Source organism: Hylobates moloch, unplaced genomic scaffold (assembly GCF_009828535.3).
Source record: "Hylobates moloch isolate HMO894 unplaced genomic scaffold, HMol_V3 SCAFFOLD_1, whole genome shotgun sequence".
Lineage (NCBI taxonomy): Eukaryota > Metazoa > Chordata > Mammalia > Primates > Hylobatidae > Hylobates > Hylobates moloch.
In genome coordinates, this window is record NW_026652276.1 from 69,152,326 (window position 1) to 69,440,683 (window position 288,358).

The 288,358-nt window shown below is 39.7% G+C and overlaps 2 protein-coding genes and 1 pseudogene across 7 annotated transcripts in view; all 3 read right to left on the minus strand.

Annotated features, from left to right (window-relative positions):
- Window positions 1-14,507: 14,507 nt before the first annotated feature.
- MAP3K20 (mitogen-activated protein kinase kinase kinase 20) lies at window positions 14,508-215,566 on the minus strand. 2 transcript variants are annotated; one of them, XM_032755347.2, is made up of 20 exons: window positions 215,410-215,566; window positions 200,267-200,459; window positions 115,130-115,217; window positions 100,495-100,596; window positions 95,771-95,836; window positions 92,169-92,197; window positions 91,915-92,052; window positions 84,978-85,064; window positions 79,248-79,322; window positions 73,595-73,701; window positions 65,634-65,769; window positions 53,070-53,114; window positions 50,582-50,612; window positions 50,345-50,484; window positions 44,368-44,430; window positions 43,317-43,409; window positions 23,673-23,789; window positions 21,325-21,399; window positions 18,619-18,769; window positions 14,508-16,467 (listed from the first exon to the last, which is right to left on the minus strand). In XM_032755347.2, exons 2-20 carry the CDS (start codon window positions 200,423-200,425, stop codon window positions 15,767-15,769), a joined length of 2,403 nt encoding a protein of 800 aa, XP_032611238.1. In that variant the 5' UTR covers window positions 200,426-200,459; window positions 215,410-215,566; the 3' UTR covers window positions 14,508-15,766. The 2 variants fall into 2 exon arrangements, with proteins under 2 accessions (XP_032611238.1, XP_032611239.1); XM_032755348.2 differs by lacking the exons at window positions 14,508-16,467; window positions 18,619-18,769; window positions 21,325-21,399; ... (4 more) ...; window positions 50,582-50,612; window positions 53,070-53,114 and adding an exon at window positions 55,654-61,703 and having other exon boundaries at window positions 215,410-215,538.
- Window positions 103,350-103,778, minus strand: LOC116810652 (small ribosomal subunit protein uS10-like; annotated as a pseudogene).
- A 21,714-nt stretch (window positions 215,567-237,280) lies between the features above and the next one.
- Window positions 237,281-288,358, minus strand: part of RAPGEF4 (Rap guanine nucleotide exchange factor 4) — a 333,867-nt gene continuing 282,789 nt past the window's right edge. For 4 of the 5 annotated variants that reach the window (XM_032755351.2, XM_032755350.2, XM_058441092.1 and 1 more), the window contains 14 exons: window positions 275,908-276,058; window positions 274,064-274,152; window positions 273,297-273,327; window positions 273,000-273,078; window positions 271,700-271,846; window positions 269,791-269,888; window positions 264,139-264,264; window positions 263,576-263,754; window positions 260,587-260,677; window positions 256,223-256,273; window positions 253,978-254,065; window positions 253,499-253,563; window positions 241,532-241,586; window positions 237,281-238,535 (listed from right to left, as the gene is read on the minus strand). In XM_032755351.2, the coding sequence (XP_032611242.1) occupies window positions 238,408-238,535; window positions 241,532-241,586; window positions 253,499-253,563; window positions 253,978-254,065; window positions 256,223-256,273; window positions 260,587-260,677; window positions 263,576-263,754; window positions 264,139-264,264; window positions 269,791-269,888; window positions 271,700-271,846; window positions 273,000-273,078; window positions 273,297-273,327; window positions 274,064-274,152; window positions 275,908-276,058 (1,378 nt within the window). In that variant the 3' untranslated portion in view covers window positions 237,281-238,407. The other variant, XM_058441088.1, reaches the window with a different exon arrangement.

The following is a 288,358-nucleotide window of genomic DNA, read 5'->3' on the forward strand; positions in this document are numbered from 1 at the left end:
CAGAGCAGGACTGGCGGGCAGCTCCACCTGTGGCCCTGGTGCGAGATCCACTAGGTGAAGCTAGCTGGGCTCCTGAGTCTAGTAGGGATTTGGAGAACCTTTATGTCTAGCTAAGGGATTGTGGATACACCAATCAGCACTCTGTATCTAGCTCAAGGTTTGTGGATGCACCAATCGGCACTCTATATCTAGCTAATCTGGTGGGGACTTGGAGAATCTTTATGTCTAGCTAAGGGATTGTAAATACACCAATCAGCACTCTGTGTCTAGCTCAAGGTTTTTAAACACACTAATCAGCACCCTGTGTCTAGCTCAAGGTTTGTAAATGCACCAATCAGTGCTCTGTGTCTAGCTAATCTAGCCTGGACTTGGAGAACTTTTGTGTCTAGCTCAGGGATTGTAAACGCACCAAGCAGCACCCTGTCAAAACAGACCAATCAGCTCTCTGTAAAATGGACCAATCAGCAGGCCGCGGGTGGGGCCAGATAAGAGAATAAAAGCAGGCTGCCCTCCCCCCAGCCAGCACTGGCAGCTTGGTCGGGTCTGCTTCGTCGCTGTGGAGGCTTTGTTTTTTACTCTTTGCAGTAAATCTTGGTGCTGCTCACTCTTTGGGTCCGCACTGCTTTTGTGAGCTGTAACACTCACGGAGAAGGTCTGCAGCTTCATTCCTGAGCCAGCGAGACCACCAACCCGCCAGGAGGAAGAAACCCCGAACACACCCGAACATCAGAAGGAACAAACTCCGAACACGCCGCCTTTAAGAACTGTAACACTTTAAGAACGCGAGGGTCCGCGGCTTCATTCTTGAAGTCACTGAGACCAAGAACCCACCAATTCCGGACACAAAGGCATCATTGCACTCCAGCCTGAGTGACAAGAGTGAAACCCTGTCTTAAAAATAAGTAAGTAAATAAAAATAAAATAGTGCTCTCCACCCCTGCTAAGGACCCTAATTTTGTCAGAGAAGCTATTCATTATGGTAAAGGAACCAGTACTTTCAGTGGTGGGTCTGACAACCAGCTGAGCTAATGTTGGCTTCTCCTTACCTTCAACCCAGCTCTGACTCTGTTAAAGGTCAAACTCTGGAAGTGCAGAAAGGATTGGGATTATTTTCCTTTCCTTGTCTATTAATGGTAATGTTTTGGTTTCCACATGCTGCAGCAAACTCAGGAATGGCAATTTTAAGAAGAGAGTGTGTGCTGGTTATGATTGCTTTTCTTTGTTGTCTTTGTTCTTAATCATTTGTTTTTAAATTAGAATCAGGTTGGACACGGTGGTTCACACCTGTAATCCCACCACTTTGGAAGGCCAAGGTGGGTGGATCATTTGAGGTCAGGAGTTACAGACCAGCCTGGCCAACATGGCAAAACCCCGATTCCACTAAAAATACAAAAATTAGCCAGGCGTGGTGGCAGGCCCCTGTAGTCCCAGCTACTCGGAAGGCTGAGGGATGAAAATCGCTTGAACCAGGGAGGTGGAAGTTGCAGTGAGCTGAGATCAAGCCACTGTACTCCAGCCTGGGCGACAGAGCAAGACTCGGTCTCAAAACCAAACCAAACAAAAAACTAGAATCAATGTTTAGTCAGTCACTCTTTCCAACCTTGATAGGACACCATCTTTTTAGGGAGCTCAGAACGAGTATGTCTTTTATCTAGGCTTTATTTAGTAAAATAACTTGTTAATAAAACTTGAGATATCCATCCCGCTATAACAGAGTGATTGGTAGCAGAGCTGGGGGGAATAGCTATCTTTTGAGAAATTCTCTTTTAAGATATGTATTAGGGGAAATGTTCCTGTCTTTATAAAACACAAACTAATGGAGTTCGTGCTAATTTCCCACTCAGGGAAGCCAAGTGCTGTCTTTTTGTAGCAGCAGCACCTAGCACAGTCTGATTATGGCCCTGCAGGTTGAATAGAATGCTCATTTTTATCTTTCTATAGCTGTAAATGGAATCAGTCTTGCAAGGATGGTGTACATGGGACCACAGTGATCTGGATAAAAGACTAAACTTTGGTTCCTCTGCATTAAAATTTGGACAGCACTCTAGATTTTTCTAATACCACCAGGGAAATCTTTTCACCTCTGTAGAACAGAGATAACGGTGTTTAACTAAGGTGGTAATGTTGTCTGTTGTGGGGGCCAGCCTCTGTGCTCGGCTGTGAAGCGCTGCATAAAGAAAAAGGTTTGTTACATTTGATGGTTTTCCTGTTTGCTTGAGAAACCTGTCACGGTAGAAATAATGGATTGAGGGGAGAACAGGAAGGGTAGGGTGTTTTGGCTGAGGAAAACATAACTCATAGGAGAACGCTACAAAACACAAAGGTTTCCACTCGGCATGTAAACTTTTACTGAGAACCAAATTGTCACAGTCACAATAGCAAGCAAAATGAACTGTCTTTAAGGACAACAAAAAGCTCTCAAGATAATGACTGACAAGTATCATTAATTCGTGATCCCAATAATAGGCACAATGGCCTAATTCAGGTTGAAAGTGCCCACCCTTCAGGAACACCGGCAGCCATTCAGCTTGAAAAGCTGCCTAGCTCAAGAAACTTCAAGACGAAGACGTGGGGAAAAACAAAATGGCAAAGAAAACAAAAATAAAGACAATCCAGGATTTGCGGAGTCTAAACATCGCACAAGATCATGTTTTTAAAGCACTTGGCACAGTTAACTATAAAGTATAGTTAAATTTATTACTGCTACTGAGAACTGAGGAAAGAAAAAAGGCAGGGAAAAGAAGTCAGAAAGTGATGACAGTTAGGTAATCCGGGCAGGCAGGGGTTAAAGGCTCTGGGAGTGGAGTTGAGGAGAGAATACGGGTCTAAAACTCCAGTCCTGGCTCTGTCTCCGTCTTGCGTGGTCTTGGGCACTTGAGTTTACTACCACTTAACAGAGGATCTAACATTCTGGGCACTTAGGATGAAGAAGTTACAGTCCCTGTCTTAAGTATTAGTTCACAGGGTTGTTTACCATGCCTGTCTTGATCATCTTACTGGTCACTTTCTGATGTCTTTTTCCTGTTTTTTTTCTTCTCTCCCATTTTCAGTAGTAGTAGTAGTAGTAGTAATTGTAACTATGATTTAATTGTAGCTTATTTTAGGCCCTGTGGCTACCATCTAAAACTCAGTAGGGTTGACTTAAATCAGCATTTCTCAAACTTGAGTAATGTATGGCATCCTTTTAAAGGAAAAGAATTATGAGATTCTCCTAGGATTACTCAATTACTTTGGTTATGATGTTACTTAAAAGAAAACCACCACTCCAAAAAGCAGAAACCTCTTTCGTGAGAGTTGTCGTTCAACTATACATTTCTCACAGACTTATAAACTGAATATAAACAAAATCAAACTTAATAGCATTAATTGGATATGAAGTGGGATGTTTTTTAGAGCAAAATTGTTGTTCCCATCATGAATACAGTGTCTTCACCTACTCAATTCTGTCATCGTTTTTCTCTGTTCCAATTACTGGGAAACCAAACTACTACATGCAGTGAGCTTTGGCATAAATGCATTTCATGTGTATTTAAAATTTCCCCTTGTATTTTTAGCCCACCAAGAGTAATATTAATACTATTTGGCATTAAGAAAAACCCAGACTCAAACACTTAATTTGCATGGCAGTGTATATAGTTTTGAGGTGGCCACATGGATGCTCCAGAATACATTCATACTGATTTTTTAGATTGTTCTGGAAATGCGAACACAAAACTTTAAAACATTTCTTAAAGAATGTGTGACCTTTAGAACATGTCTGACCTCAGTTTAAGGAACACTGAACTAAGTGATCCTTAAAATTCTACAAACTCTATTTCTTACTCTTTTTTTTTTTCCTTTCAGAGTCTTGCTTTGTTATCCAGGCTGCAGTGCAGAGCATGATCTTGACTCACTGCAATTTCTGCCTCCTGGGTTCAAGCAATTCTCATACCTCAGCTTCCCAAGAAGCTGGTATTTCAGGCATGTGCCACCATGCATGGCTAATTTTGTATTTTTAGTAGAGATGCAGTTTTGCCACGTTGGCCAGGCTGATCTCGAACTCCTGGCCTCAAGCAACCCGCCTTGGCCTGCCAAAGTGCTGAGATTACAGGCATGAGCTACCGTCCCTGGCCTAATTCTTACTCTTAAAAAAAGTCTTAGCCGGGCATGGTGGCGCACGCCTGTAATCCCAGCTACTTGGAAGACCGAAGCAGGAGAATTGCTGAAACCCGGGAGGTGGAGGCTGCAGTGAGTCAAGATTGTGCCGCAGCACTCCAGGCTGGATGACAGAGCAAGACTCCATCTCAAAAAAAAAAAAAAAAAAAATTCTGTTGGCCAGGCACAGTGACTCATGCCTGTAATCCTAGCACTTTGGGAGGCCAAGGCAGGTGGATTACTTGAGCCCAGGAGTTCAAGACCAGCCTGGGCAACATGGCGAAACCCCGTCTCTACAAAAATCACAAAAATTATCCAGGTGTGGTGGTGAGTGCTTATAGTCCTAGCTACTGGAGAGACTGAGGTGGGTGGATAGCTTGAGTCTGGGAGGTTGAGGCTGCAGTGAGCCATTATGGCGCCACTGCACTCCAGCCTGGGTGACAGAGTGAGATCCTGTATGGAAAAAAAAAAAAAAAAAGTCCTTGATGGTAACGTACACATAGTAGGTACTCAGTTTAATACTGGTTTAAATTGATTACACTTTGGTATATAAAATTATCCCATCCAATCTTTCTTAAAAAGCAGAGATTTTTATCTGCATAATTTTCCTGGTACAGTTCTTCTAAGTGCCACCTAAAAATAGACTTATTAAATTCAGCAAATTTGTTGAAATATGCCCTTGTAGCAAACAGTGTAGATTAATCACTAGAGAATAACAATGTGCCGGAAAGGTTATGCCTTTACTCTGTTCTAAGAGAAATGATTGCACCTGCAGGCCCTTGTAGCCTAAATAGCCATGCTTTATATCATTTGCTATTCTCGTACTCTTCTCTTTATGGGCCACAGCTGACAAGACCAGGAATGGACGCCTACCCAACACAGGGTCTGCTGAGCAACCCGCAACCTCTGCAGTCTGTTTAAAAAATATGAGCTGGGCCAAATAGACTCTCTTGGCACTTTGAAACAAGAAATATGGAAGGCTTGAAGGTTTTACTGGTTAAAGGCGGGAGCTGCAGCTAAAAAAGTTCAGGAACTAGCAGCAAGGATGGGAAGCCGTGGCTGCAAGCTGAAGAAGGGAGAGCAGTGAAGATCAGACGGTGGTGGCATGGAAAGCAGCAGCTCTGTGGGGGTAGCGGAATCACATTAATGGCAGAGCACAAGGGCAAGGATCTGCCCCTAGAACCACCTCACATTCTGAGCCATCTCCAGCTCCAGTCTTTATGGGGTTCTACCCTATTACAGTTCCATTTCTTGGACTGCCTTGGGCAAATAGCTAACTTCTCTATGTCTCAGTTTCCTCAACTGTAAAATGGAGATGATGATAATAGACTCTACCTCATAGGGTTGGTGTGAAGATTAAATGAGGAAAGGGTTTAGAACCAGGTTTGGCACATACATAATGAATACTCAATAAATGTTAACTCTAATCATAATCATTTCTTCCATGATATGTTTTATACTATGCTATAGAAAATTCAATTGTGTTTGAACTAGATAGAATGAGACTGTTTCTTATAGAGAAACCTCATTAAAACAAGCAGGTGAAGCTGGGCATGGCAGCTCACGCCTGTAATTCCAGCACTTTGGGAGGCCAAGGTGGAAGGATCACTTGCATCCAGGAGTTTGAGACCCCAGCCTAGGCAACATCTCATCTCTACAAAAAATAAAAAAAATTAGCCAGATGTAGTGGTGTGTACCTGTAGTCTCAGCTCCACAGGAGGCTGAGGAGGGGGGATCGCTGGAATCTGGGAGGCCAAGGCTGTAGTGCATTCTGATTGCACCACTGTGCTCAGCCTGGGTGACAGACTGAAACCCTGTCTCAAAAAACCAACATAACCAAGCAGATATTGTTGATTTCCTTTTGAGTTTCCTTGGAACTTCATCTGTATTGGTAAAGAAGAATGGGACTTATGAAAATTGCCTAATGTCTTAGTCAGTTTGAGCTGTTTTAACAAATTACCACAGACTGGGTGGCTTGTCTTAAACAACACAAATTTATCTCTCACAGTTCTGGAGGCTGGGAAGTCAGATCAGGCATGGTTGGGTTCTGGTTAGGGCCTTCCTCTGGGTGGCAGGCTGCCATCTTCTTGCTGTATCCTCATGTAGGAGAGGGGAAGGGAGGGGAGAGGAAAGTAGGGGAGAGGAACAAAGCTCTCTCATCTCTCATGACTCTCCTTATGGGATGCTAATTCCATCCTGAGGGTTCCACCCTCATAAGCTAATTACTCCAAAAGCCCCTGATATGGTTTGGCTCTGTGTCCTCACCCAAATCTCATCTTGAATTGTTATCCCCACATGTCAGGGGAGGAACTGGGTGAGAGGTGATTGGATCGTAGGGATGGTTTCTCCCATGCTGTTCTCATGATAGTGAGTTCTCAAGAGAGCTGATGGTTTTAAAGTGTGGCACTTCCTCGTTCTTGCTTACATTCCCTCCTGCTGCTTTGTGAAGAAGGTGCCTGCTTCCCCATTGCCTTCTGCCATGATTGTAGGTTTCCTGAGACCTCCTAGCCATGCTTCCTGTTAAGCCTGCAGAACTCTGAGCCAATTAAACCTCTTTAGTTTATATTACCCAGTCCCAGGTAGTGCTTTATAGAAGTGTGAGAATGGACCAATACAGGCCCCATCTTCAAATACCGTCACATTGGAGATTAGGGTTTTAACATATGAATTTGTGGGAGGACAAACATCCAGTTCATAACAACCATCTATCGTTGGATTAATAGAGCTCTTATTTTTGGTAAACTTCTTTTGAGCCTTTGATAAAATAAGATAGTGATTTGCTATAATGGCTCAAATTTAAGGAAAGGTCATCATTGAGTATGTTATATTAAATGCAGGAGCTAGTGATTGTTAGACATTTTTAAGACAAAGACAATAATAGAGTAGGCTAAGTCCCGGGAGCCTCAGGTCCCTCAGGCAACGATGAAGTGCAGACAGGGGAAGGGGGAGTGGAGAGTGGAGAGGAATGCAGAAGGAACCAAATAATGGCAAAGGAGTGAGGAATGAATTGTTCCTGTTCCACAAAATAAATGATTTTTCTTTTGCCATTTTATGTCTCAATCTCTTTCTTTCCAAGTTTCCAATTAGGTCAATAGGGAAATAATTCTCCTTACCTCTGAGACTTGTTCCTGAATTAACAATGGAAACCAGAGAGAATGCCAGGCCGATACCTAACACCCAGTGGGTGTCAGCTAATGTTTGCTCGACTGAATTGACATTAAAACTTATTTTAAAGACGACTTTGTTAGCAATATTTATTACATAAAACACATAATCTCTCTATAGCACCATGAAATCCAGAGGAAACCAACACAGGCCTGGTGAAGGAAAGAAGAAATGTAATTGCCTTAATGTCTTGCTTTTAGAAGCATTTACTCATCTACTAATTCATGAAGACTCTTCCACTGTTTATGGAGACCCAAGAAGGTTCGACTGTACCATCACAAAAGCGTTAACTTACAGCTGATGGACCTCATGAACACTATTTTCACTGGAGATTAAACATTTCACAAGTCATAAGCTTCAATGAGAACAGAGAAGAGCCAGAGCTGGGTGGCCTTGAGTTCTGCCTTTGCCCATAGCTGGCTGAGTGATGGGGCAGGTGCTTCAGAACTCCACAGGCTTTGGTTTCTTTATCTGCAAAATGAGCACATTAAACTTCTGTAAATGGTCTTCAAGATGCCTTCCGGCTCTAACACTCAGTTGAACTATGCTCAGGTCCAGATTTTAGATTGGGAAAATGTGAAACAAGCAGAAACAGCAAAGCTTAGAAAAGAAGACACCAAATTACAATGGGGAGGTCAGAGATTTAACTGGTGCCTGTGGTTGTAAGCCTATGAGATGACAGCCCCTGCCCTCAATAATTCTCACTTCTTGGTGTTTGTACCCTTGCACAGTCCTCCCACATTGAGTAGGCTGACCTGTGTATACCTGTCTATACACTAGGATCTTACAGAAATGGCTGGGTGTGACTTCTGAGGCTAGGTCATGAGAGAGATTGTGGCTTTCACCTTATCTTCCTGATCACTCTTTCTGCGAGAATCCAGCCATTATGTCATTAGGATCCTTAAAGACGTGGAAAGATCCACATGGGGAGGAGCTGATGCCTCCTAAGAACACCAGCACACCCTTGAGAGGATCATCTTGGAAGCAGATTCTCCAGCCCCAGTCAAGCCTTCAGATGAATGTGGCTCCAGTCAATGTCTTGATTGACACTTCATTAGAAACCCAACCCAGGACCAGCCAGCTAAGCCACTCCTGAATTCCTGACCTACAAGAACTCTGAGATAGTAAATGCTTGTTCTTATTTTAAATCACTAAGTTCTGGGGTGATTTGTTACATAGTATTACATAGCTATTATGCTGTCTGTAAGAAAAATATAGTTGTTCTTGTTGAGTGTTTATATAACATGCATTGGTTATTTCACCTTCCTTCTATTTATTTATTTATTTACTTATTTATTTTTTGAGATGGAGTTTTTCTCTTGTTGCCCAGGCTGAAGTGCAATGGTGCGATCTCAGCTCACTGCTACCTCTGCCTCCCCGGTTCAAGTGATTTTCCTGCTTCAGCCTCCTGAGTAGCTGGGATTACAGGCACCCACCACCATGACTGACTAATTTTTGTATTTTTAGTAGAGACGGGGTTTTACCACGTTGGCCAGGCTGGTCTCGAACTTCTGATCTCAGATGATCCACCTGCCTCAGCGCCCAAAGTGCTGGGATTACAAGTGTGAGCCACCACCCCGGCCTCACCTTCCTTCTTTAATTTAGTCATTCATCTGAAAATTTATTGAGAACTTACTCTGAGCCAGGTGATAGAAATTCAGTAATAAAGTTTCCTACCTTCAAGAAGCTTATAATCTGGGAATCTGTGGGTTGGGTGGGTGGTAGTCAACTATAAATGCCTATAACAGATGCCCCTTGTATTCTTGCTTAAACATTGCATTTTCTGTTTCTGCCAGTGTTTTGAGTACATAAACTTTGGCTGTGACTTCAGTGGTTGAAGAGAATGCTCATCAGTTACTGCCACATGATTGTTTTTAGTTTTAATAAGAGTGATCAATACCATCAGCTCCCCCTTTAAATGCTAATGAATGCTTTAACACAGCAGATGCAGACATACAGTACACTGCAGATTAAAATTAGGCACAAAATTAAATTGCTTACACATAGCAAAGGAGCCAGTTTGGACATCTTGATAATCAGCCACTACCAGCTGACAAATCTTGAATTGTCCCTGCACCAACACAAAGCGTCCTCCAGTCTCAGCCAGAAGAGGCATCATCTGACAACTAATGAGGGTGCTGGTGTCTTTGGGTAAGAGAAAGGAAAGGAAAACTGCCAGGTCAGACTTTTAGTAAAGCTTTGTGTACTTTTAGAAGCAGTCACAGCAGGACTGTAGAGGGCACTAGGATCAGGAACAATTCATATTCATTAAAAAGACAGAACTTTGGGCCTCTGAAAAGGAAAGCCAAATAGTGAGATTCTATGAATGTCCAAAAGGACATTCACACGACTATGTGTGAATTTCACACATATCTATATGCGAATTTCACACTAATCAGGAAATTGACGTAATGACATTCATTCCATGAAATGCTTTCTTGACGAAAACATCTCTCAATATTTAATATAATTTGGATCAAAATATTTTATCTATAAGTAGAGTCACACACGACTATTTGTGAACATACATAGTATTTCTATTCTTTTTTATTCCTATGACAGGTGTTTATTGAGAACTTGCATTTATAGTGCTATGCTAGGTGTCAAAATTCAAAATGGAAAATGAGCACAGTATGATACAAGGGGCTTCTTAGGAAAAATAGACTGGCCTTTCCTTTGGGGTCCTTGGCATACCCAGAATCTGCTCTCAGTAATACACCCCAAAACTTAATCAGTGTCTTGAGTTGTACTTAGGGGCCAACTCACATTAGCAAAGCTCATAGGAGACTGATGTATAAAATTAGAATGGTTATTATTTCAACATTAGACCTAACTCCTAGCTGGATTGGAGACTTCTGTTAAGGTCACTTAATGAACATGAAATTAGAACAAGAATTTAGATGATTTGATGTGTGTTAGCCTGATTAATAAGTTAATTAATCTATTCGGCAAATGGATTATCAACTATGTATTGGAGAAAGATTATCAACTATGTATTGGAGATACACAGGGGATCAAGATAGGCACAATCCTGCTTTCATGAAGCCGATAGTCCAGTGAGGCATACAGAGGAGCAAATCTTGGGAGATTTATTACAATAGAGGGGAATAAATATGATTGAGTAACCAAAAGTTTCTATGTGAGCCACAAAGGCTGGCCTGACTCGGACATGGGGATCTGGAAAGGTTTCCTGGAGGTGGTAATGTCTCAGCAGAGAGCTGAAAGGTGACTTAAGCAGACGATACAGGGGCAGCTGGATCGGGGGTCGGGGGAGAGAAGGAGTACAAAGTTTTGAAGACAAAGGAGGGTTTGGCAGCTAATTCAGTGTGGCTGCAGTGTGATGTGTGGTTGCTTCACTGTGGGGGTGATGCAAAAGAGGTTCACAGGAGCGGGGTTATAGGACCATCTCGACACTAGGTATATATTTCTCAGGCTGAATGGATTCTCACATCACTTTGGGAGGGATTATGCTGGACAATATTATCTAGTTTACAGGGCCACCACCTGAGATTGGGCAGGTCGTGCCCGGCATGAAAGTCTTGCTGGCCCAGTATGGCTAACATTTTCCTTTCTGGATCTCATTCTTCTAGGCTTCCATTGATGACCAGCTTTGGCTGTTCCAACTCACCACAGCCTCTAAAAGACTCATGCTCTCTTTGGATTCCTTCATACCTGCAGCATGTTTCCATGCCTGGGAGGTATTGTAGCCATTTCATCAATAAATTCTCAGAGCTTAGTCTTATTTCCCTTATTGTCAAGTTCTTGGGCAGCACTGCACTGTACTCACAGAGCATCTGCAAGGGAGTGGGTTTGTCAGGGTGAAGCAACGGTGCAAGGGAGTGTGTGATAAAGGGTCTTGGAGAGGAGTAGAATGGAGAAGTGGCTGGAGCTGTTGGGGGAGGTCTCCAGGGAGGCAGGACTTCAGCAGGACCCTGAAAGCTGAGTAAGTTTCATCAGGGTGGTGGTAGGCAAGGAGTTTCTCTGGTAGACTTGCGTAATGGGACATTGGTTTTAGAAACTGAATCTTGATTTTAGTGTTGAATGAACTATGAGGTTATAAATCTTCTTCATTCTGTAACTCTGTTGGTTCGGTCATGCATTATTTGGTCAGCTGGTACACTAAAGCCCTGACAGTTTTGACCCTACATTTGGCACTTTTTCCACTTTAGAATCTCATAAGCCAGTTCCAATAACAGCAAATAGTAAGAAGCTGAGTCCAGGTCTTTCGCTCTAATTTCCCCAGGGAACCCCAGCTTCACTGTAGTTTCTCAGATCCAATGATGGCAAGAGAGTTCATACACCTCCTAAGTGCAGTCTCTATAATTTAAAATTCCAGGGAGGTTACATCCTGAACAAGGTGGCACAGCTACATCATGACATCTTAAAACTGAGTAGTTTCTGAGAACCAGAGTTGTAGAAGCATACCACATCTGTACCAACTTGTTGAAGTGAAAGGATAAATTGTAGAGAAGGTGCTTAAAAAGCTTATGAAATATAAAATATTTTGGTATAACTGAATTGGAAAAGTTGCAGTTAAGTCAGAATGCCTTGAGGTGTATCCAGGATGTTTCGACCTTGCCATTTTGAACTGTTGGAGATTCTGACCCTACTGTTTTGATCCTGGAGGCATTTTGAGTCTACTCATACATGAAACATTTTGATCCGAATTATATAAATATTGAGAAATGTTTTTGTCAAGAAAGCATTTCATGGAATGAATGTCATTATGTCAGTTTAATTTCCTGATTGGTTTCCTATCCAACATAATGCTGTTTCCCATTTGTATATTACTATTTTTTTGAGACAAGTTCCCACTCTGTCACCCAGGCTGGAGTGCAGTGGCATGATCTTGGCTCACTGCAGCATTAGCCTCTTGGGCTTAAGCGATCCTCCCATCTCAGCCTCCCCAGTAGCTGGGACTACAGACACGTGCCAGCACACCTCGCTAATTTTTGTATATTTTGTAGACACAGGGTCTCTTTATGTTGCCTATGTTTCAAACTCCTGGGCTTACGGGATCCTCCTGCCTCAGCCTCCCAACGTGCTGGGATAACAGGTGTGAGCCACTGCACCTGGCCAATTTTTTATTGTACTGATTTTTTCCGATGGAATCAATTATTTTCAATTTTAACTTTACAATGAAGATGTTGCATATCAATTTTTTGTTGTTATTTATACTGCATGTTACCAAGTATAGCTTCTGCCACTGTGAGTTTTCCTTTATAGTTACTGTTTCTTACCTAATTTTTCCAGGTAAGATTTTACTGTTCTGAATTTTACTGTAAATAGTTTTAAATATTATACTTTTATTTTTATTATTTTTATGAGCTATATTTGTTATAAATTGGCTGAAAACAATTGATAATTATATTTCTCTCAGAAGTAGTCCTTGATTAAAAAAAAATCCCCAGTTCTCCTATACAGATTTGGGATTATCCAGTTATTCAGCCTAGGTCCATTGTATTGCTAATGTGGTGACTGTGCAAAGAGCTAAACATCCTGCTTTGTCTGGGCCTTGTGTGGAATAAAGACTGCCTCTATGATAGCAACCAATGTAGACTTGGCACTTCCAAACTAGCTTTGAAGCCTATTTAGGGAAAATCTCCACATTTAGAGGTGCCCTGTCCAAGATATACTCTATTTGTTTCTACTGTAATTTTTTTCTCCTAATCCTAAAATAATATCCCTTTCTTTCCTTTTTATTTTCTTCTTTTTTTTTGGTCTTAGCCTCACCCCTTGCAACTAATACAGTTTCTCGTTGTTGGCTACTAACTTATTTGTATGGGGGGAAAAAAAAGTCCTGTTAATCCCTGCTTTACTCTTGACTTACATTCATCTTTCAACCTGGCAAGTGACTTTTGGTGAATAAGCATCATTAGGAAAAAAAAAAAAGAGAGAGAACATCCAACTTATTATTTCTTTACAGTCAAGAAGCAGACTGCAGGTGTTCTTACTTTGATTTTGACTGGGAGCATTGATGCTGACAAGTATTTTTCCATGAGATATTACAAAGTGGTCAGTTTTGTGGGCTGGTGGAATAACCTCTTTGCAGTCACTGACTGCACTAAATAGGGCCGAGATCATTGAGTTATTTTATTACCAGCTTGGATTCCCTACCCCATAACCGAAGAAAGCAAGATGGAAGAAAGTAGCATGAAACTAGCAACGATCTGCATAGCGCCTTTTAAACTAGGCTCTTCAGCAATTCCCCAGAATGCAAATTTTGTTTCACAATTAAGGCCATACTTTGTGTTCCTTTCAGAGTGACTCAGTCAAGACTGTTCATTTATTTATCCAAAAATTCTAATCACAGAAAATACTTTGCTTATTTAGAAACAGCATGATATTAAGATAGCATATTTTGCATTAGTCTACTTTTCTTTAAATTTAAATGAAGGACAAGAAGGAAAAATAATTGAAAACAGGCTGTGCTTGATAGCTTCATGAGAAAGAATCATGGTGGAGCTGAAAACCTTAGAAGCTGGTTACGCATGATGGAAAAGAGGCCCTCACTAACTGATTACACCATTCCCATTGCTTTTGCTTGTAAATACATTTGGCACACAGTAAAACTTTTATAAAATCAAGTTGTTGAATCAATGTTTAGGTGATGACAACTTCCCTTGTAAATAAAGGTCATTTCCTATAACTTCGACTTTAGTATTGATTGATTGATTGAGACAGGGTCTTGGTCTGTTGCCCAGGCTGCAGTGCAGTCACGTCTCACTACAGCCTTGACCTGCCAGGCTCAAGTGATCTTCCTGCCTCAGTCTCCTGAGTGGCTGGGACTACAAGCATATGCCACCGTGCTCAACTAATTTTTGTATTTTTTTGTAGAGATGGTGTCTCCCCATCTGACCCAGATAGGCTGGTGACCCAGGCTGGCCTTGAATTCCTGGGCTCAAGCAATCCTCCTGCCTCAGTCTCCCAAAGTATTGGGATTACAGGTGTGAGCCACCATGCCCCGCCCACCTTGACTTTAATGCTACCGAAATATAGTTTTCCCCACCAGGCCTCAAGTAATGTATCACACACAGCAGGGGAGCTACCCTGAGAACAAATGCATGTACTCTGATGACCAGCTTCTTTTAAAAAAATTCAAACCCACAGAATTAGAAGAGTGTCCTTTGGATTTCTACAGAGCACTGAGAATCCTATGTAGGGCTTAGTGAATGCTAAACAGGGTTAGTGAATGCTGAACAGAATCACAGAATATTGAAAGTAACATTTATTGATTTGACATATAATTTTGTTGCTACCTGACTTTTTGGTTTGTAAAACATGAAGCATTTCACAAGTGGGATCCCACCATTTCTGCCCTAAGCTGCAGACAGTCTCCTTGCACTCCCACCGGTTTACCTCTTTGCCCGCAGCTGCTTGGAGCTGTCTTGCTGCAAGGCTGATATTTACTGTCTTACTCCAACAAGGATGTTGGTAATTTTAAATTTCTCTGGCTTTTAGCTTGTGACGTTATTGTCTTGCTCTGTGTCTGTTTTCTTTTAGATTTTAGATTTCTGACAACCCGAGAGGCCTTTATGGAGTGTTGTTTTATCCTCTTTGCTCCTTCTTTGGTGAAATTTAGAAAATAATATTTGAAAGCATTCCCTGGGAACTTAGGGAGAGAAAGAACCACAAATCTAGGCAATTTAAATCTTTGGTTTCTGATAAATCGTAATGAATGAGATATGCATCATAATCAACATTAAATTCAGTAACTTTTTTTATTACTGAAAAATGACAAGCCAGATCAGTTCAACTCTGACCATCATAAAAACACAAATATCTTACTAAAATAAATACTAAATACTAACCAGCAGGGCTGAGCCAAGGATGAGATGAGTGAGGTACCTGCCTTGGGCACAAAATTTAAGGGGACCTCCAAAAAAAAGAGGGGGAAAGAAAGAAAAGAAAAAAAAGCAACAAAAAAACTCAAAGCAAAAAACTTGATAATCAAGCTAAATGATATTTTAATGCAATATTTTAAAAAATAAAACATGCAAAAAAAATTATGATGAACAAAATATCAAAATTGTTAAAGACAAGATCAGTAACAGTGCCTTGCCAGGCCATATTGCAGCCTCAGCCAAAAGGAAAAATCAGTAACATTCATCTTATCTTTTCCTAAAAATTTGATTTTTTTGTTGACCTCATGTTCCTTACCCTTGTCCTGGCCCTGCTAACCAGAATATCAGTGGTTAGGGTAAAAAGATGGCATAACCTTTCCTCTAAAAATGTTCACTCAAGGCAGAAAATATGTGTAGTGATTTTCAAACCTAGTTATGATCACTGGGTGACCAATATCCATAATTTTGGCCCTGGTTTGGCTATAGTCTCAATTAGAAGGTATTTCCCAATCCAAAAACTGGAAGCGTTGTCTTTTCGTTAATTCAATCTGAAGGGATCATATTATCAAAAACCATTACATTTTTGTTTTAACCTGCTTAGAAAAACTATGTAGTTCAATTCATCAAAAGTTTCTCCATCCACGGTGGTCCCCTCTGGCTCTCTCTTTATTGGTTTTGGCGGGAGACGGCCTGTGGGGCTTTTTCCGGTATTCCACTTTTGTCCAGCCCCCTTCGCTGACTTTGCTTTCCTCTTCACTGGCTCTTGAGTCAGTCTCAGGGTGCAAAGGCATCCCTGGTATGGTGTTGGGTTGGTGGAGGTCCCTGGGGCTTCTCTTGAAGTCAGGCGACTGGTGAGGATTGAGTGCTGACTGAGAAAACCTGTAGAACTTTCCAGGGTATCTTCCTCTTGAAGGAGTGGAATGCTGACTTTTTCCACTGTATCTTCCTCTAGGAGAAGAATTGAGTGATGTACTACCACGTCCATATTTGTTCCTGCTTCTGTCTGAGTATCGACCCCTCTCTGAAGAGGTGTCAGTATTGCCACTGGAAAAGCCACTGTCCCTAGAGTTGAGATGTAGGGAGGAGAAGTTTTTGGTCAGTCCATACTGAGTAGGAGACGAGCTTCTGGACTGGTTCACAGGTGTAATCTGTTGATACTTAATGGGCACTTGGGTCCGTCTCACAGCAGCAGCATAGGAATCCTGGCCATCAAAGTATGAGAAGAATGGTGACCCCAGAATAGGATTGCTCTGGGAACGCTGTAAAGAAGTGTTGGATGCAATCTGCCGCATCCTCAGAGTATCTAACCACTGGCAATCAGCACCTGTGGGAGAAATGGAAATGAGCATCTTTTAAGCCACACTAAAGCTGCATGTCTAATTCATATGCCTGTCTTAGGATAATTCAGGGCTGTTTGGGATGCTCTAAGCTTTACCATTCATAGAAATTCTAGGCTACGTATAAGGACATTTCCTTTATTACAAATACTTTAAAAAATAAGGACATTTACACTTATTCAGTATCTGCTATGTGCTTGGCATTGTTCTGTGGGCTTTACTTACACTATCTCATTTAATCCTCTCAATAATCTTCTTAGGTAAACACTAATAGTCTTATTCTATAAATGAGGAAGCTTGAGAGGTCAAATAACTTGCCCAAGATCACTCAGTCAATAATACCAAGTCCTTCTGCATCTAAATCCCATCCTTTTCCTACCTAGTTGCGTTGTCACTTCTAGAAAGTATGTTCAGGTGGCAGGGGCATGTTTAGTAAACAAAAGGTTTGTTTTGCAACCTGCATTTTTAAAACCTCAAGGACCCTAAATGCAGATAAGAGAAATGAGGTTCCGAATGTTGAGACAGCTAGAGATTGTTTGGAAGAAAGACCGTTCATGTGTCCACAGGAGAGATCCTGAGGCTCAGGAATTAGAAGTATTTTCAGCATAAAAAAAAGAAGCTGCATTGGCAAATAGGAAGAAGTTAAGGTAAAAGAAAATGGTGAATTAACAAGGACCATTTAGTAAGCTATATTTCAGTGAATAAGCAAGTTCCTCACACCTGAGATGTTTTCTGTTTTCCCCCAAGCCTGAATGATGTTACCCATGTTCTAGAGTTTCTGGGTGGTCCTCCCAGCCTCAGCTTCCTCAGCTCCTCCACCCCCTGCTCATGCAGATGGCGGGTGTGAAGGGTATCGGAGCATGCACATGTCTCTGTCTCCTCACTGCCTGGGCACAGGTGACCCATACCTCTGAAGTGAGTGACTTGTCCAGACAATTCCAGAGACTCCTCCCAAGCTTCAGTCCATCACAGTGCCTTCCTTTGTTGTTGTTATTGTGTGTATGTGTATTTTATTGTGGTAAAAACCACATTTTCCATCTTAGCCATTTTTAAGCCTATAGTTCGGTAGTGTTAGTATATTCACATTGTTGCGCAGATCTCTATAATTGTTTCATCTTGCAACACTGAAACTCTATACCCACTAATCTCTACCTTCCTCTTTCCCCTTTTCCCTTCCCTTCTCCCTTGCCCCCGACCCCCACTTGTTAACTATCTTCTACTTCCTGTTTCTATGACTTTGACTACTTTAGATACTTCACATGAGCAGTAGCATACAGAATCACAATGCCTTCTTTCCTCACCTTGACTTCTCTGGAATTTTGGCTTCCAATAGAACCCTGATTTTGCTCAGTCTCCATCCCCCTCCATGCAGCCACATGATCGGGAGAGTTGACTACATTCTGGCTCCAGGGATTGACTTTAATTACTTTAAGTCAGATGTGCCCATGCTATGCTTAGGAACCAACAAGTTGCTCCATTCTGGCCAAAGCAGAATTGCTGAGGGGTAGTCTGTTAGGGGTTTCTAGAAAAGTTTTCCTTACTCCTATATATAAGAACAGGTAGGGACCTAACCCATTATTTCCTGTGGGCGTTGCGATATCTTTGTGTGATGACTGTAAACAGGAGAGGAGCCGAGGGCAAAGGCAGCCTATTGAGTACGGCAGGGCAGAAGGAAGGGAAGGTTCATTCCACTCTCTGAATATGGTTGAACTGGCTTATCTTACTGCACCTGGAGCCTGCCCTACCTCTGGACTTCTTGTTATGGAAGATAATAAATTTTATTACAGTTTAAATCAGTGGCTTGAGGACCTTAGAGTTGTTCTTAATCACTGAGAAGCCTCCTTAAAATGCAGACTGCAGGTCCTATCCCCAGAGTTCTGATTCAGTAAGTCTGGGTTTGAGCCTGAGAATCTGGATTTCTAGCAAGTTCACAGGTGATCCTGATGCTGCTGGTCCTGGGGCCACAATTGGGGAATTATTGGAGTAAGCCAGTTGAAACTGGGTTTTCTGCTACTCAAAGCTCGAAGATAGATCTTAACTGATTGAGGTGGTATCCTCTGAGTCTTCAGATCATCTGGAAATGTCATAATTAGGTTTCTGGAATCTAGCACACATCTAATATGGGAACACTAACTTACTTGAGTCAGACCTGCTTCCAGGGTTGCCATCTGAATTGGTGAATAATGTCTGAATGGCAAGTTGGACTGCTTTCACTTCATCCTGAGGTTTTGTTCTACTCCACTGAATCGAATGGACATGTTTAGTGCTTTTTGGAGTTCTAACATCACTCTGGTAAAACAAACAAACAAAAAAAGACAAAAAAAAAGACAAATAGAAACATATGACCAAATAGACACACAGATATAAAATGGGAAAGAAAGTCATCCAGGTTATTATATCACTTCAATTTCATCTCTTAGAACACTATCATAATGCACTAGGAAAATATTCTGAACAGTTGGCCCAAATATGCTAATTCAATGAAAAGAAAATTTTTAACCACTTTATTTCTTAGTGGGTTATAGCACTTATTCCTTAATGGATTATAACATATATTTCTTAGTAAACTATAGTAGCTAAAAAATATGGTTGTCTTTTCCCAGAATTTATTATATTTGACAAATCTCAACCTATTTAATAAGAAATAAAAAATTACATCTTCTATTTATAGTACTTGAAGACAGCTGTTTTGTTGAATAAATGAAAATCTGACCACCATGTTTGCCTAAGACTGAATTTAGATCATCAAGGAAACTGAGTGAAGGTGGTGGGGTGAATTCCTGCACGGAGGGGGAACGGTCTCAGATGCAAAAGTGAGACAGGATCAAGAAGTAAGAAATGGGGACCAGGAGAAGGAGAGGACACTAGGTCAAGACACATTACTTTCTTGTCATGAAATCTCCCTCCTCACTAGCTGTCACCAATCAGTGTCAATTAAAGAGTCTCCAGGATTCAATATGGTTAGGGAAATCTGTTTTAAAAAACTCTGAAGTGAAAAACCCAGACAAAAGTGGCATATCATCATGGGGTCTAAAAAAGGAGGAGGAGGGAGAGAGAAGAAGAAAAAGAAAACTGGGTGTGCTGTCTCCAAAACTGTCTAAGGCAGGCAGAGGTAGAATCTGGTTGTTCTAATTGTCCAATTACTAACAAGAGGGCTTTTCCTGGGTAGTGAGGACCAGTGAACAGGCTGTAGAATAGTCTAGTTTCCAAGTTCCTCAAGGCCAACCAGCCTCTTGTTTGGGTTTTGCACCTTGCAAGCAATGCTTTGACAAATAATGTAACTTCTCAGATGCCTCATCCCTGACAACCTGTGCACCCCAGCAGGTGAGGATAAATAACTGCTGTAAAACTTTTTGGCTTCCAGCCTGGATAAGTGGACTGACCAAAGTTTGTATTTCTTTTCTTTTTTTTTTTTGAGACAGAGTTTTGCTCTTGTCTCCTGGGCTGGAGTACGATGGCACAATCTCAACTCACCGCAACCTCTGCCTCCAGGGTTCAAGTGATTCTCCTGCCTCAGCCTCCTGAGTAGCTGGGATTACAGGCATGCACCACCATGCCCAGCTAATTTTTGTATTATTAGTAGGGATGAGGTTTTACCATGTTGGCCAGGCTAGTCTCGAACTCCTGACCTCAGGTGATCCACCCGCCTTGGCTTCCCAAAGTGCTGGGATTACAGGCATGAGCCACCGTGCCTGGCCCAGAGTTTGTATTTCTAATATTGAAAAGCCAAATCCTGGCAGCCCAGGAAACCATCAAAATGCCACACTCACAAAGTCCTCTTTGAGATGGACTTCATCTTACTGCAGCCACTGGGAGCTAACAGGGTAGCCAGGGAAGAGCAGAAAGTGTTTTTTATAGTCAGAAAACATGGAAGTGACTTCAACAATTCTGTCAGTGAGTACTTCACACCTCAAGACTTCCTTTCATCTCTCTGAGCCTATTTTTCCTATCTGCAAAATGAGGATAATAATATCTTTCAGTATTTTTTTTTTCTGGAGACAGGGGTCTCACTGTGTCACCCAGGCTGGAGTGCAGTGGTGTGATCTCGGCTCACTGCAGCCTCAACCTCCTGGGCTCAAGCAATCCCCCCACCTCAACCTCTCGAGTAGCTGGGACTACAGACATGTGCCACCACACCCGGCTACTTTTTGTATTTTTTGTAGAGATAGGGTTTCATAATGTTGCCCAGGCTGGTCTCAAACTCTTGGGCTCAAGTGATCTGCCCACCTCAGCCTCCCAAAGTGCTGGGATTATAGGTGTAAGCCACTGCGCCTGGCTGATATTTTTCAGTATTGATTTACGTGAAGTTAGCGTGATCAAACTGGTATAAGCACCTCTAATAGTGTCTGGTTCGTGGTAGATCCTTAATAAATGTTTCTTGGATGAATGAATGAAATGCATGTCCCTTTGGTGGTGGGTGCACACTAATATCTCCAGGTGTGCCAAGACTGTACTATAACTGTTGCCTTCCACCCACTCCCACCGGGTCTACGTACCTTGTAAGGTGTATGTCCTACCAGCCTCAAAGATCTTGTTGATTTAAAAAAAATTAGTATTAAGTATTAGTATCCCCAGCACCAAACATCTTACATGGTATACAGAAGGTGTTCAATCCATAACTAATGAATGACTGAAGTACTACCTCAGTCTCTATCTGGGTAAGTTTATCCTGTTCTCTTTTCTTCCCAACACGTTGTGAGAGAAATTATATTGATCTTCCCATGTTCATGTTGGTTGGTTGATCTCCCAATAAATTCCAATAAATTATGTGCTCTGAGGTAACAGATAAATTTATATTCATTAACTGATGGTGAGGCCACCAGCCTCTTGCCCCCAGAGCTTACCTCATATGTGACAGTGCACTCCACAGTCTGATTTTTTGCTATTCCTACAATCCACTTCTCCATTACAAATGGTGGCTGAAAAACAAAAGTTAGGATGGTGTAGTACCATAACACAGTGTGCTCTACTACAGTATGTTTCTTTGAGGCCAGTTGTGCCATACACAATTAGCAAACAGGGGCATAATATCAGATTATCATGAAAGCCTTGTTCGCATGTGATCACTCACAACATGCTAATGTTTGGGGTTTTGCTTTTCATAAGACATCCTTTCGTATATTTGTAAACAGCTAGTCATGGCCTCCCACAATCTTTTTTTCTGATACAACATTTGCTATCACTCAATCCTATCATTAGGTCATTAATTCATGCTACAGTTTGAAGCATCAGTTGGAAAGCTTTCCCACAGTTAAGAGAAATTCACAGCAATATGAGAAGACCCAGAAGTGCTTTCCTTGAGTAAAGCCATGGCTGGTTTAGTGGCTTCAACAATCGCTCTGCTTTCCATGACATCACACTATCCAGCAAAGCTGCACATACACATGAAGAAACTGTGGTTATGTTTTCCCACTATATTAAAACAAAGGATTCGTGAGGAAGCCTGTAGCTTTGATCCTATTTTAATTACGATGAAAACAGCCTCAAAAATAAGCTGTACTCTCCTCCCATCCCCCTTTCACTTCAGGTTTAAGGCTGCAAAGGAATGACTGGCTGTAAGCTGGGTTCAAAGAAAATGTGATAGAGATTTAGCTGGGCTAGGTTTTCTTTGAGACAGAGTCTCACTCTGTCGCCCAGGCTGGAGTGCAGTGGTGCCATCTTGGCTCACTGCAACCTCTTCCTCCCAGGTTCAAGTGATTCACAAGGCTCAGCCTCTCAAGTACCTGGGATTACAGGAGCACGCCACCACACCTGGCTCATTTTTTGTATTTTTAGTAGAGATGGGGTTTCACCATGTTGTCTAGGCTGGTCTCCAACTCCTGGCCTCAAGTGATCTGCTCACCTCAGCCTCCCAAAGGGCAGGGATTACAGGTGTGAGCCACTCCACCCAGCCTGGGCTAGTTTTTTGTTGTTGCTGTTGTTTGTTTGTTTTAAATTAGGATTGTTATTATTTCTGTTGATGTTTAAAAATTCTATAACTTTTGATTGGTCTGTTCCAGTTCTAGTTTTCCTATAAGCTTCTTAATGTTGCTGTGTGATTTTGTATGTATGGCATGATAGCAGAAACACTTATATTGAGTTTTACAACTCCGTGTCATGGGTGGGGAAGAAAGAAAATATCTTTCCAGTCTTCAAGACAACATACTGTGTCCCGACAAAATAAGAAAAAGGTAAAACCAAGTCACAACCCTTACAGATAAATAATGCCATGGAAATAACTCCTAGATGCACAGTGGAATCCAACAATGAATATCAAATCAGATCTGCTTGATGTCCACTTGTAAATTAAAAGGACTTGGTTGTTTGGCACTCTGATGCATACGAAGAGAACACATTTACAATGTGTTCTCTCTAATGCATGTCTTTGAAGAACCATTTTAGTTCCCTACTTGTGTTTGCATCTGGATTCTTTGCTACAAGCCCCACTTTCTTCACTGAAACCAAAGACCTGGTTAATAGTGTATTACAGTTAATGGATTATGTGAGGTTATGGTGACTATCCTGTTGACTTAATGGTTATTCGCCTGAAGTTGTTGACCTTCTACAATTGAAGTCTCATGTGAATTTTTCCAGTATGATTGGGACAGAATTGAATTTTTTTCCATTTTGAGGAGCAAACTAAGCATTTCCGCACGTCTTTTTTGTTTTCCTCAGCATGCTTCCATCAGCATGCTTCCACCATTGACGCTGGATTAGTAACATGCTCCCTGGCCACTCCAGGAATTCATAGGTGTGAACTTAAGGAAGCCATAAAGACTTCACTGTGTGCCTCATAATTAACCTCATCTCAGTCCTTCAGGAAATTGACCTCAACCAAGAAAGTCATTCTCCATGTAAGTTTTCCAAAGTTTAAAAGTACTCAAAATTTGAAGTAAATATTTTCATTGTTCACATTTTCCTTCCTTTAATAAATGGCAGAGTAAGCATAAAGAAATAATAGATGAAAAAAATTAAAAAAAATTAAACGATACCTTTTTGCAGTGCTTTTTAGTTCACACAGCATAAGTAGAATTTTAACAAAAACCTATTATGATCTCAATCTGCTAAATAAAATGTGCCTTTCAACAGCCAGCTCGAGGCTGAGCTGATGTGAGCATGGACAAGCACAAAAGCACACTGCTGGGGTATTTTAATGTCTTTGTTTGATATCTGTGAATTCAAAAGAGCTTTTAAGCCGTAAATAGAACCCTACCTTTGTCATCTTTAAAATCTCCGCATCAGGTAGGTTAATGTTGAATGTCACATCTTTTATGTAGGTTATTGCAATTTCATCGCCATCCATCTCCATATACATTTTCCACTTACAATCCTGGAATTAAAAACAAAATTATAGAATTTGAGAAAGTGAAACAATTTTTTTTTTAGTCTCAATGTTTCATAACACATAAAATATTCTAAATGAAGTATTATTGGAGTGGCTTTTTTTTTCCTTTTTCAATAAAAGGACATGAAATTAGATTCCTATGTATATCTAAATAAGCCCCAGTTAGTGCAGCCTTGAGACATAATGTATCAGTGTTAAGTGTTCTATTATAGGAGTTACAAACTCAAAATCCTGAAGGGACCAGGCAGATAATAAAAAGGAGTAAAACCAGGCAGTTTCCTTATAAAACTTTAAGTGGCAACCTTTTAAAATAGACCCATTTAATTTACATATTAAACATCGTAGGAACATTTTCTCATTGCCACAAAGAAATGTGCGTTTTCTACCTTTCTTGAAATATAAGGCCCTCTTGATCCACCTTTAATTTTCCTAGATTGATAATGATGTGGGTTCAAGAAACTCTCACTTTCCTCTTAACATGAAGGAAAACAACAGTGCAAATGTGATGATATATGATAACGGACAACTAGGGAGTTATGGGGTGGGTGAGGGATTCTGGGAAACCAAAGAACAGTTCCCCTAAAGGCACAGCTACTTCGTGGCTTCTGTTGATTGTTCCCATGTGGAAATATGAGCCCAGTTTTGCTAGGTCCTTTAATATTTCATGAACAGCTGAGAATTAGGATCCTTATGTAAAACTCTAGATTTTTAAATGATGGTATGTTAATTACATTTTTAATAAAATCACCATATAATGAAAAAGTGCTTTACATCATTTGTTACCAGGAAAATGCAAATTAAAACCACAGTGAGGTACCACTATACACCCATCAGAATGGCTAAGACTGATAACATCAAATGTTGGCTAAGATTTAGAGTTACTGGAACTCTTATATGAATATTAATACATTCTTGGTGGGAATGTAAATGGTACAATTGCTTCAGAAAAATTTTGGTAATTTATTATGAAACCAAATATATGCCTATTCTATGACCCAGAAATTCTACTCCTAGGTATTTACCCAAGAGAAAAGAAAAAAGACTTGTCTAGATGTGTCCTTAGCAGCTTTATCATGTTAACTAGGAAACTTGAAACAAGCCAAGTGTCCATCAAAATGAGAATGGATAAACTGTGATATATGCATAGAATGGAATACTACTTAGCAATACAAAGGAAGACATTATTGATGCATGCAACAATTTGGATAAATCTCAAAAACATTATAGTGAGTGAAAGAACTACATAGAAAAAAAGAACAACCTAATGATTCCATTTATATGATATTCTATAACAGATAAAACTAATTAATGGTAGAAAAATTCAGAAGGGTGCTTGCTTCAGCAGATGGGGACTTACAAGGGGTATGAGGAAACTTTCTGGGGGTAGCAGTGCTCTATTGATAGAGGTTTGGGTTACACAGGTGCATGCATTAGTCAAAACTCAGTGAATATATATTTAAAATCTGTGTATTTCTCTTTTTAATTAATTTTATAGTGATTATTAAAACAAATTTTTTGAGACAGGGTCTTGCTCTGTCACCCAGGCTGGAGTATGGTAGCATGATCTCTGCTCAGTGCAGTCTTGACCTCCCAAGCTCAAGCGATTCTCCCACCTCAGTCTCCTAAGTAGCTGGGACCACAAGCACGTGCCATCATGCTCAGCTAGTATTTTCTTATTTTTAATTTTTTGTAGAGCTGGGGTTTCACTATGTTGTTGCTCAAGCTGGTCTGAAATTCCTGGGCTCAAGTGATCCTCCCACTTCAGCCTCCCAAAGTGCTGGGATTACAGGTGTAAGCCACTGCACCTGAACTGCATTTCTTATTCTAGCACACTGAAATATTTAGGAGGAAGTATACTGATGTCTGCAAATTAATTTGAAACGTATCCAAAAATAAAGATTGATGGATGGCTAGAGGGAGGGGTAGATGGATAAGCCAAGTATATGTGATAAGCCAAGTATAGTAAAATGTTAGTGGTTGAATGGGGGCTAGGAGGGTTCCCTGTAAAGTCTTTCAACTTTGCTGTATAAATAATTTAATAATAAAAATGTTTGGGGATAAACAAAGGAAAATAAACTCACATCTTTGTACCAAATTTGACCCCTGGACCATAAATGCACATTCTCTCTGTCTGTCTATCTATCTATCTATTTTTTTAAATTTCTTTTTTAGCGATAGTATCTCACTATGTTACCCAAGATGGTCTTGAACGCTTGGCCTCAAGCAATCCTCCCACCTCAGCCTCCCAAGTAGCTGGGATAGAGGCATGAGCCACTGCTCCTGGCTCTGTGTTTTTTGAAGAATGAAGAATCCTGAGGATTAAGGCTAATGTACCAAGCACCTCACATGCTGAAACTAGAAAATGCCCTCATAAATAAGAGTGGACCTGGAATGTTTCCTAGAGCAAGCTCAGACATAATTCATATGGAAAGGCATCAACAAAGAGGCTGTTGAAAGCCTGTCGGCTTCAACAGGAAGCTGGGGGTGCCTGATGTTTTAGGAAAGCCTCTAGATGAATCGCAAACCAAGCAGGGCCCATGTCTGACCCTCTTTGCCCAGCCACATTCACAAGATGGAATGCCAATGAGTGAAGGAAAAGGTCTATTCAGTAAAATGAAAATCTGGTTCTTGGCTAACATAAGTCAAATTAGTTTCTCAGAATTGACAAATCTCTCCATATTTCTTTGTTTTGGAGCCACTGCTACCCAGACAACGTGGGTCCTGAGGTAAGTAGGCAGGATAATGACTGTTTGGTGTCATGATTGCTCTTCTCTGAAACAGCAAGAACCTCCTCAAGGCAGCAGCTGGGATAAAAAGCCTTAGAAGGAGATGAGTTTACTTAGTTCAGTTTCTTTTGCCTGTCAAGTTTGGGAATTAAGTTAGTCAAAAGCACAGTCAAAAGACCTTGAACTGTGAAAACGCCTGAACTTCCCCTGCTTCACTCTCATCTCCTAACCAGAGAGCTCCCGCATGACTTCAAGCTATAAATCAGACCCTCCTCTGCACACTGTCAGAACAGCTCTGTGAAGAAGCGGCTGACAGGAGGAGAACTCACATTTCTGTAGCGCTTACTATGCTCTAGGCATGTTGCTGGGCACTTACACCATGCTATTTTGTTGGATATCCATCAGAACCCTGAAAGTCAGGACTATTTTCCCTTTAGATGAATGAGAAAAATGAGGCTCAGAAAGATTAAAGAACTTTCCTAGGGTTTCATGACCAGTACGTGGTTGACATCAGCACAAGGCTGCGTGACTCCAAAGCCGGAGGAGATACTAATGGGGACAGACAAGTGGGAGAGGTGGCAGGTGAACCTGCTGGATGGTTTTGTTGAGCTCCATAAATGGGTCCACCCATGGACAACAGGCAGGTGGAAGAAATCAGAGAAGATTTCGCTGATACAACCAAGAAAGCTAGTGGCCACCATCCTCCCTGCAGCAACTGCTTCCCTGCTCCCCAAAGTCCAACTTGGAGAAACACTGATACAAATAATAGGGTTAGAGACCTTTTATTTTTAAATTCTCTTTTTCCCTTCTACTAAAGAAAGGCTTTTACCTGAACCATAAAAGAAGGTAGCTACAGAAAGAATAAAACTATAATCAAGGAAGTCATAAGACAAGGAGGGCATCATTCATTTCACTAAAAAGTAGGTTCTGCTTGTTAGAAAGCTGGGTAAGAGAGAAAGAGAATATGCTCCAACATGCAGTGCCCATGTAAATCATTAAGTTAATTTGACAATGGCCTGACTTAACTCCAGGTATCTTCAGGGCATCTGTGATGTCATCGTTGCCTAATTAACAAAAGTAATCCACAAATAAAGTAATGGAATTCCTTATATTCTGCTCAGTTTCAAGTTAGCCTAAGGTATCCTTAACGTTTTTGCCATCTTGTGAGTCATAAATTGTCAATGAGGATTGTCCACAACTCTGGGATTCAAATGGTTATTGAATTGGACTGGACACACTGCAGACATTGAGATGCAATGTAACCAGTTCTTAACTGATCAACCCCTGAAAAGGCTATCATTACAAATAAAATGAATTAAGTCATCAGTAACATCACTAAAAATAACAGTTCCACAAGTTTATGAGCCTAATATAGGATTTTACTTACATATTTGCAACCTTTTCAGTACCTTGGCTGTGACAGGGACCAAGTAATGGGCACAGTGGACTCTGATTTTTTTTTTTTTTTTTTGAGACGGAGTCTCACTCTGTTGCCCAGGCTGGAGTGCAGTGGCACAATCTTGGCTCACTGCAAGCTCCACCCCCTGGGTTCACACCATTCTCCTGCCTCAGCCTCCAGAGTAGCTGGGACTACAGGTGCCCACCACCACGTCCGGCTAATTTTTTGTATTTTTTTTTGTATTTTTAGTAGAGACAGGGTTTCACCGTGTTAGCCAGGATGGTCTCAATCTCCTAACCTCATGATCCTCCTGCCTTGGCCTCCCAAAGTGCTGGGATTACAGGCATGAGCCACTGCGCCCAGCCTAGTGGACTCTGATTTTAAAACCATTCACTTTGACCAGGGTAAGATTTTTTTTTTTTTTTCTTTTTCTTTTTGACACAGGTTCTTACTCTGTCACCTAGGCTGGAGGGCAGTGGTGCAATCTCAGCTCACTACAGCATCAATCTCTAGGGCTCAAGCGATCTTCCCACATCAGCGTCCCAAGTAGCTGGGACTACAGGCGTGTGTCACCATGCCTGGCTAATTTTGCCTTTATTCTTTGTAGAGATGAAGTCTCACGATGTTGTCCAGGCTGGTCTGGAACTCCTGGGCTCAAGTGGTCCTCCTGCCTCAGCCTCACAAATTGCTGGGATTATAGGCATGAGCAACTGCACCTGGCCCAGGTAAACTACTGATTTTGGCTTGAAGTGAATGATAGAAATGTGGGCACTGACTTTTGAATTAGAAATATTCAAGGCTCACTTTGAATGTCTGTGAACAACTCTCAAAAGCAAACATCTCTCTATTCTAAGGTCCTATGGGAACTGCAAAGTACTCCTTTTTCAAAACCATCTCACCCTGGTAGTCTGAAATGCTCCTGTTATTCACTCCTCTTATTAAGGTGTTGATGATTCCTATTGAAATGGAAACAGTATGGAAAAAAACCATACATTAAGTCATTACTAGTGGAACATGGTGGGGCAAGATCCCAACTTTAAAGTTTGACTACCTGGGCCTGAATTCCAGTTTTGTCCCTTTTCCTCCCAACCATAGCCAACTTATGTAACCTTTCTGAACCTCAGCATTCTTTACTCAGAAGTGGATTGTTGTGTCGTGTGAAGATTAAATAGGATAATATAAATGCAGTTCCCAGCATTGTGCCAGAACCGAATTAGGAGCTCAAAAAGGAATAATTATCATTATTACCAATATGGTCACCAACACAGCTCCAATTAGTTTACTAGATTAGCTGGTTTGTCATCTAGCAGCCATAAAAGGGAATGGGACTGAGAACAAGGTAGCTTTGATGGGCAGGAAGATGTAAAGAGTGGGCTAGAAGAGGGACCCTGCTGGAGTGGGCAGGCTGGGTCAGCGTGTCTCACTTGGGCAGGAGTCTGGGCATGCAGGGGGCTGTGAATCACTTGGGTACCAGGGAGCGATCAGAGATGAAAAAGAGAAGATGAAGATGCAGGCCGGGCGCGGTGGCTCACGCTTGTAATCCCAGCACTTTGGGAGGCCGAGGCGGGCGGATCACGAGGTCAGGAGATCGAGACCATGGTGAAACCCCGTCTCTACTAAAAATACAAAAAAAAAAAAATTAGCCGGGCGTGGTGGCGGGCACCTGTAGTCCCAGCTACTCTGAGAGGCTGAGGCAGGAGAATGGCGTGAACCCGGGAGGCGGAGCTTGCAGTGAGCCGAGATCGCGCCACTGCACTCCAGCCTGGGCGACAGAGCGAGACTCCGTCTCAAAAAAAAATAAAAAAAAAAAAGAAGATGCAGCCAAGCGGCAACATAACAATGGCCAGTTTCATGAAATGAATCAAAGAAGGAATAAATTCGTATCTTCTTACATAGATGGATCATATAACACCAATTCCGACCTTCCCTGCTTCCACATATCCTGATTCAGCACTACTAAGAAGCAGCACCAGATGTCTGGAGGTATTATGTATGATTGACAGCCAGAGAGCCTTATCTTGGATGAGGAAACCAAAGCACAGAGAGATGAGGTAATTTGACTGAGGTCAGGCAGGTAGCAAGTGGTGGGGCACAAGTGCTTGATGCACATTTGCAGGGAGTGCTAATTACTCTTCAGCAGGAAAAGGGAACTAGCCCAGGAGCAGAGCTGGGCACTGGGAAGTGCTTTTGCTAGGGTTTTGAGTAACAAAAAGTAGTTACCCGGAACTTTCCACTAGCTAGAAAATCTGCCTCTCAATGCAAATCTACAAGAAACAAATGGAATTTTGTTGGGGAGCAGGAAATGTGTGTGTTTGACATGAATGAAAAATACGACAATTGTGGTGGGTGCCCAGAATATGCACGTTTATCTGCTGAAATACCTGGGTAATTTTAGGAGCAAGTGTGTGGCTAATGGAAGATGAGAAAGCATTCTATCTGAACTGCTTCAGGATCACCAATTGAAAAAATTTTCTGAATTAAGACTACTGGCCAACTAAAACAGAAACTCTTACACTGTGAAGATGAAATCCTAAACAACACTCAGTTGATGCTAAATTAAGTATCTCTTTGTGAGAAATCACTATTACACTCTCTGCAAGCTGTTTAAATTTTTTTAGAGTTCCAAGCTAGTACAAGTGATGCCAAACATCACAGACAAGTGATCTCCCACAAGGAAGAAAAAAGGGAATGAAGGAATGAAGAAAACGGGGGAAGAGGTGAGGGAATAAAAAGAAATAAGATAGAGGTAAATTTTCCAAATAGGAAAAGAGATTAAAAGATAGCACAAAAAATATAGTTTAAAGTTCTGGGCAATTCAGAGACAATAATCTAAATCTCTCTCTGTCTATTTTTCCCTATCAAAATTTAATTGCATTTATCAACATTATAGATAAAACCGTTAAACAATCAAGACCAAGATCATTCAGGATATTTCAGAAAGAAACAGACTCCCAAAATTAGCCTTTCAGGCTTTTATAGATCACCTTTACCTGATGTTACAGACATTTAAAAAATTTTAAATGTATTTTCTTATTGAGGTATAATTTGCATGTAATGCACAGATTTTTAAGTGTACAGTTCAATACATTTTGACAATAGTATATATCTGTGTAACCACCAGAATAAGCCAGGTATTTCTGGTACCCCAGAACCTTCCCTCATGCCTATTCCCAGACAAGCTGCCTGCATAACCAGGACACTGTTCCAGCTTCTATCCCCATAGATTAAATTTGACTGTTCTGGAATATCACAAAATTAGAATTTTACAGCAGGTACTTGTATATTGTTTTTGAGATTTATCTATGTTAATTAATCCTCATAGCCTTACCCTGTTACAGAGAGCGCTGCCCCCATTTTACAGATGAGGAGACTGAGGCTCAGAAAATGGGGAGATTTGTAGCCAGGTCATTTGGCTTTGTAGGATGGGAATTCAAGTGCAGGCATGCCAAGTCTAAGCTGAGAGGTTAATTTTCAAAATCCACCACCACCCCCGAAAACCATGAATGGAGAAAAAGTAAAATCAACCAGGAATGCTCAAGGTTTCAGCAATAAAGGCCTGTCTTGAGGAAGCAATTTAAAATATAAAATACAGAGGTCAGAATAAACTTCTTAAGATTCAAGGGAAGACTGGAAGAGCCACAAGAGTCACAACTGACTGTTGTGAAATCTATGAAGTAATGCAAGATGAAATAAGAATACGATATAAATTTTGTTCATGCTGGTATTAAAAGTAGTAAGATGTTGACAATTTAGGCCTCTGAAGGCTCCTTTATATGCGTTGCTATTATCTAGCTCAGCTGCTGAAACCTACAGTTTTAAAGGCAGGAGAATGGAACATCCCGTGATAGCACCTGGGTTATTTATCATTAAGTATAACCCCGCTACACTATATTTTATTATGCTGCCTTTAAAAAAAGATAATACAAGTATGGTTAATTTGCTTCTCTTCTTTATCTATACAGTGTCATGACCCACCATGGCTTTGTCCCATGAGATTTGTTTTTTTAACCAAAAAGAAATCCACAAGAAACTCTCCCTAAAAATTCCATTAATAACCTCTTTCAGCGTGTATAGGTTGCAGGGTCTGGAACTAAGAATGTTTTAATCTCTTCAGCAAAACAATGTCTCATAATGATGTACAGGACTATTGCTGTACTGATGAAGAATCATACATAATTCAGCACCTTTCACTTGGCACCACTGTGATATCCTCATTAGCCGTGGCTCACAGTGTCTGTCAGATGGTGTCCATGCGAACGCAGGCATTATATTGTCTTTGAGATGTGCAGCTGCTTCCATGACACTGCCAGTATATAAAAACATGACGCCAGTTTGTTTTATTTAGTGCTAAACCTTCCAGTTTGTAAAAACAAGGCTGACACAGAGCCTGACATGAGGCAGTGAAAATAATTAGCTCTCATTTTCTCAGCCTCCTATTTCCTTCTCCCTGCTGTGTTCTCTTTCCACTAAACCACCACATGTCAGTCGAAATGGGAGGCAATTAGTGGGCTCATTTCAGTCCCCACAACTGTGCTGAAAAGAAAGTATTTATGATGGCACAATGAACAGCTGAAAGATTAAATAACATTTGCCTTTTGAAAAGAAAATGACTTCTAGCTAAATGGGCAATTTTTGATTATTCTCAAACAAGCTTAGAGTAGTTGGTTTTTAAAATACAAGAAAGGAAAATGAGTCATTTTTAGGTGAAAGAATCAAATAAAACTTGACACAGTAATGCAAATAACTGATGTTTTATTGCAAAATATGTAAATGCGTTATACCCTTAACAATGGCTTGTGTCTAAGGTCAGGGCAGATTGGTGCCAAGAAGACACCAGTGGAGATAAGGTTGTTACATTGCCTTTTTGGGGGTTGTTATTTGAGTTATGTATGAAAAAGGGGCTTTAAGGATGATGTTAAAATAAAGTGAAACAAATCAAGTGAGACATACTTTCATATGATGCATTACACACTTGACTATCTAAAATGGTTCAGATGTTAGTTGACATGTTTGGAAAGGGCTTTTTTTCCCTTAACTGCATTTGAAATTGGAAAGTACTAGGTCTTCATGATGGAAAAAAAGAATAGTAAGCCTTGCTATTGATTTTTGAATAATTAAGAATCTATTCTATGTCAGACTGGGTTTCTTAACAAATATAGAAGTTGATCTTGCTTACCTAAGCACTGTGTTAACATTTTTAAATACTGGGAAATCTACTGCAAATAAACTTTTATCCAGGATCCTCAAAATATAAAAACAGCTGTTGTACCTGCTAAGTTCTTCTCCTCCCACCCCATGACTTTAGGGGTGACTCGAAGAAATATGATTTTCAAAGAAACACTAACCTAGTTAGTAGGAATTGTTTACCAGTTGAGCTATTATCAATTCAAATCCTAATGTCCAGGATTGATATGGATGTCCTACATCCTTGATTTTCCAACATAGTGCTTTTTAATTTTACTTCAAATAGTCTGTCTCTTTTATAGCTGATTATTCTCAACACCTAATTTTTGGTTTAGAAAACAGAAGCCACTGTGAGTACTGAGGTCTCTCGCTGCAGAACTTACAGTGATCCTTAGAAGCTTTTGAAAACTTGCTTCTAAAAGCAAAGATCTCTCTCCTATAGACAACTGTGCCTGTCATCAAGGAGTCACAACTATGACTGTTTCCATGTTTTTTAAAGACAGTCACAAATTTACATTTTGTTTTTGTTTCTAAACTATATTCTTTTTACAAAATTGAATCCCAATTTTTGATCTATGCATTATGGTCAGTATGAGACAATATGACAAAATGAGACAATGGTGACCCAGAGACCTAAGCCAACTGACAACGGATTCATTAGGAGACTGGAGCTCTCTTTGAGTTAAAGACACTTATTATTATAGTTGGTAACCAGCAATAATGTGCTTGTAATTTTTTCGAGCCTATGTTTTATCATGTACATCGCTATTTTAAAAGGAATTCGTAATCTTGATTAAGAAGACTAAGAGAGACCCAATAGTGTGCTGGAGCCAGTTCTCATGAGCTGATTGCTTACAGCCATTCTCAACTTCAAATCCAGTGATGCCAGATTGGTAACTTGAAATCGGCCATAGTGGGAATTTTTCACACCACGGAGATCTACACATGCTACAAACCAGGGCTTTCTCGCATTGTTAGACACTTCCTGGCACGCTAGCCTGTATGCAGGACTGTCAATCCATTCAGCAGGTATGCACTGAGCACCTCGCCTAGTTCTGCTTTAGCTCTCTAGCTCTATAGGTGGCTGTCCAACCCGTTTGACAGAGTACATTGCCACACTCTGTAATTAGAAATCAGCAGTGACTTATGCAGTTGTAAAATTCTGAACTGCATTTGCTTCTTTGCTCAATTAAAACTTGTGTTTCTTTCTCATTTAAAAAAAACCACTTTATTGAGATGAGTGATACATGAAAAGCTCTACCTATTTAATGTATATAACCTGATGAGTTTGGAGATACATATATAAGACAGAGTAGGGACGGGGCTCAACCCCACCCTCCCAACTAGTGTATTTTTTTCCATACATCCTCACTGACCGTGAGAACTTGTAAACTGTGTGACGAAACTGAGAAGCAGCATTCCACCGTCAATCTCACTCAAGGGAGTTAGCCCTATCACCCGCATGCACACAAAACCAAGAAAATGACCCGTCCTAACCTCTTGCCTCATTATACTACTCAAATCCCCGCCCCAGGAGCTTATCTGCCATTTTTTGATCATGCGATGCATGTATTAACATGATTTCTTACTTCGCCTGCACATCCCGTGCTCTGTCCTGCACACCCCGTGCTCTGTCCTGCACATCCCGTGCTCTGTCCTGCACACCCCGTGCTCTGTCCTGCACATCCCGTGCTCTGTCCTGCACATGTAATGACTTTCGCTTACCTCTTGCTTATTCATGTCACCCTTCTTAAAACACTGCAAGACCTGCCCTCAGAGAGCCAGTCAGAGAACTCTTGCTCCCATGCTGTCTCCCTTGGGCTTGAGCATAGGCCCCAGTAAAGCCTTGTCTGGGAAACTTTCTCACCCTCATGTTAATTTCTGTTGCATGAGAACTCACGAACAGGTAGGTAACGTATGCACCTATGAGACCATCACCACAACCTATGCCATAAACATTTATCACCTCCAAAAGTTTCCTCCTGCCCTCTTATTTATTAGTTATTATTTTTATAAGATTGCTTAACATGAGATCAAATTTGCAAATTTTAAGTATATAACAACTTGCTGTTAATTATAGATACTATGCTGTACAGTAGATCTCTAGAGCTTATTCATCTTAGATTCTTAGGCACACAAATTCATGTGTGCATACATGTATGTTTTTCTCTCAAAAAATAGTTGATCATGGAAATAAACTTCCCTACACTTAATTTTTAATAAACGCAAGAGATATCAAAGTAAAGCGCTGCTTTCTGCTGTTCTGAAATTTCCAAAAAGTGTTGGCTTTATACTTACAAAATCCTTTTCTCTTGTGCCCTGTTATTTTATTCATGTTTATCTATCCATTTATAAAGATTGCACAATAGGGGAAAAAAAGCCCTATTTGACAGTTTTTGATATTTATAGTGCTCTGAGAAAGGGCCTGGAGATTCAATTAAGTTTATTAAAAGCAACATTTTATAAGCAATGTAATAAAGACTTAAAAACACAATACAAGTGGGAAGCATTTGTAAAAAGCTGAGTTTTTAACCTATAGATGACATGGCTGGAAAAGCAGAACTATTGATTGAATTTCTTCCACTGGGGAGCGGGAGAAGAGGCCAGGTGTTAACAGTGGCAAGGGTGGAAGGCAGGAGAGGGAGTCGGCTGGGCAGGAAAGTCCTCTATTGATAACCTTCCACTTTGTGGGCATCAGTAATTCTGCTTTTACCTCTTCCAAAGGTTCCTCTCATTTACTCTTCCTACTTTTCTTGCCTCTTTGAGATAGGAAATCGGAAGTGATGGTCATCTGGGAAGGAGTGGCTCCAGTCCGGAAGCCTGGTCTTTATTTAAGGACCCACTCATAGGTAGCCGGCGTGTTTGGAGAGTTGGGAGGGGCAGCGTGCTGTTTCCGTTACTTTTCCCCTAACCTCAGTCTCTTATCTATGTCAGGTAATCAGTTTAGACCCATGGGAACCCAGCTTCAATCAGGTTTCCTTTGCCTCACTGGAGAGAGGAGGAAATAAGGACGCAAGGAACAAAGTCTGTGATGGTTGAGCATTCGTAAGGAATGGACAACTCCCCAAAGAGTTCCTTCCTAATTCTGCTTTTGAATTTTTATGGCACACGAAGTCTCAAAAAGATCTTGGTGAGAAAACTGCTGGGTGATTTGATAGTTTATCTCTTGGCAATTTGAGAATCAATATTCCTGCATGGTGAGCTGATAGGAGATACAATAATAAAATCTAGGCAGCTGAGTATTTTAATAAAAAGGGGTGGTTGCCACCCTGGGGAGCGCATGAAGTCGCCTGAGATTCTGGAAGCCGCTTTCCTTTTGTGCCAAGTCAAAGGCCTTAGATTGTAAAACACAGGGCACTTTGATTGCAAAAACAAAAATAGTGGTAATGTAGAATTAACTGACCCCCAAATGCCTTTTCATTACCAATATCCTTATTTTGGGGGACAATGGTATCTTCCAAAATGAGGCAGTGCGACACAGTAGTTAGACCCGTAGACTGAATCTGCCCCTTACTAGGTTGGAGACTCTGGCGAGGAGTTTCACCTCTGTGCCTCAGTTTCCTCATGAAGAGGATGATACAGAGATAATGTTCCCTGTCATGTTGAGTTGTAACAATTACACAAATATGCCCTTTGCAAAGTGCTCACCAGAAGTATGAAGTAATAATAATTATCCCTAGGCCGGGCGCGATGGCTCACGCTTCTAATCCCAGCACTTTGGGAGGCCAAGGCGGGCAGATCACGAGGTCAGGAGATCGAGACCACGGTGAAACCCCGTCTCTACTAAAAATACAAAAAAAATTAGCCGGGCATGGTGGCAGGTGCCTGTAGTCCCAGCTACTCGGAGAGGCTGAGGCAGGAGAATGGCGTGAACCCGGGAGACGGAGCTTGCAGTGAGCCGAGATCGCGCCACTGCACTCCAGCCTGGGTGACAGAGCAAGACTCCATCTAACAAAAAAAAAAAAAAAAAAAAAAAAAAAAAAAAAAAAATTATCCCTAGCATGGGAAACATTCAAGCAGAGAAAGACACAATTTCTGCCAGTTTGATTGTCGTAACTTCCAGGTTGTCTCCACATATGACATCATCTAAATTATTATTATTATTTGAGATGAGTCTTGCTCTGTTGCCCAGGCTGGAGTGCAGTGGTGTGATCCTGGCTCACTGCAACCTTGCCTCCTGGGTTTAAGCGATTCTTCTGCCCCAGCCTCCCAAGTAGCTGGGACTATAAGCACAGGCCACCACACCCAGCTAATTTTTATACTTTTAGTAGAGATGGGGTTTCACCATGTTGGCCAGGCTGGTCTCGAACTCCTAACCTCAAGTGATCTGCCCGCCTTGGCCTCCCAAAGTGCTGGGATTACAGGCATGAGCCACTGTGCCTGGTCTATGTCATTTAAATTAATAATTAACTTTACTATTTAGGAGCAGGTCAAGTAAATGGAGGTAAAACCTGTTTCGCTTATTAATTTAAATTGCCAGTGAAGCCTTTGGTCTAATCATGGTGTTTTTTCCCTGCTAGGTTGCTTCAGAAAAAGCACATTTCACTTGTGGGAGAATTCTTGTAAGCATCAATGGGGCTGGAGCCTGGTCAGGTCCTGGCTCTTTGGAGGGATGTGGCTGTGAAGACTAAGCGCATGGGCAAGATGGCCCTGCAGCCACTCGTGATTACCATAGCAGGGCAGGCACTCAAACGCAGAGCACCTTACAGGGTTCTGCAAATCAACCTCGCTTTGTGCCATCATCCATCTGCTTATAAAATGAAGCTAAGAAAAATAACTTAATCTGAATTCTTAGGACAGAGGTGGACAGGGTTTTTCCTTTACCTATTTGTGTATAAGGTAATATTTTCCTGGCTTGCTCTTAGTAGGCTTAAAGTTGTGGAAATGACATAATTTTAAGGGGTAGTTAGTGGGTGGTCCTTCTCAAATGCAAAGGGAAAATGTAGCTACTATTTTCATGATAAAGTCACCGTCATACTTTATTCTCAATGGCTGCCATTGCAACACATTTTTCATTTTACTCGTAAAAGAAAAGGTGAAATCCAGCAAATGCCTCTGCTATGCAAACTCCTAGGTTGGAGAGAACTTGCAAAGCTCCATTTTCTCTTGGAAAGCTTATTCCGGTCATGGAGGTGGGGGTGGACTTAAAGGCTTCACCTTTCCCATGAAGATGGGTTTATGAGAACTTGGTTAATTGGGATGTGGAGGAAGCCTTTTTTTCATGGGTTCTATCTTTAAGGCCCAAGGCAACAAGGTTTTCGTGTGGGGAACTGAAATTTCAATTCAAAGCACATTAATCAGAAAATATTTCATAATGCTAAGACATAGGCTCGCATAGCTGGTATAGTTTAGGACAGGACAGTAATTTATTCTAGGATTGTTTTATATAGGTTTACAGATGGCTTAAATGTTGTGGGTCAGGTGTGAGATCTAGCACATATTTACTACAAAGACAATAATAAAGATGTAATTTCTGGTCTTAGCTCTGTCCTTGCCTCACCCCAGGCAAGTCATATACTTTCTCTTGTTATTTCTTTCTGAATCAGCAATGATGATACTATGAGTTATGCATCTCACCCAAATGCCAACGGGATAAAGGAGATGACATTTATAGAATACCTGAGCTCTTTGGAGTGTATTCTCCAAGCAAAAGCTTTAAGCATTATATTCTAGAAATTATTCTGTAACTGTCCACCAACCTCTTCAAGCCCCAATAAAGTATTCATGGTTCCAAAAAAGCTTTTCCTGATGAACCTCACCCATTCCAGTCACTTCTTTATACTTTTAGCACCTTAGCATCATATTCACATTGTATATTTCACTTTGATCCACCACTTTATAACATCATCTCTCTAGTTGCCCACACGAGAAACCTCAGCACCCTCGTGGCCCCTCCCTCCCACTTGCGTGTCTCCAGCTAGTGACACAATCTAATTCCATTTCAGTGTGTCCTGGGACCCATGGCACTGTCACAGGCTCAGGGCTTTGACATTTTTCACCTGGTTGTCTGCACTGCCCACTCACAGATCTTTCTCACTCTAGCCTGGCCCCTTTCCAATTCATCCTTCTCTGTGCTTCTGAAAGATCTGTTAAAAACATAAATCTGATCCTATCTGCTCTCCTCTTAAAATCCTTAAAACTCCTTGGCTTAGCACATAAGACAGTGCTTTTTTCTAGTCGCTAGCCCCCTTCCTGGGCACTCCCTTTGGCATCCCCCTGTTCCATGGTAGTCTTTCTAGAGGGAGGATGCTTGAGTTGAGTCGTTAAGTCCCCTCAAAATTATTCCAAGAAAGAGCTCCCTGTGTTTTCATGGCTTCATGCTTTTGAGCTTTTGCACACATGGTTTCTTCTGCCTTCAATGTCCTCTCCTTACCTAGTCATTCTTAGTGGCTTTAACATTTTAGCTTAAGCAACAGTTCTACCAAGAAGACTTCAAGGACCCTCCCTCACTGAGCCCTTTCCCATCTGTTGCAGATCCTCATCCAGTGAACTCCCACGGAACCATGTAAATGGCTTTGTAAAAACTCATCATTCTGTACCATAGCCTTTCATGGATTTTGTCTATTGTTCATGATAAGCTGTAGGTTGCATAAAGGCTGGGATTGTACTTTTTGATTTTGTATCAAAATCTAGCATCTACCTTAGAGCAAGGCACATAGTAGGTCCTCAGTAAATGCCTGCCAAATGAATAGATAAAATTATTACTCTGGGCTGGGTGCGGTGGCTCACGCCTGTAATCCCAGCACTTTCGGAGGTCCGGCTGGGTGGATCATGAGGTCAGGAGCTCGAGACCAGCCTGACCAACATGGTGAAACCCTGTCTCTACTGAAAATACAAAAATTAGCCGGGCGTAGTGGCACGCCCCTATAATCCCAGCTACTCAGGAGGCTGAGGCAGGAGAATTGCTTGAACCTGGGAGGCAGAGGTTGCAGTGAGCCAAGATTGCATCACTGCACTCCAGCCTAGGCAACAGAGTGAGACTCCTGTCTACAAAAAAAAAAAAAAAAAAAAAGATTACTCTGGATGGGTGACCAAGGAACAGCAGAGGATCAAAAGCTGCAGCAGCTTTAGGGCTTGTAGATAATCTATGACTCAAGAAGTCTACATCATTATTGCCAAAAACAGACCATTGTATTCAGTCTCAAATATTATCCATAGCTCCTTATTTTTACTAAAAAATAGATTTTTCAGTTTTCTATATTAATAAATTATTTCTTTTTTAATTGAAAATATTTTCTTGGCCAGGCGCAGCTGCTCACGCCTGTAATCCCAGCGCTTTGGGAGGCTGAGGTGGGCGGATCACCTGAGGTCAGGAGTTCGAGACCAGCCTGGCCAACATGGAGAAATCATGTCTCTACTAAAAATACAAAATTAGCTGGGCGTGGTGGCACGCGACTGTAATCCCAGCTACTTCCGAGGCAGGAGAATCACTTGAACCAGGGAGTCGGACGTTGCAGTGAGCCAAGATCACGCCATTGTACTCCATCCTGGGCAACAAGAGCAAAACTCCATCTTAAAAAAAAAAAAAATTTTTTTCTTGGTTGAGATCTCTCTTCACAAGTCTTTTCCAAGGAAATTTTTTCTGTCTTCTTTTACCACCTACAAGCCATAATAAAGCTTAAAGATAACTCATAAATTCAATGTCATGGAATCAAGAAAACCAGAAAAGGCAAATTGAAATGTGCAATTTGTTTACCATCAGATGAAGTTAGGGATGGCCACAGCTGCAGAATCTCAGGGTTAGAAGTGCTTCTGATATTGTTGGAGACAGAAGGACTTACTTTCCTGCCCCTTTCTGTAGCTCCTTCTAACAACAGGAATGAATAGACAGTGATCCATTCACAGAGAGAAAACTATTCATACGTAAGAAACCTGGATCCAGAGCAGCTCTCACTCAACCAAAGTCTGTGGCCGAAACAAGGGAGGTAAAGATTTTCATTCAGCAGGTAAGGAAATAACTGCAGTGGTGCAGGCAAGACACATTCTTGCATAGATGTCTAGAAAGGGCATCTTTAAAAAAAAGATTAATTTTTTGGGTATATACTAGGTGTATATATTTTGGGGGTACATGTGATTTTTTTTTTTTTTTTTTGAGGTGATGTCTCACTCTGTTGCCCAGGCTAGAGTGCAGTGGCACAATTTTGGCTCACTGCAGGCTTGACCTCCTGAGCTCAAGTGATCCTTCCCACTTTAGCCTTTCCAAGTAGCTAGGACTACAGGTGTACACCACTACACCCAGCTACTTTTTGTATTTTTTGTAGCGATGGGATTCCACCATGTTGCCCAGGCTGGTCTCGAACTCCTAGGCTCAAGCGATCCACCAGCCTCAGCCTCCCAAAGTGCTGGGACTACAGGTGTGATCCACTGCGCCCAGTCTTTGTGATTCTTTGATAGAAGCATATAATACGTAATAATCACATTAGGATAACTGAGGGCATCCATTACCTCATTTCTTTGTGTTACGGACATCCCAATTCCACTCTTTTATTTAAAAATATATAATTGTTGTTGACTGTAGTCACCCTGTTGTGCTATCAAATAATAGATCTTATTCATTCTATGTTTTCACCCATTAACCATCCCAGCATCCTCCTGCCCTCCCCTGCTATGCTTCCAAGCCTCTGGTAATCATCGTTCTACTATCTCCATGAGTTCAAGTGTTTTAATTTTTAGCTTCCGTCTTTCTGTGACTGGCTTATTTCACTTAACATAATATCCTCCGGTTCCATCCATATTGTTGCAAATGACAAGATTTCATTCTATTTGGGAATAGTATGCCATTGTGTATATGTACCACGTTTTCTTTATCTATTCATCTGTTGATGGGCACTTAGGTTTGCTTCCAAATGTTGGATTTTGTGCACAGTGCTGCAATAAACATAGGAGTACAGATATCTCTTCAATATATTGATTTCTGTTCTTTTGGTTATATACCTAGCAGTGGGATTGCTGGATCATTTACATTCCCACCAACAGTGTACGAAGGTTCTCCTTTCTCCACATCCTCACCAGCATTCATTATTGCTTGTCTTTTGGATATAAGGCATTCTAAGTGGGGCGAGGTGATATCTCATTGTGGTTTTGATTTGCATTTCCCTGATAATTAGTGACGCTGAGCCATTTTCCATACACCCGTTGGCCATTTGTAGTTGTCTTTTGAGAAATCCCTCTGCAGATCTTTTGCCCATTTTTAACTGGATTATTAGAAAGAGCATCTTTGGAAGGCCCAGGAAAAACTCAACCCCTCACAACAATTTCCAATCATTCTCAGGCACTGGTTCCCAGGAATGGCCTGGAGCAAGCATGGTTTCACTGAGGCAAGGCCAGGGCCAGCTGAGCCTACCAGAGCAATCAGTAGGCTCACACAGCTTGTGAGGTGTATTTATAAGGTCCCTTGGCTTCCCTCAAGGGAAGGCTTCCACATTATGAGTAGTTAAGAACTTGGATTCTGAGACCAGAGCAACCTGCATTCAAATCTTTATTCTGCTGTTTGCTAGCCATGTAACCCTTGGGCAAGTTATTTAACCTGTCCGAGCCTCAGTTTCCTCATTTGCAAAATGGGGGAAAGTAGTTTTTACACTTCAGTACTGTATGCCTGGTACACAATAAGTGGTCAGTTAACAGAAGTTATTATTATCATTAGCTATTTATAGTGATCAAAAGTAACACAAACCTACTGTAATTCTAATTCACAGGCTACCTAGGCCAAATAATTTTTCCAGACTTTCAAATGACATACACTGAAAGGCTTATTGAAGAAGTGTTGCTCAAATGCCCTGCCACCCTATTTAGAGCTGATAATTTGGGTCTCCACATGGTCTACAGTTCCATTCTTAGTTTTTATTCTCGGTATTATAAAGTTGCTTTCTCTTATGAATCAGGAATCAGGAAGCTGCGACATGAGTGGTATACACAGTCTGGTATCCACGGCCCCCCTTCCCTGTCCATGCTTTACTGTGAGTTATCCTGATGTTTGGGTGGCCTCACATGGGCGTCTTCAGCTGACTGAGAAAGTAAGATTCCTAGACTGGATTACAGAGGCAGCTGGCAGCCTTTCAGCTAAATTCTATTTTATAAAGTCTATAAATTTACTCAGAATCCAGTTACCAGCTGGTAGGGGGTGTATAAAACCATGGAGTTACAGAAGAGAAAAAAAGAGTAATTCGATTGAGATTTATCCAAAGGATTTAAAATGTGATTTACCTGTGGGCCAGTTCCTGGTTTCAAGTGAAAACCAAAAACCAGTTCCAGGTTCACTATCTTTTCCTCATTTTCTTCAGGTTCACCTCCTGAGTCCTAAAACAGGAAACCAAGCACCAATTATTCTAGATGTTGTTTTTACTTCTCATGTAAAGAAGATGATATCTTAGCACTAGTTTTTTTTTTTCTATTCTAATTTATTAACTTTTGGTTATTTTGGATTAAGCTACAAATTCTAATTACATCAAGCAAGAGAAATGACATATTATGCCTTTCAGGACTTTGCCAAATGATTTATTTCATGCAGTTCAAATTGAATGTCACTGTCTTACATTTATCACAATGCATCTTGCATTGTGCAATTTTACCCTAGAAATGCACTTAGCACCTCGAGATCGTTGTAAGATTTCAACTTGAGAGGTTCACAATACCCAGGGCATTTACAAGCTATTCCCAAAGAGGGATTACGCAGTGGATGGAGGATGCAAATGTGTATGGAGGATGAAGCAGAGGAACCAAGTGAGTCTTTGAGGGCTTAGAGATGAAAAACTATAGCTGTTAGTGAATAAGTAAAGTTCTGTGTCTGAATTGCAAGTATTTGCTGATTTTAAACAAAGTATGCCATATTCTTTAAACTAGATTCAAAATGTTAAGTATACTAATATGTTATTCAAACAGTAAACCTCCCATCCCGTATGAAAGTGACGATCGAGCGCTCCAGGGTATGAATTCTCTCAGTGACTTACATGTTGAAAAGTATCCAGGGCCAGGTGGGAGGCCACAGGACCTCACTTACAATGTTGGCACTTACAACTCCTAGCCACTAAAGTGAGGTGTGTTGTTCTTATCATGAACAAATTGTTAATATTTCAACTTGTGGGGAACAAGGGTGTTCAATTTATACACATCCCTTGCTTCAAAGGGCCTTTTGTTAGATATGATGAAATTTCACTTCAAACGACCATTACCGACATTGGCAAATTTAGGTGTGGATGCAGCAGGTGCATGTGTCAATAAAGGTAGCATTAGTGTCCGTAAGAAAAACCTTACTTACCTTAATTAGTGGTGGGAAGTGAAACAAATTTATGTAATCATGGGTTAATTTCTCAATGGCTGACTGTAAAAAAAAATCATATGACTTTATTAATGATCCAATAATACCAAGAGAAGATTAAAATCACTGGGTACAAACAAAAACATTCCTGATTTACCTAGTTCATAATATATCTTGGGGACATTAATATCCAACATCTATTTAGAATAAATCTCATTGTCCAAAGCACTGTAGGTGGTTTGTAATTATTTAAAGGACCAGAAATTTTTAAAAATTATTTTTTATTTTGGAGACCAGGTCTCATTCTATCGTGCAGGCTGGAGTGCAGTAACGCTATCATAACTCACCACAGCCTTGAACTCCTGAGCTCAAGAGATTCTTCTATCTCAGCCTCCCAAGTGGCTGGGACTCAGGCACACACCACCACACCCAGCTAATTTATTTTATTTTTTGTAGAGATGGGGTCATGCTCTGTTGCCCAGGCTGGTCTTGAAATCCTGGCCTCCTGCCTTGGCCTCTCAAAATGCTGGGATTACAGGGATGAGGCCAAGAAAAGGAAGACATTTTAAAGATGCTGAACCTCAGACTAAGCAATAAATAAAACAATTTTTTCAAACATCGGCAGAGTGTAGTACTGAGAAGTGGATGTTCTATTGTACAGAATGCAGGTGCCACTCTGAATAACAGTGAGAAAAGCAACATAGCACATGAGTATAACACCAGACTTTCAGGAAGGCTAGAATCTCACTAAAAGGTTGATTGCATTATAAGAACATTTCTATGGATATGTGTCCAACATCCCCTCTGCCAATGAAACACAAAGAAATCTGAAACGAAAGGAAGACAATTTAAATGATGATTTTTTGGATACTCAGCAGGCACAGTTCAGATTTTCTAAGAACTGATTGCAGAGAGAGTAGAAAAGTACCAACCTGAGAAAATTAGATGCATTTTATTTTAAAGCAAAATAAAAACTGTTGACAGCTGACAATGTAATGAACACTTATTGGGTGTTCAATCCTACTTCTTACACTCTGCTTCTCCACACGAGGGCTAGCAGGCTCAAAGAAGAAGGGAGCCATGGTCAGGCTTAAAGGGAGGGACAAACACACAGCAAAAGAACGGGTGGGGGCCGGGTACGGTGGCTCACATCTGTAATCCCAGCACTTTGGGATGCTGAGGTGGGCGGATCATGAGGTCAGAAGTTCGAGACCAGCCTGACCAATATGGTGAAGCCTTGTCTCTACTAAAAATACAAAAATTAGCCAGGTGTGGTAGCCCGCGCCTGTAATTCCAGCTACTCAGGAGGCTGAGGCAGGAGAATCGCTTGAATCCGGGAGGCAGAGGTTGCAGTGAGCCAAGATCGCACCATTGCACTTCAGCCTGGGTGGCAGAGCGAGACTCCAGCTCAAAAGAAAAAAAAAAAAAAAAAAAGGGTGGATACACTGCTCCACTGTCCAGTTTGGTCACCTACCATTTAAGGACTGAGAGACTCTTGGAGAAAGTACACAACAATTGTGCCTTCCTCAGTGAAAGCGCAAAGAATAAAGGGTGCATTCTTACCATCAGGCTGTGTGTGAGAAACACTTCTGACAAGGACCAGGAGGACTCCTCCAGTGTGGATCTACTCATCCCCAAAGGCCCAGCTTGGAGCATTGCTTATCTTAATTGAGAGTCTATGCAGGCCCTCCTAGAGTAAGTGCACATGACCCTTTCCCTTTATCTTTCCCTCTCATATAAACTTGTTGGGAATCCGCATGCTCTGGCTGAGTTTAGTGGTCACCTGTTGGCTGAGCGCCCCCTGGGTAGCCATTCTTACATACAGCCCCAGCCTTGGCAGTAAGGGGGAGGGTCCGCATTCCACACTTTGGAGACTGCCCCTCTGTGAATGACTGTCTTTAGAAGCTCATGCAGACTCACTCAGGAGTTTGAGGGCAATGTTAGGTCCCCCAACAGATGCAGGCTACTCCTTCATTTGGAGCTCTGGGCAGACCCTCTGCAGAGGTCATAAAAAGAGGACATTACACTGACTCCACTCCAGTGGGTCAAATAATTTTTTTTTTTTTTTTTTACTTTTAAGTGGCTGCTTCCAACAGGGGTTTTTCTCTCTGCATGTTCCTTGGCTTCTCTGCAAGCTTAGACCCCTGTCCCCTGTCCCTGCCTTTTTTTTTTTTTTTTTTTTTAAGACAGGGTCTCACTCTATTGCCCAGGCTGTAGTGCAGTGGTGCAATCATAGTTCATGGCAGCCTCAACCTCTTGGGCTCAAGCGATCCTCCCACCTCAACCTCCCAGGTAGCTGGGACCACCACAGGTGTGCACCACATGCCTGGCTAATTTTTGCATTTTTTGCAGAGGCAAGGTTTCGCCATGTTGTCCAGTCTGGTCTTGAACTCCTGGTTTCAAGTGAGTTGCCCACCGTGACCTCCCAAAGTGCTGGGATTACAGGCATGAGTCACAGTGCCTGGCCCTTAGACCCTTTTGACCACCGATTCTATCTTAAAGCTTTTCTAACCTTTGGCTTTTGTAACAGCATTCTCTCCTCATTTCCTACTTTGTGGACAGATATTCTTGTCTTCCTCTTCACTTTCCTGGCCACACACATCCTTTCTGCCGAAGACAGAAAGCTTCCTAGCTGGAAGAAGACTACTCTTGGGCAGGGTGTAGAGATGCCTGTGCTTTCCTTTGTTTTATTATTATTTTTTAATGAGGTGAAACTCACACACCATAAAATTAACCATTTTAAAGTGGGCAATTGAGTGGCATTTAGTACATTCACAATGTTGTGCAACCAGTACCTCTATCTAGTTCCAAAACATTTTCATCACCCCCAAAGGGGACTCTACTCCCATTAGGCAGTCAATAACCATTGCCGCCTCCCCCCAGCAGCTGGCAATCACTGATTGCTTTCTGTCTCTATGGATTCGCCTATTCAGGATGTCTCATACAATATGTGACCTTTGTGTCTGGCTTCTTTCATTTAGCATCATGTTCAAGGCTCATCTGTGCTGCCGCACATATCAGAGTGGAGTCCTAATAAGTTAAGTAAGCAACAACGAGGAGGGGGTCCCAGGTGGGGGATAACAATTGTTGAGAGACAGCTAATCACAGACAATCACAACAACCTGTTCCCAAATACCTCATTCTGCAAGTAACTCCAGCGGCATGACCTTGTCTGCACACCCTATCTGCACGTAGCCCCTCCAGTATGATCCCATAAAACTTCCCTCAAGCCCTTGCCTCTTGGCAGACAGCCCCTTCTCTGCTGTGCTGCCCATTGCACCCTTGCAACACATCTTCATACTTTCTCTAATAAATCTGCCTTTCTTTACCTACGACTGTCTTGGTAAATTCTTTTACTGCCTGCGACAGCGGCCCCAGCCAGTCTGCCCACAACAGTCAATACTTTGTTGTGCTTTCCTTCCTGAGCCTGAGAACAGCCCTCTTACTTGTGGCATCTTCCCCTTCTCTCCATTCACATTTTTGCTACACTGCAGTGCTTATTATTCTCTACATTTATACCCTCCTGTGTTTTCAAAACCCAGCCTTGCCTCTTTAATCCATTTTAAAACTTCCAGAAGCAAAGTGTAAATATGTCAATTCTCAATACTCCCGACAGCTGGTCAAATTCCAGCTCTTCCCCTAAGCCTGAAGTTGTAAGCTGTCCAGGATCCGGCCCCACCTTCCTTCCACTTCAGGTGCCATGCATTCTACTCATCACCCGTGTTCTGCAGACAGAGCTGCTTATGCTACTCAGGTCGGGACTCGTCTTTTCTGTTCCTCCACATTATCTTCCATGTCTCTTAACTCTTTGTTCTCTCTGTCTAGATTAATGTTCTTTCCTTTCCTGGTCTACATTCCAAAATCTGTCATTCCTCCAAGATCCAGCTCAAGGGCCACCCACTCTGTGAAGTTTCCCCTCTCCATCTCTCACCATGGCCTCTCCTAAGTCTGGATAATGAATCGGTCCTTTCCTCCCAATTGCCAAGGAGATGCTGTATGCACATTTAATCTTTTCTCTGAGATGTAAATTCCTTAACCACAGGTTTCTTTGAATCTTCACAGGCCCAGTCTCACAATTAGTAGACATTCACTGAATTTGTTGAACAATAAACAGTAAGTCTGGACTTTGCTTGCCTAAATGATAACGCTGAGCATGAAAGGGGTACTTAGGTTATCCAGGGCCACCCTTGGAAAGACGTAAATCACTGAGGGCTTCTGGTGAGATATCCCAGCTCACCACCCTTCCTCCGAAATGATCCTTAAGAAATACTGGGCCTTTTCAAAGATGGCAGGTGGGAAGGGGAGGTGGGAGCATCTTATTTGGCATCTGCCAAATAGGACAAGATTTACAAAATTTCTGTTTTGGAGCTCCGAAACATCTCTGTACTGCAGAAAATACTTTTTCCTACTGTGGCCCACTTAAGCCAGCATAGCTTTTAGGATGGACTTGCCCACACCCAGAGGCTGGGATTACATTCTTTGCCAGCCTTTGAGAAATATGCTATGCATGAGTTTTCCTGCCCTTCTTCTAGGAGGGAGAAGACAGCAAGGTCCTCTTTCTGTTGTGGAGATGGTCTGTGGTGGGTGAGTGCCAAGCTGTTGCGCAAAGGGTGCTGAGAGTCTGTAAGGATGTTTCTTCCTGGACCTAGGGTTCACAGAATGAAATGAATGGGCTCTCTTTGGGCCTTAATGGGGATTTCTCTAGAAAGGTCAGTGTGAGTAGCTCTGAGGTAGGGACTAGTTGGCATGCTGGTAGAGCCTTTGTGAAGGTGTGGATTTGGACAGGAGGCTGCCTTTTCTAAATTTTCTCTTTTACTCTGTTTCTCTTCTTTCTAACCTATACACACTCGTCCATCTACCCACACTGGAATGGGGGTGAGGGTTTGGGGAGCAAACCTGATTTTATTCTAAGATCTCTCTTGAAACAAGATTAGTCATAATGACCACACAGATGCCAGCAATTCTTACTCAGTTTAAGTTGCTAAATTGAAAAAACAAAAACAAACAAAAAACAACCATGACCACCACCACCACAACAAACACAGAGGTTTAGCTTTGAAACTACTCAACACTTAAGTTTGGGGGGAGATGTTAGAATTTCCTGAGTGAGTGGGGATTAAAACACATACATGGTGGTGTCTGTTCCAGGTCATGACAGAAATTACAAATGCCTTTAGGTTACTGCATTGGCTTAGGTTTCCCTCTGGCCATGCAGAAATTCTGGGGTCCTTAGGGATTCCCGATGGATTTTTATCCTCTCTAGAATTAAACTGAGTCACCTCCTGCTATTCTGGGTGGATGGCTGTTTTCCAGGCACCACACTGCCTGTGTGGCATTTCTTACAGCTGTCATTTACCATCATCGCATAAGCAGTATCTGTTCTCTCCACCAGATTAGAGACTTCCTGAGGGCAGGGGGGTGATATTCAGGTATCTCCCTGTGACTCCTACTATACCACGTATGCACCTTTTTGCTGTTGGATTATGAGGAAGGAATTAGGGGTGCCTGGGGGCAGCTGCTGATTATCAACTGGTGTAAGCATTTCAGCACAGTAATGACCAGCATAGCACCGTTTCCATTTGCAGCCCCTAACACGTGATCTGCTGCATAGTAGGTGCTCAGTAAGATTTGCTGATGGAGGCCAGGCCTGGTGGCTCACGCCTGTAATCCCAGTGCTTTGGGAGGCCGAGGCAGGTGGATCATTTGAGGTCAGGAGTTGGAGACCAGCCTGGAAAACATGGTGAAACCCCATCTCTACTAAAAATACAAAAATTAGCTGGGTGTGGTGGCACACTTCTGTAATCCCAGCTACTTGGGAGGCTGAGGCAGGAGAATCGCTTGAACCCAGGAGGCGGAGGGTGCAATGAGCCAAGATCGCGCCTTTGCACTCCAGCCTGGGCAACAGAGCAAGACTTCATCTCAAAAAAAAAAAAAAAAAAAAAGTTTGCTGATGGAATGTTGTCCCTTTCTGAGGTACCTTGAAGTGAATGATATGCCCCTTGGAGACAATGCCCATGTCTTTCAGGTCTTCTTCCTCCAGCAGCAGCAGCCGCTTCCCTGTAATGTTGTTTTCTTTAAACAAGCTTGCATATACACTCATCTCTGCTGAAGAGTCACCTGAAGGAAGTGATTAGAAAGCAGAATCAAATTAGATGAAATCACATCCCAAACAAAGTTAACTCCATGAATTAAGAAGGTAACTTATTCCACTTGCCTTTTCTGACGAGCTGCTGAACCCAACAATACTGTGAAAGAGAGGACACATATGGTTTTGAAGATTCACACATGGTCAGTGGCCAGTCTTCACAGTAAACATAGAGTTTTCAATAGATCAAAATAGCTTTAATTCCTGGCTCAACCACAAAGGTAAAATAGAAGACTTCTCTTTGTAGTTTTAAAACCTCAAGCTTTCAAATGGGAGATACCCTTCTCTTCGGGGGTCTTGGACAGTTAAAAGACCATTGGTTTTCCTCCTTCTTTGGGAGATATTTTTAAATCCTTTCAAGAGGGTTCTTACTTATAGTGATTTTTCCATTTATGTGCCGGTGGCCCCCTGGATTGCTGAGGGGCACCGGTTTACTCAGGAATTGTATGAGTTCCAGGGACCACACAGCAGTGGACAGAGCAACGGACAGAAGGAATCTTCTGTTCTAGGCCAGGTCATGAAGTAGCCACGTGGCCCTGGCCAAGTCAAAATATGGAGCTTCCTATGTAGAATGAGGAGATTGGACCCAGTGACCCTTAGTCCCTGTATACACAGGGTCTGGGTTTACTTGTGGCCTCTCACAGTATCTTGGTGAGGGGAGAAGGATGGGAGGCCAGACTCAGTCCCTCTGATTCTCTGGGGGAGCCCTCAACTCTGGAATTTTATTTAAGTGGCCTGGAAACCACTCAACCTCAGAGCAAAGACTAAAAATAGCTGTTAGAACTCAGTGATTTTTCAAAAATTTCTTTTCAAATGACAGGGGAAACTTTGCAGCTAGGGATAAAGAGATTATATCCAGGCTTGTGAATAAAGGAGACCCTGAGTCCTCTTTCCTTGTTAAGCAAGGCTGGCAGGAAAGTGAGACTCACTGGGACTCAGTGAATGGGAAGAAATAGTGGCAACTGGTGCCAAGTTTCCTTACCCTATGGAAGCCAAAGAGGTTAGCTAATGTTGAAAGCAGGTGCACTTCAAAAGAATACAAAGGGCAGAGAGGGAAATGCCTGGGCCCAAAACCAGGTTGAGCTAGGTAAACAGATCTTTTGAGGAGTTTCCAGTAGCTAGTCTGCACTTTGTGGCACCTGGTCTGTTCCCTGGGCTGGAGCCCAAACCCACTAAGGCTGGCATTACATCTTTTGTTTTTTTCATTTTCATTTAGTGATACCCTGAGCTTGTTAAATAGACCTGGATAGGCATAAGTCCCTGAGTTTTATAGAACTTTAAAAAAAATTTTTTTTTTGAGATGAAGCCTTGCTCTGTTGCCCAGGCTGGAGTACAGTGGTGTGATCTCGGCTCACTGCAACCTCCACCTTCCATGTTTAAGCGATTCTCTTGCCTCAGCCTCCCAAGTAGCTGGGATTATAGGCATGTGCCACCACACCTGGCTCATTTTTGTATTTTTAGTAGAGATGGGGTTTCACCATGTTGGCCAGGCTGGTCTCGAACTCCTGACCTCAAGTGATCCTCCTGCCTCGGCCTCCCAAAGTGCTGGGATTACAGGCCACCGCACCCAACCTAGTCCCTGAGTTTTCACATCAGGAATTTTCATACCTGTTTTGTCACTAAGAAAATAGATATGGCGACGTAACAGACTAAGTTGGATTGTTTCTCAGGGTTTCTATCAAGAATGCAGAGTGCAGGACTTCCTTCGGACTTCAACAGTCCGAGTGCAGCCTCTCAAAACATAGAGCTTCCCTGGCTAAAGCTACAGAGAATGTCTGGGTGTGCTTGTGTCTATTCCCGCTTGGGAGGCCAGAATAAGGCTGGCAAATATGATGCCTCACTTTCAAACAGGCCTGAGGTGGAAGGAAAGCCAGGTCAGTGGTGTCCCAGCCCAGCACTGCCTTGACCAGATCCTCCTCTACCATGGCTCAAGGCCATCCCTGTTCTTGTAAAAAGATTTAAGATCACTTTTTTTTCAAGTGTGTTTATTTGTTTTCCCGAGCTGCCACTTTAATTTCCTCATTGGTATTTGTTGTTGTATTCTGGAATACTTTCAGAGCAAATTAGGAAGGTAGAACCCACTTAGAAGATTTGCAGAGATACTTGCTTTACTCTTGAGGCTTTATTTTCAATCATTATTGCATTAAAAACAGAAAAAAGGCCAGGTGCAGTGGCTCACACCTATAATCCCAGCACTTTGGGAGGCCGAGGCGGGCAGATCACTTGAGGTCAGGAGTTCGAGACCAGCCTGGCCAACATGGTGAAACTCCATCTCTACTAAAAATACAAAAATTAGCCAGGCATGCTGGTGGGCACCTATAATCTTAGCTACTCAGGAGGCTGAGGCAGGAGAATCACTTGAACCTCAGGAGGTGGAGGTTTCAGTGAGCCGAGATCGCACCACTGCACTCCAGCCTGGGAGACAGTGCGAGAAAAGAATTTGTCAACTTCTCCTAGTTAGACTTTCCCAAGGCCCAATCTCTTCCCCTAAAAACTTAGGGAAAAATTTATGAAATACCTGCCCAAGTCAAATAAGGCATGAATACAAAGAGCTTACCACATCGTCTTCTGTCCATGCACCAATCTCAAAGGAAGGCAGCAGCTGCATGGGAAATATGCATGAAATGAAAAAAAAAAGTAATATTATCATTGTCTTTTTGGTTCATCCTCGTCTCACTCTTTCAGCTCTCAGCTGCTGCTCTGGCTTGGTTCCTCCTGCAGGCTGGGTTGAATGGAAAACAGTTTTCCTGACCTTAAGAGGCAGTTCTCAGTGCTCCAGTAATGTTCACCAATCTCTCAGTAACAATTCATGTACTTTGGGAGCTGTTTCATATTCCTCTGTTGGTACGTGGTTTTTACATCCCACAATCAGGCCTCAGCAGTCAAGGAATTTCTGACATTTTCCCAGAGACCTAGAGTCTTCCTCAGAGTCTCAGCCAACATGAGGACTGTTGGATTATTAACGAAAATTCCAAAGCAACCACCTAGTAACCAGATGATGTATTATGCCTATTCTCAAGGGGAATTTCTAAGTGTTTAAAGATCTCATTTGCACAATATTTAAAAAACCAAATGTTAGCACCCACGGATGAAGAAGGACATGGGAAATTGGTACGGTCCTAAGAAAGCCAGGCTGCAGAAGTTGCTCTAACTAAAACATTAAAATGCCTCCCTGTGAGGTTCACAAGTATAGATGAAGATGTCTCCAGAGGACTTCAGCCTGCACCATTTTCAGAGCCAAAGAGCTACTTACTGTCTTCAATATATGCCCCATGGCCATCTAAATAATAAATGCTTACATAATTTTTAGAAGTCTGTGTGTCCTATAAGTCAAATTAGAGTTTGGTACAGCTATTAGCTTTAACTAGCCTAACTTGCCCCCCAAAGATGAATTGCTTATGAGATAATATGGCAAAAATCACTCATCTTCTGTTACAAATAATATTTTCTTGTGAGTGAGTTTCAAAAAAAAGAAGTTGAGTTTGGTTGCTTTTACTATTAGTATAAAAATCAGAGGGTAGGTGAGTTAACCTTTCTAACTTATAGGTATTTTGTACCCACATGCTCAAAATTCTGCTAGGAAAGGCACAGCCCCTGCCTTCAAGGAGCTTCTAATTTAACCGGCGCTAATACAGGTATACATTATACCTGGAGGACTCCAAGGCCACCCGAATCTTGGTTTACTTAATGCCTAACATAGTGCCTGGCATACGGTATCTGGTAAATTTTTGTTGAGTCATTTTAAAGAATGAATAAAATTAAAGGGTGCATTTACTGGAATGCTAAGTTCTCTGGTATAGAGTTAAATGTCTATGGGTATACCATAGACAGATGTATTCACAAAGGGATTTGTAAAATAAGATGGGAGAATGGAGGGCAGCACGGCTTGAGTTGGGTCCTGCAGGGCAAGAAGAGAGGTGATTCCGGGTAAAGAGAAGCAACGAGGCAAAACCTGGCATGGCGGGAGAGGGAGGGACAGGAGGGAAGGATGGGAATGGAAGGCAATGAGTTCATGTTGGAGGAAAAAGGGGAAATGAGGCAGACAGGGTGGGGAGGCAAGTGGAAAAACCCACTAGCTGAAATGGATATGAATGGGTAAGTTTGAGTATTTATAGACAAGTTGTCAGGACATAAAGTACACACTGAAATCGATCCTGTTCTGCGTATACTCTGCTACCTGCATGTGCTTCCCTTCCCTCCAGGGTTGCCCTTGCCTCCTCGAAACACTTGAGGTGGGTAGGAATCATCACACACACTCAACTTGGTTTAATAATGGGGAAAGGAGAAAGACTTGAGGAACAGAATCTAAAGCTGATTGGATCAAAAAAAATAGGTGACAATTTTGTCTCTTCACAGGGCAGCTGGACACAGCTGCAGAATCATGCCATTCCCTTCTCCCATCACAGAAGCAAATGTGAAATAGGGAACTTTTTTGGTTTGTTCAAGAAACAACAGTCTGAGTTACAGAAATATTTTCCTGCATCAAGGCTCACTTTTATAGAAACTGGGATGGGGGGAGGGGATGTGTAGTGTTATTTTTATAAAATTCCCAAATGTTGTACTAAACAAAATTGAGAAATAAGTATTTTTTGAATAGAATAGAAGTTGTAAATGAAATAACTAATCACAACCAGAATCTTTGGTTTTAATGTTGAAAGGAGAGGGGGTTGGTTGCACACTGAGGATGGTTCTCCAATACGATGCCTAGGGAGAGGCACTGGCTTCAGCTGGATGCTTACTCCAGCAGGATTCTTTGCACAATGCTTGCAAAGATCAGTGAGAGGAAGGCTGGAGCCAGGCACTGCTTCATGACGGTTTGAATTTGGCAAGATGGGGAATAAGAGTTAATGATCTCCAGCCACAGAGTGGCTTACCATTTCCTTTATGTTTTCTGTACCTTGTTAACATATCAGTGTATCTGCTGTAGGATGAGTTCTAAGCCTTTCTTTCTTTGGGGAATAAAACAAATCCACCCCATGACTGTCCCATCACTTTACAAATTTATTATTTACACTCCCACTGACTTTAGGGAGAGAAAAGCTAACACTTGTGTGCATGCGTGTGACAACGATTCCTTCAAAGGATGTTGGGAATCCAGTCTAACAGGGATCTTATATACACAGCAACACATAACAAAGGGATTTACTGTCAAAACGTTTATTGCAAAATGGAGTCTTAGAACAAAGGAAAGCAAAGAAAAGTTCACATCAAAATGAAATGTATGACACCAACTTGGATTTCTGAATACACTGTGGACTTTGTGCTGGAATATCAAATTCCAACTATAAAATCAGTAACTGAATAGTCTTACCACACAAGAGTAAAATTTAATCTTCCATACAAACATTATACAAGATATTTGGCATAGGACTTGCTCAGAATAACATTGCAATAGAATAATTGAGAAAAAGTTTTTGTTAAAAAAACAATAAAGTGATAATGCCATCTATTCAAAGCTCACACTCAAAGAATATAAATATTTTCTATTATTTAGTACAAAAATTTTAAGAGTGCAAAAGCAATATGTGCAGTGTATCATATCTGACATTAAAAGATATACTATTCTGCACACAATATAAAATAATTAATGTAGGTGCTTGGAACTCTAGTTTCGAAGTAAATAATCATATGCCAGAAAGCTCCTCACAGGCAACAGAGTGCAAACAAAGGTGGAGTCTGAGAAAACACAGCTAGTCTTCTAGATTTCCAGATAGACACTCATCTTTCATCATAGAAATGCTGTATCTAGAGCTGTCAGGCTATGCTACAATCGAGAGAAGAGAATAGATTTTTATGTCTGGCAATGCTTAACACCTAAACAGGAAAACAGTCTTACTCAAAAGCAGCAAAAGGTGCCTGATTATAGAAAATTTATGCTCTGTTATATATGTGGTATGATGAAACTCTGCTACTTTCAAAAGGCTGCAATAAGTCTAGTACAATAATTTTTTTAAGTATTAATATTTAACTCAGAATAAGTTTTAAAACTGTCTTTCATAAAACTCTTACCATTCCAATGAAAACTCTGAAAAATAAAGTTATACGCACAGTAATTCTGGGAGAAGTCATTCTGGATCACTCCTAAACCCTCCCCCGACCCCTAATTCCTTGATTTTTAATGGGGATCAAGTTTGACTACCTTAGCTAGTGTTTAAAAGTCTAACAAATTCACTGCATGTTAAAAATCACTGGTTAAAAACCCACCCTCAACATTTCCAGAGCACTAAAAACAGTGAGCTATATGCTTTCAACTTCTTTTCACTGGTTATGCAAAATAGTAAAATGTAATTTTGCTTTCAAAAATGGGTAGAAAAAGCAGGCTTTAAATTAACCTATAGAATTGTAGCTATCTCAATGAGTTTTTTTTTTTATTGTGGAATCAGTGTAATGGGAGAGTGACCTGACCTGGTGGATTTGGCTGTTTCATTAAGTTGCCACCAGCATTCTTAAGGAGAAAGAAACCATTTCCCCTTAGGGAAATGGTGATTTAAGATAAAGCCACGAAACTCACAAAATTCAGGTTGTATGTTGCTGTAATTCTAAAAATACATTTTGTTTTGACTTGGGTAATTTTGTTCAGGAGAAAAATAATTAGACACGAAACTCTAAAGCTTCTGGATTTGATAAGTTTGTCAGTGGGGAAGGGACAATGCTACCGGGTTTTTTTGTTGTTTTTTGTTGTTGTTGTTGTTTTTTGTTGTTGTTGTTGTTGTTGTTTTTTTGAGATGAAGTCTCAGTCTGTCATCCAAGCTGGAGCGTAGTGGTGCGATCTCAGCTCACTGCAACCTCTGCCTCCCCAGTTCAAGTGATTCTCCTGCCTCATCCTCCCTAGTAGCTGGGGTTACAGGCATGTGACACCACACCCAGCTAATTTTTCTATTTTTAGTAGCAACAAGGTTTCACCATGTTGGCCAGGCTGGTCTCAAACCCCTGACATCAGGTGATCTGCCCACCTTGGCCTCCCAAAGTGCTGGGATTACAGGCGTGAGCCACCGTACCCAGCCCCTTTTGGATAGAAGACTTTACTGAGCACACTGTCCCTGGCATTCATAATGTTACTATTCCTGGCACTGGGCAGCAAATGCCACCCCAGTTGCTGTGACAACCAAAAATGTGCCCTAGCCCCAACACTCTCAAACACCATTCGGTGACAGCACCACCCCAGTTGAGAATGACTAGGAGGGTCTCATCAAATTCTACAAGATAACTTTATGAATTAAGAAAAAAAGATGAAAGGTGAGACATTTTCAGTTGCATGTCTCTGATATTATTCCCACAATTGAGAGATTCAATTCTCATTTTGAATGTTTACATTTCTCACTCTTTTAACCCTTCTCTTTCTAAATGTACATTTTTGTAAATCAAGTAATTGGAACTAAATCCAACATGATAATTGCCATTTCAAACATTGATCTGGAAAGTGAATTAGAAGCTGTACAATATCCTTAGAAATTCTGCATATGGCTAATAAATATTCCTTTTAAAATTAATAGAGTATAAAGTCTTCCAAATGATCTTTACAGATAGAGTGAGACACTATACAATTCTGATTATATGATTTAGATTTCAGGGACGTTTTAACATTTTCAAACCACTAGAAGGACATTGATTGGGAACAGAAAGTAATAGAGCCAACGTCACGTGGTAATGATCAATAGTCCAGTTCTACGAGGAGAACAATTTTAAGCTCTTCACTGAGGCCAATTCTGCTGTATTCTAATTCCTTGTAGGTTCTTGGTGGTAGAGTACTGAGCTATGACCATCTCTGGAATACCGGTGAGGAAAATGACAGCAGTAAAGAAATGAGGAAAATATTACCTAATTAATGATAAAGTTAGGTCCAGTACAGAGTCCTGTTATTTTTCTCTTTGGCCCTATTTGGCTGCTTTTATTAATGCATCAGAACTTTATGTATAATCATGTGGATTTATATGTAAATTAAGAAAAAATGTCCATTTCATTCAGTTCATATGTTCTAAACGTATTGCTGATCATTCTTAAATGAGACTCAAGGTTTACATTCTTACATAAAGTGCAGAGATCCCGGAGTTAACCCCAAAGATCCCCGTGCCTTTTTCAGCCTTGCTCAAATGTTACCTTACCAGTGGGGCCTTTCCTGACCACACTTTAAAAACCTCAACACTCACCCACGGGCCTTATCCTCCTTTCCAGCTTCATTTTTTGGCATAGACTTATCAAATGTGAACATATGATACATTTGCTTTATTTATCATCAATCTTCACTCACTGGCATGTAAGCTCTGTGAGTGCAAAGATTTTCATCTAGCTGTCTTCCAGAACAGTGTCTGGCATAGAGAAGGAGCTCTATGAATATGTGTTGAATGAATGACTGTATCTTTGCCTTGTAAACCCCATGCTATTGGCTCTCTCCTCAGATGGCTGACCACTGCACCCCAGGGCATGCTGGAAAGACAGGAGACCCAAGCCCTCCCTTCTACTCTACTCCAAGCTTTTCTGCTTGGGTGCATTGACTCAAGTCAGGTAGTACTTCTCTATGTCTGAGCACAGACAAGCTGTGTTCATGTATTTGTACATATATGTGAATAGACAGAGAAACTAGTAGCATGGGTATGTGGGGGAATCCATCTTTTAGGGAGAGGTTTATCTACTGTTTTTGTGTTTAGTCTCATCTCAGACCAGGTTAAGCTGGCCAGGGCTCATAGTTTTCAAAGAGCAACAGAAGAAATCTGTTTAGCTTACATTCCAAGAATGTTCTCTTCATCTTTCCTGAAAGCTATCCACTTTTAATTTCATCTCATACTACAGAGAAAATATTATTTGAAACTGATAGTTTTCCAGAAGGTTACCGAAATCACTTATTTTTCAGTGCCTTCACTGGCACCATTCATAGTAGCTAACATTAACCAGCCACTTTCCATGGGCCTGGTGCTGTGTTAAAGTGCTTTACATATATTATTTCTTTTAATCCGCACAATGATCTTTTCAAGTAAGTACTATTTTATTCCCACGTTGAAGATCAGCAAACAGACACACAAAGATTAAATAATTTTCCCAAGGTTGTCGAGCAACTGGGCCCAGGATTCTAGTGACAGTCGGACTCTCTGATCCCTTTCTTCATCACTATGCCACCTAGACTGCTGTACACCTCACACCCAGAACATTCTATTCTCCCCAAGTGAAGTTATTTCTCCCCAAATGAAGCTGGCACAGCATACTGATCATTATGTGGTATTTTTCAGCTCTCAAGGGGCATTAGAAACATGTCACGCTTCAAATTCCAAGAGGCTTTTAATGATCAAATATAGTTAGAAATACTATTAGATCATATCTATGATGATGTCCTTTCTTTAAACTTCATAAAAAGACCCACCAAAAATATTTTGGTTTAACAGTCAAATAATGACACTCCTTTCTAATTTAGATTGAAAAAAGTCTTAGTTCTTTTGCCTCTTATATATATAATTAAAAGTGTTTTATAATTTAAACAAGCTTTGACAAATAGGTGATAACATTCTGAGAATATCCCTGGCTAGCCAGGTTTTCAGAGCAGTGCCTGTATCTACTTCTAAAACACCAACATTATTAAGCAGGGTTAAAACAAAAAACAACCCTGGTAGGCTAAACTTGGTATGGAAAGGACCTCTGCTTTTGCCTAAGTGAGGATAACTTATCTTTACTATTTCTTTTGTAATATTTAATTTCCTCTTTAAAATAGCTAAGCATATGCTTAGAATCCTGGATTATTATGCCCCTCTAAAAAACAAACCACCACGCATACCCCACTTGCTGGAAAATCCAGGAGAGGCATGAACTCACCCCCCTGGAAGCATCCCCTTAAGACCACATCTTTCTCTTTGTATAAAGCACAAGCATAGCCTTAAATGACAGTGTGTTGTTGAGAAGCTTCCATGGCCAGCAGTGGTATGAAAGTTTGCAACATCTGCTGTTGGTTTCAAATCAGGGTATTTTTCCTTCAAATACACTACTGAGAACACTGCCCAGGCTTTACTTTGAGCAGCTGTGCTATTTAGTACCAAAAATTTTCAACACTTAGGTATTTCTGAAGAGCATTTTGTTATAACCTTCTTTCATCTCAGTATTGTTGTTGGATTTTGTACTATCAATTCTTTCTTTCTCTCTTTTTTTTTGTTTTTTGAGACAGGGTCTTGTTCTTTTGCCCAGGCTAGAGTGCAGTGGTGCCATCATGGCTCACTGCAGCCCTGACTGATTGCTAGGTCTCAAGCAATCCTCCTGCCTTGGCCTCCCAAGCATCTGGGACTACAGGTGTGTGCTACCATGCCAGCTAATTTTTTAATTATTAGTAGAGACGAGGTCTTACTATGTTGCTCAGGCCAACCATTTCTGATATTACAGTGTATTGCTATAAGAAAAAACAAGTATGTCAAAGAATTACTACGTGTCAAAGAACAATTAGGAGTTAAGAGTGTTCAAAATGTAAGTTTTAAAAAATGATTTGAATAAAGGAAATAAAGTCAAATACAAACTAAAAAGTATTCATTAAAAAAGAAAATGCCAGAATGTCATTACTTTAAAAGTCCTGTATTGTATATAGAATCACAAATTTCTATAATCAGGCATCACATTTGCTGATTCATAAATATACTTCTTTGGCTTAATTCTCCCCTGATTTTTCTGTAAGCAAAAATAAATCAGAAGTAGAATTGATAAGAAATTACGGTCATGTAAATGTGATTGGCCTAAAAATGCAGTGCTTGGTTTTCTGCCTCCTTACTGGTTTTTGTACAGACTGAGATAAACAAGTTACTTTTGTGTTTTCCAAACATTTGTGATTTTATTACTTTGCTTTCTGCTTTCATTCACTATTATCCATGTCATTATCCTCCTCCTCACCGTCATCATCATCGTCACCTTCTGACAAGTCAAAATCACTGAACCCCAGAGCCATGTTGACTTTCTTCCCCCTTCTCTTAGATGTGGTTTTGGAAGAATTCTGCTTGGCTTGCATGTTTATCTGCATCCCAGAATGCATCACAGCTCCTGCTTTGTTCATTGAGAAGATATCCCCAAAGCCCATCAGCATCATGGCCTGCAGACTTGGGTTCATGCCATGGCCCTCCCCGTTACTTGTTGCTGTGATCTGACATGACATCTCTGCACTGTTTGACTCCTCTGTTTTAGATTCAAAGTAAGACTCCTCAGACATTCTTGCAGCAAGAGGCAAGAGAAGCTATCAAAAGAGAAGAAAGGACAGAAGTAAAAAGAGAAATTAGGACCAATTTAAATCAGGAAAATAGATACCACAAAATTAGTTGGCACTACACAGGAGGTAAATGATTAGTGAAATAAATGAATGTAGGGAATTATGTGAGAATTTATTTAATGGCAGATTTGGCTCCAGCATATTTGCCATAATTTATGAATGACAGGATAAATCAGAACCAAAAGTTTGCAAAGCACCACAGCAAGCCAAATTTCAAATGGAAAAGAAGTTGCAAGTTTTAAGCCCTCATTTTGCTTAAAACAAAATAGTTTTTAGGATTTATCTTGACTTTTCCCAATTTCACTTTCATAAGGAAACATTTAATTAACCATTATATTTTTTTAAAAAGAAATTAAGCAGAGATTAGATCTCAAATGAAAAATTAAGAAACTTTGTACCCAAAAGAAAAGCTTAGAGGAAGCACAAAAAACAGTTCAGCAGTCTATACAGTTCTAGGGAAATGTGGGTTATTAACTACCTTTTTATCTGGATTAGTAGTCTCAATATACACTAAAAATTAGTCTAGAATTCACTTGCTTCCACTTATTTATTTATTGTAGCCAGAACTGATGTAATACTATTTATTCAAATTATTAAATAATTCACTTGTGAACAAATTCTAGATTCTGTCTCACATTTAAGTTAGACGTAAGTATGTAAACACATGAAAACTGGGAAGAAAGGAAAATAGTGTTAATTTAGATTGTTCTAATATGCTCTAATATTCAAGTTTTCTTCTTTCAACAACAGAACTTTTTTCTAAGATGTCACCACTCACAGTGGTCACAGACATTATCTTCTACTTTACGTAATTTGAACAGCCAACTTATTCCCATAAATGTTTGGGCATATCCATTTCAGGGGTAAAACTGTTAGCATATGAAAAATGTTACTGCCTCTTCTTTTGAGAAACAAGCAAATCAAGGCTTATGTTTTTGGCGTAGTTGCAATATGGATACATTTATGATAACTAATGTACAAATAATATACTGGGATAACCTCTATATTCTGGTACCTAATATTCAGGATCAATTTCCTAAATTTTTTTTTTTTTTTTTTTTTTTTTGAGACAGAGTCTAACACGGTTGCCGGGGCTGGAGTGTAATGGCACTATCTCGGCGCACTGCAACCTCAGGCTTCCAGGTTCAAGTGATTCTCCTGCCTCAGCCTCCCGAGTAGCTGGGATTACAGGCGCCCACCACCACACCCAGCTGATTTTTTGTATGTTTAGTAGAGATGGGGTTTCACTATGCTGTCCAGGCTGGTCTTGAACGCCTGACCTCGTGAACCACCCCCCTCAGCCTCCTAAAGTGCTGGGTTTACAGGTGTGAGCCACCGCGCCCGGCCTCAGTTTCCAAATTTTTAAAGTGAAGTTGGAGCTGAGTTTTTAAAAAGTAGCTTGCACTTTTGGGAAAAACCCTCCTGGAGTTGTTAGTTCAATAACTTTAATTTCATATAATTCAACTGAAAAGTATCCATTATATGGAAGAAAACAATTGCTTTAGATCTTTACACATTGGAAACAGGATGTTATTTCCCTTGCAGTCAAACTTCTCAGCTTCTGAAATTCGTTTTCAATTGTTAGATGTTCTCGGGAACTCTTTGTGGCTCATTGTATTATTTTGAGGGTCCTTCCTCACATTAGGTTTGACTCTAAAGATCTCCATAAATGTTTCTCAGATAAGCCTGTATTCTTAAAATAAATAAAAAGTTTACATCAAGCTTCAACTATAATTAGAAAATAAACATTATCCATATTTACGCATAAAGGATTAATCTCCCCAAATATCCTTAACTAATGTTTTAGTTTTAGGAAAGAAAATAGTGCCCTTGAAATTAATTCAATGATACAATTTTTTATGAAGTTACATAAATGTTAAACTTACATAATTAAGATGAGGCCACCTACAGGAAAGCTAAACCTCCAGCCACTTCCTTTTTAAAACGTTTATTTCATCTTTCTCTAAGAAATCTCAGTTAAAGCTAAACAGAAACTGATGTGAGGACAAAAGAAAATACCTACTTACAAAATATCTGAACATAAACTTTTTTTCCTTCAGAAATACCAGCTCTAAGCAGAAGACACATTAAAAGCAAGTACTGTAAAGAAAGGAAACTTATCTCCCATAAGGAAAAAAGAAGAAAATCTCATTGAGATTGTGCTGCAGGCTGTCCATTGTTAGATGGTAGCCCTCAGAGCAGTTCCTTCACAGAAAGTTTTGTGGGGTTAAAAACTCAAGCAGGCAACCTACCGAGCACACAGAGCTTTATTGTAGAGCACTTTATTATTTATTACGCAACTATGTTACTAAGAGCAATAATGTGTGCAAGGCAGCCCATTTCTTAGCAAAACTAATGCCAAAAAACTAAAGAAAGGTTCTGAAGCATATGTGAATGGGTAAAGTTTTTTCTTAAAATACTACATTTAGAAAGAGTCAAGCCACGCAATGCTTTACAGCTTTAGATTTCAACGCATTTTAAAGCAAAACAAAACCTCACAGACTTCAGAAGCTGTGCTCTAGGGACGAGGTCACATTTTTGCTCCTGTCCCTCATGAGCTGTAGGAGAAGCACTGCTCCTGTGCAGAACCCTAGAGGGAGGCTTTCAGAGGCTGCCTGCTGACACCCAGTCAGCCAGAACAGGAGACTTCCCTCATTGTCTTTCTCTCACGGGCCAAGTTAAATTCACAGATAAAATGTGGCACTTTTAAAATGTTCCATGATAGTGTTCTGGATAGCAATTCAATTCATTTTGGAATTCCCTGGAGAACCAAAGTCCTTTTTTTCCAAGTTGAATCTGATAATAAACATTTAGCTTCATTGTATTTTCCTTTTTTGGATATCAGGTTGCTTCTCCACACAAGTTGGGAAGGAGACAAACTTTTATTCTTTAGACACTGGAAAATACTTTGCAACTGGGCACTGGCTGCTTAATGAAGATTAAGACTTTTAAAGATAGGAAAGCTTTTTGAAGATCACAAAATGAACAGCATTTCAGTATTTTTTGGCATAATCACCATAGCAACTATAAAAAATGAATTTAAATATATGTTTACTTTTAATCTACCATTACTTGGGTAATTGTAAGTGAACAAATATTGCCCATTAAAAACCCTGGAAAAAAAAACAATTATAAATTTATACTTAATTCCTGAAAATGTTATGCTATTTAAAATAGGAAAGAATGCTGAAATTTGATTAGACTTGAATAATACCATATCAGCATGTAAGCTCAAGGTTAGTGTATAACCAGTGAAATGCTTAAAAATAATTTTTATATTCCTCTAAATACAAGACTTGGGAGAAAACAAGATACTGCCTAGGTGTAATAAATACTGAAAGCTTGTCCAGAGAGAATCTTTTTCCAATATTTTGCTGCCCATGATCATAACATTAAATTGAGTACGAAATATTAATGCTTCTCATTTGCATGTCATCATGGTTAGCTCCATTTTAGAAGGAAAACATGGTTAAGTTCTGACACATCAAAGACTCTGTTTAGTCAGTGAGCTGCTGGAGTTACAGTTATTAATGACTGAGCGACTAGAAGGAGTTAATCAGCACCGAGGTGCATGTTCTGAGATTGAGCAGATGGTGTGAAAATACATCGGATTTTATTATTGTAATTCTAATATACAAACACACTGACAGAATAACAGTTCTTAAGGAAGGAACCAGAAATAGGATAAGCTTTTCTTTTAAATCTCTGGCATTTTATTAATTGAAATTAGGTATGAATGCTGCTTGAGTCCACACGCGGGCCCTTTAGTACACAGGCGCGAGGCAGGAAATGAGGAGGGGGCAGCGGGAGGCAGGGGAAGAGGTGCCATGCTGCCATGCTTAGCCGCGCAGCCTACGAGCTGCAAGTGGAAAGACGGCGAAGGGGGAGGGTACTCACCGGGGTGTTGGACTGCTCTGTCAGCTTTTGCTCCCACATCTTTAAACGTCTTTCTCGTTCTTTGAGCTCCTGCTCCTTAAAGCTGAGATCACGCTCCAGTTTCTTTAGCCTCTCAAGAGTTGCCTCAATTTCGCACCTGCACAGGGATAGCTGGTGTAAGTCTCAACTTTACTTAAGAGATATCAAGCGCTTAGTGGGTCCATCAGAATGCTAATCAAAGTAAAAGATACATGCTGGTGCTTTAAAATCAACCAGGAAACTGCCAGAGGAGAAGGAATCTTTCATATCCTTAAATATCAAGAGGTAGTTTCTAGCTTGGAAAAATAAGCTCAAAATATTTCAACAAAGTGTTGAAGGGCCACTGGGGTGCAGCATAACCTATGGAGCTGGTGTCCTGGTACAGCCATTTAGTAAATGCTTACATTTATCTAGCTTTTTACAGTCTGTAAGTGATGTTATATATGATCTCATCTTATTCCCTTTTTTTTTTTTTTTTTTTGAGACAGAGTCTTGCTCTGTCGCCCAGGCTGGAGTGCAGTGGCGCAATCTCGGCTCACTGCAAGCTCCGCCTCCCAGGTTCACACCATTCTCCTGCCTCAGCCTCTCCGAGTAGCTGGGACTACAGGCGCCCGCCACCACACGCGGCTAATTTTTTGTATTTTTAGTAGAGACGGGGTTTCACCGTGGTCTCGATCTCCTGACCTCGTGATCCGCCCGCCTCGGCCTCCCAAAGTGCTGGGATTACAAGCGTGAGCCACTGCGCCCGGCTGATCTCATCTTATTCCCATAACAGTCCCAAGAAACAGGTATTAATCTCATAGTATAGGTGGGAAAATGATACTCAGGTTAGGTGGTCAACAACACACCATCAGTAAGTGGTTGAGATGACACTTTAGGCTACTCATTGGCTGAGTAACCCAAGCAATCAATTGACTAACCTGTCTTAGTTTCCTTGGTTGTAAGGGGTGGTGGTTATAGTACATTAGGGTTCTCCTACCTGCCTGATCCTTAGACTTACATAGGCAACTTGTTTTTTAAAAAAACCACACACCAGAAACCCAACAAAACATGGATTTCTAGGACCCTTCCCTAGAGCTCATGAGTCAGTAGGCCTGGGTGGGACCCTGGAATTTTCATTATTTTATAAAAGACCCGAGTAATTTTTACAATCAGGCAAGTGTAGAAAACCCCGGGCCAGATGAACTCTAAGGTTCCTTTTAATTCTAATAATTTTTAAAGGAAGTTATCCCCTTTGTGTCTATAGGCCAACAAACCTCACCACTTCGAACCATGTGCCATGTTACAGAAATCTGTTCTTCACAGAAAGTGGAACTGGTACCATGGCTCAGCACAAACGTTTTTCTCCTTTAGGGCTGTCGCAATGTTTAAGTCTAAATTTATGTTCTGAGAACTGGAAGCTCTTTCCCTTGAGTTTCTGAAAAGCCTGTAAGTAAGCAACAATACTGAGAGAATGAGGGAGAGAGAGAGGGAAGTCAAGGGCTAGAGAAGGCACTGGAGAGAAGGATGCAGAAGAAGATGGGAACTGGGTGACTATTGCAGAATAGCTGCTGGGTGCTGCCGGCTACTGCTTCCAGGTGCCGCTGAGGCAATCCTGTGTTGCGATGGCATAATCATGATTGAGATGTTGACTATGGAAGATAGAAGCCCCCACATCTAAGTTAATGAATATATGTAACCAAAGTCTGTCTTTTTTTTCTAGGGAGAATAAGAGTAAGTGAACAGCTTACTCTTACTGGAACATTCCAATGCTCTTACAGATAACAACCAAGTGAATGAAAACAAAAAGTTCAGGCATTCATTGGCAAAATCCAACTCTGAACAGGTATGGAGGTGGGTCTGGATTTGGCTCAACACTTCACTTCCCTACTTGTCTGAAATGCACCTCAGAGCAAGGGAGGCAGCAATCAGGTGTAAGAAGCTTCTGCTGCACCACCCACAAATATCAACACCCTGTCCCTTTTACTGGTGCCATTTGAAAAATCATAAAAGGCTATAAGTCACGTTACAGTCCCTAAAGAAGGCAGTGAATCAGCAATCTTTCAGAATTATGACTGTACCATAAAATCTAAATTTTATCCCTGATATTTCTGACAAAAATATTATGCCTATGCACGTAAACAAAGTTTTTATTTTTCAATGGAGGACTGAGGGGGAAAAATGTGGAAAAACTTAGGGTAAATTTTTGTCACAAAAAAAGAAAAGAGTGAGCCATCTTCAGTCAGTGAGGCAGTTAGAAGGCGGCAAGGAGGTGGTGGAGCTGGGTGCACTCAGTGTGCAATGGCAGACGCCTGGGCCAGCATCTACACAGCGCTTCTGCCGATGCAGTCCCCACACCCCTGCCAGTGAGACTAATCTCACCGATGTTCTTTTAGACCAGGGTAAATGGCCACTACATTCTATTTCACTTGTAATTTAAGCCAAAGATGCATCTCAAGTTCCAGCTCTGAGAGCCTACTGCGATTTTGAGCACTTCCGGAAAACAGATGAAGAGTTAAATGGACGGAAAGCTGTAACACAGAAACAAACACCAAGTAAATCTCCTTCTTCAATCTGTCTCTCAGGCTCAGCTTTCCAACAGCACTCCCAACACTGCAGAGTCTGAAATCGATTGTGTGTGAGGTTATATGCCATTAGAGACGTGACCCCAACCCGGAGATGACATAAAACCAGCTGCTCCCTTGGTTTTTTTGGTGCATTGTTTTGCATCAAATACATTTGTTGATATATTTTTATAAACTTCTTGTTCTAAAAATATAGTTTAAATGTCTTAGTTGATGAAAATTATGGTCTTTTCGTAAGCCAAATCCAATCAAGGTCAATGTCAACTAGTATCAATTTTCCATATGCCAAAAACAGGCAATGAACTGTAATTATCTTCTTTCATCAGACAGAAACTTACTTTGAAATAAAAGGTCAATTTGTAAAAAGAGGGATACAGAATATGTATTACATGATAAATGTATAATCTGTTTATTAAATGTAGTGTTATATATTACATGATTTGTGCTAACATTGCACAAATTTTAAAGGTTACATTTTTGATCTCTGGTTTTTTGTTTTTAAGAAGGCATGTCATGGTGAGAGTACTATGGTCACCACAGGAAACACAACCAACCAAGTGTTTTGCCAAGAGACACAGATCTGAATGCTCATCACAACACTGTGTGGCTCATTCAGTGCAGGTTGCCACAGATCTACAGACAATCACATGGTTAATGAAAATCCAAAACAGGACCAACAGGATGACACATTTTCTGTTCTTAATGCTCATTGCCATTATTGCTAGTAAGTCAATGGGAGGAGAAATAAGCTGAAGATCTGATGACTGAGGAAAAGTCTGACACTAGATTTTGTTCCTATCATTTATTAGGTCAAAGGAAAGAACACAGTTTATGTGGTTTTTAATAATGTAGTTTCAAGAAGTTTTCAGAATAACCATTCAGTTTTCTAAAAATACAAGTTGCATCTGGTCTATGTGTAGAGGAAGCTCTGCCAGAAAATAATCATTTGCCAGAAACACCACAGCAGGATTGGAATCAGGCTGCACTGATCACGGTGACTCTAATTTACTAAAACACTCTTTGGACACTAGTCATGTGGTTTCAGACACTAGATAAAAGTTGGGGGGAAAGGGGAGTAGTCTGAATGTGTTGTCTTTTGAAATGTTGAGATTATCTGATAAAAACATAATTCTTTTCAGCAGTTTACATATTGAGTTAGACACCTTAATAACCTAAAATGGTCATGCCCTGTAATATTTCTCTTAGCTAAAAAGGAATTCAGTCAAGTGAATATTGCATGCTAATGAGAAGACAGCATGACAACGGCCACAAGTCTAGTAACTGCACTGTTCAGCATGGGTGCAAGGGCAGGCCTGTGCTACCAGACCACCTGGGTTCTGTTCTCAGTACTGTATGATTTTGAGCAAGTTACTCAATTTACCTTTGCATCTGTGATATAATTTAGGGTTGCTATGGGGATTAAAAAAGAAAATCTAAATGAAGTACAAGCATCTGGTAAGAACCTAATAAGTGACAACTGTGTTTATTATTATTAAAATTACTATTATAGTCCTGTTTTTAACCAGTTGCCTGCTCCAGTGAAAACAGCTCTGCTGCTGCTCAAACTGGTTTACTGGTTCAGGTCAAGATATATATATTCTCTCTCCAGCTCTCAGAACAGGATTAACAGTTCCTGAAAGATGAGGAGGCCCCTTAGGCAACTGTATGCCTTTTACTAAGATACTTCACTGTCTTGTACCTCCTTTTTCCCCCGTTCTCAATCATCAATTTTATTTCCCTCACTTTCATCTTCAAGCATTTTAAAAATTGAATTTATCATGCAACTAGTCCATGTTTAATGTGGAAGAAGTAGGGAATAAAGATATACAAATAAAAAAAACTCTCTATAATCCCATTACCCAGTGATAACACTGACTTTTTGATACTTTTCTCTGTGTACATATACACAACAATATATATTTATTTTATAAAAAATAGAATCATTCTAAACAAACTAGACTGTAGGTTCTACTTTGAAATCATTTATCAGATCTGTGATTTTAGGAATGACCATATTATTCTGTGTATGGAGATATCATCATTTTAAATTTATTTTAATTCTCTGTTTATTGCACTTTATACCATTTCTGGTTTACCCTTTTCAATGATGCTTTGCTGAATAAGTGTCTCTACATTTTTGCACAGCCTTCTCATTTTTTTCTTTTTTTTTTTTTTGAATAGGATCTCACTCTGTAGCCCAGGCTGGAGTGTCGTGGCCTGATCTCGGCTCAATGCAGCTTTGACCTCCCCAGCTCAAGTGATCCTCCCACCTCAGCCTCCCAAGTAGCTGGGACCACAGGTTAGAGTCACAATGCCCAGCTAATTTTTAAATTGTGAGTAGAGATGAGGTCTGTGTTGCCCAGGCTAGTCTCGAACTTCTGGGCTCAAGCAATCTTTCACCTTGGCCTCCCAAAGTGTTGGGATTACAGGTGTGAGCCACCACACCTGGCCTTGTTGACATACTTTAAAAGACTCCCTATCTTGGTATTAAAATCTTACTAATCCCTTCGGTAATAGATCAAATAGCATTTTCTCCAAAATCCTTTTACTATGTCCTTGGACTAGATCAGATTTCATGGCTATATGCTCTCAGACATCTAGTATATTTCTCTGTCATAATACTTGTCAAAATAGAAATGTGATAGTTTTGAATATATTTAATAGTTTAACATTGGACACTTGGGCTGGAGAGCTCCACATGCCCTGGGACTCTTGTGCTCATCGCTACAGCCCAGTACCAGAATGGCAACAGTTGTTCTCACACCAGCAGAAGTTCAATGAATGGATAATGAATGAATGAATATAAGAAGTACTTTTGTCATGGCAAACATACATATTTATATTCTCTTGTATAATATCACAATCTCTTTTTATATTATTACCACCATGGTAATTTTCTCTCTTGCTTTCCCAAATATTTACAGAGCAAATGCTGTGTTCAAGGCACATTTTGATGCCGTGAGTGATGAACAAACGTGATTGTCTGCCTCTCTTACATTTCAGCCTGTGAGACACACATTAAACAACTAACTGCCGAATTACTTCTTTTTTTTGAGATGGAGTCTCGCTGTGTCGCCCAGGCTGGAGTGCAGTGGCGCGATCTCAGCTCACTGCAACCTCCGGCTCCCAGGTTCACGCCATTCTCCTGCCTCAGCCTCCCGAGTAGCTGGGACTACAGGCACCCGCCACCATGCCTGGCTAATTTTTTGTATTTTTAGTAGAGATGGGGTTTCACAGTGTTAGCCAGTATGGTCTCGATCTCCTGACCTCGTGATCCACCCGCCTCGGCCTCCCAAAGTGCTGGGATTACAGGCATGAGCCACTGTGCCTGGCCCGAATTACTTCTTAATTCCAATAGCAGTAAAGCCTATGAAGGAGGTGCTCTCAGAGCACATAAAGTGGAACCTGATCTGGCCTGGGGTCAGGAAGCGTTTCCCTGCAGACGTGTTATTCAACTGCTATTTAAATGATGAACAGGAGTTAAGGTGGGGTGTGACCGCAGGCGTGGCACACACCTGAAACGGGATAAGCTTCAAAGAGAGGAAACTAGCCAGGTGCGGTGGCTCACGCTTGTAATCCCAGCACTTTGGGAGGCTGAGGCGGGCGGATCACGAGGTCAGGAGATCGAGACCATGGTGAAACCCTGTCTCTACTAAAAAATACAAAAAATTAGCTGGGCGTGGTGGCGGGCGCCTGTAGTCCCAGCTACTCGGAGAGGCTGAGGCAGGAGAATGGCGTGAACCCGAGAGGAGGAGCTTGCAGTGAGCCGAGATTGCGCCACTGCACTCCAGCCTGGGTGACAGAGCAAGACTCCGTAGGAAACTGCCTGTAAAGATCCTGAATGGGGGAGAAATAAGCATCTGAGGAGGGACTGAAAGCCAGAAATTAAGGGGAGAATGATCTTCTTAAGCTGACACTGGTGAGGCCACAGTAATGAGGGTCTGGTGAATCTTCTTAGGTATATGATTCTTGCTGTGTCACCCAGGCTGGGCTTGAACTCCTGGGCTCAAGTAATCCACCCGCCTTGGCCTCCCGAAGTGCTGGGATTACAGGCGTGAGCCACCGTGCCGAGTATTCTGGTCTTTGTCTTAAGAGTAATGGGAACTTATATATGGATTTTAAAGAAGAATGATCTGATGACATGTATACTGATCTCTTACTGCAAAAAACAAATATTACTTACATGTTTTGTTAATTATCTCAGCCCAGAAAAAAGTCCCTTATACCTAGACTTGAGCTCACTGTACAATTTTTATATCCCTAAATAAAAATTCATTTACCTCACTGGCCCTAGATAGATATTTCGAAGGAATAAAAATAAATAAGGTTATTGTAAAACAACAAACAGAAAGCCCAAAGAAGTATGTAGTAACAGGAGTAAACAACGCAGTAATTTTCAAAGTGCATGCAGTATTCATTTGGCATCAGCAGATGGCGTAAGGTGTCACATTACTGCCCACGGCTATCAGGAGCAGAGATGAAGTTACCTAAATCTCTGCTGAGTCAGGGTGGGAATAATGTCAGCTTCCAAACATGCTATTTATATTCATGCATCATGTGACCTGGCTCAAATGTTTCATCCTGGGTTTACTCTTCCAATCATGCAATACAATTTTCTCATTACTAAATTTATTTAACAAGCTTTAATAGGATTTATGACATCAAGTTTTCTTTTAAGAGTATTTTTGATGTCTCCCTATCCCCCTTCACTAGCAGACACAGTGCTCTGCGAATTTCAAGGTAAACAGTATTCTTGTTTCTTACAGAACAGAGGACAAAGCTTCCTAACAAAGAGTAAACACAGAGAAATGTCTGGTAACCATCTTTTGTCTCAGAAGACATGATTTCAATTTTTTTTTGAGACGGAGTTTCACTCTTGTTGCTCAGGCTGGAGTGCAATGGCATGATCTCGGCTCACTGCAACCTCTGCCTCCAGGTTCAAGTGATTCTCCTGCCACAGCCCCCTGAGTAGCTGGGATTACGGGCATGTGCCACCACACCTGGCTAATTTTTTGTATTTTTAGTAGAGACAGGGTTTCTCCATGTTGGTCAGGTTGGTCTCAAACTCCTGACCTCAGGTGATCTGCCCGCCTTGGCCCGTCAAAGAGCTGGGATTACAGGCATGAGCCACCGTGACCGGCCTCAATATTCTTTTCAACTACTTACACAAGGTAACAAGCTTGGAGAAACACTATTTCTTGCTTACTTATGAAATGCAGGACTTATAAGATTTCCAAAATCATAAAAAAACTTTTTCTTTTTCCCTAAGCTATGCTCAGAAATCAGGACTGTCATTCAGATCTCTGGTTCACTTCTTCATTGAGACGAGTGATGGTCTTTGAAAGCCAGACACTGTGGCCTGCTGTCGGGGCTACCCACCTCCACTCCGCCTTGTTGTGTAGGAATGAGTTACACTTGTCAGGAAGGCTCGTGTCATTTGACATGGACTCCAGGATTGAAATGATTTGCTTGAATGATGGCCGTTTCTGAAGAAGAGAAAATAAGTAATCATTCGTTGGGACTTAAGAAAGGAGATATTTAAGAGAAAACGTAAATAAGTTTATTACAAGCATAGTAATAAACTCAACCCACCATAACAAAATAAAACATGATACAATGTCCTGATGTAGTTATTTTACAGTCATCAGATCACTCAGGTTTAGGGAACTGTATTCTTTATTTTCAGTGAACTCTTCACAAGGAGAGATTCAGATGCTGTTTTTCTATCATGTGGCCTAAGGTTGGGATAATTCATGTTTTTCTCCAGGAAGAGAGAACACTAATTCTCTCTTTTAGTTATGATTAAGAACTCCTAAAAGGAAACAGTGAAGTCCTTTAAAAATCTCCGTGATAAAGCTGGTAAAAAGTTAATGGCAGACTGTATTTGGTGGGATGTTAGTGTTCACTGTAAAATTCTTTCCACTTTTATGTTTGAACATTTTTATGATAAACGTTGGGGGGAAATCTACCTATCAATCTATTGGAACTAATAAAATTTCCCAAATTGGTTTGTCAAAAAAAATTCAGGTACTATGCTGATTACCTGGGTGAGGAAATAATCTGTACTCCAAACCTCCATGACACACAATTTACCTATATAACAAACCTGGCCATGTGCCCCTGAACCTAAAAGTAAAGTAAAAAAAAGAAAGCCCCAATTGTAAAGCCATCATAACTTCACTGTTCTCAATATTTACTTTCTGTTATAATTGGCTTTAGTGCTAAGACACTATAAGGTACTGTTCACTAGAAATGAGCAGTGGTTAAGTGTGTTTCTTGAGCTAGCAGTAACTATTCTAGTCTATCTCTTTAGACTGTAGCCAAGGTTGAGACAAAAGGTTAAAACAAAAAGAGAAAGATAATAAAAAGGATGATGCACATTCTCTCTTCATCATGCCTCGTAATTACACCATTACTGAACAAATTATAGTTGCAGCAATTAAAACATGCATTTTAATTTAAGAGCACAAAAACAAGAAGAAACAATGTTGAGGTGGCTTGCTCTCAGGATTTAAGTGCTTCCTACATTACTAAGAAAAGCAATTTTTCCATGTCTCAGAAATATAAAAACCTAGGATATATATTGAGTTCTGCCATTATTATTCTCCTTCAAGGGCACTTGTGTGCATGTGTGTGCCTGTGTCTTTCCTTGAAGAGGGCATACATAGATAAATGTTACTGATATATATTAAGCCTTCTAATAAGCAAAGAGGAAAATGCCCTAAGTAGGAAGCTTGAAAAATGTTCTATTTATCTTCTTTAACTTTGTCCTCCTCTTAATTTCTCCCAGCATGTATTGGGTTTTAAAATGATTTTTTTTTTAAGACAGAGTCTTGCTCTATTGCCCAGGCTGGAATGCAGTGGCGTGATCATAGCTCACTGCAGCCTCGACCACCTGGGCTCAACCAATCTTCCTGCCTCAGCCTCCCAAGTAGTGGGGACTAAAGGTGTTTGCCGCCATGGCCAGCTAATTTTTTAGTTTTTTATACAGAGGGGCCTCGCCATCTTGCCCAAGCTGGTCTCAAACTCCTTGGCCCAAGTGATCTTCCTGCCTCAGCCTCCTAAAGTGATGGGATTACAGGCATGAGCCACTGTGCCTGGCCTGAAAAATGTTTTAATCATTTGCAAAATAACTAATTATATAATAAAGGATTTTCATTTTGCAAGGAAAAGCAGCAGGAGGAGCTAATGAATTTTTAAAGAATAATTTCCCTACATTTAATCATTCTTAAAATAAGGTGAAACTCTTCTGTAATTGGATGACCAGCATCCCTAGAAAAAATTTAATTTTATAGTCAGAACCTACTCTTGGATAGAAGTTATCAAAGTGAACATTTAAGAGGTGATAACAATATAGATTTTTGTGGTAATAATATTCTATGAGTATTCTGGTTACAGAATACAACACTTGGTCTAGGATCTTATATAAATTCCTCTGAAGCGGATTAGGTTCCTTTTAGGCATTACGTAGGCTCTGCTTATTCAAAAAAAAATTAAAATAAAAACTGGGACCATTTGTGAAGCATCTACATACATTATTTCTCTATTTGTTATCTTCATTTTATAGATATGGACCACAAGTCTCAGAAGAGTAGGAAGTGCCCAGCATCACACAGGAAGCAAGTTACAGAACACAAGGACTCTGTTCGTAAACTCTTCAACATCTTTTATCACATAAGGGTAAGATACTACTTCCTATTGAACTTATGACTTCAACTTACTATTATTATTATTTTTGGAGACAGAGTCTTGCTCCGTCACCCAGGCAGGAGTGCAGTGGTGCAATCTCGGCTCAGTGCAACCTCCGCCTCCCGGGTTCAAGCGATTATCCTGCCTCAGCCAGCCTCCCAAGTAGCTGGGACTACAGGAATGCACCACCATGCCCAGCTAATTTTTTGTATTTTAGTACAGATGGGGTTTCACTGACTTGCCTGGCTGGTGTCCAACTCCTGAGCTCAGGCAGTCTGCCTGCCTTGGCCTCCCAAAGTGCTAGGGATTACAGACGTGAGCCACTGCACCAGGCCAACTTATTTTTTTCCCTGTTTAGAAATGTCATTTTAGGACCTGAATCCAATACCCACCTTTTCTTTTTTTCTCCTTCTCTTCAATAAAATATTTTGAGCACCTATTGTAAGCCACTAGAAGGACTTGACATTTACCTAATATCAGCTTTCTCTTGCATACATCACCACCCCGCCCCCGACCCTCATTGCAAAAGAACAGCAGTTCTATAGGTGGGCTGAATATTTTAATCTAGATGTTAATACTCTAAAAATTTAAGGACTTAAAAAAAAAGTACTTTAACTATTGCTCTACATATGTGCATAGGACTGGCACTAACTTCTGGTTGAACTGCTACGTATTTCTAGCCAGAAAATGGATGTACCTCTCAGGAAATTTACTGTGGTCTGGCTACTTCAGGCAACAACAAATTGGGCATCCACTTTCCAAACTGATGTAATGTGCAATAGGCAAATACATGTAACAATTACCTCTACACCCTTAGAAACCTTGCAGTCCATCTAGGAAGAAAATATTTCTTTAAAAATACAGCTGCACCAGGTAAGGCCCAGACTGTGGTTTAGGAAAAGTGCTAAGCCTGGGGTGGGATAAATAGAATAATGAAGGAAGACTTGATGATGAAGTATTCAGAGGAGAAAGAAGGAAGAGAACTTGTTTGGGAATGAAAGTATGTAAGGTGTGTCTAGAGGAGATCAGCAGTGAGAGAGTTGGAAATGTGGGTCGTGGCCAGGTATATAACCAAATCATATACAGGGGACATGTCACTGTTTAATCAGAATAAAATGTCATGAATTTAGAAAATAAAAATCAATCTTAAACTTCCTTTATACTTCATGTGGCTGGAATGCAAGATTTCTTTGGTCCTAAAGAAGGGTTAGCTTACTACATGTTAAAGACATGCCAGCTGCACAGCTTCAACACTGGGCCTAATGTTCTTGTTGTGTAAGGTGGATATACCATAAATGTACGTTCTTAGAATTTTAATTAATGTGGTACTGAGTGCTCAATTAAGAAACTCAAAATTTGCTTTGCATACTGAAATATGATCACAATTATAGAGATCTAGTTGCAATAATCAAATTCAATGCAAATAATTTCAGACAAAATTTCTATTTATGTATCAGAGAGAAACATATGTCCAAAATGACTTCTACGTCACAATGGACATATAACTAGTAAGAAGGGTAGGGAAGGGGTAGTATGATACCATTTTAACAGTATAAAATAAATGTTTTAAAGCAAGCTTGAAAATACCTGCTTATAGTTTCTACTGAATTAGTTGCAAAGTGTAGGCATTTCTCTTAATGCTTAAAAATCCCCATTCTACAAAATCATGTACTAAAAATTATAGGGCCTAAACAGGAGTAAGGCAGACCATTCAAAAACCATGCAACTGTGTTATCAAATACTAATAAAAAGAACAACAATCCTAAATAAAATACTAACAGTTTAAAAAGGTGATTCTTTAGTAAAAATAATACTAGGAATATCTAGGACTCTACTTAAAAAAAAGAGTAAGGGAAGTCTGAAGAACAGGAGTGAAAGCAAAGATTTTGCAACATGTACACAGCACAGTTTGTTGCTGGGAGAACCAGCAACAAATTCTTCCAAGTTAAGCTAAGCCAAGCCAAGAAGGAGCACGTGGAGTGAATAGGCTTCATAGCACTGGTCCCTTGCTGCCTTGTTGGCTGCATTATTACACTTTGTGCTCAGTGCGGAACAATGTGTTGGGAAACATCAGGAACCATCAACATGAATTCTGTGTTATACTAACATAGTCCCCAGTCTCCATTCTCACCAACTGCTTCTGAGTTATTCCCACTAAAGAAACATATTGTAGAAGAACAGAGTATATTTTATGGCCATTCTTCTTGGGGGTCAGATTGGAACAGGGTTTACATTCAGTAAGAAATTTGATTCTTTAGTCTTTCTTTTTAGTGTCTGTTTAAAAGATCAGTTTTAATACCTCTATTTCCACAAAAAACTGGACAAATTTAAACTATAAAATTTTTGTTCCTTTCTTGAGTGTAACTGCTCTCTTATTCTAATCTTTAATCTGTAAGAATATTTATTTTTTAACTCATTATGGAAAATTCCAAAATATACAAAAGTAGAGATAACAATATAATGAACCTCTATATATTATCACTCAGCTTCAAAAATTATCATGGCCAATCCTGTTTAATCTATACCATCATCTATTTCCCTTCACTTTGTTTTGAAGCAAATCCAAGACTAGCCTATCATTTCATCTGTAAATATTTCCATATATATGCGAGAGTCTTTTAAAATAATCTTTGCAGGGAAAGGATATGGGCCATTCATGCTCAAATGTGATAACCACATGAAAGCCTAAGCTTTGGAATTTCTCTAACTCTATTGTGGAGCTCAAAAACATCACTGAAGCTGGACAGGCAGTACATATCAAGATGCTCTAGAAGTGCTACTTTTGTCTGCTCTTTGGCTAGAAAAGCAAAAGAGTGCAGTGGTTAAGAGCAGGGACTGTGCCAGACCTAGTTCATGTCCAGCCCTACTACCTACTAGCTGTGTGGCCTTGAGCTCATGATGTAACCTCTGTATGTCTTGGTTCTTCATCTGTTCAATGAGGATAATTGAGGCATCTATTTCATAGAGATATTCTGAGGAATAAATGAGTTAACATACATAAAGTGTTTGGAACAGTGCCTGGCATATTATAAGTACTGTGTCTTAGCCATCTCAATAGCATATAGGTGCAATAGTTATTACTAAAAATTAAAAAAAAAATAAATTATTTGTACTGAATCCAGAATGTCAAAGCGTGCTATGAGAATGAGTTAATAATGAGTCTCTAGAGATCAAGATTAAGCAGATGTCAACAGAAAACCTTAACAAACAGTCAATCTGGGGCTCATGGGAACATCAATCCAGCTTTGCTTTGTAATGAATTTTGTTACCCTAACTTTTAAAAACTGAAAGCCAAATGAGAAATTTCAGAATTCTAAACAATAACAAAAATACATATGTATACCTTGGCATCAGCTTCCCAACACTGATGTAACAGTTCAGCAAAACTTCTGGGGCAACTGCTTGGAATGGTTAATCTCTACAATAGAGAGAGGGAAACAAAACAAAATAAATCACAGGGATTTATTCATTAATGTCAGCAAACACCATATCTGAAGGGTCATAATAGAGTTAATTTAAGAACATAATCAAGGCATGAAATTTAAAGCTTCCATTGATTAACATGTGACAAGTGACAATTTATGTTTAGATTTGTAATCTCTAAAGACTCATACTTTTTCTTGAAAGGGAACTGTAGTGAACGGAGAAGTCAGGTTCAGTACAACTAATGCAACAAAACAAAATATCTAAACAGAACTACAGTAGAAGGGGGCAAGTCGGAACTTAAATATAAAACCATATGTCACTGTACTTTTATAGGCAACTTACGGTATATGTAAATAGGCCAGGTAACTAGAAACCAGTTTAGCTTTGGCAGTAGGTATACAACTCTGAAAACATCTGAGCACAGATCACAGAGATAATTTAAACTGTGCATTTCTCAGTGGTAAATAAGACATTCTGAACATATGACTGATTATGGCTTTGTTTTGGTCAAACCCATATACTTTAAGGACCCGATACAACAAAAATTATAATGTGAGGATGGTCCTATTCTAACATCCTACAGTGGTGCTTCTCATAGAACTCGTGGTGCCTCTATTCCACAGAAGCCTTTGTGTTTGTTTTAGAGACTGGTGGGTTGCAATCGACTTTTAAGTATAACAGGTCAGGAATGCTAGACAATTCAATATCCCATACAATCCTGCATAACCAAGAACTCCCCTGTGTCCCACAAAATTTCAAATGCTCCATTTATATTCATGTAAGTAAAACAAGCAAACAATGAAGTTTATAATTTTCTGGGCCTAGAATCTAACTAACTTAGAAATAAACACAAAGTATTCTTTTGAACAGTTTTAAGATACACTGAACTTTGCAGAATGCATCTTCCAAATAAATCAAAGGCTTATTGATTCTTGCATGATTCATAACTTTATCATGATTTCTGACATAACAAGTGCTACTCCCAGTACTGGAGTCGTTAATACAACCCAACTCCATCCGGGTGCATTTGTAGCTGTTGAGTTCTATTTATCCCCTAAAACTGTTCCATCATCTCTGGTGTGGTCATGTTTGAGCATTTGTACACTAAGAAACATCTTTCATTTATTTCTCTTCTATATTACAGTTAGAGCATTACGTTAACTTACAATATAATGTGTGTAGGTAGTTGTGTTACCTTTGAATTTCACCTCAAGGGAGTGTAAGGGGTTGTTAACATAGTTGTTATAAACTGAGCATTGGGTGTGATAGAGTTGAGAACTGCTGTACTAAGAAGTATTAAGACTTATTCCACAGTTTTGTTTGCCAAAGAAGTTTTGCAAATAAAAAACTTAAAACTGAACGTAGCTGGATTTGGGGGAGGCTATGAGAAACTAGAAACATAGTTGCCTTGACAAGAAAACTGACAACTTGTATTTTGAATTACAGATAATCCTAAAATCAAAACAAAGCAAAGTTGAAAAACAAAACAACTCTCTCCAAACTAAAGGCCGTGTGAAGCACTTTTAAACCTCTAGTCTTGTGATTTCACAGAATAGGACAAGATGTATTAAACTGTACTATTATTTTACTGTAAACTGCAGACCTTTTGATGAAGGTTAAAAAAAAATTCAGGTGTTTACTTTTTTAAATATAAAATGGTTGGGGGCTGGGAATTAATAAAAGTAGACTATAATTCCAATTATGCACTTGAATGTACTCTGTAACTAAAAATAATGAGTTTTTGTCAAGGGTAACATTTTTCAATACAACTTTGTCTCAACATTTTCCTGAGAACTGAATGTGAGCTGGCTGAATATGGAGGATGATCATTTCTGTGATCTTTTCTTACTGAAAAAGTGTTTAGATACCACATCAAAGTCATTACACAAGGAGACACAATTATTTTAAATAATCTGACATGGCCAAATATCAGTTAAATCTGTACTCAGACACTTTATGCAATGGATTATTTTGGTGCGTTAAAAAGTACTTTAAAATAGAATTCAAAGTATTTAAGTCCTGATTACATAACTGTGGGCATTCCTAATACATGAAAACATTCTGAAATAACCAGATCTTAGCACCAGGTTTGCAACACTACTTAAAACTTAAATATTTTTAAGTAAAAGTTTCAAATTAAAATATTTCCCAATCACTAAATTAGGCATGACATTTTTTAAAGACCATATTCATTTTTGCACCATTTTCTACATAAGATGTAAAATTTTTTTTAAGTCAAATTTTTATCTTTTTCTAAAGTATAGTCAAGAACAGTGGATTAAGTCTTATGAAGATTTCTGTTAGTCAAATAGTTTTGTTATTTAGAACAAACATGGTAAGTAAGAATTTAAGTATTTATAAAAATAGAAATTGTGCTACCAGAACATTCTGAATGATCACTGATTGAGTTCCATGGAAATGACAAAAGCAAATATATATATCTGTTCCATTTAAAAAATTTATGAGTAATGCCCTCTTAATTTCATGCCTTCTATAAAGGTTCATTGTTTACTTTGTAAAGTTTAGCAGTGCTTTATGAATCTAGTTTTAATAGGATTTAATATTAGAAATATGATTGCTTAAACATCTTATTTTATTATTAAGGGATTAGAAGCAAAGATCTTCAGATATAATTTTTAGAAAGTATTGATTTTTCTATAGATGCAAAAAGTAATCTTAAATGGTGAAAATGAATAAGGTCTATTGTCTGGGTAAGAGTAATGGCGCCAATCTCAATTCCCTGGTCTTGACAGTATACTACAGCCATGTAAGATTTCACCAGTGAGGGAAGCTGGGTGAAGAGTACACAAATTTCTTTAGTTTTTGTTAATTTAAAAAACTTTTTTGGCTGGGCACAGTGGCTCATGCCTGTAATCCCAGCACTTTGGGAGGCCGAGGCAGGTGGATCACTTGAGGTCAGGAGTTCAAGACCAGCCTGGCCAATATGGTGAAACCCCATTTCAACTAAAAATAAAAAAGCTTTTTTGAGTCAGGGTGTCACTCTGTCACCCAGGCTGGAGTGTAGTGGTGTGATAATGGTGGCAGCCTTGACCTCCCGGACTCAAGGGATCCTCCTACCTCAGTCTCCCCAGTAGATGGGACTACAGGTATGTACAACCACACCCAGCTAATTTTTTGATTCTTTGTAATATTTTTGCAAACTCCTGTGAATCTATAATTATTTCAAAATAAAAAGTTAAAAGACAACTCTAATATTTGGATATAGATATTATAGATGACTAGATAACATTTAAAATGTCTTCCCGAACACTTGAACATGTCATTCTTTATTTAAATGAGGCCTGTTAAAAATACGACTTTCTTTTTTCAACCCATAACCCAAAATATTCAATAGTAAAAATATAGTAAAAGAATTAGAAGTTGAAGGGATTTTGTAAATTATATTTCAGTCAAAGCCTCAATTTTGTTATGAAATGAAATAAACCTGTGTGAATTATCTTAATGCTATGTCAACAGAATTTATTTTGGAAATGGATACCTCCATTTGTGAGGTGAAATGAAGATACCTTCTTAAATGATGATATTGAAAATTATATTGAAACTTAATTTCCATATTTTTGACAAATATTGTACAGAATGAGAATAGCAGATAAATATCCTTGTAATACCTAATTTTACTGAAGTTCATTAGAAAGCTGAGAAAGTGTATTTCACCATGTAGGCTTTTTTCAACTTATTATTATATTTAATGAATACAGTATGGGAAGTATTTGAGTAGTCTTCATCAGTTATTAGCTGATCATCAGAACATATCATGAATAAAATAGCAAACTCTACTTTCTGGGATCTCTGGGGAGAAAAAAGATTGCTTCTGCGTGTATAATGTTGAAGAGGTTCTGAAGGTTATTCATGGGTGATTCCAATCCTCAAGTCAACTATCCAGGCAGCTTCTAAACTCATTTTTTTCTTCAGCTTTAAAAATCCTTCACGGATACCCCAATGTTTTAAAAAGTACTTTAAATTTATATCTATTCTGCCACCCTTTAGATAAATTATTATTTAAAAATATTAATTATTCTGTCTTATACTTGGAGGGTCCAGTTAGCTAAAAAAACAAAAATAAAACAAAACAAAAAAATAACCTTTCTCCTAGTTTATCTTGGAATAGTGCAGAGGGAAAAGATTACACTGAATGTTTTGGTTCCAGAGTCTACACAAGGTCAGTAATTTTCTTTGCTTTCATTTGTAAACCCAGAACCAGATCTCTAATCATCTTACTGGCAAAAGAAATAGAACAGAAACAAGTGTGTCCTCATATCACAATATCAGTTATCCTGTGTGTAAGATCTTATTTAATAGCACATGAGGAATTACTAGCACTTTTAATTAAAACAGAAAACCTCCTGTGAAACAATGAGTAAGGCACATTCTTGCATATAACTCCTTTTCATTTCTTAAACTGGCAGCTCTTTCCCATCAGTTTCAGCTATCATCAACATTTCATCCACTCCCAATGAATCAGGAGGAAAAATTATATGGTAACTCTGGATTATGTGATCTAAAAGATGGAAACTTGGTTTCTCCTAGTCAATAGCAGCTTTTTGATTAATCTAGTTTGTTCCTGCATTCACCTGGGAAGCAGATCAATGTAATTCTTTTAGAGCATTAAAAAGGGAACATTTTTATATATTCACCTTTTTGCAAATTATTTTATTCTAAGGTTGCAGTCTTACCCTTTGTGGAGAGCACACATAAGATTTGGAAATGAAGAAGTTCTGTGAAATAAAGTAGTTTTGCATTGCAAAGACAACTGCTTGCTTCCATTACATGATCTAAGTTCTCATAATACCTTGATATTGGATGCTTCATCCTTATGCTGAGAATTTCCATGGCTGTGCGTTTCAGTCACAATTTTAAACCTTTCAAAATGTAGTTGCTCTCTTTGATATGAATGTACCATGTTCTCTGATGTAGGCTCATAGGTCCAACTAACTGAAAGCCTCAATTTGTGGGAAGAAGAGAAGCGAGGCTGGGGACACAGCACAAACGGTGTTTACGCCACTGAAGTTCTTTTGAAATGGAAAGGCTCTGCATGAAGAAGCGAACAGTTATGCCACTGCCTCGCCAATTCCAGTGAGGAGCTCATCTTCAATGTAGTGTTCAACGTAGGTGGCAAAACTGTAATTTTTCCCTTTTTTGAAACTATTTTTTCTTCTTTTATTTTTGAAATTCTCATCTAAGCGACAGTTTCTTGTACTATAGTGACTCCTGCTGGGAGAGGTAAGTTGAAGTAGCTGAAGGTCTCTTACAGATATATCAACTCCCGGCCAGTAAAAAAGATGTCCTAAACGCAGGAGATGGAGTTAAACTGTTCCCCTACCTTGGACGCAATGGCTTCTTTCATCACTAAGAACAAACCCCTAGGTTTTACAATTGAGACTGAGAAACTAGTACAGTACTTGTACAATTTTTGATCTACAGCATCACGACGTGAAGCTGCAACAATTAGATGTAAAGGGTCCATTCATGAGGAATAACATCACTTTGACCCTTTGTGTTAGCTCCTACTGCTAATCTTTCCATAAGCGTGAACTTACTTTCAATTTGAAGAAGATGAAAAAGTCTTTTGCAAAACCCCAATACTGTTTTCTGATCTATGTACCTGAATGGAGAAACGTAGTCTTACCTCGTTTTTTTCCACTACAAGCCAAGCTACTTGTAATCCTTCCAAACCTTTAAAGGGGACCTCCCTTGTTAGCATCTCCCAGAGAACCTGGAACAAAAAGAAAATGGAATTTTTATTCTCGTACTTTATATTTTTTGGTACATATTACTGAAACTTTATCTAACATGTAATTGTATCTAATTACCAGACACAACCAACCCCATCTGTAGAAACTTGGGCAAAACAATTATGCTCATGCACACAACTTCCATATATTAAATACTTTTTAGGTTCTTTTTTATAAAGAAAAAACCTGGTTTAGAAATTAGGACATCTAGAGCCAGACTTAAAATTTTATGAAACCAATGGGCCTGACTGATTTAATGTCATCTCATAAATTATCAGAATTTTTATGTTCTCACAAATTAGATTTTGTATTTTGTTAGTTAAAACTCTTTCTGCCTTCAAGTTCTGACACATTTGTGTAGGAAATAATAACTGGGAATTCAACAATATTTTTAAAGGTTCAATAATGGTCTCATCAGAAATAACTCGAGCCCCAAATCCAAATCACTGGCTAACGTACCTACCCCACAATGGTAGATACTTGCAAAATTGTAATATTTAGATTTTACATGTTACATTTTAGATTTTGGAGAAATCTCCCTCAAAATGAGTCGGTCTAAGGGATCTATTTTCATCTACCTACAATATAATCTATTATACCATACTCTAAGATGTAATAAACACTTTCTATACATATAAGCTGACTATGTGAATGTGAGCTTATATGTGTGTTCATCTTTGTGCAGTTCTTGATATCAGTATGATTATTAAATCTGAGTGGAATGCCCAAAGAAAGCAAATTGATGCTAGGAATACTGCTGATTTTGGGTTCTCTTGAAACACTGAGTAATGGAGATTTGTACACTATGTTATTTTTCCCTATTTATACAAATGGAGTTCAAAAATGTGAGTCTACCAATACTCTGTAAAGTGCAAAAACAATTCTAGTTTTATCAGTAATAGTCCTAATAATAAAAACCACTACCACTTATTGAGTACCTATTATATTCCAGATGCCCTTTTCATATATTACCATGATTAATAGCAATCCTACTGGATACATATTACCCTTATTTTATAGGTGAGGTAACTATTTAAAAAGTTAAAAAAAAACTTGCCCAAAGACACTCAATTATCCAGTGACAGAGCCAGACTATGAACCTGCTGGCTCACCCCGAAGGTCAGGCTCTTGACTCCTTTTAATGTGAGTGAAGGGAAAGTGACAGTACTAGAGAGAATGCGACAGGCCCTGTCTTAGGTATGGCGCCCTGGGAGAAGCAGGAAGAGAACCAGTGGCTTCGACTCAGATTTCCCTTGTTTTAAAAACAAAAGCTCTTTTCTAATAGGAACGTAGATGGAGCACACATACTCTAGTCAAGCAAATCATAGAAACCTTTCACTCCATATCCACTATTTCCTCAGCCAGTGCTCAGTCTCATTTCAACCATAACATAGTAAATGAATTCTGGCTAATACGAAGATAATTAGCAGGAAAATCAGGGAAATTGGCAGATGCGGCTCAAGCAGGAGAAAAGAAATTCACTGAAGGCCTCTTTGGGCTTTTAATCAAGTGTGTAAGGTACTCCTTTAGAGGAGCTACTGAATAATTCTATTTGAGTCACACAAGTGATTAGGAAAAGGTAAGGGGCATCCCACAAGGGGACAATTCTAGTGAACACCACACGTAAAGGAAGGTTGACAGAACAGGTATGCAATCACCCTGACCTACACAGGGAGGGAGGCTGGGCAGCAAGAGGGCTGAGCAGGAAATGGAGCCCCTCAGTTGGCTGCAATTACCACTCCACAGGGGGCTAGGGCTGGGGAGGGGAAAGGATATGAAGGGCAAGTAAATTAATGGATGTGGCATTCCTAAGGAGAATGGGAACAGGGAGTTAGCCTCCAATAAATCAAACGCTCCAGACCCCCAAACGCACAGATGAGCAGTGCCTCTTCTGAGTTTGGCCTGCAGGTATGATACATGCATGTACACGTGTGCACACATGCACAGACTGAATTTTGTGAAGTAAATTGCACATCCAAGAGTTTGGGGGGACAACACCAGAAAAACATTTACGTCATTCTTGATTCCAAAATATTCTGCTGGAAAATGTCCAAAATGTAATAAAATTTAAGTTATATTTCTCTGAGAGCTCTAACTGTGAAAAATAGAGAAAAAAATAAGCCAGTTTCATTTGACTCCCTCTGTGTCTCTGAAGAGCTTAACTACAGCTGAGGGAGTTACTTGATGGATGTAAAAGTGTCTGAGGTGGCGTCATTAGCTGCTATGTCCTGAAGCCCAAATGAGGTCTTTAGTTTAATTCCAGTATCAGCACATCTCATGATGATTTCCTTTTATTAATTCCCTGGATTCGGGAATGTAACAAAAAGCAGGTGGTATAAGATACGACATCAGCTTTTTTTTTTTTACACTAAACAAAAATGACATTTGGCATACAAAAGTAACTTTATTGAGGAAGTCACTTGGAGGTCTAAAAATATATTAAATGATGCCTAAAAATACCAGTTATGAGGATTCAGGCCAAATATTATTGTGATCTTTCACCTTAAAAATATTTTCCGATTCATTTAATTTTATATTGAGACGTCCTCACATTTAAACTGTGCTCACAAGGAAAATTTCTATTTTCAGTTTACAGAATAGAAACTTGGAAAAGACTACGTACTTTTTCTGCCCTTTCTTTTCCAAACAATAGAAAGCCATTACCTGAGCCCAGCTTGTTCTGGAACAGTGCTCACAGACAAGCCAGGCAGCCATGCTATCTCTTAAGCCACTCTGTTTTCAAGGCTGGTTTTGGCTGAGAAGCTTCTAAGAAGGTAATTCTTTCTGCATTGTCATTAGAATAGCTTTTTTTTTTTTTTTTTTAAAGAGAGGCTAGGCCTCGTGTTCTCAGAAGGCTTATTCTTTCAGTGATTTTTGCTTTTCTTTTTTTGTGGATAACAAACACTCTTCCAGGTTCAGTCCTCCAAGAGAAATTCTCATAAGAGGGAAGAAAAATCTCATTTCTTATAAAATGGAGGGAAACCAGCTTAAGAGCAAGGATCATAAAATCCACTTATGGCATTCACAGCACATTTATTTTAAGGCAGTGCAAGGTTAGTGAGTCTTGCCATTTGTTAAGAAGCAACAAAGGTTTATCAACCTGGGGAGGGCTGGTAGTTTTGGGAGTAGTAGGGGCTAAATTGTTACAGCAGTCTAAAAAATTAGAAAAACAAAAAGCAAAAATATATTGCAGTTTTTTGGGTGGATTTCAAAAACAACTTTTTTTTAATGGTCTTATTCATCTGTATGTGACTGCTGTGTGTAGAGGGGGTTTCAGTGAACAGAACAGACTCCCAATGAACAATAGGATATTTAATGCAAATAAATGCTCCTACTGACAAAGGAGTCTTGGCCACTCACCTATTTTTGAAAAGACATAAAAAATTCAAAATAACCACATTTTGAATTAAAATAGGTATCATTTTCCAAGTTTATGGACCACAGACTTCTAAAACTAACATGGTCCCAACCTTAACAACTATCCTCACCTGCTCTTTTCTATAACATCTATTTTGAATACATAATGCTTTCTTCATTAAAAAAAAAAATCTGTGATTGTTTAAATAAAAAGTCGCTGGAAAGCACACTTTGTATTTTTTCTTTCACTAATGGTGTTTATTTAGAACAAACAGAATGAGAAGACGTCAGAATTAAATATTAGGTTGGTGCAAAAGTAATTGCAGTTTTTGCCATTACTTTTAAATGGCGAAACTTCAATTACTTTTGCACCAACATATACAGTCCAGAGTTCTTGTGTATAATTAGCATCTGTACACTTTTCTGAATGGAATTCTGACACAACATTCTGAGAGGCAAACCAGCATTCCAAGCAAACCTCTGTCTTCAAGATAGTCACACAGCAGAAGCTGTTTTAAAACAGACTCACTGAAATGGCATTTCTATTTCCACCAGGTAAGGGAAGCCTCTAGCATGAATGCAGAATTGATATTCCACATCACATGATGGGGCGGACAGGTTCTGCAGAGCAACATCCAGTGTGTAAATACAGAGCAACACTGGAAATGCTCAGTGGCTGGTGGTCGAGTTTGTTTCAGTAAGTGAAGTTACTCGATAGGATGGTTTGTTAAGCGTTTGTTAAATCCCTCCAAAACCAAACCAAACCAAGCAAAGGTAGGGTCAGCACACAAGTATAAAGAAAAGCTAATCCACAAAGAGACGTGTTCAAGCCCTTCTGCTGAAATGTGGTGCATAGTTTCTTAAGTGAAAAGATTTTTAATAAAAAACACTGAAAACGTGCAGCTCCAGAAAGGTTGACTCAAACTATGTTTAAGAAATGGGGTCAATGTGGAATGTATGAAGAGATTTTAAAATGATACAGGAAAAAAATCCTAAGCTCTGCAAACAGAAGTCACCTCTTAACATCTTTTATAGTTTATGTGTGAAAAGGAATTTGTGCTTGGCTACTGGTACTAAGATTGTACTTCATCTCAGGAAAAGCAGAGGGGGGCATTTCACACCAAAGCCCTGGCAACTGTAAGGTTTTGAAAGAAGGCAGCATAAAGTTTGTTTTCATATATGAAATAATATTGAGACTAAAAGTTCACTCTATGTATAGTTGTGTCTTAAGGTCAAAATTTTTTGAGATAAGGAAATTCAAAGACTTGGGGAGAATTTTAAAAGTAAAAGCACTGTATGTGTGTGGACTCATAAGTGCAAAAATGAACCTCAAAAGTCTTCTAGTTCATATAAATGTGCCAAACAATTTAAAAGCTTTAACCATCTACAATAACTATAACCAACATACATATATACCTAACACCAACAAACATGTTTATATACATTTATATACACATGCACATGAAAGGAGTGGGAGCGGTGGGCTCCTGGTGAGCCACTCTCAACAGTCAGCTGAAACACTGACAAACAAGCCACGTTCCTAAACCACACTGCTCATCTTCCCAAGCCCTCTTGTTCCACGGAGGTGCCTGCAACGATGGCCTGCTGCAGAATTCAGAGTGGCTTTTTCATGTTTGATGGGTTGTAAGAAACAAAAAGCCAACTATAGCATCTATGAAGACTATGCAACAGAGACTGTAAGTGGCCCTCAAAGCCAAAAATATATATTATCTGGTCCTTTCTAGAAAAAGTTTGCTTGTTCCTATTTCTACAGGACAAAACGAGATGCCATTCCCAACAAGCAGGCTAAGAAAAATTTAAATTACTCTCAGGTGGTGTGTGACTCAGTAAATAAACATTTGGTTATAAATGAAGGAATGCACTTTCACAAGAGAAAACAATCTTACAGAGTCTTAAATTGCTACAAATAGACCATTTTCAGAATATCCCACAGATGAATGTATGATGGTTAGAATGTAGTAACATTTGACATAGGAGACCAGTTTTATAAGCTAGTCTACTCTGAAACTTATGTTTTGTTTTTTCAATGAGAAATATTTGATCACTGTCTGTAATAGCTTATAGTCTTCATTCTTAGAAACCAGAATCAAGGGGTATCAGGTATTGATTTTTTTTTTTTTTTTTGGATATCAGGTATTAAGCCTGATGTTACTGTTGCCTTCTGACCTTTAAAATTCTAGCCTTCGGCCAAAAACATATATTTCATTCTTGAAATGATTTTTTCAATAGCTAACAAAATTAATCTTTATTAATTTAGTATACATAGGATGTGTTATGATTTACAAAGAGCTAGTCACTGAAACAAGTCCAAAACCTGTGAAGCCGGCATTAAATACCTAGAGACCGAATCAAGAAAAAAAAAAAAAAAGATCTGACAACGTGAATCTCCTCCTGTGTCATTCGCTACCACCTGCAGTAAGAAAACACAGAGGTTCAGGACGAAGAGACATACTGATTTGGACCTAAAACAAGCTGCTTCTTTACCCATTACTATGAAAATGCCCTTTTAGGAAGTAATAGTATAAACAGCAGGGCAGTATAATAGTATAAATAGCAGGGCAGTATGAGATGTAAAGATAGGGAATTCTAAAACTGTTTTGGACTTTTTAAAGAATACGTAACATTTTAGGGAAAAGTTTATCCTCATCAAAAGGCAACAAATGAATTCCTTCCTCCAGCAAAGAACTCTCTCATTCCACTTCCTTCTCTCTGATAATACAGGTATAACCTATTCCTCAGGAAATGGCCCATCTCCAAATTCCTCCTCCAGGAGCTTCTACTCCTTAACTGATTCATTCCTGTGGTCTCTTCCTTGAGCACTCCACCCCCTCATTAGTCTACTCTCTATGTGGCTCTGCTGTGATTCTTATGTAATGCCTTAGAGTCGCGCTTCAGATAGTCACTGCTACTCTAAGACTGGCAGCAGACATGGACAAGGTCATCTGGTAAGTGCTAAGTACATTTTCTTTTGGACTTTTAGAAACCGATGAATCAGTTTAATAGTTGAGACTCAAAAGTTTCCTGGTAATTAACTCGCTCGCCAGATCTATTGGTGATTTTATACTGTTTAAGCAATCCATTACAATGAAGTCCTGTTCCAAATGATCCACATTTCCATTGAAATTACAGAGATAGTCCACAGTCACATTACCACCCTGCAAAAAATCATTCTCACAGGCAAAGTGGAGCCCAACACTATCTCAGATTCCATTTAATTTGTTTCTTGGAAGTGGTGTTGGTTTCTTCTCAACACAGGACAAAATAACTCCAATGATTGAAAATGATTAAACATTTTGGCAACTAGGAAGCGTTGTCCAATGGTGCTGCTTCAGGCATTCCACCAGCAGTACGGTCTCAAATAAAAATAAAACCATGTTAAACTGTATCTCTCTTCTTTAGAGTGTTTGCTTTTTGTATTTCTTTTAGTAAACAAGAAATGAGAAATGAACTCACCACACCATAGGAATATGTGTCACAAGTTTCTGACACAGGGAGACTTTGGATAACTTCTGGAGCCATCCATGGGAAAGTTCCAACCAAGGACATGTGTGTTGTATGGTTATGGAACCGAGAGGCACCAAAGTCACAGATCTAAGAAAACAGGAATCAGCATCAACTTTCTACTTATTGGCTAATTAAGGAATTATCAGTTACAAAAATCTACATCTGAAATTAACAATTTTTTTAAGTAAAAGAAATAGTCCTACCTTCAATACTCCATCAGCAGCTATAACAACTAAAAAAGAAAAAAGGATAAATTACGACAATCATCTAATTTGTTTGAGCTGTCTTCTACTGAAAAAACCATAAACTTCTATTTCTGGCTTCAATATGGGATTATGAAAGGTGAAATCAATGTATTTACAGCATTGAGGATTTTGCAAAAGGGGGCTGACATTAAAACAAAAACTTAATTCCATTAGGTACTGATTAAAAAGGCTTCTGAGACACTTGTTTTATCCAAATGCAGTACTATCCAGTAAGAAAGGCACATATTAGTAGTAGTTAGGAGAACCGAATTTTTACCTGGGTTCTGCCTGTGTACTGCCAATGTGATACTGAGGTAGTCATTAGCTTTACTACTTCATATTATATATAGGGTTTCCAACCAACTGAGTGATTTTTGTTAAAGGTGGAGAGAATATTCATTCACTTGTTCATAAATTCATTCATTTAATAAATATTTGCTGAGGCTACTGTGGGTAAGGCCATGTACAATGCTGTGGAACAGGACTGTAAGCAAGTCTGCCACTGTCTTTGCTCTCAGGGGGTTTATATTCTTATCGGAGAAACAATTAAATAAACATCTACAACAAAGTGGGATAGATTCCATGATGAGAGAAACAAACAATACTATAGAGCCAAAGAACAATGATATCTATGTGGAGGGAGGTCAGATGAAGTTTCCTGTAAGAAATGATGCTTATGCTAAAACCTGAAAAACACAGGAGTTAACCAGAAAGAGGAGGGCTGAGGGAGGAAAGTAGTTTCCTAGGCAGAAGAGACAGCCTATGCAAAAACTCAGGAGCAGACAAAAAACGCATGGCAATTTTGGAAGGTAGGGGCCAGGTCAAGAACAGAAAGAGCCAATGAACAATTTTATGTGGAGGAATGAAATGAGCAAAGGTGCAGAGGGGAGACTATGGCAGAGAAGAATAGACCTGGAGGCAAGGGGATCACTTTGCACTCAAGGTTTTGTGGTCCAGGAGACAGATGAGGACACCTGTACTAAGGCAGTGGCAAAGGACAGGAGAAAAGTTGACTGAGTCAAAAAATATTTAGGATGTAGGATCACCTAGGCTTGTTGAATGGCTGGATATTGGGGGAGAAGGAAGCGAACTCAAGGATAAAATCAGATAAAGAAGCAATACAGATTAATGGTTAGAATAGGAGCTCTGGCTTTAAACTGTAACTACTATTTATCTCATTTCTGGCTTGGGCAAACAGTATTGCCACTCAGTAAAGGAAATGCAGGGATGATTTTTCGGGGTTAGGGAGAAAATGAAAAGATTAATTTGGACATAATATATTTTAGGGTCTTAAAAAATATCTATGCGGATGTGTCTAATCAGCAGATAGATACATAATTTTAAAGTTGAGATCTGTTTTTGAGTGTTACTATGTAATAGGGCTTTTATGGGAATGCAAGAATCAGAGCATAAGAGGAGATGAGTCCGAGGAGATGAGTCCAAGGATAAAGTTCTGAAGAACTGTTTCAGATGTTTCTTTTGTAAACCGTGCAGTGCCTTGAACATGACAGATGATCAATACTTACTAGTTACTGATGATTTTACCAAGGAGGGAAAATGATCTTTGTATGATCTAATATTTGAAAATAGCCTCAGGGTAAACCTGATACTATAAGTAGTAAGCTATAAACTTTTACAAATAGAAATGTAAATATTATTAATTTTATATTCAGCTTTCTCATTATAAGATTAACAAGTGCTCATTAGAAAAACTGCCATTATAAAAATACATAACATAGAAAGTGAAACTCTGGTTACCTTTCCAAGGGAAAAAGAATTACTATAAGTTAGGTCTATATTCTTTCAATATGAGTGTATGTGTGTTCCTATTTAGTAACTATAATACATATAACTGTAACTTTTTAAAATGGGGACATTCTCTATTGTTATATAGTCTTCATAATGATAGCAAGGATAAATCCATAATTTAGTTAATCATTCCTCTTTTGTAGAAGATTTAAGATATACTGAAGTCAAATGACATAGTTTTTTTTTTTTTTGAGACAGAGTCTCACTGTCGCCCAGGCTGGAGTGCAGTGGCACGATCTCGGCTCACTGCAGGCCCCGCCCCCCGGGGTTCACGCCATTCTCCTGCCTCAGCCTCCCGAGTAGCTGGGACTACAGGCACCCGCCACCTCGCCCGGCTAATTTTTTGTATTTTTTTAGTAGAGACAGGTTTTCACTCTGTAAGCCAAGATGGTCTCGATCTCCTAACCTTGTGATCCGCCCACCTCGGCCTCCCAAAGTGCTGGGATTACAGGCGTGAGCCACCACGCCCAGCCAAATGACATAGTTAAATTGAAATTCTGAGCATGAACTGAAAATTTACATATTCATAAAACTCTGATCTTTTCTACTACAGTCTAGATTATTTCCTAATGACTTCCTGTTAGCTGACCATATATCAAAAGTGCTTAGTTCCAGGAAGCTTATGTTTAAGAAGAACCAAAGAATACATGATAACCTAGAAGAGGAAAGGACAAGCAGATAGGGTTAAATTGGTGGTCCAACCTGGACTACTGATGAGTGGCAGGTGCCGATAACTTCCCTCCCCGCCCCCATCCCTTCACCCCCTGCTAAACACACACACACAAACCTCACAGTCCTGAGGCATGTGCAAGGGTACCTGATCGATTCATTCCCTGGTCCTCTTCCACTACTTGTCATCACCACCCATTCTAAGGATCACACTATTAGCATATACTCATTTTAATTAAAGATCTCCCAAACATAGATAGTTCTCTTCCTCCTTACTGAGAAAGAGCATTTAGAAAGCATGTAAATAATTAATTGATTGGAGGGTATTCAAAAAAGTGGCAAACTCTGATGTTTACTTTAGCTAGTGCTATAACCCTACTGCCTTTCTCAGATAACTCTGAAGTGATGTAACAGAAGAAGCATTCTGTTACCACTCCTACTTGAAGGTAATGTCTAATCCTGAAAGTTATTTTAAAATGCTCACCCTCCAAATTATAAAATACAGGGCCATAAATAAGCTTCAGAAAGTACAGAAGAAGAGAAAGAAGAAAAAGAGAGCCTTTACTTTCCAAACTTCCAAACATGTGGCTCATTTCTGGGCACTACTCCAGGTAATACAGGCATGACTGGCATCAACAATTCACACCATGCAATTCAGATGCAACAAGAACAAAATTCAAAATTGATAGTGCACAAAGCCACCTAAAAATAGAAGACTAAAAATATATGACTGCATACTTTGACACAGCAGTATCTCTTTTAGAAAATGATTCTAGGGAAATAATTAGGGATGTCTTGAAAAATTTGGCTGAAATATTAAGCCCAACATTTCTTATCAGAGAAAAAATGTAAACAATTGAAATGTCCACATTCTGGGCTATATTTATACAGTGAAATACTATGCAGCTTCTTCAAATAATATCGAGATTTGTTATTTATTGACAGTAGAAAGGCTTCCATGGTATCAGCAGTGAGTCCAATAGTAGGTTACAAAAGATATGTAAAAGAATGATGCTCATTTCTACACGCAAGTGTATGTAATTTGTAATAAAATAGGTAAAATAAAAACATAACTACATTACCATTTCTTGACTTGAGGTCTCTGTGAATCACCTTGACAGGAGCCTCCATATGTAAATAGTGCATTCCTTTTCACACAAGAAGAAATAAAGGCCTATTAATATTTTTCAACATTACATCAGTATTACCTTCCATAGTTTTGCAAAGAACTCAAGAGCAGAAACTAATTCACATGTCTTATTCTTCCATGACTGATAAAATGAAAACAGAATATGTCTACATTAGTAACGTGTATATGTGAAGTCAAATTTATAAGCTTTAATCTCTTAGAGTTTGGAATTTGACTGTGGATGTAAATCTAGCTTTTTACAATACCTAATAAGGACACCTTAATTTTCTGCAGTCTGCATGAAAATAGCACAGTAACCACTGAAAGGAGGGCTCCACGACTAAGGTATTCCGCTACCAACTACCTTCTAAATCTGCCAAAGTTCTGAGTAAAATTTGCGGTTTTCATCTGGTTGTCTGCAGGTACCCAACTGCAGATTCTGATGTCCAGTTACCAAAGTTCTGGATGTCTATGGTTACCCAGCTGCAGCTTGGCTTTTTCTCAGTACCCATTCCAACAAGACCTGGGAGTGGATGTGGGGTAGTGGTGGGGAGAACTGGGAGGACTGATTAGTTACGGTGGGTAAATAATTTTATGATCTTCAGATAAAAAAGTATACAGTAGTTACAAAGTATTTCATTCCTTTTACAAGGATAAATCTTTGAGATAATCTGTATTTCAACATACTCCAAAATTCTTTCCATCATATTTAGGATGTAAATCAAATTACGTCAGTATATTGGGTGTATATAAACTTTATAGAGCTTTATTATTTTGAATCAAAAATTATACTTTAAAGACACATTTTATGGTTACCCTCTTAGTAGTTTTTGACTCTTTCTGTATTTACATATTGTCTACCCCTTTAGAATAAAAAAGGGATGATTTTCTACTAAAATATATCCTCTTTATTTCTCAAGTTGTCTTTTCTAACTAATGGCAGAAATAGCCTCCCCCTCACCTCCAAATCAAACAGGCTTCTTTTTAAAATGAACAATGCACTGAAAATAATTTAATAAGAGGCTTTGGCTTTTTAAAGCATATAGAGAGGTTAATTTTTAAATCTTTATTCTTCTGCTATTTTAATTATTATATATTGAAGAATCGTGAAAGGACAAAGAAAATTTAAACTCTTGCCATTTAATGATATCACTGAATGATATCACTGAAGAGTCAAGTTAACACAAGTATTAGTAATTATGTGATCTTAAATAAGATGTAACTGGGATAAAGGAAATTTCTCTTCTGATATGAAGTTCTACATCCCTCAAACTGCAAAAATTCAGTAGTTACAACTTGGGTAGCATTTAATAGTCTATATGACTGGACTTCATAGTTACCTCTCTCTTGCTTTAGAATCAAATTCCTTAATAATTTTTCAGGTAGAATCTGTATAATTACTATTACTGGTAGAGATAGTTTCTACACTTGCTGACAAGATTTCAAAAAACAAGACTCAAATACAAAAGCTTTAAATATAGGCACTTTCCTTCCTCATGGAAGATTATCAGAAAAAAGTACCATAAAGTATTAGTGTACGATGCATAGTATACATTTAAATAATATTTCATATAAACAATAGTCATCACACTCACATAAAATTCTATTTAATGTTTTTGTAGATCCATCTATAATTCTGCCTTATATTTATTGCAAACAATTAAGAAGGCTGAAAAATACTTTCATCAGGTGTACATTCAGGGTTTCCTAAAAAAAAGAATTGGCAGGTGTAACTGAGGAGACTTTTGGGGAGAACCGGAATGAGTGGTGACCATTTTGAAAGTGGATTGGAGTTTATCTGCTTTAATTGTTCCTTTTAAGCATTGCTGATCAACTTGCAGCAATTTCATATATACTTGCTGGTCCACCCTCCATTATCCTCACATCTAGAAAGAAGAGAATCTTTTTTGCTTTGAGGAGATATTTTCTCAACAGCAATGATGCTGAGCAATGCCTATTTTAAAATGCATGAATCAACCTTTACTTAAAATATTCATTTTTTGATTTCTCAACATATCATTGCTCCAGTGGATTCAATCATAGGTTAAACTGAAAGGTACATAGCTGAATTTGAAACAGAATCAACAAAAATCAAGCCTTCCTACTTAATCTCTTAAATTCTTAAGTTCTACACTCAGCTTATCAGAGAAAGCTGAAGTCATTCCTAAAGCCTTGATTTGTTTTTTTATGGGCCATCTTAAAGGATTTTTAAATGTTAAGTATTACTTGCGTCCATAAACATACAAGCCTCTTCTCTGCCTTACTCTTCTCACCTGAGGTCAAACACATTAGCCAGACAGGCAAAAGGGATTTTATTAATCTGCAGTTTTGGACACCATCACTGGGTCCAATTCCATTCTCTCCTTCCCTTTTTTTATTTTTATATTTTTTGAGACGGAGTCTCACTCGGTCGCCCAGGCTGGAGTGCAATGGCCCAATCTTGGCTCACCGCAATCTCCGCCTCCCGGGTTCAAGTGATTCTCCTGCTTTAGCCGCCTGAGTAGCTGGGATTACAGGCATGCGCCACCACGCCCGGCTAAATTTGTATTTTTAGTAGAAACAGGGTTTCTCCATGTTGGTCAGGCTGGTCTCGAACTCCTGACCTCAGGTGATCCGCCTTCCTCGGCTTCCCAAAGTGCTAGGATTATAGGCATGAGCCACCGTGCCTGGCCTCTCCTTCCTTATTTTTAATTCTAGTACCAGTTTTCTACCTAATTATTACTATTTTTTTTCTAGACTGAGTCTCACTCTGGCTGGAGTGCAGTGGCTTGATGTTGGCTCACTGCAAACCTCTGGGGTTTGAGCGATTCTCTTGCCTCAGCCTCCTGAGGAGCCGGGACTATAGGCGAGTAGTGCACCACCATGCCCAGCTAATTTTTTGTATTTTTAGTAGAGACAGGGTTTCGCCTTGTTGGCCAGGCTGATCTCAAACTCCTGGCCTCAAGTGATCCACTCGCCTTGGCCTCCCCAAGTGCTGGGATTATAGGCGTAAGCCACTGCACCAGGCCCAGTTTGCTACCTAATTAGATTCCTTCTCTTCCTTGCCCTTCTGATGCAGAGCACTAGCACTCTTGAGAAAACACCAAGAATGACTCAGCTGATGTGGAGCCAAGAGACTTACCCCTCTGTCGGGATGATGTGACATGTGGTTAACACGGGGTGCAGGGAGAAGAGGTTCCCGGGCTGGGAACCAGGGATGCTTAAGTAGAGCACAGCAGGAAGCAGAGTGACTGATGTTAGCTGTTTTGTTTGCTGTCTATCTATTCTAAGAGCCAATAAGTAATAACATGTGTGTAACTGGCTCAGCACCCTAAATGCAAATGTGTGTAAGGTGATGTGCTGTAAGTTAAGTACCACCTATATATGCATTTACATTATTTAAGGGTATTTCCACAATGCTGCAGGCAGCTCCTAATAAAGGCACATCACCTTGCTTACAGAGAGCTGGTCCTTGTGTTCTACTGACATGCAGAGAAGTCACTATGATACTACATGAAAATATCTTTAAGAATATGAAAGTTTAAGCATGATTTGAGATGCCCGATGCGTTAATACACAATTAAGCAAATTAACATAAAGTCAGGTACACCACCCTAAACACAGAGCTTATTATTTTTATAATGTAATGAGGCATCATTCAGCAGCAGCATCTAGCATGAAACTCAAAAAAATTTTTTTTTCACTTTCCCTATTTGAAGAATTTGGTAGGTGTTGATGAAACTTAAAATAGACAATTCCCCAAAGGAAAGACTACTACTTCTGGAAGTCACACAGTGAAATCAACGTATGAGTTGCTCCCCTTACTGAGTGCTAAATCACATTATATTTGCTTTGTAAAGAGATGCTTGTAGAGAATGGAGTAGTAAAATGTAAAGGAGTTAATTGCCCCAGGAAAATTCAGGCACACTTTGTAGGGGTTGCTAGAATACAAATATAACTGTCAGTGTTCATTATTTAGATTAAGTTGTTTCCAAAGCAACTCTGACAGTTATAAATAAAGCCCAGAAATGTTCAGTTAGGAAAATGGAAAAAAAAAAGATAAAAATAAATGAAGTTTGAATTGCTTTAGAAAGCATTCATCTATGCAAGAATGTATGAGAAAAAAGACTGGGCACCTTGTTTAGGGGTTTGGTGTATTAAAAATATTTAATTCCAACAGCGATGCCTAAGTAAGTTTACATTAAATGTAAAATAAAATCTGAATTGCTTTTACATGGCAGGACAAATAAAAATTTTTTTTGCAAGTGGTTTCTATTTTTAGCATGTTATATATACAAAATGAGTAGAACTAATCCTAGAATAAATCATGTTTTCTGGATACTGAGTCTAAGTAGAGACTTTCAGAACAACAGAATTATGATTTTTCCATTTAATGTGTCAAGCAAGCTAGTCAATTATAATATCACAAAACATGACAAACATGTCTGCCCTGAAGCTACAACTAGATTTCATGGATAGAAATAAAGTAGAGAAAAGAGGAAGAGAAAAGGAATTCAGGAGTGGAAAGGCAATGACCTAAAATATTATCTATACCATCAGCTGTGGAATTCTTACTACTTTTGGTCTGAAAAAAGAACATCTAAAGACGGAATAAAACATTTTCTGATGTTAAGTCCCCATTTCAGGAGGGGAAAATGCACCCCACTAATTCTATAAGAATATACCAAATATTATTACCTTTGGCCACATCAGTGGCCCAGGTCATAATGTGATCCATATCCATCTCCTCACTTCTATTACTGTTAATGTAATCATAGAGTGATCCCAGAGAAGCATATTCTATTTTAAAAGGAAAGATAAGCATATAATTAAAATCAAGGTACATTTCAGAAATAAGACTTTATATTTTCATTGAGAAAATACGTTAAAGAATTTAACAAAAGACATCAAAAATATATAAAAAATTGTTCCATGGTGTGGTTTCCAAAAGTTAATGTCATCCTGAAAAATATCTGTCAAACACAAGACAGTAACATACAATGAATAGTAAACTTCAGTTGAGAATCAAAAGCCATTTAGCCAGAACTGAGAAACACGAAGAGGTTGGAAGAATAAATTTGAAACAAAGGTATGTATATAAATAGGTATTTCTTTTAAAGGTTGTTATTCTTATGAGATAGATATTAAATGCATAAATCAGATAGCTTATATGACAGTGTAAACAAATCAATCGTTGTCACATAAGGACTTAGAAGAGCTCTCAAAATTTAAGCACAAAAGGTCAAAAAAGTGAGAAAAATCCTTTAAAAATGAAGTATAAATTACATACCATAAACTCACCTGCAATAAGTATATTATTGGATGAATTTTAGTAAGTTCATAAAGTTGGGCAACCACCACCACAATCCAGTCTTAGAACATTTCCATCACTACAAATAGTTCTCTTGTGCCAGTTTGCAGTTAATCATCACTCTCACCCCAGCCCTACAATCTGCTTTTTCTCTCTACCAGTGCGCCTTTTCTGGGTAGTTCATATAAACAGAATCATACAAATTGTTCCTTGTGTCTGACATCATTCCCTTAGCATAATGTCTTTTTTTCTTTCTTTCTTTCTTTCTGGAGTCAGGGTCTCGTTCTGTTGCCCAGGTTGGAGTGCAGTGGTGTGATTACAGCTTACTGCAGCCTTGATCTCGGCTCACTGTGGCCTCCACCTCCTAGGCTCAAGCAATCCTCCCACCTCAGCCTCCCAAGTAGCTGGGACTACAGGCACACACCACCATGCTGAGGCTGACTTTTTTTTTTTTTTTTTTTTTCCGGGTAGAGATGAGGTCTTGCTATGTTGCTTAGCGTAATCTCAAACTCCTGAGCTCAAGCAATCCCACCTGTCTCAGCCTCCCAAAGTGCTGGGATTACATGCTTGAGCCACTGCACCTGGCTGGATAATGTTTTCAAAGTTCATTCAAGTGGTAAGCGTACAAGAAGACTTCATTCTATTTTATTGCTGAATACTATTCTGTTGTATGGATATACTACATTTGGTTTATTCAGTCCCCAGTTGATAGATATTTGGATTGTTCCTAGTTTTTGGCTATTACGAATAATGCTCCTATGAACATTTGTGTACATGTTTATGTATGTAAATGTGTTAATTTTTCTTGTGTAGATTTCAGGGACTGATATTGCAGGGCCATATGGTAAGTTTATGTCTAACTTTTAAAGAAACTATCAATCTGTTTTCCAAAGAGGCTGTACCATTTTATATTCCTGCCAGCAATGTATGAGGGTTTCAGTTTCTCCACATCCTCACCAACATTTGATATTGTCTTTTTTTTTTTTTTTTTTGAGAAAGGGGTCTTGCTGTGGTGCCCCGGCTAGTCTCAAACTTCAAACTCCTGTTGTCAAACAGTCCTTCCCTGCCATCCTCTGCCTCACAAGTAGCTGGGATTACAGGTGCATGTGAATGTGCCCAGCAGTATTGTCTTTTTTTTTTTGATTATGGCCATTGTAGTGGGTATAACACTAGTGGTATCTCACAGTGCTTTTAATTTGCATTTCCCTAGTGACTAACGAAGTTGGGCATCTTTTTATGCGTCTGTTAGCCCCTTTTATATATTCTTAAGCAAAATATCTATTCAAATCTTTTTTTTTTTTTTTTTTGAGACGGAGTCTCGCTCTTTCACCCAGGCTGGAGTGCAGTGGCACAATCTCGGCTCACTGCAGGCTCCGCCCCCCGGGGTTCACGCCATTCTCCTGCCTCAGCCTCCCGTGTAGCTGGGACTACAGGTGCCCGCCACCTTGCCCGGCTAATTTTTTGTATTTTTAGTAGAGACAGGGTTTCACCGTGTTAGCCAGGATGGTCTCGATCTCTTGACCTCGTGATCCGCCTGCCTTGGCCTCCCAAAGTGCTGGGATTACAGGCGTGAGCCATCGCACCCGGCCTATTCAATCTTTTGTCCATTTTTACACTGGGTTATTTTATTGAGTTCTAATAATTTTTTTTAGTTCTAGATACAAGTCCTTTGTCATACATATGATTTGCAAATATTTTTTCCCAGTCTGTCATTTGTCTTTTCATTCTCTTAAGATCATCTTTTAAAGAGCAGAAATTGTTAATTTTTATAAATTCCAATTTACCAATTTTTGTTTGATGGCTGTGCTTTTGGTATCATTTCTAAGAACTCTTTGCCTAACCCCAGAGCATGAACATTTTCTCCTATTTTTCTTTTTTTTTTTGAGATGGAGTCTCGCTCTGTCACCCAGGCTGGAGTGCAGTGGCGCGATCTCGGCTCACTGCAAGCTCCGCCTCCCGGGTTCATGCCATTCTCCTGCCTCAGCCTCTCCGAGTAGCTGGGACTACAGGCGCCCGCCACCACGCCCGGCTAATTTTTTTGTATTTTTAGTAGAGACAGGGTTTCACTGTGGTCTCGATCTCCTGACCTCGTGATCCGCCCGCCTCGGCCTCCCAAAGTGCTGGGATTACAAGCGTGAGCCACCGCGCCTGGCCTATTTTCTCCTATTTTTCTTTTGAGAGTTTATAGTTTAACCCTTATACTTAGGCTTATGATCCTTTTTTTTTTTTTAACAACTGGTAATCAATTTATTAAAATAGTTGACTTAAGCATCTGCAATGGTGAATTCCACCTCAACTCCTGGCTCAATACTGATGGAAGTAATCTGCTTAACAATCTCAGAAGGACTGTGCAAGTCAATGAGTCGCTTGTGAATTCTCATCTGGAAACGATCCCACGTCTTAGAACCTTCACCACAAGGAGTTTTTCTTGTAGTGATTCTCAAAGTCTTGGTAGGCATTCGAACTGGTCCTTTCACTTTGAGATTCTTTTCTTTTGCGCCTCTGATCAAGTCAGCACACCTTTTCCAGGGATTTTACATTGCGGCTTGTTAGGGTGATTCGAATTTGGTGAATTGCCACCTCCGGCTCCACGGGTGTTTTTCCGGTATCCTTAAAAGCCATGGCTGCTGCGCGGCTTCCTGACCGACTTGTTCCTCGGCGAGAGCGAACAGCGGTGTCAGGAGCAGGAGCGTGCGGACCAGATATCCTCAGCACCTACGACCGCGTCTTCCTCAAAAAGCGCTTATGATCCATTTTGAGTTCATTTCATTTTTATGTATGGTCTGAGGTGTGGCTCTAATTTTTTTTTTTTTTTTTTGGCATATGGATTTATTTTTGAGACAAGGTCTCACTCTGTTGCCCAGGCTTGAGTGCAGTGGCACACTCTTGGCTCCCTGCAGCCTCAACCTCCTGGGCTCAAGCAATCCTCCCACCTCAGCCTCTCTAGTAGCTGGGATTACAGGTGCACATCACCATGCTGGCTAATTTTTGTTTGTATTTTTTGTACAGATGGAATTTTGTCATGTTGCTCAGGCTGGTCTTGAACTCCTGGGCTGAAGCGATCCTCTCACCTCAGCCTTCCACAGTGCTGGAATTACAGGCGTGAGCCACCACACCTGGCCCCGGCATATCAATTTCTAATTGTCTCAGCAGTCAAAGACTGTCTTGGCATCTTTGTTGAAAATCCATTGCCAATCAATGTGAGGCTTCTTCCCTAGAATTTTAATTGTGTTTCTTTGGTCTATATCCCTGTAGATATTGTGCCAATATTGTATTATGTTGATTACTACAGATTTATAAGTTTTGAAATGAGGCAGTCTAAGTCCTCAAAGTTAGTTCGTTCTCAAAATTGGTTTGGCTATTTCTAGGTCTTTTGCATTACCACATACATTTTAGGATTGGCTTGTTAGTTTCTAAAAAAAAGTCTGCTGGGATTTGGATAGGAATTGTGTGGAATTTATAGATCATTTTGGGGAGAACTGCCCTCTTGACAACACTGAATCTTCTAAACCATAAATATGTAAATGTCTATTTGTTTAGATCTTTAATTTTCTCAGCAATTTTTGTACTTTTCATTGTACAAGTCTTATATTTATTTTGTTAAATTTATACCCAACTACTTTATTCTTTTTGATGCTACTGTAAGTGGAATTGTTTCTTAATTTCATTTTTAGGTTGTTCACTCTCAGTATATAGAAATACAATAGATTTTTAAATGCTGATCTTGCATCCTGTGACCCTTCCAAACATGTTTGTTAGTTTTAGTAGCTTTTGCGTGTGTGTGCGTGCATTCCTTAGGATTTTCTACCTATAGGTTGTCAGATAAGACAGTTTTATTTCTTCCTTTCCAATCTGGGTGCCTATTACTTCTTTTTCTTGCCTGATCACACTGGCTAAAACCTTCAGTACAATGTTGAATAGATGTCAGAGTAGAACTTCTTTGCCTTGTTCCCAGTCTTGGGGAGAAAACATTCAGCTTTTCACCATGGAATAAGATACTAGCTGTGGGTTTTTGTAGATGCTCTTTATCAGCTTGGAAAATTCCCTTTCATTCCTAGTGTGTTGAGATTTCTTTTTTTAAACTTTTTTTTTTTGAGACGGAGTCTCACTCTGTCATGCAGGCTGGAGTGCAGTGGTGCAAACTCAACTCACTGCAAGCTCTGCCTCCAGGTTCACGCCATTCTCCTGCCTCAGTCTCCTGAGTAGCTGGGACTACAGGCACCCGCCACCATGCCCAGCTAATTTTTTGTATTTTTAGTAGAGATGGGGTTTCACTGTGTCAGCCAGGATGGTCTCGATCTCCTGACCTTGTGATCCGCCCGCCTTGGCCTCCCAAAGTGCTAGGATTACAGGTGTGAGCCATCGTGCCCGGCCAATATTTCTTATTATCTGTGAGTGTTGTCTGTCAAATGCTTTTTCTGAATCTTTTTTTTTTTTTTTTGAGACGGAGTCTCGCTCTGTCGCCCAGGCTGGAGTGCAGTGGCACAATCTCGGCTCACTGCAAGCTTCGCCTCCTGGGTTCACGCCATTCTCCTGCCTCAGCCTCTCCGAGTAGCTGGGACTACAGGCGCCCGCCACCACACCCGGCTAATTTTTTGTATTTTTAGTAGAGATGGAGTTTCACTGTGGTCTCGATCTCCTGACCTCGTGATCCGCCCGCCTCGGCCTCCCAAAGTGCTGGGATTACAAGCGTGAGCCACCGCGCCCGGCGTTTTATGGGTGGCTGGATTCAGTATGCTAATATGATTAAGAATTTTTACATCTATATTCATGAAGAATATTGGTCTGTCGCTCTCTTATGTCTCTGTATGACTTTGGTATCAGGATAATACTGCTTGTTCATATAGAATATTGGCATCTATTTTCTGAAAGTGTATGGGAAGAATTGATGTTATCTCTTCTGTAAACATTTTATAGAATTTACCAGTGAAATCATCTTGGCCTGGGCTTTTCTTTATGGAAATATTTAAAATTACTAATTCAATTATTGTTTTTTGAAACAGTCTTGCTCTGTTGCCCAGGCTGGAGTGCAGTTGCATGATCTCAGCTCACAGCAACCTCCGCCTCCTGGGTTCAAGCAATTCTCATGCCTCAGCCTCCCAAGTAGCTGGGACTATAGGGGTGTGCCACCACGCCTGGCTAATTTTTGTATTTTTAGTAGAGATGGGGTTTTGCTATGATGGCCAGGCTGGTCTCGAACCCCTGGCCTCAAGTGATCTGCCCGCCTTGGCCTCCCCAAGTGCTAAGATTACAGGCTTGAGCCACTGCGCCCAGCCTAATTCAATTTTTAAATTACAGGTCTATTCAGATCTTCTGTTGTGATAATTTGTATCTTTTAAGAAAATTGTTCACTGCATCTAAATTGTCTAATTTATTGGCATAAAGATGGTCATAACATTTCTTTATAATCCTTATAAACTTCTGCAGGAGCCATAGCACTGCTCTTTCTTTCATTCCTGATTTTGCTAATCTTTATCTTTTCTTTTTTCTTGATCAATCTAGTTAAAGGCTTGTCAAATTTATTAATCTTTTCAAAGACTAAACTTTTAGCCTAGTCTTTAGATTAATAAATCCTTTAGTCTTTGGAAAGATTAACAAATCTAATAAGCTGATTTTTGCTATTGCTTTTCTGTTTTCTATTTTATTGAGCTCTGTTCTAATCTTTATTATTTCCTTTCATTGACTCACTTTGGTTTTAATTGGTCCTTCTTTCTGTAGTTTCTTCCGGTTGAGGCTCAGGTTATCCACTTCAGACTTTTCTTCTTTTTGATATAGGTGTTGAAAGCTATACATTTCCTTCTAAATACTGCCTTATCTGCATTCTATAATTTTAATATTCTATAATTTTGATATGTTACATTTTCATTTTCTTTCACTCCAAAATATTTTAAAATCTACTTTGATTTCTGGACGGGTGTGGTGGCTCACGCCTGTAATCCCAACACTTTGGGAGGCTGAGGCGGGTGGATCACCTGAGGTCAGGAGTTCCAAACTAGCCTGGCCAACACGGTGAAACCCCATCTCTACTAAAAATACAAAAAATTAGCCGGGCATGGTGGCTACTAAGGAGGCCGTGGCAGGAGAATTGCTTGAACCTGGGAGGCGGAGGTTGTAGTGAGCTGAGATGGCGCCACTACAATCCAGCCTGGGTGACAGAATGAGACTTCATCTCAAAAAAAAAAAAAAAAAAAAAAAAAAATCTATTGTGATTTCTTCTTTGACCCAGTGGGTATTTGGCTGTGTGTTGCCTAATTTCCAAAAATTTGGGAATTTTCCAGAATTTCTTTTGTTGTTAATTTCAATTTTAATTGCATTGTGATTAGAAAACACACATTGTATGGTATCAGTCCTCTTAGATGAACTGAGATTTATTTTATGGCCTCCCTTATGATGTATTCTGGAGAATGTTCCATGTGTACTTGAAAAAATATGTATTCTTTACATGTGAGTTAGGTAGAGTTGGCTGAGTGTTCTTCAAATCTTCTATATCCCATTTTATTTTCTGTCTAGCTGTTCTATCAATTATTGAGAGTGGAAAACTGTAATCAGTTACTGGTGAATTGCCTATTTCTCCTTTTAATTCAGTTAGTTTTGCTTCACAGACTTTGAGACCTGTTGTAGGTGTGTATACATTTCCAATTGCTATGTCTTTCTGATGTCTTGATCCTTTTATCATTTTGAAATGGTTCTATTTATCTCAAGTAATATTTCTTATCTTTGCTGTATTTTGTCTGAAATTTAATATAGTTACTCCAGCTCTCTGGTGCTTACTGTCTGCATGGCATATCTTTTTCTATCTTCTTATTTTCAACCTATTTGTATCTTTGAATCTACGATATGTCTCTTGTAGAGAGTACATAATTGGATCTTGTTATTTTTTAATCTAATCTGACAATCTCTGCCTTTGGAAGTGTTTAGAACATCTACATATAATGTGATTATTGATACGGTTGGGTTTACATTTGCCATGTTTTCTTCATGTCTCCTGTCCTTCTCGTCTCCTGTTCCTCCTTTATTGTCCTCTTTTGCAATAAAAAATTTTAATCTATCATTTAAATCCTTGATTGATTTTTTATTATATTTATTGAATGACTTTCTTAGCAGTAGTTCAAGGGATCATAAAATGTATCTTAATGTAGCACAATCTACCTCAGTTTAATACTAATCTAATTACAATAAAATATAGAAGATTTTCTCCAATATAACTCCATTCCCTCCCTTATCCTTTATGCTATTGTTGTGATATATTAATATTATCTACATACATTTTAAAGTTAACAAAAGTGAACAAAAATGTATTGCTTTATACAATGTTATGGTTTTATTTTTATTCATCATTATCTTTATTTTAAAGGTAGAAAAACTGTAAGTTGAATGGTAATAAAAAACAAAAATAAAAGTAGGAAAACAGGCATTTCATGAAAAGTGAAATCCATTGTACAATGCATAATATAGTCAAGGATCTTGAAATTAAATTGGTGTCTTAACTATCATTTCTTACCTTTAACCAATAAACATTATTTTTCTTTAAAGGAGATAAAAAGATTATTCATTAAATATAGTGAAAATAAACATCATTAATTAACACTATATCTTGCTAACCTCTTTACATCCATTAACACTCTGTAGTAAAAATAATACTGGTTTTTGCTATGGCTTCGTATTTCTTTAAAATATTAACTAAAATAGATTTCTGATTTGGGAAACATGATAACCAGTGCCATTTGGTTTTAAAAAAGAGTTGTATCTTAATCACCAAGACAAGACAGCAAGAAAACAATGACATGGTCACTTGAAGATTCTTTCAGTCTACTGTTCACCATCTAGTCAGACACCCATAAATTAATTCCAGCAAAACGCCTAAGAAATTCATTGATCAACCTCCAAAGCACATCAGAGAAAGTGCTAATATAGTGAACAGTAAAAACAACAATGGCAGCAGAACATCTTATTTAAACTTTTGAGATGATAAAACAGTACAGAACTGGGAACCCTTTGGAATTTTTTTCTTGTTTTGGTTAAGAAGATCATTAATACTTTATAAACTTCATACATATGGCCCACTGTAAGGTTTAAAGAATAAAAGGTTTAATAGAATAAGCAAGAGAATGCCATAAAACCCTTGAAATAAGAAACACTGCTAACTTTTACAAACACAAAGTTCCTCACGTTTCAATCAAGTTTAGTCAGCCCTCATTAATCATAAGGACAAGTAGGCCAGTTTACAGACAAGTGGCACCCTATGAATGGCTCTTAGGCATGACACAGTTCTTAAGATAAATATCTTTACACTTGGAACAGTCATGCGGATATTATAAAGATGGAAACTGCAGTCCCGTAAAATTATACCTAAGAAAAGAATGAGTCAACTTATATTCAGATACTTCTAAAATCCCTCATATTTTAAGATGCTGTCTCCATTACTTTATTTGAACAACAAAATACTGTTTGGGGAAAAATATGTAAGTCTGAGATGACCTCCATCAAAGCCAGTTTTTCAAAGCTTATAAAGGTCACCTATATGAATAAGACAAAAGAGAGGGAGGGAAGTAGGGAGGGGCAACAAAATTTAATACAGAGCATTTATTCCTGGAACTATGAGCTCTCAATTCCAACTGTGGGATGTCACTGAAAACAAGTCTTCTAAAGATCACTTTGAAAAGCTGTCAGTTATGACTACAAATATAGCATATGGGACTAAAATATTCAACAATCCTAATGTTACGCCACTGGGTACTTGTAGCTTGAGATAAATATCCAGAGATAGTATAATACAGAGATTTCCCCAAAGCATGATATTTCAAACATCTTACACTACAGTGAAGACATTGTACTCTGAAAACCATGTTAACTTTAAAAAGTCATTCTAATGATGATGAAGACATGGAATACCATTTGACCCAGCAATCCCATTACTGGGTATGTACCCAAAGGATTATAAATCATTCTACTATAAAGACACATGCACACGTATGTTTATTGCTGCACTATTCACAATAACAATGACTTGGAACCAACCTAAATGCTCATCAATGATAGACTGGATAAAGAAAATGTGGCCCATATACACCATGGAATACTGTGCAGCCATAAAAAAGGATGAGTCCATGTCCTTTGCAGGGACATGGATGAAACTGGAAACCATCATTCTCAGCAAACTAACACAGGAACAGAAAACCAAACACCACATGTTCCCACTTGTAAGTGACAGTTGAACAATGAGAACACATGGACACAGGGAGGGGAACATCACACACCGGGGCCTGTCGGGGGCGTTTATTTAATGCTAGGGGAGAGATAGCATTAGGAAAAATACCTAATGTAGATGACAGGTTGATGGGTGCAACAAACCACCATGGCACATGTATACTTATGTAACAAACCTGCACGTTCTGCACATGTATCCCAGAATTTAAAGTATAATAAAAAAAGATACATGATTAAATAAAATAGTTTCATGACTTTGAAGTTGGAAGAAAGGCAATATTATTACCTTTATTTCATATAAAATGTCGTCTTTAGGTACGTGGATAGCTAAACTAACATATTAACTATTTTAAATAAGCATTTAATTCTTTCATCCTTTTAGTTTTCCCATTGGAAATTGTGGACTCACTGTATACACATATAGTTAAATGCTTTTCAAACCACTTCTCCGTAGAAAGTAGTTTACTGGATTTTAGTATAAAGTATTTGTTTCTTTTTTTTTGAAGTCATTAAGAACCACATTAAGCAAAAATTTCCTTTTCATTTATAAGATGATTCTTCCCTTTGAGTTTTACGGTGACAATAGCTGGCTTTGAAAAATGTAAACATAATATCAGTATTGTTGAATTGTTGAAACAAATACCATTACCACGAAATATCTTTGTATTAAAATGTCACCAAGACTAAGCTTCATTTAAATTATAACTAATAGAATAAATACGCAAATGTCTGAAATGTGTTATAACAAAATGTGACACTTGTCTCTAATTGACTAATAAAGACTAGCACAATATCAAAACATGCAAATTGGATGTATCTGTGCTTACAATAAATCAAGATCAAGTTAAGGGAAATGAGATTGGGCACTTAAAAATTAGTATGTTTTCCTTGGCTGGGTTTAATGAGAATTTGGGCCTGCTGAGAAATCATGCAGAACTAGTCTCCTCTCTTAGAGGGGTAATAGAGGCTAACACAGAACAGGTAACTTAAGAGATCAGCCCCTGAGAACAAAGAGCAATTTCCAGGCATCTGGGATCCTAGATCACTTCTCACTGGAACCCTGGGACCCAGTCTGTCACCCTTTCTTTACTCTTAGATTACTAGGTACTTTGGGTGTGGGTTCCTCTCCAATCTGGCTTGCTACAAAAGAGCTACATGGTCTGGTATCCAGCAACTCCTTCCTTCATCTCCCAGGAGCTCCCCCTGCCCTCACGTATCTATGTTTTACACACACACACACACACACACACACACACACAGAAATAAAAGAATGGGAGTAGTACAGAATGAAGAGGTTTCCAAAGATCAAAGAAAAGATGATCCAGATGATCCAGGCTGGGCACGGTGGCTCATGCCTGTAATCCCAGCACTTTGGGAGGCTGAGGTAGGCAGATCATGAGGTCAAGAGACTATCCTGGCCAACATGGTAAAACTCTGTCTCTACTAAAAATACAAAAATTAGCTGGGCATGGTGGCGCACGCCTGTAGTCCCAGCTACTCAGGAGGCTGAGGCAGGAGAATTGCTTGAACCCAGGAGGTGGAGGTTGCAGTGAGCCCAGGTCGCACCACTGCACTTAGCCTGGTGACACAGCAAGACTCTGTCTCAAAAAAAAAAAAGAAAGAAAAGATGATCCATTATTGTATCTTTTCTTTTGGCTTTGGACTCTGAGTTTCTTCTCACCCCATTTCTTTGTAGATCTGGGAGAAAGATGTTCATTTCCCTTCCAAGGGAAATAAATTGGTAGCTGCCTCTTGGTCTCTTCCCTGGGTCCCCTGATAAGCAGGTTTTATATGTCTATGATAAAAAAGTTTCAGCAAACACACACGCACAAGCATACACACACATACACACTCACCCGGAGATCATGTATTCTAGCAGGAGAAAACTGAGACAGAGGGAGATCATAGTGACCCATCTATGAAGCTCTGGCAGAATAAAGACAAGATCTCACATCTCACAATTCCCATTCCATTGCTCATTCCATTCCACCACTCTGATAAATCATTCTTTCAAGTTCTCAGCATGAATGACAACAGCTGCCTGCTGCAACATTTTCTATTAAAAAAAAAAAAAAAACTGGCCGGGCACGGTGGCTCACGCCTGTAATCCCAGCACTTTGGGAGGCCGAGGCGGGTGGATCATCTGAGGTACGGAGCTCGAGACCAGCCTGGCCAACATGGGGAAACCCCGTCTCTACTGAAAATACAAATATCAGCTGCGCGTGGTCGCGGGCACCTGTAATCCCAGCTACTTGGGAGGCTGAGTAACGAGAATCGCTGGAACCCGGGAGGCGGACGTTGTAGTGAGCAGAGATCTCGCCACTGCACTCCTGCCTGGGAAACAAGAGCGAGACTCCATCTCAAAAAAAAAAAAAAAGAAAAAACCTACCTCAAATTTAATGGATTCAAGCCATCCAAGCTTCCTCCTTCAGAGCCTCCACTATTTGATAAATATGATAAGGTTCACAGAGGGGTATCTGGCTGGGGCTGGGTGATCAAGGTCAGTTTTCCCACCTATCTTTGTTTCTCTCTTAACCGCCTCATACTAAGACTTATTTGTGTTCATTTCCAGTGGCTGAGTAAGTATCATCATCACTAATCCATGTGATTTCTTCACTCCCAAACTGGGATCAGTTTTCATATTTTCTACTACCCACGCACAGAGCATAACTGTAGACGGTAGGTTGAAAGGCTCACATAAACAAGAACTTAGTTAATTAAAACTAACATCTCTAGGAACAAAGATAATCATATCAAATCAATACATTCAAAACACTAAAACTCACCTAACGGGTCTCTTTAATAATCAATCTCATAGGTCAATAAGAGAGCTATAAATATACAATCTACTACTACCTCATAATCTGAAACTTGTGTTGTTTTAATTCTTTATGTTTAATGTTAACAGTTGCTTACTTACTGGCTCTACAGGGAAAGAGATATAGATCCATAAGAAACTAATCAATTTAACTGAAGAATTTGGGTCGGTGCAAGCATGAGTAGAGAATGCTAAAGGGATGAATGAAATAAAGGACTGACTAGTCTGATACCAATACTGAATGAAAGCAAACTTCTTGGATTCTTTCTCCCTCTTTCAGATGAGGTGACCTAGGGGAAATATGCTGCCTAAGAATGTTTCATATCTTCCTACTGAGAGTAAACTCTTGGAAAAAGAATTTCATATCACCACTCAAGTCCCCTTTTCTACCCTTCACCCTCACCTCAAGAAACTAGAAAACTTCATGAATAGCTCATTAGTTGGCCAAAAATATTTTCAAAACGCATTAAACATCAAGAGTATATAATAAGAAACAGAGTTTCTAATCTCTTGGGAGTATCACACTTTCTTTGGGAAGAATAACATCAGCCACAAACGAGCATCAGAACACTGGATTCCGATTTAAAAAGTAAATATAACTAGTAAAAAGAAGTAGATACAATGGACATGGAAAAAAGGAGCCACATGGTATATGGGTCAGAGAAAGGTTTAATTTTAAATCAGAAATCTGACTTAAAATGTGAGGTATGGTTACCTCCCCCTCAACCAACAATATAACCCATTCTTGGGTATTCACGTTTATAAGAAATATAGACTCAAGATAAAAATTGCTACATGCCCCATTTCAGTCACAGATCTAAAGACAGTGAATTGGGGATAAAAGTCCCTCCACTTAAGAACTTAGGTTAAAATGCTACTAATAGTAAAAGCATGTTAAACTACCTGCCGCCAGAAGATGGAATAACAGCAACCATGTCTCTCTGAGTTTAAGAACCAGTCAGCTCACAGCCTTCCAGAACCTAGCTTGCATAGAAGAGGAGCTTCTGTGGAGAATCAGCTTGAGAAATTTCTACCGCTTTGGTTCTACCACTAGCTAGGTGACCATGGGAAAGTTGCTTAAGTTAGAGATGTAGTTTCTTACTGTAAAATAGGAATTATTTTATTTATCTCATAGGATTACTGTAAGTATTAGATGAGATAATTTATAGAAAGTACTTAATACAATCCTTTTTATTGAGGGTGTTTTGTTATTTTCTATAAAGACAATCCAGGTTCTCACCTCTACCGTAGGAGATGATGTGGCTGATACTTAAAGGTTTTCTTGTTTGACTTTGTTTTAATCAAAGAATTGCCAAGATAAAGATCAAAGTTATTTGTTGTAAAACCGAGTTATTATAGACCTACAAGCTATTCAGTGGATTATACAAATATGAGCATAAAGTATTAAAGATATGTGTCTTTCTGTATTTTCATGTGGCAAAACTTTCTATGTGCTCCTTTTTAGAAAGGGCATTTCTGTCAGTTATAAACTGCTGCTCCAAATTATGTGATAATTTAGATCAAGGTCATTACCAGCTTAGTTGACCAAACCTGAAAAATATTGTTCTTATGTCAGAGACCTTGAAGAAAGAATGCTCTAATGGGATTAAAATGCCTTGCAAAGAATTACAACACGAATAGCTCAAGAAATCTTAATTTATAAAAGGTCACAGAGTTACAAAAAACATCTTTCATTTCAGCTAATTAAATGAAATTTTAGTTAAATGGCACCTTGAAATATTGGTATTGCAGCTGCGAGTGCATTTAAATAGCATTTACGCAGATATAATTAGCACAATTAAACATGGGTAGAAGTGGAAACACTATTCTTAATTATATTGATATAATCAGTTTTATTAATGCTTTATAGCAACAAAAGTGACATCTGACAGTAACATACAATTCATGACTGAACCTAATATTAAGCATTTTAGCATATTAAGGAATCTAAAGCTAGGTAATTGGAAAAAGAAAGAAGTCAAACACTGAGTTCTTACCTGTGACAATGCCATAGTTGGGAGGTTCAAGAATTACTCCATAAAACTGGATGATGTTTCTGTGACTGAGGACACTGAGTATTTCTGCCTGTACAAAAAATAAAATGCAAAGTTGCATAACATTTCACATTTATAATAGTCAAATAAAACAGGCTTCCTACTCATTTTTTTTTCTTTTTCAGCTAGGGTCTTGCTCTGTTGCTCAGGCTAGAGTGCAGTGGTGTGATCTTGGCTCACTGCAGCCTTGGCCTCCTGGGCTCAAGTAATTCTCCTGCCTCAGCCTCCCAAGTAGCTGGGACTACAGGCACGCACCACTACACTCAGCTAATTAATTTTTTTTTTTTTTTTAAGAGATGGGGTCTATGTTGTCCAGGCTGATCTCGAACTCTTGGGCTCAAGCAATCCTCCCACCTTGGCCTCCAAAAGTGCTGGGATTACAGGTGTGAGCTACCACGCCCGGCCTTAGTTTTCTTTTATGTACGTTTACAAAGATATATATGTGCCCAACAAGTATGTGATTCTGCTAAAGTTGTCTTTCTTGAAAGTTTAAACATTTCTACTGAAGCTTTCTGAAAATTTAAAAAGAAAATGGGGTTGAAGAAGCGATAAAAGAGGTGCTTACTAGCAAGCCCACCTGACTGATAATGGAGGAGAATGACTGAAGAGATACCCCATTTATTTACAGTGAAGGTCCTCTTCCTAATAGTCAGATATATATATTTTGCAAAATGTCTGTTCTGAGAGGCTACAGCCAGATTGAACTTCGGTTGGTTAGATGAGTCAAAATTAAGGTAGAGATTTTAAAATGTTAATGGAATCGATTCAGGTAATACCCACTTATTTATCTAATCATTTATGCAAAATATATTATTGTTCTCCTTCTGTATGCAAGGTCCTATAAACATATAAAGGTAGATTCTTGACCTTCAGTGGTGATTTGATAGGAAGCCATATTTATACATTTTGAAATGTGTTAAATACTAGAAAGCGGTACTGAAGAGTGACATGGTAAAAATAAGTTGTATTTATTAAACTTAATTTTTAAAACAAACCAGATACTATAGTATATATCTGTTAATGTCAATAGAAAGATGATCTCTACATAAATCATATATTCATCAACATTTTATGACTTTTATGGAGATAAAATATGGCTAATCAAGAATTATAAATATAATGAGGTATAAAATCACGTAAGTTAAATATAGAAAATATTTAGTATTTTTCAATGAAAGGCATATTACTGGCATTAAGTAGACAGGAGATTTATAAGTCCCCATCCCAGAAAGAGGATCATCAAGAAGAATGTCAGCAGTTAATGAAAACGGAGACACTTTGGTCAGAAAGGGACTACCCTTTGGGAATGTGTACACTATGAATTAGTGTTATTTGCCATCAATTTTTTTCACAGGATAAGAGTTGGAGTTTCATTAAGAACAGCTGTGAAACTGGTTTTGAAGGTGGTGTAACTAGGTGGAAAACAAGTTTGACGGTTGGCATAGGGTCAATATGAAATTGAGATAAAGAATATCATTGATTGCATGAGACACTTACCAAGCTTGATTTGACAGTGTTTTCTTATAGTAATACATGTGTCAAAGGGGGCTATCACTGCTTAATCAAACAATTCCTTAACACTTATTGAGTGCCTCGTGTGTTCATCAAGCAACCTTCTTCTCATAGTTTAGTTTCTCAAGTAGGAAGAAGATGTATTATTTGTGCAACACAACTATTCATCCACATGGCAACTCTACTTCTTACTAAGAAATAATAAAGTTTTTTGTAAAAATAGAATGCATGTGCAGTTTGGAAATCACAAAGCCCCCATTTTAAGTGGTAGGACCAACTGTGAATAACGCATTAAAGTTCAATGTAAGTAAAGCAATAGAGTTAATGTTTGAACCAGTATTTGTCAAACCAAGGCAGTGTTATCCTTTGGAATATTCTTTGGGGCACCTGAATTTTGTGACCATTAAAGATTTTTGTATCAATAAAGAATAAATACAAGAATATTCTGAATCCTTGGATGACCACTTTACAATGCAGCATGATGGGATTTTCAGTGTTCCAGCTAGTTTCCATGTTTATATTTAAGATATTGCCAAGTGATATATTGAGGAGATAGGATTGATCATTTCAGGTGCCAGTAAGCATGTGTAACAGCTGTTAGGATGGCAAATGCTAATGTCAAAATAACAATCATTATCCTATATCCCTTTGTTGTGCTCATATTTTTTGCAAAAAATTTTGCAGCATAATTTCCAAGTAAATGATATTTTCATGAAATAAGATTTTAGGTTCTTATATAATAAACTAAGAATCTGATTTAACATCATAAAAACAACATGTTATTTTAGAGTGCTGTACTGATTTCATGGAAATGGGCCAACAGTAAACAGAGGCAGACTGAATAAGTGATATGTTTGTAATAAATGAAGGTCAAATGACATCATGATGTTAGCAATTCAAATAAGCTCCAATAAAAACAAGTGTGAGGTTAACCAAATTATTAAAACCTGTGTTGTTGCAATCACCCTCTGACAGCAAGCAGATATACTCTCTGGATTTTGCCTTTATAGGCACCTGCTTGCAAGAGCTCATGAAAAAAAAAAAAAACTGTTCCAATAAATGTGTAGTAAATAATTTCTCACTGAATTGCTGTTTTTCCTTTGTTTTCCAGATTTATATTCTGGGATAATCTAGCATATGAGCTGCGCATCAAAATAATGGATTAGTGGTTTAAAAATGCATTCACTGTTAAAAAGAAAACATGATAATGATGAAAGCTAAAATAATGGTCCATCATACAAAAGTATATCTTTTTACACTATTAAAACCAACATAAGCCATTTATTTTCAGTAAATATAATTGGATAACAATTGTTAAACTGTATTGATTTTATTTTTGTTTAATTGAAAAATTGGTTTTGAATTTACCTGTATATGAGAGTTATAAGGAGTTGATTCTTAGTTTTATGTTTATGTATATTTAAGTTACACAGAAATAATTTCAGTCAACATGTGAAATCTGGAAGACTAAAAGTTTCTATATAAAAGATCTACACATTTCTCAGTGTGCAAAATGCTGTTGTAGGGAGTCAGACCCAATGTCCAAAGCAGCATTATTCACAATAAACAAAAGGTAAAAACAACCAAAGTGTTTATCAACTGACAGATAAAATGTGAGGCTGTATATAAACACAATGAAACATTTTTCAGCTGTAAATAGGAATTAAGTTTGGATATGCACTGCATCATGAATGGGCCTTGAAAATATTATGCTAAGTAAAACATGCCAGGCACAAAAGGGCAGATACTGTATGATTCTGCTTATATGAACTATCTTGAACAGACACATTCAGCAATAAAGAAAGCAGATTAGAGGTTGTAACCAGGGGCTGCTGGGAGGAGAGAATGAGGAGTTATTGCTTAATGGGTACAGCATTTCTGTTTGGGGTGATGAAAATTTTTGTAAACAGACAGTGGTGATGGTGCACAACACTGTGACTACAATAAATGCCCCTGGCCAGGCACAGGGGCTCATGCCTGTAATCCCAGCATTTTGGGAGGCTGAGGCAGGAGAAGAGAAGCACTTGAACTCAGGAGTTTGAGATCAGCTTGGGCAACATAGTGAGACCTTGTCTCTACCAAAAATAAAAAATTAGCCGGGTGTGGTGGCACATGCCTGTGGTCCCAGCTACTCAGGAGGCTGAGGCAGTAGGATGGCTTGAGCCCAGGAGGTCAAAGCTGCAGTGAGCTGTAACTGTGCCACTGCACTCTAGCCTGGGCAACAGAGTGAGACCCTGTCTAAATAAACAAATAAATGATACTGAATTACACACTTAAATATGTTGAAATAGCAAATTTTATGCTATGCATATTTTACCACAATAAAAAAGTTTAAAAAATGGTACTCTACACTTTTGCAGAGATGAATGATCAGAGTCTATATATTCAATAGTCATCTTAAAGTTACACAAACTACAGTCTAAGTATCATTAAGATAGATATGTAATTTTCCAAACTAGCACTTGGAGGATCTAAGAAAAGACTGGGACAGACTGCAACAATACATATACATTTTTAGACAGAGTCTCACTCTGTCGCCCAGGCTGGAGTACAGTGGCGCAATCTCCGCTCACTGCAACATCTGCATCCCAGGTTCAAGCGATTCTCCTGCCTCAGCCTCCTGAGTACCTGGAATTACAGGTGCACACCACCACACCCAGCTAATTTTTGTATTTCTTTTTTTTCAGTAGAGATGGGGGTTTCACCATGTTGGCCAGGCTGGTCTCGAACTCCTGACCTCAGATGATCCATCTGCCTTGGCCTCCCAAAGTGCCAATTTTAACTCAGGCTCTAAGGTTCTCCATAAAGTAAAGGACCCCAATCTGAGATATAAACGGAGGAATCAAGCTCTATTCATAAAAATGTCTAATAGTCATGTCCTATTAGGGTACCAAAATGTCTCTACAGATTATTGTTTGCCTGCTCTTATTGTTTCCAGCTGGGGCCAGTTCCTTTCTCCCCTCCTCTTTCCTTTATTGGAAAAATTACAGAAGTTTTAGTTTGTTAATTAACCTGGGAGGTTGTGAGTATTTTGTTATTTTTACTGGCATTTCTACAAGTTTACAGGGGAAAATGAGCCATTAGCTCAGTTTGCCATGTTTCCAGACATCGACTGACACACAGGTTCCAAACGACTGATTCAGAGATATTAAAAGAAGTTAAATATCATAGTTTTAATTATCTTCCTGTAAAGTATTTCCAACAGTTAAAAAATATCTCCATCTTCAGAAGGACTCTTATCCTTCAATTCAAAACTTTTTTTCAACCTAATCCCAAATTTTATTTTGTTTATTTAATTTTGGAGAGCTGCCATAGACTCCTTAAAGATTCTGTGTCTTTAAAGCTTGTTTTGCAAACATTGACAAATGGGACTAATTAAACTGAAGAGCTTGTGCACAGCAAAAGAAACTGTCAACAGAGTAAACAGACAGTCTACAGAATGGGAGAAAGTATTCGCAAACTATGCATCTCACACAGGTCTTATGTCCAGAATCTACAAGGAACTTAAAAAAGTTTACAAGCAAAAAACAACCCCATTAAAAAGTAGGCAAAGGACATGCAGAGACACTTTTCAAAAAAAGACATACATGCGGCCGACAAGCATATGGAAAAATGCCCAACATCTCTAATCATTAGAGAAATGCAAATCAAAACCACAATAAGATACCATCTCACACCAGTTAGAATGGCTATTATTTTAAAAATCCCAGCACTTTGGGAGGCCGAGGCAGGCAGATCATGAGGGCAAGAGTTCGAGACCAGCCTGGCCAACATGGTGAAAACCTGTCTCTACTAAAAATACAAAAATTAGCTGGGTATGGTGGCACATACCTGTAATCCCAGCTACTCCAGAGGCTGAGGCAGGAGAATTGTTTAAACCTGGGAAGCAGAGGTTGCAGTAAGCCGAGATTGCACCACTGCACTCCAGCCTTGTGACAGAGCTAGACTCTGTCTCAGAAAACAAAACAAAAACAAAACAAAAAAAAAAAACAGTCAAGAAATAACAGATGCTGGTAAAATTGTACAGAAAAGGGAATGCTCATACACTGCTGGTGGGAATGTAAATTAGTTTAGCCATTATGAATGGCAGTTTGGAGATTTCTCAAAGAACTTAAAACAGAACTACCATTCAATCCAGCAATTCTATTACTTATATTCCATCACTGGGTAATGGAATATAATGGGGGAAACCCAAGGGAATATAAATCATTCTACCATAAAGACACATGTTCGTCACAGCACTATTCACAATAGCAAAGACATGGAATCAACCTAAATGCCCATCAAAGGTAGACTGGATAAAGAAAATGTAGTACATATATACCATGGAATACTATGCAGCCATAAAAAAGAACAAGATCATGTCCTTTGCAGAAACACAGATGGAGCTGGAGGCCATTATCCTAAGTGAGCAAAGGCAGGAACAGAAAACCAGATACAACATATTCTCACTTAAAAGTAGGAGCTAAACACTAAGTACACATGGACACAAAGTAGGAAACAATAGACACAGGGGTCTACTTGAAGGTGGAGGGTGGGAGGAGGGTGAGGATTGAAAAATTACCTATAGGGTACTATGGTTATTACCTGGGTAATAAAATAATCTGTATACTAACTGCGCGTGACACACAATTTACCCATGTAACAAACCTGCACATGTACCCCTAAACCTAAAAGTTAAAAAGCTTGTTTTACACCTTTTGTATTCCATTAATATACTCTATATGTATTTGTGATAAATATTGTAAAAATTAAATTGAGTTCACTGCTTTTTGTGAAAGAAAGCAAAGATACCAACAACAACCTGTTGATGGGTATAGAATGAAAGGAATCGTTTATGAAGCCCCACGTCATAAGGCTGGCAGGTTCCACTTACATCTTATACTCAGGACAGGCTTTTCTCTCTGACTGCCAACAGCTACTTTCCTCCACCTAGCAGCAAGATTGTGTCTCAGCGGGGTCCGTGCTTCTGCGTGTGATGTGGCACTGACACAAGGTACACTTCTTTTGCCCATGAATGTCAATTACTCCTTCAAGTCCTTTAGTGTGTGTGGTATTTAAGCACATAACTCCCCGGACCCTGATCTCTGAGATCCTCACCAATTTTTTTTTTGGAGACGGAGTTTTATTCTTGTTGCCCAGGCTGGAGTGCAATGGTGCGATCTCGGCTCACTGCAACCTCCGCCTCCTGGGTTCAAGCGATTCTCCTGCCTCAGCCTCCTGAGTAGCTGGGATTACAGGCGCCTACCACCACGCCTGGCTAATTTTTGTATTTTTAGTAGAGATGGGGTTTCACCATGTTGGCCAGGCTGGTCTCAAACTCCTGACCTCAGGTGAGCCACCTGCCTCAGCTTCCCAAAGTGCTGGGATTACAGGTGTGAGCCACTGTGCCCAGCCAGTCCTCATCAATTGTAGGAGTCTCATTTCATCAGAGTGTGGTAGTAAGAGAAAGGAAAGTGGTTCATTCAATCACTCAGCTGAAGCCATCTCCTCACTGCACTCTACGTCCAAGGCTCTCTCCAAAAACTGCATCTCCAAAATGCCAATATGATCCAGGGTCACTATGTTCCCCCAAAGTTCAAGAATATAGGAGATGATCCTACATTTTTTAAAAATAAAAATTATGTGTATAGAAAAAAGGCAAGGAAGAAAGAAAACATTATTGTGGTCATCTATTTCTAAGTGGCAGAAAGAATAGAGATCGTAATTTTTTTTGTTTCCCAAATTCTTTACAATAAGTCTATGTAATTTTTATAATCAGAAAAAGCAGTACAGGCATGTTATATGTAATATATATAAGAACATATGAATATGAAATTTAAAATATTTATTTGCATGGAAAGATTCTCCCTAGGATTGGGTCAGGAAAAAGTGAAGCTCTTTCGTTACCTTCCCAGGACTACGGTAGGCATATAAAAACTCGTTTAGTTAACCACTGACCTGTGATTTTCTCCCGATACGGCTCTGGAACAAACTAGGGTTCACTCGGGTTACTCTTATAGAAGGCCATAGGTTCTGAGAGGCCATGAGACCAAAGACATGGATACTGGAAATCACGTGGGCTCTAGATGGACTTCAACCTACTCACTATGCATGTGGTTCAGCATTTTATTACATAATGCTCCTCTCCCTTCTCGTGTCTGCTCCTATGGTCTGCTACCCTTTAGAAGAGCCTTTCCTACTTTGCTCCTCTTATAAAATATCTAGTATAATACTACATGAGTGAGAAAAGTCAGATACCCTACATACAGGAAGCACTCAGTAACATTTAAGGGATGAATGAACAGTATTTGATGATAATGATATTCAGCGTGTTTAAATAATTATGGAGAGCCCATGTTAGCAAACGTTAACCCTGAACCGTACAGTGAGAAGTGTAAAATGCCGGAAGGTATGAATTTGCTTCAGTATTCATTCTGCTCTTTTACACGCTTAAGGATTACTTAGGGTACATTTCATAAGAATATCAGTCAATCAATTATATAATTGCAGTAGGAAGCACAGTTGAGAGTTATGTTCACTAGTTCATTGTGGATTTAAACTTCAAGAATGAGGATTTGGACAGCTGCACTTTGCCTCTTTGTAGGTACTGTTGCCCAAGGCAATTACATGAGCACAATTTCTTGAGAATCCTTTGCTGCTCTGCATTCTTCAAGCATGCCCTTGCCTTTGCATTGTACTTTTTCTTTGCCTTGTACTTAAATGTAGGGTTTTAAGATTAAGCAAGGATGAAAGGCTTACTTAACCTTAAACCCTCTATTTCCAATTTTCTACCCAATACATTTTGCCATGTATTTCCAAAGTCACCTCTACAGATGAGCCAGCCTTTTGCCAAGTCCACATTAAATACCCATTATTCGACCTGAAAGCTACAGTAGGTGCTCCTTTGCTGTGTGCTGACAGATGGACCCCTGGTACTCAGTAGTGGGGCCACATTGCACAAAAGCTCCATTCCTAGGCCAGGGCCAGTATCATAAATATCCACAACAAATGAACCAGGGTCTCCTCAGTGCAGCATACCTCTTATCTTTATCACTACAGAGTCCAGAACTATTTTACTTAGCAGCAGAATGTGAACGCAAGGAGAAATTATTGATTTAGAAACTCCTAAAACAGTATTTACAAATCTGTAAGGTCAAAACAGCTAGATCTTTCAGGAAAGATGTAGGGAGAACTTCCCTTGCCTGCTAATTGTTTCAGGCTCTGACTATGAAGAAAACGAAGGAGAGTTTTCAATCTCAGTTATCAAAAGTATAAAAGTTTCATGATCCCAGGATCTTGACTGAGTCAAAAACAAAACAAAATGGTGCTTAAAATTCAGTGCATTTTTACCCCAAGAGTATCATAACCAGGGGCATTTTTTTTAAATAAAAAGAAAAAACTTCATTCTTACATGTATGACAAGATGGCAAACCAGCCTTTCTACGTCTAAAACTGCTGTGCTACAACTTTAAAAGCAGGCTTGGAGGATTTTCAACCCTGTATATAATCACCAGAGAGTCATACACAGGTCATGCCCTTCGAGTCACTTTGGGCTTAACAAGACCATTCAGTCACAGTCACATAAAAAGCAGCAAACTTCACAATTCCATAGGTTCTTTTTCAAATGATGCTCTTTAGGTATTCAGGGCAATAAAGAAGGATAAATGAACTGAATTCAGACCCATAATAGAATACATCCTATATTCTGAATGATGTTTGACATCAGGAAGACTTTTCTTTGGAAGAAAAACAGTTATGAATGATATGAAAAAAAAAATACACCAGTCATTTCCCCACTCTTCTTAAACAACTGAGATGGAGTCACCAGTGCTGGGAAGTCTCCTATTGCTCAATGGTATTCCTGGTGTGATGCAGCCAACTCACTGCGTGCAGTCACTTGGGAGGAGCCTGGGCTTCCCTCCAGGGATCTAGAGCTGCTCTCTAGTTAAGTACATACCCAACTAAGGGCAGACTCACCTGGCAGGATAGGAGGGTGGCAAAAACTGGATGAAACAGAGTGAAGATTTAAGACCAGAGATTCAAGAGCTATTTCCAAATCACAAAAAGGCAAAGAGATTTTACATTCTTTGTGCTCACACCAGAATGTCACTGATAACATGAAAAAGTAAGGCCAGGTGTGGTGGCTCACCTCTGTAGTCCCAGCACTTTGGGAGGCCAAGGCAGGCAGATAACTTGAGCTCAGGGGTTCGAGACCAGTCTGGGCAACATAGTGAGACCCTATCTCTACAGAAAAATGCAGAAATTAGCCAGGCATAGTGGTATGCGCCTGTAGTCCCAGCTACTCAGGAGACTGAGGTGGGAGGATCACTTGCACCTAGGAGGTCCAGGCTGCAGTGAGCTGAGACTGTGCCACTGCACTCCAGCCTGGGCAACAAAGATCCAGAAAAAAAAAAAAAAGAAAAGAAAAGGGAGGCAGGAAGGGAGGGAGGGAGGAAGGAAGGAAGGAAGGGTAAAATATATTGACACAACCTGTACTCAGTTTGGGTGACAAAAGCACAAACAAGAATTCAGTCGGCTTTCCATCAAACAACGTATGTAACCTGGTCAAAGCAATCACACGGAAATTATCCCCAAAGCAAATCCCCAAATGAAGCTTCAAACTGGAACTAATGAATGATTAGGCATCTAAGAAATTGAATAGCAATATAACTTAATCAAATATTGGACTAGGTGAGTAAAAATTTAATTCTGTTCCAAAATGGATGGCCCTAAAGCCACCTGGTCACTCTGGGCCTTTCTTCCTTCCTACAAAATGACTTGCTGGCACAAAATTATCATTCAGATCCCTTCATGCTTTACATTTCTATCCATTTTTGTGAAAAAATTAATGTATTAACACCACACAGAGTAGGTGCTCAATAAATATGTGACAAATGGATTGGAAGTAATTAACCATGTTGTATTAGGACATCCTCTGGAGTCACACAGGCTTTGTTATAATGTTGGCTCTGCCACTTATCAGTGAGGTGACTTTGAGGAAGTAATTTAACCTGAGACTCAGTTTTCTCATCTGTAAAAGGCAGACAGTAATCCTACTCCAGTGCCCAGCAAATGCCAGGTTGCTCCACCAATGCTAAGTCCTTTCTCTGACATCTTTCCCCTTCCTTTGTAATCAATGATCATTCAGAAGCAAGTCAAGCTTATGAGTAAATTCCTATGTCTTCCATCAATGGATTCCATTTACATATTTTGCTTGTTTTAATTAGCCTCATGTAGTTATTATATTCGACTGTCCTTGTTTACTTATGTTTTTACCTAAATATAGCACTTTGACATTTCCAAAGCATTTATCTTACCTGACTCTCACAAATGATATTGTATTGTATTTAAGTGTTGAGAAAATTGGGTCTTTGATTTGATTTTCTCAAGCTTACTTGCCTAGTAAATGTCAGTAATAAAGTCTGATGGCCAGGTCGCCTACCTCTGCCTCTTTTCATATATTTTCCTCCCCCTTTCTCCCTTTAAAAAAAGTCCAGTAAAATCACAGGTCCTTCTAAACATTTTTTATTAAAACTTTCCCCTGCTCAAAGAGATTTCAACTTGCAGACTCCTCTAGAATACTAGCTAACGTGTATTGAGTACCTACTATGAGCTAGGCCAAAAACTTCATGTAGATTGAACCCTTAAATTCTCACAGCAAACCATGAGTTAGGGCTTACTATTAATCTATTAATTAATCTATTAATCACCCTTTCACAGGGGAAGAAACCTAGGCAAGGAGAAACTTTAAAACTTGCCCAAGGGTACAAGAAATGGCAAAGCCAGGTTTTTAATACAGGTAGTATGATCTCAAAGCCCTGCTTATAATCAGTAAACCATACCACTCCACTTCACAAACCTAATTTGAATACAGAATAAAATGAAAGCAAATATTAACAGGTCTAGAAAATTTCAAAGCTCTCTTTAGTTACAGAAGCGTGAGAAACAACTCATCAGCTTCCTCTTAGGGCCTGAGCTGCTGTCCCCACTATAAGATTTCCAAGTCTTCCTGACACTCAACTGTGCAGAATCAGGTCCAGAACCAAGATCTAACTCCCTACAGGCACTAGGCCATCAGGCCAACCAGCGTCAACCAAATTTATAGCTAATAAAACCAGTTAATTGCACAGCAGGAGGCACTCTCTCTCTCTATGCAAAAATTACACGGTTAGAAATTTTGAGCGACTCTCACAATCTGATTAGCTAAGTGCTTTATAATATTACTCTCCAGTGAAACAGAGTTTGATTATTTACATCCCATAAGAGAAATGTTTGCCACATTTATTATGGAAATCTACAAAATCATTTAAAAGAATTTAGCAAATTTAATTTTAAAATAGTCTGAAAGTCCTTTTAACATCTTTTAGACTCCAATTAGTGTCTTGAACACTTGGATTCTTCAGCTACATTAATGATTTTACTATTTTGGGGTTCTGTCAGCATAAACAATAACTAAAGGCATATATGTGTGATAGCTGGCAGACGTTTTTAGTTTTATTAATTGCAAAAAAAGGAAAGGTTCCAAACCCTAACTAATACATAGTAAAGATAATCTGGAATCATAGAATATTAAGAATGGAAGGGATTTGAAGTCTTCCAGTCTTTTCCTTTCTAGTCCTCAACTACAATCCCACTTTAAGGCAACTCCACTCTTAAAGGCAAAAGATCACTTTTCCCGTAACGGCTTGATGAACAGATTGCCTCCACTTGAATGAACTGGCTCATACTTAATAACCATCACTCCAGCCACCATCTTTCCTTTTGCTAACAAAGGAGTCAAAAGGGACACCCATATTTTCAACTGCACAGGGGTTGGTGGCCCCAACCCCTGCATTGTTCAAGGGTTGACTGTATTTTATAGTGTATCTCAAATTGCAGTCTTTAAAATAAGATTTCAGGGGTCCACAGTTTCACAGATCCTTGATGGCCCATGAAATCAAAATTCAAAGAAACACTGGCCTAATCGAAGGGTTACCTCTTGGTTTCCCATCTGTACATACAAATACTATTTCCTTGACTTTGTCTACTCCAGGAACTTTCACCAGCATTCTACTTTAGCTCCTTATGACCATCTCTTAGGTACTGGTACCAACAGTGGCCTGTTAGGAACCAGTTCACACAGCAGGAGGTGAACAGCTGGTGAGCGAGCATTCCCGCCTGAGCTCCACCTCCTGTCAGATCAGAGACAGCATTAGATTCTCAGAGGAGCACAAACCCTACTGTAAACTGCACATGCAAGGGATCTAGGTTGCACGGTCTTTATGAGAATCTAATGCCTGATGATCTGAGGTGAAACAGTTTTATCCTGAAACCATCCCCCACCACCTGCACCATCGGTGGAAAAACTGTCTTCCACAGAGCAAGTCCCTGATGCCAAAAAGGTTGGGGACCGCTGTCTTAGACCCTTTCATTACCCAGCCCACTTAGAAACCCTTCTCTGACCTCAATCTCTTATGCTTACTCCTGTGAAACCAGCTCTTCAGTTGACCAGGTTGAGGCTTCTAGTCCCTCAATTCCTTTCTAATAAATGGGGTTCTACTAAAAGAAACAGAGATCCAAAATAACGGTACTTTAAACAAGATAGAGTTTTATAACAAATTAGTCTTGAAATAACAAAATGTCTCAAAACACGAAGGCTGCAAGAATCCTAATATGGCGGCTCAACAATTTATTATTCCACCGTCCTTAGCACTGGCTTACATCCTCGAGGCTGTGTGGTGGTCCCAGGGTAACCCTTGAAGTTCCAAACCGTTAAATTTACATTCCAGGCAGCCAGGAGGAAAGTACACCAGGGTATCCTCTTAGGTCAGCTTCTTTTAGAAAGCTTTCTCAGCAATCTCATCTAGAAAGTTCTACCTATATCTCATAAGTGAGTTCTATTTTCAGGAAGGGCTGGGAAATACAGTTTTAAGCTGGGTATAGTGGCACATCTAACAATACAGGAATGCTAAGGAAGACCAGGAGAATATTACTGGGTAAGGAGCTAATAATTAATGCCATATCTATCAAGCTATCAGAGATCAAGGTTCCGTTTAATGGAAGAGTCTTTAGGGTACCACAACAACATTTTGCACTCCCTAGTCAAATAATCCCAAAACATTCTTGCCAAAACCCTAAAGTTCCAGTCCCCATCCTACCAATCTCTAAGTATGGAAAAAAATCCAATAATTACCTTTCTATGCCCCTCAGTACTTTCAGATAAGCTTTCCTGACAGATCTGTACTGAGACAGTTAACATGGTGTAGTTATGATCTGTACATTTATTGAAAGCTAAAGGATGGAAGCAATAATTTTGAGTCTCTCCAGTTAGTTTCCTCTTTCATTCTCCATTCAACATTCACCCAACAAATATTTATGAAGTATATATGATGTGCTGGGCATTATTTTTTGGCGCTAAGGACAGTACAAGACAGCAAAACCTTTTTCCTCATGGAGGCTACTATCTAGCTGGAGAAGACAGACAATAATGATATCAAGAAATACACAAGATAATTTTCATAAGTAAGCTACAACACACCTCAGCTCTTCTCATGTCTTCTAGTACTCTTGCTTTTTCATCCTCAGTAGATTACTATGAATACTCTCACATTAGGGAAACAGGTAGAACTTCCCTCAGCACTCCTAACCTTACACCTATGCCTTTCTTTCTGTCCCAGAGAAAAATGTACCCCTCCCCTTCCCCAGATTTTACCTCTCCCTCTTCTCAGAGGATATTGCTCTCCCATCAATATTCTTTCTGAAATATTCCATCTGTTTCTAGTTCCATCCTCTAGGCCTAAGAAAATGTTTTTCATCTCTCCAAAAAACAACTTTTCTTGACCCTTCCCTCCTTCTCAAACTACGTTCCTGAACACCAAAACTTCTTGAAATAATACTTTACACCAAGTTCCATTTCCTCACTTTCTATTGTCACCCTAATCCCATTATATTTGGTTGGATTTTTATACTAATGCTAAAGTTTCCCTAAGTAACTTGGAATTCTGATCTTTTCTTTCAAATATTCTATATAGGTTATAGTCTGAGTTTTAAAATTAAATGTAACCATGCCTTTCCTTAACATTCTGATATTGTCCTTAGTGTCTACATTACTTTATATACTGATATGAATTAAAACAAGGATGGCAGAGTGCATCCAGAGTGTTGGAAGTCAAATAAAAAGAAATAAATTCCTGCTATCAAGGGCTTACCCACTATCATGGGAAAAATAAAAGTACCTATTAACAAGATGCCACATAACAACCATCAGAAGTACAAAACACATGAAGGATCTGTATAAAAATTATGGAAGTTGGGAGATAATGGACAGTGTCAACTAGACCATGAAGAATGGATTAGGCTGGGCACGGTGGCTCACGCCTGTAATCCCAGCACTTTGGGAGGCTGAGGAAGGTGGATCACCTGAGGTCAGGAGTTCAAGACCAGCATGGCCAACACGGTGAAACCCCATCACTACTAAAAATACAAAAAATAGTCAGGCATGGTGGCACACGCCTATAATCCAAACTACTCGGGAGGCTGAGGCAAGAGAATTGCTTGAACCTGGGAGGCAGAGGTTGCAGTGAGCCAAGATCATGCCACTGCACTTCAGCCTGGGCAACAGAAAAAGACTCCATCTCAAAAAAAAAAAAAAAAAGAATGGATTCCATTTGGGTTCATAGCTGGGATGGGCTGCATGCCTGAGAAATGGCAGCACTTTTGTTTGGCTGGAATGTGGTGTAGTGATAGGGTAACAGGCAGGTAATGGAACTGCTAACACACAGCAGTATGACTGCTAACATATGCCAAGCTGATTTTTATCTCAAATTTCAGTAGGAGTGACTCCTAAAAAGCAAGAAAACAAACAGTCGACTCTCTGCATCTGCGGGCTCCATATCTGTGGATTCAACTGACTACAGACCTAAAATATTAGAAAAATTTAAAAATAACAATACAACAATAAAAAAAATACAAGTAAAAATATGTGATGAGAATTACAGAGCATTTACATTGTAATAGGTATTAGGAGTAATCTAGAGATGATTTATACAGGAGGATACATGTAGGTTATGTGCAAATACTACATCATTTTATACAAAGGACTTAGGCATCCACAGATTTTGGTATCTGTAGGAAGTCCTAGGACAAATCTTCTGCAGATACCGTGAAATGACTAATTCTTAGGTTTACTTCAAAGAAATCTTCCAGGATCAGCAAGGCCTACAGAGGTAAAAGAATCACTACTTTCCCATAAGTTAGAACTTAAAGGTCATCTGCTCCAATTGTCTAATGAAGTAACCCTCTTAGTAATATTCTAAGAAACAGGCATCCTACTGACTGAACACTTCCAGTGACAGATGAACACCAGGGAAACAGTAATGCATTGTTGGAAATTTGGAAATGATCAACCTAAACGGGTGTCAGCAGAGATATGTCAAGTCATCCTAAAGTGAAAGACCCTTCCAGGCCAGGAGGATGGAGAATAACTTGATAGAAAGTTTTAACATATTTAATAAAATTGTGTGAGTACTCAGAGGTAGTCACGGATCGTCAGTTACAAAGACTTAGAGAAAAGTTAAAGAGATGATAAGCCCTAACAGGGGAGGGGTGAAAATGGGAGGCATAACAACTTCTCCAGTAAGGTGGGCCTCCTGTTGAAGGGTAGGTAAATCGATTATCAGCTGAATGTGGTATCAGAACATATTCAAATCCTATTACTAACTGTTCTTGCTCTGAATTCACATTCATAAAGCAATCTTTTATAAGTTTGTTTCCCATACGCCTTATATAAAAATAGAAAATTTAGAGATTAGCAATATGGTTTATTTAGTCTCAATCAAATTATGTGTTGATTTAGCATCCTTGAGAGTCCATTCAACTCTGAACTCTTAAGATTAAGTTTCCAAATGCATAAATCAGAAGCCACTTCAACAGGGACCTATTTGGGCAGCTACCAGCATTCCCTAGAGTGTGCCTTCACTATATTCTTGGGAGCCTCAAATCTCCTAAAGTAGGAAACTATTTTTCAAGATAGCCTATTCTACTTCTACTATGTCAAATTACTAGAGTTGACCTGTGTAACTTGTGGTGCAAGTCTTGATCTTGCTTGCTGTTTCTATTTCAGCTCAGATTTTTATCTCCTTATTTCTAAATACCATCTCACCCCAAATTCTAATTTTTCTCTTTGCTTGAAGATTCAGCAGGGTGTCCTTAATCTGACTGTCACTCTACTTAACACCTTACTATCTTTGAGCAGAAAGGTTTTTTTTAAAAAGGCTCCTTTAAGAGCATTTGATAAGTGGTACTTAACAACACTGTAACTGGTCCCTTCTTCCATGCCTGTTGACTGAAGTAGTGTTTGTGTAACAAATACCATTTATTTCATGCAACAAAGCTTAGAACCTAGGGGAGATCAGAGACAACAGGCTTCAATCTGTATTTTGAGTTCTCTAGGTAGAACTCTTCCCATGTAACAACCTATAATCATCACTAGAAGTCCCACACAAAATAATCCAAGATTTTCTGATTACTGCTTATCAACTACGTATGACCTTCAAGAGACAAGAATCGTTCTGCATGTAAACAAATATAAACCTGGTGATGACTGATGCAATATACCAATCTACATCAGAGCAACATTCTGGCAGCCTGAGACATTTATTAACAAAATACACAGATGGTCATTGCTGAATTGAGCTGAGATGTAATGGTCCAACAGTGAGCCCAGAGATGAAGAAAATAAATTTGAACATCAACATGTTTTCCAGGAGATAAAAAATCATGGGCTACGAAGCATGAGAGTATAGATCCTGTTAAGAGCCTATAGAAAGGTATATAAAATTTGAGACAGATGAGGCAGACCACGTAGTTTATTATAATTCTTTTGCAATGAATGAATGTAATAACTGTGGAGTTTCAGAAGTTGTAAGCTGAGTACAATCTGACTCATACATTACAATAGCTGACACCTATGGAACATTTCCTGTGTATCAACACTGGCTCATCACTTTACATACATTAACTCATTTAGCCCATAGAAGAAATACTACTATTATTCCAGTGTGTCACTAAGAAAGTAAGGAACAGAGAGGTTAAGTAACTTGGTCATATAGCTGAGAAGCAGTGAAGCCAAAATTCAAACTAGGCAATCTGGCTGCAAAGCCTATGAATTCAATCATGACATATGAACATAAATTCTCAAAATCACATAGATGTACCTGCCTGCACATTTCTATAATATTACATATAAATAAACTCACCTATTACTAGACATATGCCTAGGCCTTTGTACACAGTAAATGTTGTAACATATTTAGTAATAGTTGATCTGAGTATGGAAGCAACTCTAAGATCACAATCAAGTCACCTACATTCTAGGCTTGCTTCTGATACTGAATGGCTGTGTGACTTGGGGCGTCAGCTTATCTATTAATAAAATGTCAAAATGTGGAAGTAAAAGGGACAGATGGAATGATCTAGTCTCTTCAAGTCTAACATTCTGACTTAAATCTAATTTAACTAGTATAGGGTGGGGCTCAGGCATGGGTGCTTCTTAGAAGCTTCCCAGCTTCCAAGGTGAGTCTAATATGTAGCCAGGATTCTTTGAGTAAAGTGTCAGAGGGTTTTCCACAGCAGCTGTTTCATTTTACATTCCCCCCAGAAGGGTTTGTGGGTTCTAACTTCTCTACACCCTTGCCAACACTTGTTATTGTCCAATAACAAGTGAGTGGTTCTGTGGCAAGCTAAACTGTAGCCTAGTTGCCTTGGAGTCTGAAAACCCTGGAGCTAAATTTCAGCTCTTTCATGTACGAGCTGTGTGGTCTTCCAAGTCTCTCAATTAAGTGTGTTTTTTATATGTAAAATAAAACCAGTATCCACTTAACACAGTTACAAGGACCAAACTCCCATGTAAAGTACATGCTAGACACATGGTTTTCCTCAATAAATGTTAGCTGCTAGAAATTGTACCTACATTAAAACAATTTTTTTTTGGCCGGGTGTGGTGGCTCACGCCTGTAATCTCAATTTGGGAGGTAAAGGTGGGCGGATCACAAGGTCGAGTTCAAGACCAGCCTGACCAACACGGTGAAACCCTGTCTCTGCTAAAAATATGAAAATTAGCCGGGTGTGGTGGTGTGTGCCTGTAATCCCAGCTACCCAGGAGGCTGAAGCAGGAGAATTGCTTGAACGTGGGAGGCGGAGGTTGCAGTGAGCCAAGATCCCCCATTGCACTCCAGCCTGAGTGACAGAACAAGACTTTGTCTCAAAGAAAAAAAAAATGTTTAAGGATATGCAGAACTGAACTCGGATACACAGAACATCAGCCAGAACAATCAATTGCTGGAAAACAGATCCACAGACTGACAGCAATAGCACTCTCTCTTTTATGAGAGAAGAGGCCAAAACGACCCTGTGTAGGACGCTGACCACAAACCAAAAAGAATCTAGAGAATAGAGTGTTGGAAAAGTGTTAGAACACATGTCATCCTGCATAGTCAGGTCAGGCCACAACTGGCGAATGAATCTGAATTCAAAGACCAAGATATACTGAGATGACCACAAGTTGTTAGTAAGCCTCGTTCTGCAAGCTTCCAAATAAATCTCTTAAGTCACCCTGCTATTTTAAAAAATAAATTGCCATGTTGACAGAAATTGAACATCACTTCTCTTTTCCACTTACAAGATATGGAATCTGGTGTACCATCTTTAGACTCACAATCACCATATTTGCAGAACAAATCTGAATTTGATGGGGGCAATTCTTGTGTTTCTATTTTCTGTCCATTCACAGATTTCTGTGTCAGAGATCACAGAAGATACCACTACACTACTATTCTTTTTCAAAACTACTGCCTTTGGGCATGAACCATCATTTGTCATATCTTCTCTATATACTCCCTAAATGAGATTTCTGTTGTACTGGTTTAATCAAATGGGCCCCAAAATATGTACTGTATTCTCCATTCAAATATGGAATCAATAGTCACTTGAAGTCAATAGGAAACATATTTTTGAGTTATTTTTCCAGTAGTGAACATGGATGGCAGTGATCTCTTAACTGTAAAATGAAAGTATCGTCTCTTAACCCTCGAAAGGCTGTGAGGAAGATGTGCGGAGATGATGTAGGCAGAAAGCAGTGCATTCTTCCTAAGGCAGTACTCCTCAGTACTCAGCACTCAGGTAGGAATACAAGGACTCCAGTTTAGGTCCTGGTCTTTTACCACCTCCCCCGTGTGCTACTGAGCAAGGTTCTTAGCCTTTCCAAACGGTACAAATCTGGGGAATGAGGATAATGAGACTTGCATTGACTAGATCATAAGGGTTTTTTTACAAAAATAAACTTTTTTATTTTGGAGTAATTTTAGATTCAGAGAAAAATATAGGAGTGTTCCCATATACCCCTCACCCATTGTTAACATCTTATGTTACTATATATAGTACGTTACTATTAACTAAGCTCCAGACTTTGGATTTCAACAGTTTCTCCAGTAATGTCCTCTCTGCATTTCAGGATCCAATCCAAGGTGCCACACTGCATTTAGTTGTCATGTCTCTTCAGTCTACTCTGGTCTCATATTCACAGGGTTTTTATAAGAATCAAATAAATATAAGAACACTTTCTACAGTGAAAAGTACCATGAGAATACACTTTACTATTGTTATGCATTAAATGAGTACATCCATGTAAAGCACCGGGAAAACTGCCTGTCACATATTAAGCTCCAAATATTGATTTCAGCACTATCATTATAAATATTTCCACCTATCCTACATTGTGATCAATTCTATATGTCTACAACAGATGTCTGGGGTTCAAAATTCCTTCTATGACCACAGATTTTATTTTCAGTGTAGGAAGTCAGCTTTACAGAATTAGCCCTTGACCAGATTTTTGTAAACACCTGGCTCAATCTGGGAGAGCAGGAAACAGAAGAAGAGGCAGAGTGAAGGCAGAGGTATTAATGGAAACTCAGGACCCACTTAGGTTTCCCTTCATCATCGAACACCAATCTCACACCTCAGAGCTATACAGTCAAAGAAGTGAAGAACTCTGCCAAATTTGGCAAACCACGAAATTCAATAAGGCACATTCCACAGAGATCAGCAAAGTAACAAATACCCACACATTTCCTGTTAAACAATCTGCACACCACTTCCAGGCACCGTTGGGAACTTGGAGCGACCTGGGGTGGAAGGAGACAGGGAAGGGATGCTTTTCTTTATCCCTCAGTGGACCAGCTGGTTAACTCTGCCCTTTCTTGTCTTTCCTGCTTTCCTAGATTGAGCAAGGTGTTTATGAAGGTCTGCTCAAGGGCCAATTCTATAAAGCATGACCAGGACCCATTCTACTCACACCACTCATCCTAAGGATATCAGGAGATAGTGGAATAAATTCAAAGTCCCTTTAGAATAGTAAAATAAAGAACATGTTCTGGCACTTAACGTAGACTGAAAGCCATGAAACAGCCTACCTCTCATAGCATAAAATTTTACCAGAAAGTGGTAACAAGAAGGTTTTCTAACCCAAGAGCAAGGGAGAATACTAAGAAATTTCAGTAGAGAGGCCAAAAACATGTCCACTTAAGGGTATGTTTGTTAAACCCGTTAAAATTATGTAATGTTAGCCAACAAAGACAGACAAGAACTGGTGTGAGGGGGGATAGGGGAGGATAAAGGGGCAGAGAGTTGGGTAGAGGCATAAGTAACAGTGTATTCCTTCCAGCTTGTAGGATTAACTTCAGAGAAACCATACTAACAAAAATCCAGAAAATTTATTTTTGAGTCTTTCTGTGATGCCACTTATGGATAATGCTTGTTGGTCAAAGTCAGATTTTCAGAGAGGTCAGGATATAAGCATATTAACAAACAAAATCAGACAACTTTTTAAAAAATCCTTTTTGGGGCCAGTTATAGACAATGCTTCTTGGCCAAATTCATATTTTAAAAAGGCTGGAGTGGCCGGGCACAGTGGCTTATGCCTGTAATCCCAGCACTTTGGGAGGCTGAGGTGGGTGGATCATGAGGTCAAGAAATCAAGACCATCCTGGCCAACATGGTGAAACCCTGTCTCTACTAAAAATACAAAAATTAGCTGGGCGTGGTGGCACGTGCCTATAGTCCCAGCTACTTGGGAGGCTGAGGCAGGAGAATCACTTGAAGCCGGGAGGTGGAGGTTGCAGTGAGCCGAGATTGTGCCACTGCACTCCAGCCTGGCAACAGAGTGAGACTCCGTCTCAAAAAAAGAAAAAAAAGGCCGGAGTTTGTTGGTATACTATTTTGAGTCAAAATTAAAAACAGTATACACTGTGGCAGATGCTGCTGGTTGCATTCTATTTTGTTTAGAATAGCAATATGCACCCCCAAAATTTCATTTCCCAACCCCACTTGAAGCTAAATGTGGCCATACGACATATCCTGGCTAATAAGATGTAAGAAGTTATTATCTACATACAAAAAAATAAAGTTAGATCCCTTCCTAAAAACAGACAAAATTAAAATGAATCACATACATGAATGTATGAGCTAAAACTATAAAACTCTTCAAAGAAATTTAGAAGTAAATCTTCATGACCTTAGGCAAAGCCTTCTTAGATATGACAACAAAAGCACAAGCAATGAAAGTTAAACTGAATGTCACCAAAATGAAGAACGTTAGTACTTCAATAGATATCATCAAGAAAGTGAAAAGACAACCCACAGAATAGGGCAATAAATATTCATAAATCATACACCTGATAAGGGACTTGTATGTGGAATATATACAAATTCTTACAACTCAATAATAAAAAGATAAATAACTGAATTAAAAATAGGCCAAGAATCCAAATAAGTATCCAAAGAAGATATCTACAAATGGCCACTAAGTATAAGAAAAGATGCTGACCGTCATTATTCATTAGGGAAATGCAAATCAAAACCAGAACTAGAAACCACTTCACACCCACTAGGATGGTTATAATTAAAAAGATAGAGAATAACAAGTGTTGACAAGGGTGTAGAGAAGTTAGAACCCACATACCCTTCTGGGGGGAATGTAAAATGTAACAGCTGCTGTGGAAAACCCTCTGACAGTTACTCAAAGAATTAAAGAGTTACCATGTGACTCATCACTTCTACTCTTAGGTATATATACTCAAGAGAATTGAGAATACATGTCCACAAAAAACTTGTATACAAAGACCACATGGTTTTAAATTCTATTTATATGAAATGTCCAGAATAGGCAAATCTCTGGAGACAGAAAGTAGACTAGTGGGTGTCTGGGTTGGGGACTTGAGGGGAACTGGGAAATGATGCTTAATGAATATGGATTTCTTTTGGAGGTGATAAAAATATTCTAAAAGTGATTGTGGTGATGATTTCATAACCGTGAATATACTACAAAACACTTAACTGTACATGTTACATGGATGAATTACATCGTATGTGAATTATACTTCAATTCACATTCAGTATTACGTATATGAATAAAATAGTTTGCATGTACACTGTATATGTGCATGTATGCATGTATACAAACACACACATTTGGTTATTGATTGGTGCTTCCGGAGAATCCCTCTAAAAGGCAACAGACTTGACTGGCTTGTTCCTTTGCCTTAAAAAAAAAAAAAAAAAAAAAACCCTGTAAGTTTTTTGTTTCTTCTGAGGTAAAATTTATGTATAATAAAATACACAGACCTTAAGTGAATAAGGTAGAGTCTTGAAAATATATGCACCTATGTATGACCTTGATCAAGATACAGAATGCTTCCATCTTTCCACGTGTCTACCCTTCAGTACCCAACCCTCATGGGCTCTGTTCTGCTTTCACCATCATAGATAATTTTGCCTTTTATTGAACTTCACGTGAGTGGAATCATGATGTAGTCCTTTTTGCCTTTTTTGCTCAACATTTTGTTTTTGAGATTCATCTCTGGGGTTATATATATATATCAGTAGTTCATTGTTTTAATTGCTAATTAGTATTCCATTTTATCAACAGTCTTTGTTTATGTATTTCCTGTTAATATTTGAGTTGTTCTCAAGTGTTGGCTATTATAAACAGCTGCTACAAATATTCTTATACTAGTCTTTTTTGGATGTATGTTTTCATTCCACTTGGGTAAACACCTATAAGTTGAATTGCTGACTCACAGGGTAGGTATTTAATTTTTGAAGAAACAGCAAAGAGCATCCCAAAGAGGTGACACCATTTCACTCTCCCCACAAAAACATATGAGAATGTGCTGACTCACACTCTCACCAACACTGGGTGTTCTGGGTTTTTAAAATTTTAGCCATTCTAGTCTGGGTGAAATGGGTCTCACTGTGGTTTTCATTTGATATCCTTAACCACTGTCATTGAACACTTTCACACATGCTTATTGATTATTCATATAACTTTTTGTGAGATGACTATTCTAATCCTCCACCTATTTTTGAAAATCATTATCTTTTTAATATTGACTTGCAGGAGTTCTTTAAATATTCTGGAAGCAAGTGCTTTGACAGATGTATCTCATTATAAATATGTTCTCCCAGTCAGTGGATTGCATCTTTGTTTTTCAGACAATTTCTTTGCATAGCACAGAGTTTGGATTTGATGAAGCTCTAGTTACCAATTTTTTTTTCTTTTTTTTGAGACGGAGTCTTGCTCTGTCACCCAGGCTGGAGTTTTATTTTTAGCACCTGTTACGGTTTGTCTAAAGAATATCTGGCTATCAAAGGTCATAAGAGATTACCTTTGCTTTCTTAGAGAAGTACCATAGTTTTCGCTTTTACATTTAGGTTTACCCTGGATCTTGAATTAATTTTTGCATTTGGTATAAAGAAGTCAAGGTTCCCTTTTTTTCATATGCATATCCTACTCCTCCAGAACTATTTATTAAAAAGATTTTTCTTTTCTGCATTTAATTACATTGGCATGTTTGTTAAAACTCAATAGATTATAATATGTCTGGGTCTAAATCTGAAATTCTGTTGCATCTATATTTTTGTCTTTATACCAAATACTACACTGTTTTGATTACTAGAGCATTGGATTAAGTCTTGAAATCAGGTAATGTGAATCTTCCAATTTGATTTTTCTACAAATCAATTTTTGGAGGAAAGTAACATTTTAATACTGAGTCTTACAATCAGACTTATGGAAAACGCATGTCTCTCCATTTATTTAGGTCTTTTTTGTTTGAGATAGGGTCTTCCTCTGTCACCCAGGCCAGAGTGCAGTGGCAAGATCATGGCTCACTGTAGCTTTGAATTCCCAGGCTCAATGAATCCTCTCACCTCAGCCTCCCCAGTAGCTGTGATTACAGGTGCATGCCCCCCACTCCCAGCTACTTTTTGTATTTCTTTTCTTTTCTCTTTTCTTTTCTTTTCTCTTCTCTTTTCGAGACGGAGTCTCCCTCTGTTGCCCAGGCTGGAGTGCAGTGGTGTGACCTCGGCTCACTGCAAGCTCCACCTCCTGGGTTCACACCATTCTCCTGCCTCAGCCTCCCAAGTAGCTGGAACTACAGGTGCCCGCCACCACGCCCGGCTAATTTTTTGTATTTTTAGTAGAGACAGGGTTTCACTGCGTTAGCCAAGATGGTCTTGATCTCGTGACCTTGTGATCCGCCCACCTCAGCCTCCCAAAGTGCTGGGATTACAGGCGTGAGCCACGGTGCCCAGCCTTCTTTCTTTCTTTTATTTTTATTTTTATTATTTTTATAGAGACAGGGTTTCACCATGTTGCACAGGCTGGTCTTGAATACCCGGGCTCGTGTGATCTGCCTGCCTTGGCCTCCCAGAGTGGTGGGATTATAGGCATGATTATACATGACTATAATTTAGGTCTTTTAAAGTTTCTCTCACTTTAATGTCTTGTAGTTTTCAGCATAGAGGTTTTGTATGTCTTTTGATGAATTTATTTCAATGTATTTTTTGTTTAACACTAACGTAAATAAAATATTTTTACATTATCTTTAAAATTTTTGCTGCTAGTATATAGAAATATAATAAACTTGTTTCCTGCAACTTTGTTAAATAAATTGATCAGTCCTAGTATTTGTTTTGTAGATTTTTAAAAGATTTTTTATGTAAACAATTATTTAATCTGCAAATAAAGACAGTTTTATTTCTTCCTCTCCAATTTTAATACCTTTTGTTTCTTTCTCTTGTCTTACTGTACTGACCAGGATCTCTACAAAACAGTGAACAGAAATCATGAGGGCAGATATCCTTGTCTTACTCCTAATCTTAGGGAGAAAAACATTCAATATTTCACCGTTGAGTTAAAATGTTAGGTGTAGGTTTTTTGGCAGGTCCCTTTAAAAGACTGACAATTATAAAAACTTATTTTATGATCTATCTTGGAGAACACTCCATGTGCACCTGAAGATAATGTATATTTTGTAGTTATTAAGTATAATGTCTCAGTTGCTTGGGGGGATATTTAAAATTTATAAATGTAATTGTGAATTTGTCTATTTCTTTTTCTAGTTCTATGAGTTTTGCTTCATGTATTTTGAAGCTCTGTTATTAGGATAAATATTCATTTATGATTGTCATATCTTCTAAGAAATTGACTTTTTAAATCATCATTATGAAATCATTTTATCTTTGGTAATACTTTTGGTTCCCGAAGCCCATACTGTGTCTGATATTAATAGACACAGTTATGCTTTCTATTTGCGTACCTCTGTCTTCATTTCATGTTTTTACTTTCAACAGATCTGTGTCTTATATTTAAAATACACCTCTCGTAGATAGCGTATAGTTGGGTCTTGTTTTATTTTTTTGTTTTTTGTTTGTTTGTTTTTGAGACAGGTTCTGGCTCTGTTGTTCAGGCTAGAGTGCGATGGTGTGATCACAGCTCACTGCAGCCTCGACCTCCTGGGCTCAAGTGATCCTCCTGCCCTGGCCTCCCAAATTGCTGGGATTACAGGTGTGAGCCACTGTGCCTGGCTGGATCTTGCTTTTTCATCCAGCCTAGCAATCTCTGCCATTAAATTGGGGTGCTTAATTCATTTATACTTAATGTAATTATGTATATTATTGGGCTTAAGTTTACTATCTTGGTTTTTAAAAATTCGTTCTGTTTGTTTTTTGTTCCTCTGTTTTTCCTTTCCCGTCTTTAACAATTTTTTTCTTAGTACATCATTTTCATTCATTCATTGGCTTTTTAGCTATACCTCTTTCGTTTTGTTTTTTTTGTGGGGGTAGGTAGTGGTTGCTCTAAGAATTCAACATATATCTTTGTCACAGTCTACTTAGATTTAATTTTGTGCTACACATAAAATGTAAGATGCTTGCTCACTTCCCCATCCTTTGTGTCATTGTGATAATATATATATACTTTTTTTTTTTTTTTTTTTTTTGAGATAGAGTCTTGCTCTGTCGCCCAGGCTGGAGTGCAGTGGCATGATCTTGGCTCACTGCAACCTCCATCCCCCAGGTCCATGCCATTCTCTTGCCTCAGCCTCTCGAGTAGGTGGGACTACAGGCGCCCACCACTACGCCGGGCTCATTTTTGATATTTTTAGTAGTCAGGGTTTCACCGTATTAGCCAGGATGGTCTCGATCTCCTGACCTCATGATCCACCCACCTCGGCCTCCCAAAGTGCTGGGATTACAGGCGTAAGCCACCACGCCCGGCCATGTGTTATATATTTTAACGTACATACATTATACAACCTATAATATAATATTGCAACTTTCCTTTTAGCTGTTGGTTGTCTTTTGAATAAATTAACAGAATTTTTTAAATGATCATTTGTATTTACCCTCATATTAACCATAACTAAATCTGCTGGCAATAAATTATCTCAGCTTTCATTTACCTAAAAAAGTCTCTATTTCATCTTCAGTTTTGAAGACTATTTTAAGTGGATATTGATCTCTAAATTGGCAGTTATCTTTTTTCTTTTGGCATATTACAGGTATCATTTCACTGTCATTTGGCCTCCATTGTTTCTGGTGAGAAGTAACTGGTATTGCTTCCTTTATGTAATGTGTCTTCTTTTTCTGGCTCTTTTTGACATTTCTCTCTTCATCAATGATTTTTAACAGTTTAACTATGATGTGACTAAGTGTGGTGTTTTTGGTTTTCATTTTTAATTTATCCTGCTTGGGGTTTTCTGAGCTTGTTGGAACTATAAGTGTATGGTTTTCATCAAAGTTGGGGAACTTGAAGTCATCATTTCTTCACATATTTTTCTATCCATTCCCCCCTCCCTTTCTTTCCGTGATTCAATTAATGTATATTAGATTGACATTGTCTCATGTGTAACTGTTCAATTTAAAAAATTTTTTTTGTGTGGTCTTCAGATTTGATAAATTATATTAATCTGTCTTCACATATACTGACCTTTTCTTTTGCCTTCCTCAATCTGCTGCTAAGCCCCATCCAGTACAATTTACATTTAAAGAGACTGTAGTTTTACAGTTCTAGAATTTTTAGTTTCTATCTTCCTGCTGAATTACTGATTCTGCGCTCTCATTCGAACCATGGTCCCCTTTAAGTTCTTGAACATGTTTATAAAAGCTGCTTTGTAGTCTTTTGTCTGCTAATTACAACTTCACATGTCTAATAAGTTTTTACTTCACATGTCTAGTTTTTCTAATAATACTACACAAGAATATAATTGAGTATTAAAAGTAAACATGAAGTAAATAAATATTATTTAAATACAAAATACAAAAGTTATTAAAAGGAACGTGGTAGCTCTACATGTAGTCACATAAAAAAGTGCCTCAGTATACTAAGTTAAAAAACTAAGTTGCAAGGTGATTTACAACTTATACACTGAGACACCTTTTTATGATATATATACATATAAAATATCATAATCTAGTTTTTTAGGTGTTTACTTTGAGATAATTATAGATACACATGCAATTATAAGAAATAATACAGAGAGAACCTATATATTTTTCAACCAGTTTCCCCCAAAAGAAATCAACATTTACACAATCCACCAACTTTATTCAGATTTCACCAGTTTTATATGCACTCGTGTGCATGTGTGCGTGTGTGCATGTCTGTGTGTTTAGTTCTACATAATTTTGTCATACACATACATTCAAGTGATTCCTACCACGGTCAAGATACAGGACAATTCCATCACAAGTTTCCCTCATGCCACCCTCTTCATATGATCCATTTTTATGGGGGGAATAGTATTAGCAATAGTTATAAATACAGAGAAAAACTACATCTGGGCTGGACGCAGTGGCTCACACCTGTAATCCCAGCACTTTGGGAGGCCGAGGCAGGTGGATGACCTGAGGTCGGGAGTTCTAGAACAGCCTGACCAAAATGGAGAAACCCCGTCTCTACAAAAAATACAAAATTAGCGCATCCCTGTAATCCCAGCTACTTGGGAGGCTGAGGCAGGAGAATCGCTTGAACCCAGGAGGCAGAAAGGCTGCAGTGAGCCGAGACTGTGCCCCTGCATACTAGTCTGGGCAACAAGAGTGAAACTCCGTTTCAAAACAAGAAAAAAAATCTGGAAAGTTACTCACAAACTAATGATTTTAAAGTATAGGATTGTGGCTGGATGCGGTGGCTCATGCCTGTAATCCCAGCACTTTGGGAGGCTGAGGTGGGTGGATCACGAGGTCAGGAGTTCGAGACCAGCCTGGCCAACATGGCAAAATCCTGTCTCTACTAAAAATACAAAAATTAGCCGGGCATGGTGGCACACGCCTGTAATCCCAGCTACTCAGGAGGCTGAGGCAGGGGAATTGCTTGAACCCGGGAGGTGGAGGTTGCAGTGACCTGAGATTGCGCCATTGCACTCCAGCCTGGGCAACAAGAGTGAAACTCCATCTAATCAATCAATCAATCAATCAATAAAATAAAGTATAGGATTGCAGGGAAGGAAAACTGCTTTTTTACTTTGTATACAAGCTGAAATTTCTTGTTTTACACTGAACATGTATTACCTTTTTAACATTAAAATTTAAAATTTGGGAAGTAAATATAACATGGAAATATGTGGGTGTAAGTATAGCAGGGTCACAGTAAACAAATGGCGAAGAATAGAAACTTTAAAAAGAAACATGATACTGAGTGTGTAAAATAAAATATTTAGGAATCCACTTTTTGGTTACTAACTATATCCACATTGGTTCCTTTACTTAAGTAAGCACTGGTCATTTTTTATTTCTGGAAGAGATTCCACCAAGCAAGAAAAAGAACTTAAAAATTCAGGAAAACTAAAAAGCTAAAATAAATGAAGTTATTTTACTTATAAGTAAGATAAGAATCAGGGGGAAAGTAGGCACTTAATTAATAAATGTCATTTTGTAAGAGTTTTCTGAAGAGTATAATTTTAATGTTGTTTTAAAAATCATATTACAGCATTACATTGATCTTTTTATCCTTGGTCCAAACAAGCACTGTTAGACAGCATACGGTATAGACTCAGAATAACTCAGAGAAGAACTTTCTAATAGTCAGTTTCCCAAAGATAAAAGGGGCTGGCCCAGGAGGCTACTGAGTTCTCCTTCATAAGCAATCAGAATTCAAACAGGAGGTAAATGCCCATTTGTGGCAGTAATGTTTCAGAGGACATTAAGGCATCGGAAATATGGTCAATTAAGGTCCTTTCCAAAGCTGAGATTCTATTATGAGTAGAGCACACACTGGGTCCAAGCCAGAAAAACCTAAGATTAAGCACTGTACTTCTCCAGTGTGCTTCTGGGAATCATATGCACTTGCTTCATCATTTATAAGGAAATAATGTAAGTAACAGTGCTTTATAAATGGCAAAGCACTGAGTAACATTATTTACTATCATTTGAGGATACTGAGTTCAAACATTAACAAAATGTTAATGTTTACATTAACTTAAGCCAGCCATTAAGCAGAACTTCTGAATGGTGAGGATGATTGAACCCACTTCCAGACAGCTTGTGGACTTTTAACAACAGATACAGAATTCGCCGTGTCTGAAATGACTTAGCTACAATCTTGATCTAGAACAGCAATTCATGTGGTACTATGGCCTTAGTTGATAGAAGTACTAGATGAAGAAGAAAAACAAAATGACCTTTTGGTGCTAATGTTAAAGTGTTATCAAACAAATGGCTATCATTCAGGAATATCAAACCTCTCTTGTCACAAGCATCCAGTAGGCAGTTGAGTATCACTTAGAAAGCAACAGACACAGAGGGAACCTAACAGGGTGTAAGAGCTCCAAACCAGCAAACCAAAGACCTGGGCCCTTGAACTGAAACTATTGCTACCGAACATCACCTTTCTGAACTTCAAATTACTGATTGTTAAAATGAGGGCTTGGGGCTGTTGGACTAAAATAGCTATTAAAATTTCAGTTTGTGTATTGTATTCGATTTCTAAGAGAACAGACCTTTTCACAATTATGTGAAAACCTACCTGTTAAGCAAAAAACCTATACCACAGTGTCAATCCTTCATCATCTTTCAAATCTTCCCCATATTATAATGCTATGACTGTGTATAAAATATCCAAACCTTGACACATCCATAATTAGGAGTTCAAAACACACAAAATAGAAAAAGTGCATATTTCATAATCATGGACACTTTCAGATTTTAAATATCCCTTTAAAATCACAAATATTTGCCAGGTACGGTAGCTCACACCTGTAATCCCAGCACTTTGGGAGGCCAAGGCGGGCAAAACACGAGGTCAGGAATTCAAGATCACTTTAGCTAACATAATGAAACCGCGTCTCTACTAAAAATACAAAAATAATTAGCTGGGTGTGGTGGCGGGTGCCTGTAGTCCCAGCTACTTGGGAAGCTGAGGCAGGAGAATTGCTTGAACCTGGGAGGCGGAGGTTGCAGTGAGCTGAGATCGCACCACTGCACACTCCAGACTGGGTGACACAGCGAGATTCTGTCTCAAAAAAGAAAAAAAAAATCACAAATATTTATTAATCTATGTGTCTTTTCAAATAAGCTACTTACCTGGAATAAATGAGGATGGTTAAAGTAGAAAGAAATTGCTAGGTAATTGTTCAAGTAGATTTTTGTAGCTTGGATGGTTGAGGATCACTTTTACTTTCTGTTACTTAAATCTGGCTGCCCACGTGTCAGCAGCGCTAGTATTAGGAAATTTTATGTGGGTTACAATTAAAGCCAGTACTTTAAAAACTGTAAAAATAAAATTTCCTTCCATTTCTGCTCATAGATTCCCTTTTCTTTTTCAAGACACACAGATTCTCAAAAGAATATTTTATAAAATACAACAAGAGCAACATACCTATTCACAGAAAAAAGGAAAAAAAAAGAGACAGGGAGAGAAAGGAGACAAAATAAAACATGCACACTTTTTACTCATATATGATTACATACTAGACAATTTCTCTTACTTATAAAATTACTCAACCAGAAAAAAAAGTCTTCTCAAGCTGACATTTAAATTAAAATGGATGCTTCTGTCTTCTGCATTCATACTTATGCTTGCCTTCCCAAACAGAGAACATAAGGTATTTATAATTCTTTTCTGTACACATCTACACTACACCGTATCTCTCAATAACAAGGTGACTACCAAGGTACAAAAGGTCTAATAAGCCCTAAGCACTATTATTCTTTAGTCCAGATGTTTTGGCAGATTCCTAGGCTAGATCCTGATGGTAAATGGGGAATTTTGCATATATAAATTTTAAGGTAAGTCATTGTGACATTTAACAATTTTTAAACAGATTAAAGAGCTTAATCGAATCTAATGCTTTAACACTCGCCAGCTACAAACACACAGGAAAACATGTTTTCCCACATAAAGTTCACAAACACAGCCATCAATCCTTTTTAGGTCGGGAGAGAAATTGAGAAGACCAATCTTCCAAAAATTTTCATCGCTACTCTCCCTAAAAAGTGGTGCTTCTTGCAAGAAAAAGATAGAACAAAGATCTTAATGTTGCAGGTTTGAAAGACAACCACATCAAAACCAGGTACAGTGGTCCTAACCTAAGCAGCTGGCAAACTGCAGGATGGATGTGGGCACTCTTCTGCCTAATAAAATCTGAATCAAACACTTTGCATCTGATTCTCTATGTGAGCTTTTATGCAAACTTCTAAAGTGCAAGGAATCCTGGGGTGGAAGAGCTATTCTGAGAGATTTCACATAGTTCATGTAATTAGGGAAACCACTTCCTTTGATTGTAAGTGTTCAAAACAGCTGAATTTCTCCTATCAAAGGCACTCTGTGATTTGGGTCACCTCTTTTACTTTCTCTTTCATGTTCCTCAGGATGAGAGGTGAAGCCGGAGAGCACATTATTTAGGGGAAAAAAGATCTTGCTTTTTGTTTTAGGGATTGAACTTGCACTATTCAAAAGACTGTCATCTAGAATCTTCCTTTCTTTCTCACCCTCTGCTTCTTTCCTTCTCTATCGAGGCTCTTCAGGCACTGCAGAGAACACAATCCAAAATGCCAATTTAAAGCTGATGGAAAACTGTCAGATTGTGTGTAAAAGAATTCTAATTTTCATGTTTGGGTTTAAAACATAATTAGAGCTGTAATCTGCAGGCTCTTGATCTCCATATTATGCATTTTCTGTTGTTGTGACAGTGACTAAGTCAAAAAGAGAGAGAAACATGAACGAACAGGAAAAAGGAGCCCCACACCCCAAAAATCACATTCCTCCGTGCCATCAGCAAATGCTGTAAAAAGAAACTGCCACTCTGTTCTTTCCCTATATTCCTGGGGTATCCTTTTTCCCTAAAAGTGGAACACAGGCTATTCAACAAGGTGGCCCATGCTGCTTTTGATACAGCTAATTTTAGCACTGATGTTGTTAAGGTATTCAGTACAACTTATTCTACAACACCTTGGTCAGTGTAGCACACAGGTTTGTCAATGAATATCTAAACTAAAAAGCAGTGAAAAATAATTCACTATTTACCAACCACTTTGATGCTCACATTTCTACTGAGTGTTTAAAGCAAGTCTAATAATAATCTATATGCTACAATCTCTAAGATTTTAGTTAATTTAAATTCGGTTAATTATAGATGGTTAATAAAAACTGGTGATACTAAGTTGTCACTCATATCAAGGAAAAGGGTTTTGAAGCCTATGAAAAAATGTGATAAAATTGTCTAGAGTGATAATGATATCTCCTGCATTCATTATATTTGACATTTACAATTCAGAGAAATATAACTGGGCAGAAATTATCCCCATTTTATAAGTGCAGAAACCCAGTCCCAGAGAGGCTGGCTGATTTCCCAAACAGCAAAGGAGGAAAAGATCTAAAACTTTAAACAGAGAAGAATAGGGTATGATCTCCTTCATTCAGGATTCCAAAATCTTCTCATCACAGTCTGAAAATCACATTAACTTTTCTGGCAAATATATCACATTTTAACTCATAATAAGCCCCAAATATAAAATGTCCTTCTGTTAAGCCACATCTTCCTCATCCTCTATCAGTCCTTAGCTTTCCGGAGTCTCCATGCAGGACTTTCATTTCCATCTGTTAACCCACTGCTCTAATCTGTTGAAATCTTTTCAGGTTCTTATTCTTATTGCACCTTTTAACATGTCAATTACTCTTCCGACTGTTATAGGAACTCAGAGTCTATCAGATGCTACCTAAATTATTAATGGAAGTATTGAATAGGACACTGAATAAAATTATTTAACTCTACAAGAATTAAATGCTCTTTATGTACTTGTAAAAGTGTTTACAAATCGCCTAATTTGTATACGGAAACTTTGTTTCAATCTTTTTATTTCAGGACCAGATAAATTTTGCCATCCAATTAGTAATACATCCTCTTTGCTTCTATCAGAATTATAGCCCCTAGTATATTTTTTAGCCAAAATGTATTGAACACTTACTATATGCCAAGCATTGTCCTGAGGCAGGTCCCGTTATCCTCACTTTAGAAATGAGGAGACTAAGGCACAAATATGTTAAAGAACTTGCCTGAGGACTAAGCTAGTCACGTGGCTGAGCTAGGGATTTCAACATGGGTCTGACACCAGAACCCACACTTTAAACCACTTCCTCTGTTCTGAAGATATTTACAAGTTTCTTTCTCCCAGTTTGACTGTAAGATCCCTGTGGGTCTCCAACTTCCAGCACAGTTCTGGCATATATTAAGCACAATAAGGATGGAAAGGGCTCTGTAGCCTAAATAAAATAAAAGTAAAAAGAGCATCATAGCTGCCTGGAAATATCTGAAGGCTGCCACATGGAGGAAGTATCAATTCCAATGTATGCAGCTCCAGAGGACAGTACTAAAACCAATGGGCAGCATTAAAGCAAAGCAACTTCTAACTAAGACCAACTAAGTCAGCAGTAATGGGCTGGGGGCAGTGGCTCATGCCTGTAATCCCAGCACTTTGGGAGGAGCATGAGACGGGCGGATCACCTGAGGTCAGGAGTTTAAGACCAGCCTGGCCAACATGGCAAAACCCCGTCTCTGCAAAAAAAAATATATATATATATATATATGTGTGTGTGTGTGTGTGTGTGTGTGTGTGTGTGTATAGACACACACACACACACAATTTAGCCAGAAGTGGTGGCATGCGCCTGTGGTTCTAGATGCTAGAGAGGCTGAGCTGGAGAACTGCTTGAACCTGGGAGGTGGAGGTTGCAGTAAACCAAGATCACACCACTGCACTCCAGTCTGGAGGACAGAGCGAGATTCTGTCTGGAAAAAAAAAAAAAAAAAAAAAAAAGACAGCTATTGAAAACAAGAAGGGTGTCTTAATATAAGATTCCTACCACCAGAGGTATTTAAAATATGCAGATTACCAGATGATATAGGAAATAATCCCATACTGAGAATCTCTCTGGTTAGGGTAAATCAGTGGTTCTCCAGCGCCAGTCCACTGACCTGCTACATTAGGCATGAGTGTTTTTTTTTTTTTTTTTTTTTTTTTGAGATGGAATCTTGCTCTGTCGCCCAGGCTGGAGGGCAGTGGTGTGATCTCGGCTCACTGCAAGCTCCGCCTCCCGTGTTCCCGCCATTCTTCTGCCTCAGCCTCCCGAGTAGCTGGGACTACAGGTGCCCACCACCATGCCCAGCTAATTTTTTGTATTTTTTTTTAGTAGAGATGGGGTTTCACCATGTTAGCCAGGATGGTCTCAATCTCCTGACCTCGTGATCTGCCCGCTTGAATGTTTAAAAGAAAAAAATTTAAAATGCACACACACACACAGGAGCCTAGGATCTACCCTGGAACTACTGAATCAGAGTCCTTGTTGTGGGCTACGTGTGTTTTAACAAGCCCACCACGCCATTTTGAAGCACAGCCAAAATTAGAAAGGTTGGTCTTGTGAGTTCCTGTTCAACTTAAACATACTATAATGTTATACAGCATACCTTCATACTTCTCTGAAGGTATGCTCTCAACTATCTCTTACGATTGTATTTAAAATTCTAATGTATGACAGATGCCACAGTCCCTGAATGACTCCCACTCTCTAAATCAAACTCTGGCATCTACTCTCATTTCACTGGGTCCTTTCAGCTACAGTTATTGTGAGAAAGCGTCTTCCAAGAACTCAGTGTTAATTTAGAAACTGTAGTTTCCAAACTGTGCATCATCTCTACATGTTACCCAATCTGCTTTCAGATCTTATACACTTTTTATCACCATGGATAAAAACACTGATACAAGCTTCTTTAGGTAAAGGACTCAGATGTTTACATTACTTTGCTACTAAACTATCTTCTAAAATTTTGGAATTAAATAAAAATACACATTCTTCACCATACTTCCCATTTTAAAACATGTAAAATTTAGGAAACTATTTAGAAAGATGACTCCCTAAATTTTATATATCTCTATCACCAACTTAAGTAGAGAAACATTGAAGGACTGTGTAGGAGTGAGCCACATTTTTAAATCAATAAATATTTTTGTATTTTTGTATTTTTACTGTATGTAAAGTACTGTTGAGGTCATGGAAGTGGAAGAGAGAAAAAGAAACGCTCAGTATACATTTCTAACATTTATTTAATACTATGTGCTAGGCACTGTGCTAAACACTTCTTGTGTGTTCTCTTTTAATTCCCTTAACAAGCTACCAAGGTTAACTTCATTTTGCAGATGAAGAAAGAGATTTAGTGGTTGTGTAATGGGCCCTGGGTCACAAAGCTAACAAGTGGTACAGCTGAGATGGATTCAAATTCAACAACCACTTCTGAGCCTGCACTCCTAGTCACTACACTATACTGAACCCGTCCCTTTAACACCACACTACAAATCTGACAGGGGACCTCGGAAAAGCTTACAAAAAGCAACCGAAGACAAATGCTTGGCAGAGGTGGAAAACAGAGAAAAACTTTAACTCTCCTGGGTGGAGGCAAGGAGGGGCTAGAGCTCTGAAGGAAGGGTGTTTTAATGACAAGAAGCGTCTGAGGGGCTGGGAAGGGGTAGAAATGCATTTCAGCTAGAGTCCAAAAAGCACACTGCTCATTCGGAGAGGATTCTGCCCTCTCTTGAAGCTGATACACAGCCTGCATGGGGTGCAAGGGGTGGGGAGGCAGCCGGAGGAGAAGACGAAAGCTTTGTTGAGGGTGATTTTTGTAAAAGGCCTAAATGCCATATTAAGGATTACAATTTTTCTATAGGTAATGGAGAACCACCAAAAGTTTCTAGTGCAGAAATTACATGATCTGATCTGATTTTTCTTCTTTTTTAATTTGAGGTCCATATGACAGATGAATCAGAAAGGGGGAATAACCAGAGGCTGAAAGGAGTGATAAGTACGACTTGAATTAAGGGAAGGAGAGATGGGGACAAGAAAGTATCAATTAAAAAATATCTATGATCAGCAAAACCTACATGACTGAGAATACAGCTAAACATTCATTTCCTCAGGGAGTTCCCTGACCTTCCATTCCAGGGACCTTGTTTTTTTTTTTTTTTTTTATTATACTTTAGGTTTTAGGGTACATGTGCACAATGTGCAGGTTTGTTACATATGTATCCATGTGCCACGTTGATTTCCTGCACCCATTAACTCGTCATTTAGCATTAGGTATATCTCCTAATGCTGTCCCTCCCCCCTCCCCCAACCCCACAACAGTCCCCGGAGTGTGATGTTCCCCTTCCTGTGTCCATGAGTTCTCATTGTTCAATTCCCACCTATGAGTGAGAACATGCGGTCTTTGTTTTTTTTGTCCTGGCGATAGTTTACTGAGAATGATATTTTCCAGTTTCATCCATATCCCTACAAAGGATATGAACTCATCCTTTTTTATGGCTGCATAGTATTCCATGGTGTATATGTGCCACATTTTCTTAATCCAGTTTATCGTTGTTGGACATTTGGGTTGGTTCCAACTCTTTGCTATTGTGAATAGTGCCGCAATAAACATACGTGTGCATGTGTCTTTATAGCAGCATGATTTATAGTCCTTTGGGTATATACCCAGTAATGGGATGGCTGGGTCAAATGGTATTTCTAGTTCTAGATCCCAGGGACCTTGTTTTTGATAAGAGATGAGAATTTATCTGGGGAGAGTTAGGGATGAAATCAGGAATGTCTCTAGAAAATCATAGACACTTAGTCCTGGTTGCAAACCACAAAATCACATCAAACCAGTTAGCTGCCAGCCTTGCCTCTGCTTCTATCACATCACATTCATTCTTAAAACTTGCTCCTTTCTGAAATCTTTGCTTCGTCATCAACCCCAAGGCAACCTGAGGTTCACAATACTGAGTGCACCTGAGCAGACCCTTAGAGAACTTGCCTCCTACCATTCCACTGCCATCTTTCTATATTTCTACACGTGATTTTCTGAATTTTATTCAGCCTTGATTAAAATACTTTCTTCTGCAAATATCTAATATACCACATAATTTCCTAGCTGAAATAAAGAACCCTGCCCAGCCCTTTGGCTTACAGACAATATAAAATAACTGTTATTAATTGGTACTCATTTTCAAACATGTTTTCCTTTTATTTGACAATTTCGAAAACAACTACTTGTATATATGACTGGTTTCATGGTTCCTATCTCTGGACAGTTTATTTTTCACTCCACCTCAAAATGAAATCGTTGAATTCCTAAGCAACTCTTTCCCCATCTCCATCACACTGGGTATCCATGGCAACATGTCCTGAAGAACTGGTACACTGTGGCATTTCATTGTTTAATGGAGCACCTGTCAATTACTGTACATATAACTTTATATGTGTGTATATTACTTAAGCTCCTTTGTATTCTATAAGGCATATATGACAGTCTCTAATTCCCTGGAGACAATGCACTATCCCCTCTAGTGGGTAAAAGCAACAGCAGAAAAACAAAATGAGAGTATGCACAGGATGATTTAAGATCCTTGGGCTGCCTCTGTTGCTGCGATTTTTCACCAAGTTAGAAGACACAGCCAAGGGTTTTTATCCAGGCAGACAAAAACTGTGCAAATGCCATTACTTCATGAGGTAATTACAATCCCTAATAAATAGCATGCACATCGTTTTCAAAGGGGCTGATAGACAAGTCACAATCTGTTCTTAGAAGCATCTTATTTGTTTTAGTCATAGCCACGTGTTTCAGTAGAATTTTGGTAGATCCTAAAACCTTGTCACATTCTGAATCCTAGTGCAGTTAAAGTTGTTGTTTTGCACTTACATGGCATAAAACAATCATCAGCAAGAATTCCCACTGTCTCACTGCTGGTCTCATTTTATCTACTAGACAGTGTCCTGAGAACAGAATCGCAAAGTCTGTTCCATATAGAACGCTTTCACAGCTCAGTGCTCAGCACCATCCCAGACTGATCACACCCTAGCATGTTGGTTCTCTGTTAACCAGCACACTTTGGACGGGATCCAACACATTCTCATATCATATTTAATTCTGCACTTTAGTGAACGTGCATTTAAAATCTAAAACTGGAAAGATTTCAATCTTTCTATTTTTTAACTCTCTCATTTTACAGATGAAGACATCAGAGAGGGAAGCAACTAATTCCAGAGCCTAGGATAAAAATATGAGTATCCCTGTCTCCTTGATAGCATAAAAATACTGACATATTCTCATTACCCTTTTTGTTTCTGATTTTTGAGAATAACAAACATTAATGGATATTATCTCAGGGCAGTTCTTCATTAAGCAAATCTACATTGTCTATAAGGTGCTTTATTTAAAAAATGGACATTTTTCCATGTCAGTAAATATGGGTCTAGACAATTGTTTTCCATACTAGCTTAATTTTCATTGAATGAGAATACCAACATTTATTTGCTCAGTTTTTTTACTGTTGAAAATTTAGGTTGTTTCCAATGTTTCATGACAATAAAAACACTTAAGTGAACATCTCTGCACATTCATCAGATGCACTTGTTTGACCATAACCTTAGGATATATTCTGAGTTGTGAAATGCCGAGGTCAAAAGTAAGCCAATTTTGACGCATAATGCAATTCTGCACTTTGGAAATATATCAACTTATGTTGCCTCAATTTTAGAGGTTCCTTAAACAAATTTAGAGAGTGTCGGTTTCCCAAGCCCTTACTAATAGTGAGTATCTGCATTCATTTTTATCTTTATCAACAGTAAATACTCTACCCTTTTGTGAAATGTCTCTTCATGTCCTCTATTTTTGTAATAGTATGTTTGGCCCCAAGTTCTTGACTCCACTTTAGTTAAGTGAGCTTCAATTATAATTTCTGATTATGCGTAATTTTAGAAAAGGCAATTCCAACTTGATTTTAATAGGTCAAGTATAGATAAAACATCTGGTAAAGTTTCATTTCTAAATACCTCCATATCCCTTAATGAAAGCACTTATGAAAGCACAAATGCAACAGTTACAAACACAAGACCTATCTAGTCAGACCAGGACTCAGATCCCAGCTCTGCTCCTATTTGCTGCATGATCTTTGGCAAGTTATTGAATTCTCTATGCCTCAGTTTCTTCAGATGTAAAACAGTGATAATGCTGTTGTATTCATGGATTGTAAGATGCATGTTTCTTTTGGTATCATTGACACTGGGTATCACTGACACAATTGTATTACAATTGGTGGCATCTTACAGTTTCCATTGGCAGCATTTTTTTCTTAGTGGTGCATAATATTTTAAATCAAAGCCATCTTAGATTTGATGAGCTATCATAGTGCTTACCTCACAGGATTGTGGTAAGAATGAAATGAAATAATGCATGCAAGAGCTTAGCATAGTAAATACTCCAAAAAAACTCTTAGTAAGTATTCATATAGTGTTACATATTTCTACAACTTTGATTTAAATGTTTAAGATTTCTAAAATTGGCTGGGCGCGGTGGCTCACCAGCACTTTGGGAAGCTGAGGAGGGCAGATCACGAGGTCAGGAGATCGAGACCATCCTGGCCAACATGGTGAAACCTTGTCTCTACTAAAAATAAAAAAATTAGCTAGGCATGGTGGCGGACACCTGTAATCTCAGCTACTCGGGAGGCTGAGGCAGGACAATCGCTTGAACCCAGGAGGCAGAGGCTGCAGTGAGCCGAGATTATGCCGTTGCACTCCAGCCTGGGCAACAAGAGTAAAACTCCGCCTCAAAAAAAAAAAAAAAAAAAAGAAAAGAAAAGAAAAGATTTCTAAAATTGATCTGAAGAATGTTTTTGGTTCCTTGAAGGAGCATATTTCATATAAATAGTTGAAATTTTTTAATTTTAAAATTACCACAGCAAAAACAGGTTCTTATTTAATGTAATTTAAAGGGAATCTAGTTTGAACAGGAAGTGATTATTTTGCACTTTCAGGAAAGAATCAGCTCAACAATGTACTAAAATCATGAGATTAAGCAAAGTCTCCAAACAGCTAAAGGAGAATTAATGCAAAGAACAGCATGGAAACTTTTCATTAAAGTCAACTTAGGCTGGACTCAGTGGCTCAAACCTGTAATCCCAGCACTTTGGGAGGCTGAGGCGAGTGGATCACTTGAGGTCAGGAGTTTGAGACCAGCCTGGCCAACATGGCGAAACCTCCTCTCTACTAAAAATACAAAAATTAGCTGGGCGTGGTGGTGCGCACCTGTAGTCCCAGCTACTCAGGAGGCTGAGGCACAAGAATCACTTGAACCCAGGAGGCAGAGGTTGCAGTGAGCCGACATCATGCCACTGAACTCCAGCCTGAGCAACAGAGTGAGACTCTATCTCAAATAAATAAATAAATAAATAAATAAATAAGTCAACTTAACTATAATGTTTTCTATATGCTGCTGTGATTGGATCTTTTAGATGCATAAACTCAAATCAATGTCATTTCTTGGAAACTGCAATTAGAAAACTATCATTGGAAATACTGGAGAAGGCATGAAGGAGGAGGAGTGTGAGATGAACCTGTGTCAGAGGAAAATAAATTATTGAAATCATTTCAAGAATTTTCATAATCTTTTGCATCAACATGAAATTGTACTCGGTGTGGGAAGGCTTCAACTGGTATGAGATATGAGAAAAAAATAGGTATGGTTCATTTGACAGAGGGACAGTTGAAATAATGTGTGCATGGAGGTTATGAAGGTCTAGATTCTACCACTTACTAACTATATAACTTTGGGCATGTATGTTCACTTCTCTCCATCTCTTCACCTGCATCCCGGCAATAATTCCTAACCCACTGGGGTGTTACCTATGCACACAGGGCACTCAGCCCAATGCCTGACAAATGGGAAGAGTTCAGTAAGGGATTGCAGGTATTCTTATTATTGGCTGATATGCATGAATTATGGGGCAGCCTTTATGTCTTACTTTTTTTTTTGTCCTAATGTAGGATTTTACTGATGTATTCCCAACCAACATATGCATTTTTGGAGTTAGTACCTTATTTCCAATTCCCACACCTATCTCACTTGAGAATTAGGCAATTTTTTAAAAGGCTTCTCCAAGAAAGAAGAAAGGTTGGGTTTATTTACTGTAAATGTAATATATTTTAACTTTTTCTCCTATCTTATACCAGTTGTTTCCCATATCTTTTTTCTCTGCCAAAAACTCTTCAACATGAAAACGTGCTTGTTGTAAGCTGGGATCTTAAATTTGAAAGATGCTGCTAGAATTAAAGATCGACTTTTTAACAGAATCCTCCAAAAGCACAATTTCTGTTTCTGAATAAATTATTTATAAAGTTATTTTTCTTCTATCTTTCCTTCATTATGAATAGCAGAGCAAGTCTTAAGTGAAGGACAGAGCAGTAAATCCTTAATTACATTATTTAAATATTCACAGAATTCTTAAATGAAGAGGAAATGGAGTGGGCCAATGGGAACCAACTTTCCCAGACTTTGCAGTCAGTATCTACACATCCGTCTTTTCATTCTTTCTTAGATTCACTGTAATTAGAAATGGTCACTGGGTGGTCTCCTTCAATGGAAATTTGCTTTCTTGTTCCTTGTTGTATTTATTTTGTGATCAGAATCCTAATGTTATTGAATGGTCATAATGCTAGCCCCTACTTCCTGTTGTATGTTTGAAGAAAACCACAATACCAACTCAGATAGGATTGTGGTTTGGTGGGGAACTTAAATGTCCATTCTAAAACCACATGGCCAGCGCAGAAGTTAAGAACATTCACAGGCTCTATTTCAATTTCTAAAATCCAGGGAACACACACCTTCTTGATGTTGCAGAAACCAATGTCAGAGTTAAACGTGTGGATGCTGCCTACAGAATGTCTGGCTTGCTTTTCGAAGCAAGCTTTATTGCCTAGAATAGTCTTAAGAGCATTCTGCAATCCAAGCAGTTCTCACTCCCCTTCCCTCTAGACTGCTAATAAAAATAAGAAATGCATATTCTCTTTGTAAAGAAACATTCACCGGCTGGGCACGGTGGCTCACGCCTGTAATCCCAGCACTTTGGGAGGCCGAGGCGAGTGGATCACGAGGTCAGGAGACTGAGACCATCCTGGCCAACATGGTGAAACCACATCTCTACTAAAAATACAAAAATTAGCCAGGTGTGATGGTGCATGCCTGTAGTTCCAGCTACTTGGGAGGCTGAGGCATGAGAATCGCTTGAACCTGGGTGGTGGAGGTTGCAGTTAGCAGAGATTACACCACTGCATTCCAGCCTGGGTGACAGAGTGAGACTCTGTCTCAAAAACAAAAACAAAAACAAAAAAAAAAAAGAAGGAAAAAGAAAAAAGAAAAATTCATCGTTACTTTGTTACATTGACACCACCCTTACCCCAATATCACCACTAGAATACCATAGAATCATCTCTTTCTTGCCCAGTGTCAGTCATTCTTTTCTCTGCCGCAACTATATAATATGAAACTCTAAAATACTCTATATAAATCCTATGTAAGTGCCACGGGCAAAAACATTACACAAAGTATTTTAAAAATATATATATTTAGAGACAATGCCTCATCCTTTGGATTAAACATGTTATAGTCCCATAAAGAAATTTAATTATATTGCTTGAAAGCGTTTGTTTTTAATCATTCTAGTGGTATAATTTTTCTGCTCACTTATAATGTACAGATTACTGCAAAACATAATGGAAGAGTATATATCATTCAATTAAAAAATTAAAAGGGGCCAGGCGCGGTGGCTCACATCTGTAATCCCAGCACTTTGGGAGGCCGAGGCGGGCGGATCACGAGGTAGGAGATCGAGACCATCCTGGCTAACATGGTGAAACCCTGTCTCTACTAAAAATACAAAAAATTAGCTGGGCGTGGTGGCAGGCACCTGTAGTCCCAGCTACTCAGGAGACTGAGGCAGGAGAATGGCATGCACTTAGGAGGTGGAGCTTGCAGTGAGCTGAGTTTGCTCCACTGCACTCCAGCCTGGGCGACAGAGCGAGACTCCATCTCAAAAATAAATAAATAAACAAAAGGAAATAAAGAAGAGAAAGCCTACTAAGAAAACTCTTCTCAGGAATAAAATTTATCTTCCCTTCCAATCCCCAGGGTACTGACATTTTTAGTGTTTGACAAGAAATGCTAGTACATTCAATAAAGTAAAGTTTTATTAAAAAAAAAAAACACATCTAACATTTAACTTCACTTCCTATTTTCAAACTGTGAGGTGGAGACTGCTAAGCAGAAAAATACAAGCAAGTGAGGTTGCTCTAAGGGTAACCTGAGATCCTTATTTTGCTGTGATGAGCCTGCTCACCAAGCTAAAAAGCTGTAAAACAATACACATTCTTTAGGTGTAGTCCAGGATTCATTGATATACAGTAATGCTCTGAAGACTGAAATACGTACACAAGAACATATTATATGGTTAAAGTGCTTTCTTTTAGAAGACAAGAGATTCTATAAGGGATATATTTAATGGTAGATTCAACATACCTATCTTCCTTAAAATAGGGAAGACAAAATGGTATACCCATTCCTTCTCAGAATGACTAGTACTTTATAAAATGTGCAAGTTGTGGGTTAACTGCCTCTCAGTTCCACATCCACACATTACCCTCCTATGTGGTACTTGAGCTGGACCCTATAAAATCATCTCTCTTTTGTCAGTTGGTAAAATTTTTCTTTTCCTTTTCTTTATTTTCTTTAGAGACAGGGTCTCACTGTCCCCCAGGCTGGAGTGCAATGGTGCAATTATAGCTCACTATAGCCTGGAACTCCTGGCCTCAAGTGATCCTCCTGCCTCAGACTCCCAAAGTGCTGGAATTACAAGCATGAGCCACCATGCCCAACCAGTTGTTGCAACTTTAAGCTTTCTTAACAGAGGCATGGGAGGGTCGTAGCAGAGGAAGGAGCATCTTTCTTGTCTGTTGCTGCTTTTTCTTCCTCTTGACAGTCTGGCTGCCAGCAGAGTGCAGGAGATCCAGTTGAGCTCACCCTTCAGCAAGTTTCCTGGACACCCCAGCAGCTGGATTCCTGTGAACAAGTTCTGGCATGTCACACCCTAATGGGCAGTTTCCTGCTCAACAGCTCTGGCCACAGGCAACCCAGAACTTCTCATGGAACAATTCCAACCTGCAGCACTACATCAAGCCTCACCAGCACCCCAGTAGGTGGCTTCTTGTGAACCAGCTCCCACCCATGGAACCCCAACCGACCCCCACCGCCCCATCATCCATTCGCAGCTGCAGCCTTTCCAACGAGGTCTCAGTCACAGCCCGGGGAGCGGGCCCTCTTCCAATCTGCTCCTTCCTTGGATGCACTTCATCAGGCCTGGAGCTAGCAGCTGTTCTCTGCCTTTGTTATCCGCATATTCTTTAGAGTCTCTTTTACCCTGTTCAGTAGTCAACCACCTTTTACTAGGCAACAGTTCTCTATACTAATTTTCCTAACTGAACTCTAATACAGAGTTGGTACCAAGTATGGTTCCTGGTTACAGACCTTCAAAAATATTAATAGAACTTTGGGATTAGTATGGTCATGAGCTTTGACTGGAGGACAGCACCAATCCTTGTCAATGGGATATGGGATGCTGGTAATCCATGGCATAAAGTTACATCAAAATTAACTAAGCTATCACCTGTGATTAACTGCAATGAAGTGCCAACAGAAACAAGGTCTAGGAGTCAAAGAGGCTGCTGTCCTTGACCCCTATGGCAGTAATGACGAATATAAAGATTATAGGGTACAATGAATTCTTTTGAGTGCAATGAAGCATCTACCAAAAGAAAATAAGTTTAGGTGTTTTTAACCCCCAGCCCAAGTCTAAGAACCAGAGAGCTTCCACATTAGTTCTAAAAAAAATTTTATTTCCTGTGGCCACAGAGCTACTATTTCCAGAAATAATAAAAAAAAAAGGTACTGGGTGTGTTGCTCAATTACAACATCAGTTGAATTTACAACCACAATCTCTCACGTGAAAGTTAGGGTACTGACTAAGAAAGAACGGGACCTGAAACCTCGAAAGGGGAACATCTGGTTGAATTCAAGATGAAACAAACAATTTCAAACCCCAAAGAAACTCTGAGGTTCCCTTGACCATGGAAGTTGCTTGCCCTCCTATGTCTCAAGAGACTAGCTTTCTTTTTCTGGAAAACTCTTGCTGAGTAGCCTCACCTGGAGTAGATGTCTTTATAAGGGGATGCTCATTCTCCTCAAGATCTCTCATAACCGGCCGGGCGCGGTGGCTCACACTTGTAATCCCAGCACTTTGGGAGGCCGAGGCGGGCGGATCATGAGGTCAGGAGATCGAGACCACGGTGAAACCCCATCTCCACTAAAAATACAAAAAATTAGCCGGGCGTGGTGGCGGGCGCCTGTAGTCCCAGCTAATCGGAGAGGCTGAGGCAGGAGAATGGCGTGAACCCGGGAGACGGAGCTTGCAGTGAGCCGAGATCACGCCACTGTACTCCAGCCTGGGTGACAGAGCGAGACTCCGTCTCAAAAAAAAAAAAAAAAAAAAGATCTCTCATAACCACTCAGTTCCTAAATCTCAACATTCTTCACAGTACACAGCATCACCCAGAAGGAAATGGCTTATGGACTCAAAAACCTGCAAGACCCTTGTTAATATATAGTGGCAGAACCCTGGGAACATGTGTGGGGGTAGATACCCATGGTGTTAAAGAATGCTGGGAAATATACAGCACATCAGGCTGCTTTCATGGATATAGATGCACCTACTAGAGTTTCATGTGTGAACTACATACCCAACCACCTCAACTACATCTCCTGAAAAGGACCAGAGACACTCCTTGCACTAAGACATTGAAAAATACATAAGTGAGGGGAGCGCTGCATCTCTGAAAAACTCTGTAGTTATTTTCCTTTGTAGACCAGTAAGACCACAGAAGATGTCACAACTGAGATGAGCTTCCTGGTTTCTTTGGAGATGGTGGGATACAGGAGGAGCAGAAAAAGTAGCAGCACTGAGTGCCAAAGACAAGATCGGTGCATTTACTATCAAAGGGATCAGGGACATAATAATCAAAATGCTTTGGCCCATAGGAATCTCTGGTGGTAGCTAATTTATCCTGCAGTCCCTAGGAATGAAATCAGTATGCAGTTTATTACAATACTGTATAATCTATATAACAACAACAACAAAACTGTAGGTCCGGTGGCCATTACATCACCACAATGGAGAGTCACAGAATCACACCCAGTTCTAGGCCTAGAACAGTTTATTGACCCATAACTCTTTGATTGAAGGGAAGGCCAGGTTTCCTTCAAAAATAAACCTGCAGTGCTGCCACAGGCATATACCATAAATCCTCCTCCAAGCCTTCACCAAAGAGGCCTGCTGCCATTACTAGATGGAGAGTGCACAGGGAGAAAGGACATACTCAGATATTTCAGGGATTACTAAACACTAGCTCTGAATCAACACCAAGTTTCCCCACAAGTAGACTAAGAAAGAAAAAACACAAGCTCAATTTATAAATGGTTCTGCATGAACACTGGTATCAGCTGAACGAAAGTCTGTCCACAGCTTACATCCCCAGTTAGGGGTGACCCCCAAAGAACAGCTTTTAAGGAAAATCTTCCCAGAGGGAAGAACTTTGACAATACATTTGGTCACTTTGTCTATAATCAGAAATGGCCAGAAATAAGAGTTTACATTAATTCATGGGTGATTGCTTATAGTTTATCTGAATGATCAGGGACTTGAATAGAAGAAGACTTAAGATTGGTGACAAAGAATTTGAAGGAAGAGGATGTGACAGACCTCTCACATTGGGCACAGACCTCAATAATCAAATGAATACAATTATATGCTCTGTGGATGTCATTCAGCCTCCTTCCCAGCCACCCCAAGGCTTGCTCAATGGGGCCATGAACAAAGTGGCCATGATGGCAAGGATGGAGACTAAATGTGGGCTTAGTAACATGGACTTCCCCTTATCAAGGCTGAACTGTCTGTTGCTACTGCCGAGTATCTAACCTGCCAACATGGAAATAGACACTGAGCCCCTGACAGTCCCCCATTCCCAGGAGGTGACAGTGGGAGGGGGGCATCCATGCTGAATGGAATAGACATGTATCCTAGATAAGAATTTGCTCTCTGGCCAGGCGCGGTGGCTCACGACTGTAATCCCAGCACTTTGGGAGGCCAAGGTGGGCGGATCACGAGGTCAGGAGATTAAGACCATCCTGGCTAACACGGTGAAACCACGTCTCTACTAAAAATACAAAAAAATTAGCCAGGCTTGGTGGCGGACACCTGTAGTCCCAGCTACTTGGGAGGCTGAGGCAGGAGAATGGCGTGAACCCGGGAGGCGGAGTTTACAGTGAGCCGAGATTGCCTGTTGCACTCCAGCCTGGGCAACAGAGCAAGAATCTGTCTCAAAAAAAAAAAAAAAAAAAAAAGAATTTGCTTTCCCTGCCTGTAATGTTTCTGACAATATCTTCATCATTTGCTCACGGAATGCCTTATTCACCATTATAGCTTTCCATACTGCATTGCTTCCGAAAAAGGAAACCACTTCACAGCAAGGGAATGAAGCAATGGGCTCATGCTCATGGAATTAAGTAGTCTCACCCCATATTCCTCCAATCAGAATCAGCTCACCTAATAGAAATGTGTAATGACTCACTGGAAAATTCAGGTATGGCATCAAATGAGAGACAACACCCTGAAAGCATTTCTGATTTACAGGATGAAGTAAGAATACGCCTTGAATCATGGACCACTGGCAACCCTGTAACAGAATACACGAATTTGGTAATCAAGGAATAGAAGTGAGAGTGACTCCTGGCTGGGTGCAGTGGCTCATGCCTGTAATCTCAGCACTTTGGGAGGCCAAGGCGGGTGGATCACGAGGTCAGGAAATCGAGACCATCCTGGCCAACACGGTGAAACCTGTCTGTACTAAAATACAAAAAAAATTAACCAGCCATGGTGGCACGCACCTGTAGTCCCATCTACTCAGGAGGCTGAGGCAGGGGAATTGCTTGGACCTGGGAAGCGGAGGTTGCAGTGAGCCGAGATCATGCCACTGCACTCCAGCCTAGGCAACAGAGAGAGACTCCATCTCAAAAAAAAAAAAAAAAAAAGAAAAAAGAAGTAAGAGTGACTCCTATCACTGTTATACCTAATAATTCACAGAATTAATGATCCCCACCCCAGTACCCCGAGCTCTGTTTGGAGATCTTAGTCCCCAAGGATGGAATGCTTTCACCTTATTGCATGTGGGGACATAATAATTATTCCATTTAATTGGGATACGAGACTGCCACTGGCTATTTTAGGTTCAGAACCAACAAGCAGAAAAGAGGATACTCTACTGACTGGAGTGATTAATCCCAATTACCAAGGAAATATTGGGTTGTTGCTAAACAATGGGGGCAAGGAAGTCTATGTCTGAAACCCAGGGGGTTCATGGGGTGACTCCTAGTGCTTCTATGCCCAAGAATAGAGGTTCATGAAACAATATGACAATCAATAAAAGGCAGGACTGCTGAGGACTCAGAACCTTCAGGAATGAAAGTTCAGGTCACCCCATCAGGTAAAGCCGCCCAGCCAGCTAAGGTTTTGGCTAAGTGAAAAAAATATATATAGAATGACACGTAGAGAAGGAAGTCAGAGATCATGACTAGTTACAGAAATGTGGACTATAGCAGCTTTGGGGATTTTCCCTTTGTTCTTTTTTTAAAAGATAATTGTATTACATTGAAACCATTTTCTTTTAAAAAAGAAAGAAAGAAGAGAGAAGGCAGGAAGGCAGGGAGGGAGGGGGCTTTGCTTGTTCTTTGTGTATATGTGTAGATACTTGTGTATATTAATTATTTCTCTCTGATCTCTCCTTCTTCCCCTTGTTATTTTATATACAAATTGTTAGAGGCTAACTTTATGATTTAGTCTTCAGGTAACAGAATATTCAGTGTACTGTAATGAAATCTGAGAAGAAATTAATAAAGCAGGCAATGGACACGGTGACTGTTGGGACTGCATCTCATTTTGGGGAAAGGGTGAGAACTTCTTCACTTGTACAAAGGGCAGCTGACCTTCATCATAGGTGAAAAAATAGAACTGTTTCATTATTACATGGAAGTTCAAGTGTGTGTAGATGGTGTATATAGAAGCTGAGTAGCCAAAGAGATGAACTGTGCCAGCTAACAATTTATTGCCTCTCAGCACCAAATCCATCGTGTTTTGCACTGCCTCGTGATACTGGAGCTAGGCCCTGTAAATACTTTTCCTCTGCCAGCTGGCACGGTGTTAACCTATGTCAATACAGTGCACTGGAGGGACCACTGCAAAGGCCCAGTGGAGGAAGAGACCTGTTTCCTATATGCTTTTCCTTCCTCCAGTGGCCATGATGGCCAGCAGCATGTACAAAGCCCAGTGACAGTGGTACTGACCCTCAAGTTGGTTCCACTGGCCACCAGCCAGAAGACTCTTGTGGGCCAGCTTTAGCCTCCCAGCACCCCAGCAGGTGGCTTCCTGCACACCAGCTCTGCCCCATGGCACACTCGAGATCGTCACTGGACCCCCAGCAGATGGCTTCCTGTAAACCAGTTCCAGCCTGTGACACCACCCAGTCAGCTGCAAACACACCTTCTCCAATAAGGGCTAATTTCCAGCCTGAGTGGGGCCCTCCTCCAAGTCTGTTCCTCCCTTAAGTACTCTCTCTCAGTGCTAGAGGTAGCAGCTGTTCCCTACGTTTGCTAGTCCTATATTCTTTAGAGTCTTTTAAAAGTTAACTATCTTTTACTAGTTAATAATTTTAATATTGAAGTTTCCCTATTCAAATTACTGGTGTGGTTTCTGACTCTGATTGATACAATCTACTGTTTTCATACTGAAAGCATCTACTGTATCATGGTATTATCCATTTGACAGAATATACAATTGACAAACTGTACACTTCTAAAACTTAATTATAGCTACCTCTAGAACCATTAATTTGATAACATTTTAAGAAAATGACAGGATAAAGTTGTAGTTCCTTGAGTGAAAGAAGACAGTTATAAATAAAGTTCAACATACAAGATGATGTAAATACAAAAAATGATGGTTAACTATCATGATTATTACTAACTTCCAAGTTAAACCTGGCCATTAAGGAATCTCTCACCTTCAAAGAATTCAGGAAATCTCCTTGCCAAATACATTCTCTAATCCATGCTTTACTTTATGCCGTAAGATCATGGTACTCAGAACAAGGCCTTGTGAACACCAAAGGTGGAGAATGTATGGGTGTGCTTGTGTATCTACACACAGACTTGTGGCTCCAAGTGCTTATGTTCTCAGGCATCAAAATTAGATGCACAGTCACCCCCCCAAAAAAAAACAAAACATAAAATATTTATATGTTACAGTTTTTACCTGCTGCCTTTCTAAATTGTTCCCCTACCACAAACTTATAACACAAAGACAAAAATCTAGAAACAATTTCAAAAAATTAACAGGTCTATAAACGCCATGGGTTAGGTCTTGCTCCCTGAACTAGATCCATTAATGTTAGTGACTAAATTCACATCTCATTCTTTATGACACATCTATTTACAGTAGAATTTTTATCTTCTTAAATATAAACAATACAACAAACTAAGAAAATAACCTAACTTGATTGGAGGAAAATGGAATTACAAAGAGAAAGGAGATGAAACGTAATTAATCTTAAGGTCTACCAAATGGCTGAATTTCTCTTTTTGTAAAATGATGGAAGCAATAACAGCTGGTGCAGGTAGTATGCTTTCAGGTCCAGAATTTTCTAATTACAACTGTGTAAGGAACAGAAAACCCCTTGGGGGTAAGTCTCCTGCCATACCACAGATTTAGACACTGTACTCACATCTTTCCATTTGCCATCCCCCTCAAGCATCTATCACCCCCTTCCCATCATCCTAACTTTGATGAATGATAGGCAGGAAAGAATGACATCATGAATTCATCATGAGTGAATGACATCATCTGACACAGGGAAGGCCTATATATAACTTAGGAGGAAAAAGGAGAGTGTCTCTGTGCTAAGTGCCAGAAGTGATTAACAAAAATTTCTGTAGCCAAAAATTATTTTTATGCTTGCCTTATTCAGATGCATTTTCTAGATGAGTACTCCAGGGTATCCTCAAATTTATTCTATTCTATACTGTGTAATCTTGAAAATTACTAATCGATTCTTTTTGTGCAATTAAAAATAAAATTCAATATAATTTTATTAGAAAAAAATAGGCCAGGTGTGGTGGCTTGTGCCTGTAATCCCAACAATTTGGGAGGTCAAGGCAGGAAGATCAGTTGAGCCCAGGAGTTCGAGACCAGCCTGGGCAACGTAAGGAGACTCCCTACAAATAAAAAATAAGTAAAATCAGCCAGGCGTGATGGTGCACATTTGTGGTCCCAGCTATTCAGGAGGCTGAGGTAGCAAGATCTCATGAACCCAGGAGGTTGAGGCTGCATTGAGCCGTGATTGCGCCACTGCACTCCAGCCTGGGCAACAGAGTGAGACAGTGTCTCAAAAGTAATAATAAATAAATGAGGAAGTTTAAAACTACATATCCCTGCTTCAAAAAAGAAACTCTTCAGGCATTCTTAAGAGACTCACCTTAAACACTCCTCATTCTTTCAGATTTGCTTTATGGATAAAATTTAAAAATACCAACTCTTTATTTTATTGATTGCATTGTTAAATGCTAACTAAAATTATATATTACATGGCATAAAATGATAAAATAGAACTGATCTTTCCTAACTCTTTTAGAACTGATACCTCCAAATTAGCCTTGCCTTTACCAATGAAGTCCCCATTAATGAAATCCCCATTGCTGCCACCATTCAAGAACAATGATCCAGTTTGCTTCTTTTTCAAAGGAGCTAGGAATCTGGATTTATGTAAAATCATATAATTTTTAAATGTTCACAATGAATTCACAATATTTACTGTTCAGAGACTGGGTGAGATAGATTATAGGCAAAGAAGGGAAGCGCAGGCATGCCCTTTTGAAGGTTCTAAGCTTCTACCAATAAGTAGCTGAAGGTCATCAAGGAGGTCATGGTATAAAGAAGTCTGCAGTCGGCTCAGAGGTTATTAGGGTGGATAGCAAATTCACTTGATGATGGTCAGAAGTAGGATGCAGATGGTAACCAAGGCAGGTGATAAAGATAGGCAAGGTGGGATTGTTTGCCAGATGAAGAAATGAGCCTGCGGCCAAAGCAATTTAAGTAGTCTTGGGGAAAAACAAAGTCAGTGATGAGGGGTGGCAGCAAATGAAAAAATGAAACTAATGTTTCTGTGGCTAATGAACTGATTCAGTCAAAGATGACACACTCATTTTGATTTAGAAGTTGTATAAAATCTGCTTTAGGGAACACAGGGAGATGCTGGCCAAAGGACACGAGATTTTGGTTAGGAGGAATAAGTTCAAGAGATCTATTGTACATCGTGGTGATACAGTTTGTAACAATATATTGTATACTTGAAAATTGCTAAGAGAGTATATTTTAAGTGTTCTTACCAACAGATCTATCATAAGTATGTGGGATAATCCATATGTTAAATAGCTTGATTCAGCTATTCCAAACATCATGTTGTACAGTATGAATATATACCATTTTACTTGTCAATTCAAAATATATAATAGGCCAGGCACAATATCTCACACCTGTAATCCCAGCTCTTTGGGAAGCTGAGATGGGAGGATTGCTTGAGCTCAGGAGTTAGTGAGACTGGCCTGAGAAACATGGCAAAACCCTTTCTCTACAAATTTTTTTTTAAAAAATTAGACTCTCTCTCCTGCTCTGCCCTGGTAAGACATGCTTGCTTCCCCTTCGCCTTCTGCCATGATTGCAAGTTTCCTGATGCCTCCCAGCCATGCTTCCGGTTAAGCCTGAGGAACTGGGCCAAAATTAATACTAATAAAAAGCAAAGCACAGACCAAAGCTAAGAATCCTCACAGAGTCCACTGCATCCCCCGCCACCTCCACCAGAACAGGTGCTGGGATCCACAGCTGAGAGACCCATAGGCGGTTCACATCACAGGACTCTGTGCAGACAACCCCCAATACCAGCCTGGAGGCTGGTAGACTTGCTGAGTGGCTAGACCCAGAAGACAGACAACAGTCACTGCAGTTCGGCTCACAGGAAGCCACATCCATAGGAAAAAGGGGAGAGCACTACATCAAGAGAACACCTCATGGGACAAAATAATCTAAACAACAACGTTCAGCCCTAGACCTTCCCTCTGACAGAGCCTACCCAAATGAGAAGAACCAGAAACCCAACTCTGGTAATATGACAAAACAGGGCTCTTCAACACCCCCCAAAAAAATCACACTCATTCACCAGCAATACACCCAAACCAAAAAGAAATCCCTTATTTACCTGAAAAAGAATTAAGGACTTCAGTTATTAAGCTAATCAGGGAAGGACCAGAGAAAGGTGATACCCAATGCAAGGAAATCCAAAATATGATACAAGAAGTGAAGGGAGAAATATTCAAGGAAATAGATAACTTAAAGAAAAAACAATTAAAAATTCAGGAAATTCTGGATACACTTTTAGAAATTTGAAATGCTCTGGAAAGTCTCAGCAATAGAATCAAACAAGTAGAAGATAGAAATTCAGAGCTCGAAGACAAGGTCTTCCAATTAACCCAATCCAACAAAGACAAAGAAAAAAGAATAAGAAAATATGAACAAACCCTCCAAGAAGTCTGGGATTAGGTTGAATGACCAAACCTTAGAATAACTGGTGTTCTGAGGAAGAAGAGAATTCTAAAAGCTTGGAAAACATATTTGGGGGAATAATCGAGGAAAACTTCCTTCGCCTTGATAGAGACCTAGACATTCAAATACAAGAAGCACAAAGAACATCTGGGAAATTCACTGCAAAAAGATTTTTGCCTAGGCGCACTGTCATCAGGTTATCCAAAGTTAAGACGAAGGAAAGAATCTTAAGAACTGTCAGAAAGAAGCACTAGGTAACCTATAAAGGAATACCTATCAGATTAACAGCAGATTTCTCAGCAGAAACCTTACAAGCTAGAAGAAGAGATTGGGGCCCTATCTTCAGCCTCCTCAAACAAAACAATTATCAGCCAAGAATTTTGTATCGAGTAAAGCTAAGCATCATATATGAAGGAAAGATACATCTTTTTCAGACAAATAAATTCTGACAGAATTTGCCATAACCAAGCCACCACTACAAGAACTGCTAAAAGGAGCTCTAAATCTCGAAACAAATCCTAGAAATGCATCAAGACAGAACCTCTTTAAAGCATAAATCACACAGGACCTATAAAACAAAAATACAAATTAAAAAGCAAAAACAAAAAACCAAAGTACACAGGCAACAAAGGGCATGATGAATGCAATAGTACCTCACACTTCGATACTAACATTGAATGAATGTAAATGGCCTAAATGCTCCACTTAAAAGACACAGAACTGCAGAATGGATAAGAACTCACCAACCAACCATCTGCTGTCTTCAGGAAACTCACCTAGCCCATAAGTACTCACGTAAAGTAAAGGCATGGAAAAAGATATTTCATGTAAATGGACACCAAAAGCAAGCAGGGGTAGCTATTCTAATATCGACAAAACAAACTTTAAAGCAACAGCAGTTAAAAGAGACAAAGAGGGAAATAGATAATGGTAAAAGGCCTTGTCCAATAGGAAAATATCACAATTCTAAACATATATGCACCTAACACTGGAGCACCCAAATTTATAAAACAAATACTAATAGACCTAAGAAATGAGACAGACAGCAACACAATAATAGTGGGGGACTTCAATACTCCACCGACAGCACTAGATAGGTCATCAAGACAGAAAGTCAACAAAGAGACAATGGATTTACACTATACCTCGGAACAAATGGAATTAACAGATATATATGGAATATTTCATCCAACGGCCCCAAAATATACATTCTGTTCAACAGTGCATGGAACTTTTTCCAAGATAGACCATATGATAGGCCATAAAACCAACCTCAATAAATTTAAGAAAACTGAAATTATATCAAGCACTCTCTCAGACCACACTAGAAACCAACTCCAAAACGGACCTTCAAAACCATGCAAATACATGGAAATTAAATAAGCTGCTCCTGAATAAGCACTGGGTCAAAAATGAAATCAAGATGGTCATTAAAAAATTTTTCAAACTGAATGACAATAATGACACAACCTACCAAAACCTTTGGGATACAGCAAAGGCAGTGCTAAAAGGAAAGTTCATAGCCCTAAATGCCTACATCAAAAAGACTGAAAGAGCACAAACTGACTTTCTAAGGTCACACCTCAAGGAACTAGAGAAGCAAGAAAAAACCAAACCCAAATCTAGCAGAAGAAAGGAAATAACCAAGATCAGAGCAGAACTAAATGAAATTGAAACAAAAAAAAACAAAAGATAAATGAAAACAAAAAGCTGGTCCTTTGAAAAGATAAATAAAATTGATAGACCATTGGCAAGATTAACCAAGCAAAGAAGAGAAAAAAATCCAAATAACCCCACTAAGAAACAACCAGGAGATATTACAACTGACATCACTGAAATACAAAAGATCATTCAAGGCTACTATGAACACCTTTATGCATGTAAACTAGAAAGAGATAGATAAATACCTGGAAAAATACAACCTTCCTAGCTTAGATACCCTGAACAGACCAATAACTAGCAGAGAGATTGAAATGGTAATTTAAAAATTACCAACAAAAAAAAAGTCCAGGACCAGATGGATTCACAGCAGAATTCTACCAGACATTCAAAGAATTGGTACCAATCCTTTTGACCACTATTCCACAAGAGAGAGAAAGAAGGAACCCTCCCTAATTCATTCTATGAAGCCAGCATCACCCTAATACCAAAACCAGGAAAGAATATAACCAAAAAAGAAAACCACAGACTGATATCCTTGATGAACATAGATGCTAAAATCCTTAACGAAATACTTGCTAACCAAATCCAACAACATATCAAAAAGATAATCTACCATGATCAAGTCGGTTTCATAACAGGGATACAGGAATGGTTTAACATACACAAGTCAATAAATGTGATACACCACATAAACAGAATTAAAGAAAAAAGTGACATGATCATTTAAATAGATGCAGAAAAAGCATTCAACGAAATCCAGCATCCCTTTATGATTAAAACTCTCAGCAAAATCAGCATAAAAGGGACATATTTGTATGTAATGTAATAAAAAGCCATCTATGACAAAACCACAGCCAACATAATTTTGAATGGGGAAAAGTTGAAAGCATTCTGAGAACTGGAACAAGACAAGAATGCCCACTCTTGCCACTCCTCTTCAAAATAGTACTGGAAGTCCCAGCCAGACCAACCAGACAAGAGAAATAAATAAAGGGCATCCAAATCAGTGAAGAGGAAGTCAAACTGTCACTGTTTGCTGATGATATGATTGTTTACCTTGAAAACCCTAAGGACTCCTCCAGAAAGCTCCTAGAACTGACAAAAGATTCAGCAAAGTTTCCAGATACAAGATTAATATACACAAATCAGTAGCTCTTCTATACACCAACAGCAACCAAGCAGAGAATCAAATCAAGAACTCAACCCCTTTTACAATAGCTGCAAATAAAATAAAATACTTAGGAATATACCTAACGAAGTTTTCTATAAGGAAAACTACAAAACACTGCCAAAATAAATCATAGATGACATGAACAAATGGAAACACATCCCATGCTCACGGATGGGTAGAATCAATATTGTGAAAATGACCATAATGCCAAAAGCAATCTACAAATTCAATGCAATCCCCATCAAAATACAACCATCATTCTTCACAGAATTAGAAAAAACAATTCTAAAATTCACATGAAACCAAGATGGCCGAATAGGAACAGCTCCGGTCTTCAGCTCCCAGCCCCAGCGACACCGAAGACTGGTGATTTCTGCATTTCTGCTTGAGGTACCGCTTTCATCTCACTAGGGAGTGCCAAACAGTGGGTGCAGGACAGTCGGTGAAGCACACTGTGCGCGAGCCGAGGCAGGGCGAGGCAGTGCCTCACTCGGGAAGCGCAAGGGGTCAGGGAGTTCCCTTTCCTAGTCAAAGAAAGGGGTAACAGACGGCACCTGGAAAATCGGGTCAGTCCCACCCTCATACTGCGCTTTCCCAACGGGCCTGGAAAACGGCACACTAGGAGATTGTGTCCCACACCTGGCTCGGAGGGTCCTATGCCCACGGAGTCTCGCTGATTGCTAGCACAGCAGTCTGAGATCAAGCTGCAAGGCGGCAGCGAGGCTGGGGGAGGGGCGCCCGCCATTACCCAGGCTTGCTTAGGTCAACAAAGCAGCCAGGAAGCTCGAACTGGGTGGAGCCCACCACAGCTCAAGGAGGCCTGTCTGCCTCTGTAGGCTCCACCTCTGGGGGCAGGGCACAGACAAACAAAAAGTCAGCACGAATCTCCAGAGACTTAAACGTCCCTGTCTGACTGACAGCTTTGAAGAGAGTAGTGGTTCTCCCAGCACGCAGCTGGAGATCTGAGAACGGACAGACTGCCTCCTAAAGTGGGTCCCTCACCCCTGAGCAGCCTAACTGGGAGGCACCCCCCCAGAAGGGAAAGACTGACACCTCACTGGGCCAGGTACTCCTCTGAGACAAAACTTCCAGAGGAACTATCAGACAGCCGAATTGGTGGTCTCACGAAAATCCGCTGTTCTGCAGCCACCGCTGCTGACACCCAGCCAAACAGGGTCTGGAGTGGACCTCTAGTAAACTCCAACAGACCTGCAGCTGAGGGTCCTGTCTGGTAGAGGGAAAACTAACAAACAGAAAGGACATCCACACCAAAAACCCATCTGTACATCACCATCATCAAAGCCCAAAAGTAGATAAAACCGCAAAGATGGGGAAAAAACAGAGCAGAAAAACTGGAAACTCTAAAAAGCAGAGCACCTCTCCTCCTCCAAAGGAACGCAGTTCCTCACCAGCAATGGAACAAAGCTGGATGGAGGATGACTTTGACGAGTTGAGAGAAGAAGGCTTCAGACGATCAAACTACTCTGAGCTACGGGAGGAAATTCAAAACAATAGCAAAGAAGTTAAAAACTTTGAAAAAAAATTAGAAGAATGGATAACTAGAATAACCAATGGAGAGAAGGGCTTAAAGGAGATGGAGGAGCTGAAAGCCAAGTTTCGAGAACTACGTGAAGATTGCAGAAGCCTCAGTAGCAGATGCGATCAACTGGAAGAAAGGGTATCGCAGATGGAAGATGAAATGAATGAAATGAAGAGAGAAGGGAAGTCTAGAGAAAAAAGAATAAAAAGAAATGAACAAAGCCTCCAAGAAATTTGGGACTACGTGAAACGACCAAACCTACGTCTGATTGGTGTACCTGAAAATGACGGGGAGAATGGAACCAAGTTGGAAAACACTCTGCAAGATATTATCGAGGAGAACTTCCCCAATCTAGCAAGGCAGGCCAACATTCAGATTCAGGAAATACAGAGAACGCCACAAAGATACTCCTCGAGAAGAGCAACTCCAAGACACATAATTGTCAGATTCACCAAAGTTGAAATGAAGGAAAAAATGTTAAGGGCAGCCAGAGAGAAAGGTCGGGTTACCCACAAAGGGAAGCCCATCAGGCTAACAGCTGATCTCTCGGCAGAAACTCTACAAGCCAGAAGAGAGTGGGGGCCGATATTCAACATTCTTAAAGAAAAGAATTTTCAACCCAGAATTTCCTATCCAGCCAAACTAAGCTTCATAAGTGAAGGAGAAATAAAATACTTTACAGACAAGCAAACGCTGAATGATTTTGTCACCACCAGGCCTGCCCTAAAAGAGCTCCTGAAGGAAGCACTAAACATGGAAAGGAACAACCGGTTCCAGCCACTGCAAAAACATGCCAAATTGTAAAGACCATCGAGGCTAGGAAGAAACTGCATCAACTAATGAGCAAAATAACCAACTAACATCATAATGACAGGATCAGATTCACACATAACAATATTAACGTTAAATGTAAATGGGCTAAATGCTCCAATTAAAAGACACAGACTGGCAAACTGGATAAGGAGTCAGGACCCATCAGTGTGCTGTATTCAGGAAACCCATCTCACATGCAGAGACACACATAGACTCAAAATAAAGGGATGGAGGAAGATCTATCAAGCAAATGGAAAACAAAAAAAGGCAGGGGTTGCAATCCTAGTCTCTGACAAAATAGACTTTAAACCAACAAAGATCAAAAGAGACAAAGAAGGCCATTACATAATGGTAAAGGGATCAATTCAACAAGAAAAGCTAACTATCCTAAATATATATGCACCCAACACAGGAGCACCCAGATTCATAAAGCAAGTCCTGAGTGACCTACAAAGGGACTTAAACTGCCACACAATAGTAATGGGAGATTTTAACACCCCACTGTCAACATTAGACAGATCATCTAGACAGAAAGTTAACAAGGATATCCAGGAATTGAACTCAGCTCTGCACAAAGTGGACCTAATAGACATCTACAGAACTCTCCACCCCAAATCAACAGAATATACATTTTTTTCAGCACCACACCACACCTATTCCAAAATTGACCACATAGTTGGAAGTAAAGCTCTCCTCAGCAAATGTAAAAGAACAGAAATTATAACAAACTGTCTCTCAGACCACAGTGCAATCAAACTAGAACTCAGGATTAAGAAACTCACTCAAAACCGCTCAACTACGTGGAAACTGAACAACCTGCTCCTGAATGACTATTGGGTACATAATGAAATGAAGGCAGAAATAAAGATGTTCTTTGAAACCAACGAGAACAAAGACACAACCTACCAGAATCTCTGGGACACATTCAAAGCAGTGTGTAGAGGGAAATTTATTGCACTAAATGCCCACAAGAGAAAACAGGAAAGATCCAAAATTGACACCCTAACATCACAATTAAAAGAACTAGAAAAGCAAGAGCAAACACATTCAAAAGCTAGCAGAAGGCTAGAAATAACTAAAATCAGAGCAGAACTGAAGGAAATAGAGACACAAAAAACCCTTCAAAAAATTAATGAATCCAGGAGCTGGTTTTTTGAGAAGATCAACAAAATTGATAGACCGCTAGCAAGACTAATAAAGAAGAAAAGAGAGAAGAATCAAATAGATGCAATAAAAAATGAAAAAGGGGATATCACCACCGATCCCACAGAAATACAATCTACCATCAGAGAATACTACAAACACCTCTATGCAAATAAACTAGAAAATCTAGAAGAAATGGATAAATTCCTCGACAAATACACCCTCCCAAGACTAAATCAGGAAGAAGTCGAATCTCTGAATAGACCAATAACAGGTTCTGAAATTGTGGCAATAATCAATAGCTCACCAACCAAAAAGAGTCCAGGACCTGATGGATTCACAGCTGAATTCTACCAGAGGTACAAGGAGGAACTGGTACCATTCCTTCTGAAACTATTCCAATCGATAGAAAAAGAGGGAATCCTCCCTAACACATTTTATGAAGCCAGCATCATCCTGATACCAAAGCCAGGCAGAGACACAACCAAAAAAGAGAATTTTAGACCAATATCCTTGATGAACATTGATGCAAAAATCCTCAATAAAATACTGGCAAACCGAATCCAGCAGCACATCAAAAAGCTTATACACCATGATCAAGTGGGCTTCATCCCTGGGATGCAAGGCTGGTTCAACATACGCAAATCAATAAATGTAATCCAGCATATAAACAGAACCAAAGACAAAAACCACATGATTATCTCAATAGATGCAGAAAAGGCTTTTGACAAAATTCAACAACCCTTCATGCTAAAAACTCTCAATAAATTAGGTATTGATGGGACGTATCTCAAAATAATAAGAGCTATATACGACAAACCCACAGCCAATATCATACTGAATGGGCAAAAACTGGAAGCATTCCCTCTGAAAACTGGCACAAGACAGGGATGCCCTCTCTCACCACTCCTATTCAACATAGTGCTGGAAGTTCTGGCCAGAGCAATCAGGCAGGAGAAGGAAATAAAGGGTATTCAATTAGGAAAAGAGGAAGTCAAACTGTCCCTGTTTGCAGATGACATGATTGTATATCTAGAAAATCCCATTGTCTCAGCCCAAAATCTCCTTAAGCTGATTAGCAACTTCAGCAAAGTCTCAGGATACAAAATCAATGTACAAAAATCACAAGCATTCTTGTACACCAATCACAGACAAACAGAGAGCCAAATCATGAGTGAACTCCCATTCACAATTGCTTCAAAGAGAATAAAATACCTAGGAATCCAACTTACAAGGGATGTGAAGGACCTCTTCAAGGAGAACTACAAACCACTGCTCAATGAAATCAAAGAGGATACAAACAAATGGAAGAACATTCCATGCTCATGGGTTGGAAGAATCAATATCGTGAAAATGGCCATACTGCCCAAAGTAATTTATAGATTCAATGCCATCCCCATCAAGCTACCAATGACTTTCTTCACAGAATTGGAAAAAACTACTTTAAAGTTCATATGGAACCAAAAAAGAGCCCGCATCGCCAAGTCAATCCTAAGCCAAAAGAACAAAGCTGGAGGCATCACGCTACCTGACTTCAAACTATACTACAAGGCTACAGTAACCAAAACAGCATGGTACTGGTACCACAACAGAGATATAGATCAATGGAACAGAACAGAGCCCTCAGAAATGATGCCGCATATCTACAACTATTTGATCTTTGACAAACCTGACAAAAACAAGAAATGGGGAAAGGATTCCCTATTTAATAAATGGTGCTGGGAAAACTGGCTAGCCATATGTAGAAAGCTGCAACTGGATCCCTTCCTTACACCTTATACAAAAATTAATTCAAGATGGATTAAAGACTTAAACGTTAGACCTAAAACCATTAAAATCCTACAAGAAAACCTAGGCAATACCATTCAGGCCATAGGCGTGGGCAAGGACTTCATGTCTAAAACACCAAAAGCAATGGCAACAAAAGCCAAAATTGACAAATGGGATCTCATTAAACTAAAGAGCTTCTGCACAGCAAAAGAAACTACCATCAGAGTGAACAGGCAACCTACAGAATGGGAGAAAATTTTTGCAACCTACTCATCTGACAAAGGGCTAATATCCAGAATCTACAATGAACTCAAACAAATTTACAAGAAAAAAACAAACAACCCCATCAAAAAGTGGGCAAAGGACATGAACAGACACTTCTCAAAAGAAGACATTTATGCAGCCAGAAAACACATGAAGAAATGCTCATCATCACTGGCCATCAGAGAAATGCAAATCAAAACCACAGTGAGATACCATCTCACACCAGTTAGAATGGCCATCATTAAAAAATCAGGAAACAACAGGTGCTGGAGAGGATGTGGAGAAATAGGAACACTTTTACACTGTTGGTGGGACTGTAAACTAGTTCAACCATTGTGGAAGTCAGTGTGGCGATTCCTCAGGGATCTAGAACTAGAAATACCATTTGACCCAGCCATCCCATTACTGGGTATATACCCAAAGGACTATAAATCATGCTGCTATAAAGACACATGCACACGTATGTTTATTGCGGCACTATTCCCAATAGCAAAGACTTGGAACCAACCCAAATGTCCAACAACAATAGACTGGATTAAGAAAATGTGGCACATATACACCATGGAATACTATGCAGCCATAAAAAATGATGAGTTCGTGTCCTTTGTAGGGACATGGATGAAACTGGAAAACATCATTCTCAGTAAACTATCGCAAGGACAAAAAACCAAACACCGCATGTTCTCACTCACAGGTGGGAATTGAACAATGAGAACTCATGGACACAGGAAGGGGAACATCACATTCCGGGTACTGTTGTGGGGTGGGGGGTGGGGGGGGCGGGGACAGCATTAGGAGATATACCTAATGCTAAATGACGAGCTAATGGGTGCAGGAAATCAACATGGCACATGGATACATATGTAACAAACCTGCACATTGTGCACATGTACCCTAAAACCTAAAGTATAATAAAAAAATAAAAAATAAAAAAAAATAAAATTCACATGAAACCAAAAATGAGCATGCATAGCTAAGCAAAAAGAATAAATCTGGAGGCATCACACTACCTGATTTCAAACTATACGATAAAGCCATAGTCACCAAAACAGCGTGATACTGGCCCAAAAATAGGCACATAGACCAATGGAACAGAATAGAGGACCCAGAAATAAATCCAAATACTTAAAGCCAACTGATCTTCGACAAAGCAAACAAAAACATAAAGTGGGGAAAGGACACCCTTTTCAACAAATGATGCTGGGATAATTGGCTACCCACATGTAGGAGAATGAAACTGGATCCTCATCTCTCACCTTATATAAAAATCAACTCAACATGGATTAAGGACTTAAACCTAAGACCTGAAACTATAAAAATTCTAGAAGGTAACATTGGAAAAACCCTTCTAGACATTGGCTTAGGCAAGGATTTCATGATCAAGAACCCAAAAGCAAATGCAATAAAAACAAAGATGAATAGTTGGGACTTAATTAAACTAAAGAGCTTTTCTACGGCAAAAGAACAGTCAGCAGAGTAAACAGACAACCCCCAGAGTGGGAGAAAATCTTCACAATCTATACATCTCACAAAGTACTAATATCCAGAATCTACAACAAACTCACATCAATAAGAAAAAAACAATCCCATCAAAAAGTGGGCTAAGGACATGAATAGACAATTCTCAAAAGAAGATATACAAATGGCCAACAACCATATGAAAACATGCTCAACATCACTAATGATCAGGGAAATACAAATCAAAACCACAGTGTGATATCGCCTCACTTCTGCAAGAATGGCCATAATCAAAAAAATAAAAAAAAAAAATAGATGCTGGCATGGATGTGGTGAACAGGGAACACTTCCACACTGCTGGTAGGAATGTAAACTAGTACAGCCGCTATGGAAAACAGTGTGGAGATTCCTTAAAGAACTAAAAGTATTTAACTTCTTTGCTATTGTTTTGAATTTCCTCCCGTAGCTCAGCAAATCAACATGGCACATGGATACATATGTAACAAACCTGCACATTGTGCACATGTACTCTAAAACCTAAAGTATAATAATAAAAAATAAAAATAAAAAAAAAAGAACTAAAAGTAGAACTACCATTTGATCCAGCAATCCCACTACTGGGAATCTACCCAAAGGAAAAGAAGTCATTATTTGAAAAAGATACTTACACACACATGTTTATAGCAGCATTGCGTCAAAAACAATTGCAAAATCATGGAACCAACCCAAATGCCCATCAATCAACGAGTGGATAAAGAAACTGTGGTGTATATATACGATGGAATACTACACAGCCATAAAAAGCAATGAATTAACAGCATTTGCAGTGATCTGGATGAGACTGGAGGAGACTATTACTCTAAGTGAAGAAACTCAGGAATGGAAAACCAAACATCATATATTCTCACTGATATGTGGGAGCTAAGCTATGAGGACGCAAATGCATAAGAATGATGCAATGGACTTTGGGGACTTGGGGGAAAGAGTGGGGGCAGGGCGAGGGATAGAAGACTACAAATATGGTGCAGTGTATACTGCTCTGGTGATGAGGCACCCAAATCTCACAAATCACCACTAAAGAACTTGCTCATGTAACCAAATACCACCAGCACCCCAATAACTTATGGAAAAAAAAAATTTTAAATTAGCCAGGCATGGTGGCACGTGCCTATAGTCCCAGCTACTCAGGAAGCTAAGGTGAAAGGAACATCTGAGCCCAGGAGGTCGGGGCTGCAGTGAGCCATGATCACACCACTGCACTCCAGCCTGGGTGACAAAGCAAGACCCTGTCTCAAAAAATATATATATATATACACACATATATGTATAACATATATATTTTATTATTTATATATATAAAGTTGTATTAAAATAACTTTCTGTTTAAAGTTAAAAAGATAATTTTACTCATTTCCTCCTTATTACTAACTTGACTTAATAATATCTTAAAAGGAAGAGGATCATTAAACATTCCTTTGGGGGAGACAAATACATCACGTCCCATCCCCCAACTAGGTTGCCTAATCTACTAGAAAGGATGAGAAAGACATTTCTCATCTGCAACTGCATCAAATGGGAACCCAAACTGAAAGACGGTTTTCATTTTTCAAAAAATTACAAGCCTTAAAGTATGTTTCTAGAAACATATCATATTAACATTTTATGATTGTAGACAATTCAGCTATGTGAATTGAAAGAATTCTACAAACGGGCTCAACAAGAAAAGTGAGAAATTTAGGAAAACTTTTTGTTTGTAGACACAAATAGCCGGCCCTTCTACCTGGCTCCAGTGCCCTTCCACAGAGCAGAGAAGGTCACCATACACTCTCTTTTCTAAACTCTCCTCTGAATGAAAGAGTTAATGGGGAATCTATCTCCCTCTCTCTGCAGACCCTGCTAAGATAAACAGGTGTGAAATACTTCTTTCTTTATACACAGTTCTTAAAAAGGAAAATTTCTTCTTACTCAACTTGACAAATGTCTGTGGGTAGACATTCCAGAGCCTTTACGGGTTTACTAAAACAAACAGAAAAAAAAACCCACCATAATAAACGGAAAGACATATTTCAAATACCACCCAAGTATTGGTTTCATGTATTGGTGACAAGTACTGGTTTTTACCTACAGAGCATATACAGATTTCTCCCCTTTATAATCACCAGATGTGGAGAGAGCTATAAACAAAGGCAAAATCCTAAAGCATTATTGCTTAGTAACCAAAAGTTTTATTTGTATTCTTACAGAATACTAAAGGAAGGTGCCTAGTGCCCAGATAAATTCAAGTTGCATTTAACTTAAAATGTCTACAGTATTTCTTCAGCTACCAATTACGAACTGGAAAAACTCTGAAGTAGAATTAATGTTTACTTTATACCACGTATCTGCTGAGCTTCATGATAGCAAATAAATTTGGAGAAAGAAAAAAGAGAAGTAAGGAGATTAAAATTCTGGGCCATCAATGATATTCTAGGAGAGCTGAAGCAGAAAATATCAAAAGCATATGAGTGTACTTTCAAGGTACTTTGCATGATTGAAAACTCAACAGAAGGGTGAGCTGCCAATCTGTACAAAACAGACCAATTATAAAGATTTTTTACTGTCTCTGTCCCACAAGTAAGATTCCATGCCTTTGGTTAGTTTTGTTGTTTTGTTCTGATTATAAAAATAGAATGTGCTCACTGTTGCTGATTTGCATTGCCATACAAAACTCTTAATACATATGCACATGCACTTTTTTCCAATTTTTGCTTACAACAAATTCCTAAAAGTGAGGATGATAGGTCAAAGGCATTTCATTTTAAAACTTCTGTCAATCTTTCAAACTGTCTTCTGGAAGGCTTACTATTTTAGACTTCCACCAAGAAAACGTTATGCCCATCATTCCATTCCCTCACCAGCTATAAGTGTTTCAGTCCTTCTCATTTCTACCAATCTTATACATGGAACAATACCTCCAAATTATTCTATGATGCAATCATAATGATCTGATATAACAATGATTCCTAAGTGAGAGATCTCGATTTCCAGAGGACAAGGAAGGGGACAGGACATGTGTAATTAAAAAGAGATTTTTAAAAATCCCAGTTTATGCCGGGCACGGTGGCTCACGCCTGTAATCCCAGCACTTTGGGAGGCCGAGGCGGGCGGATCACCTGAGGTCAGGAGTTCGAGACCAGCTTGACCAACATGGAGAAACTCCATCTCTACTAAAAATACAAAATTAGCCAGGCATGGTGACACATGCCTGTAATCCCAGCTGCTCAGGAGGCTGAGGCAGGAGAATCGCTTGAACCTGGGAGGCAGAGGTTGCGGTGAGCTGAGGTCACGCCATTGCACTCCAGCCTGGGCAACAACAGCAAAACTCCATCTCAAAAAAAATAAAAAAATAAAAATAAAAATCCCAGTTTATAACACAAAATATAGTAAGTAAATGACAAAATATTGTTGTCTGGTGAGAAAATTTTTTAAAAAAGGATGAGAAACCACCATAGAGAACAAAGATTTTTAAAGTTTGGGAAACATTATACTCTAGGATGATGTAAATAGCTAGTTATCTGTAAGTCTTAAAAAAGCAAGTTATGCTGAAATAGTGCTAACAAGCCACAGGGGAGAGGAGAAATCTCGAATATGTTCCGACTGTCTGCTGCTGAAATCATAGCACTAACCGCCACAGGTACACGCACTGAGAGCTGAGTAGGAGCCAGGCACTGTGCTGAGTGTACCTACCCAGATTACCTCACGTGGTCCTCACAATAGCCTTATGAAGTGAACTCTGTTATTATCTGCATTTTATAAAAGAGGAAACTGAGGCTTGGTGCAGTCACTTTCCCATAAATCTAATAAGTAGTGGAGAAAGCATCTGAATCTACACCTGTCTGAAGCTTTGTGCAAGGCAAGAGCCCAGGCTCTTAAACACGAAGCCATATTGCTTCCTAGGAATTAAATGCCTCCATTTGCAGCCCAAGGCAGAAGATGTTATTTAAAACATGTACTTTATTTTAAAACATGTAAATAGGCCAGGCACGGTGGCTCATACCTGTAATACCAGCACATTGGGAGCCCGAGGCAGCTGGATCACCTGAGGTCAGTTCGAGACCAGCCTGGTCAACATAGGGAAACTCTGTCACTACAAAAATACAAAAATTAGCCGGGCTTGGTGGTCCTCGCCTGCAGTCCCAGCTACTCAGGAAGCTGAGGTAGGAGGAAGGCTTGAGCTGGGAGGCGGAGGCTGCAGTGCACCAAGATCACTGTACTCCAGCCTGGGTGACAGACCCAGACCCTGTCTCAAAAAAAAACCAAAGAAACAAATAAAAAAAATACATGAAAACCCATTCTACAGTTTTCATGAATGTTTTGACTGCCATCTTTGTCAACAGATTGATTCCCCATTAAGGACATGCTGGCAAGAAGTTTTTAGTGGTTTTAGGTTTCCTAGTTTCTCAATAATTATCTTCTTCTCAGACACTTATCTGCACAGAGTCACTGACTAATTCCAGATTACACAAATCACACTTCCAGAAGTTAAGATGAGTCTGTGGAAAATCCCTTCTGTCATTAAACAGATTTTCATAGGAAATATGCTCCTCTCCAGGTCCAACTCCTGAGGCCAGAGGAGGCCTAAGGCTACCCTTCCTCCCCTGGCAGCCAGGTCATGACCACCTGCCCTGAATACTCCAGGACTAGGCTCTGGGTGTGCTTATCCCTGTGCAGGTCAGCACAAGACAACCGGCTCCGGCTGTCCCCTCACCTCTCATGCCAATTCCTACAGGACCACATGTATTCTAGCTGGATCCTCCTCCCATCTGTTCTCAACTCCTGAAACCCTTGCACAAAGCCCCTCTATCCTGAACCTCTTCTCTAAACCTTCCCTTGCCTCCTCTGTCCGGAGCCTGGCCCTCCCCGGCAGCCCTCGCAATAGCTTCTGTTCTGTCTCTTGGCCCTTGCTCTGCAGAGCCTGGTGGGGAGCCCCTCATTACCACCTCCAGACAGTACTCTTTCCTACCACCTCCCAAAAGCTGAATCTTCTGTCATGAGATTGCATCATTCATGAGCCTTCATTGTTGCTGTCATGTACCAATCCCTAGTTCACTCCCCTGTATCTTAATGATTTTAGCCCCAGCTCACTGTCACTTTGTCCAATTACTATTCCTGTCTGGGTGTGGGAATTTCCATGCACTTACAAGACCCTCAGACACCTGTTCTTTCAAGTCTTTGAACTCTTCCCCTGCAACAGTCTAGTCCTTCACCCTGCCGCAGTCACAAATTCCTTTGGTCATGACTCAGGAATTACCCATAACTGCACCTCTCTACAATCCAAAATCCAGGCCCCCCACTTGCTGACCACCACTTCCTGTATTTCCAGCTTCCTGCCTCTAGCACCTGAACTCCAGTAATCCCTTGACCTATCATTACCTGTTCCTATACCTTATGAGTGTCACACCCTTCCCTGAAGTCTTCCCTCCTCACCTAGCCTAAATTCCAGGCCAAATCACAGAATCCTTCCCCTGCAACCATCCTCAGCACCATGGTTCTACTTTTCCTTCACTGTACTCAGGAAAACCATAACCCTGAAGAAATCCAATTCTCTGTTTACTCCACTCTTGCCATTGTTGAGCTGAATATGGCTGAAGAAAACACACAACCTGATTGCTTCTCAGCAACCATACTACATTTCCCTAGTTCAGTGGTTCTCAATTTTTTTAATATAGACATTAATCATTCCAGCACCAGTTCTAGAAAAGGTTGCCCTTTTCCTCACTGAATTGCCTTGGCACCTTTGTCAAAAATCTATTGATCAAATATGTGTGAGCCTAATTCTGGACTCTCTGTTCGGTTCCACTAGTCTAGCTACACACAAATACCACACCATCTTGACTACTGTAGCTTTATGGTAAACAATCAAATAAGTTTGTAGTACAAGTTCTCCATCATTACTCTTCGTTTTCATTTTTCATTACTCCAGGTCCTCTTCACTGCCATATGCTTTATAATCTGCTTATCAATTTCTACAAAAAATTAAAAAAACTGGCTGTGTTATGATTTGGGATTATATTGAATCTTCACATCAATTTTGGGGGTACTGACATCTGAATAAAAATATTCTGACCCATAAATGTAGGATATATTTCTTTTTTAAATGTATTCACTAATTTCTCACAGCAATGTCTCATAGTTCTCAGTGTAAAGATCTTACACAGACTTTTGTTAAATTTATCCTTCAGCATTTCGTTTTTCTATAAATAGAACTTTGTTTTAAAAATTATAGTACATAACATAAAACTTACCAATTAAACCATTTTAAGTGCATAATTCAGGGGCGTTAATTACACTCACACTGTTGTGCAACTCTCATCATTATTCAGTACCAGAATTTTTCCATCAGCCCAAACAAAAATTCTATACCTATCAAACAATAATTCCCCACTCCCTCTCTCCCGGCCCCTGGTAATGTCTATTCTACTTTTTGTCTCTGAATATTGCCTGCCTATTCTAGGTACCTCATACAAGTGGAATTGTACAATATTGGTCCTTTTGTGTTAGGCCTATTTTTACTTAGCATACGTTTTCAAGATTCATCAATATTGTAGCATAGATCAGAATTGTATTCCTTCTTAAGGTTGAATAATAAATATTGTTTATCTGTTCATCTGTTGATGGACATTTAGGTTGCTTCCAAGTATTTCATATTTTTATTGCATTGTAAATGGTATTTAGATGGCAGATTCTAATTGTTCATTGTTTGTATCAAAAAAGTACTCGACCTGCTCACAAACCTGCTCCTCTCTTGATTCCCCTTGCCCCCATGCACATCCTTCCATCTCCTCAGTGCAAAACCTCTGAGACGTCCTTGATTATTTTCACAGCCCATGGCCAATCAGTGAGCAAATCTGGTTAACTCTACCCCAAATTCAACCACTTCTCACTGCCTCCACTGCAACCTTCCTGAACCCAGACACAGGCATCTCTCACTGAGATTACTGCAGTAGAGCCATAACTGGCCTCCTGTCTCTGTCCCATGTAATCTCTTCTCAACAGAGTCTCCAGAGTGGTCATGTGAAAATGTAAGTCAAACCATTTCATGTCACTACTCAAAAGCATTCAACTGCTCCTTCCAATTTAGGTCAGAGGCTCTTATAATTGCCTACAAGGTCCAAGAGCATTTGGCCTCATTGCCTCTCTGGCCCAACCTCTTGTTTCTCCTCCATCACGCACTCCACTCCAGCTACGATGGATGGCCCCCTTGCTATTTCTCCAACACAACAGGCATGCTCCCACCTGCCATGGGCTTGTCTCTGGAATGTTTTATCCCCATGCATAAAAAATTCCTTCAAGTTTTTACTCAACGTCACCTTCTTAGTGAGGCCTACCCTGACCAACTCATTGAATTTTGAACCCTAGCCCCTCTGGCACTCCTGATCTCCCTTACTCTGCCCTGTTTTCCCCTTATATTAATTAAAATAAACTTTTTATTCTGGAATAATTCTAGGTTCACAGAAAGGTTGCAGAGATGGTACAGACAGTTCCTCTCACCGTTTTCCCCTCATGTTAACATGCTGCATCACCAGGGTGTATTTGTCAAAGCTAAGAAGCCAACATTGATACATGACTATGAACTAAACTCCAGGCTTTATTGACATTTCACTATTTTTTCCACCAACATCTTTTTTTTCTGTTCTAGAATCCAATTCAGGATACCATATTGTGTACATTCACCACATCTCCTTATCTCTCGTGGTCTGTGACATTTTCTCAGTCTTTCCTTGTTTCCCAAAACCTCAAAGTCTTGAGGAGCACTGGGGCCAGGTATTTTGTAGACTGTCCATCAGCTTTGCTTTGCCTGATATTTTCCTCATGACTAGACTGGGGTTATGGGTTTAGGGGAAGAAAACCTCAGGGGTAAAATGCTTTTCTCACCAAATCATATGTGGGATACACATTATCAACCTGACTAATCACTAGTGTTGCTAGCCCTCATCACTTGGTTAAGGAGGCATCTGTCGGGTTAGCCCACTGTAAAGTTACTAACTATTCCTTTTCTATACTTGAATCTTTGGAAATGAATGACTAAATTTAGCCCCTAGCCCGGGCAGGTATCGGTCTTATATTTTCTAATGTGTTGACATACCATTTATTTTCTTATTCCCCACATTTGAAGGTAAACTCTAAAAAATATGAATCCTTGTATCTTTTATTTACCAATGTAGTTCCAGTATCTAGAATAGTACCTAGCATGTAATAAATACTCAATATTTGTTGGATGGCTGAATTACAGAAAAGAAAGTTACCTCAGAATCTGTTCAGGTCACAGTTTCCTAGTGTCAAGTATGCACCTCCCCACCTAGAAAAATATGTGCTCAGGAAATAAATCAGGTATGTTTTGTACTTCAAGGTATTATTCACATGTAGAGTTACCTCTTTCAGTGGTATCTGCGGTTCTATTTTGGGAAACAGCCTTAAAGAATAAAGTTACAAGATAAAATTTGAGGTGTTAGCAGTAGGCTTGAATAGAGAATCTATGTAAAGTGCTTAGAATAGTAGCTGTAAATAACAGAAACTAAAGAAATGTTAATTTTCTTCATTTCCTCACTTTACATTTAGGTGAGAGAGATTTCGGAGACACAGAGGGCCTTCCTGGAACTTCAAAACATGCTTATTTAATCTGCTAATAATCTTAAATCCTTTTTGAAACAAGGCCAGAGTATAACTTTTTAACACTCCATACTCCCAAGTCCATTTAATATTAATTAATTTGATCTCTTCCTAAAATCTGCTCTTGGTCTGGCCAACACTTGAAGTCAGTATATCCAGAATCAGGATTTCCCCCAGAGCCTCACTGGTCTGAGAGAGGTGTCCTGGCCTTACTGCAATCCCCAGGCTTCTTTGCACATAAGGTTTTTCCCATGGAAGAATGCAAGCCACACTTAGAGGCCTAGGCTTTACTGTGTAGTTAAGAAGACATCCTGAGGTTTTAGGGAGAAAAAGTCCCTCACTTTCACAACTTTAAAGATTTGTTCAGCAGCAGATGCTCACTAAGCTTTGTATTATATTTTAAAATACCCACCAAGTGATTAAAATAAAAATGAGTATATATTTCTTTTTATATTCTTTTTTTTCTTTTTGAGATGGAGTTTTGCTCTTGCTGCCCAGGCTAGATTGCAATGGTGCGATCTCGGCTCACTGCAACCTCTAATTCCTGGGTTCAAGCGATTCTCCTCCCTCAGCCTCCCGAGTATCTGGGATTACAGGCACCAGCTAATTTTTGTATTTTAGTAGAGACGGGGTTTCAACATGTTGGCCAGGCTGGTCTCGAACTCCTGACCTCAGGTGATCTGCCCGCCTATGAGTATATGTTTCTTAAGGTAGATTCTATGTTCCAATAATGGAAGCAATTCAGTTTCCAACTAAAGGAAGCAATGCTTGGCATGTTTTTAAAATGTCGTGAGATCAGCTGATTTTGTACATTACTTGCTGAATACAATCTCTGGAAAGCAGAGCTGCCATACAGTCTCCTCCCTCTTTAACAAACATTTTCATACTTACCAGTGCTGCTTCTCTAATGCACCTAATTCTGCCAAGCATTATTTTCTTGAAGAACAGTATCAGGGATAAGAGTCATATTTTCAAGTCATTAAAATTCTGGCAGTCTCATTTCATTTAGGACACCTTAATTTTTCTCAGGTCATGAATCAGTGAACATCTGATATTAGCAGGGCTAAGAAAAAGCATCTTGGATTCCTTTTTGGGAAATATGTTCAAGAACAAACCAGATAAGAACCACGGCCAGCAGTTTCTAGCTGCTATAGAACAGAACCTTTCATTCAAAGACAAAGTAATTTATTAAGAACTCAAAAAATCAGCCAAACATGGAGAAGAAAAGGCTATAAAGTAGGGTAGGAATGGCAAGCTGTATTCTTTTCTGAAGATTTAACAAGTGAAACCTTTCTGTAAATCTTACAAAGAAGAGAAAGTTGAGATGAGATCATTATGTTTATTATTCTTTTCATTTATATCCTATCCATTATTGACTGCTTATTGTGGACCAGGTACTGTGTAGAGTCCAGAAAGTACAAAGATCAATAAGGTACAGATGCCATCCTCTAGAAGCTGATACATGGAAGAAGGTAAGATTTGTTGTATATGGCCCCGGAGGCAGGGACGAGGAACAATGGCTGGAAGTTACATTATAAAGGACTTTCTAAGAAGCTGTTCCAAACTAGAGCAGACTGCATCTCATATGTCATCAATGGCAGTGTTCAAACAGAAACTGGATGTCCTAACCAGGAATATGAGTCAAGCATCAGTGAAAAAAAATTGATAACATGGCCTCTATTCTTGGGTAGTTTCATGTCAGTGACTTCCCATCTTCACTACAGAACACAGAAGAAAATTCTAGGTACTTTTTAAATATTCAAGTGAGATAATTCTATTTTTGAAGACTAAGAGCCAGTCATCAATTTTGAAACTATCTGAAAGAAATACTTAAGGGCTGCTTTTTCTCTCCTCCAATTTTTCAATTTCTCAATTCCCTATATTAGGCTTTGAGTTTCTCAGGAATTGAATTCATGCTATATACTATTTTTCTTCTAATAGCAAGAGCCTAGCTTTGTATAACATCAGCTACTCAGGCTGTAACATTTTTACTGAAATACGTTAATTGGTTTTACTTCAGCATAATATTTTCAGCATGGCTATAGAACAAATATTAACTAACTGAAATGTTTATTGCTCAATATGCTGAGATCAATAATACTTTAATGAAAAGGTGAAATAACGTTGCAATGTTTCTCATAAGGCAAACTGAAAATAATCTCCATATACAGGTAAATATATTATCTAACAAAGCTTTGAAAGGATTTTTAAAATTTTAAAAGACTAAGTAGCAAAAATAAGAAGGATTGGGGCTTTGGCTTGCATGGTCACACTAATCATCTAAAAAAAATCAGTGGTGTTTGTCTTAATGTAACTACATTTCACATAACATGGTAGGAACATTATTTATAATTCAGGTAATTTTCCAAACTCCTCTCGGTCCTAGGAGAAGCCTTTCTGGTGGCTCTTTCTCATTGACCTCTCTCCTAAGGTTTGAGTTATCTTCAGACATATCAGTAATACATGTTACTCATTTAATACATTTATTTGCTCAACATGTGTCCAATTTCCTCTATCACCTTTATAGCAGTTCACCTTGGAGTGTCTTAGATTACAAGCTCCCAGTAACAGAAATGTCTGGTAGAAAAGAGCAGAGTGATGGATGGCTGTTCAACATATACTTCTGGATGATGACTATGTTAATTCTCAAATAAAATGATCCATTATTTTAAATTGCTTACTCTCTAATTCAAAATGATGATTTATATATGTAGCCCAATGTTAAAGCACTGCACAGTGACATGTTTAAAATTCCTTAAGCAGAAATGGCACGCCAGTCTAAAAGGCACAGAAGCAAGGGCATTTATAAAAACCAGACATCAGGAACCCTAGAGCAAGGGCAATACCTAAGAGTTTGTTACTATGTAGGTGAATGCAAGTGTGTTACTGTACTTACTGTGACACGGTAAAGACACATGAGTTCTACCCTCTTCACAGCTCAAAGCAGAGTAAATGAAGAAAATGTAGGTATGTCAAAATATGAGATACATTTCCTAGATGAACAAAAATGAGAGGGATGTCCACTGCGACACAATACCAGGTATCAAGGAACAAATACTTCAGTGTTCACTGGGAGCAAAGTACAATGGCAGGTGTTGTGAGGCTGGCAAGGAAGACCCATGTGAACGATGCTGTTTATATATTAGGCAGGCTGCTTAACTTCCCTGAGCCTTAGTTTCCATCAAATGCAGATAATAGTCTTACAAAGTGACTGTGAAGAAGGCAATGGTGTAAAGCCCTTCACCAAATTCAGGCTCACAGTGGTAGCAGTACTAGGTAGAGTGATGATGACTAGTCTAGTGACAGCATCAGCTACAAAGACAGTCCTGCCCTCAGAAAGCTCACGACAGGACATCAAATGTACCACACATGCGCTTGCCCATTGTATTCACACTGAGCCTTGCCAGGCTGTCTTTGCTGCTAACTGTATTGGTGGCATCTGATCCCTTCTCAGCATGAGGCCTAGATATCAACTAATTAACATTTTCACAAAAGATGACATCTAGCTGCTGTTCTGACTGTGAGGTACAATTGTGAAGATGTGAGTGATCGTTAACAGTTATCCAAGTCTTCATACGAGTCAAGCACTCTTCTACATACATTTCACATGTATGATCTCATTCAATCCTCTCAACAACTCTATGATGTGGGTACTATCATTAGCCCTGCTTTTCAGATGAGAAGACATAGCATGTTCACAAGAAAACTTAGGTGGCAATTTCTCACTGGAATGCAGAGTCACAGGCAGTTTTAACCATCGGTCAAATTAGTACTATGGGTATTATGTGGTATAAATTCAGAAGAGAAAGAGAAAATATGTTTGTATGACTGAGAATGCTTCATAGAGAAGGAAATAATTATAGCTGAAGAATGGGTAGGATCTGCCCAGACAGGGAAGACAAAGGTATTACGAGTGAAGGAAAGAATGTAAACAAGGCTACAAAAATTTAAAAAGTAATGCAGAAGAACAGTTGGACAGGAGTGGAGAGATCGTGTCAGAAAATTTAAAAAGACAAAATAAAACAGCTGAGTGAGAGGGCTTGCACCTGTAATCTCAGCCACTTGGGAGACTAAGCTGGGAGGATGGCTTGAGCCCAGGAGTTCGAGGCTAGAGTGAGCTCACTGTACTCCGGCCTGGGGGACAGAGGGAGACCCTGTCTCAAAAAAACAACAAAAATACACACAAAAAAAACACAAAACACAAAACAAACAAACAAAAACAACAGAAGGAAGGAAGGAAGGAAGGAAAAAAAAAAAAAAAAAAAAAAAGGCTGGAAAGTCAGATTAGCACCAGTATGAGAAGGGGCTGGAATTTGAAAGTATTGGCCTGAGGTTTCACGTACATTTGCCATTCCTAAGTCAGCCTTTAGTTTATTATGTGCATAGGTGGTTATCTACAATGGGTGAAGTTAAGAGCCTAAAGGCCTCTAAGAGCAAAAACCGCTCTGCCACCTTTTGACAAGGTACCCAAAATTCCAAACTGAAGTTATACTGTCTATATTTAGCATATGATTGGCTAGGTACAATATAAGTAGTGGTTCTCAAACTCTAGGGGACATCAGAAACAACTAGAAAGCTGGTTAAAACACAGATTGCTGGGCGCTACCTCCCAGTTTCTGACTCATTTGGTGTGGGGTGAGGCCCGAGAATTTGTATTTCTAACAAATTCCCAGGTGATGCTTAATGCTGCTGGTCCAGGGACCACACTTTGAGAACCACTGACCTAAGGATAAAATCCAGAATGAGTAAATTCTTACTGGGGAGAGAAAAATTTTATATGAGATTTATTTATTTTAATAACTCACAAAGGGACTCCTGAGTGAAGGGGACGAGACTAGGCATGTGGAGATGCTATAACCAATATTCTTCAGCCATAAAAGGGTACATTTGAAAGTACAGGCTGAGTATCTCTTTTCCAAAATGGCTGGGACCAGAAGCATTTGGATTTTATCAGATTTTGGAATATTTGCATATATACAATGAGCTATCTTGGGGATGGGACCCAAGGCTAAACGTGAAATCAGTTTATGTTTCATCTATATCTTATACCTGGAGGTAATTTTATACAATACTTTAAATAATGCTGGGCATGAAACAAAGTTTTGACTGCAACCTGTCACATGAGGTCAGGTGTGAAATTTTCCATTTGTGGTGTCACATCAGCACTCAAAATATTTGAGATTTTGGAGCTTTTTGAATTTCAGATTTTCAGATTAGGGATGCTCAACTTGTACCAACTTAAAATGTTAGCTCTGGTATAGTTAAGAAAGCTCTCTCCATGCTTAAAAATACCAGTGGCCACTCTTGAGCACCGCTTTGGACAAGTTATTACAGAAACTATGCCAGAACTCAATAGTAGTTGTCAAATATCTAAGATACTTAATTTTTATTTGTATTGGTCCCATCAATATACTTAAATATTGAGAGGATTTACAAAGAAAGTAAATGTGGCATTATTCTTCTTTATTGTGTTTGAGGCAGGGGGAAATATTTAAAATAGCACTTACAATTAAAACAAATTTAAAGAATTTATTAATAAAAAGCAACAGAACTGCATAGAAAAGAAGGGTCTCCCTCCTATGAGCTAATAAAGTGATAACATTTAACTAGCCTTCCATAAACCACCAAACAATATCATATTGATTAACTGAGTATAATAAAAGCTTTTTATTTTTTGCTCTTGGTTCTCTGTCAATTTCAAGATTATACTTCCTATTTCACACAGACATTTTCCCCTTTATATAAAAATTATTGATAGTTCCTGTTATTATAACCAGTTTGACATGTTGATCTTCTCTCCTTATCTATAAATATTTATAACGTGGAATAAATTTGAAACTTGAATTTATCTGGCTTCCAACATTCCTAAAGCAGTGAAATTTGGTAGGATGCTTTTTTTTTTTTAAAATAAGGGTAGTGGTGTCTTACAAAAGCCAAGACAGATGAAGAGAAGGCCCTGTATATTACCTCTTAAGGATTCTGCTTCCTTTTGATTCAATTGAATATCAACAGATTTCAAGTTAACATAAAAGCTGTCAGGTTCCCATCTCTACCAGACAGAAAAAAAAAAAATACTATGTACAGACATATCTTGTTCAATTTATTATCAAATATACACAAGAGTACAATTAAGTTGCTGTGATTGTGTTCTGTTTCTGTTTTGTTTTTGAGATGGAGTCTCACGCTGTAGCCCAGGCTGGAGTGCAATGGCACCATCTTGGCTCACTACAACCTCTGCTTCCCGAGTTCAAGCAATTCTCCTGCCTCAGCCTCCCGAGTAGCTGGAACTACAGGCACCCACCACCACACCTGGCTAATTTTTGTATTTTTAGTAGAGACGGGGTTTCGATCTCTTGACCTCGTGATCTGCCCGCCTCGGCCCCCCGAATTGTTGGGATTATAGGCCTGAGCCACTGCACCAGGCCAATTAATTGTTTTCAAAAGTTAACATTCAAGCTGATGAACTCTTTGTCGTGTTGGGAGTGTTCTCCTCTGGGCAGTAGCTGTAAATAGGACATTGCAGTCACAATGTCTTTCTGCACCACTTCTAGTCGTCCCTTAAATTTCTGTCTAAGCAGTTCAATTTGATCCCAGCTCATCTGGAATTCATCAAAAAGATACAATAGTGGCTTCCTTTCTTACCTTTGGTGTATATGCTTAAGATCATATGATTTTCTCCTATTGCAAACACTTTTTAAAACAGAAATAAATAGTACACTGTAAGTAAATCTGCAAATAATGTAAACAAGCTAAACTGAGGTCTTGCACTACTATGGAAAAGCGATATGAAAGTAAACATTAAACACTCTACAGCCACATATTGAGAGTGGAAAATTAGTGTTGTGTGATATGCTAAGGAGGTTTACAAAACTCAATTCACTAGATTGGCCGGGTGTGGTGGCTCACGCCTGTAATCCCAGCACTTTGGGAGGCCGAGGTGGGTGGATCACGAGGTCAGGAGATTGAGACCATCCTGGCTAACACGGTGAAACCCCGTTTCTACTAAACTACAAAAAATTACCCAGGCGTGGTGGCACATGCGTGTAGTCCCAGCTACTCAGGAGGCTGAGGCAGGAGAATCGCTTGAACCCAGGAGGCAAAGGGTGCAGTGAGCTGAGATCACACCACTGCACTCCAACCTGGGCAAAAGAGTGAGTATCAAAAAAAAAAAAAAAAAAAGGGAAAAGGAAAAAAAAAAGAAAGTGACATAGACTGTCACAGCTATACTTTTTTAAATTGAATTTTTCTGATTGTAAAAGTAAATATGTGGGTCATGTGGTATTTACATTTTGAAATGTATCAAAATGAATTAATAAATGGAAGGGTAGATAGCTGCATACACATCTTATAACGCAAGTATTTATATTAATGATAGGCACTAGATGGTAGGTATGCAAATATTTACTACAAAACCTTTTCACCTTTTCTTTATGTTTGAAATTTTTCACAATAAAATGTTGCGGGGAAAAGAAACGTAAAATCATCATAGGAAAATACCAAAAACAAGGTACCGTATAAAAAAAATAAAAGCACCATACAGACACAAAACCTATACCTGGGATCATATTGTATATAATGTTTTGTAACTTCTTTTCACCACTTAGCACTATACAATGAGCATTTTCCCTGCTTTCTAAATGTTCTTCCAAATGGAAGATAAATCAATTATATAGCTGCAACATAATTTGTAACTTCCAATTCTTCCTTGTTACATATCTGAGAAGAATCCTATAATTATATCCATCTTTCTGCACATCTCTGATTGTTAAGTCCCAGAGTAAGATTCCTGGCCCAAAGAAGTAAACATTTTAAGATTCTTGATACATTTTGCTAAACTCTTCTCCAAAAAGGTTTACCAATTTACATTCCTAATAGCAGTGTATCACAGATGCTAGCTAACCAGAGCCATGAGTTTACATTTCAAATTAAATGCTTTCATGAATAAAATTTCTCTATACCCATAATTTCTGTCAAAAAGACAATGTTCTTTTTAAAAAAAAGTCTAAAGTAAACAAGCCCAGTACCCAAATCTTGGTTCCTAAATAATATACTCCAAAGTCAGGTATATTGACTCAGGGCTTCTCCAAAACATGGCTGACTCCAGGAATGAGACAGGAACTAGATGAGCCTAGTACATCTTTTTGTGCCTGAAGTAAGAAAATCATCAAAAAATGATGGCGATATACCAAAAGGACACAAGAGCCGGCTGGAAAGAGCTCTTACTTGCTAAATTTGGGATAATTTAAGCATGAAAATGAATAACACTAATGGATTATAACATTCTGAATTCCAAAAAGTCTTTAAATATACAATCAAACAATAAATACATGAATGAATGGTTGAATAAAGGAAGAAAGGAAAAAATAAGAAGGGCAAACTCACTTATGCTAGAATTTTTTACTTTCTGCACAGTAAACTGTCATAGCACTATTTGATCCAAACAAGAATCAATAGATGCTAAAAACATTAGTAAATGTTTGCTGATGAAAGATATTTACTTAGCTTCAAAGTATCTACCAATAGCTTAATTATTAATTACAAAGGAAAAATAGGTATTTTCTTGTACTGTGGAGAAATTGGGTAAACCCCTCTTAACTAAGCGTTCAAAACTAACATCATCAATAATGAGACTAATCAACATCACAAGACACCCATTAAGACACACCAAGGACACACGACCTATGTAGTTTTCCTGCCAAAACTACATAAACTCTGACTAGGCTGGGGGCTGGGGAGGAAATCACATAAACCCCAAATGAGGGACATCATACAAAACACTTATCCTATACTTTTCCAAAATGTCTACATCTTAAAAGACAGAGAAAGGCAGAGAAACTGCTCCAGATTAAGCCGGGCTAAACAGACATGTCGATTACATGCAATATACGATCCTGGATTGGATCCTGGGTTGGAAAAATTGCCATCAAAAGCTCGCATTGCAAAAGTTGGCAAAATGTGAATATAGACTGTATAACAAGTAACATTATTGTTATCATTGTTACATTTTTTGAATTTGTTAATTGTACTGTGGTTGTGTTTTGGGAGACGCTGAAGTATTTAGGGATAAAGGTACATGGCATCTGTAATGTACTCTCATGGTTCAGCAAAAATCATATAATATATATGAATACATATAAATCAATAATATAGAGAGAAAAAGAAATGTAAAACATTACTAAATGGTGAGTCTAGGGGAAGAATATAATGTACTAGAGTTCATGGTAGTATTCTTTTAATTGTTCTCTAGGTTTAAAAATTTTTTTAAATAAAGTTTTAAAGAGCTACAGAGATTTTAAGTAAATACAGTCTTTTGTTTTTAAATAAAGTAGTATTATACCCACTAAAACAGAGAAAAGTAGTACATACTCACTACACTAGAGGTCTGCAAATAAAGTGAAAATAAATAGTCTTCCTTTCTCCTCTCACATAAACAAAGTTAGAGTTTGGTATATATTTTCTCCACATTTTGCTAAGTTTATAGAACATATATTTAGTCTAATATTAAGTCATTCTTAAAGAGTGACATGAAATGAGCTGCGAACATTTTATTAAGTGTTCCATTGCTTCTAAAACTCATTGGCAAAAAACAACCAAGTGACATGGAACTGGATCTATAAATTTGGAAAAAATCCAGGGCTTATTACCTTTATCTCATCACTTAGAAAACACCTAGCCAGAAGCCAACACACATTTCATAAAGCATAACAATTATTTACATAAGAAATGCATATTTCCTTGCTAGTAACTGTCAACTCCTCGCCATAACTTTTTACGTCTTAAACTCATGTTGTTCCAGTACAAATAGGGGTTCTTAGCCATAATTTACTGTGTGTCTTTATCACTCATAATCACTGACTAAGCCCCAAAGCAAAAGTGGAGGTTTTGTTTTTCCTACTTATAGATTTATGAGTTATGCTCTTACAGTTTACTGGAATCAACTCAATTTCTGAATTATCTACATTCATGTTAAATACCTGCACGAAAGCAGGATTTGGCAGTTTCCAATTCCTGCTTTACTCCTGCACTTTCCTATGTCATTTTCCTGGCTCTCCCAAGAATAGAAGAAAAGGTATTATGTAGGTATCCTTGGGGAGGGGGGAGTGGAGTGAATGGGTTACAACTAATATTTTCCTATCAAAATCTGTTTCATGTCATAAAATCTTTCTCACATTGAACAATCATATAAGAACATGTTCCTTTTACTAAAGTTGTACAATCTAAAGCTAAAATATTAGCATATATATAAATAACTGACTATAAATGGATGCAGCAGGTTTAGTTTTCTCTTCGTACCTGGTCAATTAGAGGTTTCAGAGTTAAAAACTAAAGAACAGGGGGTTCTAGCCTCCTGGATTTCATTTGCCCCTCCTGGGGCAGCTTAATACATTTCGCAAAGCTCTATTTCCCAATCTATAAAATGGGGACAATAATGCTTCCTATAAAGGACTTAATGAATTGATCAGCTAAAAGGGCTAGGTTCGGTCCAAGGTAAGACATGGATTTATTACTTGGCTACTATTAAAAATTTTTGTTGATCAAGAAATGGGGGAAAGGGAAAGTGACTTATACCCAGTACCTTTCTGTTTTGTGTACGGATGGGCTTTAAAAGCTCTCCTTTCTTAATGTCTTCCAAAAACCTACAGATGCCTCAAGGCAGAGATCTCTCAGTCCTTCTAACCTGGCTTCAACAATTGGAAACACAGCTGGTAATCACACAATTACACAGCACCGCTGGGAGGAAACTCACAAAGTGCTACCATTTGGGTTTCCTTCTCTAATCAATTGCTATGGTTCACTGGCAACAGTTAATGAAAAAAATGAAATCATTTAGGGAGATTAAAGGATATTTATGGGAAAGTTCACTTTAAAAAGATATTGAACAATAATTAGCCAAAACAGGACGTAAACAGAAATGACCAAAACCAGCTCCAGAGGGTCGCTACTGAAGTTATCAATGCTGCTGAGTCCCTGCCAGTCAGCTCTGCAATTACTTTTATTCTCATGATACCAAACTGAATGTGACAACCACGTTATATCTCATTCCTGAGAAGGATGACAGTTCTAAGAGCTCTGAGCTCATCTAGGACCAGCACAAATCCCAGGCTCTGAAAGCCAAGACCCTTTTCTGATTTTACTAGGAGGACAGCTCTCTGTCTGGCACCTATTAATTCTATATAATACAAAGCCCATCACTGTTAGCCTTAAGTAGAGTGAAATCCAAGAAACAGGTACTGCATATTTCAGTTAAAAAAAATAGTGTCTTTTATCTTTTAAAAGACAACTGCTTATGACCAGAAGTTCAAGCAGAGAAAATGGAAAGGGTATTAAAAACTTTACACATTACTCTTTACTGACCCCTCTTGGCTGCCCAGGGAAGAGAAAAGCTTGAACCCTGGGAAGGTCTGAAATCTCACCTCTGCCTCCAGGAGAGCTCAGAGAACATTTGGTCTTTCATGCCCTGGAAAGAAATCCTCTTACTTCAGCTGACCCCTAGTAGAACTCAACCCTAAAGCACACGCTGCAATAATTTCTATTTATGGGGCACCCAGAATGGAAATTGGGAAACAGCCTCGTGGATCAGACCCAAAGGCCTTGCTAGGTCCCTTGCAGCCCTGTGACCCTCTAACTCGAGGTTGAAAAAGCTTACATAAATGGTATCGTGACTGTTTCTGTCAGCTGGAAAAGACCTTACCTCTTTCTCTATTTTGAGGAGCTTCTTTACAGCCACCTCCTTGTCCTGTGATATCCATTTGGCTCGATAAACACTCCCAAAACTTCCTCCACCGCAGTTTTCAAAAAACTGCAAGTCATCAAATTTAATTTGCACAAAGGAGGCACCGAGAGACGACATCTCATAATGACAAAGTATTATACTTCCACAAAATCTGCAGAAAGAAAGAAAAAGAAAAGCTGAATTACAAATATATTAGGCTAAATCCTCTGAATCCTACTTTAGATAATATATCATGAACAAGTCCTGTGAAACTTCCAGAAAGTCATGGTGACTTAGGAAGAAAAAAAGCAAGATTATAAACAAATCGAAATGAAAACACTCACCCTGGCAGCCCACGCAAAATTCAACAACAACCTGCCCAGACTTTGAAACACAGCTATCCACAGAGAAATGGCTCAGATATCCCCCAGACAAAACCTGCAGCAGCACTTCCTACCCATCCCAAGGAGCTCTGCCGAAAGGCTACTGTGTCACCAGGTCTCCTATCAGGAAGCCCTGACAGACGGGAAGCATGCTTTCCACAGCAAGCTTGCATAGCTCCCCTGGCATCTGAGGCATGCCACCTCTCCACGCTGGACTCACTTCACACAAAATATACACAACCTAAGCCACTGAGCATCCTGGTACACGGACAGCCAAACGGCTGCAAACTGAACACGCAATCAGTGTTTAGACTCCAAAAACAAACTTTCAGCTTAGGGATGACAGAAAAGCTGGACTGTTTGCCAGAAGTGGCTCTCTGGACTGTATACTGTAACAAAACTTAAAGAGTAGAAATAATTTGCCCTGGATTACAATATATTAAGTCATCCAAAGAATACTGCCAAGGACGTTAAAAAATATTATGCTTGTTTCCAGAGAAATGTATTACCCCTCCCAGAGATTATTCTAGTCATCTTTCCTATGGTCTAAGGAGTTTTACTATTCTCCAGGTAAGTGGCCATTGTTAACACCCTATGCCAAACCATAGATTAGTGAGACTTAAAAACACAAAAACTGGACTAAAATTGGGCTAAAATTTTGAACCTACATAAAATGCTTAAAAATGGTGGATAAAAAAATTTGTGTCCTATTTTATCCCGTGTGCACTATTTTATGTGGCTTATACTATTCTTGCAAAAAGTATAAACCAAAACCTTATGAGGGACAAATCTATATTTCTAGGACATTCTACAAAACATCTGGCCTACGCTCCTCATAATTATGAAGGTCATGAAAGTTTTTTTTTTTTTTTTTTGAAGAAAAACTTCTAGCATAAGGAAAACTTAAACACAATGACTAGGCTGAGTGTGGTGGCTCACGCCTGTAATCCCAGTACTTTGGGAGGCTGAGGCAGGTGGATCACTTGAGGTCAGGAGTTCAAGACCAGCCTGGCCAACATGGCAAAACCCTGTCTCTACTAAGCATACAAAAATTAGCCGGGTGTGGTGGCAGACACCTGTAATTCCAGCTACTTGGGAGGCTGAGACACGAGAATTCCCTGAACCCAGGAGGTGGAGGTTGCGGTGAGCTGAGATAGTGCCACTGCACTCCAGCCTGGGCAACAGAGCGAGACTCCATCTCAAAAAAAAAAAAAGAGAAACATGATGACTACATATAATTTATGATCACTGGATTCTGGATAAAAAAATCTATAGAAAATATTATTGGGATATTAGAGAAATCTAAGTATTAATATAAATTAGATGATATTATTTTTATCCATGGCAAATAATGGTATTTTTGTTTTATAGATGGATGTCCTTGGATGTATTGCTTGGGAAATGCATGTAGCCATTTTAAAGTATGATGTCTATAATTTACTTTAAAATGGTTCATTCCTCATCCCTGTCCCCCAACACACACACCCAAAAAAGTACATAGGAATAGAGAGAGGGAGAGAGAAAGGAAGTGTGCCAAAACGTTAAGAACTGGCACATCTAGGTGACAGGTATCTGGACATTTTACTACTCTTTCCATTCTTCTGAGTTGTTTTTTTTTTTTTTTTTAAATAAAAAGGTAGAAGGGGTTGGGTTGTATCCATATAAACTGGCAACATTTCTCCATAAAAAGCCTGGGGCTCTGCTGAGTGAAGTGCAAAGGCAGCTCAAAGATCTTAGCATGCAGCTGGCTAGCCATCCCATTTCAGGAAAACCAGGTCACTGAAGAATGCTGATTTCTCACATGAAGTCAAACGCTGCTCTACTTTGGGGAGAAGGCGAGAAAGAGGAAGGGTTATTTGTTCATCCTCTAAAGTTTAGAAGATACACTCCACATAAAAATATGAGTGAGGGAAAGATCACAGTAACCAAATATAGTCTATAAACATATGTGAATCAACAGTTTACGTTACCAACTTTTTTGTAATTCCTATTTAGTTAAACATGGAAAAGAACAAAATTTGTATAAAATTCAGGAACGTTGCCAAGGGTAGGTATACAGAGTATGCAAGCTAAAAAGTTTGTTCAACCAAATGTCAAACACCATTTGCAAGGTTCCCTCAGCATTACAGACACTAGGTTTATATTTTTGTTAATTATTTTTATAAAAGCATTAAAATGAAATTGAACTACAAAGCTTATCATAAAAAATAGAAGTTTCCTGTCTCCCCATTCCCCATACCCAATTCCCACTCTCTAGATGCAACTAATTTCAACTCCTTTAGCATTTTCTTCTGGCACTGAACTCTGTATTTCTAAAGAATGTGCTTATATTAATATTTCTTGATTTTCCATTTTAGGTATTATCTATTAACTTCTGTGGAAGACAAGAATTTAGTTCTCATATATCACCCTCTACCTCCATGCATACAAGCATGGCATACTTGCCCAAACCTCCCAGCTTCCAACCGTACTGTAACATTTGGTTAAGTCAATAGTCAGTGTTTACAGTAATCCAACAAAGTAAACATTATTCCCAGCAGTGCCATGTAGGATTCAATAATTACGTTTCCTTTCTTAGATAACTTTTTGATTCTCTTAGTTATTAGTTGCCCTGTTTTTGCTTTTTTGTTGTTGTTTGCTTAGCTTTTTACACTCCTAACACATTCCCCTCATTAATCTCTCCCACGAGCTGCAAAACTCCTCTCAATAAATTAAAACAAGTAATTTCTCTCTCTTTGTTTTTACTCTTTAGTTCTATTTTTTTTAGAGACACTCCTTCTAGGCCCTTCATCCTGATTCAGTCTGGCTGGAATGGTTGCTCTCTAGGCCTGACTTGGACTGGGCCTCCTGTTGGCTACCATCCTAAGAATTTCCTTCACCTTTTTCCTCTGTGAGAACCTGGTCTTTGGATTTCTTGTCTTCCCTTTCTTGGTTTATTCTCTTGTTTTGACAACACATATCTCCCATTAGCTACCTGAATAGAACATACAGAATAGAATTTTTTGGGAATCTGTATATCTTAAAATGTCTTGATTGGTAGCCTGGTTGGGCATACAATTCTAGGTAGGAAATGCTTTTCCATATAATTTTGAAAGTATTACTTCATTTTCTCCTAGTTTCTAATGTGGCTACTAAGCAGTCTGATGTTACTGATTATTAACCATTTTTACATTATTTTTTCCTCTCTGAAAGCTTTTAGGATCCTCTATTGATCCCAGGAATCCTGAATTTTAATAAGATATGTTTAGGAATGAGTCTTTTTCATTCATTGGTAGGACACTCAGTGAACTCTATCTGTAACTCATGTATTCTAATTCCAGGAAAGTTTCTTGTGTTATTCATTTACCACTTATAGCCACTTTGACTTCATGTCATCTCATTTCCCATACACACATGAGGAACTGTCTGCACTTCCCAATATACACTGACCTCTCAAATCTCCATACTTCTACACAGGCTAGTGTCTCTGCTTCAAATACTTTTCTCTGCACAGCAAACTCCTATCCTTGACCACCTCTTTGAGTCTCCTGAGCACAGTTGAATTCTCCCTCTTATGTGCCACAGCACCTTTCTTTATCCATTTATCTTTCCCACTTAATTCTCACCAGACTATAAATTCCCTAAAGTCAAAACTCAGTTCTGTTTACATCTGGATCCTCAGCACCTACTACACAGCCAAGTACACAGTTATGCTTTTCCATTAAAAAAGCATTTGTTGAATAAGTGAGTAAATAGTTTCTGGTTATTCTTCCATTATACCTTTTGTAGCTGGAAAGGTTTCAACCAAGTCATGTAAAACGTAAGGTGTGTAATTTTTACAAGTGCCCCAGAGGGTTCTGAAGCAAATCCTGATTTGGAAACTGCTGCCTAGGCTTCTTGGGAGACTGAAGAGAGTGTATTTGGGACCTCCAGTACTGGGTCCCTCTGAATCCCAGGGTCAGGGAAGAAGGAGGAGTAGAGAAATCCTTTCCAAAACAAAGGTAGAGGTCTAAAGCAGGATGAGATCAGTATGAATTCATCTAAGCCTTATGCTGCAGAACAAGCCCAGGGAATGTGGATGAACTGAGGTAGGATCAGTGACAACTGACACTGATCTAAGGGTGCCAGAAAAAGGCTGGCCTTTGAGAAGCACACTTCTCCAGGATTTCACCACTTGACAGGAGGCAACTAGCCAGGTTCTTCACAGAATCACTGCTACTTTGTGATACATCATGCCATTTTGGGAACTGGCTATTTGTGAATGGAACTATCCAATTACTTGAATGTTTTATTGAAACCATAAAAAATTAAGTTCCATCTGAATACCGAATAAACTAGTAATCTAGGGTATATGAGTACAGGTTTAATTCCAGTGAGCTTGGCAAAGCATCATGGATGTAGCTGAAAAACTTGGTTGAGATTTCCACTCCCATATACATGAAAGTTAGATCATATATATTTTTTTCCCCTTGAGTTTTCTCCCTTTTAAGAATCAGTTTTCTAAGGGGATCAACTTATGACGAGAAGAATGAAAAATCTGAGTTGCTAGTTATTCATATTTAAAGCATGTTGGGGAAGACTGCTACTTGATAAAATTATGTTCTAATTTTTCAAATGTATTCTCCACTGAATGAATATACCAGAATTTAATAAAAAGTCATCTATATAAATTTATTACATGGTATATCAAATCAAATCCAATGTTTTCATCTCACCGTATTAAAAGAATTGTTTTGGCCAGGCGCAGTGGCTCACGCCTGTAGTCCCAGCACTTTGGGAGGCCAAGATGGGTGGATCACTTGAGGTTAGGAGTTCGAGACCAGCCTGGTCAACATGGCAAAACCCCATCTCTACTAAAAATGCAAAAATTAGCCAGGCATGGTGGCACGCACCTGTAATCCCAGCTACTTGGGAGGTTGAGGCAGGAGAATTGCTCGAACCGGGGAGGTGACTATGAGCCAAGATCGCACCACTGCACTCTAGCCTGGACAACAGAGCAAGGCTCTGTCTCAAAAAAAAAAAAAAAAAATTGCTTTTACACAAAAAAGGCAATTTTGCTCCACACAACAATGCTCAGTTTTAGTTTTGTAGCATTCTAACTGTTGTTTTATAAACTCTCAAAGCTGTTTTAAATGTTATCTACCATACAATACTGAAGGGTAAGTTAGAGCAGAAATGTCACAAAAATCAAAGTAAAATAAGGCATCACAACTCTGTAAATGTTGAAAATCAATAATTTGGTGGTTGAATCCAATCATTTCACTACTTGAGTAGAATGTCAAAAAATTTTTAATTTAAAATTTTCCTTAAATTAAAATTCAAAAACATTTAACTATTAACCAAACTGCTGAAAGTATATATAGCAGCATCCGCTAATTATGAAAAGTGGAAACATAAGAAGGTAGGAAAATCTTAAAGAATCATTTTACTTTTTAAAGTTTTCAATCTTCTAGTCCAAAAAAATAGACTTAAGTTTCTCTATTCACAGATCTTCTATTTTGCTTCTTGATTTTTCAGATCCATGTTGACCTCAAATAAGTCATTTACCTTTTCACTGTTACTTTTGCCCCCAAATCAAAAACAAAAATGACCCCACTACAGTTCTAACATTAAAAACCAAGGTTTTAAAATTAGATTGATATGAGTTTGAACTCTCCCTCCACCTCTCGGTAACTTTAACAAATCACTTTTTCTCAGACTGTGGCATTTCCAGATGCATAAATAAAAAATTTCAAATCTTTTCCATTCAATGTCACAAAGCTGATAGCCCCAAAGTTATCAAGTTTGCACAGTATTTGACTTCATTGATACATCTCACTTCCAAATAAGAGATATTTCAACAGGGAAGTAGCATGATTCAAGGAAAAGACCCCTATTAGAGAGATCTACGAGCAGATCTGTTATTAGCTACTTGGGCAAGGCACTATGTCTCTCTGACCTCACTGTTCTCACTGGCAATAATACCAGTGCTGTGAAAGTGCATACGTGAGCACAGTGCCTAGTATATGGTATACATGCAATTAATGGAAATTATGGTTTTCTCATTATTTTAATAACCCTTGATATCATATTTAGCCATCTATTCCTTCAGCTTTTATGGTCAGGTATGCTCTCCTCAATAGCTTTCCTCTCCCCATTTTCAGAATTGTTTTATATTATATCTCTTAGTTTTGTAGAGCAATTATTAACAAATAAAGGTGCTACTGATCCCTAAATCCTTTTCCTCTCTTTGCCTATGTTCTAATTCTTTCTCATTCCTGTTTAACTGCCGTTTTTGGTTTTGGTCATTTCTGAAAGATCTTATTAGTAAGTAATTATAATTTCTTTTAAACTTTTTTCATAATGTGAGTATTTACATTGCTAAAACACAATACTTTTCTTTTTTTGCACTTTTTGGATATCAGCATTGCTGAGATCTATTTATTCAATGACAGCATTCACTTTGACAGGGCGCTGGAGCATCCCCTCCTTCCCCGGTGACCACGGTCTTCTCTGAGACATTATCTGCTGCACAGTCAATGGACGTCTAACCCAAGAAAACTATAACCTGCTTATCCAATACCTGCAAGTGATGATTTTTTTTAAAAAAATTAAATCTACTTTGGCCAGGCACAGTGGCTCACACCTGCAATCCCAGCATTTTGGGAGGCGGAGGTTGGAGGATCACTTGAGCCCAGCTGGGGCAACATAGGGAGATCTCATTTCTAAAAGTAAAAATAAAAATCTACTTTATGAAAGGATTAACTTTACTAGAAAAAAGGTCTTTGAACTTTTTCTGGATGTTTCTATCTTGTGGTTTTATATGGGCCTATATTTCTGAATTTAGATCCTTCCTCTTTTCCTGCCCCTAATTCATACTTTCCTTTCCCCCTTCTTCAAAAAGTAAGGTTGCCAGTTTACTTTTTATACAATATAGGAAGAAAAACTTACTTGTTTTATCATGACCTGGATGTGACAAAAAAGATACTCTTTGAAAAGAGCTTCAATATTCAGCAAATTATTCTGCCAAACTTGCTGCCTTGATATTTATGTTAGTATTATTTCAGCCTCTTTAACATAGATCAGTGAATAAATTAATAAAATGTGCTTTATCATCAGTGTATTAAAAGAACACCACTAGGAATCACTGTTCTGCAATTTCTTTTTCCCCTGAGTCTTATCTTCAAAAAAATCAGGAAAGCTCTGCTTCAGGGTATTTGTCCATAACACCAAGGTCAAAGATTCAAAGATTCTATTCCTCAACAGGACTGCTGTTCTACTATTTTTTTTTTTTAATCACTAAAAAAGATAAAAGCTGGCTGGGTACAGTGGCTCACACCTGTAATCCCAGCACTCTGCAAGGCTGAGGCTGGAGGATCGCTTGAGCCCAAGACGTCGAGGCTGCAGTGAGCTATGATTACGCCACTGCACTCCAGCCTGGGCGACAGCGAGACTCTGTCTCAAAAACAAAAATAAAAATAAAAAAATAAAAGTTGCAAGACTAGGTATATGAATAGAACCAACTCGTACTGTGTCTACCATAGATATTTCCCTTCTTCCTCCATGGCTGCTCCTAGAAAAACAGTGTATCTTATACAGAGTAGGTTGGGTTCAGTAAATAGGACTTCAGGTATAGATATCTGAGAGAACCCAACTTTAAATAAGAATCTAAAAAACAGAATAGCCATTGTTTCATGTTTTCCCCCCTCCTCTATCTTTACCATATAAGTAGCTCTCTAGTTAGAGCAATGGTAAGAATAAAAATAAGCTAAACATTCTTATTGAAATATTAAAGTAATTTAGTATTTCAATTAATAAAAATCAACTTCCACAACACACTTCCTTACCAAAAGTATTGTTACCAGAAGTAAAAGATGGGAGGCACAGGAATGTAGTTGGTGGGAGCACTTACGCCACAGAAATGCTGCGTGGAAACATGTCTGTGCTCAAACAGAAGCCCAACTAGGAAACATGAAGTGGATAAAACCTACAGCCACGGCATGGGCTGCTGCGTGGGCTTGTTGTGTTGAGTAACTGGGAGCTTCTTGTGGCATGAGGAAGAGAATGGGGCCAGAGTTGAATAAAGTGAGGGTGCATGGAGAGGGGAGATTTCTAGGGCTTGGCCAGAAGAGGAATTCACAGGTGTCAGGACTGGGGATGAGGGGAAAGCCGTAGCCTGAGTACACAAGGCTCACTTTAGTTCGCCACCTCCCACCTATCCTGCCCCCACCCTAGGTCTTGCTGCTACTCAGCCCTTGTTTGTACCCCAAATCGTTTTCTGTCAAATAGAAAGTATCAGACCATCCTGGCTGCTGACAGACAGGTACAACTTTGGACTGAGTGCCTGGAATGAATACTCCCTGAGAAGGGTGAATGCAAGAGTTAAAACATGGTAACCTCAATGTAAGGTGAAGGGTGAAAGGAATGGGGATGGTAAAACTAGGGAAGACTAAGACCTTATATTATGTTTTGATGATCAAGAGGCAAGGCTATCTATGGATGAAAGTAACAGAAAGAATTCCTGGTTCTTTGGGAGGCCAAAGTGGGAGTATCGCTTGAGGTCAGGCATTTAAGACCAACTTGGGCAGCGTAGTGAGATCCCATCTCTACAAAAAATAAATAAATAAAAATTATCCAGGTGTGGTGGTTCATGCCTGTAGTCCCTGCTACTCAAGAGACTGAAGCGGGAGGATAGTTTGGGCCCAGGAGTTCAAGGTTGCCATAAGCTATGATTGTGCCACTGTACAAAGTGAGACCCTGTCTCCAAAAAAAGAGAAAAAAAAAAAGGATTCCTGGTTTAGAGTTGGCCAACAAGAAAATCTGCCACCCTCTTTAGTAGCGAGTGACCCATCACCAAGAGCGTTCAATGGGACGTGGGGTGTGGAGTGGGAGACTCTTGCATCAGCTAGGAGGGCAGAATGAAACCACTTTAAGACCCACTCCAACCCTGTGAGTTGATGACTAATCTACTATAAAGTATAGACAGTCTCCCTCCTTTTCTGAGGGAAGCAGTCATGAACCCGACACCAAACATCACAGAGAAGCACAGTGAACCACATCAGTGATGGAAATAAGGGAAATGATTTGGCCATCTTCTTCAATTTCTCCTCCCAAACTGGGTGGGAAGCTAAGAGCCACATTCCAGGTTTCTATCCTAAAACTTTCCTCTTCCTTCCCTCCAATTCCCAAAGCAAAGAGATCTCTTTGTCTTGAAAGCCAGAGTATAACCACCTAACATCAAAACTCTTTGAATGATGATCTACCCCTATTCTTTTATCAGCAAAATGAAATTGCACTACCCCATGCAGGATTGGGCTGCAGAGCTTAATGGTGCAGGACTCTTTATTAGGACCAATCCCATGTTCCTCGTGTGCTTATTCCCATACGTGGTATTACACAGTACTGTGCAGAAGGTGATATGAATAAACAGCTGTCCTACAGCATCAATTTCACTTTAACACTATGGGGAATAAGCCAGGCAAGGTGGCACATACCCTCAGCCCCAGCTACTGGGAAAGTTCAGGTGGGAGGATTGCTAGAGCACAGGAGTTCAAGGCCAGCCTGGACAACATAGCAAGACTCTGTTTCTAAAAAAAAAAAAAAAAAGATTTGTGTTTTTTTAAATATGTGTCTGTTTGTATCGATTTGTTCAATTTACGTAAAACAGAGTAGGACAGAAGAGAATGCAAAATCCACATAAATTTTTAAGATTAAATATAAAATTTTAAAGCAAGTACTTGCTTGCATTGGGGTATTTGTGGCTATATGGACAAATACTTGAAGGAAAATTTTCATTTTTCCCCACAATAGAGTACTTTCGTAGAAAAGTTTAATAAGTAAAGATTTACTACATGACGTGCAGACAGCAATTCTTTCCTTTTCTTTTTGGTTTTCTTAAACGGAAGCCTGGAGATGAGTCCAGAAAGAAGGGTATTGGGCCTTGCTCAAAATTAGCTATAAGAATGGTTCCAAGTGGTTCTAAAGCACACTTTAGAAACCCTTATACTCAAAGCAAGAGAGTAGTTATGAAAACCTACCTAACCACTAATAACTTGGGAACAGGACAGGGTACCAAAGGCAAGCCTTAGCTGGAAGAGCTGAGTGCTATGGTAGGAATGCTCCCACCAAATTTCATGTTGAAACTTAATTACTTAATTGCTGATGTAACAGTACTGGGAAGCAGAACCTTTAAGAGGCGATTAGGTCATAAATGGATTCTTGCTGTTACCCTGGGAGTAGGTTAATTATTTCAGGAGTTCACTTTTTCTCTTTGTCTTTCATGGCTTGCTTTTGCCTTCCACCCTTCCACAATGGGTGATTCTCACCAGATGCCAGAGCCATGCACCCGGACTTCCCAGGCTCCAGAACCATGAGCCAAATAAATTACCCTTGTTCCTTGTAAATTACCCAGGCTATGATAGGCTGCTCTAGCAGCAGAAAACAGACTAGGATAGTGGGCAAGCAGCTCTGTGTATAACTTGAGAGATGTAGTAAAACATCCTTCTTTACCACATTGATACAGTGGCTGAAATTTCAGGCACTGTTACAAGCATTTCTATGTGCTTTCTCATAAAGTCATGCACCACATAACTATGTTTTAGTCAACAATGGACTGCATATATAACAGCGATCCCATAAGATTATAATAAAGCTGAAAAATTCCTATTGCTGAGTGATGGCACAGTTTCCTAACATCATAGCACAATGCATTACTCATGTGTTTGTGGTGACGCTGGTGTAAACAAACTTATTATGCTGCCAGCTGTATAAAGGTATGGCACATACAATTATATACAGTGCACAATGCTTGATAAGGATAATAAATGACTGTTACTCATTTATGTATTTACTATACTTTTTATCCTCATTTTAGAGTGTACTTTTCCCACTTAAAAAAAAAAAAAAAGAAAGTTAACTGAGGCAGGTCCTTCAGGAGGTGTCCAGAAGAAGGCATTGCTATCACAGGAGATGGGGAGATGGCAGCTCCATAGACATTACTGCCCCTGAAGACCTTCCAGTGAGACAAGATGTGGAGGTAGAAAACAGTGATATTGACGATCCTAACCCTGTGTGGGGCTAGGCTGATGTGTGTGTTTCTTAGTTTTTAACAAAGTTGAAGGAGCAAAACAAATTTTTTAAAATTTAAAAATAGAAAAAAAACTTACAGAATAAGGATATAAAGAATTTTTGTATAGCTGTACAATGTGTTTGTGTTTTAAGCTAAGTGTTATTTCAAAAGACTCAAAAAGTTAAAAAAAGTTTAAAGTTTATAAAACAAAAAAGTTACAGCAAGCTAAGGTTAATTTATTTTTGAAGAAAAATGTTTAAATAAATCTAGTAGAGCCTAAGTGTACAGTGTTTATAAAGTCTACAGTAGTGTACAGTGATGTCCTGGGCCTTCACATTCCCTCACCACTCACTCACTGATTTGCCCCAAACAACTTCCAGTCCTGCAAGCTCCATTCATGGTAAGTGCCCGATATAGGTGTACCATTTTTTATCTTTGATACTGTATATTTTATACTGTATTTTTACTGTGCCTTTTCTATTTTTTGACAGAAATACTTATTACTGTGTTACAACTGCCTATTCAGTACAGTAGCACGCTACATAGGTCTGTAGCCTAGGAGCAACAGGCTATCTCACACAGCCTAGGTGTGTAGTAGGCTATAGCATCTAGGTTTGTGTAAGTGCACGCTGCGGTGTTTACACAACTACAACATCACCTAACAACGCAGTTCTCTCAGAACGTATCCCCATCATTAATGGATAAATGACTGTACTTATCCTTAGGAAGCAGGTACTACTGTCCCTAACTTCTATGAGTGAGAAAACTGAGGATCAAGGGTGTGAAAGTAGCTCAAGCCAACTACCTTACAGGTGACACAACTTGTGTCAAATTCAGGCCTGACTCCAAAGTCGTATCATTGTTTTCTACCATATCGTGTCTTTTTGTTAATAACATTCTGCCTCCTCCTTCTAATTTGCCTTTTGTTTTCCCTATTTAAACTAACTCTTTTCTTATTACAGTAATTACCGGATTGCTTACCATCCACCTAAATCAATTTGGGACTTTAATTTCCTATTACAATTGAAGACACTGGGGTTAGGGTGTCAAATGTGGGGTTGCTTTGTTCTCACAGATTCTTCTACTGTGCTGGGATTACTTAACAGCTATTAGGACATAATCGATGCTTCAGCTTTCCTAGGAGGGTCTGACATAAAAGCACCCATGTATCAGTCAAATCAATCTAAGCTCTAGCATTCGTAGTCCTCTTCCCTTACCAGGTACAATTTTCTGGTCACAGCTAGAACTCTGCTTATTTGTGTCTAGTGGGGCAATGTTAATAGCTACCAAAAAACTAGCCTAAATTTTCCTTGCAGTAAGACCAAAAGGTGCCTTAACTGTTCCTATTACATTTAGATAGACAAGACACTGTCACTCTGTCCTGGGTAGAATAAAATGGAAAACAAGTGATCTAAATTCATTTTTATTTCCAACATCTCAGGATACAGACATAGGGCTATCTTATTCCAAGAAGTACTATATCCCCACAAACACCTTTTTCCAGTTTAAAAAAAAACAAAAACAAAAAAAACCATTGATTCCTCTCTTCTGAATCTACCAATTTCTAAAATAAACTGCCCATTTTGCTCTTTCACTCCACACTAATAGCTTCACCTTACATCTGACTTCTTTTCCTGAAACATCATCGTAATTTCTTCAGTGTTTTCTCTGATGATTCGATTATTCACTCCACACCCCCTCATACCTCCTATTTATAATTTTGTAGCCCTATCGAAGTCAGTTTCGCTGCTCATTCCAGATAGGCTCTGAGCCAATATATTGCCAATAACACTCACTCTTGTGCTAAGTTAAAATACACAGTGCAACTTGCCAAGTTTCCTTATTTGGCAAGAAGGCCCCTTAGTTCCCAAGATCTTTGACCATCCATTTTTAGATCCAAGTCCGCGTGTTTAATATTTGGATATTTTTTTCTCTCTCTTTACTGTGTCCTTATATATTCCCTAAAAGATTAAGAAAAACAGATCAATCATCTATTTGCTTTTTTAGACAACAGAGAAAGTCCTTGCAATTGCATCATGGCCATTTACTCTGGAATTATTATCACTAAATTTTTTTATTTAAACAATATTTTGTAGTTAAAAAACTCCCCAAATAATCTCAAAAAGTTATAGTAGGAATTAAATTGTGAAAGATTAAAATAAACAGTGCAGTGGTCCAAAAGACCATTTTTCTTTATCTTAATTCTCTCTTCCCAAACTAAAGTCGTATTCATTTACAATCTCCTAAATCTCTCACTATAGTAGCAGGAATTTAAAACAAAGACTCTACAAATGACCATAACCATAATTAAAATGCAGCCATCACTTTTTTTTTTTAATTGAAAAACAAGTGAAATTTCACTGTGGAGATAGGCCTACTACAAAGAGGACATTAACTAGCCTTGAATCACTTGTTTATTTTTGTCTTTAAACCTCTTTGGAGGTTTGGATCCACTAAATCCTAGCTGTTCATTTCAACGAAGGTCGAGGAAGCAAGAAGGCTCTTCTAAAACAGCTTCGGGGTTAAAGGAGGAATACAGTTTTCAACAATCTTAAGTCAAATATCCTCAAATTCACTCTGTAAGACGATTCTCACACACCATTATTAATGAGAGCTGCTTACTGTACCACACTTGGAATGGGCCCCTAAATTGTGTTGCTTTCATTATTACAGAAACTAACAAAAATAGTAATTAAGTTCCCCATAAACAGTACTTATGCGCGATCTCAAAACGCATCAGAAACATAACATTTTCGGCGATCTAACAGAGATAACTTTTTAAAAAGTTTTTTAGGCAATCGGATGTCATCTAGCCAGTCCTGAATTAAAGTTTTCTGAAAGCTGTCATGGGCAAGCGAGGCCAGACGAGGCGACGGCCTGGGTAAGCACTTCTGGGCCCGGTGCAGGTCTGGGAGCCCACAAAAAGCCGCTGCCTGAGGGTCGCCAAAGGGGACAACTCCGGCTCCGGTGGGAGGAAAGGGGGAAGCCCGAGAGGGCGGGTGCTTCATGCTGCCCAAACCCGGGGCAGGAAGGGCGGGGAGCGGCGGCTCTGGGTGGCTCTGGATACATTTACGCATGTTTTTAAAACTAATCTTTAGTGTTCATTGTTCCTGCTGGTTATTCGCATGGCCTAATTATGTGAGGAAAACAAAATGAAGGAAAATGGATGGGAAGCAACACCGCTCGCGGCCGAGTTCTTAGAAAAGCAGAAGTTCGTCGTCCCTCCTCGCACGCACAGCGAGTGCTGGGAAGTGGCCTGCACCCTACCCTGATTTGGGGGCCTCGCGGTTTGCCTCCCGATAGTACCCCAGTCACCCGCTGCCTGGCCGGCTCTGCTGCTCGCGGAGCCCCTGCCCGTGCCGCACGCCCGGGGCCGCGAAAGCCAGAGCCGCTCCGGCCTGCGCCCCGCGCCTCCAGGCGCCAACTTCTCCATGAGACTGGCCCGAACCCTCCCGAACCGCACTTGGCGGCGCCGCGGCCGAGGTCCCGCGAGGACTCCCCGGGCGCCGCGAACGTTCGCTCGCTCTGGCCGCGGCCGCCGCCAGGCGGGCCCTGGGTAGGGGAAGGGAGCCCCGAGGAGCCTCCCGAGGCCGCCTAGACTCCCGGGCTCCGGCGAAGCCTCGGCCCCGAGACGCGGGGACGACTCGCGAGCGCGGCGGGCCTCGCCCCCTCCCTCCCTCCCCGCCCTCCGCGGGCTCCAGCCTGGCCCCTACCTGGCTCCCGGGCCGGGCGCTAGCAGCAGCCGGGGGCGCGGAGGCCCCGCGCGCGACGAGGGCGGCGGGGGTTGGGACTACAGCGGCCCGCGCGGCTCCCACGCTTCCGCCGCAGTTAGGAGTTGAACATTCCGCCTCTCTGCACGGCGCCAATGAGGAAGACAGTCACGGCAACAGCACCACCTACCTCCCGGCGCGGAACGGCTGGGCCGCCCTCCCCTCACACGCGCGGGCGAGCGGGGCGTGGGGAAGGCGCTCGGGCCTCCCTGGCCTGCGCCCGGGGGGCACCATCCGCCCCGCGCCCCGGCACCCGCCGAGGCCCCAGACACACCTGCCCTACTGTGGGGGGAGGGCCGTGGGGGTGTTCCCCCAGACCCCAGCACTTTAACTCATCTTTTTGACAAGTTAACGCCACCTGCTACTCCTTCAACTCAGTCTTCAACAAACAGGCGCTGGGGACGCAAAGAAATAGAGCCTGTTTTGTGCCCTACAAGAGTTAATTCTCTAGTTGGGAAAGGCACAAACGTAGAGATTTCTGGGAACATAGGTCTGAAGGCTGCCTCTCTAGAAAGATCAGTAGGTACCTCTGGAATTTTGAGGAGGGGCCGTGGTCTGCTGCTCTGGTTGCTAACTTTTTAACAGAGCAGAATTCAGAAAAGGAGCCAGAGTCCGTTACAGGCCTAAGCCAAAAGTGGAGGTGGGCGTTGGGAAGAAAAGAAATTTCTGATTAGGGAGGATGGTTCTGTGAAGGAAAAGTGAGAGGAGGTTGTAAGGGCATGGGCAACATCATTCAGGATTTTGAATTTGAATTTTATTATCCATGGACACTGGGGAGCTGTGAAAAATTAGAATCAAAGGGGTGAAATGAGTGTTTGTGTTTTTGTTTAAATGGTAATTTTGAGAGAGTAGTCCACAGTAGTTGTAGGTTGGGTTGCTAGGATGGAACCAGGATGAGTGGTAGATGTTGTCACCACCCGGTTGTGGAATCATGAGGACCTGATGTAGGAAATGGAATTAAAAAGAAGAAATGGGCTAGGCATGGTGCCTGTAATCCCAGCACTTGGGGAGGCCAAGCTGAGAGGATTGCTTGAGACCTGGCTGGGTAACACAGTGAGACCTCATCTCTAAAAAAATCAGAAAACCTAGCCTGGTGTGGTGGCATGCATCTGTAATCCCAGCTGCTCGGGAGGCTGAGGTGGGAGAATCGCTTGAGCTGGGGAAGTCGCGGCTAAAGTGAACCACAATCGCGCCACTGCACTCCAGCCTGGATGAGAGTGAGACTGTCTCAAAAAAAAAAAAAAACAAAAAAAAAAACAACGAAGAAGAAGAAATGGAATTGGGGGAAATATTAAACGTTTCAGCAAGAGGCCACAGAAGTTGGTAACCCAAAAGATTTAGAAGAGAAGAAGAAGAGAGATGATGCCAAGATCTCAGACCTGGATGACCGGGAGAATGATGGTGTCATTGACAGAAATAGGAATACGTGAAAGGGAAGCTGGCTTCATGTTGAGTTTGAGGTCATAGGAGTAAAAACAGGTAGAGATGCAGCAACTGAAATATGAAACAAATTCAGAAAAGAGGTCAAGAGTGAAATAGAAAATGTGTAAGTCATTCAATAGATTAAAGATATGAAAGTTGAGGGATGCATGAGTAGAGGTTAAAAAACAATTTATTAGTCTGATTAATTTGCCCCTTGATAAGGACTGGAGATTTTATCATTAATAAATTTTATTTTGGTAACTGAGAAATTAGAATTGATGAAAATTGCCATGCTAAAAACACTTGTAATGCAGGTCTAATAAAATAATTCAAATAATTCCATCCTATCCATTCAAGGAAAAACTAAGGCTCTTTAGCATAGACCCCAGGTATAGGAAGACTCCAGTCATTTTACCTTACCTTCAGAGGCACTTGGTTGTGATGGAAAGGACACTAGACTGAGAGTCAGAGAACCTGACTTCTGGTCTTAGAGCTACCGGTTATCAACTAGAGTGCTTTGCAGGATAGGCCACAGTTTCCTCCTCTGCAAAATAAGAGGGACTAATTAGAAGTTAGTTACAGGTTCCAGCTTTAAAACCATGAATGTATTGCTTTAAATTTGGAACGCATGGCTTAAGAGCATCAATATTTTTAGCCACATTGCCCTTGCTTCCCATCCCTTTTCCTTCATTCTGTTTTCCTCACATAATTAGGCCAAGAGAATGACCAGCAGGAACAATGAACACTAAAGATTAGTTTCAGAAACATGCTTAAATGATAATCTAGTAGACATTTTCTTGTCTTCCCAAATAGGTTGCAAGCCCTTTGAGGTCACATCTTATATTCTGTGGTATCTGCATATGTATTGTCCATAGCTGAAATAAATATATAATGATTGTATGATAAACTGATTGCCTCAAGTTTGGTTTTTCTTTTGTCAAGCTGCCTGTTTCCTATTGATTATACTGATCTTTTTAGGCCCCAGACCTAATAAATATGGTCTAGTATGTATTCTCAACACTGACTGCTTTTTTGAACTTTCAAATCTTTTTTGAATTGGTTAATGCTCACCAGGCAGAGTTTAAGTTTACCTGTGTGAAAAGCAATAACAAAAGAGACCTAGTCAAACCTCTCTTATCAAACCTGCCTATTCCTTTACTTCAAATGTTTCCACACTAAAAATAGATGTACTCTTAGCAGTGGGGTGGCTTGGAAGTCCTTAGCACCCTCTTATATCCAAGAACATTCTCCAAAATAAACATGCAATCTAAGTTGAAAAATATAAATATAGCTTAAGGAAAAACTTTCCTATCCCCCTATTCAATGGGACTGTTTCCTCTAAGCCCCTCTTCAAATAGATATTCTGAAACTGCCACTAGCTAACAGTGGATGAGAAAAGTGCAGACATAAATTCCATGAATGGCAGAAGGAATGGCAACTTAAAAGGAAGAAAGCAGTCTTTATCCTCCCCTCCTCTCATAGTGGTAAGAGTTATGGCGCAAGCTGGCACCCAGGGGCATTTTCTCGAGCCATCTTAGTTCTCCATCTTAAATTGTGAATAGTCTATGCCTGGATCATAGCTAAGAATTACCCAACTTTTATGCAAAGACCAAGGCTTTTTTTTACCTCCTGACAACTCCGAATCCCTGGGACATTAAGGTATATAATCAAACATCCTTTAAGTCATTTAACCATTGCCTTAAAATCATAAATGAAGCCCAGATCATTGTTTGAGTTTAGTTTTTACATCTAACTTGAGGATCAAAGCGATTTACAAGAATATTCAGGATATCGAGTTTATTTAGGCACCCTGGGACATGAAAGGAGCAGTGTGGCAAGAAGACATATTGAAGACTTTTACAAAATGTATTCAACAGGCATTTACTGACTGCCAGGCACTGTGCAGAGCTTTATGATTATAGCAGTGAACAAGCATGATCCCTTCCCTCACAGAGTTTTCAGAGTGCAATGGAAGAGCCAGCAAAGACACAAGCAATTACACTGTGGTATGCTCTTAAAGGGGCAAAGATTAGGGCTTACACCAGGGTACCTAGCATAGTTTTGAGAGGTCAATGAAGGCTTTCAAGTCAAAGAAGCTCAAAGTTAATACAAGAAGAAATGAAGAGGATTTGCTGGACAAAAAGGAGGGAAAGATATTCCAGGCAAAGGGAACAAATGCAATGGCCTGAGAGCATTTAGCAAGTTCAGAGAATAAGTTCTTTATGTATCTGAGTAAAGACATCACCAGCAGGGAGTAATAGCCCTCATAGTAGTAGTAACAGTAATAGCAGAAGCAGTAATAATAATAATAGATGGTTAATATTTACTGAATAGTCATACGCCATGCACTGAATTAAGAGTTTTACACAGACGTCTTCCCATTTAGTCTTCACAATAACCCTAGCAGGTAGTTGAAGTCATCATCCCATGCTATGGGACCAGAAAAAGTCTTGGAAAAGTTGGGCAACTTGCCTTCCCTCAGGGAGCAAAGGTAGACTTTAGGCTTGTTTTTTCAAATCAAGCAGTTCTCAAACTTTTTGGTCTCAGGGCTCCGTTACACTCTAAAAAAGTCATTGAGGATGCCAAATAGCTTTTAAGTGAGTCATAGCTATCAAATTTATTATATTAGAAATTAAAGCCGGGCACGGTGGCTCACAGCTGTAATCCCAGCACTTTGGGAGGCTGAGGCAAGTTGATCACAAGGTCAGGAGTTCGAGACCAGCCTGGCCAACATGGTGAAACCCCGTCTCTACTAAAAATACAAAAATTAGCTGGGCCTGGTGGCGGGTGCCTGTAATCCCAGCTACTTGGGAGGCAGAGGCAGGAGAATTGCTTGAAGCAGGACTTGGGAAGCAGAGGTTGCAATGAGCTGAGATGGTGCCACTGCACTCCAGCCTGGGCTACAGGGTGAGACTCCATCTCAAAAAAAAAAAATTAGAAATTAATCCATTTAAAAATAATAAGCCAATAAGCCTACCTATGTTAACATAAATAACATTTTAGTGAAAAATAACCATTGCCCCACATTTTTAAAAACTAAAAGAATACCATTGTTTTACATTTTTGCAAATCTCTTTAATGTTTAGCTTCGTAGACAAAAGTTGAATTCTCATATCTGCTTCTGAATTTAATCTATTCCAATATCATACTACGTATATCCTCTGGGAAATTCCACTGTACACTCATGAGAGAGTGTCAATATTTTTATGAAGAATTCTGACCTTGCAAACCCCCCAAAGTGTCCCCAGGCTGCATTTTGAGAACTGATATTTTAGAATCTGAAGGGAGTTAGTTGCCTTGTTCTCTGCTTCAAGACGCAGCGTAACAGGGCAGCTGCATCAAGCAGGGAAGAGAGCACTTTGCTAAATGGCAGAAAATCTGGGATGTGGTGCCAGCCCTGTCGTTAAACAACTGTCCCCTCCTTGGGACCATACTGCCTGATGGTCATGTGGGATGATGAAGTCCTACATATCTGAGTCTTGAGTCCTAGTCACTGCTCATTCTTTACTATTGCTTGCCATGCTACTTTTCTTTAAAATGCTGTATCTAAACTTTGACTGAATCATAACTGAGTTTGTCACATCCATTCAGCATTAAGCCTTGCTATTCTTTTTTTTTTTTTTTAGACAGAGTCTCACTCTGTCACCCAGGCTGAAGTGCAGTGGCACGATCTTGGCTCACTGCAAACTCCACCTCCTGGCTTCAAGCGATTCTCCTGCCTCAGCCTCCTGAGTAGCGGGGATCACAGGTGCAAGCCACCACGCCTGGCTAATTTTTGTATTTTTAGTAGAGGCGGGGTTTCACCATGTTGGTCAGGCTGGTCTCGAACTCCTTACCTCATGATCCACCCGCCTCGGCCTCCCAAAGTGCTTGAGCCACTGCACCTGGCCAAGTCTTGCTATTCTTTCTACTCACTCTTAACTCTGCTTTATTGCAAGAAACTCATATACCTATTCCCAAAGGTGTAACAACTGATATAATTTTCTGGCAGAATCCTGTAGTTACTTGTTATGAAGTGGTATTATTAAGTGAAGGGCTGGTAATGACTTTGAATATGAACACTGGGATTCACTGAATCCCAGCATGGGTTCACTGAAATCAAGATGCGTCTAGTTTTTGCTACTGGTATCACAGGAGGTCAGTGTGGATCTGATTTCAGTGAAACATTTGACAAAGTTTCTCAGGATGGCTTTAGAAATCAGAAGGAAATTTTAACTGATGACAACACAATACAGTGAATTTCTGTTAGATTGAAAACTGAGCCATAAGTGCTGATGAATGGATCAGTGCTCTGGTGGAGAAGGGTTTCTAGTGGTATGTTGCTGGGCTCTCTTCTTTATTCTGCCCTGTTGAACATTTCAACAACTTGGATGAAGACCTAGGAAGCATGCGTATCTAATTAAGGACTAACATAAATTTAGAAGGAATAGCTAATAAATTAGGTAGAAGAAGCCTATCAAAACTCAAAAACCTTTGCTTAAAACTTTTATTGATGCCTTACTCCCTAATATGTTAGTCCAAGCTCTTTAGGGTGCGTTCAAAATCCTCCATTACTAACCCAAAGTTAAAACCCCAAATCCTCCATTACCTAACCCAAACATCTCCCATCATCATGGGTCTCATGACAAATAGAACCATTCATTTTCCGATTTCCATGCTTTCCTTCTAATTACTTTCTTCTAGCACCTCTGCTGTCTTCAAGGCCCAGCTAAAATGCTCCCTTTCTCGAAAGACTTTTCCAATCCTCTGTTAAGAAGTAATCTTGGGAGGCCAAGGCAGGAGGAGCACTTGAGCTCAGGAGCCTGGGTGGCATACTGAGATCTCGCCTCCACAAAAAAAATTTAAAAATTAGCCAGGCATGGTGGCATGTACCTGTAGTACCAACTACTTGGGTGGCTGAGGTGGGAGGATCACTTGAACCCATGTGGTTGAGGCTACAATGAGACACAATCAAGCCACTGCACTCCAGCCTGAGTGACAGAGCAAGACCCCATCTCAAAAAAAAGAAGTAGTCGTTTCCCCCTTGGAATCTTAGAATACTTTGATTTATCTTTTGGGCTTTGCCCCATATTATGATTATTTACATGCTGTTGTTCCTTTTCTTCATGATCTTTAAAGGGAAGATCCACATATATTATTATGTCTCTGCAAACCGACCACAACTGACATAAACATTGCTTGCAATCACTCAGTAAATATTTATTTAATGAAAAACCGAATAAAAGAAAGTGAATTCCTAATTGAATTATGATTCAAGAAACTACTTTTAACTATCTCAGGGAGTTTATTTGTAGAGAAGTATGGAAACTAACATTACGTGAACACTGATTCAGTGTTAAGCATTTTATCAGAAGTTATGCAAATACATCACTTAATTATTTAATTTATTTAATCTATAAAAGAAGAACTGCAGACTCAGAGATGCTAAGTAATTTGCTGAATATCACATAGCTAATACGTGGTAAAGTCAGCATATAGATAAGCCTTGATCTACCTGAGTCTATAGCCCATATTGTTTTTATTATACTGTGTTTCAAGGGAAATATACTTTTAGATGTTTTTGATAAAGAAATGAGCTATAAGAAGCACCTGGTCAGTCTCTACAATTATTTCTCAAAGGGGCCAGCCATTGCTAAAAATTGGAAAAAAAGTGGCATATTTTATAATATGCATCATAAGACCTTTGTACACATCAGAGGCAATTGCATGTATTCCATGTCTTAGCACATGCCACCAAGTAATGTTTTTCTGAAAGATTTTAAAGTTTTTGGTCTAAATTATTAAAACAAAATTTACTAACTAAATAGCCTATCAGCAAAGGGCTGATACCTGTTTAGATAAGATGATACAAGAGTTTTAAGGTTGTAAGTGCATGATTTCTCACTACTTTATCATAATTAATGGTTCAAGAATAGTCTCAGATCTCTATAAAGAATATCTTCCTATATACAAATCCTCAAACACTACACAAGTGTTCAAGAAGGAGAATACCCAGGTGGAAAAAGTCTGTGCATGGGCCCACCTTCAATTCTTCCACCATTGTCCCCTCCCAACATCTTCCCCTACACCTTGGAACCTGCCTACATCAGTTCTCATGCTCATTGTCACACCTGGCAACCAAGAATACACTGCTTCCATCCCAAGTGCCGGGGTGGCAGCCTGTATTCAAAAAAAATTACTGAAATCTAAAGAAAAGCATACATAATATAACTACATAAAAATAAAGTGTTATAAACCTAGTCAAGTTTCTGAAATTGAGGCTTCTACTTTAAAAGATCCGATAAGTAGGGATGAACTTTCATCCCCAGGTGGCTATGTCTCAGGTGAGCTGGTAAACATTACAGATAACGTTGCTACTTTCTTACAGTCCTCAGAGCTTCCCCTAGACACATCTTGCTGTTTTCCTGGATAAACCAAATTCTCAGACCCAAACTTCCAGAAATTCTGAGAAACCCAACTCTAATCCCATATGTCATTCATCTATATCACCAATTTCTTTAATTTAGGCATATGCAATAGGGCAGGAAAACTATCTGTTCTATCTGTTGATTTCTGGAAAAGCAATAATTATATTTCATAAGGTAATTATTAGATCCATTTAATCATCACTCATGAATAATCAAGTGACATAACCATCTTTTATATAAAATTTTCAGATATCTGTAGATTTCTCATGGTCTTTTTCATTATATACCTGATTAGATCATACTAATTCATAATCATCTGCCTCCCATAGTAATCCCTTTCTTTTCTACATGCATTTTTAACTGATATGCCTGATCTGTGTTTTTTTCATTTCTCTTGCTACCAAAAGTCTACAACTAAGCAACATACTTCCTCTGGACTGCCTGGAGGAAGAGTGGGAAGTAAGGGAATGACTACTGCTTCCCAGGATCTGGGCTAGGACCTCCCGGATGTGGATTTAACAACTTGTTATAATCAGAAAATCCTGGTCAAAAATTTCAAAGTCACTTTTCTGGCCACACTTCTTTTATATTATTCTTTCTCGTGTTGAAATTTCTCTAACTGATGTTTTTATAAGTTCATCCTGCTTTCTTTTTTCTTTTCTTTTTTTTTTTTTTTGTCACTGTTTGTTCTTCCTTAACTTTTCAAGGTCCATTTGTATTAAGCCCTTGTCTGCATTGTTGTTTGTAACACCTTCCAATTTAGCAGCATCTGCAAATTTCATTAACATGCTATTTACTCCTTCTTCCAGATCATTAATAAATGCTATTTCTTATGTATTAAATTTTGCGGTCGAATAGATTTAATTTGCTATTATAATTTCAATGCATGTTTTCTAAAGACACAATGCAGTTAAGAATGGTCTTAACATAGGCTTAAATCCATACCGAGTTTATAGTTATTTTACTATTATGCAATCCATTTGTTTCTCTAATCAGCACTGTTGTGAGCTCCATTGAAGCCACAATCTATTGATTTTCTCTTCCCTCTCTTTCAATACAGTCATCATCTTGGCCTTAAATGCACAGCAATAGCAGAGTTAGAACTATTGTTGTAGTACTCTAATCCACAGCTATTTACAAAAGGAAATTAAGACTTTTTTCCTCAGTGGATATTCTTCCACTGATTTAAGAAATGCCATACATTAAAAAATTTATTTTATAACCATAACATTTTATTTTCCTATGCATAGTATCAATGTTCTAAAAAGAAATAGATTCTAGATCTTTTTTATAAACAAGTAAAGGTAATATATACAATTGATATAAATACGTTTTATATACTTATTTAAATATATTTGATATTTTATATATTTACATATATAAAATAGGGATATGTGTGCATGCATTTTATATTTTTATATATATATATAATTTTTTTTGAGTCAGGGACTTGCTCTGTTGCCTAGGCTGGAGTACAGTGGCACAGGCACAAACACCACTCACTATAGCCTTGACCTCCTGGGTTCAAGTGATCCTCCTGCTGCAGCCATCTGAATAGCTAGCACCACAGGCATACACCACCACACCCAGCTAATTCTTAAATTATTTGTAGGGATGGGGTCTTGCCATGTTGCCCAGGCTGGTCTCGAACTCCTGGGTTCAAGCAATGCTCCTGCCTCAGCCTCCCAAACTGTTGGGATTACAGGCATAAGCCACTGTGCCTGGCTTGGATATACATATTTAAATATATCTGCTCACTGACTCCCTGACTTCTACAGACTCTGGGGTGATATTGCTTTTACAATAGAATTAGATATGTCACCTTCAAATCAGAGAATGAGGTTTATTAAGCCTTTTTTTGCCTGGGTCACACACCCTCCTCCTTATCAAAACTTCTGTAGTGCCAGTTTACATTCTGAGTAGGATGAGCCTTCCCACATGCCACTTGTTGCAATTCTTATGTTCACATATAACAGTTCTAAATAATTATATGTGAGATTAGTCTTCACGTTTCTATGTAATATTTCAAGGAAATATTTTCTTTTCTTTCAATCTTTCTTCCTTTTTTTCTCTAGTGTTCTCTGGATATGACCTCATGGTAATCTTTTCGTTTCCACCTTGAGAAATGAATTTAGCCTGTCAAACTCAGCTTCCCCTGCTGTGTGTGAATTGTCCTTTGTAGCTTTCCTATCCATCTCAAAGTGTTGTTGTCAAGTTCAAATGAGGTAATTTATGTAAAAGTATTTCATAAGTTTTAAAAGCAAATAGAAGGCATTATTTTTATTGAAACATAGTAAAGGCAAACATGTATAGTTTTCACCGAGAAATACAAGCCGGATTTCCAGATGATTTTCCATGTTGAACTTTTGGTAAATGTCCCTTTTTTTGGTAAATGTGAAAAGACTCCTTTCATATTTGGCTGTCAATGCAATTGAGCTCTGAATCAAGGAACTGAGTAACAAAATGTCTGTGGTTTAGAATGTTCCTAACTATACAGCATACAATTTTACATCCAAGATTGTTAAATAATTCCACAGTAGAGCTTTGAGTTAAGAAAAGATGAGACATAATAAAACTAAAATTTGTTTTCCTATGGAAAACTCTTTTTCACTTTTTGTTGTTGTTTGTTTGTTCGTTTGAGACAGGATCTCCGTCGGCCATCTGGGCTGGAGAGCAGTGGCACCATCTCAGCTCACTGCAACCTCTGCCTCCTGGGTTCAAGTGATTCTCATTTCTTAGCCTCCTGAGTAGCTGGGATTACAGGCATGCATCACTACACCCGGCTAATTTTTGCATTTTTAGCAGAGGCAGGGTTTTGCCATGTTGGCCATGCAGGTCTCAAACTCCTGGCCTCAAGTGCTCCACTTGCCTCAGCCTTCCAAAGTGCTGGGATTACAGGCCACTGGACCCAATCTCTTTTTCACTTTTTAAAATTGTTTTTGAAGTCTTAGAGCGTGGAACTTTCATTGAAAACATTAATTTGGTTATTTGTTTAATTTTCCATCCAGGGTAATTCATCTTATATACATTTTGGAGGTTCCATGAGAGTTGATTCTCAAGAAAGACACTTGACTAGAAGCTATTCTCACTAATTCATCCTGCTGACACATAACACTCTTTTCATTACCAGTCATGTTTTATGATAATTCTCCCCACTTTCAACTTTTTCTTTAGAAATGGCCTTAGTCTATGATAATGATAAAGTTGTTGCTGTTGTTGTTTTCCTAGTGGAGAGAGAAAATTGAACACAGGTAGGAAGTAGTAGGTAGGTAGGTAGTATTTGGTTATGGCACCCCAAGCTGACTAATACAGGAGTACTTTGATGGAAAGAATGTTCTATCAGAAAGAAGTGGAGAGCAGGGCTATTTATCTAGTATGTTAATGTAACTGTAAACCCTTACACACACACACACACACACACACACACACACACACACATATGCATATAAACACATTTTTGCCTCAACTATTTAAGTATTTTAATCAAAATTCTTTTTACTAGCAGAAGTCAGGGAAAAAATAAAAGTGTTGAAATAACTGGATAATTGCCTAAGTTTTTCACTTTGTTAACATAGAGCAAACCTTCCCAGCCCACTGTGGAAAACATTTTGAAATAATTATAAGTAAGATATACAAAATTGTACTGAATTATTTCAGTTGAGTAATCAAAATTCAGCCTTGCTTAGCCAGCCTCCATCTGTCTTGACAACCCGTTTATCTGGATTATTTTACTATGCAAATTAGTTACATAAACCCCTCTAAGAAGTTTCAGTGTGTCAGATCACACAACTTAATAGCCATGAGCAACATTTCCAGTCTCTGGAGGAAGTTGCCTTAGACATATCTTTAGATGATTCAGATCCTGATGGACCTGGACACTACAAGTTTCAGGGTCGACATCTTGTTACAGAACAAAATTCATGGGTATTCTTAAAGCCCTGGGCCCTTCATCTCCTCACTCACCTTATCTGTAAATGTGTATATAGATGGAGACCAAATTCAAGCTGTCACCCTTCCCCAGACTCATAGACAAATCAGGGTGGACCTTCAGTAGTCTTAGTAGAAGAGAACTTGATAGCTTGATTAATCCCTTGGGATAAATGCTAGTTAGGACTTTCAAGTGTCGAAAACTCAAAGATTAGGGTTCTGAAGACGGTGTAGCACAGGGACTAAGAACATGGATCTATCGCTGGGCGCGGTGGCTCACGCCTGTAATCCTAGCACTTTGGGAAGCCAAGGTGGGCGGATCACCTGAAGTCAGGAGTTCGAGACCAGCCTGACCAACATGGAGAAACCCCATCTCTATTAAAAATAAAAAAAAATTAGCCAGGCATGGTGGTGCATGCCCGTAATCCCAGCTACTCGGGAGGCTGAGGAGGGAGAATTGCTTGAACCTGGGAGGCGGAGGTTGCTGTGAGCCGAGATTGCACCATTGCACTCCAGCCTGGACAACAAGAGCAAAACTCTGTCTCAAAAAAAAAAAAAGAACATGGGTCTATCTGAAGCGATAGGAGTCACATAGAGCTGGATAGAGGCCTGGATCTGCTGCTTATGAGCTCTGTAACTTTGGGGATTTTACTTAGCCTCTCTGAGCCTCAGTTTCTTCATCTGTAAAATGAGGATAGTACTCAGGTTTTCGTTTGGATTAAATAAGTCTGCATATGAACAGCACTTAAAAACAGGACCTGGCCCAGAGTTGGGTGTTCAGTAATGCTAGCTATTATTATTGTTATTATTAGTCGCATTTCATATGCTGAATATTTGCTGTTATTATTATTGTTGTTGTTGCTATTCAATTACCTGAATTATTTCTGTTTTTTTCCAGAGTTAGTTTTTCCCTTTATTTATTTTTGTTTTTTTATTTTTATGGTACTAGTTTTCTCAGAGATCTCTGGTGATTGTTATTGTTTACATGTAAGAATGAAGAATTATGTTGGTTATTTTAGTTAGCTGGCATGGATTATCTCCACTATTGTGAAGTAGATCTTTTAGCCATAGGGTGCTTTCCTGAATAGGAAAACTCAATGAGAATCTTTAGTACGTGATGGGACAAGTTGACCAGCAGGCTTACTGTAGGGTAATGTATTCATAATTGGCTCAGCCTGTGTGGTTGAGTCAGTGCCAGCATGCCTTGGAGTTTTTCTGTCTTATTTCATGAAGTTATAACCCATATGGCTAATGAAAAAATGTGAGAGATTATATTGGAGGTGATTTTTTTTTTTTTTTTTTTTTGAGACGGTATCGCTCTGTCTCCCAGGCTGGAGTGCAGTGGCGCAATCTCGGCTCACTGCAAGCTCCGCCTCCCGGGTTCACGCCATTCTCCTGCCTCAGCCTCTCAAGTAGCTGGGACTACAGGCGCCCGCCACCACGCCTGGCTGATTTTTTGTATTTTTAGTAGAGACGGGTTTCAACTCGTTAGCCAGGATGGTCTTGATCTCCTGACCTCGTGATCCGCCTGCCTCGCCTCCGAAAGTGCTGGGATTACAGGGGTGAGCCACCACACCCGGCCTATTGGAGGTGATTTTTTAAAGTGCGAAGGAAGAGTATCTTGCTGAGTATTTAAATGCAAATTTTTGCCAATGCTTGAGAGGCCTTTAAAGAAATGATCAGTTATCAGGAAGATAAAAATCAGGCCAGGCGTGATGGCTCATGCCTGTAATCCCAGCATTTTGGGAAGCTGAGACAGGTGCATCGGTTGAGGTCAGGAGTTCAAAACCAGTCTGCAAAAGATGGTGAAATCCCGTCTCTACTAAAATATATATATATATATGTGTATGTATATATATAAATTAGCTGGGCCTGGTAGTGCACACCTGTAATCCCAGCTACTCTGGAGGCTGAGGCAGGAGAATCGCTTGAACCTGGGAGGTGGAGATTGTGGTGAGCCAAGATCACACCATTGCACTCCAGCCTGGACAACAAGAGCAAAACTCCGTCTCAAAGAAAAAATAAAATAAAATAAATAAATTATACACACACACACACACACACACACACACACATATATATATATATGCAGCCTCTAAGGATTTTTTTTTTTAAGTAGCTGGGAAAAAAAACTATCCCCTAAGCTTATTACGACTTAGAGGATATGAAGAGAAAGGAAGAGTAATGTTAACCGTGAATGCTGTGAATTTGTCTCCAGGTGGAATGGCGATGACTTATTGGGCTCCCATTTCCATGAATGGATCCTCTGCTAAGCGTGCTTGAATGCAGCACAGCTAGAGGAGGCTTTGAAGTTTTGGTCTTCCTTTCTTTTTCTCTCCTATCAGGCCCTGAAATGAATTAGGCTGGTGCAAAAGTAATTGCGGGTTTTGCCATTACTTTCAAAGGCAAAACCCACAATTACTTTTGTTATTTTTATTTCGTAGCATCAAAAGCCTGAATAATCAGTCCTCTTGGGGACGAGAAGCTAGGTAGACAGTGAGCCTCATAGCTAACAACATATGCCTTGGAATCAGATGTACTTGGTTTGAGATCCCAACCTCTTTCATAATCTAAGTATGTGACCTCGGGCAAAATATTTCATTTCTCTCAGTGTTTCCTCATCAGTAAATAGTGAAACTATTCATTTCTTAGGTATTTAGAATAAAATGCTTTCTGTATGTAACTGGCACATAGTGGGTGTTCAATAAATGCCAGAAGAACTGGCAGACAAAAAGCATTGATTACTGAACCAGTAAATAGCCCAGAAAATTCTCTTCCAAAGTCCACATTCAGAAAACTTTGTACTTAAAAATCTGTGTTCCTTAGTGACCTTGCTTTTCTTCTAATTTAAAAAACAAGTACAGGACTTCCTCTGTTTTTCCCATAGCAACCATCTCATCGTGCTTAAAAGATTTCCATGCCCTGTGCTACAGAATTTCTTCAGTTGCTGCAAAGATGTTTTTTTCGAATGCATAAATGAACTCTGCACAATAAGCCCATAATACAACTATCACAGTTATTCCCATAATCCCCTCCACCCACAACTGTTTCAATGTTGACTTAATGTTATTCATTTGCTTGTGTTGTTATTGGAAACGAATTCTTAATTAAAATGGCCCAGCATCACCTGGCTCACATAGAGTGCCACAGGCGATAATCCCTAATTTAGTGTACACTTTGGCTTGTACCTACAATTTCATTTCTGAAGCCAGAAATATAAATGGATTTTTATAATGGCTTCTGAGTATCGGGTGGGGGAAGATTAGGACTGCTAATGAAGAGCTACTTTCTTAGGAGGCATCTCATAACAATGCATAATTGTTTCTAGGCGAGATAGACTGAGCATGTAAATGAACATCCAGGTTAAGCTAAAATCTAATTTCTGGTGTGATCTATGTCTGTATGACTTGTGTTATATTTTGGCTTAGTTTCTAGTCTACTCTTTCATATATGAACATTTTATCTGTTGTTAAGGAGCATGAGTCTTTTATTCTATTTTCTCTTGTTTCTTTTATTCAGTAATTTGAAATGTTTTCTATTCTGCTGCAAATAACGTTTCAGTTGTGCCTATATAAAAATGTGGTATCTTGGTACAATTATTGCAGCAAAAACTTTGCAAAACTGGCCTAATTCAAGTTTGGAATACAAAGGACAGGCATCTGACAGAACTCGTAAACTGCCCCTCTAGCCCAAGTCAATTTCAATGACTTAAAGCCACCATATAACTTTCTCTCCTTTCCCATCCTTTCATAATTGGTTTGGCTGAACTCTCAGGCATCCTTGAATGTTCTAAAGCACCTCTTTCTGTGGCCTCTCATTATAGCAGAGAGGCAGGAAAGGCACTAATATTTCTTGAGCACCAAGCACTCAGTATGCCAGATACTTTCTACAACTTCACTCATTTAGGACTCCCCCCAGCTTTTGTGAGGCAGGCGTTGTCATTCCCATTGGCAGATGTAGAAAATGAAGCTCAAAGAGGTAAAATACCGAAGTTCACAGCTGAGGGCTATCACATTACAACAGTGTAGGCCACGGCACACACAACAGGAAGCCTGGTTGAGGAGGAGCTCTCTGTGAGGCAGTGCCAATGGAGAGAAGTGTTGACTCTTGCCTAATACACAAAGTTGCTGCCTATACCGGAGGTGGCCCTGATTGAGTCAAACCCAGGTCTGCCTGATCTCCAAGCTGGTTATCTTTCTGCTAGTCCTGCTGCTTCCCCAAGAGCTAATAGAGTCAGCCTGGAGAAGCACTTTCAACAGCTGGCTGCACCACGCCTGAAAAACTCTCCCTAAACAAGAGCAGTGGACCTTCTAGCCACTCCCATTATGTGCTACCCTCACCCTAGTAGATGGTTTGTGAAAATGGCAACGGTTTTCCCCTCCTTATATTCACAACTTTGATGATATGACTTGGTTGTGCCAGACATCAAGAGAGAGAATTGTTTCTCCACTCTTTGACTCTTGGCTATCCTCTTGACCACTTTGGTCAGCAAAGTGCTGCAGAAGTCATAGTGTCCTCTTGGAGCACCAGTTCTGACCTGGGCCTCCAGAGCTCTTGCTTATCCTCCTGCTTCCTGGGAACCCTTCCCAGCCAACAAGTGATGAAACCCAGGATAGCTGGTTGGAGAGTGAGAGACTGTATGGAACAGAGACAAGTCATTCCTTCTGAGGCCATCCTAGACCGGCTGACCACGGATGCATGCCTGAGTCCAGCCCTGATCTGCTAAGTCTGGCTCAGATGGCAGAAGTGTCCAGTTAACCCATCAACTCATGGTTCATGGTTGTTGATTTAAAGCTTGTGGTTTTAAGTCACTAAAATTTGGAGTGGTTTATTATACAGTGTGATGGTTAATTTTGTCAAGTTGGAGGGTGTTTTTAGATGAGATTAACATTTAAATTGGTGAGCTGTGGCTAAAGCAGACTGCTCTCCATAATGCAGACAGGTCTCATCTAATCCATTAAAGGCACCTGAATAGAACAAAACGACGGGCCTCCATCAGCAAGAGAAAATGCTCCAGCAGACTCTGCCTTTGGACTTTATCTGCACCACCAGCCTTCCAGGGTCTCCACTTGCCGGCCTTCAAACTGAAACTGCACCATCAGCTTTCCTGGGTCTCCAGGCTGCCAGTCCACATGGTGCATTTTGGGCTTGCCAGTCTGCATAATCATGTAAGCCAATCCCTTATAATCTCCCTTAAAGCTCATTCTATTGGTTCTATTTATCTGGATAACCTGAATACACACAGCAATTGATAAACTCACTGATATCACTGAACAACCTCTTTCTTTATTCTTCTGAAGTTACCACAGCCTGGCTAGTGCAGAACATGTTCCCCAAGAGCTTCTGTGTCTCCTTACCTCAAGTCCTTCTCCCTGCTGGGGAGACTGAATCATCGATCTGTCCCTCTGTCCTAAAGTATCAGGACTCCTGCCTGAAATCATCGATTCTCCTCCATTCCTGCCAGGTCCTTGATGTTATCACCTGGAGACTTTTGCCACCTGTCTCTGGCTAAGGAAATAGATGGAGACCTGATGCAGCTTTTCCAGTCCTCTGTTTGTCTCAGGTGCCGCAAAAACCTGTTCTGAAGAGGTTTATACCAACTTTTGCTCTCACGTTTCTCTTGTACTGGTCCTCCTATTGTAGAATTCCACTCTTCTTGAGTTTTCTCTGCCTAGGAAGAGTCAGAACCCTCCCAAAGGAGGATGCAGGAAGAAGACTGGGATGGAATCAGGCAGCTCTCGCATGCCCTGGCTCTAGGCTCTCTTTCTTCCTCAAATCTGGAGGGAAATGTCAGAGCCCATGAGCCCATAGTGCCTTGTGCTTACTTCCCTTTAGAGCAGGGCTTTGGCCCCAATCCTTCCAAGGTTGAATTGTCCCAGGAACAAAGATCCTGGCTTCCTGTAGCAGCATCCTTGACCTTCCCTGGCTGCCTGAAAAGCACATGCAAAGGAGCCCGAGCAAAGCGACCACATTTCCCATTCCCACGCCCTTATTCTCTGGGGATTAGAAACATTCCCTTCACTCCTCCCATCCTGCAGTGTCAGACCACAGGCAGCAGGAGTGTGGTGCATCAACCCACAGGGCAGCAAGGACGGACAGAGGTTCTGGGGCTGTGATTGTCTCGTGAGCTGTCCTGGCTTGACAGACGGGACACTGGCAAATGAAGCCTCCCTGCTCTTTGCTTGGATACCCACACACTGAGCCCTGGGTCCCCTGCCCACTCCTTCTCTCAACAGCTGTGCCATACATTGGCAGCTTCGGAGATGATGCAGGTAATTAAGAGCTGTGTTCAATGTAGCCCATTAAATGGTACAGCCACTGTGGAAGATGGTATGGCAGTTCCTAAAAAAATTAAAAGGAATTGCTATACGATTCAGCAATCCTACTTCTTAGTATATACCCCAAAGAATTGAGAAGCTGGGACTTGAAGAGGTGAATGGACAAATAAAATGTAGAATCGACATAAAATGGAATTCTATTCAGCCTTAAAAAGGAAGGAAATTCTGGTACATGCTACAATTTGGATGAACCTTGAAAACATTAAGCTGAGTGAAACAACCCAGACACAAAGGACACATATTGTATGATTCCACCTGTATGAAGTCCCAAAAAAGGCAAAATCATAGAGATAAAAGAATAGTGGTTACCAAGGGCTGGAGGGAAGGAAAAATGGGGAGTTAATGTTTGATGGGCACAGAATTTCAGTTTGGAATGTTGAAAAAGTTTTGGAGATAGATAGCAGCAATGGCTGTACAACAAGGTGAATGTACTAAATGCCACTGAATTATTTGCTCAAAAAGGCTTTAAGTGGTAAATTGTATGTTGTATATCTTTTACCACAATAAAAAAGTAAAAAGTGGCCCAGTGTGGACTTAGTCAGGAGAAGGGATGATGTTTGTCTGTATGGGTGTCTGGGTCCACTACTGCTTTTGAATGCTTGCATTCTCCACAGCTCCCTCTGCTCTACCTTTAAGCCTTCTTAATAAAGTAACTAAGGAATTAGGGATGGCCCTTACCAAGTGTCTTGGGCAGTGTGGTACACAGAAAGCAGTGGCCCTGACGTTCAAGGGCTCACCATTGGAAATGCAACGCCCTGCCTCAAGCTCTTCAATGACTTCCCAAAGGTCTGCATAGGCCTTACATGCTCTGAGCCCTTCTTAGCTCTCCAGCACATCTGGAAATGCTGTCTCCTTCAATCTCCATTGGCCACAGTGAGCTTGCTGTCCGTTACTGCCAATGTTACTTCCTGCTTAGAACATTCTCCTCCTCTTTCTTAGCCAGCACTCACATCTTTCAGAGCTCAGCTCAACTGTCACTTTCACAGGGAACATTTTCCTTGCCTCCGATCAGGTTAAATTCCCTTATTACATGCTCTTGCAACACCATATCCTTCCTTGGAAGCATTCTTTTTTTTTTTTTTTTTTTTTTTGGAGACAGAGTCTCACTCTGTCGCCAGGCTGGAGTGCAATGGCGTGACCTCAGCTCACTGCAACCTCCACCTCCCAGGTTCAAGTGATTCTCCTGCCTCAGCCTCCCAAGTGGCTGGGACTACAGGCATGTACCACCATGCCCAGCTAATCTTTGTATTTCCGGTAGAGACGAGGTTTCACCACATCTCTTGAATGGTCTTGATCTCTTGACCTCATGATCCACTTGCCTCGGCCTCCCAAAGTGCTGGGATTACAGGTGTAGAGCCACTGCGCCCAGCAGGAAGCATTTTTATATTTCTTTGTTCACATCATTATTTGGTTAACCTCTGTCTCCTCCACTGAATGATAAGCCCCAGGAGAATAGGGACCTTCTCTAGTTGTCCTCACCATTGAATTCTGTGTCCACAGAGGGCACTCAGTAAGCACTTCAATCATTATTTTCTATGAATGAATGAATGAATAGAAAAGTGACTAACAATACCTAAGTTAAAGGCTTTTTTCCAGTTTAGAGGTAAGGGATAAGGTAACTGTTCATCTAATATCACAATTTTCAATGTAGGACAGATTAAGATTACTCTAAAGCAAGAGATGTAATGCACTCTAGATTGACAGTAAGAGGAAAGCTATTCGAGGTAGGGGTTCATTTTACCACACTGCATATTCCAGGCTGATTTTTTTTATTATTATTCGGAGCACAATTTGAAACTAAAATGACACTCTGTTTAATTTTCTCACACTGGTAGTCATTGATCTCCATCCATATCTTCAGAGGAAATGCCAGTGAATTCAAGAGGAGTATATTTAACCTGCATGGTATTCAAAAATTGCCGGAAAAGCTTAGCTCCTGTAAACTATGCCAGTGACCTTGCTAAATAAGTATGTTAAACACTCAAATGTATAATTTTCTACAGGCACTTTTGGTAAAAACATTCTTCTTTTTCACATCTTCCAGCAAACCTCATTATCCTTCTTGTGACCCTGTAGGCATCTCATTTTCTTTTGGCTTGTTTGCAAGTTTTAAACTATTAACTGCATCTTCTGCCTCAGGAAGGGTTGCTTGGCTACTACTCTACATTTTTAGAGTGTGAATTCTATTATTTCACCACTGTTACCTTCAAGAATGGAGTTTAATGCATTTTCAAAGAAGCTAGAAATAATTAAAAATGTCTTACCTTTATTAAGTACAGTAAGTTATTCTCATGTGGAAGAACAAGGGGAACATACATAGGGGAATATGTATCAATTTTGATTAATGTTGAAACTACATTAAAAGAAGATCATAAGTTGGCAGTCACCATGGAATTGGGGAAAAGTGCTGCTGTATATAGAATGCTAGCTTTCAGTAAAGTAGGAATAAAGACAAGCAAAACAAGAGCAAGGATGCCCCAGGAACGGGCTCCCAGCTTCATTCATCATCTTTGTAAATTATCTAGAAAAGAAACTATAAAGGATATCTAAAGGAAAATATATAAAAGTGGAACCTTTGCAGCTGACACTGAGGTCTATCAAATAGTGAAATACTGAACGATAATGATTTCAAGAAAATTTATTCAGTGACCTTCTTTTATTGTCTAGTAAATCCCAAGCACTGCACTTGCCTCCAGAGGCAGGTGTAATACCACAGAAAACACCACCTCTGGTTCTGGGGACCTTGAAATTTTATATGAATGAACACAGAGAGGCATTTGCCTGCTTTGGCATTTCTCAAAGTGGACTTTAATTGTGGGATGTTAAAAGGGATTACAATAGGACTTCTCAGAGCCTTTAATGTGTGAGTGAATACTGGGAATCATTTCTATGAATGGGGTATATTATGCAGTGGTCCCCACATTTATTTGAAGATAGAATCTTGGTTTTGTTTTTGGCTTTGCTTGTGTGTGTTTGCTTTTGGAGGGACAGTATGTGAACTTGTGAGACTAGAATAGGCTGGAACACACTCTGGAAAATGCTGACTTATTAAAAAAATAGAGGCATGTCTGGAATTTAAAGAATTTTGGATATCTCTTCATCAAATATTTGCTAAGTACTTAAATCACTGAGAAATGGCATGAGGCCCCACACCAGGGAGCTCTAAAATCCAGTGCCCCTTCAGAGCAGCAATGCTCCTAATTGCCAAAAAGTGAACACAACAGACAAATGTCTGTCAACTGATAAATGGATAAACAAAATGTAGTATATTTATAGAATGGAATATTACATGGCCATAAAAATAAATGAAGTACTGGTACAAGCTATAATATGGTCAACCTTGAAAACATTATGCTAAGTGAAAGAAACCAGACGCAAAAGGCCTCATACTGTATGATTCCACTCAGATGAAACATCCAGAGTAAATCTAAAGACAAAGAAAGCAGATTCATGGTTGCCAGAGGTTGGAAGGAGAGGAGATGAAGAAGTGACTGCTAATGAGTTCAGAGTTTCTTTTAGGGATGAGGAGAATGTTCTGAAGTTAGATACTGATGATGGTTATCTATACAACTTTGTAAATATACTAAAAATCACTGGATTCTGCACTTTAAAAGAATGAATTTTATAATATGTGAATTTTGTGTCATTAAAAGATCCAATACCCCACCACACCAAATGGTTATCCCTTTCATATTATAGGAATTGAGATGAACACAATCATTTCTTGTCAACAATTATATTTAGTGAAGATACTAGATGTTATTTACAGAAGATATACATACATACAATTCCTACACATTAAATGTAGTCTGATTGTGAAAACAGGAAAAAATGTACTTCAAAATTACATACTAAATAAAATAAATAAAAAGTAATTATTTGGCACAATATCTATTATGCAGCAAATAAATAACTCTATACCATTGATTGAATGAACTATTTACAATCTTTGAAAGTGCAAAACAATTGCTGAAAATTAAGATATTTGTAATAACATTTAAGTCCAGAAAATATTTTTTCATCAGGTACAATAAATTTGTAGCCAATAGTAAAGGTTTTTAATGCCCAGGAAAACATTTCAATTTTGAAAAATGTTTTGTGCATATTGTGCTCTTCTGAAATGTTATTTTCTACTTTAACGCTGGCAAATTTAAGAACCTTGGCATTTCTTAGTGGAATTCTTATGTATATAATGCTGATTTGTAAATTTTGAAAAGTTACATTGTAAACATAAATATTATTCTATACATCATTCAGAAATTACAGACAAGTCCTCCCTAAATTACATAAACAGCCATAATGTTTCATAATAATGTGGTCAGGTTCTATTCCTTCAGAGGTAAGACGATGAAGATGGAAGAATACAACCTATAATTTGGACTTCTATAGATTCCTCAACACCTTCCCCAAACCCCAGGCTCCAAATCAAGATGTTGAGTTAAAATTTTACCCAAATCTATCCCATTTGTAGCACATCTCATCCCATAAACACTCTTAGAAAAAAATGTCAGGGGCTTGCTAGTTCTCTTGACAAGGGTATTTGTACCAAACTCTTCACGTGGGCCTTATTCAACACTTCAGCAAAGAAGATGGCACAAGTGGAAATGAAACAGGGTAACCACAAACTGGGGATTCCTAAGCTAGAGTGTGTAAGCTTTAGGCAAGTCAAATAATTCCTTCTCTTGCCAGGTAGCTGGTAAGCTGAATGCAGCCCTGAGGTGTCTCAGGATGTGTTTTTGCTTGTTTCGTAGAATTCTCTAGTGGCAATACAGTCAGTAGTAGCATAAATGGCATTTTTGAAAGATTATGGATGGGAGAAAAACTGTTGCTCTGGGCATTTGAAATGTCTATGGTCGACGAGGCTCTAATCTGTGTGACATCTGTGATAAAGTTCTCTGGTTATCAATCACATTTAATTGCCGTACATAACTCCGGACATCCTGATGGTTCTTATTAGCCTGAGCTGCATCAGGATCTGTTGAAAGAGGAAAGGGCAGAATTGGCATTTTGTAATATACGTATATAAGATACAATCTTACTTCTCCAATTATTTATTACATTTATCGTAGGTTCCTGGGTTCCCTCAAGACCTTTCAACACACTACAATCATTGAAACGTTTCCACTTGGTTGTTCCGTCTCCTCCTTCCTACCCTCCAATTTTCTTTTCTTCCCTGGAATCACCTCTTTTGATCATTCTCCTTTGAATTGCATGTTGTAAAAAAAAAAACGGCACCAGATTAAAAGGGAAGCATGTGTCCGATAGCCCCCGGGTATAGATTAAAATTGTTTCCCTTTCCAGAGGTCTCTGTGTCTCACACTCTGTGTCTCTGCCTCCTTTGATCCAGATGAAGACTAATGTCAAAAGACAGTTTTCATTAGCCCCTCACAAAAGCTCTTAACATCTAGGCCAGACTGAAGCAAGCCAGTGAGACTACAGAGTCCTGACTCCCCTCTTTACTTGCACACAGTATACAGCATTACTATACAGATTGTATGTTCTTAGAGACTGTCCATATTCAGAAAAAAAACCCAACTCACAGGCTGAAGTTATGACTTCTGCTAGACCTTTGATTCTTTGATGCTATCTGCTCCGAAAACTCAGCTACCATTCTATTCTGATGCACACCCCAAGCATGTGAGCAACTGAGGTTAACAGATTTCATGAAGATCAGGGCTGAATGATGAGCCAATGCACTCAGCCCTCGCAGGGAACGTACATGAATAAGGAAAGCCAGACTAGAAGGTGGTGAACTGGAAACACAGGTCCCTCTGGAAGTGATGACCTGGCTTCTGCATGTTGCTGCCATGGGAGAATCTGTGCCTAGAGTTGCCAGATCTTCCTTTTTTTTTTTTATTTTTTTGTTAAGAAATGGGAAATCTGGATTTCTTCTTCATGAATTCTCCCAATTTTAAAATGGTGACATTATATCAAAATAAAAGGGAAAAAAATGCTATCTTTAGACCCAACACCTCTGTGGGCCACCTCCATTTCATGCATCACTGCGTATGGCCTCTGGCCTAAGGGGACACCCGGAGTGGCAGAGCCAGACCCTGGCTCCTGACTGGGGTTCTTTCCACCACAGGACACTGCCTTCTGCAGTCTGGTTGCTCCGGCTAGATCCACACAGCACTCCCAAAGACAATTAGAATGCCACCTGCACAAGGGGTGAAGGGGAGTGTTGCAGGTCTGAAGGCAGAAAAGCAGAGAGAAGACATACATGCCCCTGCCCGCTATGAGAAGAAACTCATCAGTATAATTATCACATAGAAATAATACCACAGCAAACTGCAGAGCACATTGTGTTTAATTTCCTCCACTTCTCACTGGCAGTGTACTCTACATGTACAATATACTGTAATTACATTGTACACATTCCCACAGTGTTTGTGAATCTATTCCTATAGCTTTATCTATAGATTGTTGACTTCAGAGCTGAACAGCTGTTGTTTACCAGCAGTTACTGGTAACTTCAACAAATGCAGTGAAGTTTTTTCTTTTTAAATAAATTTTCCCCTTGGCTTCTCTATGAGGAGACATAGAAGAATGCAAGATTTACTTCCAAAGAAGCTCACAGAACAAAGCACATTATTTTATGGTTCTTGAGCCTCACTGAAATCCTTCTTAAGGCTATAAACCCCCTCAGGCACACACGATTTGGCATATAATTTCAGGGTCCCCCTTTATCCCCGTTGCTGAAGTCCATGGATTTGGGATTATAAACTCTGGTTGTAACTGGTGTCACTTATCTATTCTTGTTTTCACTTGTACAACTGCTTTACGATCACATCTTTAAACACAAAGTAAATTAATAGATGAAAACACAGGAGACGCTTTAATTCTGGCTGAATCCACATAAGAATAGTTGATGATATGCAAGGCTATTCACATTTTGGAAGTCAGAGAAGGCACAATCATTTGAATCAGTTGCTGCCCAAATCAATGTTATTTTTCTTATATTTTTCCTCCCTATTCATTAAAAAATGAACATTTAGTAGTTCTGGTGTCCCATGTTAGCAAATCTGGCCATGAGCCAGTCCTGCTCTAGGAAGAACAAACAACTCTGACTAATAAAACAAGAACATCGTAGTCTCTTAGCACTGGGTTTATTGGAGGAGATGGTACTGGTAGCCTCAGATTCATGTCTATGTCATAGTATCATATTGAGTTAATGAGATAAATTTCTTCAAGTGACTCATACAATGAGCTTAGCAAAAACCTTTAGTGTTCACCTTCTCACTTCCAGACCAGATTGAGGGAGCCAAAGCTCCACCCCCAAAGTCCCAGCCCAGAAGAAACAGTAGCACTGGTCTAGTATGACCATCTGGTGCTATGATGCAACTTAACTCCCAACAGACTAAAATTGTTATTTATTATTAGTAATCTTTTTATATTAAAGTATTATACCAGTTCTTGTGATAGATGTTCAGATTTTAAAAGAGCACCTCAAATTCATGTGGGAATACTAGAAATATAATATGAAATGCTGTTTTAGGACCTTTTACAAATGTGCTATAAACATTAATGCATTCTTGCAACACACTGAAAGACAATAAATATTATCTTTCCTGGTTTATAATTGACTGAACTGAGTCATCAAGGGCTGATGTGAGTTTCTCAACATGGAGCAATGAGTCATAAAGAGAGTTGGTTTGAGGCAGGATTTGTTAGCAGTCGTACTTTAGTTGTCTCCAGCTGCGCTGGATAGAGCAAATTAATTCTCTTTAAATTCATTCACAAAATAATATTCCTACGGTTATTTTCTAGTTTCACAACAATGTAAATATGTTCTAGTTTAAAACAGCAAAAAAAATATTTAAACTCAAGGCCCCTATCTCATGGAATTCATGGTCCAAAGTGTCTCTGACACAGTCAGATATTTCCCAGGCTCCAAGGGTGTCTCAATGGCCTCATTAAGAAGAACTTAATCACCAACATCTACAGTGTAAGAGGTGGCAGCACTTAACTTACTGAAGGGTTGGCTCCTGTAGTATCTCACTGTTCTGGCCGTATTTGCAATCATGCGCTAAAAGGAATATAGAAAAAAGAAAGATAGAAATTCAAGTAAGTGTACAGTACAATCCAAAAAGGAAAACAAACCATTTCTGCAATACTTGGTACCATAAGAAGTGACATGTTCTGAGATGTTGACTATCTGAAGGCAACTAGCTGATGTATAACTTAATTATTTCAAAGGGGTACCCACATACATACAAGGCATTTTCAGGTAAGGAATATTAATGGCATAACTCTCATAATTGTTGGCATTTTCCCCATGATGTAAAAAGCATCTATCATGCCTGAGACTGTACATTAGTGCTTTTTCACCATACTTTCTTGAGGTTGCCATGAATTTGTAAGAGAATCTGTAACTATCCTAGATTTGGAGAAGGGTTAGCTTGTTAAGTTCCTCACAGTAAATAAGACCCACTAATGAGGTATGAGATTATACTGACTGAACAGCAAGTCAAAATATTCTACCTTTACATTTTTGCTACACACTCTGTATTACTGACCTCTCTAATCTTCCAGCAAAAGTTTGCATTTTAATGTTAATCCTAATGATCTGATTCCCTCCTTCCCTCCTTTCTTCTTCCTTTCTGATTATAACATGGACATATACGCATCTTAGAAATTCAGAAAATAGGCCGGGCGCAGTGGCTCACGCCTGTAATCCCAGCACTTCGGGAGGCCGAGGCGGGTGGATCACGAGGTCAGGAGATCGAGACCATCCTGGCTAACACAGTGAAACCCCGTCTCTACCAAAAATACAAAAATTTATCCGGGCGTGGTGGCAGGTGCCTGTAGTCCCAGCTACTTGGGAGGCTGAGGCAGGAGAATGGCGTGAACCCGGGAGGTGGAGCTTGCAGTTAGCCGAGATCGCGCCAATGAACTCCAGCCTGGGTGACAGAGCGAGACTCTGTCTCAAGAAAAAAAAAAAAAAAGAAATTCAGAAAATACAGAAAATGTTGAGAGCAAAGTAAAAATCACTTAGAATATTACTTCACAGAGTAATCTTGTTAATATTTTGGCATATAGCCTTCTTGTATTTAAAAATATATAAAAACATGTTTTTCAAAAAATTTGAATTCATATAGTACATACATATTTTATTTTGATTTGAAATTTTTCACATTGCATTGCGACTATTTTCCATGACATTTGCATTTTAAAACACTTTTAAAAAAGCATGTATTCAACCAACTGGACAGATTATAACTTGACCTTTCAAAATTTGGTCACTAAGTGATCATCTTAATTTCTTTGTAAAGTTTTGGTTGCAATAAAGACTTAAAAGGCAATCTTTAGTGCTGAGCTCTAAAAACAAAAGAAAAGAGAAAAGAAAATGGACAGAAACAGAGACTCCTATCCCCTGGGGAAAAGCACTGATGAGACCTACGCTCCGTTTCTTAGCCAGAATGTCACTGTATCTGAATAATAGCTGGCACTCCTGGTCACTATGTATGTTTCAGGACACCTTACTGCTCAGGCTCTAAAGGGGGTCCTGTAGAGATAATAGATTAATTACAACACTAGCAGAAAATGGATAAGGTTCCACCCAGGGTAAGAGACTCCCTGATCTCTGAGCAGCTATGTTATTCTAGTCATCCCTTTCTTCTCTCACAGACCCTTGGCTTGCCAAAGTATAAGAAAATGACTTTGAGAAAGCTTACATAGCTTAAAAAAAAAATCATAGATGAGTCAAGGCCTTACAAATATATTATCTGCGAGCATCATAAGACCTCACTGAATGCTACTGCTTTGAGGACTCTAGAAAGCCTGAAGTGACATGTACCTGCATTGGATAATTTCACACACAAAGAGGCAATCGGAAAAGTTAGAACTTCAGGTCATCAAAGATCCTAAAAACTGACACATCCATCTGTTGATCGGCATGAGAAACATATCACAAATCCCTCCCAGAAAATGTAATGTACAATGTATGATTAGCCCTTGATATATGGAGCCGTGAAATAAATAGTAACTATGATAACTTCCCTGCTAATTTACTTTTAAGTTGTTTTTTCACTTCTCTAAAGGCTTTGCATCTTAAGGTCACAAGTATATTCCATGTAGAATTATTGTAATTCTTCAGATATTGAATGGAGTATAATTACCGAAAACCCTGGGAAATGCTGCCAGTATGCCCCTCTGAAGAACAATAAAACAATTAGCAGGGGTCAGAAACCTCTTCCTATACCATTTTGTAGGGAGTAATTGTTCTGCTTTTTAGTTTTGAAAGCTAAAACATTTCATTCTGACTTCGGTTTTATGCTACTCTTTACAGCTATACTCTGAGACTTCATAATTTTTAGCTCATTATGTAGTTTAAAATGTGAGAACAATTGTTTAAATCAGTAATTTCCAGCCCTGAAGTTCATTCTACCTTTCTAAATCTTTGATTAATTTTAACAATGGTTTTAATTTTGATATATCCTTTTTAATTGTTCTCAAAGATAACTTCAGTTTAACTTCGAAATCCAAATCTGGCTTTACAACGAGGTCCATTCTTTTCCTTTGTGAGGTCCGGACAATAATGTTTAATGGTGTGAACCCACAGTTATGATGTGTGAATCCAACTAGCATTGCTGGTCAATGCATAGTTACAAATGCTTTCACAAGGCCAAAGAAGGGTTAACTTAATATTTTAACTTCACCTCCTTTTGCACCCATTAACACATGTAATATTAAGCAGTTACTGACAACTACACCCAACTACAAGGCACTCTTCTGAGTTGCTGAAAGAGACTTCAGAAGTCACCTCCTTGAACCATCTCCAGAGTGCACAATGCTTTTTCTATAGCCTGCCTATAAACAGTGGCTCTCCCACTGTTTGAATGCATCCAGCAATGAGTAACTCATTACCTTCAAAAATAGCCTCTTTCATTGTTAGACAGCTCTGATTATTAAAACTTATCATTTTGAGTTAAAGTCTTTCTCCCTTTACTTTTCGCTCATTTATCCTTGGAGCTCATAATGCATTTGCGTAAGACTCCCACCGGCACCATGACAGTTTACAAATGCCATGGCAATGACCCAACAGCAAACACGTTTAATTTCTTTTTAACAGGACAAGTCTTCAAATACTTGAATATAACTGTTATGGATATCTTCACACCCCCAGATCTTTTCTTGTTCAGCCTAAATATTCTCAATTTCTTCAACAATTCTTCATAGGACAGTTTTGGTTCTCTTCCGAACCGTCTCTAGTATGGTGCCCTAGACTAAACAAATTGTAAAGTGCAGAGAAATTATGATCTTTCTTCTTTCCTTGATCTAGATGATGCTATACTGGGCCTACAGTTAAAAAGAAGTCATGCCACTGACATCTGTTGAAGTATTTATGAATTAAACCTCTCAGCCTCCTTCGCTGAGCTGCTGTGTGGATGCAGCTTTCTGCTCTGTGCATGTATAGTTGATTTCTTGGACCAGAGTGGAGGATTTTAAAAACTAAAACCATCTAGTTAGAGTCTATCTTTCCACAAACTTCAGCCTATGTTATTTTTGATGGCAGACAGCTGTTTATTCATTGGTGCTCGCAGTCTAGCCTGGCAGAAACGAAGGTTAAAGAGATATAGGCTTCATTATCCAACTGCTGCAGCACCGGTGAAACCAAAAATTACACCCTGTGCTTCACGGTCCTGCCACAGCAGGTTGGCCTGCCTGGAGCTGGCCAGGAAATTTTCTATAATGCCAGGCCGGGGGGGAATGTCTGACTACTCCAAAGCACAGATTCTCATCTTTTTTTCCCTCGTAGCCAGCCTGAGGTTTATGACACATTCCCATGAGCAAATAGCTCATTAAGACAGCAATTGGTAATTCAGGAGTAAATGTGGGGCAAACATGCCCCACATTAGAGCGCCTCCTTTAGAAGGCACTCTGGATCCGTGTAGGGGAACAGATTGAACCCTCCTGTTGCCACACTTAATCTGATGTTTCTTGGGACTAATCCTAAGTACAGGTCTTCGGAGCTTATGTGCAAAAATGAATATGTTCCTACAGTTCGTGGCCCACAGGGCTTTGAGATGGGCCCAACTGAAAGCTGATGAATTCCCCTCAGGACATGCACTTGAGGAGGGAAGTGCAGAAAGGAAAAACGATGTGGTGAGTGAAGAACTCCGTGACTATGTCACACGTCTATTTTTCTTTAGAGCTGAAAACAGAGGGGCACAGAAGTAGATGTCCTTCCTGGGGCCTGTGTTGCAGAGTGGAGGTAGAAGATCAGCAGGATTTGTTTTCCCAGCCTTGGTCACCACCCTGCTGATGTAGCAAATAAACCAGCCCAAACCAGCTAGGACTAGGAATTATAATGCATTCGCATAAGACAGCCCACCCCCCGACCCCCCAGCGCCATGACAGTTTACAAATGCCACGGCAATGACCGGGAAGCTATCTTAGATGGTTCCAGGAACTCCTGGCCCCTTTTCCAGAAAGTTTGTGAAAAACCCGCTCCTTAGTTAGCATGTAACTAGAGTCGGTATAAATAGAGCCGGCCAGCACTCTGTGAGTGCTACTCCATGCTACCCTGCCTATGAGACAGTGCTGCTCGGTCTATGGAGCAGCTGTTTTCCTGTATACTGTTTCTCTCATGAACTTGCTGTCCTTCATTGTCAGCTCGCTCTTAAATTCCTTCCTTAGGAAAGCCAAGAACTCTCCCCAGCTGAGCCCCAATTTAGGGGTCAGCCTGCATCAGAGTGACCAGTACAAAGACACCATCCAGAGGAAGGGGTGACCACTGTCTGCACCTCGGCCTGGCACAAGCCAGAGGCGCTGAGGCCAGCATCCTAAACACAAATTTCCCTCAAGCTCTGATGCAGGGAATTTCCCTTGAGTCCGCTGAGGTATCAGAGGTACCTTGTTCTCAGACTGGGCCTTTGCGGCCTGGCTCTTGGCAGGCGTCACCCTTCTGTGGTGTCCTCCCCTCAGGAGCAGGCCAGCCAAGTTCCACTTTCACTCCTATAAAGACATGACATAGCCTACCAGGACTTTGTGGCTGCCTCTACCTTCCTGGCCAGCTTGCACTGACTCTTGTGCCCTAGTCCAAGTTCCCCTTTGCTCTCCCACTGAGGAAGAGGAGAAGACTTTATTCTTCAAGTTCTGACCGGCAGGCCCTCTAGGCCACGCCACCTCATTGGTGCCACTCTAGGACCTCTCGCTTCCAGACAGCGGCCACAATAGCCTTCCTCTTAGCCTGTTATTCCGCCTCTGCTCAGATCCCTCAAGAAGTGGCTCCTCACCATCAGGCCTCTTCTAAATGCCTGCCCTCAACAGTTTTAATCTTTCCTTCTGTTGCCCCTTAAGATCTTTACCATCCTTGCTCTTAATGTTTGCAAGATTGCTTTTTCTTACATTTCTGCCTCTACTGATTTGACTCTGTCTCCAGACCTATGCCTGTCAAATACATAGGATCTTTGTTAATTACTCCTTGCTTAGCATGTGTAAAACCACATTTACACCATTTGATTATTTCACTCAGACCTCCACATATTTGGGACAAGAATTTTTTTTTCACAAGATCCAGAAATACAAAGTGTCTCACCTAGCAAAGATTGTGCCTGTGATAGCAACCAAATGGCAGGGCACAGTGAGGACGAGAGATAAAAGGAAACTGAAGCTGAACTAGCCTTCACTGTTGCATCATTGAGGAGGAGCCCTGAGTCTTGTCTCCCTACAGATCTTTAGTATCCAAGAGGTGTGTGACATGCAGATACGCATGTGTGTAACACATGCATGATGCTTATGGTATGTGGTACATATGATGACCATGGGAGAAGACAGTTCAGGTGCCTTTCCAGGCACGTGTAGAGCATGTATACCTCTATGTACTCAGGGAGGGACACTGGAGGACAGACACAGCACCACAGGGAGGAGGCGGGACAGAATAATGTCTGGTTAGGAACAGAGGCTAAGGGAAAGTCATCTTTTGTAATGTCTCAGTTACGCAAAACACTTTGGGACATTTTGGTTAATCCAATTTTCTTTCCTTTTTTTTTTTTTTTTCAAGATGGAGTCTCACTCTATTGCCCAGGTTGGAGTGCAGTGGCACGATCTTGGCTCACTGCAACCTCTGCCACCTGGATTCAAGCAATTCTCCTGCCTCAGCCTCCTGAATAGCTGGGATTACAGGCGCCTGCCACCACGCCTGGCTAATTTTTGTATTTTTAGTAGAGATGGGGTTTTACCAGGCTGGTCTTGAACTCCTGACCTCATGATCCACCCACCTCAGTCTCCCAAAGTGCTGGGATTACAGGCGTGAGCACTGCGCCTGGCCGATTAATCCAATTTTCTAATAAAATAGAAAACACTTTTGGATTTATTACATAAAATATTTGAAAAATGCTTTTGTGCACGAAGCCCAACACTGAAACATTAACATTTTATTCAACAAGTACTTCTTGCATACTTATGATGTGCCAGACATTTTTATGGGCGCTGGGGAAATAATGCGTCAGATATTTTTATGGTGCTGGACAAATATCAGTGGACAAAACAGATACCTGGGCCAGGGCACTTACATTCTGGTAGGGAAGACATTGAAGAGGCAGGAAGATAATCTCAGGCTGTGAAACCCCTATCAAGGCAAGGTTGTGTTGGAGAGTGCTGGGTGTGGTGGAACGGTGTTACAAGGAGGTCAGACATAGCACCACAGGGAGGAGGGGGAGATCAGGGAAGATGTGTGATCTTCTTCCCTTCCCACAAGGGTGGTCAGGGAAGACTATTTGGAGGGGGGACCTGTGAGCTGAGGCCTGACTGACGAGAAGCCAGACAGCAGACGACTGGGGGAAGACAATTTCAGGCACAGGTAACAGCTAGTGCAAAAAACCCTGAGGCCAAAAGGAGAAGAAGGCAGGCCAGTCTCACCAACTTGGACTGGATACAGAAAAGACAAAGTGTCAGATGAGGCTGGACAGGTGCTTAGGGCTAGTCTAGATATTCTGATATTATGTCATTGCATATAATGTGGTTTTATTTTCCATTGATAAAACTGCATGAAGTTTTCTTTCCTGCATTTTGCTTTCTGACGTCTTTTATTACTATTGTGACCTAGTTTTTATATCTTTTGTGGATTTTTGATATTTCATGTGTTTATGTTTTCTCTTCCCAACTGCAGGTAATCTCCTAAAGGCCCAAGGTTACTTTCTAGATGTTTATATTTCTTAGTAAATTCTTTTGCCTGGATACTCCACATGTTATGTTGTTTTGAAGCATACCCTTTGGAAATCTGCATTTAGCCTGGCCTGTGAAATCTATACAAAGATGTAAACTCTCAAAGTACTCCCATGGATTTCTTTTGTGTTGGAGAGGTCTGGGAATAGGGTGGACTTGAACACATAGATTTTTACTTAGAGATTCTTTTTTTCCATAGATTGAGGTAACAAGTGAAGTGCTCTCTCCGTGAATCTTATAATAATATTATTGGTGATAGAAAACATACTGTTGCTAATTATGTAATGACATGCTTAGTGATACAAAAATAAAAGGATTCAAAACATTTCTCTTCCTTAATGAATTGGCTTCTGTAATGTTTACAGAAGTATAAAAGTTTGCCCCATGCTTCTCATTCCAAATAAAATGACTACCTTAAAAATCATATTTATAAATAAATATACCTAAATGTGGGTATGTCTGAAATAGAACCAATCTCCTATCAGCATGCTTTATGCAGCCTGGGATAGTGGCAGGCGGCCAGCGTATTATCCTCTAATCCATTGCTAGTCTACCTGCTAAATGTTATAAATATTCATGTATGCCATAGAAAGCTAGGAAGGGCTTTATTCAAACATTTTTTTAATATTCCTTTATGTTCCCTCCAAATAAAAGAATGTCTGCTTTTTTTTGGCATAAGGATCAGGGTGTGAATTCTCTTTTGTTCATACGCATAAATCCTGAAAACCAATAAGTAACAAATTCTTTAATCCTTATTTCATACCTCAAGGGTGAAGATGTAGGAGATTGGTTCTATTTCAGAGAAATGTTTTGAATGAAGATGTACAAAATAAAAACACTTAGAGTTGGCATGGTGGTTTGCTGTGACTGTACAATGCTGCCACCAAGAAAAGGTATCTGTGTTCCTGGCTACCTTGGTGATCTCTGCCTCTGGCAGGGGCTCCCTCTGGGGACCCAGCCAACCAGCCCCACAGAGGCTGCCGGCTCTGCTCAGCACCTGGGCCTTGATGATGGATGACTGGGAAGTGGCACTGACATCAGCCTGAAAAGGAAAACGTAGCCTTTCCCAAGACGCACAGTAATAACAGCAGCCACTGACAGTAGTGGTGGTGATATGGGGGTAGGGGTGGGTTAGTTTATGGGGAGAAAATTTTGGAAACCTGGCAACATGCACCCTGCTTAGAAAACATAATCAAATCATTTTGAAATTTCATTTCATTTTCCAGTAACTCTAACTTGCGGAAGGACAATTCTTTTTTTTTTTTTTTTTGAGATGGAGTCTTGCTCTTGTCATCCAGGCTGGAGTGCAGTGGTGGGATCTTGGCTCACTGCAACCTCTGCCTCCCAGGTTCAAGCGATTCTCCTGCCTCAGCCTCCCAGGTAGCTGGGATTACAGGTGCCCACCATCAACCTGGCTAATTTTTGTATTTTTAGAGAGATGGACTTTCACCATGTTGGCCAGGCTGGTCTTGAACTCCTGACCTCAGGCAATCTGCCCGCCTCAGCCTCCCAAAGTGCTGGGATTACAGGCATGAGCCACCACACCCAGTTGGAAGGCCAATTCTAAAATCAAACTTTCTTATGGTAGAATTTCTCAAATGAGATAAAATGTATCATGTGGCTAGAACAGAGAACTAACAGTACTCTTTTGATATCCTTTCTTCCTTTCTCTTTCATATGAATAAAACCCCTTAACTTTCAGTGGGACACATGAATACTTCAAACAAGGGCTTCATGTTTTAGCATTCCTTTCATGGGACTAGGTTTCTGAGCAATAAAATATGAGGCAAGTGGTGAGTGTAACTTCTTCCCTATCTTTAAAAGGGATGAAGCATGCCTTCACCTTCTCCTTTCCCTTTCCCTGTGGTTGGAATGTGGAGGCGGAGGTTGCCATTTTGAACCAAGTGGATGCAAAAATGGCAAGAGAGAAGCCTGGGGCCTCGATCGCATCCTGTAGCAGGGCTACCATACCTGCTTGAACTTTTTTTTTTTTTTTTTGAGACAGAGTCTCGCTGTCTCCCAGGCTGGAGTGCAGTAGTGCGATCTGGGCTCACTGTAAGCTCCGCCCCCCGGATTCATGCCATTCTCCTGCCTCAGCCTCCCGAGTAGCTGGGACTACAGGCGCCTGCCACCACGCCCGGCTAATTTTTTTTTTTTTTTTGTATTTTTAGTAGAGACGGGGTTTCACCGTGTTCGTCAGGATGGTCTCAATCTCCTGACCTCGTGATCTGCTCGCCTCGGCCTCCCAAAGTGCTGGGATTACAGGCCTGAGCCATCGCACCCGGCCTGCTTGAACTTTTAAGTGAGAAAGAAATAAGCTGATCTTGCTTATGCCATCATTAATTTAGGTTTCCATTAATGAAGCTGAACTGCTTGCTATCTTAGCTATTCATTGCTTTTCAGCAAAAGTGGACTCTGTGAGAGCAAGATGGGAAGGATCTCTTTCCTTAGTGCTAGGCATGGAGGAATCCACTGCTCTGGGTATGAAGTGCAGAAACGGGGAGAGGAATGGTGCTCTCCTAGTATCCACTGAATGTGACCTTGACTTTTCCTTGCAGGTTATGGATGGGACACCAAGATCTCAAAACCCAGATGAAAAAACTTTTATGTACTCCAACAGATGGCTGGCTTTGCATACCTTGCTGTTCTTATTTGTTCAGTTTAGTTAACTTTGGCCATCAAAACTTCTTTAAAAAATTTTATTTTATTTTATTTTATGTTCCAGGATACATGTGCAGAATGTGCAGGTTTGTTATGTAGGTATACATGTGCCATTCTGGTTTGCTGCACCTATCAACGCGTCTGGGTTTTAAGCCCTGCATGCACTAGGTATTTGTCCTAATGCTCTCCCTCCCCTTGCTCCCTAACCTCCGACAGGCCCTGGTGTGTGATGTTCCACTCCCTGTGTCCATGTGTTCTCATTGTTCAACTCCCACTTATGAGTGAGAACATGTGGTGTTTGGTTTTCTGTTCCTCTGTTGGTTTGCTGAGAATGATAGCCATCAAAACTTCTAAAGCTCAGTAAACTCTTTAGGAAACCCTGACTTCTACATCTCTGTGCACATGTATATTTTATAGTTAAATGGGTGGCTTAGCCAATCCTCAGTTTGCATTTCTGCATAAGTAATCCAGAAGTTTCTTTACCCATTTGCCAAATCTTCCATTTCTGGAAAACAGGTTTTCTCTCTGGGAAGTCAGGAATTGTTTAATTATACATACTAATAAGTTAGCAAAGAATGTTGTCTACTTTGATCAAACAATTATTAAATTGACACGGGAATAAGATGTTCATACCCTGCCTTTGGTGTGAGGGGTGGGAAGGAAGACTGCTGAGGAAATATTTGCCGTCTAGTACAAAGTGTCTTTGAGGAGTGTGTACTCGTATTACTTCCTAAGAAGCTTAAGACATAGTGCCCAGCAATAGCTGCACTTGACAAGACTGGGCTTTGCAATAAGAGCATTCCCTGGGCTGAATGCTGCAGATCCTTACAGGATGACTGCAGGGTGTTTCAGATTCTCCTGGAGTCACACGTGCCAGCTTGATTTCAAGAAACAGCTAGAATAACAGTTTTCTGATAAGAAGTCAATAGCACTTTATGGCTTACATAATCCAGAGGTAGATGGGCCGGGCATGATTCCCATTTTCTGTTGGGGAAACCGACTCACAGAGAAGTTAAGGGACAAGTATAAAGTGATGAAACTGTGTACTGAACCTCATGTCTCCCAGACTCCAGGTCCTCGGCTTTTCCCACAGCGCCACATTCACACTGCAATTCATGACCGGGCAAATGCTCACCCACAGAGAGACAAAGCACTCCAACACTCCATCCACCAGGTTGCAGCCAAAGGATTCGGAAGACAATGATCATTCCATCAGCATGCACTATGCAGCTAAAGAAAGGTTTTGGCATGCTTTGCTTTATTGCTTCACAGAAGATAAGAAAATATACTGCAAAGTAACTTAAGCCAGATAACCCTGCTTTTCCCCCCGCTAGGAGTAAGGACTAGGAGGAGGGTGGCTAGAAAATACTGAATATGTGCCAGTTCCACATCTGTTGTGAAAAAAATTTTCTAGGCCAGGCGCAGTGGCTGATGCCTGTAATCCCAACACTTAGGGAGGCTGAGGCAGGAAGAGCGCTTGAGCCCAGGAGTTTGAGGCTACAGTGAGCTATGATCACAACACTGCACCTTAGCCAGGGTGACAATGAAAGACCCTGTCTCCAACAATAAATAAATATATAAAAATGTTAAAAACAAGATTAAAAACTTTTTTTTAATTATAAAGATTTTCATGTTCCTTCTCTGAACTTGAGCGAACTTTATTGGGACAAGCAATACACATTTAGATTAGTCCTCTACAATAAAGGTGCAGAGTTGCCTTTTACCTACAGGCACTAAAGTCAGGCTTGGCAGACAAACCTTTCAAAGGCATCCTGGGGCAGTCTAGCTCCACAAACCTTATAGCAAAACAACAACATGGAAGTCACTCAAGAACATTTGTGCATTTCAGCAACAGGCTGCCAAGGAGGAAACACACGGCATAAAAGCCAGCTGTTGCTGTGAACCACAGCACAAATACTATTCAATTTCACAAAAGAGAACTGACAGAATAGAATAGGTAGCCAATTTGAACCAAATATTTCAAAACTCCTTTATGTGTAACTACCTTTTTAACAGGGCAGCATATATGGAAATTATTTCCTTTATTAGAAAAAATGCAAAATTTATTTTAAAAACACATTGTGGTTAAGGTTATAATACCGCACATACCATTTTTTCAAAGTTTACTAGATTGTCAATGAACGTCTTGTTCCCCTCATGAGTAAATGTCATATCTGTAAAGAAATAAAAGCCACATTCTAATCACTAATGGAAATATGTCATACTAAGAAAGCACAATAGCACCATTAGATTATGCTGGCAGATTTGCATAACACTACAGTTGAAAAAAGCTGTTAATAGTTCTTTAATGCTAGGTGTTTAACTTTTTAAATCACTTCACCTGAGATTAGTAAAATTTTTAAACTAATCTTCTGTTTCACTAACAAGTTTTCCAAATCATGGATCCCTGCTCCTCCAGTCATCTTTCTGACCCTTTCTGAAATGTCAGGACTGAGAGGAGATGACAAAGACGGCAGAAGGATGGGAGCGATCATTTGTCCCTAAGTAATCAATCTTATCAAGGTATTGTTCATTTCCCTCCCCAAATACTCATCACCTGCTTGGCCTATGCATCTTATTAGGATTACCTTTAATGAGCAAAGGCATGAAGGGGATGAGAGGAGGTTCCAGCTTAGCTACCGTCAGCCTGTAGGCCCTGTGGTTCCTTGAAGGGTCCTTAGGAGAGAAAAAGAGATGATGGTAATGACTGGTGACAGATACACCACCCTTTGTTACCTCCTAATACACCTGCCTTTCACCCCACAATCAGGTGCAGTTGACCTTTGAACAACACAGGTTTGAACTGTGTGGGTCACTTATACATGGCTTTTCTTCTGCCTCTGCCATCCCTGACATGGTAAGACCAACAACCCCTTCTACTCCTCCTGAGCCTACTCAACAAGAACAGGACAAGGATGAAGACCTCTATGATGATCCACTTCCCTTTAATGAACAGTCAGTACATTTTTCTCTTCCTTATAATTGTCTTATCATTTTTTCTCTAACTTACATTATTGTAAGAATAGAGTACATAATAATACATATAACATATAAAGTATGTGTTAATTGACTTTATGTTATCAGTAAGGCCTCTAGTAGTCAACAGTAGGCTATTAGTGGGTAAATTTGGGGAAAGTCAAAAGTTATGCTTGGGCTGGGCATGATGGCTCATGCCTATAATCCCAGCACTTTTGGAGGCCAAGACAGGAGTATCACTTGAGCCTAGGAGTTCATGACTAGCTTGGGTAAAATAGTGAGACCCCAAGTGAGACCCCTATTTTTTTTTTTTTTTTTTTTTGGAGACAGAGTCTCACTCTGTCACCCAGGCTGGAGTGCAGTGGCGCGATCTCGGCTCACTGCAAGCTCCGCCTCCCGAGATCACGCCATTCTCCTGCCTCAGCCTCCCAAGTAGCTGGGACTACAGGTGCTCACCACCAGGCCTGGCTAATTTTTTTGTATTTTTTTAGTAGAGCCGGGGTTCACCACGTTAGCCAGGATGGTCTCGATCTCCTGAACTCGTGATCTGCCCGCCTCGGCCTCCCAAAGTGCTGGGATTATAGGCATAAGCCACCGTGCCTGGCCGGGACTCCTATTTTTTAAAAAATAAAAAATTATTTGGGAGGCTATTTGGAAGGCTGAGGTAGGGAGATTGCTTGAGCCCAAGAGGTCAAGGCTGCAATGAGTCATGATCGCACCACTGCATTCCAGCCTTGGTGACAGAGTGAGACCCAGACTCAAAATAATAATAATAATAATAACTTATACTCAATATTCCTACTGCATGGGGGTGGAGGAGGTGTCAGTGCCCCAACCCCTGAGTTATTCAAGGCTCAACTGTATTTCTGAATCAAATATAGCTACAAAAGAAAGGTAGACTTAGTTAAACAAATTGATTTGTATTTGTGTGTGTGTGTGTGTGTGTGTGTGCGTGTGTGTGTTGAGACGGGGTCTCACTCTGTCACCCCAGTGGCCCAGTCACTACTCACTGTAGCCTCCACCTCCTGGCTCAAGTGATCTTCCCATCTCCACTTCCTGAGTAGCTGGGACCACAGGTGCAGGCCACCACATCTGGCTAATTTTTGTATTTTTTGTAGAGACGGGATTTCGTCATATTGGCCAGGCTGGTCTCGAATTCCTGACCTCAAGTGATCCACCTTTCCTGGCCTCCCAAAGTTCTGGGATTACAGGTATGAACCACTGCGCCTGGCCTGATTTGTGTTTTAAAATAACTTCTCTTATGGCATAAAAAATTTGGAGTTTTCTTTTCCCTTTCTTGCTTGAAAAAGAGATTTGCGTACAGGGGCCAAGGGGAGATATTTCCTATGAAAGCAAAAATGAAACCTCTACTGCAAGATTCCCCTTTTCCTGAAGCCCCACCTTCTTCCTGGGTGTCTGGCTCACTCACTCTCTGCCCTGCACAGCTGATCCCTGTCCCGATTTGCCCTCTGAAACCTGCCCAGCACTCCCGGCGAGCCCAACTCCTTTTCTGTCTAACACCTCCCAGCCAACGGGGAAAAATAATTTTGGCAAGCCAAGGAAAATGCAGCTTCCAACCCATAGCCAACCTGAGCTGGATGGAGAGGACCCTATTACACTGCTTTTCTTAGTTATACAAATTGACCTTATGTGGGACATAAGTCCTCTTTAAGTTAGTTCCTGAGGGTGCCATTCATTAGTCAGACATGCTTGTTTTAGCAGCACTAAAAGGGATCATAAACTTCTTAAAGTCATACAAGGACAGATAAAATTTCCGAAATGAGAACTTCAATTCAGCTAATCAGATATTGGATTAATGTAGACAGTGAACGGAATAAAGAAGCCACTGTCACTTACCATTAAACTTTCAAACTCCGCATAGAACTTCTTGAACTTGCTTGGCAGTTTCTGTTAATGAAATGAAAATGCCACATGCATATGTCAGATTCAATATCTAGATACGTATCATGGGTTACCATTTCTAGGGGAAATATATTTCTATTGGTTCTTTTTATTATTATTATTATTATTATTTTTTGAGACGGAGTCTTTCTCTGTCCCCCAGGCTGGAGGGCAGTGGCGCGATCTCGGCTCACTGCAAGCTCCGCCTCCCGGGTTCACCCCATTCTCCTGCCTCAGCCTCCCGAGTAGCTGGGACTACAGGCGCCCGCCAACACGCCCGGCTAATTTTTTGTATTTTTAGTAGAGACGGAGTTTCACCGTGTTAGCCAGGATGGTCTCCATCTCCTGACCTCGTGATCCGCCCGCCTCGGCCTCCCAAAGTGCTGGGATTACAGGCTTGAGCCACCGCGCCCGGCCTTCTATTGGCTCTTAATCAAACATCTCTGAGACAGGCCAGACTGTAATCCGTCCTGTCATTTGAGAATAATCTTCCAGAATATCGAGAACTTGCCTTTTAAACATCTTTAACCTAATTGAACCAAAAGTAACTATGAATGCTTTGGTGTTACTGCTTTTATGTTTTCTGAACTAGATGATTTATAAAGAGGACTGCATTCCCTAGACTAGAAGAGTCTGAATATACCTCCCCCCACACTTTTTAAAACTCTCCGATTCCCGCAATCAGGAATTTAGATTACAGAATATTAGCAATAAAAGAGCTTATGAAACTATCTGTTTCAACCCTCCTCCTCCCTTATAAGGTAAACTACATGAGAATAAGAATTTTTATTTGTTTTGTTTACTGATATTTTTCTCAGTGCCTAAAAAAGTACTGGGTACATAGTACTCCCTAAATATTCATTTGAATAGATTGAGCCTGTGTTTTACAGACGGAAAAAATTAAGTCTCACAGTTTCAATGACTGGCCCAGAGTCACACAGCTGCTTCTCATTAGAGCCTGTAATTCACATCCCCTGCCTCCTTTTCTGCTGTCTCGTCTCTCACATGCGCCATGCTTTTCTACATGAGCATTTATTTCTCCCACATGACTTCCTATAATACAAAATTGGACAGTTCTATCAATTTACTGATTTCTCATGTTTTTATTTTGGCAAATGATTCAACACCACTTACCGCACCCACAAATCTACACCAATAGATCAATACTGAATCATCTTTCAATTTATTGGTTCCTACTTTGCTTAGTTCCTGAGTCTTCAGTAAAGCTGAACCTTTCACTTCTCTCTCCTGACAGGGCTAAGCCAAGATAGAGCTGTGTGATATGTTTCCCATCCAAGGACTAGGAACTCATCAACCAACCCCTGGGCCTCAGAGACTCCCGGGTCATCTGGGAGGAGGCTTTGAACAGTGAAGCCTACCTTCAACAGTTGATTCACCAATTGGGCCTCTGCAATCCACAGAATGGCTCTTCTTGGCTCTTTCTCTTTCCTATCTCAATCAGTTCGTCACATTCCCATTTAAACATCTGTAAAACCCTGATTTTGTTTCTAAAAACTAGTCCCTGTATATCCTCCAAACTCATTTTTCTGGCATTTCAAGTTAGGGTTCAGGAAGACTTGATGCCCTCACTTAGAGGAGACTATTCAAAGGGCTGAAAGCTGGGATGGGCATCAAGGGATGCCAGGATCTCACCCCACACAGAGTATCCAGATCACCAAGTTATGCAAAAACATTGACTTACTGAATTTAGTCCATTTAAAAAATTAAGAGTGGATTATGTTTTTGGCAAGACCTCTGTCATCTGTTCTCTTTCTTTACTTAGCTTTCTTTTAGATCAAAGACAGTAGGGCACAGGGTAATAAAAAATGTTTCTTTCATTCTTTTTTTTTTTTTTTTGAGAGAGACAGAGTCTTGCGTCTCGCTCTGTCGCCCAGGCTAGAGTGCAGTGGCGCAATCTTGGCTCACTGCAAGCTCCGCCTCCCGGGTTCACGCCATTCTCCTGCCTCAGCCTCTCCGAGTAGCTGGGACTACAGGCGCCCGCCACCGCGCCCGGCTAATTTTTTTTGTATTTTTAGTAGAGACGGGGTTTCACCGTGGTCTCGATCTCCTGACCTCGTGATCCGCCCGCCTCGGCCTCCCAAAGTGCTGGGATTACAAGCGTGAGCCACCGCGCCCGGCCTTTCATTCTTAATACTATTATTTATCCACCCCCCCCATGCTTCTAGAGCAGTGTTTTCAATAGGGCCATCCTGCCAATCCAGGAGGCATTTGGTAATGTGTGCAGACATTTTTTTGTTGTCACAGCCGGGGTGGGGCGTGGTAAGAGGTGCTTCCAGCATCTGGTGGGGAGAGGCCAGGGATGCTCCTAATTGTCCTGATTGTCCTGCAACACAGAAGATGTCTCCATGACCAAGAACCGTTCTGCTCCAGACGTCACCAGATGTCTCCAGATGTCTCCTAGCCGAGGCTGAAAGAGTGTGTGTGCTCCAGGTAATTCTCATTTGCTTCATCTCAGCTTGATCTTCCCCCTCAGTTCTGAACCCTTCCCTTTATTGTGTGCTCCGGCTTTCTTTTCTATTTTATTCCTTGGCTGTTCCACATGTGTCCCCTAGTTCCATGAGGCCAGACACCATTTCTCACACTGCTCTTGTGGTCACTGTGGTGCTCAATGGAGTTGCATGGGGGGCTTTTGGGAGGTTTTCTCGGCAAGTGCAAGTGCATAAACTAGAATCAAAGGCTTAGGAATGAAATCTCCCATACAGAATTATATAATTATACTTCACCTTAAAAAACAAAGGCTTATACATGATGAAAGGATAATTTCCTCTTTTCAGCAACATTCAGTGCTGAAAACAGAAGCTCATAGACTCACAGAACTCCCATCCCTAGTGAAACCAAAGGACTGGCCAGTTAGCTATCTCCTTTTGCTGCCTGCACCCTCTTCAGCAGCCTCCTATTTTTTTATTTAGACTGGGAAAGGGGATTCAGAAAGTGTTTCCCACATGCTCTGTTCTTATCATCTGGCTGATCTGTGGTACCCACACCTGGCCTCTTTGGACCCTTTGAGGCTTTATGTTTTAAAATGTCTCCAACCAACTAATTTGGACTCTGTGGCAGGGGGATTAGAAGCTGAAAGCCGACTGGGGAAGGCAGACTCTTTGCAGGAGAACCCTAGGTCTCCAGCAATCCCGAGAGCCTTGGACTATAAGACGAGGGAGCTGCATTAGGGCTTTGTGCTTAGATCTCTTGGCAGCATGAGCTCCGTCCTTTTACTAGCTGGAAGATGATATAGCTGCATGGCACGCAGGCCTCACCAATTCCCTCATTCCTATATTCAGGGGATGAGCTGCTGTGTGCTGCATCTGCCTGGAATTTTAAGAGAAACCCAAGACAGAAGGACTTGTGAGGACCTGCCCTACAAACAATGGAAACATTTAGGAGGGACGGAGAAAGAAAATCGTTGCAAGAAGGACATGGGGAAGAAAATAATTTCAGAAAAGCATTTAGAGATGCAAACAGCTCTCTTTAAGCACCATTGCAAGTTGGGTCTCTAATATATACTCCTTGCCCTCTTTCTGTGTCCCACTTACACACAATTTTTTATTTTTAGCATGAGTCTATTTCTGTATGTATGTTCTATTAGAGATTAGTATTTCTTCAACTATATGCCACGTGTAAGAGGTCAAGCACATTTTGAGTACAAAGCTAATAATAAATGAAGATATGTTCTAGCTTGAATACCCAACTTTCGACAAACCATTCATTATATTTGCTACAGAAACTCACAACACACCTGCCTCACTTTTGCCCCAAACTGAATATTAGCCAGCTGTTGTTTCTCTCCGTGGAGAGAAGTCTGCCAGGTGGTGAGGCGACACTTAGTACTCAACTGCTGCAAACAGTTGGCTTCCTGGTCTTCCTTCCAGAAGCAAAATGAGTACTTGGATAAAAATGGATCTTCTGTCCTCTTTCAATTAAAGATAAGATTTATGGCAAAAGCAACAAGCAGACATTTCAGAAAACAATAGAATCTATGAGCAAACTTATGAAGTCATTCCCAGCAATGTAGGTCCTTCATGTTATACTTAGGAACTGGACTTATTTTTATTTACATTGTGTATATCAAGAATTAGACATCCCCTCATCTCCCCCACTCTCCATACACAAAAGGACAATATCTTTTAAAAATTCTCCCTCTGAGGCAACTGGAAAAAGGAGACAGGTCACCTCCCTCCAAGTGTCCCACCTTTCCCATTGTTATACTAGTGTGAGTGATATTTCTATTAAAAAGCTCACTGGTGAGCCTGTGTTTTTATTCCTAAGGCAAAAGTCACAGCTGGATCCCAGCTGAAGCTTACCTCCCACGTTAGTGCCAAGCGGCTCACAGCAACGTTACTTAGTCCCATGACGATGGCAAAAAAGGAATTCAGATTTTTATACTCCTTACAGCTGAAACACAGGAGATGCGTGTTTGAGTAAAATGTTACTTTTGAGTGAGATAAAAAAAATTAGAGTTCTATTTTCTGATAGTCATTAATATTGGTCAGGGCTCATTTATGAGAACAGGCAATGACAGATTTAATGTACTGTAAAAGTTCCACTTGGGTGACCACGTTCTGCTGTTTGATTTCTCACTGTGGTTTTTTGAAAGTTGAAGACGTTAGCCACTGAGGTTTGGGATTTGAGAAGGAACTTAAAGACACCTACCTTAGGGGTTGTTATTATAATCCCAAACTTGCTAAAAGCCTTGTTGGACCGAGAGGGAAATATCTCATGGGGTAAGAAAAAAAGTGAAATGTCCTTGGAGATTTCTAGACCTTTAGCCTGAAGGTGGATACCCTCCTCTGGCAGCTTGAGAGGGCACTAAGGGAGTCTCACGGCTGCAGCCACCATGGCTTCTACCTGCCATGCAAATGCTACTTGTTTGTTGAAAAATATCAACTTATAAGGCGTGATCTCTATAGGCTGGGCACTCAATCTCAAGGAATTTTAAAGCTGAGAAGTAACCTCAACAACTGACCAAAAAATAACCTTCTCTGTGTTTTACTGACATCAATGAAGCTGATCATTTTGAATCTGTACTTATGCCATTATTAGCGTTTATGAATATATGTCTGGGAATGAGATACGTGGAAAAAAACAGAAATTCTTATTAGAATGGTGACGTTTAACACAGGTACTTGGTTTAACCATTTTTTAGAAAGAGGAACCCCAAACTTCTTCATACCAGGTCCCTGAAAAGGGAAAGAATTCATTTTGCAATAAGCATAAATCCTTCACCCTGAATCAATATGGTTATCGAAATTGACTATATCATAATGAAATCCTGTTTGGATTAACATTTTTGAAAAAGACTAAATTGTTGCATTTGCTACCCATTGCAAAGGCAGCAAAGAGTAATTCTTAAATTGTCTGTGTGGAGACGGAGAACATATTTCAGAGAAGCTAGTGTGTACGGTCCCACTGGTGAGAAAGCAAGTGAGGCCTTCGGTGTGCTGGGACAATGGGTCTGAGTTCAGGAGCTGAAGGTTATTTAGAAGACACCTGGGGCTAAAGGCAGGTGTACGATCGCATCTACGTGTTTGCCTTTGTCTCTTTATGTGATCTTGAAAGAACAAATGCAGGACTGTAGACCTGCCTTTCTTGTCACTGCCTTGTTATCAGCTAACTTTATTACCCTATGTAAGTGATGAAATTTCTCTATGCCTCTATGAACGTAAACAGAGGAATAAGAACATCTGCTTCCACCAACTTCACACAGTTCTGGGCAGGCAAAGAGCTTAAAACAAATATGTTGAAGTTCTCTAAAAATATAAAGTAAAACAGATGCTACTGTCACGAGGTTTCAACCTCATTCTTGTAGATTTCGGATTTAAAAAGTCTACAGTCTTCTTCAGCTGGGCTGTGTAAATAGCTTCTCTGTAGGACAGCAAACTTAGCACAGGGCTTAATAATGGTTAAATAACATAAACTAATTTATACTGAAGGCCAAGTCCCCCTACTCGTTCACATAAACAGAAGGGAGAGGGATAAGAAAAACATTAAAAAAAAAAAGTTCTGGGTGTTCCGAAAGGCTCTCCCATGTTGCCTCCATAAAATAACAGGATCAGGCCCCAAAAGGTCTTCTGGCTTCCCACATTTGTGTGCAGATTGCCTCTCTCTCTTCTTGTTGCATTGGGCACTGCCAGGCTAAGGTGAAGAGAGAGAATGTGCTTCTTCTAACGGGAAAGCAGATCTTGTCATAGTTTCCATAATCAGCTCATTCCAAATACGTGAAGGCATTTGTCCCTTGCCATAAGGCTGTGCAGACTACCAGGGAAGTGGCTATACTCTGAACCAGAAATTCATAGGCACCATTTTACCAAACCTTTCTTAAAATAGCCAGCTTTGCCATATTAACAGATAGCAGCTTTTGAATCCAAGGGATTTAGTATTCTATTGAACCCTCAAGTTGTTGGCAAATAATTCCAGGCATCTGGCAAACTGATATCTATAAAATGTCAAGCAGCCTTTACTTCTTTGTTTAGCCCAGGAAATCAAACTCCATGTTTGATTTTGGGTCAAGAAAATTGTCTAGCTGGGGTCACTTGTGCTCTCAGCCTTCCTGTGTGCTAGAGCTCCCTGCATTTAGAAAGGAAAGAAGTCTCACAGCCATAGGCCACATTTAGCGTTTTATTTTTAGCACTGTGGTGATACCAAAAACATGGAAGTAAACAGGAGGTTGTCAGGCATATCTAAATAGCAGGAGAAGATTAAATTCATGTCAGGGAGAACTCTAACTAGCCCCTGTAGTAAAAAAATTGTTTCCCATGAAGTGCTGTTTAATAGAATATTTATAAGATAGATGCTTCTTTTTCTGATGTTTATAGCGATGATTTTCATGTACCAGGTTAGCTTGCATGCATTTTACCGATTTAATTCTGTCTGGGCTGGATGTGCTGCTGTACATGCATGCTGCACTGCCCTCTACTGGTGAGAATGTGTCATGCTGGACATTGACTTCAAGATCTTTTCAACTGAACTTTCGAAGTATAAGGGAACTTGGTTTACGGAAGGAATCTTTAAACTAAAGGAGGCAAAACTGTCTGAGTAGAAAGCAAAGAGCAAAGAGAGGTCACAACTTCGACTCCAGCATCAGTGCTGTAAAGAAGTTAATTTATCTATTGATGTTAAATGCTACAAAATATAGAAGAGATCCATTACAAGAGTTTGGTTATTCCTAAGACCCTGTGTTTGGCCCTCTAGCAGTTCCTAGATCCTGCTTTTCTTTTTAAGGTGTAGTCTAAGAAAACAAAATGAAAACACAGCTCAACATTTTTTTTCTCTTTCCAAGCTAAATATACTTACTGGGCTGCTATCTTAATAAATTTTTTTAATAGCTGAACACGCTTGCTGAGCTGAGAACAAAGGCAGATCTCAGTGACGACCCAAAACTGAATTTCATTAAATCTCCTCAGGAACAAATCCAAGTTTGCTGTGGTCTTTTTAAAATTATGCCTTCCAAATGTGTGATAGATTAGCTCCAGCTAGAAGAGAAAGGAAAACAATTTTGCTTATTTGTTTTTAAATCAAAACACCAGCTAGGTTTCTCTATTTGTCAAGACAGCGTTTTACTGGTCAGCAAATGTGAATTCAATCAGACTTGAAGGGCTTCCATGAGGCTTGTTAAATATATAAATATAAACTAGGTTTTACTGGCTTAATATACACAGGAAGACATGGCATACTGTAAAGATTTTTCTTTAATACTCAAAGGCTTTATAGCATGCTTTATTTATAAGCTCAGTATGCAAAAAAATTGTCATGTGGTTTCCATATTGTAGCACATATTAGCACTTATAAACTAAGCAATGCCAGCAGCCTTTATCCTTGCTATCTCAGCTACTAACACATCTGATCCTGCATCTTACCTCATGCACGCAGTTGAAGAGTTCCCAATCATAAATTGTCATCTGGTATGCTAAATCTTTGGAGCTCATCAGTTCAAAAGTTCCCACTGTTCCAACAGTTGGGCCTTCCTGTTCTGGTAAGGGAGTCTATGAATAATAATACAAAAATATATCAGAAACTCAACACAGACAAGTATTTAGCACTGAAAGCTTTCAGGAGTTTCTGAGGGGAAAGGATTCTGGAAATGGATGCTTTCAGGAATATCTGGAAACTCTGATGAGAGATGCCTCTGCTCGCAACGCTAGTTGCTTTAGTGCCGTCTGTACAGTCACCAATCATCATTATCATCAGTTCCACTGACTGAAAAATGTGAACTGTGGCAAATAAGATTCAGTGAAAAGTGACCTGCAGAGGTTCTCTTCTCTTACACTCGGGCCTGGGAGGTCCCTGGAAACTCTTCTTTTCCCTGGTAAAAATGGAAGAAGTCCTGGGAGACCTTTTTTCTCCTATTTCTCATTGAAGCTGCTGTAAAGGAGGTAATGGCATGGCAGTTTGGGACATTCATCCACAGTGCCACTTCCTGCTGCCAGTGGCCATGGTGACACTGCTGCCCCTCCATCTCTTGGGACACACTGCCTGGGGTCATGAGGGGATGGAAAGCTCTGTGAACTGAGGTTACACATGATGTCTGATTCCTCTACTCTTGGGCAGATGTTGAGCTGAGGATGTTATTCGCATGGTCATGGTGTTTTGGGCTAGACATTAGAAAGCCAACATCTGCTACTTTCTGGAAGACCCCTCACTAAAAGTTTCCATCTGACTTGCTTATCTCAGTTTTATTTTACAAGAAATGATCTAAAGTGTTTTTACTTAGTAAGATGAATGATATGCATATATAGGAAGCACATGTATAATGCAATAGATTTGTATATAAATAGGCAACACATACATTACAAAGTTCCAAAAGTTACAAAAGTGGCTGGCACAGTGGCTCATGCCTGTAATCCCAGCACTCTGGGAGGCCAAGGCGGGTGGATCACCTGAGGTCAGTAGTTCAAGACCAGCCTGGCCAACAAGGCAAAACCCTGTCTGTACTAAAAATACAAAAATTAGCTGGGCGTGGTGGCATGTACCTGTAGTGCCAGCTACTCGGGAGGCTGAGGCAGGAGAATCACTTAAACCCAGGAGGCAGAGGTTGCAGTGAGCCGAGATCGTGCCACTGCACTCCAGCCTGGGCGACAGAATGAGACTCCGTCTCCAAAAAATATAAAATAAAATAAAAAAAAAAAACAAAATGATGCTAACTATATTTAGATACTATCCATGTCAGAAGTCCTAATATTATACAAGTTCCATCATCATTTTCATCATCATCACTGTATTCTACAAACGCCCACTGCATTCTGGGCACTAGAGAAATTACATGTTCTGCAGGTAGACGGTCCTTGCATTTGGAAGTTTACAGTCTAGGAGAGGACCAAGCAAGCTTACAGTTGAAGGGAATCAACCCTGTCTGGCCCATACAGCACTCTATAGAGACAGCATCTGCTGCTGGTCCTTATTTACATGTATAAAGGGACAGAAGCAACAACACACGTGACACCCAGGTACAGAGATAAACAGGAGGGGGACATGAATAGATTTTTGGGAAGTTATTGGGTATTTGGAATGAATGTGTGGTCTGAACAGGATCTTGAAGAAGTTGGGCTTTAAAAGATGAAGCAGACGAGAATTGGGCAGGTGAGAATAGCAAGGTTTTCCCTGAGCATCCAGGTTGGTCCCTTGGGGTGGAAGGATGGCAACAAGGGCATGAAGGTGGGGAAGCTGTCACGAAACTTGCTTGGCAGGGGCAGAGAGCACAGGGGGTCCCCATGGACAGTGTGAACAGTTAGTAGCACATCTTCGTGTACCAGGTTAGGAGTTTGTGTTTTGTAATAGACTAGATAATAGACCAGGTTAGTGTCAGCTTTAGAGAGCAAGTGACTCTGAATATAAAGCCTACTCTAACTGCGTAGACTTGGATTGATTCCCTAATCTCTTGAGTGTCTGTTTCCAGCTCTGGTAAGTTGAGGTCATGATACCTATCCCTAGGCTTGTTAAGAGAACTGGATAGGAATGATTTCAGTGAATCATGTAAATACAGTGCCTGGCACAAAAGAGGTCCACTCCCCCAAATGAGTTCACTTTCTAGAAGTGCTGCAGCAATGCAAATACACAGAAAAGTGTGATCAGTACAACACCTGGATGTAGGCGCAAAATACTGTTGCTCCCACTTTACTCTACACAGGGGACAGAGGACAGGGAAGAGAAGTGGTTCCAAAGTTTTAAATCTTAGGGAACTGAACCAAAGCTGATGGGCAAGTAGCATATGGAAACAAATGAGGAGAATGATTTCAACCAGGGTAGGTCCTAGGTAAAAAAAGTTGGGGAAGCTTATACATTTTAGGGGTTAGGACTGCCTCTCAGAGGATCAAACTGGCCCTGCACGTTCTTCCTTCCCTCTTGCAGCTGCTGTGAACACAGCCCCTCTGCTGCTCTGCGGAGCTGCCCCTCCTACGTTATTCCTGCTGTTCGCTCTCTCCTCAGGATTGGAGATACCCAGTCCACCTCGCTCCTTCTTTTCCTTGAGGCTTTATAACTTTACATAAGGGGGATAAGTTTACCTAACAACACAGGGAAGAGTCTAATATTAAGAAATATGCAAAGTTCTTTTAGTCATGGATGCTGGTCTATCACTCCTGTAACCCTTTTGAGAGCAACGGAAAGCTCTGTTGAGTCTCAACTTTTCTTTCAGTGGGCAGGGCTCACCAAGTCTCTCTCCCGGCATAGGGCAGGTTGACCCTTTCCATGAGCCACAGAAGAGGCAATCTGAGCAGCAAAAGGTGCTTCTCCCTTAGAAGTGGGGAATATAAATGCTCACCCTGGACCCCAGAGGAAGCACCTCCTTGGGCCATTTTCTTGTACATAGCCCTGTGGAAATGTCCTACAGATAAAGCACAGCAGAGCGTATGTGGAGCCTGCATTGCACAGACAGATCTGAAAGCTGCTCCCATGCATTTTCTCCCCACGGTTTTTGAGCCATAATTTCTTTGCTAAGGCTGGAGAGGGGTAATTGGGAGAGTAGCATTGTTATCCTCCCATTTTCCAGATGAGGAGACTAAGACATAAAAGGGATGTGTGGATTGTCAGTGACAAAGAGATGGCAAAGGTAAGCTACCCGGAGCATCTTCCTTTCCTCGTGCGCCCACGTCCTCTGTTTCTAGCTCTGCTATGGCCCTTGCTGCACTGCATTCTCACTGATCACCTGCGGGGGTGTCTCACTACACTGTTTGCTCACTGAGGTACAAGGACCATGATGGTTTTGTCTTCAAGACCATTTCAGAGCCAGAACCAGCTACAATGCCTGCGATGATGTGGTAGGTACTAAGTAAAAGTCTGAGGAACCAGTGAATGGAAAAAAGTAGAATCACATTATACTACAATGGAGTTTTATAGGAATTTGCTCTGTACTGACATTTATACTTAAATAAAATGTGAAGAGAGTAAAGTTTCAGAATCTGAACCCTTAACCACTAGGCTAACTTGCCAGTACTCTACTAATTCTACTATAGACCACACAATTTAAGGCTAACATCGAACACTAAGACTTGTTCTATTCCAGGCTGCCTGTGTTAGTCTCATCTCTCTGGCTTCAGCGTAACTGCGGTAAGGACAGAGGCTCTGGGGCACTTGGTTTAGTGTCGCACAGAAGCCAGCACAGCCCCGAGCGCAGAGCAGACTCTGCAGAAGCATGTGTGGATGGATCAGAGAGTGTGGCCAACATTCTCTACTGCAGGGTCATCTTCTGTGCGACTCCTCCTCGATGGGCTGTCCTCAAAGGGAATCTTTAGAAAGCCAGAGAAGGAGCTCCCTGTCCACAGTTATGTGAGGCAGGTAAGGTTTGGCCACTCACAGCACAATGAATGGCAGAGCGCTGATAGGGAAGCAGTTCATGCCCAGGGTACTCAATGCAGAGGACATTCCTTCCAACGACAGAGGCCTTAAAACAGAGGACGAGCAGGGACTAAGAACTTGGAAGGCTGCAGGACTGTGTGCCAACAAACAGAGGTTTAGAAAGTTAGTATCTGCCCCACAGGGAGCTGAAGACAGTCTGCACTCCCTGTCTCTGTGCCATGTCATTTGGCACTGCGGCCAAGAACCTGCTGGCAAGAGAGTCCCCAGCACCTGTGCAGTAACATGTCACATAGCACCTTTGATGGGGCTGCAGCTGAACTGGCTTTTTATGGCTTTCCTTTCCAGGAGAGGGCAGCACGACTCATTTATGACATTTTTTATTTCCAATCCTTCAGTATTGAGAAATATTTATTTAGAAAGCAATGAATGTAGATGACTAAAAAATTATATGGAAAGGCCGGGGGCAGACTCAGATCTTATAAGGCTGATGGTTGAGGAAAAGTGAGTGTGCTTATGGGCTGTGATGGATGAGGGATTAGCAGGAAAACTAATGTCACATTTGCTAAGTTCCTCTCCAAGTGAATTCAAAACATGGTAAAAATCCACCTATCCTCACTGGAGTGCACAAAATGGTACTCTCTAAAACAAAAAATCAGGAGTATGATGAGCCTAAAACAACCTCTAAAAAGTCCAAGGAAGAGAATCTTGATATCTGTAAGAGCTGATCTGATCAAACTTGAAACCTACTCATGCATCCCTTATGTAAACTCTCTCCCTAAAACTGGATGCAGTTTACCTCTAGCTCTTGTCTTGTGCCTTTCTTTTCTTTTCTTTTTTTTTTTTTTTGAGGCAGAGTCTCGCTCTGTCGCCCAGGCTGGAGTGCAGTGGCACTATCTTGGCTCACTGCAAGCTCCGCCTCCCAGATTCATGCCATTCTCCTGCCTCAGCCTCCCGAGTAGCTGGGACTACAGGCGCCCGCCACCATGCTCGGTCTTGTGCCTTTCTTAAAGGAGAAACCCTGTGTATCCAAAGACTGAAGAAACCAGTTTCTCTACCCTCTGAATTGGCCCTCTAGGCTTTCTAAGATGTGTTACTAGCTACTCACCTACATACCAAATGTTGGTAGGAGAAATAGAAATGGACGCTACCACCTACTTAAAAGAGAGCAGGCTACTCAGTTATTAGTGTGGGCCTATTAGTCCTTTCTTCACAGAAAGATCTGTCTGTATGCCGGGTAACAAGTGTTTTTGGAGACTTAGGGAAGGGTCTGGCCTTTGGCATTTTCTGCATAAGGTAGAGAAAGTGCTTTCCGGGAACAACATTTCTCTTAGACCAGATGGTGGCTTTGCCATAATGCAAAGGAGCCTGATAAATAGTGATATCTTGCTTTAGAAAAATTATTTCCACCCTGGTGTAAGTATTCAGATTCTTAATATTTAAACTGGGGACACACCAATGAGGCGAATTACAACAAAGAGTTCTGAAAGCTGAATTATGCCCTAATAGTGGTGCTACTTGGCTAATTTCCACAAAAGAAAATCAAAAGCCCTGAGCATCTCAAATGAACACCTGAGGCTTACCTAATAGACTGCAGAAAAAGAAAAAGCTAAGTACCATTCAAGATTTTTTAGCCACTGGGTTCAGTGTGACTGCAAAATTAGGCTCCAGACAAGTTTTTCTGATTGCAATGCTGCTCTGAGCAGGCCATCCACACCTACCAGTGAATCGAATTGCTCTCGCGGGCAAGCAAACAGGCGTCCATTAATGGTGAGCGTCGTAAATACTGAAACATCATTAGGTTTGAGCACCACCTTTTCTGTGAACATAAAAAGCATGAGATTGCCTATTAAATACATCTGAGATTTGCTGCACTGCCCTAATCACACCAACAAATTGCCAGCTTGGTGAATTACCGGAACACGCAGAGCGACTGCATAAAATGGAGTACTGAAGGGATCCACAGAATAAAAAAGACAGCATTCATGCAGCCCCGCGCCACTCAGGATGCCATCAGAAATGGCCACAAAACAGGAATAGAGACGCCAGAGGGTCAATTCACCCAGTTTTGTGCTGCAACCATAATTACTGAGCATATAAAACCCGCACTTGCTATTTATCTCACAAGTTATGTTTCCAGATGGTAATCACACCCAGGACTTTGGACATAGAAAGATCACTTTTTAAAAACTTCGGAGGGTTCTGAGACCTCACGTGATTTTAGATGCAAAATTTACTACTGTTTTTTCACTTATTCCCTAATTTGTAGGGCAATAGCATTAACGAGATTAAGCCTCCTCCCACATTAAAAAAATTAGTTCTTCAGATGAGAACATGTCAAAAAAATTAAAAAATTAGTTCATTTAATAAACATTTATTTTGTATTTACTGCATGCCAGAAACTGCTCCAGGCACTGGGGAGACAGAAGGGAACAATACAGAAAAAAAATCCCACTCCAAAAAGCATTACGTCATAGTGGGAGATGCCAACAATGAAGAAAATAAATAGATTAGAGAGTGAGAAGACAAGGAGAAAAAAATATCCCGGGGTGGGGGCTAGGAAGCTTGCGTAAGGGGAAGAAGTTAACATTTTAGAAAGGGAATGAAGCAAACGGAGGGAGCTTCAGTGAGACACTGACATTTGGGTAAAGACCGAAAGAAAGTGAGGGTGGGACCTGCGATATCTATGGGAAGGTGACAAGGGGTCAGGGAGGGCAGACGTCCTGGGCCTTGTGCAACTGGAGCAGAAATGGAAGGGAGATCTTAAAATCCAACATGCATTTAAAAATCCTCTATCAATGGAATCGTTCACCTTAAAACATGACAGAAATGGCTCACCTGTTCCTGAAGGATTCCCCCAAATGGCTGTCAAATCATGACTGGAGAAATGAATCTCACTGCTGCTTCCTCTAGTCTCTCACTACAATATGTGGTCATTCCTAAAACTCTTGCCAGCATGAACTGTAATTGTTTTAATTTACCGTCTACCTCCTCCCTGGCCTGGGAACAACTTGGGGACGTGAGCTGTGTCTAACTCATTCTTTCCTTCGTAGCCACACTGTGGCCAGTAAATATGTGATGAATGAATAAATGACATTTCAGAAATGCACCATGTAATCAAGGACAGTGAAAGGAACTGTAATCCCGTGGAGGAAAAATATTCCTCATTTCATTTGAGCCAGGCTCCTAGCCTCTCTACTGAGTAAGGAGAAAAACCATCATCAGCTTCAAATAACTAGCTTCTGACCACTTCCAACTTTGGACTTGTAGAAACCCATGGCCTTGAGCTTGTCCAGCTAGATTTCCTCTTGGGGTCCATATTTCTCAGGGCTCCAAGGCCTAAAACTTTTTTGAATAGAGTTTAAACTGAAAGAACTCCAGGCCAACATCTACACGAGAGTCCTCAGTTCCAGTCACCTTTCTGGCTTAGAGTGGGTACCTACAAGATAGGGGACATTAGAAACCCAGCCCACCTCTACCCATACTGTTTCTGTTATTAGTGGAAGCATACATAAGCACCAGTTCATCCTCTGGGTGAGCCTCACATGACCACGCTAACTCCTTACGTAGTTTCTGCTTGGATGGAATGTCCCATTTTGCAGAGCCTAAAATATGAATTAAGGCTGTTACCTCCTCCGGAACGCATCTTGACTATTATCAGGCCCTCCCCGGAGCCCAGCTTGTCGGCAACTGCACTGATGACTTCCTTCACCGAGGCGGCCACTGGCACCCGAATGGTTGTGTAGGTGTGGTCCATGCAATAGACCTTAAACAGAACTATCCAAAGGCAGTAACAGGGTAGTCAATCAGTCTTAAGAGTTTTCAATAAAACTATAGTTATGAAAAATCTTTAGGCATCCTCTCTAATTTGCATCATTTTGCCATTTTTATTACTGTATTTATTCATACTCATTTACCCCTATTCCTGCCCCTTCTAAACTGCTTACCTTAGCATTGGTCTAAGAATAGGTGCACATATGGTTGCCAAGTCCAATTAAAAGAACAAGAGATATTGGTGAAAACCCCACAAATAGGTCATGGGAAAAAATTGAGAGTATCTTCAGGCTGATGTTCAGGGTCTGAAGTGCAATACTGTAGGCAATTTACAGATCACTGCTACACTGTGTGGCAGTGGGGAGCCACCATTCACCTCTCTGCACACAGGAGGGCTTCCGCCTGGGCCATGAGCACGTGCTGACACTCTTGCTCACTTGCTTCAGTGGCTTGTGTGCTTTGGGGCCAGGCCATGTGAGTTCGGATGCTATTTAGCTCAGCAGACTTAGATCAGCAGATCTGCATATGGCACCCAGAGGCTCAACTCTGAACACAAAAATCCTGGGAGCAATTCCCATTATTATATTATAATTCCTGGGTCTAGAGGCAGTCCTAAATGACAAGATTCAGTTATAGCTTTGAATGAAATTTTTATCATTATTATTGTGACTATTTTTGGTTGTGACTCTTTGGAGAATCTTAAACAACCAAACAAAAGCCAGCATCTTGATCTTCCTGATGTAAAGCCTCCCTGCTCAGGGCTGGGTTCAGGGCCAGAGCATTGTCCCTAAGCAGGATGCTTGTGATCCATTGTCTCCTTGGCACCCACTAGGCGCCAGCTACCTTCCCACCAGCTTTTCCCAGGGGTGGGCAATCCTGACAACCAGGCCCTGAGATCATCTTGATTTCCTCCAAGGAAAGGGGTTAAGCAGGGAGAGGCCAAATCAGGGAAGGGTAGACAGGCACCTCGGCTTTAGGCACAAGAGTTTAAGGACATAAATAATCGGGCCACCAAAGGGCACCTCCAAGCAAACCATCTGGAGGGCAACAGGGCACCTCCAAAAGAAGCTATTCTGTGGGTCCAAGGTGGTGCTTACCATTATCCTGACTCTAAATAATCTATACAACTACGAGTTAGTTGGAAGAGGGTTCTCACCTTCATCAGAGCCGCGGATAGGCTGGCGCTTCTGGGCTCTCTCATCGCCCGTATTGAACTGTTGCAAAAGAACCTTGTGCTGTAAAAACAACCACAGCAAGTGCCATAAGGGAGAGTGACCAATGCACACTAGCAACTCAGAGGAGACACATCTGAGAAGCAAGCAGAGTCAAGAAATGAAGACAATATATTTCGCGTCTACAAAAAAGAAATCACTTTTATGTATACTGCAATATATTTCTGAGGAATTGTAATTCTACAGGGCACAGACAGAGAATGCAAGTTCATGCCACCTACCTTCTTTTGTGGTGCCTTTGCATCTTCTGAGCTACGAGAAGTAGAGAAAGCACATTATTTAATACCACTGCTACTATTAAATTGCCCTATTTGTATATAACTAATCTTATGTTAGAAAATGAAATCACAGTCACAGAATCCTTTCAGGAGGCAATATGAGCTTCCTCATTTTAATAGTAATAGAACAAAGCAGAAGGGTAGACAGCGAAGATATCAGCTCTTGTCACAGGCAGATTCCTGGCAGAACCGATGTTCAAAGCCAGGATTTCTAGTTTTCAAAGTCTATCTAGCAGCACACTCACTCTCTGATACTGCATTTAATCTATAGCTCAAGTAATAGCATGTGAAAACCTTCTGGTCCATTGAGAGGACACAAATATTCACCACCAACAGCTCTGGCAGCAGATAGTGAATTTTCCATATAAGTAATTGCCCTCAAACTTTCTTTAAATGCCGCTGGCCATTTTATTGCCAGATTCACTGCCTTGAACCTAAGGGACCCACGTTTATTGAGCTGGACTCCACACAGGAGGATCTTTTCTTTCCCAGGCTTTCTTTTGTCAGCCCTCTAGCACAGAATGAACAGAATCTCAGTCCTTCTGTTCCTCTGGCCTTACTGCACCACCTATGCCCTCGGCCCAGTCTGCTTACATCAAATCAAGCAGGGCATGGCTATGGAAAGACCAGCTTTAACCTTTCTTGTGGGCAAAGGACTTTTTGAGACTTACTTGATGAAAGCACACCCCTAAAGCCAAGCCTTTCCTTACATTTGCTTGACAATCTTCTCCAACTCTGGCAGTTGCTCCTTGAGGGCAGCAATCATCCGGGCATCATCTGATACAGATACATAAAACTCCTGTAATTGGCAAAAGTCACAGGCTTTTAACAAGAACTGCAAAAGGCACATGATTCTGTCAAGAGCAATAAAGACGTGTCCCTATGTCATCTGCTTCACCAGCATCTCCAGACCATGGCTTCATGGACTGGAGGAAGAACAAAGAAGAAAATGTTACACTATGTCTAAATTCAAAATTGGCCATGAGAAAAAGTTTTGGAAATAGTGGCAATCAATGACTGCACGGACATCAGAAATGAAATGAATGCCACTGAACTATACACTTAAAAATGGTTACAATGGGAAAATTTATATTAGATATCTATTTTACAACAATAAAAATTCAATTCAAAGTAAATTGCAGGTGAACTGTTTATATGATATTTATATGAAAGCCAATGTTTTGAAATGGGTCATTTTGGAGTCCTCAAAAGAGCTCTTTTTTTACTTCATTTTTTTTCAGGGGAATTTTAATGTTTGTTTTCACATTATTTTGGTATGTATTGTTTATTTACTAGGTGTCACTCATTCTGGGTCATGGTTGGTGGTAAGATGCAGCATGGTCTTTAGCACTGTAGCGAATTTATGCTGAGTTTGTGCCACCAACTCAGGACCCTCTGATGCCCTTCTGGGAACTGTCCTGACCCTGCAGCTGAAGGTGTGCCCACTCTGCTTAGGAGCAGAACTCTGCTCTGCAGCAGAAGGTGAGAACCATGGCAGTGCCAGCTTCACCACCACTTTAGTTCATCTGCAAAACGGTCCTGTACTCAGTGGGTAGAGGCCATGAGTCAATGTATGACCCCAAGCTACCGCCATTCCTCGCATTTTCAAAATACTTCATTCCTCAGCTTGGAGGGATGCTCTCGGTCCATCTTTCCTCACTGCCTCGCCCCTCTAGCTGTGAAATGATAGGAATAGAAAGGAGAGAGGGTGTATGTTTCTTTTGGATAATTATAATTTTAGAACACACAGACTGAAAAAGTTTGAAACAGAAGTAACATTGCCTTTTGCCTGCACAGAAGGTCTTCATCCAAATTTTAGAGGGGAGAGTGACTAATTGAGCTTAAATGTCAAGATCAGTGCTGTAATTTGGGGCTAGAGCTATGGGAAGGAATGGGGAAGTGCAGCTTTCAGCAGTGCTTATGAACCACTTTCACAGCCTACCATTTCCAGTTCTAGCAATTCCTAAATAAACGATCTGCTCCACTCCACTCAAAAATATCTACCATTTGATCTAGTAATCCCACTTCTAGGAAGGTAATCAAGGACAGACTCACTTGCACAAGACTTTTTACCGTACTACTATTCTAGGAAGGTGAAAACTGGAAATGATGTGAACATTCAACAATAAGGGAACACACAAATATATCTGTGACATGGCTACTCAATGGTCATTAGAAATATTTTTGATTACTTCAGGAGATGTAAAGAAATTTTTATTATAAGGACTGTACTGACAGAAAAATCATTATATCAAATTAAATGGAAAAAGCAGCCTGCAGAATGATGGGTGCTACTGACTACAAGATAAAACATACAAAGAAAAAGAGACTAGATGAAAATACATAAAAATGCTACCCATTATGGAGTGAGAATGGCAGAATAATGGGTAAATTTTTTCTTTACTTTTTCTGTAGTTCCTTTCTGATGAATGAATGTGTTCACAAAGTCTAGCATTTGCAATTACAGTCTCTCCAGGGAAGCTGCTGAGCCTATAGGTAGGTCCCTGTATTGTAGGACAACAGTGTATTCTTGGAAGGGATGACCCCCGTCTACCTCCAGGAAGGCCATAGACACGTCATCCTCTTGTAGGAGGTCTCCATACATGGCAGCCCACTGTAGAACCAGGCGGATGACTCGCCTCTTATTGTTGAGGGCATAATCCATTTTCTCCTGTTCTGTACCTTGTGAAGGCTGTGCGTGGTAGGTGCCGAGGAGTCAAGGAAGAAATTGAGCCATTTCACACTCATTTCACATGCTACTTTCAAAGGTAAAGAGTGACAGATCCCAGCTTCAGAAAGCCAGGCTTTTAGATGGATAGAATTCCTCCCCTAGGCCCTCATGAAAAACCCCACAGAAAGTGTCTGTGCCAAATGCATGCAATTCCTTGTTTACTCCTGCTGACTCTGGCCTGATAGTTGCCCCAGGGATTAGACTTTCACAGACTCCTCCCGGACTTCGTGTGGACAAGGATTTTTGTGTCTAGCTCTAGCTGTCATTCTCTGCCAGGATCTGCCTTGCCCTTTGCTACGCTGGGTGGTAATGTTTCCTGCCATTGCTTCTCTCTGGGTGCGTTTCCACCCGTTGTTGGTTTCCAAAATTCTGCCCGAATCTCTGTAATCCCCTTTGTTATATGCATTTCAGTAAAACTCTTCCAAGTGGGCAACTAGTCCTGCTGGGACCATGGCTGATACAAAGAGTGCATGGGTGGACAAGTGAGGCTGGAGGTATTTAAACCCACCCAGAGGTAGAAAGAGGAAAGGCTCCTGCTGTACCAATTCTCTGGTGAGGGCCTCAGACACACTTTTTACACCATACCTTCTTCTCTTGAGTAGAACCATGACCTACCTTACTGGCTCTTTGCACATTTATGGCTACCGTCTTAATTGTAAGCACCTTGAGGCTTGGGATGATGGTCATTTGTCCTGTATTCTACACTATGCCTAGCATACTGACTTTCACCCAGAAACCGTATTTATTCATTAATGCAACAAGTACTGACTGAGGGTCTCCTATGTGCCAACAGTAAAGGTCCCTGGTCCATTCTTGTATGTACTACAGGAGGGACAACATCACAGGTAATCAAGAAATATTTTAGGTTAGACATACCATTCCTTTTTCAATGATTTATAGTTCACATTATAGATAATTAGTTCATAAAACCACCCACTCTTCACAATTTACAATATAACTTTCACACAAAGTACTTCAGTTCAACTCCACTTTATAGCCTTGTGATGAAAGTGTCGCTCCATTTCTGTAAGTGAACAAACTGAAACTAAAGAAGCATAAATGGCCACGATTACATAGTGAGAGTGCAGAGGTTGCGAATGCAAGACTCCTGATGCCAACTAGTGTTCTTCCCATTACCCAACACCCCCATTCCTCACGGCAAGCTACAAGACGGCCCTGTCTTAGCTTCCTACCCTGCCTTGAAAGATGTAGAAAACCAGCTTGTGACAGTGCTGTGCTTGAGAGCTAAACCAGTAAAGAGCCTTTTCTAAAAGGACTATAAATAATCATGATCAAGGTAAATGACAGAACCTTGAAGCAAAGGTTTACTGCATGTAAATGGGTTGCAAAATGGCTTTCATAAATTGAGCACAAGATTTATAAAAAAGAAAATTGCTCAACCTGTTATCGCTACAATCCTCTCTCAGCTTACAATAAAGAAAGGAAGAAAGATAGTTTTATGTGAAAACTATTTCTTTTCTGATTAACTCTTTGGTCTCTCACGTGCATGCATTTATAACTGAGTTTTTCTTTCCAAAGAGCTGCAATGCTGGATATTATATTTTATGACCATTTTTTAATGGCATGTAGGAGCATAGTCAGATGCATGGTAGGTACCAAATAGGAAAGTCTTGACTGATTGAAAAATATGTACTGGTTCACCCAAGAGTGGGAGGATCTGGGTTCAAGTCCTCTAGCTGCCACCATTTAGCTATGTGATCTTGTGTAGGTCACTTAGCCACTGTAGACTTCCATTTACTCTCCATGAAATGAGGAGGTGAGAAGAAATCATTTCCCAATTCTCTTTCAGCTACCACATTTAATAACGCTAAGGCAAGGTGGACCGAAGGAGAATCAGGTAGGTGCCACAAACTAACATAATCAAAATACAATGCTGCCTTGCCATTGTGCTTTCTTTGGTTTAGTTTTATGGTAACTTGTGTTTGTGCAGAAACTTGGATGACATCAGGCTTTGGCAGGTGCTATCTTTTTCATTTCCATCGCATAGGAGCCAAATGGAGAAAGTAAGAACGGCCAAGGTGGGGAGCAGGGGTGTGGGCTGAGGAACGCCAACCCCTATAAATGTAAGAGTCAGTGGAGATTCTGAATTCTGAGTACGGTATGTGTCAAAGCTCCCACTAGGCTGGGCTCACTCTCTAGACTGCTGTCCCAAATATCCTGATGCCACTATGGGCCATGCATGTTCCTCACCAGACACCTGAGGCTAGGCTTCTTCCCTCTAGCCCCTTTACTAAGTCTAAGTGATAGTGTCTGTGAAAGACAACCTTTCTGATGGCCTTGTACTGTGAAAAATGAGCAAATGTAATTCTCTCTCAGATCATGCCAATTTAAAAGAATGTCACACCGTGCCCTAAGTTACTCTACAAACTACGATCTTAAAAATATTTTAGTACACATGCAACATGAGCATATTTTGAATCACTCAAAGATGGAAACAGCATAGAGAGGAAAGGGAAGCTTTTACTGAGCTGGTAGTAATAGAGTGGTGAACACTTAGCCTCAATTTAGAAAAATAACCCCAAGATAGGACAATTAAGGTGCTAATGTGGTGGTTTTTTTTTTGAGACAGAGTCTGCTAATGTGGTTTTTAAGAGGTAAATATATTTTCAAATGAATTAATATGCTTTTCAGAGAAAATACACCAAAATGCTTTACAAGTACTTGGGCAAAGAAACTATTCAAATTGATCCAATTGATTTACTAATTATTAATTAACAGACTACTTTGAGTAAAGCACCATGCTAGGTTCTGGTGATAAAATGGGCACAGTCCTATTCATCTGAAATATTACATTGGACAACATGTTGAAAAGGAGGTATTCACATGTGTAAGAGAGAAAGGAGGAGTGGGGGGAGAGAGAGAGAGAGAGAGGAAAGATTCTTTCCTACTTGTTATGATAACATGTGTATAGAGCTTTACAATTCATAAAATAACTCAATATTCTTATGCTATCAAATGATGCTTTCTACAAACCTGAGGAGGAAATATTTACCGGTGAGGAAATGGAGATTCAGAGAGAAGAGATCTGGCCAAGGTTGTTCAGTGAATAAATGGCAGGGCTTGCAAATTCAGACAGGGCTCTTTCCACTATTCCCACCCCCACTATCCTAAACAGCAGCTATAGCAACTAGACCTTAGTGCTTGGGTTCATGAAATTATTAAGAATAAATGCATCTGGAAAGCAAAAAGCCTAATGGGAAAAAGATTCCGTGTGTGTGTGTGTGTGTGTGTGTGTGTGTGTGTGTGTGTGTGTGTGCGCTGAAGTTCCAAGGTTCCCGCAGCTGATTCAGCATGTTTAGTAACCAGGGCTGAGCACCCCTTGTCTTTGATGAAGAACCCCACAGCCTCTAGGGAGACAGAATTGACCAAATCTGGAGGGACTGGGAAAGGCTTTCTCCCTTTTCTCATGAAAGTTCAGTATTTTTACCCCTGGGAAAATAAAAGGAAGCACTGACTTATTTCACAAAGTCTCATTTGTCCCCTCATGGATGTTTATTTACTAAAGTGAGGGTGGGGGTGATACTACTTTTATAGCTGAATCCAGGCATTGCTCAAGGATTCTGCTCCTCCAGAGGTGACACACAGGGTTCCCTTTCTGAAACGTCTGTTGAATCAGGTTCTTAAGAAACACAGAGAGAACTTTGTATACAACTGATTATACCTGAAATGGTTACAGATCAGACGCTGAGGTTTCTACTCATTCCCATAACAATCTCCCCAGACTTTTAGAAAGTTTGTAATTTTTAGATTTTCTTTAACTCCTACGAAAAAAGTAGGAAGGGGGTAAAACTATTCCCTTCAGGTAGCAGCCAAAGAATAAAGAATATCCTACTAGTTCCCTTGTCTCAATATGATGTCAAAAGTGCAATCTAAAAAGAGTAACATTTCAAATACAGCATGTTCATAAATTCAGACACATCAGGAAGGTTGAAGAAGCCGTCTCTGGCTAAAATTGGAATAATGCATGATCGAGAAGTGCTTTTATTGAATAAGGCCGTGACTCATGATACCATGACAGCTGGGTCCAGGAAAGAAGCAATATGGCTGCCTGAACTCATAGGGAAAGAGATGCAGAAAGACAACATGGTTCCTATATCTAATAAAGTTCTAGTTTTTAAAAAGTCTGTAAGGCAATCTAAAATTATTTACTGAATTAGTATTTTAAACACCATTAAGGAAAGGCCATATAGTTTAAGTGGCCAAACTTATCACTGACACATTTGAGTTGATTTCAGATAAGACATGGAATCACAGCATCTCTGTTTCAAGAGCCCTTTGATTACATTTCCTTCAACTCCATGAACTTAGAGGTAAGAAAACTGAGGCAGAATGAGTTTAAGTGATTTTTCCAAATTTATCAAAGGAATTCTTGGAACTAGAACTCAATTCTCTTATTTTCCTCCCCAGTACTCTTTTTACCTGTCTATGTTGTGTTTTGTCTGATGTTAACATTACTTTCTTTACGCAAACATAGATTATATAGCAGAGTCAGGTGACTTCAAAGTTTGTTGGGAAATAGGAAAATCCATCTGAGATGTAGAAATTGATGCCCCAAATCCTCATAACAAAGCACATGCAGAAAATCAAGAGTTAGCTATTGCAGCCTTCAAAGAATCTGATAGAGAGGCACAGAAATTGTTAATACCTGAACGAGATCCCCTCTGCTATAGTTTAATACGTGTCAATTAGGAAAGCAGTGGCTCACTGCGACTGAGCAGATATTGTTAAATCTGATCATTCAAATTCCAACTTGAAGTTTCGCTTACACAGTTGAGTGTCTCTTTTCCCAAAGGCTTGGGACCAGAAGTGGTTTTGGATTTCAGCTTTTTTTTTGGATTTTGGAATGTTTGCATTATACCTACTGGTATAAAAGCTAAAAAAAACTTCGAATTTTGGAACATTTTGGATTTTGGATTTTCAGACTAGGAATACTTAACCTGTAATAAAGTATTTCTCACCATCTGGAAGCATTAAATCAGAATCCTTAACAGAAGGAACGAGGTCGTAAACTCACTGTTAATTTCTGCACTTTCTAGCTAAGGACTGGGCACACAAAAGCCTTCAATATTTTTTTATCAACTGATTACAACTAATTTAATTGCACTGTTTGGAATGCTATATCTAATGCACCTTTCTAAAAAAAAACAAAAAACCTTTAAAAATATCACAGCTATTTAAGAGCCTTTAACTAAGTTACCCAGAATCCCATTTTGTCAAGATGTCAAATACAGATCAGAGGTACATTCTAAATAAGTTCATAAAGAATTAATTGTAAAACATCTGGTACATTTTTTAAATAGAATCTTTCAGTTATTGGGTATTTAATCTACAGGATGACAAACTTTCGGAGTGACTAAATCTTCACGGAACTGAACCACCTGCTTCAGCATTGTGTACATGTGACTGAGAGCAGATCGGATCTGTTTGCAGTGAGGTTTTAGGGCTGAGAATCAGAAGAGGTGAAGGCCACAGTGTAGGCTACAGTTTCTCTACCCTGCCAACAGCAGGCTTAATATTCCATTGAGTCATTTTCCTCATGCCGGCTCTGCCGTTCAAACACTGTAATTATTTCATATATTTTTACCTAGTTATTATCTTACTCACCACAGGCACCTGTAATTTTTCTGTACTTTTTTTTAACTGCTCATTTACTTATTCTTAATTCAGCTAATAATGGTTCCATGTATTAAAATTATCATGGGGAAAGTAAGTGAAAACCTCCCAGGATGTAGAGGCAGCAGATTCATTACAGCCTACAACAGGGAATAAAATATTATGTATACTTTTTGCAGTAAGTACATGCTAATTATGCAGCTATTTATAAAACACTTAACAACATTCAAACTGATACTCTTCAATGTTGTTGTTTTTTAAAACCCTGCTTTGCATACAAGATCTCTGCTTGCAGCTGAAAACAAACTTTGGGGGTCATTTGCCCACTGACAAGACAAAGCTTTTGTATATTCTTTATAATATGCCATATTCCTCTCCTGATGGTATAATAATAGCAACATTTATATGGGGCTTTAAGGTTTATAATGCATGTTCACACACATAACCTTATTTGGTTTTCACAATAACCTGGTAAAGTGGGTAGGGCAAGTATAATGTATTAGTCCATTCTCACCCTGCTGTAAAGAACTGCTCAAGACTGGATAATTTATAAAGGAAAGAGTTCCACAGGGCTGGGGAGGCCTCAGGAAACTTACAATCATGGTGGAAGGGGAAGCATCATGTCCTTCACGTGGCACCAAGAAGGAGACGTGCCAAGTGAAGGTGGGAAATGCCCCTTATAAAGCCATCAGATCTCACGAGAACTCACTCACTATCACGAGAACAGCATGGGGGGGGGCCACCTCCATGATCTAATCACCTCCCACACAGTTCTGCCCCCAGCACATGGGGATTAAGATTCAGATTACAATTGGAGATTAGATTTGGGTAGGGACATAGAGCCAGACCATATCATATAATTACCCCTATTTTACAGAAGGGGCTTGGAGAAGTTAAGCATAATTGCTGAGTAATATAGCTTATAGGACATAGGTCTTAAACACAGGTCTTTTTACTTCCGAGCTTCTGCTTTTTTTACTATAATCTGGGCTTCTTGTCTTTGTGGAGCAGCCTGACATTCTGACCACTGGGTCTATTTCTTCCTTCATATGGCATGTTCATAAAATGCAAGTTCTGAAATTACACTAACTTAGGTCCCATCCTGGCTTCTCCACTTATATAAAAACTGTATGATCTTTGGTAAGTTAATTGACCATTTAGAGCTTTGGTTTCCTCATCAGTAAACTTTGCAAGATTGCTGTTAAGGATGAAATGAGATAATACAGGTAAAACATGTATCTGAAACATATTAAGTATTCAGTAAATCTTAGCCACCAATGTTATTACTGATTCTCCTCTGGAAGTCATTTAAAATATTTTCAATGGACTCTTGTGGAATTTTTCATAAGACCTGGCATTTCTGGGTTTAAGTCTGTGATGTTACTCCTATCTACACAGGCTGCTCCTTTGTTTGTGTGTACCTATTAACTTTGAGCTCACAGGAGCGCCTTCTGTACCATCAATTTCTTTACATATCTCCCATTTTCTTGCTCAGAATATTTTTCCCACTGATTTTCAGAATCCTCTGTGTTTTTAGAATTCTCTAGTTCCTGGCTATTTTCCTTTTAAGTCTCAAGCCAAGGGCTTGTACTCGTAGCATAGCAGTTAGGGCGTGCCCTAATGCAATACACTGCTTGGGTTCAAATCTTGTTCTAACATTTACTAGCTATGTAGCTAGGAGCAAATTATCTAGCTGCTCAAGCTCACTTTCCCTATTGTAAAAAACAAGATTAAAAGAGTACATAGTGTTGATATGAGGCTGAGAACACATATATGAAATATTTTTTAGCATATCTGATAAGACAGTCATTTTTTTTTCCCAAGGAGCATATCATTTTTCATAACATCATCAAACAAAGTCTTTTTCATTGGAAACAAACTCTCAAATTGCATATCTGCAGAAGCAAATGCCTCTGATGGTGACATATGGATCAAACACTTTTCAGAATCAAATGGGGACTATGATGACAAAATCTGGTTTCAACAAAATTTAAGTTGAAAGTTTTTCTTAGAAATCTAAAAAATGTTCCTAAAAACTTGGCTTCATTTAAAGAATATGAGCCTGCTGCTATTATGTGAATCTTTCATCAAAAAGAAAAGCAGATTTTGATAAATGTAACACTTATAAAACCCAAGTCAACTTACAAAGAGAACCTCTCCAGATCAATTTCACAAAGATTTTTAGGACAGGGACCCTAATATTTCAGTGAAGGAAGCTGTTGTGTTTGCTTCTGTACAGGGATGAAACACAGAAAAGGTGGATTTAGCTAAAACTTAGTGGCAAATCCATGTTCTATATTTTTTTCTTCTTAATTCAAGAAACTAAACTCATTATTTCCATGCCAAAAGCACAAAATTTGGGTTGAATAATAAGCTAAAGAAAATTAGTATACTAACAAAAAAAAACTGTCCAAAATTATTGCTGTTTTAAAATTTCTGTAAGTTTAAATATCAGCCATTCATACTTAAGATTCTTTTAGCTGCAGTAAGAATCTGTCCTAAACAACAAACACCTATATTCATTGACATAAAAAGACAATCTATTGGCAGAGTAAGCTTCAGGACCAGTCAAATGCTAATAATGTTATCACAGACCCCTAATTTTCCTGACTGTCTCCTCATTTCAGCTTTATCTTGGGGTTCATTCCCACCATGGTTGTAAGATAGCTGCTGCTGGCAATTGGGGTTACAGGCTTCCTGTTTTTTTCTCTTAAATGTTAAAAAGGTTTTCACCCAAAAGCCCAGGAAGCCTCTCTTTGAATTCCATTGGCCCAGTCTAGCTTGGGTCTGGCGTTGGAGAACCAGTCTTTGGCAAGGGAGGCTAATGACTACGAGTGGCTAGAATGACTGAGTAATAAGGGATGAATGTTGGCAAATCAACCACAATGTCCATTACATCAGACTTCCTCTAAATGTCTACCAGTATATGCAGGATCTTGGGCAGTTATTAGACCTCCCTGTATCTTGATTTCTCCTATATGTGAAATGAAATAAATACCAGGCGTGGTGGCTCACACCTGTAATCCCAGCACTTTGGGAGGCCAAGGCAGGCAGATCACGAGGTCAAGAGATCGAGGCCATCCTGGCCAACATGGTGAAACTCCATCTCTACTAAAAATAAAAAAAATTAGCTGAGTGTGGTGGTGCATGCCTGTAGTTCCAGCTACTCGGAAGGCTGAGGCAGGAGAATTGCTTGAACCCAGGAGGCGGAGGTTGCAGTGAGCCAAGATTGCAACACTACAGTCCAGCCTGGTGACAGAGCAAGACTCTGTCTCAAAACAACAACAACAACAACAACAACAAAAATAATATACCAGACTTTTTTTGCTTTACATTTGGAGAACTGGTGTTGGAAAGATAAAGTAAATAACGTGAAAATACTCTGAATCAAAGAGAGTTATTAAAATTCAAAATAGTATTGACTTTGTTGTGATCACTTACTAAACTGAAGCCAGCCTGGAGTTGTACAAACAAGAATATGGCAGAGTTTAATCATAAAGCACTAAATTGAGACAATAGGAGAGCAATTTGGGAACACACATCAGAAGCATTAACATACTACATATTCTTTGCCTATTTTTAGGAATTTAAAGTGAGCACATTTTCATATACAGGGGCAAAGATTTAGCTAGAAGGATGCTGATTCACTCCATTGTCTTTGTTATAGCAAAAAAAAAGAAAAAAACCATGGAAATAATCTAAATATCCAATAGTTGAGGCTGAGAAAATAATTATATGTATCTATTAATACAACAGTCATTAAAAATGATAATGTGTCTTTCTCACATATCTTTGCCCCCTTGTTGCCCAGTACTCTATGTGACACATTTCCAGCAGTAAGTAAACATTTATGGAAATATCTAGAAGAAAAAAAAGATGATGTAGTTTTATCCATATATATATTAGTTTGGAAAGATATTCACACTGTATCACCAAGTGAAAAACAGCATATTACCAAAAAGCACATGTAACATTATTTAATTTATATAAAACCTTATGAACATAAAAATGTATATATAAATTCTAAAAATTTAAAAACAAATTTATTAATGGTGGTGAGATGCCAGGTGAACTTTGCTCTCTTCTCCTTTTGTGGTAATTAAAATTTTTTGTAATGAGAATGTTTTATTTTTAAGGATGACAACTATCTATATTTAGAAAAATGGCATAGAAAAATAATGGCATAAAAAGATATTCACAAAATATTTCTTAATTAAGAGGTATACAAAATTATTTACAGTATGATCCCATTCTTACATTTAAAAACATATATCTATATGTATAGAAAAAAGGCTGGAAGGATATACACAAAATGGTTAGCAATAGTACACCTGAGAGGTTATAGGGTTATATACAGGTGGTTTTAATTTTCTTCTGAAAACTAAAGGAAAATTGAACTCAATTTTAAGTGCAGATTTAAAAAAAGATTAAAGAACCTGGAGATGAAAAGTATAGAAATTGAACAAATATGATTTTCAAACTCATTATAAAGTACTTGTATTCATCGGGTCAAATCATGTCCAAACTGTGTCTAATGAATAGAGAGTCTCTCTCATTAGCACATAAAAGGCCTGATATATTAATGTTCAGCAGAGTTTTACTATCTTTCTCCATGGTAAAAGCAAAACTGGAAGAGACACACAATGTGGATTAAGAACAGAAATACGTGTCAGTAGCTCAGGGCTCAAATCTTTTCTGTGCTAGTAATTACCTTTCTCTGAGCAATTCATAATTTTTCATTATTCTAGTTTATTGATTTAGAAAAATAGCAGTAAAAATACTGACTTCTTCATAGCGCTGCTATGAAAAGTTCCAGATGTTAAGCACTTTAAAAATACTCCACTAAAGCAACTGACTAATGAAACATATCCCTAATATCCCACGTTAAAAACATAGGGGTTAAACCACTTGTTCAAGTTTGCATTATACATCCCTGTTACTTGCAGGTGTGCTGTTAAGCAGTTTATGATGCAATATAGTATATTGAAATGTTCTTAAACTCTAATTAAAGGTTACAGAATCATTAAAATTTAAACAAGCTTTCAAATAAATAAATTGTGAAGAGAGAGAGACAAAAGGCAAACTCCAGGTTTGGAATCATCTGGAGGACTCAGCTACTTGCCCTGGGCAAGCCACTCCTTTTTTGTTTTTTTGTAGGGGCTGGGGCTAACTTCAGGACCCTGATTTGTAACACAAAGCTAATACTAACCCAATAGAATCCTGCCAGGATAGAGTGGTATAATATTGGTCAGTGCTCTTAGCATGCACCTGACACAGACAGAGCTGATTCAAAATAGAACAGGGAAGAGAATCTAAGTTCCCACAGGGCCAGATATGAGACAGGTGGTCTGAGGGACCTAGATAATACAGATTATACCCAGTCATCCTGGATTCCCCCGTCTACAGAAAAAAGAAGTCGGATTTGATGTCACAGCTCTTCCACGCCTGTTTGCTTTCTTGCCTTCCCCTCACCCTCCCCGCCAATATCATTTTTCCCCCCTCCTCCCTACCTGGGCATGGAACAGACCTTCTCTCTAGAGCGCTATTTTAAAAAGGGAAGTTAGTGATTTGAATGTTCTCAATCAGCTCTTGAAGGGGAACAAGCTAATAAATGAAGAAGTTAGAATCTGAAAAAAAAGACAAGCACAGTGTTTGGGGCTTGGAGTTGTAAAGATGCCGTGCCTTGGCGCACTGAACTCGCTGACTCGCCCTTGAGTTTTGTTTGCCTTAGGCTTATCGACCTTCTAACTGCTAAAAAAAAAAGCAAGTCTAAACTCAATGGTGGATTTTATTTTTCCTTCCAGCAAATCTCAAAGGTCTATAATGATTAGTGCGTATGGAGTTAAAAGAGCACAGAGATCCTGAATGTGTTCATTTTACTTGAGAAAAATTGAGTATGTGCCAGAAAAAATATATAATGTATGTAAGTCTCATTAAGCCATCATTACTCGGTAAGACAGTTTCCAGGCAAATAAACACACAAATCTCCCTCTTGCAGCTCCCTCTGAGTTGCACCTTCAACTCAAATCTCCTGTCCTCATACATTGTTTACTTCAAAGAGAATTATGAGTAAACAAGAAAATGAGAATCAGGTAGGGTAATTATAATCTTGAATGAGGAAAACATGCCAACATTCATTGAATTCCAAAAAAAAAAAAAAAAAAAGAATAAAAGAATCATTCTCCTTCAATATATTTTACTGCTCAAAAGGGCCAAAGTGATTTGGGGTCTAAATTTTTGTTGTTCTAAAAATAAAACAAAATCTTACAATATACTTTCACACGCTCCCGAAATTGAGTGTAGAGCTCATTAATAATACCCACTTCTTTTATTCCACTCCCATTTTCTGAGAATGTTTGCTCTGTGCTGCATACCAGCATCAACTGGGCCATTCCAAACACTGTTGAAAAGCTGTCCCAAATAAACTTGGCCTTCAAGCTACAGAGAGGAATTGTCACTGGAATTTCAAATTTTGGGTCTTTAAGTCAGTAAGATGATAATAAAAAGTAGTAACAAAGAAAGAAATTTTGGTATCTAGAGGAGAGGATGGACTAGGATGAATGGGAAAAGAAAGTTATCCTACAGTGATAACTTGTATTTATCTCAGCAGGTTAGCAATTTAATACCATAGCTCGGAGGA

Excerpts from the sequence above, each read along its gene's own strand:
- MAP3K20 (XM_032755347.2), bottom strand. The coding sequence starts at position 200,425 with ATGTCGTCTCTCGGTGCCTCCTTTGTGCAAATTAAATTTGATGACTTG. Across the intron at positions 53,115-65,633 it reads CAGAGCAGTCCAACACCCCG|CTGCTGCCTTCCTTTGAGAT; the intron begins GTGAGTACCCTC and ends TTTCCCATGCAG. Across the intron at positions 16,468-18,618 it reads TGGAAGCAGGTCTGACTCAA|GTGCTGATTGCCAGTGGTTA; the intron begins GTAAGTTAGTGT and ends TTTCTCCCACAG.